This window comes from Lepeophtheirus salmonis, chromosome 5 (genome assembly GCF_016086655.4).
Source record: "Lepeophtheirus salmonis chromosome 5, UVic_Lsal_1.4, whole genome shotgun sequence".
Lineage (NCBI taxonomy): Eukaryota > Metazoa > Arthropoda > Copepoda > Siphonostomatoida > Caligidae > Lepeophtheirus > Lepeophtheirus salmonis.
The window spans coordinates 12,639,776-12,925,145 of record NC_052135.2 but is presented as its reverse complement, the minus strand read 5'-3'; the positions used below and the strand labels follow the sequence as shown (position 1 = coordinate 12,925,145).

Genomic DNA, 285,370 nt, shown 5'->3' with positions numbered 1-285,370 from the left:
CCCAAGTCATATTAATTATTTCTTTATTCTATACATTATTATTATGTTCTTTTTTTTTATAATGAGCTTGTTGTTAAAAATGAGTCCTCATTCAACTTACAAATCAACAAACACACAGATAGACTTTGCTTTAATAATATTAAAGATATGAATGTTGTGTACTTAAAATATCCCATATTCATCATAACAATTAATTAATGAGAAAACAACATATTTTATTTGAAAGGCCATATTGGGACCAATAAAAGTCTTTAAATTAAATAAAAACTCTAAATTATAGCTAAAATTCTTGGGTATCTAACTCATCCTACAAATTTGAATACAAAAATTGACTTAAATGTTGTTATGAAATATTGGACTGTATGTATGTACGAGGTGTGTTCAAAAAGTAAGGTGCCTTTTCAAATTTCACGGGCAACGTACATTTGGTATGCTCGATTTTTTTTTTTTTTATATGGTTAAAACACTCGCCATAAACATACTTTTACTGTTTCAGGTATATAATATGTTTAGTTTGTTTGTGAGAGGCATAACGGTTAGAAGTATTTTGCGTGTTTCATGGATCAATAAATTTGTATCAAATTTTCTGTAAAAAATGAAATTAAGTGCTCCCAAACATTTGAAATGTTGACAATGGCATATGGGAAACTGTTCTGAGCGAAATAAATCTTTTCCAAGATGGCCGGGAAGATGCCAATAACGAGCCTCGTTTTGCTCACTGTTTCTGTTCCCAAAACTAAAGAGACCTATGAAAGGACGGAAATTTGCAACGATTGAGGAAATAAAGACTGCATCGCTGAAAAAGCTCATGGCTATATCGAAAAATTCTTCGAGGATTGGAAAAAGCGTTGGCACAAGTGTACTGTACCTGAGGGTGATTACTTTGAAGGGGACAACATAAATATTGGTGAATAAATACATGCTTTTTACTAACAATACAAAGTCACTAACTTTTTTAACACACCTCGTATATGAAGTAAAATAATACTTAGTGTTTGTACGCACCACAATCATATGTCTTATTTATGGATCAATAGTAGACATTAACTAAGTCTACTTTATTAATGTTATATTTTATAAAAAGCGTGGCTATACATTTGTAATTCCGGGGTATAGGAATTACATACGGGAGGGGCGTCCACAGGGAAATATATATATATTTTTCCACAGTTCCACAGTTATTCACAAAAAATTTTGTTTTTCTCCAAAAATAAAATTTTAAAATTAAAAAAAAAAATTCTAATAATAAATTTCCAATTTCATAGACACGTAAATTTTTTTGGAAAAATAGAAAATTGAAAAATTTAATTAAATTTCAAATATTAATTTTTTTGAAAAAATAATTCTAATATTAAATTTTCTAGTAAGAATAAAAAATTCCTTATTGAAATTTATTATTTAGTGTAATCAAGGAGCTGTTACCACACTTATTCATAAAGTTTGACTTTGACAATACAAAACTTATGCCTTGGGAGTAGTATTTTGGCATAATTTTGATGATCTCAAAAAGTTTTTAGAAACTTTATGTGGCAATATAATGTGGCAAGATTCATATGATTAAAACAATGATAATATCTATATTCATAAAGCAAAGTTTGTATCCTGTGTCTGTGCAGACTACATTTTTGAATGTGTGCAACGATCGTCTGTAACTTAAGCTCAGCGATTCATTTTAAAAATGAAAAGAAATGTATGTACATTAGACCTATTTAAAAAGATACTTTTTTGATATGTTTCCACATTTTTTCCCATGCTTTACGATGTGAGGAGCTCGAAAATTATTTTTTTAGGGATCTAAGTATGTCCTATATCCTGCCTCATCGGCCTTAAAGTTTTTCCAAAATGCCTTTTTTTTATGATTCTGCGTAGTTTTTACACAAAAAGTATAGATAAAACACACTATTGAATCCAAAAAAAGACATAAAACTAAAATATAACCCATGTTGAATATTATTTTATAAATATTTTATTATCTAAATATCAAGATTATCCAATGAACTTAAGGTAAAGTGAAACATCTAGGTGCGCGGACCGCAGTACTAAAATTGTATACAGGTGAGCGCGTCTAAAACTGAACACTCCTTTAAATTTGACGGCATGAGGGCTTGACGTGGGATTCTCTTGTAGACCTTAAGGGCAAGGTCTTTCTTAACTAGCCAGTCCATGGTCCTTCTGCTGACGTTGAAATCCCTGGAGAGGCCGCTGACGGTGACCTTGCCTTACTTGTCCTCGACATACTTTTTTACGGCAGCAAACATTTCGTCCGACCTTCGAGGCCTTTACTTAGATCTTGTTGTCGCCTCAGGAGTCCCTGGCTACCACGCTGTAAACAGTGGTGCGACTGCATTTCAGAACCTTGGCAATTTCAGTGGGAGTTTTTCCCCGCACGGAAAGTTCCAAAATTGCGACTCGACATCTCTCTATATCATCATCGGATGTTGTTTCACTGCTGCTATTTAGATTTTAATGGAGTTTTGTTTATAACTAGTCAAGACCATGCCTCGAAGTATAAACTGGTTTCAACTCAATAAAATCACGAATATGTGCATGGCGTAAAATTTAAAGGAGTGTTCAGTTTTAGACGCGCACGCCTATACTCCTATCTATCAATGTTATTTTCTCTTATTTTTATGGAAAAAGTATTAATATTTTCGACAAAGTATACATTAAACTCAATTTCTTTTTTGAAAATAACTTTTCTAAGACCAATTTGAAAATCAGAATGATATACATTTTATATATTTCTTAGACTTCTATAAAAAAAAAAAATGATTATTTTTATTATCCATTTATTTATTTATTTTCTTTTTCAAACACAGGATTATCACATGATGGGATGGGATTTGAGTTATAACTTATTATATACACAGTAAAATGCAAATAAATATGCATACAGACATGAAAAACCTTCCCTACACCCTTGAAAATTGGATCTCTCTTTAAAAATAATCTAAGCTAGAGCTTTAATTTAGAAATGGTTTATTTTCGTACATAAATTTACGTTATAATTATACATGAATCGAATATGTGTTTTTATGAATAAAATTATCATTGACCAAGGGATTTCAAACGAGTCTTTTTATCAATCCCTTTTTATATTGGTATATGTTTAATACTTCAGTGCAAAGTCCAAAAGATGGCACTACTGGCGAGTATCGAGGTTATGTTTAGTTAGTAACATCTCTTGGAAGAACACACACCAACTTTCAGTCAGATCGGTCTATTTCATTCTGTTTGGTATTCGTTTGAATCGAGGCAGGGGGAGTTATTTTCAAAAAATGGACGAAAAAGAATATCGTATGTTGATAAAACATTACTTTATGAAAGGAAAAGTGCCTCAGCAGACTAAAAAGAAGCTTGATAAACATTATGGGTAAAATGTGTAAAGAAGCGGTAGAATCGAGTGAGCCCTCTATTGTTGATAGTAGATAATATAATTACCAATAGGTTTAACATAAGTCATAACTCTGAAGGAGTCAGACTGGCTCATTGCTCTTAAATTGAGAACGATTTTAAAGTCGAAGCAATAGTTGCAAAGACACTTACAATTATATACGCTTCTAGAACCAAAATGACTCCTCTTCCTGAATGTCTATATAAAACAATCGCAAGATATATTGAAACAATGGACTTTTAAACCGGACAAATTTTAAATTTTAGTTTATAAAGTGTGTTATCCCATCCTTTTAATAACTTTGGAATCTTTGATGCTTTTATAAATAAATTGAGAAAACTCTGTTTTGTAATGATTTGTTTTTATAATTTAAATTATTGATTTTTAGTGGGAATTTTGTACATAAAGAATGATGATAATAAAACATTATGGGGACTCTATACCTTCCATTAAAACAGTTTATAGGTTTATTGGGGTTTCAAAATTTTCGGAGTGGCCATATGGGCACAAGTAACGCTGAACGTTCCGGAAGCCCTGTTGAGGATACTACTATAGAAATAATGATGAATGACAGAAAAGTGAAAGTACATGAGAATGCTAGTTCTTTGGAGATCTCGAGTTGGAATCCTATTTCCATTAATTTTGCGACCACAACTGCTGAGGTGTAAGCCGGTGCATTGTCGTTATAGAAAACAATTTTTTTGTTGGGACAATCGTGGGCACTTTTCTTGTAGCTCGATTACAAACGATACAACAGCGATGAATAATATGCATCTGTAATAGTTTATCCTTTTCCAGATAGTCGATGAGGATTATTCCTTGCGAATCCAAAAGGTTGTCACCATAATCCTTCTGCCCGATTCCTCTATTCAAACCTATGCCAAATAGGAATAAATAAACTGTTCTACATGAAAGTTGGTGTGCATTCTTCCAAGATATACTACAAACTAAACATAACTTCGATACATGCCTGTAGTGGACTCTGGGACTTTGCATGGACTTTTCAAACGGCCCTGTATAACATTGTCAAAGTTATATATATAATGGATTAGTATTAGACAGTGGTGTCGCTAGCTCCTTTTTCAGAGGGTAATTTATATCCTTTATATATAATAAAATAAACCTTTATATATTAATAATCATATAACAGTGTTTTAATTTTTTGGGGCATAGCCCCGCCCCCCCCTCCAAATAATGAAAGCTAGCCTTTGGTTGCAAAAATGGGAGGGAAACCACTTTAAATAATTCCTGTCTTTTTCGTAAATTGTCTTGATTGTTCATCAGCTCAACTCAAATTAGATCTAGATCTTGTAGAACTGTGAATATTCTATCTAGAAAATAAAGCATAAATCATTATCAAGCGGAATCTAGTGTGTTGTAGTATATTATGGACTATGTATATGCAAAAAATTATGAATCAATGAAAACAAAGTCATTGTAGAACATCGTAAAGAGTAGCTTCGTTTGACCTAGTTAATGATTTCATATTCGCATCGAAAAACTGATTTTTTGTTCTAAATTGTACCTATTGTGTGCTTTATGTTCAGTTTGTGAACTACTTACTTAAAATTGATTTATTATAATGATTGATATCCATCACATATAAGTGTAATTAAATGTGGAATTAAGGCCAAAAGACTTGTATAATTTTTGTTGCATTTTATGCGTTTATGTATATCAAAAAGTATTAAAAACATAAACATCAAAATATGTCTTTTTTTCTGTAAAAATCCTTTATTTACAAATTTTAATGGAATTGAATAAAAGAGAACAAAAAAATTACACGTTGGCAATATATTATATAATTCATGATGGTTAAACGTCCGCATCCAAAAATTAAGCTTTTAGCAATTAAAATACATTTTCTTGTATTATTGTTTATTAATACAAATACAGGGTCGACAGTGTTTTTGGCACATAAAATTTTTTTTTACAAAAGAATGCTTAAAATCTTTAATAATTTTTTAAACCAAAAACTATTTGAAAGGTGTGACTTCTGGCTTCGAATTCTACTCAAAGTAGGCACCCTCAGTGGGGATGACCTTCCCCAGCCTAGACCTGAACCTGTTGCAGGCGCGCTCAACCTGGTCCTTAGGAAACTTGTTGAAAATCACGATGATGCGCTGCTTTAACTCAGCCACCCTGTTGCAAGAGTTTCGCCTGGTGTCCCGTTCAACTGCACCCCACAGGTAGAAGTCACAGGGATTGCAGTTGGGGCTGTTAGGAGGACAGATGTTGGGGTTGGTGTAGTCCTCGAAGTTCTTGCCACGACATTATCTTTATTACACAAAAATATCCTATGTATTTTGTTGTCAGCTGTGTATTCCCTATTCTCCCTTAATACTTCGTGGCTATTTCATAATTTATTCTTTTCATAAATGCACAAATGAATAAGTTATACGATACATATGCTGCGTTTCCAAAAGAACAGGAATACAATTTCTTGATGCTCCCTTGTCGTTTATATATATATTGGCCATTTTATTATTTCTAAGAAGACATTTTTGCTATTTATTCGTAGAAATAATATAATAACTTACCATAACCACTCTTTTAATAAAATATTACTAAGCAATATTATAATACAGTATCGAATAAAATACTTTGTAGATTTTAATAATTTGTAATATATTTTAAAAATGGTGAAGAAATTATATGACAGTGATAGTTTCCGAGTATATAAGATATAAATAGCGGTTGGTATGATTAACTTATTTGGCTAACTACCAGATGATTCGGTCCTTTTATCTGTTTTCTTTTTGGAAAAGAAGTTGCGTGATAAAATAAAGGTAACGACGTTTTGGATAGCCACATCTGGGACTCTTGGGCTAAAAAAAGAAATTGCCCTGATGTTCTTCACTGTGTTCATCACCCTCCATGATGTCACAGTCCTTAAAAGCGGTGAGAATCATCATAACCGCAGTTATTCTTTTCCACTGGCTGGACAAGTTAAAATAGTTGGATTCAATTGTTGTCAGCACCACGTGTTCTCAATTACTGATCATACATTTTGGAAAAATGCTACAGTCATTTACGTAAAAGTAAAACGGATGGACCCAAAAAAACAAAATAAAAAAAACAACAACAACATTGGATCAATATAACACTTTCTAATTGTTAAAACGATCTATAAAATTAAATCTAATCTAATTATATGAACAAAAACTTACTCAGAAGAACACATAATTTAAAATATGTCTTAAATTTCGTATCGTATCCTGATCCTCATTGTACTGTATTGTGTACACCCTTAAATATGAATGTAGATTTATATAGAAATAAAGGTTCTAAACTCTAAAGTAACTATTATGGTCACTCGGTACAGGCCAAAACCTCCACCTAAAATCAAATTGAGCTACATATCTCAATTTGTTTTAAATATATACTATATAATCTTTTTATCAAAATCGATCTTTAACGTTTGCTTCAATCATGGGGACTAAAAAAACAAACAAACAGAGACAAAAATATTTCAATTATATCAATATTATAGAATTTAAAAAAATTTCTTCCTATAAATTAAGATTATCTAAAATCCAACAGAGAAAAAAGTTATCAAATAGTAAAATTTTGGGTTAGGTCAATTCCTTATATATCTATGTGTATACTCTACATCAGTGGCTCTCAAATGGGTGTACGCGTACCCCTTGGGGTACTTCGAGTCACTCCAGGCATACTTGAGATTTGAAAGAATATTTTACAAGTGGTACATAATTCAGTGGCGTCCGTTGAAGTAGCTGTATCACGGCAAAAGTAGGAATTTTTGTTTTTTACTAGAAAGTTTAATATTTGATTTTTTTTCCGAAAAAAAAATAATATTTAAATTTAATTTAATATTATGTGAATAGTCATAGATTTTTAAATTTTTCTCCAAAAAATATAATATTTTGGGAATAGCTATAGATATTTGAAATTTTTTTCCCAAAAATTTTAATTTTTGGATTTCTTTTCAAAAAAATTCAACAACCAAAGTCCCGTTCCCCCTCCAAAATATAATCTTGCGGAGGCCCCTATCACTGAAGATGTTTTGTGCTGATAAGGGGGTACTTGGGTTAAACAAATATTTTACAAGTGGTACCTCACTAAAAATAGGTAGAGAATCCCTTCTCTACATAATATTAAAGTATACTATATTCCTTGAACATAATAGACACATTTACATATGTATTTGAATAGTTGACTCATGAATAAGATCATAATAAATGATCACATTCGAAGACGCACACTTGAAGACTTGTTTGCGAAAATAGTCACAGAAACGTATAGCTATGCTTACAACTTGACTGACTTTTGTTATCAATTGAACGAAAAAAGTCGGTTATTTTTTAAAGGAAGCTTTAAAAAAAAAAAATAAGTATTTTCTTTATCAAAAAAGTAAATTAGTCTATAACTTTTATATACAACTTCATCATCATTGTGTTTGTTTAAGTAACGAGGAAAAAATAATAATAATAATAGAAACTACAAGAGATAAGAAGCTCTTCTAAGGCATAATTTTAGTTATATTAAATTGATAAAGGGTTTTTTAATGCAGAAAAGAGATAAAAAGTGTTGTATTGATATTTTAGTGGAAATATATAAATTCAAGTGTGGATATTTGTAACTTAGAAAGGTAAGACATGAAGTAACCAAGCAAGCAAGGGCAAGAGACATTAGACCATATAATACTTAAACAATCAAAGCATTTTTTGTCATCGATTACAGTATAATAGTTCTTTCTTCATGCTATGCTTGTTTAATCAATAATTTCTAGAGTGAACTTTCAAGGATACTTCCATTAAAAATAATTGCAAAAAAAAAAAGAAAGGAAGAAAAAAGTGTGTTATTATAACACTTCAAAAGTAATATAGAAAATTTAAGATTTTTCAAATAAACAATTTTTATAATGACAACAAAATATAAAAATAAATGTCTCCGAATGAAAAACAATTATATTAAAACCATTTAATAAATTGCAACCTATCAAAAATTAAACATCAAATGAATTGTTATAATTACGAATTTAATATGTATAATTAATTTCATAGGTATAATGAACTAAAAGAACTCAATAAAATAAACTTATTTAAAATGAAGAGTCACCCTTCCCATGCTGATCAAAGAGGTTCAACAGTTCTCACACCAATAGCAAATGTATGGCAAAATGTTCGGGACACTTCTGAGACATCAAATTCCTATTCGAAACAGAAACAAGTAATTTTAAGCTTAAAATTAACATAATAACATATAAATTATATCGTTTTTATGTAATTATGTTGTTGATGAAAGGTTGAGATATTTTTTTACAAATAAAAGTTCCATGGAGCTTCAGACAAGAAATTAAAAATATGAATTTTCAATTCGCAACAATCTCTATAGACTATATCATTAATACTCCAATTTTGATGATATTAATTATCAAATCATATTTCAGATATTTGCAACATTATTTGCAAGTTTAGGATGTTTTTTAAATGGAACTTCTATTGGTTATACCGGAGTAGCCATTCCTTCTCTCATGAATGGAACCTTTGATGTTTACGGATTCCCAGCAGATTACAGCCAACAACAAGTTTCTTGGATAAGTAAAATATAGTATAAAACAGGTATTTGAATATTTGATTTTAATTTAGAGTAATTTTGCAGCAAGTTTAATGTATGTTGGATGCATTCTGGGAGGGCTATTCTCAAGATTTTTTATGGATTTCATGGGCCGACGCAGGACCCTTTTGTATATAGTGAATACATTCTATTTATCAGGACACATATTGATATTTTTTGGGTCGTGTGCTGAAATGTTCTATATTGGACGGTAAAATATGCTCAATACTTGTTTTTATTAATTTCTGAAAAGTTTATATGCTCGATAAGAATTCTGAATGGAATTGCGTTAGGATTGGAACTATGTGTAGCTTCAGTATATATTGTAGAAATATCGTCAACGGATATGCGGGCAATCTTAGGATATTTTATACAATTTATGGGTACACTGGGAGTTCTCTACTCATTTACTATGGGAGGCTTGTTCTTTAATTGGAATGGACTTACTGCTGCAAGTGGTGTGTTTATTATACCTTTTATCCTTGCTACATATTTCATGCCAGAGAGTCCTCATTGGCTTTTATTAAAGGGGTATGAGTTTCAAGCCGTTCAGTCGTTGGAATGGCTTCGGGGACGGGACGACGCCGCGATAGAGTTAGAAATATTAAAAATAAAAAAATATTTAGTTCTTAAAGAGAATGAAAAGTTATCAGGTCTTGGACTAATAAAAGAGTCACCCAAAACATTATTAATATCTCTTACCATGATGTTTTTTTGGATGTTTAGTGGATATAGTTTATATATTGTTTACTCAGTCAGTATATTTGAAATGGTTGGAAGTTCAATTAAGCCAAGCTCTGCGACAATCATTGTTGGACTCGTTCTTTTACTTTCATGCCTTGTTTCAGTTTATACGGTTTCAAAATGGAGTAGAAAATGGATGATGATTGTATCTATGTTTTTAATATTTTTTTTTCAATTTGATAATTGGTTTCTGCATGTTCCTACATGAGAGGGCTAAGAGCCAAGACTACAATGGTTCTATTGAAAAACACCTTTTTATCTCTGAAGAAATAAATTCTTTAAACGAGACCATGGTGAGAGAAGAATATTTAAATCTTAGTCAGTCAGTCGGAGTTAGTATTGGATGGATACCTCTTCTTTGCGTTATAGGTATAATATTTTTTGGAAATGTGGGTCAAGCTACCCTAATATGGATTGTTACATCCGAAATTACTCCTCCAAAATCAAGAAACATTGTCAATTCAATACTAATTTCCTTTGCATTTTTTTGCGGGTTCTTAGTCACGAAAACTTTTGTGGATTTTGTTGAAGTTTTCAAAGAATCAAAGACTTTTTGGATATACTCTGGAATAGCTGTGTTCGGAACTTTTTTTTATCATGATTTTTGTTCCAGAAACAAAAGGGAAAACGAACAATGAAATGCGAATATATTTTGGAAAAGGACCGAAGAAACACTCAATTAGATCTAAACATAGCAATGAAATACCTCTACAAGAGATCTCTTAGACACTGTATTCATTCTCTTATAAAAATTAAGTTATTGAAGCCAAATAGTTCAAATATTGTTCTCGCTCTTTGTTCATTACGTTATATGTTCATAATAAAATAAAAAATTTACAAACTATTTTAATACATCAATATTTCATCAGTATGAAACTTGGTATATACCATATATTATAAAAAATAATCTATATATATATATATTTTTTAAATATTGCACCTAAGTTGCAAAAACGTATAAACGTTTATAATTAAAAATTAACAAATAAATATTTCATAAAATAATATAGACTAGTATACAAAAGTCTAATTTGCTATGATTGCCTATTAATAACTTTGTCAGACTTTTTCAACAATCATCATTCATAGAAAATCCCTTTTCGTTCTTTTTTGATTGATCCACGATACCGTTTTTGTTCTAGTCTCTTTTTTTCAGCCTTTAACTTCCCTTTATCGAGTTTTTCGATTTCTTCAGGAGTAAGAGGCTCAGGTAACTTAGGCTCTAATATTTCCTTCAATTTTCTTTCCAACTTGTTCATTGCATCATCCTAATTAGTAATGTATAGATTCAGTTCATAGTAACTATCAAATAGTGTCTTTCCTTTCAAAATACTCACCAAGTTCTTTGACTGTGATCTAGTCTTCTCAGAAGAAACAATCAAGGTTCCAGTTTGGGAGAAAGACCCGTGTTTATGCAAAACATCTTTTTGCTCTGCAGTTAAAACAGTACAATTTTTAGGACGAAACTTGATTAAAACTTTGGAGGAGGATTTATTGATGGCTTGTCCTCCAGGTCCACTACTTGCTGAGTAAGTTATTTGTAACTCTTTAACAGGGATACGACAAACATAACGACAGAAAAATAAGGAATTCATCGACAACTTTAGTAAATACAATTTACATATTTTTGGGGAATCATAACAAACCAGGTTAAAAATAATAAATACATTTTGATGTAAACAAAACAAATGACGTCACCATGTTGTGATACAGCATGTTTGAACATGCTAGTTAATTTTTAGTTTAAACCAGGAGTCGGAGTCAGTGCCTTTTTTGGTGGAGTAGAATTTGAAAAATTTGTATCGAATCTTTTTTATAATCTAAGATGTACATTGAGTGTTCGTAAAGTTTTTTCTAAATAGTTATAAATTATAAGGATTAATTACTATGAATTTATGTAACTTTAAAGTTAACTCATTTATAAGTTTACTTCACAAATTTCAAAAGTACTCTATAGTCTATACAATCACAATTCCCGAACATCTCTAAATTCTAGTCGCGTAGCACGTTGTTATCTTCATTGTATCACGCAATCTTTCCTCCAAAAAGAAAAAAAATCATCTGGTAGTTAGTCAAATAAGTTAATCATACCAACCGCTATTTATATCTTATATACTCGGAAACTATCACTGTCATATGATTTCTTCACTATTTTTAAAATAAATTACATATTATTAAAATCTACAAAGTATTTTATTCGATACTGTATTATAATATTGCTTAGTAATATTTTATTAAAAGATTAGTTATTATAAGTTATTATATAATTTCTATGAAGAAATAGCCAAAATTTATTCATAGAAATAATAAAATGGGCAATATATAGATTATATACACGATGAGGGATCATCAAGAAATTGCATTCCTGTTCTTTTGGAAACGGAGCATATGTATCGAATAACTTATTACTATAGTTGATAATATTGTAGAGAAAAACGCGTGCAAGGAGAAGGGGGAAAAATACATATGGTATCATTGTTTAAAATACTGATGTGATTATCATCTGCCTGCTTTATTATGATTTTTGTTGGTATAACGAATGTATTTATTAGCAAAATGTTTAATGAAGATATACTACGTATAATTGACTTAAACGTTTTTTATCCGTTACAGTAGATTTGAAAACGTCACACTCCATGAAATTATAATTCATTATGAACCTTATTCTCAGAATAATAACTAATGAAACGACAAAGTAGAGTATTTGAAATATATTTGAAGCTCAAATTTTAAAAAGAAGGCTTAAATTAAATATAGTCTACATACTAAAAAATATGCAATCATACATTTATGTTAAATATATAAAATTAAACAATTAGAATCATAATAATTAATAAGAATTAAATAAATTATAAATGCAGAATATTGAAATACTAGATTGATCCAAATAATATTTTCTTGTTCTGTCATGAATTCAGTTAAATATGTCATAACTTTAAGTTACTAAACACAAGCCAGACGTGGAGTTTAATAAAAAAGGTCATCACCCTTTTTTCCAAATGTGGAAGTTGCTATATACAATTTTGAACGTGATAGATATATCTCAACGGATGAGATCTAAATAATTATTTATAATAATGTACATGTCAAAATCATAAAATTAGACAATAATTATACTAATAAAAAAAATGTTAGAATTTAATCCATCGTAAAGATTTAGTACAAAAACTAATTCTGTAGTAATGTCCGGCGATATCACTCCTTATTAAGGGCATCAAAAAAGATTTCCCCCTGTTATTTATACTTGTGTAACAACATACTATTATGATGAAGGATACACACAATTGCTAATTATAATGCTACACCCAATGTAACTCCCCCGGTGTTTTGACTATTTAATCAGTTGTGTAAGGTGAAAGGTGTCGGGTAGCACATTGTTAGACAACATATTTTAAGCTTAGATTATGTTCAGAAACTTATGAATCTATCAAATTTAGCAATTCATCATGTTAAATATCTTATAATCCAAACAAGTTATTTATACCTGGCACAATTATTTATTACATTAACTAATAACTACCTATATCTCTAAATTAAATCAATATCTAATAAATGTAGTTTCTAAACTCAAATGACTTAATAGTACTTATATAGACTATAAAATATATTATTAAAAAATTGTAGTTGAAATCGGAGTCGGGCATTTTATATACCGACTCTTCAGCACTGGTTAAACACAAAATAAATAAAAATTATTCTATATAAATGTGATTAATTATAATTCGAAATTACATATTGTTATCTGTGCTGGATCCCCCTCCCCCCCTCCCAAATAAAAATAAAAACAGTTATATACGATGTATATACTGCAATAATATTTAGAACCCATCGTGAGCTCTAAGCTACATAAACCATGGGTTCTCAAACTTTGTACAGCGTGCACCGGCTGAGAAAATATCAAGATCTATATCACGGCTTTGCCTAACAAAAACACAAATACCTTTGGTATTTTGTTGTCAGCTGTTGTTTACCACGCCTCACTTTTTACGTCTTGGCTAAAGGACTCAAGGGAAAGATCGAACTGACAAAAAATATAACGAGAAGAAACAAGAAACAAACTTGGCAATATTTCCGAATAATTTTTGTCTTAATATTATGTCAATTGGATATTGGAATTGGTATATTTGTGATTCTAGAGTTCTTTCTTTTCTTGGAGAAACATCATAATTGATCTTCATTCAAGAACCCTTCAATGTAGATTTTGCGACCAAACTGAGTCGAAAACAATAAATATTATTGAATAAAAATGTCTCTTGAGAGAGGGTTTGAACTGCGTGATCAGGATAATCTTCATCCTGTCATTTCCCCTTAGTTTTAGCATATGAATGTTTGTATATTATAATTCTTTTGCTGATTTTGAAGTTCTTCTGTGTCTCTGTTTCAGTAATACGGGATCTTTCGTTTGTTTTTTATCTTGGAATGTTCAAATAAAGTAGGAATTGCATTATGTACCAAACGCCACCCTCCTTTTGGAGACTTCCACAGAAACATTGATTCTTCAAAGTGAGCCTAAAGTGAATAATTTAAGTATAAATAATTAGAATATGGAGCCCAGTCAGATCCTTATAAAACAACCCACTATTTTAATTTTCACTTGCTTCACATAGTAATTACTTGGCAAACTCTTGAGTTTTTGGCGGGAGTCCAATTCACACGTTTGATGGCATTGATCCACAACTTCTTTCGATTGATGTTTTTTGGAAAATGAAACATTTTCATGGGAAACAAGCCTGGATACTTTTTACTTGAAGTCTATAATTACAATAGACTGTTACCAATACATACGTTACCATTTTGAAAAATATATTGTAATTAATAAGTATTGGCTAATTATGATAAATAATTAAATCAGGTCCAGAAAGTAGTACATAAACTGTGTTCCAGATCTTTAAAATAGACTTTATGGCAGCTGACAATTTGAAGCCAATCAGCAAAGAGAAGGAAAAAACATACTCTTCTTTTACTGAGTGTCCACTCCTTCTCTTGAGTCTTTTAGTCATGGTTATTTTATAATATATTCTTTTTGATAAATAAACGAAGTAATAAATTGTTAAATACTTATGCTCCGTTTTCTAAAGGACAGGAATACGAGAGTTCTTTGAATTGTCCGTGCAAATTCCAAGGGATGACACTATTGACGCGTATCGTAGTGTTTCGTCAGTACCATCTCTTGGAAGAACACACGCCAACTTTTAGCCAGATCGATAATTTATTTCTGATTTGCATTGGTTTGAATTGAGGAAACGGGCGGAAAGATTATGACGACTGTCTTTTGGATTCGCAAGGAATAATCTTCATGCCCTTTCTGGTAAAGGGTAGAACAATTTCAGGTCCATATTGTTCAACGTTATTGGACCATTTGAAAACCGAGCTGCAAGACAAGCACCCACGATTGGCCCACAAAAAAGTCATTTTCCATCACGACAATACACCAGCTCACACCTGAGGAGTTGTTGTCGCAAAATTATTGGAAATAGAATTCCAAATCGAGATGCCACACATGGAATTTCGCACACCTTCACTCTTCTGTCATCCATCACTATATTTTATCAATGATTTTGGGAGTAGTAACCTCTACAGGGCGTCCAGAACGTATAGTGTCACTTGTACCCAAGGGGTCACTACGAAAATTTGAAACAACTTATAAACTGTTAAAATCGAAGGTGCTGAGACTCCATAATATTTATCAAGCGTCTTTTTAGTTTCATGAGATGTTCTGCCTTTCATAAAGTAATGTTTAAACAACACACGAAATTATTTTTCGTCCATTTTTTTTAAAATCACTCCACTTCCTCAATCCAAACGAATGCCAAACAGAAATAGATGGTGTGTGTTCTTCTAAGTGATGCTACTTACCAAACATAATCTCGATACGGGCCAGTAGTGTAATCTCTCGGATTTTGGACGGACTTTTCAAACGATCCTCTATGTTTATACTATGGAATAATATGAAAATAGTCCAATATGTTAAATCCAAATGTCCCAACGTCCAATCCTCACCAAATTTTGAAGAGTTGTTCTAAATTTTATGTCTCAAGACTTGAAGAAAGGCCAATCACATCGCATAAATTTGAAAAAAATGGAGCAGAGCGATCACCCTAATATCTACCTCTGTTGCATCTACCCCGAGATCCACAACGACCTCCTTCATGGACAATCTCCACCTTCACTTCCTTTCCTTGGACCTTTGCACCATTCAATTTTTGCATGGCCGTCTCTTCGTCCTCAGCGCTCATCATCGTCACAAAGGCATCTCTGTTATACGTACCATGAACATCCACCACGGTACCAATTCTTCTGAATTCATCTTCTCGCACACTGCAGGGGCAAGTGTCTCAAACGCCATGGACAAATAACGTTGCTCCTTCTTGAGATGGCATCCTGAAAATGGGATAATTAATCTATAGTTCTACACTGGACAAAGGAATGGAAGAAAAATATAGACAATACATTTTATTTATTTCTGAGACATGAGTGGCTGATGCATAGCAGACTTCACTTAACAGTAAACATTCTAAGCCTTTTTTATCCTCCATAAAATATTTCAAATTTGAATAATTATTGAATATACCTATTTAATCCTAACACCACATTTAATAAAATATAATAGTGAAATAATAAATAAATTGAATTCCATCCTGTAACCAACAGCTGACTCAATTTTGTATCAATTCCGTATCTGTAGTAATGATATTTAAAGAAGGTCATTTCGTAGAGTGTGAATAGAAGGTAGGAACGAGACTTATGATCAGTGACGAAAATCCAATGTAGAATGGGCATGTAAAAAAAAAGAATGTTTCGGAGGAGAGAAAGAACAATACTCATGACGTTTCATTTTAGATCAGCTAATATCAGCTGTGACAAGGGAGGAGGTGAGAATGATATATACAAGGATATATACTAAAATTACTCTGATGTCAATCCCTAATTCTACTCTGAGTGCAAAAAGGGCTTGCAACTTTAACTCAAGAACAAATCCTCAAGGTTACACTCCGTTTTTTATAAGCACACACGAATGTTCAATCATGTTTTGAATCTATTTAGGAAGGGATGTTCACTACTCAAGAATTAAATAACAATGACAACTGCTAAGGAAAAGAAAATTCATTTTTCCGATTACCAATTAAAAAAAACCAAAAAAAACAACCGACCCAACTAAAAAATACACCGGATTTTCATCACTGCTAATGTTACTACTTAATTAAGACCGCGCTTGACATCAAGCTGACTTTTATATGATTTTGAAGCGATAAAATGAATTACAGCCATAGAGAGTAGAACCCCAGTCAGTAAGAAGGCTGCACATGCTTCTTTCTCGCCAGATCTGAAATCCTTGTAGTAGCCTTTGCAAGAGCACAACACAGATCATCTTCTGCAATAAGTCTGCTCCAGCATTTATATTTGATAACCAACAAGTCTGAAAAGCCTGTTTCATAAAATGGTGCTGTTGGGATAGGAAGAATCAGGCGCATACGATCACACAGAACAGGATATGACTGCAACTTTTGATGTAAAGTTTGCTTATCCGTTTTTTTGCTGCATCTATAGTAGTGATTAATCGGAATCGGGAATGAGATAATTTTTTTGAAATTGGAATCGGGAAAATAATGTTTAATTTGCGATTCCGATTCATATTAATAAATAATTGTATTTAACTATTTATTACTTTTCTTACTCCCCCCCCCACGAAAAAAAAAATGAATTTTTTAATTTTACTACAAAATTTTATATTTGAAATTTAATTTTTCAAAAAAAATATTTTTTTTATCAATAACTGTATTTTGAAATTTTTCTACAATTTTTTTTTCTAATAATTTTACATTAGAAATTGTTTTCCAAAAAGCAATATTTTTTTGTGATAGCTGTGGAATTTTGAAACTTTTATCCAAAAAAATAATTTTTTTGTGAACAGTCTCTAAATTTAAAAAAAAAAAAAAAAAAATATTTTTGAATATTATTTAAAAAAAATACCGAAAATCAAGTCCCTCTTCCCATAAAAATAAATATATATATAATCTTGTGAAAGTCCCTGATAGCAAATTGGTATTATTTATCTATTATTTAAAATATTAAAGAATCAGCATCGGGATTTTTTTTAATCGTCCCATCACTGGGTAATTATACAAAAATATTACCCATCTGCCTTCCAGCAGTAAATTTTAGCATTCCTATGCTACAGATTTACTAAATTATTTTGCCTCAAGGTAATTTTAGACATAGTAATTATTTGATTTTAAATTTATTTTCTCTAATTGGATGCCCCATAAAATATTCCTCGTAGAGGAGATCATGGATCCTGTGGTCTCTTTGCCACTCTCTGCCACTGCTTTTCTAAAATGGACATTTATCTAACAATGTGTCCACTTTTTTTGAAGTCAAATTATGGTTAGTCTACTTGATAATTATATGTATCCCCTAAGAAAACTGCGTTTAAAATTAATCTTTGTGTATGTAAAATCCATTAAAAAAATTGATCGACATTTATCAAATATATTTTGCTTTTTATATTGCAACTAAGATTTTCCTTACTTAATGAAAGGTTTTGTTGTGAAAACGTTTTTCATTTTACATTTTATGTTTGTTTTAATATTTATAAAGTTATTATTTTACTACATTAAAATTCTTTGTTCATAAATAATTTAATAATTCATGGTTGGTCTACATCGAATAACTATTTATATACCATATTGATTATTTAACATACATTGGACTACTATTTATAGAACAAAAGCCTGAAATTACACTATTTATAAAAATAGAAAGCTTTGTTGTTAAACTTAAAAATGGTGTGCTCTCCTTGGTCATTAAAATGTGTAAATTAGGAACTAGTAAATTTGTTCCTCAAGGTTGGCGTAAGAGATGAGGATTTTTTAGGAGGCAACTGCAATTTTGTCCAAGCCTATAATTTCTAATGCAATACAAAATTGGAAACAAAAGGCCGTGAATAGGATTTTTCTAGCTCAGATTTTTATTTATTGATATAAAATTTTTCTTTATTTTTCTTTTTTTAAGGCAAACTTTGAATTTGAAACTTTATAAAAAAACTTTACAAATTTGACAATTTCTTTTTTTTCCTCAAATGTTTCAAATTTGACCAAGAAATATTAATGTAAACCCGTTTGCCCACCTCGTACATCAGGAACGTACGGAGGGGGTGGGCTGGAGGGGCAGTTGCCACCCTTTAAATGAACGAATTTCGTTTTTTACTAAAAAATTATATATTTTAATTTTTTTAAAATTAATTGCTATTCTTAAAAAACTAAATTTTGTAGAACAAAAATCTCAAAAATCCATAACTTTTGAAGATTGTTACTAACTGAAAATGAGATGAATTTAAAAAAATAAAAATAGTACAATCTAGTTGTGAAGCCGGGACATTTCAGCCCATATGTTATGACACTTGGTTTAGCTCCAATATGAACCCATTGAAATAGAATCGATCATAATTTTTCTTAAATTATGATAGGATATTTTGCGACCTCTAACTCTAATTTTTGTAATATGAATATAAAACAGATCTCCACATAAATAGGTCTTCTTAAATATATATTCTAATATAATTTACTCAAGTATCACAAAATGATGGTAAAAAAAATTAAAAATTGTAAAAAATGAAATCAAAGGAAAAAAATAATTAAATGCTCAATTTTTGAATATCTTCAGCTATTAAGAGGTAGTAAAGCTCTTTGGATCACTTTCCTCTGAATGGAGAGTGTACTTCAGAAGACTTTTTCTTCAGATTGCTCTCTTTAAAGAGGTCTTTTAATAAATTCAAATTTAATTATAATATTTTTTTACTGGGCCTTTCCCTACTTCACATTGCGAGTGAAGGAAGTGAGATCCACATTTAACATTTTGCTAATTCAGTTTCTTTTTGGAAGTTTTTTTCCCCTTTGGCCCTTCGGTTCGGGGATTAGGATCTGGAGAGTGAGACACCTTTTTAATAACGACTCAATAACAAATTCCAATTAGGTACCCCGTTGTTCTTGGAGTTCACAACTCAATACGTCACCTGTTGTACGAGAAAGCTATTAATTTTTGTGTTCTCATTTGAAGGCTATAATTCTATATATATAGAGATAAGTTTTTATTAGAGCCCGAGGGAATGGGGGGAGTGAGACATATGGTACTCTTGAATTAAAACCTTTGTTAATATTAGCTGCCTGTTTTATCATTTTCGAGGGAGAAAATGACTTACTGCTATAAAGAGGATAACTTTCTTCATTTAAATAGAATTAGTGGCGGGAAAATATTTTAATTATATTTAAATTCAAATAGATTAATTTTATTATACATTTTTAAATCAATTTACACCAAAGGTAGGCCATAATTCTTCTTTTAGAGAAAGATTTTTTTAAGACAGCACAAATAACTGAATAATGAACAAAAAAGAGCATACCCATAAACCGTTTTTCCTTTTCTAAATCCTTATACTTGATTTTTTCTTTACACTCATCCCCTCTTTAATAATAACAGAGAAATAAGATAAATTAAATATACAAGGTTATAACATAACGCTTTTCCTACAGATTTTGACTTCCATCACGCTTTTAATAGTGACGTCAAGGAGTATAACTATTAACAAGAGTTTTATACTTTATGACGTTAAAATCTGTATGTCTAGCCCAGGAGTCGGTACGGTACATCAAATTAAAAATTCTAGGAAGTCCGGTTACATGAATGCATATTCTTTTATTTCTATTAACAATGGAGAGGAATAAATAACACTTTTCAGTTAGAAATGCAATATGATATAACAAGGATAATTTTTAATTATCCAATCTCCAATTTTTAGTATTTAAATATAATTTAAAATGTAAGACTTGATCAATGGCATCTGTTTAAAATTATTTCAAAATATGTGCTAGGGTACTTACCATAGAGCTATTACCAAATGAAAGTGACTTCTGGCGCTGTTATAGCGGTATATTGCGACGAATATCTTTTTGGAGAGATCTCTTAATAGAATGAAATTAAATTCAAATAATTTTTTACTATCCTTTTTGACCTTTTTTTAGAAGACTAAAAAAATATTTTCAATTGCCATTCTTCACTATATTTATGAAAGACGTTATTTTAGTAAGTGTTGTTCAATTTAATTTTTGAAAAATTAATTTTTTAAATATTGTTTTATGGCTTCTTAGAAAAAAATATTCTTTTTTCTAAAAAAAAATGAAATGAAATTCTTTAATTTGACTAAAATTACCTTTGTGATTTTTTCAAATTGGTGTACCTGTTCCCAATGACGTCATTTATTCCATCTTTGCATATTTTTGAAGGTCAAGGTTAATGGAAATTCCATGTTTAGACCATCATGTAGTCGAGCATGCTAGAATTTAAAATTTTATGTATTGTACCGACTGCTGGGTAAGAAAGGCAGATTTTGAAAAAAACACCCAACCACTCATTGTCTATGACGTCACTATTGCTAGAATCTTCAATTTCATGTATCGTAGAGACTGTCGTACACCCGTTATGATATAACCTTGTATTTCAATTAACCTTGATTCAGGTCTACGTGGTTTCTAAATGTCCCTATAACACTTGCATTTGAAGATTTAAAACAAAAAATGGGGTAGTTTGTTTCATTTCCGTATACCATAATCTGAAAAATGTCTGCTAAGGATTTTTTAAGTTTATGAACACTAATATTTGTAAAGAGGAAAAAACTTTGCTAACCAATTATCATTCTTCAATGAAGTTTAGTGTCTTGACATATTAAATTTCAGTTATAAGTAACGTTTAGTTACTTATAACTTTTATCAAAATTTCTTTTCCTTTTATTTTTTCTATAAAAAAACTTTTAATGCAGGGATGTCCCCAGGGGGTGGGCTGGAGGGGCTGTAGACCCCTCCTAAATTAAGAAATTTTTGTTTTTACCAGAAAATTTAGTATTTAATTTTTTTATTTTCAAAAAAATTGATTTTTAAATTCAATTAAATTGTTTTATTCTTTTTAAAATTTAATTTTTTGTGAACAGCTGTGGATTTTTAAATTGTTTCCCAAAAAAGTTTTAATTCTCTCTGAATAGCTATGGATTTTTAAATTTTTTTGTAAACTGTGGATTCTTAAATTTTTTCCATGACAAATTTAATATTCGAAACTGTTTCAATAAAGTAAATTTTTTTAATTACTGTGAATTTTTCCGATTTTTTTCGAAAATTTAATGTTTGAAATTAAATTTTTGAATTCTTTTTTCAAAATTTTTAATTTGCTGTGAATATCTCGCGATTTCCAAAAAAAAGCAATATTTTGTGAACAGCTGTGGATTTTTGATTTTATTTTCTAAAAAATTTATTTAACAAAATTTTCTTAATATTTGTGAGTTTTTGGTCTCTCAAAAATTAATTATATAAAATTTTTTCTTAATACTTGTGAATTCTTGGAATTTTTTCGAAAAAATTAATTTTGAATTATTTTTCGAAAAATTTTATATTTGAAATTTTTTTCTGAAAAGTTAATTTTCTTTTGAACAACTGTAGATTTTCGGAATTTTTTTAGAAATAATTTAATATTTCAAATTTAATTTTTGACTTTTTTCCAAAAAAATTCAAAACCTAAACTAAAACTAAATAATAAATCTGTAATATATATTTATAAGTTAAATAAATTATGAATTAGTTGTTTCTATTCAAGTCTACATAATAAAGCAATAAAAACCATGCAGCAAATATTGGGCTTTCACTTATAATTTATGAGGAATGAATGTAGGCTTTTACTTGATTACTTCTAAACTAAGATATTGATAGTCATTACATACATATAAATATTAATGATAATACTCAAGTGAAGTATTTCCAATAAATTGTACAATATTTGCATTATGGAAAGCTCTTCCTAAATAAAATCACTTAGCAATTAGATTGGCTTCATTTTGCTAATTTGGGAAAACGTTTATTAACAGTAATGAATATACATTAGTACTACGCATAAGTTGAATTTAATTTAATCTCAATGTTTGTAATTTTCCTTCGAAATAACGTCTCCCTATTAAAAACGATTGTAAATGTCAGATGTATGTATACAAATATGTAACATTAGATGAACTTGTTTTGATTTCCCAACCTAAAACACGAACGAATATGCATGCATATGTTTGTACAAGGTACAATACTGACATATACTTAGTTATAGTGTGTACTGAGTGGCCCATTAAAATATGAACACCTTGAATTTAAAAACTTCAACAAGACATAATTTATAAACTAATGATAGAATTTCAACAAAATTAATATAATAAATAGATGTGTGTGTAAGCTCTCCTAATCATTAATGTAGCCGTTCTTAGTGACAATAATGGCTTTCATGCACCCGCTGCAGATGTAGTCCTCTGTCATGGAGACCAGAGCTGGCTGACAGTAGTTTTGAGGGTCTCATTGTTTGAATCACGGAGACTGCAGGCCTTCCCCTCTACATAAACCCAAAATTTATAGTCGAGTTAGTTAGCATCGGGCCTGTAGGGGGCCAAAAGTGTCAAAAAGAGATCAAAACCCTCATCAAATAGTCTTATAAAAAAGGAAATGGGTTTCTTTCATTGATGGTGCCAAAAGTGACCTCTCCACCCTCTCAAGGCTCTTTCAACCCACTTTTTGATAGCTGAAAGTGCAGTCTGGTGTGAAACCCCGAGATCTCTTCCATGAGCTCTCATGGACTTGAGGGGATTGGTCTGGGTTGTTTTATTTAACTCCTTCCGGTCCAGTTTTGCCTTTTTGGCAGAGCCCTTCTTCCTCTCCAACGTTTCAGAATCGCTGATGGGGTAGACGGTGGTCCTGGATGTGCCCAACTGCTTGGAGTGTTCAAATGAAAATTCGTCAATCACGTTCATATGTTATTTTCTCGACTTGTACGTAAACTAGAGAGCTCCGATTTTTTTTTTTAACCTTTCAAATATTGAAATATAAATGAATTTCATTTACTTAACCTTAACTAAATATTGAATTAGTAAGTGTTCATATTTCAATGGACCCCCTGGTATAGCTATGTATATAAAACAATTATTTTAATACATTTAATCGTTTTAAACTATGTATTTAAGATAATATATGCCGACGTAGTTAGATTCAAACACAAAACGTTTGTTTTATCTTTATGCAAATGTACTAGTAGATAGTAATTTGTGGGTAGGTATATATTTTTACAAGCAGTGATGCATAAAATATATCCTACCGGTATATAGAAATAAAAAAAAGCGAAAATGAGTGTGGTCATCCTGACAATTTAAAGAATATGTCGGAGGAGAACAGCTAAGCTGTCATGATATTGTATTAGCTGCGATCAGTTGTGAGAGGAAGGAAATAAACATAAATCCCACTCCAGATATAGCAATGACATTACACCTGGAATTACAATTCTACTCCGAGTCCAAAAAGGACTTGCACGTAAGACTCCCAATCAAATCTTCATAGTTTCATTGAATGATCACATGCAATACTTATTATTTCCTGTCCTGTCCGTAAGAATGAAATAATAATGATAACAGCTTTAGTGAATAAAAAAGCCTGTTCAGATTACCAACTAGAAAAAGCCGTACCCGCTTTCTAAGAAATATGTTATACACCTCAGTCTATACCTAACCATTACTCTTTAGAATGAAAATCCCGTGTGGAACGGGGATGTTAAAAAAAGAAACCGAAAATCAACAAGGTGACAATTTGAAGAAAATGGTGGAGGGGAGAAAGAATAATGCTCATGACGTTTCATTAGATCAGCTACAATGAGCTGTAACAGGAGAGGAAGGAGAAAATGATATAAACAGGGAGATTTGCTAGAATTACTACGATATCGAGCCCCAATTCTACTCTAAGTCCAACAATGACTTAGAATTATAACTCCGCAACAAATCTTCAGACTTACAGTCTTTTATGAGCATACACGAATGTTCAATCAGGTTTTGAATATAATTGAATCTATTTAGGAAAGATTGTTCACTATTAATGAATTCAATAATAATGAAAACTGAAAAGGAAAATAAAATTCCTTCTTTATACTACCAATTACAAATTAACAGGTCCACTAAAAAAACACACCGGATTTACATTATTAATTATACCCATTCTAATAGATATACAAGGTTATACTAAAACGTTTTTCCGACTGATGTTTGACGTCCACCACTCTTTTTAATAGTGACGTCAAAGAGTATATACTATTAATATTAATCAAATAATTTCTAGAATAATATGGTGTTAATAGAACCGTTTTTATTCTCTATGAAGTCAAAATCTGACTGTCTTGTTCAGGCTCGTTTATTTACTATTTTTGAAAAAAAAATTTAAAAAATTAAATTTTGTGGAAATATATTTATAAAATAGAAAATTTTTGTAAAAAAATTCTAAAATGAAGTTCAAACATAAAATTTTTCAGAGAAAAATTTCAAAAATTCATAGCTTTTCTCTAAAAAAAAAATTTTTGTAAAAAAATTTCAAATATCCAAAGTTCTTCAAAAAAATAGTTATTCAATTTGTCAGAAATTATGCATCGTATTTTACAAAAAACATAAAGTAAAATAATTACACATAATTTTCTGAGCAACTAGAGCGAGAGCTCTCTAAATATTGATAATTTCTTTTAATGGGAGGTATTTGAAGTAAGTTAAATACAAATGATTTTAAAATAATCTTAAGTTAATTAATTCATTACTCATTTATTTATTTTATTAGCTATTTACGTTGAAGGTATTATTTGAATTTTTTTATTTAAAAACTAATAAATCCTCTTTTGTATTTAATTATGCAAATTAAATATTGTTCAATAAGGAATTTTTCAAATAAATTATGGACACTTAAACTGACTTTTACGGTCTTTTAATGACAAACATTTTCCTCTATAAACTCAGAAAAATAAATTTAAGTAGTATTAGTACATCTCACATAAACTTTTTAACGATCTTAAAAACGTTTGATCGTTTGACTTTTATTCAATTAGGACTGTTTACAAATACATTTTTTCATATATTGTTTAAGTGATAATTATATGACGATATTTGGAACAAAGGATTTTCAGTAAATTTAAAAGTTATTATTTTTTAATTATACATGATTAATTATATTATTATAAGTTTGTGTGAAAAGTTCTGAAATTTAATTTAATTAAGTTAAAATTAACTAATTGTAGAAAGTTATTAATATGTTCGAGGTAAGTAAATTAAATTAAATTTAAGTATGCTTTACATATAATGTAATTGATTAGTATGTTTAGACTTATAATTATTTAATTAAGGAACTTTCCACGCAGGACTGAAAGGATCGAATCCTCTTCGAGGCTGTCTAGCCTCAACTTTAAAAGTCTGACAATTTTTTGCTTGTCACTATTCAAAATAACTAACAAAAAGCTACTATTTGATATTTTTTTGTTTTCGTGTGATCAAAAATGTACGAGCAACAAGCAAAACGGATGTACGATTTCCTCCGTGCATAAGTCAATCTCCGACAAGAGGATCATCACAGTGGACGCTGTTCTTAAAAAGGAGAAATGATTGCTTCTTAGCTCAAGAACTCAGGTCGAGAGAACCTTCAGGACCAAATATCCAGCTCAGATCATGGCCCTCGGTGTCGTGGCGTTGGATGGTAGCAAGATGCCTTCATACCTTTTCAAGGCCAATGAGAAAGTCAACACGGACGTCTATTACAAGGTCCTCAGGTACCATGTTTTGCCATGGTTGAAGATCACGTTCCACGGGCACAACTATGTGTATACCCAAGACTGCACTCTGGCAAACACGTCCAAGAAGGTACAGCATTTCTGCTGGGAGAACATGACTGCCTCCTGGACAGCAGACTTCTGGCATTCGTCCTCACCCGACGTGAACCCCCTAAACTTCGCTGTTTGGTGCGTCTTAAAGGGCAATAAGAACAAGACTTGTCAACTGAATGTCGATGCCTTGAAGTCGCAATCACGAATGAGTGGAACAACTTGTCTTCGGACTTTATCAAGGTCAGCTGTGCTTCTGTTCGTCCCCGTATTGAAGCCAACATTCAGAATTAAGGGGGCATATTTAATAAAAAGTGTAGAAAAATGTTGAATTACCAACTTTTGCTTCAAAAGTTTGCCGTAAAAAAGAGTCAAAATAAAAACATGTAGAAGTGATTACGGCTTTTACAATTTTCTAATTTTCGAGTCCTCGCCCTGTACATTAAAATACCGAATTCTGGCATGCTTTATTAACCATAATTTTAAAAAGGCTCTATGCCCTATTGTAGTTAAAGATTTTAATGGTAATTTTCGTGTTCTATGACTTAAATAACAATAATAAACGTAGGTTCTTACTGGTGGGCGTTCCAAGGACTAAAGTTTTTTCCATAGTGTTATGAAATTAATATAAAGTATTTAGTTTTAAACTATTGAACATTTTTATGTGCGAATTTACGTTTATTGTCATCCTTGATCAAAGACAGAAGAGTATTGCCTACTTAGAATTATAGACTTGACTTTACATTGTACAATGTATAGACAATTACAAATTATAATATTTTAAATGCATTTATATACTACAAATTCGTTATATTACTGAAGTTATTTAAAATTTGTCCGTTAAATTATGTTGATATTGTTTGTGATAACATTTATAATTAATGCTTTGTCGGCTTTTATTTGTAGAATAAAATAGTTGATTTATCATGGAAATGGGAAAATTGCGCGTAATTAAAATATTTATTTATTTATCAAAGCTGCTTTCATTATTCTTTTTTTCTTGAAGAGAGAACAATAAGTATAAATTAGTCACTATTGCGTCAAAGAAGAAGAGTAACTCTGAGGTTTTGTGGGAAGTTATAAGTGCAAGTCCTTTTTGGACTCGGAGTAGAATTGAGGATCAACATTGGAGTAATTTTTTGATGGAGTGGGATTTTTGCTTATTTCCTTGATCTTTATTATTACTTATGGGCTTTTGTAAAAATTTAAAAACGTAAATTTTACTTAGCACTGGATCTATGCAAGCAGGATCGTCTACGGGGTTATTTATATTATTATTATATTTTTTTTCAAAAATCCACAGTCATTCACAAAAAATGTAAAATATGAAAAAATTAAATTTTTTGGCAAAAAAATATCAAAAATAACAACTCTTAACAAAAAATTAATTTTTTTGACTAAAAATTTCAAAAACCATAGTTGTTCATAAAAAATATCATTTCTTGTAATTGTTTCAAAAATCCACAGCCATTAACCAAAAAATCTGTTTTTTTTTTTTTTTTAAATAACAGCTCTTCTCAAAAATTATTTTTTTAGAATTTTTTGTTTCAAAATCCATAGTTAACAAAAAATAACATTTTTTAGAAAAAAAAATTTCAAAAGTACACAACTTTACACAAAAAGTTATTTTTTTGGAAGAAAATTTCAAAAATGGTATTTATAATATTAATTCTTTTTCAAAAATTGTGTTTATAATATTAATTTTTTTCAAAAAATTTAAAAAATTGTATTTTTAATATTAATTTAAAAAAAATTGTATTTTAAATATTACTTTTTTCAAAAAATTAAAAAATTAAATTTTTGGGAGAAAAATTTGAAAAATCTGTAGCTATTTACAGAAAATTAAATTTTTGGAAAAAAAAAATTGAAAAATTAAATTACATTTCAGTTATTAAATTTTCTAGTATAGAGGAATAATTCGTTAATTTGGGGAGGGGGGGCTACATCTCATAAAGAACAGAGCTTTGGGCACTCGATCCCCCTATAAAACCGGCTTTGATCATAATTTTCAGGTTTTGATACGCAAAATATAAATTGAGTTAACATATGAATACAATATAACGGCATATACTACGGAACATTGCATCTTTTCTCAGAAATGATGCATAATGCATGGATTTATAGGTGTACATATATGATTCATAATTGGTTTAAAATTATAGTTTAATTCGGTTAGAACCGTTAGTCACATTTAAATGACTCAATGATAGTGTTATAATACATCACCTTAAATGTTTCAATCTGGAGTCATTTTATAATTCGAATATTTTTTAAGTATGTTTTAGAATGGATGTAAAAGGAAAGGGGATTTCTAATATGCCCTTCAGTCAAGGGCAAAAATACTTACATATGGATGAACATTTATTATTATACTACATATATTCTAAACAATGATAGGCATACATACATACAATCACCTGGAGAGGAGCAAGATACATTGGAAAAGTGCCACAAAGTTGATGCATATGAAAAACTCAGATGTTTAACTCAAGTCAAATTGGTTTTATCCTCCTATACACACTTTGAAAATGATTAAATTTTGCCTTTTTTCGTTGAAATGGAGAGATAAGCTTAAGATTATAAACCTTCCATTAATGGAAATACGTTAGTTTAGTTTACTTTATCATGTCAAGGATGTGACATTTATACAATGTAATAATTTCTTTAAAATAATAATTTGAAAATCTGCCAAAATCATAACATTCGAAATTGAATGATGAATTTAAATATTAATTTTTTCATCATATCATTTCTTGTAAAATAACCTTATACTTAAATAGGACTAGTAAAACTATGTGATGTTTAACAAGGGAAAATATATATTAGAGTCTATTATGTAAAATAATACTTTTTTAATGATGGATCGGTCATCATATTGCAAACATGCATAGGCCTCAATTTGTTTTTCCCCTGTTTGAATAGCATTTTCTACAAATTTAAGCAATATGTTGGTTCGTAAAGAGAAATAAAAAATTGTCAAAAAATTAATTTTTGTCACTCATATCAAGGTTAACAGAAATATTTCTGTTAACCTTGACTCATACCAGTTTTGAAAAATGATTATCTCAAATCTCAAAATGGAGAAAATTGAATAACTTTTTAATAAAACATAGTTTCTATGAAAATAATTGCTCTCTTTTTCATTCACCTAGGATGTAAATATTCTTGATGTTAGTCACAAACTATGTAAAATAATTATATTTTTTTAGAAGAATAGACAGTAAAGAAAACAACATTTGATACTTTTTTCAACAAATGAAATAATATGACATTTTTTATAATTATCTATTTGCTTTTACTTCAGCTCTCAATTAATTTTGATATATTAAATAAATACAGTTAGTTAATAGCAATAATTTATATGAGTTTATTAAAAGTAGATAAAGGTTGATAATTATGTAGCAATTCTAAATATTAGTGATGGGACGATTAATTGGAATCGAAAATCGGAGAATCGGGTGTTTTTTCTGGAATCGGAATTGAGATTGGTATCGGGAAAATAATGTTTAATTCCGATTCAAATTCTTTTTTATTACTAGTATTTAAACATATATTACTTTTCTAAGCTATGAAAAAAAAAAAAACTTAGCCCCCCCAAATTAAGGAATTTTTGCTTTTTTCTAGAAAATTTTAAATTTAATTTAACTTTGCAAAAAAAAAAAAAAAAAAATTATGTGAAATTCTACAAAAAATTTGATATTATAATTTTTATTTTCAAAAAAATTATAATAGAAAGTTAATTTTTCAAATTTTTTGTCCATAGCTGTGGATTTTGTGAAATTTTTTGTCAACAGCTGCGGATTCTTGAAACTTTTTCCAAAAAATGTATTTTTTGAGAATCGCCATGGGTTTTGAATTTTTTTTTCCAATTCAAAAATCCCAAATCCCCTAAAATTTAATCCTGTGGACATCCCTAATAGAAGAATTGTATTTTTTAACTATTATTTGTGGACAATATTAAAGAATCGGCATCGATAATTTTTACTAAAATTGCATCGGCAATAGGATTTTTTTTAAAAGTCGTCCCATCATTACTAATTATTTTGCATATAGCATAACTCTGCCCTTGATCTATTCTATGGAGATACAACTAAGTACATAATTAATAGTATATTTGTTTAGTCTCCCTCTTTTTGTGGACGAAGCGGCGTGGAATACTTGCAAGTCTTATGATGCCGACTCATTTCTTTTGCCGTGAAGACTCCATCGCAGCCCTTATCTGTGTTTCTACAATTCAGCAGCCTCATGGGACAAAAGTTCTCGTGTCCCAACTTTTTATCAAGAAATAGAAAATCGGAGCATCCCTTATGTCGACATTTGATGGAAACAAGATTAAGAATCTTCTCAATAAGAACACTAGCCTCTGGTTGCAAAAAGGTCTGCTTACAGGATTTGCAAGCAGATAATTTCTTTTTACAGGTTTGACAGTGGACGTGCCCCTGAAAAAAATGAGGGATTGCTTATGTGTGGAATGTATAATACTCTAAAGGGCTACTAGTCCTTACCTTTCGGCATTGAAAGAGTGGGTTGGAAGCGTTCCCAGAAACTGGATTGCCACACTGTATACAACTAAGTAACTTTACTAATTCATCATATTTGACAAGTCCATCTCCAGGGATATTTGGAACAGGAGGTTTTCGAGTGACAGTTAAGAGGGGCAATGAAGCGTTTTCTCCTTGTTCCGTCATGTTTCAACTAAATCAGAGCTCTAGATCCTGCTTTCGTTGTTATTATTCTTCTTAATGATTTACTTTCTTTGAAGCCTAAATCGTATGTTATGTGTTTTTGCTTTTTTTGCTCGTCTCTAGAAGAAATGTGAGGAGTAAGGGGAAAGACGACGTTTGCTTCTGAGCCAAAGATGCGAAAAAAAAAAAGTAGAGAATACGATTTGATTAAAAATAATCGAATACAATTGTATAAAAAAACTTAAAAGCTGTTTGCTCATAAGCTTCTAATATTTAACTTGAACTTAATAATTATTTAAATTGACGCCCATTAATTCCTGCATACCTTTACATTTTAATAGGAATGTAATGAGCTTATAAGTCGTATGAAAACTAAGAAAATAATTAAGGTCCATATTTAAAAAATGTTCTCATGTAAAACCATCAAAGAGAAACTGCTAAATTATATTTTGAAAATTACATTCTCCGTTTTAAAAACCAACACAAAAGCTTAAAAGAAATCTCTTAAACAAGAATCTAGAAAATGAGACATCCAATCTATTCTATAACATCATCAGGGGCGTCCGCAAGGGCTGTAGGTCCCTCCCAAATAGAATTTTCCTTTTTACTTGAAAATATTTAATATTTTTTTTACAAAAATCTATATCTAAAAAATATTTTTTCAAATTTTTTGGGATAAGTGTGGCTTTTTTAAAAAAATTTTTAGAATAGCTTTGGATTTTTTTCTTTTTTTTCAAAAAATTTTATTTTTTCATATTATCTTTGGATTTTTGAAATTTTTTTCTAAAAAATGTAATATTTATAATTTTTTTATATTGAATTATTTGTGAATAGCTGTGAATTTTTGACTATTTTTTTACAAAAAATATAATTTATCAAATTTGTTATCCAAAAAATTTTATTTTTTATTTTTGCGAAAGACTTCTAAAAACCAAGTTCTCTCCAAAATATAATCCTACGGACGCCCTGACATACAATATTAAACTGGCACTCAAATGTATATACATATATGTTTTTACTCACTTTTTACAGGAGATGACGTTATTTAAAATTTTTGACCTCTTTTTCTTTATTATGTATGTATGTACATTGTGATTAGACTTAGGTACATTAAAAAATCATTATGCATATATATTCCTACATATACCTATATATATAGATAGTTATTACAGTTTTATGTCACCTGAAATAACATTAATTTATGCATACTGTTGCGTATGTGACAATACCTGGATAAAGAGATAATAAGATCGTATTCTTGTCGCCATATTGAACAGGGGCAAGGAGCACAGGAATGCAACCCTAAATGAACAAGATCGTTGAGGTCGAAGTTGATTTCTATAACATTTTATTTCTTGGTACAATGTTCAATTTTGAATAGAGTAGATCCAATACTGGAGATAATAATATCTAGGAGCTATTAGGATTCCTATTCTTCAAGTTAAGAAACCACACCTCTATCTCAGTTTCAAATTTCTCTTTTCTTCCATTCATTTGCAGCATTCCTTCCAGCCTCGTCCTAAGAGGCTGCAAAAGCACTAATTCACCCCAGGATTTCCCACAAGCCTATAGAGCTGCTCGATATGAGAACAAGATCTCGTCGAGAGAAAGGCCATGGTTCTTAACAGAGTGAACAGCCCGTTCTGCCAAACCATTTGATCGCGATTGATAGAGTGGGGAAAGTGAGATAGAGAGACTACCCCACTCCTGAAATTTAGTTTAGGCTGTTTGAGAATTGTGGACCATTGTCAGAATGAATACTATTATGAAAACCAAGCCTTGTAAACCCTGCACACATTTGTTTCAACGTAGGAGTGTATTTGTATTGGGCACGTTCACTGCTTCGATCCACTTTGAACCAGGGTCTACCATAATCAGGACGTTCTTCTCATTTATCTTGGCATAGTCCACCTGAATATGCTCCCATTCAATTGCCAGATATGAAATCCCTACATAAAGGGGCACGGTTGTATCTGTATAGTTGTGTTCGGACTTCCTGAACACATATGTATGAGGATCGGAGTTACATTCCACAAGGTGTTTCTGGATCATCTCAACTAGTTCGGCCTTTTTTTAAGAGCGATATTCTCCACACATCCATCATGAGTTCCATCGCCCTGCACTTCTCTTTTAGTTACTTGAGCGTCAGTCTGGGCAACGTCTTCATTCTTGTCTCCACTTTTTGTGTATGTAACAGTACCTGGATAATTAGATCCCATGCTCGTCGTTATTTGTTGTGTACGTGACAATACCTAGATAAAGAGATAATTAAATTGTATTCCCGTTGCCGGATTGATAAGGGACCAGGAGTACGGGAACGTACCGTGAGGAAGACAACACGGAACAAGAAGGGGATGCCAGGAAATACTGGCTTTATACGCGTCTAATGACATATCGCACGGCTTTTAGAAGTTTAACATCCAGCGTGTATACAGTGATCCCTGATGTATATAATATACATGTTGTTGATCTAAGAAATAACAATGTAGTCATTGCTTTTTGCATGTAATATCGAGCGTGTGCATTATATCAAACGACTCATGGGATCCTTGAGTCATTTAGTGAGGCTCCATTGTAGGGATAGATCCGGTTCCAGAACAGAATGCCTTGGGGCGCATCTGAGATTACAGGGGGTGCACCAGTACTATACTTAAACAAGCTACCCAGCTTCAGTTCAGACTTCGCTTTTTTACACACTGGCCTTTCTACCATAGACAAGCACTTCTGCGTAGCTCTACTGACATGTTGGGACAACAAAAAATTACTTGATGATGGTATCATATCATGTCTTGTGATGTAGAGAGTATTTCAGCTGCAACATTAGCTTATTGATATCTTAGATAGCTTTGAATATGAGATAGGTTTTTGATATGTGTGATGTGTAAAAAAGAACAGAATTCAACACACAAAAAAAAAAAATCATGTGATCAATTCAAAAATAACGTTTATTTTTTATAAATTGGCATAACAAACAATTTTACATTGCTACTTAAAAATAAAACAGATTTTAGCTGAACAAGGAAAGAACACATTCAGACTTTGAACTTTTTCCAAAAATCAAATCAGCAGACATTTTCTCAAACTGTCCCAGGTTCTAAGACTAGGGTATCTTTGTTGGACAGTCAAAAGTTAAACTATGTACATAACAAATTGTACATTATTATATTTAATACAAACGAGGTATTTTCCCCTCAGTAGAACAAAATAACATTACACAAAAACTATAGCAGTGTAGGATACATAACCATGTTAAAATAAACATAATACTTGATACAACAAAATTTGAAATGTGATTTAAAAAAATATTTTTTACCCTCAGAAGAGCTGCAACCCCCTGTGCTGAATCTTCTAAGCTGTGTCTCTTTCCAATGCTCAGTAAACTTCTTGGTAAGGTCCTTCTCCACAGCAATCTGGCGGAGGCAACCCTTTTCTTTTATAGAGCATGCTCTTTCTATACAGTGGCCCACAAACTTTTTTCTTTTGATATTGCTATAAAAAAAAAGACAAATGGATATTTTTCAATAATTTTTTTTTAATTGAAAGCCTCAACATTAACTGTAACGGCAGCTCCTTGCTCGTTTTCAAAGAAAAACAGGCCGATGATGCCGCCGATCCACAGCAGTAATGTTTTCAATTGAGCGCACTGGACGAACACGGGAACGCGTTGTTTTATCCATTAACGAACCAGTTTTGCGGACACGCTTAACAAATTTATCCACAAACTGCCTGGAAGGCGCTTTATTTCGACCGTGTGTAATTTTTTTGTAGTTTCGTTTGAAGACTCTCCATTTTGGAAGTAGGTCTTCAGTATTTTCCAATTTTCTTCGAGCGTAAACTTAATCATTTTGTAACCCGGAGACCTTTTACAAAATGTTAGACACAATGAGAATGTTATTACAGCTGTCAGACGTCAAAAAAGTGGTAGTTCAAAATGTAACCGCTAGATGGGCCACCCTTTATGATCACAGAAGACATTTTTGAGAGTTGAAAATGAATTTTCACATATTGCAGTTGATCCCCGAAGTTAAGACTCAGATTGAGTGTTTTTAGCACAGTAGGTATGGCTACTAGAGGCACACAGTATGGTATCAAAATGTCCTGTATAGTCCAGTTTTCATTTGATTTGGCCATTTCGTCTTGCAGAAACTGCTCTGCTACAGCAAATTCAGCTTCCTTCAGCTCTGTGCCTCTTAGGTCAAGTAGTGGCCTTACTTTGTCTGTATTCAGGAAATCTTCATTCCCTGGGTTCAAGGTGCACAGGGATTGCACCAGTTTGCTGTTTCTTACGCTGAATCTTGCTTTAATCTCTCACAGTACAGCATCCAGAGTACTGAAATACCGTCTTTTACACCCAGTTCTCTCTTCTGTTTCCTTTTGACGGTGACCAACTGTAGTGTCCACCACATAGTCACTCGAGTGGCTCAAATTTCTGTAGGAGTGCCGCAGGAGGTTTTGTCTGTCTTGAGAGAATTGAGCCTAAAATGTGTCAAACTAAGTATCACATCTCAGCTTATCAAACCACTAGCTGCAAAAGAACTGCTTTACTCCACTGTACAGACGAGTTGGATATGTTTTAAGAAATACCTTGATAGGCTGTGTTGTTCCGAGATCCCCTGTTACTTGCGGGCCGCCAACAGGTGGCAGTGACGATTGCCAAATGGATATCCATTGGATATATAACTGTTGCTGCCAAATAAGTTTAACGTCACTTCCATGCGCCGTAAATATACTATGGGTGTGTGAATTTTGCAAACGATACCCCCATGACACACAGCAGCGCTGATATAGAGCGACAACATACCGACTTCAATTATGATATTGCTTTATACAACAGTATAAACCAAAATATTTACTTGTAAAATGTACATTGATTACCATTGGTTAAAGAATAATCTTCGCTCCAATATACAGAATAATTGTCTTCTCCTTGGTGATTTCCAGGCCAGATGTCTTCCTGAAGCACTCATAAAGTCGCAAGCAATTCCTCCTTTTCTTCTGATTCATCCTATATTAAGATATTGTTGATATTAGCGTAGATTTTTTCCCCTTAAAATTCTATTCCAGTCAGTTTTTTATTATTATCCATCCTTGTCCATCAAAGGAAGAAGTGGTAAATTAAAAAACACCTTGACAAGCAACTCTTTTGCATTTGATTCCTCTCCAGACAACTCCATCCATATATAAGAAAGAGACGGAATTCGAAATGCAACCTCTGACAATTTTAATAATGTCATCGTCAAAACAGAATATGTTGATGGCTTATAAAATCAAAGGCTTTAAAGAAATCTAACGCAATTATTGATCTATAAGTAGGGATTAGGTGTTTTAACCAAATTAAATATTAGTTCTACTTTTCTGATGCGAGAGCATCTTTTAAGTAGTCTAGGCAAAAAATCAGCCCAATCCTCACTCATCTCTTCAAGGGGATGTATATAATTTCTAAAAGAGAGATTCCAATATTCATACTTTTTTTGTGTATCAGCTTAATTTGTTGATTATTTGATTCCGCGGATGAAGTTTAGTTTCTAATCTTGCCTTCTCTTTTCCTTCTTCACACTGCATTTTTTCAATTGAAATTCTTTCAATTCAATTCAAGTTGTTTGGATTATGCTTCAGTTTTTCCATAGCATTATCCAATTCCAGGGTGACACTCCTTATGAAATGTGTTTTTCTAAATCTTCTTTGGAAGAATCCATCTCTTTTCCTGACGACTAAGTGGGAGTTTTAAAATAAGTGCTTTATGGTACGATCGGCTGTTATTTACTATTTCGATGTTTTTTTTTGCTTTCTTTGGATAAATCTCCCATTCATATTTATATTATCTATACGTCTTTTGTTGTATTCTCATTGATAGTTGATGGAGACCGAGTTTTTATCAAAAAATAGATTAAATTCCCCGACAATGATTATTTTTACGTTCCCAAGATTACTTAGTATGTTGTATATCTCTTTGAAAAATTTCTTTCTGCCTTCATTTGGACAATAAATGTTTGCTACAACAATTTTTCCTTCATGGAATGTACCTCTATGATGTCAAATGAGCCATAAGTTAAACTTTTACCATACAGTCTTCTTGATTGCATGTAAGGCCATTTTCTAATCAAAGTCCACGTCCCTCTTTTATTATTGACACAGTTCCCATTGTCTAGCAATTATTTTGGGTCATATTTAGTACAATCTTCAAAAAATCTAAAATTTTCTCAATCTATTTTTTGATCCTGATGACAAATAATATATTCATTTCTGCTTCTAAGGTAATCAATGTAATAATGTCGTCTTTGATAATTTCTGTGAGATCTTACATTCCTGGTGAAGAGACTGAAATTTTATTTTTTATTTGAGCTGTTAAGATCTTTTGCCTTAGTTGAGTTTTGGTACATTTGTTTTACATTTTCTATAATTGAACTATCCTCTTGAGTTATCAGAGCAAAATCCCAGTATATGAGAAAAATGTGTTAGTAAAGTTAATCCGTTTAACTAGCTACTTTTACATAGGTAAATAATTCATTATTTAAATCTAATGAATACATTTTCTATGAAATATGACAAATGGTTGACAAATGGCCTTATAAACTTATGTCATGTCATTGGTGTAATTTCTCAGTTCTTTTACCTCATTTCTAGTAGGGTGCTTGAGCCTTTGCTTACAGGTTTCTAGTATTATATGAAGGAAAATAAGGTCCTACCAAGCTTAAAATGTCATATTAATTTATTTATCAAGCTGTTATTATTATTCATGAGGAGATAACATCTAAGTATTGAATAAGTAATTGTGAGTGTGCGCACGAAAAAGGAAAGTATCCCGGTGTGTTCGTTGACACCTTATAATTCCGGGCAATGCCGTGAAGTAATGCTATAAAATTGAATTTTTGCAGGGGTATCTGCAAGTAGTGGGCTGGATACCCCCTCCTCCTCCAAGAAATACTATATTTTTTGTCGTTTTTAACTCTAAAAATTTAAAATAAGTTTTTGTCTCGTCTATAAAAACTTAAAAAAAAAGCAAATAATTCCTCTTATGAAAGCTAAAAAAATACTCTACCTATAATTAAGATCTACATAAATATGTATTGCGTTTAAAAAAAAAACAGAGCAATTGTACACAAATAAATGTTATGTCAGCTGATTTAAAAGCGTATTTTCTATATATATATAAAAGAGAGTGTGTAACTGTCCTTTATACATTCCCACACTGTTGAACCTAGGAGGCTGAAATTTTGCATGGTTCCTTTTTTTTAGCTTGGACAGGCTAAGACGGGAATGTCTATTTGCTTATGCTATACCCAAAACACAAAAACTGGTTTTTTTGTAGCTCAAGGAGATTGGATAGGGGTTTGAGTTATTTATCAAAAAGAGATTGGTCTTTCGAAAGCAATTATTCAAATTACTACGTTTTCTAAATTTATTCAAAATCAAAAAAGTTATGGGCTAAAAATGAATCTTTGAAAATTGCCATTTCATTTATTTCACGGGCAAAAAAAATGAACTTCCAATGGAATATGGGATTAGTAAAAAGAATAAAGTTTGTAGAAATTTGTTTGTTGATGGACTTGCATATAAATTTGCTAAATAAGAATTGATGTTTAATTGAAATATCGGTCATTTTCTGAATAATTTTTCAATTTATTGATTTTTCTCTCTTTTTTCCATTCTTTCATCAAACGTCAATATTCAGTTTTGTATAAAAAAATGAAACAAGACAATGGTTTTTGTGGGGGAAAAAAATCCCTACGCCCCCTCTGGAAGCAGTATTTTCAATTTCCAGAACATTTCATACCATGATTTTTACAATATTTGCCAAAATGAGCAAGTTATCAAGTGTTATTTTTTCGACAACATTATTCATCATAACTTTTTTGTTTTTTGCAAGTACAAAAAAATATTTGTGGGTATGTGCTTCTTTTACAATTCCAATAAATGCCATTAACTATTTTGTTTGTAAAATTAGTGCAAAAAAGTTATTTTCAATTTACTTCAAAAAATTCTTCTTTATATTCATAATAATACTACTAAGGTTTTAAGAGGCAATAATAAGAGTAATTATTATTATTATTTTTTTTTTTTTGGGAGGGGGGGAGTTGCTATTTTCTTACTTATTTGACAATTTATGATCTGTAAATTATCTCCCTTTTAACCCGAGCAACGCCAGGTAATCCTTAGACAGTAATATTACATAGTATCTTTATCAGATAAGGAAATCAACTTCTTAGGAGAGAATGATAATTCGTTTGTCCTTAAATAATACTATTAAAAATATGTATGTTACTTAGTATACCTAACTATATGCTACTATAACAAAAGGTCGGGTCTTTTGTTTACTATTTCGCGGTCACTTGAATCTGCTTCTTTGACCATTAAAAGATTTAAAACATTTTTTTTTTTTCATAAGAAGTAAAATCCCTCATTATGTAAGGAAATGCATATCCAAAAATTTTACTCACAACAAGACAAATCCCTCGAATTTCTTTAATTAACTGAGAATTGTTTTTTAAATCTGAGAAACGATTTAAATTGAGTTTTTTAGAACTTCTCTCTTTGTAATGAGTAGAGTTGTATCATTTTTAAATAAAGGACTTAAAATCCGTTCTGGGGCACCGATTTTCTTTGTTATCGGCCCTTCAAAAATGCTTAATAAAATATTTAATAGTTATATGACGATTAATCAGAATCAGAGAATTGGGTGTCTTTTCTAGAATGCGAAAAATAATGTTTAATTTGCGATTCGGATATTTATTTATTACTGGTATCAAAGTGTTTATTACTTATCTAAGTTATAAAAAAGTCCCCCCCACCCCCCCCACCACCAAATTAAGGAATTTTTGCTTTTTACTAGAAAATTTAATATTATTTTAAAAAAAATTTAATTTTCTGTGAATAACTATGTATTTGTAAAAAAATTCTCCAAAAACATTTAACATTGCGGTTTAAAAAAAAAAGATATTGGAAGTGTAATTTTAGAAGCTTTTTTCCAAAAAATTTAATTTTTATAAAAAGCTATGAATTTTCGAAATTGTTATAGAAAATATTCAACTTTTTGTAAATAGCTGTAGATTTTGAATAAAATTTTCCATAAAATTTAATTTTTTGTGACAGCCGTGGATTTCTTAATCTTTTTAAAAATTTTATTTCCTGTGAATAGTTGTGAATTTTTGAAAAAAACAAATCAATATCAAATTTGAAGTTTAGAATTTTTTTTCAAAAAATTTGACTTCTCAAATTTTTTTACAAAAAAAAAAATTTTGGGATTCTTTTTAAAAATAGAGTGTTTCTTTCTATTTTTCTACCCATTTTCTTAGAATGTGCTTAGATATTTGCTTGGATGACGTATTTTTTAGAAAGTAATATTTTTTTACATATTTTTCCAATTTTTTTAATAGTCATTTCGTTAATAATCAAAAAATGGTTAGTTCCCTTTTACCCTAATAGCCCAAGAAAGGGTTATCACTATTCCATCTCGTAGCACCGGTCCTGCAAATCAAGATAAGAATCTGTTGAGCTCAATTCCAAGAGAAATTTTGAATCTTTTCACTTCACAAGGGCGTCCGAAGTATTATATATTTTGGAGGGCTTGGTTTTTGGATATTTTTCAAAATTTCAAGTATATATTTTCAAATTATATATTCCAGATTTTTTTCAAAAATTTATAATTATTCTAAAGGAAAAAAGTTTTTTGGAAAAAAGTTTACAAAATCCACCGCTATTCTCCAAAAATTTTAAAATATTACATTTTTTAGAAAAAAATTCAAAAATTCATAGTTATAATCAAAAAATTAAATTTTTGGAAAAAAATTCATAGCTTTTTCTCAAAAAAATAAATTTTTCGAAAAAAATATAAAATATTTAATTTTTTAGATAAAAATTTCAAAAATCCATAGCTACCCATAAAAATTTGAAAAATTAAATTAAATTTCAAATATTAATTTTTTAAATATTTTTTTTTCAAATATTACATTTTCTAGTAAAATGGGGTCATGGGGCTAAAGCTCCTCATGCCCATCCCCTGTGGACGCCCTTGCTTCGTGTTAGGTTTCAAATTGTAGTTGAAAGAAACTTAAATGCGATTCGAGATCGAGTTGCAATCATTATTGCGGCTACCATCCTCAAAAATCATTATATATGTTCAAGTAAATTATTCGATATTATTCTGAATTTAGAACAATCAATCAATATATTTAAGAATGCTGCAGTTCTGCCGATCTATGTAGTACAAAGTGAATTCGATTTTTGTATCTATAAGTAATTTTTTTAAGTGAATATCTCAAATACTGTAGGTATATCAATATAGTATATTCTACTTAAGGGTGTGATAAATGAATGTTCTATTGACTTGAGCATGATTAAGTGTGATTGATGGACAGTTTATATGACCTTTACATCATTAAAAAATAGTTATCACACTTTATATTTGCTTAAATACTATTAATATACATAAATAGTACTAGTGATGTGTCCTGGGCGAACGTAACGGCTCTACGAGCCGGTGCTTTGAAGTGAAGTATTGGGAGCTGGCTCACCCCAAATGAGGGATTTCTTTCCTTTTTATTAAAAAAATTTTTCGTCGGGATAAAATTTGAAGCGAAAATTGGATGAATTTTTTTTTAGCTCTCTTTAGCGAGCCGAGTAGAAAGAACCCTTTCTCGAAAAAGAGCTATCACTAATAAATAAATCATGGAATTACATAATGTATATTGCTCGATAATTATATAGTTGTACGTACGTGTGAGAAACGGGTCAAACTAAAGGGAAAAATATATATATATTACCCGTCAGCACGAAAGTAAGCTTGAATAATTTTTCCCAAAATGAAGCCTGGTTTACAATTCTACTCTTCCACTAATTAGTCACGAGAACAATTAGGAGGGGGGATTTGTACAAATGAATTGAAGACAATAATCGAATTTATATATGAGTGCAGAATCCAAAACTGATCTCAGTTTCTAGCCCATAAAACCATTACCAAATTAAACGTAGGATTAATAAAAGTTATGTTAAAGTGCTTTTTAGGATTAAAACTGTTTTTATTGATTCTATATTTTGCTCTGAACTCGATTTAATCCAATTTTTAGGCTGAAAATGATGAAAACGACACTCTTCCTTAGTCCCTTATAACTTATTCATAATAAATATTGATAAGGAAATTCATAGCTTATATTATAGAAAAATATTCAATGTTTAATTTAAAAAAAAGATTAAAAAATATGCATCTCCAAGGATTTTTGTTTCATTTTGCATTTTTTAAGTGATCCCATTTTGAAATATTAAAGCTCTCTACTCATCGTGAATGATTCGCTTTATCGTCTAGATCTTGGTATGGAACGAGTCCACTCTACTCTCTTATAAGGCTTGGTAGTTTTCCTGGGTTAAATTTTCCCCCTGTCGCACCTCCAGGAATTTAGAATCCGAATTCAAACATCTCTTGATATGGATGATCAAGTTAGAAGTATCTTCCTTTTACGATGCATGACGTCATCAAATAGACATTGGATTTGAGAGAAATATGATGATAATGTTGACTATTTGCTAGTACACTCCCATAAAAAAATGGGATCACTTCAAAATGGAACAAAAATCCTTGGAGATGCATATTTTTTTATTTATTCATAAATTAAAAAATATATATATTGAGAATTTTTCCTTTTCCCTATAAGATTTTTTTTTCTATTTGTATGTTGACCAAAATTATGCTTGTAAGCATGAGGATATGCAGAATGCACAGTAATGCCCATTTAACACAACATCTATTGACGATATTGATAGTAAATAACCCGCTATAACTTCCTTGAGGTGTTTATTCGCCCTAGAAACAAAAATGTTCTTGTAAGATGTTTATTTATGCTCTATTTTTTATATAAGCTCTTTTTTGTTATAAACTTTTTTGGGGAGTGCTTTTGATTCGTTTCCGAGTTTTTTAACGAAATCTAGAATTAACGAATGAGGTTTTAAAGAATGTGTTGTATGCGTTCTTATCATTTCTCTACCCCAACGATGAATATGAAAAAGGGAGATGAAAGAAGGATGTGATATAGAGTTGTAAAATATATGAGCTTTGATGGTGTGCGAGCACTTTTTAATTTATAAAGCTGTTATAGTTATTATTCTTTAATTCTTGAAGAAGGAATATCTAAGTTTATAGTGTGTATATTTGTTGACGAGTTATGTCTGTAAATCCTTGCTGAATTATGAGTAGAGGATTGACATTGGTATCGTTCTTGTCTGTTATTGCTAGATACAGAGTTTGACTTGTGTTTATTTCATTCATCTCACAGCTACTTGCAGATCATTTAATGGAATGTCATGACAGTTAAACTACTCATCTCTAACATTATTAAATTTTCAGGGTTACAACTATCGATTCCGATGCAATTCTAGTAAAAATTCCCTATACCGATTCTTTAATGTTTTAAATAATAGTTAGAAAATACAATTTTGCTATCAGGGATGTCCACAGAATTATATATAAAGGATTTTTTTTGAAAAAAAAATTCAAAAATTAAAATATTTTTGGAAAAAAATTCCAATAATACGGTTTGATTATTAATTTTTTTCAAAAAACCACAAATATTATCAAAAAAATATTTTTTTTGAAACAAAAACAATCAAAAAACCATGGGTATTCTCAAAAAAAAATTTTTTTTTCTTAAAAAATTCTAAAATCCACAGCTATTCACAAAAAAATTCTAAAATCTACGACTTATCACAGAAAATTTAATTTTTCAAAGAAAAATTTCCAAAATCCACGTCTGTTCACCAAAAAATAACTTATTTTGAAAAAAAGACTTAATTGTTAATTTTTGTAAATAAATTTCATAAATTCACAGGCTAATATCATTTTCTAATAAAAAGCAAATGTTCCTTAATTTTTTGGAGGGAGGTTTTTTTTTTTTCATAACTTAGAAAAGTAATTAATTGTTAAATACCAGAAATAAATAAGAAACGGAATCGCAAATTAAACAATATTTTCTGATTCCAGAAAAAACCGATTCTCCGATTCCGATTCTGATTAATTATCCCATCATCTATATTCTAAATAAAATATAATGTCTTGTTTGATACTCATTTAGAAATTATTTTGTCTCGACAGTATTCAGAATTCATTTTGGATAAATAAACTCTTAGTAGTATATTTTAGACACTTGTTATCAAAAGACAAGATTCGTGTAGTAATGCTAAAGAAAAATACGAAAATATCTACTGGTATTACTAGTACTTTTATTTACTTGCGACATCTTTATAATGTGACGCAAATAATGTTCTTCAAATATTGTTGAAGGATATTATGTACTTCTAATCTACTCATTCTTTCGATATTTTACATTTTTCAGAAGATTAAAAGTTTTTTTTCTTGTTTAGATGGAAAAAAAATTACTAAATTTCGAACTTTTGTCATTTCAATAGACTCTAATGTATAATTAATAGAGATGGAAATATTGTCTAAATTTAGGTGAGCGTAAAAACCTGACTTTAAAAATATGATAACTTTGAGAGACGACAAATCTGCTGGCAGAGAACACTATAAACCATAGCGCTTCTTGCTCGATGATAAGAGGTGATGTAAATACAGTGAATTTTTTAGCTGGCCCGTTTTTTTCGAATTGGTAGTATAAAGAAGGAATTTTCTTTTCCTTAGCAGTTTTCATTATTATTTAGTTCCAAAGTAGTGAACATCCTTTTCTAAATAGATTCAAAACCTGATTGACTATTCGTGGTTTTGATCATAAAAAATAGAGCGTAACCCTGAGGATTAGTTTGTAAGTCCTTTTTGGACTCCGAAAGACTTGGGGATCGACATCGGAGTAATTCTAGCATATGTCCTTGTTTATATCCTTTTCTCCTTCCTCCCTTGTCATAGCTGATTGTATCTTATCTAACTAAACTTCATGAGCATTATTCTTTCTCTCCTCCAAAACATTCTTCAAATTATCAGGGTTACCAATTTGATTTTTGGTTTCTTTGATTTAATATGCCCATTCTACAGTGGATTTTCCTCATTATTCATATTTGTAAGACTTACATATAATTCTTTTTTTGTGAAGAAAGTACTCATATCACATACACTTTTAAAACATGAAACTCTTAAAGATAGATGTATTCACAGTACTCAAAGACACATACATACGCAACATGTAGCTTGCCTACATAAGCCAAGGTAAGTGCAAATGTGGAAGACGAGGAAAGTAAATGATCAAAGTACATAGGTACATGAGCTTACTTACATATTAAACATATTGCTGCTAAGATTAGAAATGAATAAGAATTGTTTGTTTTTTCAACATTCTCTGATGAGAGACATACTTTTGTTTCTTCCATCATTCAATGTACATTATTTACTCAGATAAAGTTCAAAAAAGAACATTCAAACATATTGTATATACATTTTGCTTCTTATACAAAAAACTTTTCTGCTGGGGACAATGCAAGAAACTTACTTTACTCAGTGATTTGTAATTTCTGGAGGTTAAAAAAATATGAAATTTAAAGATCGTGCGTGCTCTTTCTGTGATTGCTACCAGAAAATTTGTATTTATTTGCCAAATCTTTCATAATTATTCTTGAAGAGAGAACCATATATATAAAATAATCTTAAGGACCGGTGCTCAGGACTGACAGTCCTGAGGACTGATGGGACAAGTCCTATGACTGGACTTAATAAATAAGGACCGACACAACTCTAGTCATAGGGCCCTTTTAAGGCCTCTAATTTTGTTAATTGGCATGCACTTTCCATGTTTTATGTAAGGTAACATATCAAAATTTTACCCTCCTAGAATGAAGTTATAGTTGTTGGACAAAAAGTAGGTGAATTATTATCTTTGATAAAAATTGGAAAACTTCAATTCATTAAGTAGCACGTCCTTGTTGACCCCTTGAACGATTGAGAGCAAGGTGCACAATATTTATTCATAATGAATTAAATACTATTAATTATAAAAAGTACACCTTTTGACCTATAGCATCATCATATTTGAAATGGTACAAGAGCCTGAAAATGGCCAATTTCTACCGAAACATCTCATTTTTTTGGGGGTAGATTTAAAATGAGATGTGCCACATCAAAAATAGGATGAGATGCCCTAAACTTTGAGGAAAATCCTTTTATTAACAGTCCACAGCAACAGAAAAGGTTTTGTGCAGGGAAAAATGTAAGAATCCGCAAACGGAACAGTTTGAATTGTCTAATGTATATCGTGGGTACACTTTTAAGATAAAATATTCGAATGTATTCTTAATATGTTTCATTCTAAATGCATCTACATTTCAAATATCTTACTTTGTATAATATATATTATGAATACACCTTGATGAATTCCTTTTTGACATCACTGCCCACACATAATTCATATTTTGACAAATTTGCATTTGTATTATATTGTGCATACTTATTTACAGAAAAATATGTAAATTTGCGATTCTGTACAAGTTATAAATAGTTATTCTTTAAATATACGTGGATCGTTTGAAAAGTCTGAGAAACTGCAGTACTGGGCGTATCGAGGTTATTTTTAGTTAGTAATATCTCTTGGAAGAACACACACCAACTTTCAGCCAGATCGCTCGATTTCTTTCTGTTTGACATTCGTTTGAATGGAGGAATCAGCCAGAAAGATTAGGGCGGATGTCTTTTGGATTCACAAAGAATAATCCTATTACAAGTGCATATTGTTCATGGTTATTGTAGCGTTTTAAAACCAAGTCGAAAGAAAAACGCCAGCAATTGGCTCACAAAAAAGTCATTTTCCATCATGACAATGCACCAGCTCACATCTCAGCAGTTGTGTTTGCAAAAATTAATGGAAATAGGGATTCACCTCGAGATGCCCACAGCACTAGCAATCTCGCATACCCTTCACTCTTCTGTCAACCATCACCATATCATGTAATCTATCAATGAGTTCTGGAATAGTAACCTCAACGTTCAGCGTCACTTGTGCCCATATGGCCACTTCGAAATTTTTGTAATGGAAGGTGGAGCCCCCATAATGTTTAACAAGCTTCTTTTTAGTCTCCTGAGGCATTTTGCCTTTCAAAAAGTAATATTTAATCTATGCACCATTTTACACCTCAGGAGTTGTGGTCGCAAAATTAATGGAAATAGGGTTCCAACTCTAGATGCACTAGCAATCTCTTGTGCCTTCACTCTTCTGTCATCCATAACTATATCTTGGATTTTATCAATGATTTTGAAATCGAAGGCGCAGAGCCCCCATAATGTTTAACAATCTTCTTTTTAGTCTGCTGAGGCATTTACCTTCCAAAAAGTAATCTATAATCAACACACGATATTCTTTTTCGTCCATTTTTTAAAAATCAGTCAACCTCCTCAATACAAATTGACTGATCTGGTTGAAAGTTGGTGAGTCTTCTTCCAAGAGATGTTACTAACTAAACATAACCTCGATACGCGGCAGTAGTGCCATCCCTCGGACTTTGTATGGACTTTTCAAACGACCCTCGTACATCATTGTCCTATATGTGTGTATATTTCCTGTATGATATGATTCATATCAGAACATAAAAGCTCCATTGAACAGCTGATTTACAACATATCGCTCAATAATAAAAGTCTAACTGTTTATGATTAAATGATAAATGAATTTTTGTTAATCTACATCTGTCTACATATGTTCTATATATTTTTTTTTGTTTTTTCTCTTTTTATGATACTTTATATAAATATTGCAAATTTATACGAATAAAGAAAATACATAAACATATTTTAAAGGAAGTTTAATAATGTTATTAATTCTTATATAATGAAAATGTATAAGAATGCATAGTCTATTTGCTCAAATAAATTACCTTAGAGACATGATCTTTATTTATTCTCCATCGGGAACGCTCACAACGTTTTGATTAGTTATATTTTTTTAAATAACTTAACTTACACTCAAAGTCTAAAATTAAGAAAACAATTTTATTAGAGCTATAATTTCAAAAAGTGTGTTTCTATAGTTAATATTAAAATATTTTATGTAATGAATACATTAGGAGTTTTAATTACCTCCAAAAAAAAAAAAAAAAAAAAAGAGTTTGGTTGTTATTCTCTATCTCCATGTTGTATTCATTCCAAATGTATGATCACGAAACCTCTACCTAAAATCAAATTAAGTTATGTTTTTTTAATTTGTTTCAAAGTTATGGCCTCGATTATGCATTCTTTACGTTTTATGTTACCTTGACCTGTTGAAATTTAATTGTTTTTTAGTATTATGTGCTTGTATATATGTATAAGTGATGTGACGATTCTGGGGGTCTACGGCTAGGTGGATGGGACAAGGTATAAAACCAGTATAAGTGTGTGTGTGTGAGTTTATTGTAGTTTCCAATAATAAGACACATGACTATTCTCAAAAAATTAAATTTTTTTGAACAAAATTTTAAAAATCCAAAATTGTTCACGTAAAATTTTTTTTTTTTGAAAAAAAAAAAGTTGTAATATAAATTAATAAATAAAAATCAAATATTAAATTTTTCAGTCAAAAATTTCAAATCGATATAGTTTTTCACAGAAAATTATTTATTTTTGGAAAAAAATTGAAAAATTTAATTAAATTTCAAATATTAAGTTTTTTGAAAAAATATATTTTAGAGGAAAAAGCAAGAATCCCTTAATTTTGTAGGTGGTTTTTTTTTTTAATTTTACATAATCTAGAAAAGTAATAAATGATTAAATACAAATAATAAATCGGAATCGGAATTGCAAATTAAACATTATTTTCCCGATTCCGATTCCAGAAAAAACACTTAATTCTCCAATTCCGATTAATCGTCCCATCACTAGCAAATATATGCGAACTTACAAACACCATAAAAAAAGAAAAGATGCAACAAAAAAGTTATAAGATCTTCGAAAAGTTAATATTTTTATTAGTTATTTCCATGAAAAGAAGTGGTAGAAAAAACCCTAAAAAACTCATTTAGATATAATGATAAATTTTATTAAAGGCTATATATAATAATACGTAAAATGTATGTACATGTACATACGAGCATATTGTGTATTTTTGCGTATGCGTGAACCTACATACCCATGTTAGAAAAAGAGGAGTAATGAACTCAATCACACCTTGGAGTTAAATTTGTATGCTTTAAAAGCATATTGTTAATTCTACATGAATATTCTATTCTTCAAAAAGATGCCTAATATTTACATACTTCTCCAACATCCAAAAGTGACTAACATTTCATATATTTTTCTGATTCTTCATGATAAAATAGTATCATACCTCCAGTTGATGTCTTTGTATTGAAAAAAAGAGTTCAAGAGGATGGTGGAACCAAGACATATGTTACTACTGAATAATTGTAAAACCTTGTTACTATTAGCTGCATTTTAAACTATTTTGGGGAGAAAAGGAATTACTGCTATAAATATTGTAACCATGTGTAAATTCATATAGGTTTATTTTATTATGATTCTGTAAAACAATTTACACCGAAGATGGCTGATAATTCTTTTTTTAGAGGGAGAGGCTAGCATCACGACGACCTATTAAATAACGAACAAAAAAAAAAGTACACTCAAATAAAAATACAAGGTTATACCATAACGCGTGTACAATTGATGTTTGAATTCCACCACGCTTTTTAATATTGACGTCATAGTGTATGAGTGGTTCCGTGTCTTTTTTTCTTCAAAATCTGTCTTTATTGCCCAGGAGTCGTTACATTAAATTAAATTGAAGATTCTAGCAATAGTGACGGCATATATTATGAGTGGTTGCGGGTTATCTCAAAATCGGTCTGTCTTGCCCAGCAACCGGTGCGGTACATCATATTGAAAATTCTAGGAAGCCCGACTACATGATGGTCTAACCTTGTATTTCCGTCAACTTTCAGTATACTTTACAGTTTTAAGATACTTTTAAAAAACAATCCACATCTGCTTTAATTCCACACAAGGAATCTCACGTGTAATTTATTTTGTTTGCCATTTTTGCATTTATCATTAAAGTCTATTAAATAAATTTACTAATCTATTATTTAAATCTTAATTCCCCCTAATTATTTCATCTAATTTTATTCATATTATCTTATCTTATTTAATTCTACCACATTATATCTTTTTATTTGAGCATATTATTTCATTAGATTTTATCATATTGTTTTATTTTATTTTACGAGGAGTCGACAATTCTTCTCCGAGTCCAATAAGGGCTTAAACTTATAACTCCCGAACAAACCCTCATTGTTACCCTCCGTCTTTCATGAACTCACGCACAAGTCATTACTTTAAACTAAAATGTTCCTTTCTCAAGAACTAAAGAATAATGACAATAGCTTTGGAACATAAAATTGCCAAAATGTGTATTGCCAACTAGAATAAGCCGCTTCAGCTTCTTGGACATATTTTTTACCCCTCTGTCAAGAAGTGTCAAGAGTTATCCTGAAACTTCAATGAGCCGTAAAAAAATAACGTCACTGCCACACGGGCAACAACGGCCATTAATAAATAATAATATTACATTAAAAAAATAACTCTAACTTTAAAATCCTGAAACATTTTTCTCTTTTTTTTTTGAGTTCTTGAAGTACTCCTACAACATAGTCATAATTTGCGGGTAACGGGGCTGTCATGTATTTTATTTGTTACCCTTATTAGATGGGACGGGATAACTATCTGAGTTATATTACGTTCTCGCTTAATACATAAGAGGGGCTAAACCCTCTGTATATCAAAATTTAACGTATCTAATAAAATATATATACTTTGTCCGTATATTAATAAAAAAATTAAACAACTCCATATAGTAAGTATTTAAAACTCCGTTTATGCCATATGGTATAGGGATGGTATTTTTGTAGAGTGTGGGGCAACTGTAGAAATATGACTTATGGTACTACTGATTTAATACCTTTGTTAGCATCAGCTGTCTTTTAGATGATTTTGGGTAAAACAAATGAATTACTTCTATAAAAAGGAGAACCTTCTATATTTAAAATAGTGTTATGCAAGGAAAATTTTATAGTTATATTTAAATATATGTTGTATATTTATTTGTGTTTTTTTTAAATACATCTAAGTTAAGTGGGGGTCAGAGATAAATGTTTTTTTTTCATCACTATGATCTATTAAAGAATGAACAAATAGCAAACAGATCAAGCCTTATTCCTTTCTAAGCTGCAAACTATTCCTTTCTCTCCAAAAACCCCATCAATAGATATACTATATTAATTTGTATAACATAATAATAGATGCAAAGTCCGAAGTTAAATTAATTATTGACAGATATAAACAATTTATTGGAAGTGTCATTCAACTTTTAAATCCTTTAATGACATTTCATTTTATTGAAGTTCTACGCACTACGTCATATGTTGTAATTTGGAGTATGTATAAAGATTAAGGATAATGATTATGAGAGTGTTATTGAACTTATTCTTACTATACCTACGCCGTCACAAGGTTGTACATAGTTTGTCATTTTTAGAGGTTAATATTAAAATGGCATTAATACTCTTGAACTTTGCATTTGCATGAACCTGTTACAAATTTAATGAATCCACGCTTCATCTATAATTTTGGTATTAAAATATCAGAGTAATCCATTATTTTTGAACAATAAAAAACAACAGACATTGAAATAGTGATGTGTCGGTTTAAGTCGAGTTGATAAATTAGAAAAAGATAAAGCAGTCACACATGCCCATTGCCAAATTGATAAAAATATAAATCATATGAAGTGACTCAAAATAGGATGGATCTTTCTTTGGTTTGAATTAAGTATTCCAATTTGGAAAACAACTGTTCTTACTAATGTTGGGGTTCGGTGTGGAAGCCCTAGACCGGTCTAAGACAGCTATATTTTTGTTAGACCGAACTAATTCGGTAAACAAAAAAGCTTAGTATGGACCTGTCACATAGAAAATTTGCTATAGGTCGGTCTGAAGGAAAAATTCGGTCTTTTCTTCTTCGATCCATAGGGTAAGACCGGAAAAATAGTTCCATAAATTGAGATGGAAAAAAATCGGTCCCTTAAGTGAGAAAAAAAATTGGTGCATAAAAAATTATTCAAGACCGCAAAGAAAAAAAAATCGATGCCGCACGGAGTCTCAACACTAGTTCTTACCTTTGATACGTATTATAAAATTTAATTCTTTTTGTGTGGATTCGCTTGGATTATGATGGCAAATATTCACTCTTGGCAATACATTTTATATTCGCAATGAATTATACCATTTATTGCATAAAGAATTTAATAAATTTTTTATAAAGGTGGAAAAATATTAACAAACAAATATTCATAACTTTAATAATATTAAAAAAATGAATAAAAAAATATACATTTACCGTCATACATGCTTGCCTCCACATGTTCACCGTGCTACATACTTACCGCTCAGCACTTTTGCCTCCAAAATTGATAAAATAGAAGGTCCGTAGAGGATTATAAGAATCCCGACCTCAATTCCTCCAATCTAATAATAGACTTTGAAAAGTCTATTTTGAATGCTTTTATGTAAATATTTCCAGGAACCAACGTAATTGAATATTGATTCATTTGTCAAAAAATATTAATTGTCATGTAGTGAATTTGGGGATGAGGGAACTCTACTGAAATGATGTAGAGCTAAATTGCAAAATTAAATCTCTGACTGCTTTGTGGACCGGTCGAGGAAGTCATACAAGGCTTTATTGAGCTGACAGATGATGATGGGTTCTCTCATGAGCTGGTTTGTTTTTCCAAAGCTATTATATAGATGGAGAAAGAGGGCAAGTAAGACTACATCCATAATTTCCCATAGAACTACAAAATCTTAGCCAAAAAGAAGCAGAAATGGGATGGTAGCTGTGATAGATGTTCATCCAGACTTACGGAAACTAATTAAAATTTACTATTTTGTAATATTTGCCTGCAAAAGTACTGTACGCCAAGTATGCAAGACGGCAAACATGTTATAGGCAAGCATGTAAGCGATGAGTGCCTTCGAGGCAAAAGAGTGCGAGGTGAACGTGTTTGAGGCAATTCTCATAGAACCTAGTAAGTTATGAGTAATATTCAAGTATACTCGACGTCTCTAGGAGAAAAAAAAGTAATCGTGTAGTCAACAATATTTATCACGTGATTTTCCTCTCACCACCTGTTTATAGCTTTGGGTCAAACTAAACCACCTTGTTACAAATTTAATAATTATATATAGTTGCAAGCTTCATGGGGTATGAATAAACAAAACAAAACAAAATACCCGCAATGTGGCACCACTGTAGTTAGCTATTGCTATAAATTAACAAGCAACTAATAAACAAAAACAAAATACAATTCAAATTACTATAAGGTAAATAACGCCACATTGAACCGAATGTTTTAAATCACAACATCACCTATTTTTTTGTTCTTTCAGCCAGGGCCACGGAGTCGGTACATAAAATGCCCCACTCGAATTGCATCTCCAACTCTATTATTTTGAATGTCACGGATTGTAACTCCAACACACAATTTTTTAATTATATATTTTATAGCTAATATAAGTACTATTGACATTTGAGTCTATATATACTTTAAACATATATTTAATTTATAGCTATACGTAGTTTTAGTTATATGTAGTAAATAATTGTGCTATGTATAAAGAAAATACTTGGAATATAAAATATTTAACAAGATGAACAACAAATGAAATGGATGGAAAGCAATCTATTGCTAATACATTCATAAGTTTCTGAACATAATTTATGAACTCGTAACCGAGGAACAACAATCGAAACAACCTGTAACTGTAACGTTACTCTTTACTCTGATGACATTGACTATTCAGAAGACTAAGATATGAACTAGCACGGCTAGTATCCACCCTCTAGCCAACATAGGATTTGAAACTTTAGAGATGTCCGGGAATTGTGATTGTATGGACTATAAAGCCTGTTGGAATTCGTTAAGTAAACTTATAAATTAGTTAACTTCCAAGTTTCATAAACTAATAGTACTTCATCCCTATAATTTACAACCGTTTAAAAAAAAACTTTACGAACACTCAATGTAGCCTTAGACTATAAACAAGTTATTTTTCCAGCCGGAGTCGGCACAAATTTTTCGACTCTGACTCTACCAACAAAGACTCCGTAGCCCTGTTTTCAAGTAATGATACCTTGTTAAGAGATAATCGTTCAAGTATATATGTAAGTTGTTATGTAGGTAGAAGGTACATATCCTTCAACAAACATCTTTCTTTAAGATTAGGATGAAATATTCACGATTGACAAACTTGGCATAAATATATATTTCCTCATCCTCACATGTCAGCTTATATATAGAACAGCTATCAACATTTCTACAGAAAAGTTATTTTGATGAATCTTCTTTGTACTTGGGTGTACTTTCATTTAACTTTATTAGCAACTGCTTTTTTAGGAAAACATTTCCCTTTTTCTTGAATAAATAAGGTGAAATAGTAGGCAGTGCTAAATTTTAGAATATATGGGGCATGATCAAATAAAGATATTTTGATACTTTTTTTTAAAGAAACACTATTAAATTTCATACAGAAATAACACAAGGGTTCCTTTTATCAAAACAACGTAAAAACGCATAAAAGCATTAACAATAATAAAAAAATAAATCTGACGTAAAGCTTAAATTTTTTCACTTGAACTGGATTATAGTTTCTCTTTCTTATATGATTTTCGCCCAAGGTATTCCTCTACTTTTTTAGTATTCAGGAACTATGTTTGATGTCTTCTTCCAGACCCTCAAAGTACTCACAAAAATATACAGGGGCGTCCGTAGGAGTTTGACTGGAGGGGTGTAGCCCCCCCCAATTAAGTAATTTTTGCTTTTTACTAAAAAATTGTTTTGGTCATTTCATTTTAGAAAAAAAAAAATTCCCGAAAATTTTAATTTTCTGTGAATACCTATGAATTGTTGAAACTTTAAAATTTAATAATTAAAATTTTACTCAAAAAAATTAAATTTTTAATAAGCAGCTGTTAATTTTTAAATTTAACTTTGTTGTAAATAGCTATGAATTTTCGAAAAAAAATTCCAGAAAATTAAATTTTCTGTGACAAGATTTTGAAATTATTTTCCAAAAAATTTTATTTTTCTGATTTTTTTCCAAAGCATTAAACTTTTCAAAAAAAAAAGATCCAAAAATTTAAATTCTTCTAACCAGCTGTGGATTTTTTAACTTTTTTCCAAAAAAAATTCTATTAGAAATTTCAAATATTCTTATTTATTTTTGAATTTCCTTTTTTTTTGTAAATAGCTATGGATTTTGAAATTTTTTGTGAATAGCTATGGGTTTTTTTCTTTACTTGTTACGCTAATGAAGTGTTTAATTTCGCTAAATTGGTATTTTATTTATGCTACTATTTTAACGTACTGGGTGGTAATCAGAGTATTTTGGAGCATAATTAAATTTAACCGAATTCGGGATTTTGTTTCCCAAAGATTAGCAAAAATTCGAATTTCTTAGCCCAAAAGTTACTTCACACTTAATATTTATTTAAGTTGAAATTGCACTCTTTTTTTTCTTGATAATACATTATTTTTATCCACTTATCTGTTTTCTTACAAAAAACTACCAAAAGCTCATCTGTATCTCCCTATAAAGTGAGTTTAGACCATACAATATACAATTGGTCTTACTTATTTTTTACAAGAAAAATTAGAGAGAATTTTTTAGAATATTATTTAAATTCTTAATAAAACCATATCTTGAATCACAGAGCGTCAAACCCCATTCCCCTAAAAAAGAACTAAAGGTTAATATGGGTACATTTTATTCAACCACAAGTACTTAAATCTCATCAAGATTTTTTTTTTTATATCTTTCACTTCCAAAGTTTTTCGTTTTTAGTCATTTGGTATAATGTTGATTTATAGAGATTTCCTCAATCTCGTATTGATTTAAGATCAAAATATATATGATATCGTCTTTATTGATTAGCGTTGAATCAAAAATACAAATGAAAATCCAATCAAACTTAAACTTACCCGTGTTTATTAAAGTAATCGGCCACTTTGCTTATTTATTAGTCATTAACGGGAGTACCCGGGATTAGTGTTATGTCTGCCCTTATTTAGGACAGAATACCGCAGTCCAGTCCGGTACAATTCACTCCATTCCAGCCCCACTTGTCAGTTCTTAAAGAAGTTTAAATCGATCCCTTATGACGTCAATGAGGGGTATATAAATTGTACAACTAAGTAACAATATAATAATTTTTTACAAAATATGTACAATAATCTTAACGCATATTTAATATATCTTATTTGGCTTAATAAATCCTAGATATTTTGATGAAAAATTATCAGGACCGAAATTTAAGGACTGGTTCTAAGGATGGATAGGACCGGTCCTAAAACTGGACTGTACCGAATAAATGAGGACCGACACAATACTACCCGATATTACTTCGAGTCATTAAGAGACAAAAAGACAGATAACCTTTGATTTGATAATATATATATGTCCTCCACTTTTTTTAATGATGCGCCATGCTTTAACTACACGCGCATGAGATTGATTACATTGTTATTTCTTAGATGAATTAGTTAGGCAGTTCTAAGAAATTAAGCTCAAAAATGAGTTCTACATCAACATACAAAATTGCTTTATTAATATAGATTATCAAATGCGACTGATTATGATTATTTTTGTGTTTTAGCAACTTCTGATTTAGGAACTTTGCTGTAATAGTGATCTGTGAACATTATGTGTTCAGATAATGAAAAACATTTTGAATCTTTTTTGAATTGAATTATAGGTTGTCCCAAGTTTTCTGCAACACAACTTGGCTTTTGATCAATTGTAATCAAGTAACTAATATTTTTTTAATCGGTTATAAATCATTGATATCCCATAACGTTTTAAAGTAAGGGTTAAAAAAAATGTGTAGAGGTATATCATGGGCGTCTGCAGTATTGTTTTTTGGGATGGTCTAGGTTTTCAAAATTTATTTGAAAAATAAAGGAAAAAATAAAAATTATTAGGGAAAAAAATTTCGAATATTAAATTTTTTTGACAGAAATTTCCAAAATCCACAGCGATTCACAAAATGTTAAATTTTTAGGAAACAAATTTCAACTATGAAAGTTTTCCATTAAAAAGAAAAATTACTTTTTTTTTGAGGGAGACTACAGTCCCTCCAACCCACCCCTTCGGACACCCCTGTATTTGTCCACTTCTCCCGACAAAGTAACCAAGTGAAAGATTGGTCAAGGGTCAAGGTCTTGCTCGTGAAATATATAAATGTTATAAATATTATTACCACTAAATGACCTTGTTCTAGCTGTACTTAGTATTGAGTAGAAAATTAATAAATAATCGACCAATTAATAACTGCTGATTAATTGTCTGGTCATTTAAATTATTTGTAACCGTAATTTAGTATTCAAAAATGAGCTCAAATAAGTCATATTATCCATATAAATACAATATGTATCTGTGGAATCAGCATTATTGAGCGGATTCGGATATTGCACACAGGACGATTCTTGCCTATTCCGATGCATGGGTATACCACTAAAAATTACTCAATTATGCATTTGTATTCTTTTATTAATAAAACCGATCTAATTAAAAGTTACTTATATTGTTCTTCAGAGGCGTACGAAGGAGTAGGCTGGAGGGCCTGTATAAATAAAGGATATTTTGGGTTTTTTTTCCAAAAAACTTAATTTTTGTGTGAATAGCTAAGGATTTTTGATTTTTTTAAATTTAAAATTCGATATTTAATTCTTGAAATTGTTTTCCAAAAAAATTATTTTTTTGCGAATAGCTGTGGATTTTAGAAATAATTTGCAAAAAAAATTAATTTTTGAAATATTGTCTTCGAATTTTTTCCCGAAAAACTTGATATTGGAAATTTAATTTCCGAAATTTTTCAAAAAATTTAATATCTGATGTTTAATTTTTAAATTCTTTCTAAATATTTGTGGATTTTAGAAAAAAAAATTATATTTGAAATTTTTTTCCCAAAAATACGTATCTAAAATAAAAAATAGTGATGTTACTTAAGATGATGTTTTGCATGTACATTCTGGCTCATCACGTTATATTAAAAAAGTAATTATTAAGCTGTTACTTTTTTTTCCTTTATACTTGAGGAGAGAAAAACCAAAAATTGAGTAACTACGTGTGCTAATGAAAAACGGATGATGATTTGTTGGGGGAGTTATCTATAAAATTATTAAAGCAGGGTTTGTCTGTAGGTCAACAACTAATTACTTTGGGTAATGCTGGGTACTACTCCTAATAATTAATATAACATAATAATTAGTGATGGGACAATACCAAAATAGAAACCCTCGATTCCGATGCGATTATAGTAAAAATTAGCGATGCCGATTCAGATGCCCATTCTTTAATATTTTTAATAATAGTTAAAAAAATACTATTTTGCTATATGGGGCGTCCACAGGAGTAAATTTATAGGGGGCTTGGTTTTTGGAACTTTTTTGAAAAAAAATTACAAAAATGATTTTTTTTGGAAAAAAAAATCAAAGGTTTATGGATTTTTCAAAAAAATATTTTTTTTTGGAAAAGCATTACCAAATTGCAAAATTTTTCCCCAATAATTTCCAACATCCGCAGTTATTCTCAAAAATTAAATTTTTTGGAAAAAAATTTGAAAAATAAAATTTAAATTATAAATGAAATATTATTTGTTTTTCAAAACAATTCAAAAATACATAGTTATTTACAGATAATTAAAATTTTTGGGAGAAAAAAGCTAGAAAGATTAAATTTTTTGGAAAAAAAAAGTTTGAAAAATCGTGCGAGGAGACAGGGGGAGAAAGACACATGGTATCATTGTTTAAAATACTGATGTGATTATCACTGATAATCACATCAGTATTTATCAGTTGCCTGCTTTATTATGATTTTTGAGGGTGTAACGAAAGTATTTATTAGCAAAATGTTTAATAAAGATATAATACATATAATTGACTTAGACGATTTTTATCCGTTACAGTAGATTTGGAAACGTCACACTCCATGAAATAGTAATTTATTGTGAACCATATTCTCAGAAAAATAACTAATAAAACGACAAAATAAGAGTATTTCGAAATATATTTGAAGTTCCAAATTTAAAATAGAAGGCTTAAATTAAATATAATCTACATACTAAAAAATAAACCATCATACATTTAAGTTAAATATACAAAATTAAACAATTAGAATCATATAACTAATAATAACAATAAATTATAAATACAGAATATTGAAATAATAGATTGATCCAAATAATATCTTCTTGTTCTAACATCGGAATTCAGTTCAATATGTCATAACTTGAGGTTGCAAAATACAAGCCAGACGTGGAGTTTAATCAAAAAGATCATCACCTTTTTTCCTTATGTGCAAGTTGCATATACAATTGTGCACAGGATAGATATATTTCTACCGATGAGATTTTAATAATTATTAATAATAAAGTAAATCATAAAATAATGTTAGATTTCAATCCATATCTTCTTCCAATCTTAGTAAGAACAGCTTTTAGAATCCCACTTTCATTTATTTCATATTTATCTAAAAAAAGAAAAGTTAATCCATGCAGTCAAATTTAACTGATAAGACAATTCAGGCAACCATTCTTGACTTATTGTAGTTTTCTAACATGACATCGTAAAGATTTAGAGCAAAAGCTAATTATGTAGTAATGTCCGGCGATATTACTCCTTATTAAGAGCATCAAAAAGATTTTTTTCTCCGCTATTTATGCTTATATAACAACATATATACACAATTGGTAATTATAATGCTACACCCAATGCAACTACCCCCGTTGTTGTGACCATTTAAGCAGTTGTTTTTGCCTTTTATGAGTTTTCTGAACACCATTTCTTGAAGCCTATCAACCATAGCTAAGCCTTAAGTGATAAAAAAGTAATATTTATTGACTATGTAATATTGGAAAACCTAATGATCATACCCAAGTCTTTAAGTGAAGAAACTAGTCTCAGACAAACTAGTTGCGAACCATCCAAAGCTACTACCCCCGTTGTTGTGACCATTTAAGCAGTTGTTTTTACTATTTAATGAGTTGTGTATCATAATTCTTGATATGTTTAGCTAAAATAGAATCATATTTTAGGGTTAGATTTAAAAAAGATTGAATACTTACTGTTAGATAGTACAAAATTCAGAGTTTCATTTCGAAATTAGTAAATATTTTATACTTTTTACTGATAACTTGATCGTCATTTGGTGTGGACGACTCAAAACATTTTTATATGTATTTCTATAAATGACATCAGTACCAACATCCTCCATTAATTTAATGATGGCTCCTCGGGAAGGGATAGGTTTACTCGTGTATTTCTCCATAAATTTTTTGAACATAGATGATTAGCAATTGATAAGGTTATATTACATGCAATAAGCATCTTTGTGAGATCAGAGTTAAAGTCTGACTTGATGTATTCATCATTAACTTGATTTTTAGATGAATATCCATTCTCTTGATATGAGATGAGAATAATGAGTGGCGTGTAATTCTAGATAGGAGACCAAAGGCACATTTATTTCGACAAATCCGACAAACCATCTGTTTCTCATCTGGTAAGTAATTCCCAAATTCCTGGGCCTCCATTTTCAGAAATCCAGACAGAAGGCGACGTTATTTTAGGCATTTTATTCAGTTCTCTATCGACTATCACCATCTAATATTATATTAATATTGAATAATAAAGGCGGGAATGATGACGTTCTTGATTGATAGAAGAAGATGTATATTATTTAATCAATGATGCCATAAGTATTTCTTCTCTTCTGCTCGCACGCTTTTTAAAAAAACTATGTATAGTTATCGCCATTTGTATCGTGTTCATGAAAAAATTTAACTATATAAATAGCGGAATAAATAAAAAATTCATAACTATTTATATATATTTGTATGCTGTCAATAGTTACTTCATCAGTTTTTACTTACACAACCAACTACATAATAAAGCCAAAAAAATTACTATCAAGTTAAAAAAAAATATGAAATAAGTTTTTCTTTTCTTATGCCTTAATTATAATAAGAATTTTTTCTTTTTTTTAGTTTGACCTCATTTTGAAGCACTTCCGGAACGCTATAACTTTGACCGAATGGAGTTAATGGTTTTTGAAAGCACAGTAAAAATAAAAGGCCTTTCCTCGTTGGGTTTTCCAATAAAATTATTGAATAAAAGTGTCTAGCAGTTTATATGAGCGTGTAGGTTTCTACCTACTATCATCTTTGATGATTCCTTCCAGTATCGCCTTCTTTTCAATTGCTACCCTCTCCTCTGCTCCCCCGCTCTTTCTTCCTCTCCTCTTGGGCAAAATCGCCTCACCCTCACAAACAAAGGGGGATCGTCTTCCTACGCTTTTTGGCCCATATAAAGGTTTCTTCCAACGTACAGAATGTCCTCATCCTCCAATCCCGACGATAAAAAAATGTTCCCAGAACCAAATTGTATTGGTTTTTAAAATTTGTTATTCAAGGGCCATCCTCTTGTAAACGTGGAAACATTTTAGAAAATATTTTTGCAATTATTCTCTCTGGAGAATTGAGCCCAAAACTTTCCATACTTTTAGGAAGTTCTAATTTTTTAATATTTTCTCTAGAAAATAAAATTATTCTTATACTTCAGAAACTTTTCCGAGGATACCTTTTCAGTCTCCAGCTAGGTAGTATGTGAACTTGGAGTTCACATAAAAGTTCCACCAGCATACCCTCTTGGAGAAGTTCATATTGGCAGCTTTAATCATTTTTGCGTTGGATTCAATCTTTCTCATCTTTTCCATTAAATATTTCGTGTCTGTTCCTAGACTTGAGAATGTTTTAATAATATATTACTAAGGGAAATTATGATACAGTATTGAATAAAATACTATAAAGAATTTTGATATTACCAAATATATATATATAATTCATTTTAAAAATTGTGATGAGATAATATGACAATAATAATCTGGGAGTATATATGAGATAAATAGCAGTTGGTATGATTGAGTTATTTGCCTTACTACCAGATGATTTCTGGCCATTTCTCTGTTTCTTTTTAGAGAAAAGGTTGCGTGATACAATAAAGGTAAGGACGTGCGGAGTAATTCTTGCCTATATCCTTGTTGATTTCAATCGTCCCCTTCCTCCTTAGTTACATTTGGTTGTAGCGGATCTAATGAAACGACATGAGAGCTAAGCTGCTCTCCTCTAGAACATTCTTCAAATTGTCAGGGTTACCATGCTGATTATTTTCGTTTATCACTGGTTTACGAGTGATAAACGAAAATATTGCATCGATATTAATGAGTAGAAGAATCATTACTAATCAAATTTCATGAATTATGTAATTACTGATAATTAAAGCTTTCATCTCCTTTGTTTTCCCATCATAGTATCTAAATGGCTATGTTTTGTATCTCAATAAGACTAATTTAATTAACAATTTTACGCACGCGTTCACTCTGTATTCATAAATGGATTGTTCTCAACATAACAAATAATGTTTAATGAGAACCAAAAAAGCTTTCAAAACAAAATAGGTATTGATAATATATCTATTGAAACATTGTAGTTACATCCATTAAATTAATAATGAATCAATATAAAAGCAAAGATAAGAGAGATCAATTATTGGATAATGGATATACATATATTATATACTCGATATAATCTATTCTAAAAAAAAAAACAAGTTTTTTGGACAAAATATTCAAATATTTAAATTTTCTGGAGGAAAATTTAAGTATTTTCAGTTAATCGCAGAAAATTAAATTAAATTTAAAACATTAAATCTTCAAGTTAAAAACAAAAATTATTTAATTCTGGGGGTGGACTCCCCTAAGTTATGTACTATTTGAAAATATTCATTCAAAATCTCAAGTACTCCTGGAGTGCCACCAAGTACCCAAAGGGGTACACTCACTCCCATTTAAGAACCAATACACTATATAACATGTCAAATCATCCGTCCATCCGCCTGTCACACTTTTTTTTTTTTTTCGAATCAAACACCAAAATGCTAAATTTTTATGGAGTACTATGATCAGCAGTAGGGCTAATCGTTACCATTTTGTAGCTCGCCTGTTGTTGTTGATCTTTTTCTAAGCTGTCATCATTATTATTTAATTCATAAGGAGCGAGCTTTCTTTTTAAATATATACAATTATATGCAAAACCATATTGAACATTTATGTGTGTGCTCATAAATGACTGAGAGTAACCTTCAGTGTTTATGGCGGAGTTATAGTTTTGAATCGGTCAAAACATAAAAAGACTGCACGCCTAATAAAATTTGTCCATCCTTGGAACGGTCCTTATCGGTCTTTAGTAGAAACTACAGTAGCTAAAATGACGTAGTTAGTACTAACTACGTCATTTGAGTTGCTGAAGTTACATCATAATTCACAACACCTTTCAAAGAGACAAGATACCTGTAGGGGATGTGTGACCTCAACGTATTATTATAGGTTCTAGCTATCATTTATTATTTTCTTAGTTTATATATATCTTTGATCTTAGCTATGAGTGAAGAGAATAAAAAGATAGCTAGGACCGTAGGACAGAAAAACCGTCAGAAGGACGGACCGTCGATTTGTAAAAAATATCGGACTGATAAAAAAAATAAAGACTGAAAGTGGTGGAGAAAAAAGTATCATTAGTCAATCAGTCCTAGTACTGGTCCAACACAAGAGAGTTTTAATTGTAAGTCCTTGTTGGAATCACGGTATAATTGAGGATCGAAATCGGAGTAATCCTTCCCTATTTCTTAATTTTCTTCCCCTCTCCCCCTCATCACAGCTGATCTAATGAAACGTCATGTCAGATAAGCTGCTCTCCTTCAAAACCTTGTTCAAATTGGCAAGGTTGCCAATTTGATTTTTGGCTTCTTTTTATTTAACATACCCCAAAGATGTTTCTAGGTATTTCTAGGTGTATTTTAATAATTAATTTGCATTAATAGTAGTAAAACACCTTGAACATTTTTTTAAACCAACCCAACAACCAAGACTATAAGAGTTCTGGGGGGATTGAGGAAATTGAATTAAAATAAAAGAATTATTCCTAGCAGTCTTTATATAATTCATTTAACCCCATCGTAAATAGAGGGACGTAAAAAGATTTGGTAGAGTTGTATAAAATATGACCTTAATGCATTCAAGTTTTGTTATTTTGGCAATATGAAAAGTGTTCTTTTTTTAATGACTTTATACTTTCATTCTTGAGTTGAAAATATTTAAGTATAAAATGTGTCGGCTTTTTTAAGTGCTCATGAATAATGGAGTGTAACATTTTAGATTTGTGGCGAGTTATAAGTAGTGGTGAAAATCATGTGGATTTCTTCCTTTTTTTTTTTTTGGAATTCGTAATGAATTCTGCTTCGGAGTTGTCCTTATTATTTAATTCCATAGTATTGTGTATGTATTCGTGACTCATTTCCTACCTTCTCATGTTTTATTTATAGTTATTATTTAATATATGTATAAAGTACTACCCTCATTATTTTTCTTTTAAATAGCCGTGCATTGTGTATTTATGTCAGAGTAGTAATGATTATGCATTAATAAGAATATATACGTGTTCCTATTAAATTACATCTTTTCCTTATTCCTCCATGTCTCTTCTCTCCTCATTTCTCTCGGTCGTACTGGATTCCTTTATTTAATAGTGTTTACTCTTCAACCTCGTCAAGACACAACAGTATTGAACATCCCGAGATGACTATATATGTATAAGGTGTGTGGATAAGAGATTTCTTTGCTTTGTTTACCATTGTAATGTCTATTTTAATGACGTCTCAGAGGAACCAATTTAGTAGGAAATTCGATAAAACAAATTCTATTAATACATAATGTAGTATTTTATTTTACCATCAGTCAACACTATTAGTGTAAATTCTTAACCTCCCCGACAATTACGCTACTAAACTTATTTAATGAAAAATATGTCATACATAAATTTTCAATTAAATATACAAAATCAATAATGTTTAAACACAAGCCTTCACTCATACGTCTAGTATCTCTAGAAGAAGACATAATTATTGGACTAATATGAATTAACACACTAAGGACAACAAAAAAAGAAACCAGGCCCAAAAAGAAGTTTCTTTACGCCAACATTTGGTAAGGAGGCAAATGAAATTGTAATTATAACAAAGAAAGGTGACCATATTTCCATCATTGAATGGAACAAAGTTATTAAACTACTTGACAGAGATTACGTAGGTGCTCTGTCTAATTCCTAACTACGAAGGGCGTTGCTATATGAATAAAAGAACGTTCATTTACGAAAATGATGATGCTTCTGGACAATATGTCCCAAAAAGCAGGATATCAAATACACTTCTCCTTGCGATCTCATGGTATGAAGTGGAGCAAATGAGGGAACACAGAAAAGAGAAAAAAAAATACCTCACGGATTTGGTTCGTGGGGTGACTGGTGACATTGGAGACGAAGTTCCTGCTCGCATTATATTACACCCATGCAAACTTGCAAAATCTGAAATTCCTAACTTTGGTTAGGTACATATGTGTAGACCCGCTGGTATTTGAAGCCCTGCAATTGATAGACTTCACTATCAGAATGGCCTTAGCAAGAAATGTAGGTTACCAAAACCCAAGGAAAGCACCCATTATCCAACAAGAGGGAGATGAAATAAAGGGAACACCACAAAACTAAATCAAGGGGATGATAATAAATCAAAACCAACTTGTGACACTAGCATAAAATACTATACAGCCACTAGCAAAAAATATAATACTGAAGTTAGTAAACAAACTGAGATTGATAGTGGTGGTAACAAATCTATGGATGTTGATGGTGCCACTGATGCCAATTGTGTAGGGGCTGAAGCTCTCAATGAAGATGACAGACCAAGAGAACAAGCAAAAGCCCAGCCAATTACTGGAAAAGTCGATCAGGACCCAAAGAAGACAACAAGTTAAAACCCCAGCTTGAAAAAGTCCGAAAATCCAAAATAGACAAGTTCTTTGATAGTTGCTGCAGAAGAATAGATCAAGCCACAAAAAACACCCAAATAATAGTGATGATTGGTTGCTCGTATATTAACAATCAACACTCTAAAGCAGAAAACTCGGAGCTCAAATTGAGAATACAAAAATATCCCTAATAATTGAGTCATATCTCAGTAATGGCACAACGAAAAGTCTCACTCTTAGAGGATTTACAATCCACCAATCACCTCGATGAAATCCAAGGGCTTGTATACGATCTCCTAAGCATTATTAAGCATGGTCAGTTCCAGAATTTTCAAACAGAGACATTTGTACGATATGTGTGAAAATAAAGGGGCTAGTAACGTATATCTCTATTGCTTACCTTTTCCCATTATTACCAATTGAGAATGAAGCATTGTTACGTCTCATTAAGCATTGTGAACAAGGAAAAAAAAACCTTCTCTTAGCTATGGACTCAAATGCCCACAATCAACTGTGAGGTAGTAGAGAAACTGACACAAGAGGAGAGTCTCTGGAAAACATCACTGATAAAAACAATTTGACTGTTTTAAACGAAGGAAACTTTCATCATCCAACGAGTTTAACCATCGATAACACAATCTTGAATCAACAAGTTCGAGATAACAGTGTGGCATATAGATCTTAGAACATCAATGTCTGATCATAGATATATAGTTTTTTGATTCGGGAAATATTGCCAATCGCAGAGCTAACTGGGACATATTCAGGTACCACACAGAATCAGCATCATTACCAGTTGTTCAAATCCAAATGTTATTTGATTAGTGCGTTGAATCGCTTAAGAAGGTTATCAGCATGGCATTATATATTGGGTGTTCAATAAGACAAAAATATCAGAGTGAAACCCATTCCCTGGTAGACCAAACATTCTGCCAGCCTAAAGTGTAAAATCAGCGAACTCGAACCAAAGCGTCATCGTAGTTCCCACAGAGATGAATACCTTATCTCAAAGAATGCTTAGCTACGTTCAGCTACTAGAAAAGAGCAGCAATAATCATGGAGGAGTTTCTGCTGCAAAGCGGAAGGTTCAAAAGGTATCGCTTAACTTATAAGATTACAAAAAACGACGTACAACACTACTGGTCTTCTTCAAACTAATGAGGGCCACGCGCACTCACCTACCAAATCACTAAAAATACTAATGGAAACTTATATCCCACAAGTCTCAGACTCAGTACATCTTCTGGAACATCTATGCAAGTAAATGATGATTTAAAAATAACTTCTTGAATAGCAACAAGGCCAAAGATTCTTCAACTTATTTGGCCCATACAAAAGTTCGGGACCTAATGAACTGAAACCAGTTGTACTGCAACAACTTGGGGAAAGCATCGTCGCCTAGATCTCAGAACTTTATAAAGTCATTCTCATCACTGGTAATACAGCAAGATGCTGGAGAGAAATAAAAGTAATTTTTCTGCCAAAACCATGTATAAAAGATTACAGCCTGTCCAACTCCTTCAGACCAATAACTAGTTCCAACTATATGCTTAAAGAACTTGAGAGGATTTTACACTGGGAAGTTGTAGAAGTCATTCCAACACTCCACTCACAACATGGCTGTACAAGGGGCTTATCAACTGAGACGGCCCTTTCACAAGTAACCGATACCGTAGAAAATCAATCTATCAAGAACTATGCACACTTGTTTTCAGTTTTTATTGCACAGGGGCATTTGATTATGTATAATTTCATTCTACTGATGAAGCAATGGAAAAACTTGGTATTCCAGAGTGTATCAGATACTGGTACAAAAATCTACTAAGTACCTGTACGGTTACACCCAAGCTTAAAGGCAAAGAAGTTTGTGCCAATCCAACCCGTGCGAGCCCAGATTGCGGCGTTCTATCGCCGGTCGCTTGGAATATGATTATGGATAGCTTGCTTAATAAATTTAAAAAAAACGAGAAATCAAGGTCTTTGGCAATGCAGACGAAATCCTCCACGCCCCTTGTCAATGCAATGTAAAGGGCAATCAATAATGTTATTGAATGGGGAAAAGAAAATGGTCTTACCTTTAACCCATCAAAATCAAGCGCAATAGTCTTTTCAAAAGCTTATAAACTTAGATCCAAATACTTTTCACAATTAGAAATGAATGGCAAAGTGATGGAATATACCACATATATGAAGTACCTAGGTGTAACTTTTGATCAAGGATTCTCCTTGAAAAATAAAACCTCCAAGTGTTCTCGGGTATGGAATATGGCCAAGGCAATCATAGGACAAAAATGGGGACTGACCACAGACAAGGTGTATGAAGCTATGATCAGACCTTTTATCTCCTATGGGCGTCTAGTATGGGGACATACAAATATTAATCACCATTCAAAGGGAAGAACTCTTGGGCATTACTCATACATTTCGATATAACACCAACAGCAGAAATGGAGACAGTTTTGGGTATTGCTCCTCTGGTCCTAGACATTAAGGAACATGCAACGAAATCAAGATGAAGAACGAAGTATTTCCTACGTGATACCTGGGATGGAATAGGTAATCTTCCAAAACGTCATGGGCATCGGCTCCATATTGATAAAATAGTTATACAAGTCGAATGGATCAACCAAGTGACTACATAAAAAGTAATCGTATTTAGATAAATAATAGCCAGATTAAGAATCCTGACGCAATCATCTACACGGAAAGGTCTAAGGACGAAGACAGAAACACTGGGGATGGATGGGCCATCACCAATTTTTCATTCAATGGCTTCATTGAATAAAGAGGGTTCTGTGTTTTAAGCAAAGATTTTCGCCATAACACAAGGTGAAGAAGCTCTTCTCAAGTACGAAAAAACCCTGAACAATATAATAGACAGATCAGACTCCCAATCAGCAATTGCTGCAGTCTTTAATCCACTTACTACTAGTAAAGAAGTTTTAAAATGTAAAGAAACCATCATCAAAGGAATGAGTGAGAAAAATATACATCTAGAATAGGGTAAATGACATTCTGATATTGCAGGAAATGAATTTGCAGATCATCTTGCGAAGAGGGCTACTGAGAGCCAAACCCAGTTTACTATCGGGACGCCTCCAAGCTACATAAAGAAGGTAATTCGTGACTTCTTCTTTCAATATTGGTATGACCGATATAAAAAAAAGATCAAGGTATGAAACATACACATACTATGCTTAATAAACCGAAGTCGAAGTGTATCAAGCTCGGAAGAAAAAAATTGAGACTCATTGTACAAGCCTACACTGGGCATGGCCCTTTTCTAGCCCCCTTAAGCAAGTGGAAGGACACAAGCTCAACGTTTAATGTATGTATGGAAGAATTGCAAAGTGCAGACCATCTCATCAATAGATGCCCCGCCCTTTCTTATGAGAGACATCAAACAATGAATGAAGAAAATGAAGACATTCGTATTTTAAAATTTATGAAATGTAAAAAAATAAAAAATATTATTGAACAAAATTTTAATATAAACTAGATTTTAGAATCTGCTATACCAGCACAAATACCCCGTCGTGTGGTTGTGTTCGTTGCCTTATATCTGTACAATTTTATTTTATGTATGTATGGAAAGCAGTAATAAATATTTAAGTAACTAATGAGTTAACACAAGTCAGTAACACTGAACTTAGCTCCGTTGTGACGTCATCAAAAAAGTTATCAGCTAAGGTCAACCAGACTGCGTTGCAAGTTTCTTATCAACATACCTTATATATTGTCACCATGGAATATCCTTTCCTAAATACATTCAATTATATTCAAAACCAGATTGAACATTTGCGTGTGCTCATAAAAGACGGAGCCCTGAGGATTTGTTGCAGAGATATAATTGTAAGTCCTTGTTGGACTCTGAGTAGAATTGTGGATTGTCATCGGAGTAATTCTTGTCCATCTCTTTGTTTATTTCCTTCTCCCCCTCCTTCCTTGTCACAGCTGATTGTAGCTCTTTTCTCAAACATTCTTCAAATAGTCAGGGGGACCAGGTTAAATTTCGTGTTTTTTTTTACATATTATGGAAAATGCTTACGAGTTAAAACTCTAGGTAAGTTTATGTATAGAAGACGATGAGGCTTGTCGATAAGTTATATCGTGTTTGGGATTTAAAAAGGGATATACATGATAGTATATTGATTTTCAATATGATCTTACTCTCTTTACATACAATATATTATCAATACGCACGAAAGGATTTAGTAAGGAATCAAGTTTTCTAAGAAGGATTTTCTTACATAATAATAAGTGTAACATCTGCCTATTGAACAACGCTATGATTTAATCAGAACCTAAAAAAAAAAAGATCTATTATTTATTATGAAATTTGTTTCATTAATGTTTTTCTCATATTTACCTTTTTTAGGGTTTCTCATTTCCTGGGATATTTTTATAAAAATAAGAGACATCTCAAATGTCAAATCTCATTTTGCTATAAAATGACATATTACACTTATGTTGAACAAATTAATTCAAGGCAAAAAAAAAGGAATTTATCTTTAAGTGCAAAATCAAGAACTGCTCTGAGTTTTTCTCTCAGTCATCTGCTTTTTGAAATATCTGGGATTATAGTAATTCTGGACTATTATCGATCAGAGTCATTTTTCTAGCCTTAAAACAATCACCAAATTCAAATTAGGATTTATAAAACTTATGTAAAAGTGTTTTTCATGAAAAAGTTTTTATTGATTCTATATTTTGCTCTAAACTCGATTTAATCCAATTTTTAGGCTAAAAAATGATAAAAAACGATACTCTTCTTAGTCCCTTATAACTTATTCATTATACATAGTGATAAGGAATATTATAGCTGATATTAAAGATAAATATTCAATGTATAATTTAAAAAAAAGATTTATTTAAAAAATATGCATCTCAGAATTTTTAATTTATTTTTTAAGTGATCCCATCTCTCCTAATCGTGAATTTTAATAGCTTTATTGAAATTCGATCCTGGTATCTCATTCCAAAGGAAGGAGTCCATTTTACTCCCTTATGAGGTTAGGTAGTTTTCCTTGGATGAATTTTTCTCCCGGTGTCCCTCGTGGAATTCGGAATCCGAATTATTCTTTGGAATAGTTTACAAATCATTTACTGACAAAAAAAATTATATTTTTTTTTTGGGGTGGGGGGGATTGGAAGTTGACCAATGGTCCTTCCTTCCTTTTTCCAAGTATCCAATATGTGTATCATATCAAATATGATGTACCTGTATGTAAAGTGTATACATTATCTATCTCAAATCTACAAGAATTTTAAAAAAAAGCAACAAAAAAACGAAAATTAACATTGTCACCTGGACAATTTGAAGATCGTTTGGAACGAGAGCAGCTTAGCTGTCATGATGTTTCATTTATAGAGATGAGTAGTTTGAAAATGAAAAAAGTACCTTTAAAAATTAGAAAAAGAAAAAAGGTAATTGCGTATATTCTTTCTTCTTTATTATTAATGATGAAAATCCATTGTAGAATGGGCAAGTTAAAAAAAAAAGAAAGCGAAAATCAATATGGTCACCCTGACAATTGGAAGAATGTTTTGGAAGGGACAAAGAATAATGTTCATGACGTTTCCTTAGATCAGCAACAATCAGCTGTGACAAGAGAGGAAGAAGAAAAGGATACATATACAAGGACATTTGCTAGAATTACTCCGATGTCGATGTTCAATTCTACTCTGAGTCCAACAAGGACAGGGTTACGCTCCATCTTTTATGAGCACACAAGAATGTCCAATCAGGTTTTGAATATAATTGAATCTATTTAGGAAAGGATGTTCACTACTCAGGAATTCAATAATAATGACAAAGGAAAATAAAAATCCATCTTACCAATTACAAATTAATGGGCCAGCTAAAAAACGCACCATATTTTCACAATTGCTCAACATGATAATAAAATACTTCGCATAGGGTGGACTAATCGTCCTTTTTTCAACGGGGATGAGCGTTGAGAATCGGTTCTGTTTCGGTCCTAAGTGATTTTTTTAGACTCATATTATATATTTCAAATATAAACTTATTTAAATAAGTAATTATATTACGGTGTTGATAATTTTTGGGGCTATGCCCCCCCAACCTCACCACAAATGGTGAAAACTAGCATCGTCCCTAATTGTGCTAATATATTTCCATAATATGTAAAATGTTCAAGGATCTCACAAGTGGCTCCACCTTATATCTGCCTCTGTCTCGACTTTTTGAAAAGCAATAACAATTAAAATTTACGTTAAGGTGGAATCACACCTATGTGACGTCATTATTATAAAACTGGTCTCAATTCTCATTTATATGCATTGATTTTGACACCAATGAACAGAGGTTCAAAAAGTATAAAATTTGAAGATCACACTCTTTTTTTTTAATTGCTACTCAAACGTATTCTTTTATTTTCCGAACATCGTTATTCTTGAAGAGAGAATATATCAATATAAAGTAATCACTGGTGCGTGAAAGACAAAAAGCAACACTGAGGATTTGTTGTGGATTTATATACTCTTATGTAAGTAATTGTTGGACTCGTAGTAGTTGAATAAACTTTTTTTTATTAAAGTTTTACTTTAGCATAATCAGTGATATGTATGTTTTTAAATAATATTTAAGTAGTTTTTAAATATTTACACATATATTTATAATATGCAAATAATTATTACATGACGCATGCAGTTTTATTATTTATATTAGACAAAATGCAGTAAAGAATTATCACTTTGAAACTTTCCCTTGAATTTATTTTTATTTTTGTTGCTAATAAGTATTCACTCATTTTTTTAAAAATTGATGATGGTTAAGTTTGAACTTTATATTTTATTAATCAACTTGTACACCTTTGTATATATTTAATATTCAAATCAGTTTGATCTTTACTTTTAAAGACCTTGTATCTGTCACTCACTTTCGTTAAATAAACTCTAAGTAGAGGCATTAATTTATTATAATACATTGATGATTGGAGTTTATTGATTCGTTGCTCTAATTTGCTTTTACATAAATAAAAAATATTTAATACTTAGAATGCTTTTATTAAGGTTCCTTTAATTGGTCAGATAGAATGGCACTGATTAAGTATAATATTACAAACATTTACTTCACCTGATCTAGGAATTGTCTTTGAAGTCCATATTCATGAAGTAAATTTCCTTCTCTAGGAATAACCTAGACGTAGTGTTGGGTCGGTCCTTATTTATTTGGTCCAGTCCAGTCTTAGAACTGTTACTTGGGATCGGTCCTAAACTCTTGGTTCTTGGAATTTTTCATAAAAATTTCGATGGTTCAAGTAAGTATTACTTTTTTTTTTTTTTTTTTTCGGAAAAAGTTTCAGAAATCCATAGCCATTCCCTAAAAAAATATACAGCTTTTTGTTTTATAACTTTTGCCAATTTGAAGGTAATTTCATAATATCTCTTTCATAGAAACCTCGTCCCTATCAGATAAAAATTAGTGGAGTCGATTTTCCCAAGCTTCTTTTAAGGCGAATTTTTCACCAACAAAATCATTCGCCATAGAGAGAAACAGGTGATAATCCCTTGGTACCAGGTACAAAAACTTCCCGATCAAGGTCCTGGAGCTTCCGACGACTCTTTGTCGACGTGGGGGTCTAGCGTTGTCCTGATGGAACACAATTCCTCCCCAATTGACCAAAGATGGCCTCTTTTAAGCGATGGGTCCCATCTCTTTTTATCAACAGTAATCATCTACTGGAGAAATTAATCATTTTTGGTGCGATTAAGCAGATATTCGCAGATGTAAATTCTGTCAATGAGGTTGTTTTTTTTTAGTTAACTCTTGTTGCAACCATACCTAGAGCTTCTTTTTGAATCCAGGCTTATTTAAGTGGTTCCAAACGGTTTTTTGTGCAAAGTTTAGGTCTTGGACAATTGAAACAGTGCTTATATGACTGTCGGCTTCGACTATTTCCATAATTTTATCAATGTTTTCGATAATTGGTCTTTCAGAGCGTTGTGTATCTTTGCCATCAAAATTACCGGAACAGAATCGACGAAATCAAAACTGCTGTTACGATATATGGACCATTAACATCATTTACATTTTTAGTCACCTGGTTTGTGTTTTCGCCTTTATCAAAGAAAAACTGTAAAATATAGCGGACTTTCTCTTTGCTTATGTCTATCTTTGATGCTCGATTAAACAATACTGAGTGAAGCAATAATAAAATTGTTGTACATTTAATACAAAAGCCTATCTTTCTAATATCATCTAGCTTAACCTGATTGGACTAATACAACGCCAGATCTAGATTACTAAAGTTATCTATCGGAAAAAATAATGGATTTCTTTTTACTGGACCTTTTATAAATAACATAAAAAAATTATACAAATATCTTAAAAATTCAGCCAGACCTGGAGATTTAAAGATTTACACGATTTTGAAGGAAAAAATTGGTACAAATTATGGTTTCTGCTCATGAAAACTTTATATTTTAGTAAATATGACTAACTCTATGCATTTTATTACTTTGTTTGGCCTATATTTTCATTCTGCCAAACTAAAAATCAATATTTATATCATAGTCTTTTAAATTAATTTTTATTTTATATCATTGATTCTTTTTTGTTTAATTTAGACATTTTTCTGCATAATGTTAAACCTGCTACTAGAAGCTGTACGCTGAATAAAGCTAACACCCTCAGCTCTTCTGTAAGGTAACATTTGTGTCATAGAAATGCATCGGCTGCAGCAATAGCAATTTTCTGATCTATTTTTGATAGTGTAGCTTCTATGGATAAAGATGCTTTAAACCAATAAGGTCCATAAACAACACTTGTGAATCGGACAAATTTCTGAAGCATTGATAGTTTCATGACTGTGTTTTAGTTGTTCAAAGTACAAAATACTTTACTTGCATAAAGTTGACATGTCATAAAACCAGCTATAGGAATAGCTCCTGGTTTTCTAACATCTCTTAAATCTGATGGGTGTCTTGGTAAAGCCATATTTAGCTCTGCATACTCCAAATAATCATCTTGGGGAAATAATATAATTAATAGAATTAGTAATATTCACTGAAATATTAAGTTTTCATTAGCTGAAACCATAACATTTGTAGCAATTTTTCCCCACTAAATTTTTAAGCCTCCAGGGTTGGCTGAATTTTTCAGAAATATGTAGGATTTTTTTGTTATGTTAGTTATTTATTGAAACATCTTCATGAAAACAAACTTTTATGTTTTTTTGTGGGCACCTTGATACTCAATGTTATTAATATCATAACTATCTATTTAACATGAAATATTAAATTTTTAGGAAAAAAAATTCAAAAATCTACAGCAATTCACAAAAAAATTTCAAAAATGAAATTTCAAGTATTCAATTAAAAAATTGAAATTTCAAGTAATATATTTATGAAATTTTTTATCTACAGGTATTTACAAAAATTTAATTTTTTTGAAAAAAAATTTCAAAAATCCACTGCTATTCACAAAAAATTGAATTTATGGAAAAAAATTTCAAAATTCCACAGTTATTTACAAAAATTAAATTTTTTAGAAAAAATTCAATATTAATTTTTTTTGGGAAAAAAATTTCTAAAGTCCACAGCTGTTCAAAAAAATTTCAATTAAAAAATGTTTTGAAATTTTTTTTCCAAAAATACACAACGTTTTACAAAAAATTAAATTTAAAAAAAAAACTTGAAGAAGCGACAACTAGTTACATAAAAATTAATTACAAATATTGATTTTTTTTAGAAAAAAAAATTCAACAGGCCTTAGCTATTTGCAAAAAAATTAAATTTTTTGGAAAAAAATATATGCATTTATACGCTTTGTAAACAAACGCTATGGATCCAAATTTTGATTACCTAATTGCGACTTTAATTCACCTATTTAACAAAGTATCGCAAGTAATTGCCAAATCCTATCCATAGATTTCAACACTAATTAAAATGCATAAAGAAAAACTGAAATTGTATCTGAAAAAATGAATTCACTATCTTTGAATGGCAGAAACCACCGTTGAAAGTTATTGGCAATTAGTTGAATCTTTCACACTTGTATTTTCAAGATAATAATATTTTTGTACGAGTTCCTAAATAGATATCGGTATTTCGGACCATTTTGATACTGTTTTGACTTAAAATACAAAAAAAAGTGTTATACATGGGCAATTCACATGTACTTGCAAGGGCACCTGCAGAATTTTTTCGGAGTGGCCCAATAGCTCTGTAATTTATGATCTTTTTTTTATATAAAAGTTCATTTATATTATTTTTTTTTTTTTTTTATTGAGGCCGTTTTTGTTTGGATTGATTTACTCTGATATTTTGGGGTTACGTTAATTTTTAATGACTTAGTACCATTGAAAATAACTGTTTAATATGTATTTTGCATAGTACCGTTTTCAATGAGTCAGTATCCAGGTATCACAACAATACTGGAATACCCGAACAACACCAGTTCACGTTAAAGCTATAAGCCAAGTGGCGTAACTACTATTACCTGATAAAATTTTCTTCAAATTTACTCGATTTGTGAATAATTCTATAAATATTCACTCTAATAATACTCCTTATTAATTGAAATAACTGAGTAAATTCTGCAAAGGGAAGAACAATTGCATACGTCATCAGTGGCGTCCGCAGGACTATACATAATTTTTTGAAAAAATTTCATAAGTCGATAGCTATTTACAAAAAATAAATTTCTTGGAAAAAAATGTGTAAATTTAATTTTTTTGGAAATAAACTTCAAAAATGAAAATTCAAATATTAATATATTTGGGGAGCAAAAAAAAAATAAAAAATATTAATATATTTGGGGAGCAAAAAAACCTAAAATCTACAGCTATTCACATAAAATTAATTTTTTCGGAAAAAAGTTCTTAAATCCAGAGCTATATACCTAAAATTATATTTTCTGAAAAAAAAATTTCAAATTTTTTATTTTTTGAAAAATATTTCAAAAATCGATAATTAAATTTAGAAAATAAACTTTTTGGATTTACTATTTGAAAAACTAAATTTTTTTGGGGAAAAAAATTTCATAAATGAAATTTCAAATACTATTTTTTCGTGGAAAAAATCAAATATTCAATTTTTGGAGAAAAAAGTTCAAAAACCCACAGTTATTCACAAAAAATTCAATTTTTAGGGAAAAAACAAAAAATGTCTTAATTTTTGGTGGTCTACAGTCTCTTCGGCCAAACCCCAGCCGAGGCCTCTGGCCATGAGGGAAAATAATAAGGGAACGACATCCATGATTTCTCCAACCTGCGACAGCTTGAGAGTGGAAAAGTTGAGTAAAGACTAAGTTAACTAAAGAGATAGTTATTGGTTAAAAAGCATTAGTTATCACAGTCTTTCTATCCTTGGAAGTGAGATGGGTTAACCTTCATGGAAAGATCAGAGCAAGGAAAGTCAACACATCACATGTTTCTACTTCAAATTAAAAATATTTAGGTAGCCAAACCTCCACTTATAGAGTTATTTCCAGTATTACATTATTTGAATGACAAATGTTGATAACGAGTTCCGTGACTAAATAAGAATGCAGAACAAATCTCCTCTAGATGCTTGCGCAATCAAAAATACGAAATGAACAACACTTTTGTTTTTAAAAGGACTCTTAAGTTAAGCAAAACTATCTAATCAATCCAAAAAGATACTAATAATTTGAGTAGATACAAATGCGGTAACGTCGTAAACTTTAAATTGATGCATTTGCAGATATGGAGAAAAATAAATCACTGTTTTATTTTTTCGCTGAATTGACTTTATATATATATATATAAATAAAACATACCTACTAATGTAGTATTACGGAATGATTCGCCAATTTGTTACATCATATGAGATAGGGGAGACCATGTATAGTTTCAACACAGAACGGTTGTACCTACTCTTTTTTCTCGAACATAAAAAAAGGTACAGTCATAAAATTTACATCACAATTATATCCTACATAGTATTAAAATAATTTATGTGTGTGTCTGATGTACATATTTTCTGCAAAGTCCAAAAATGTCTTGATGCGTTTTAGGAATGATATCAAAGGCCGAGTCCCAAGCACCCTCGATCATCCTAAATATCTTCAAATTCGAACGCTCCATATCTTGCCACCACCGAAATTAAAATAGCACGAATATCCCCTCCAACCTCGGGTTCTCCTACAGTTATATTCATAGCTAGGTAACTCTTTACATTTAATAAAGCATTCCCTATCGACCTAACTTTAGGATCACTTTCTTTCTTTTCTGATGACATGCCGAATAGAATTATCGCTGTTATTATATTAACGTAATTAAACTACAAAATGATCTCGAGTATGTAATTGTGGACATTCCGAAAAAGCATGTCTAATTGTATTGGATAATTTAATACAATCTTTACATGAAGTGCTGAAAAAATAAAATTCCTGTGGCTATTTGAAATTGAGATGTGAATTTTCTTCCATCAGCTATTCGGGAAGTCGAAGACATAATCCTATGCATCCAATTACTAGATAGATTTAATTTCCTAGTCCACCCATCACACTTTGACAATGTAGAGTTCTCTTTTGAATTAGAAAAAATCATTCTCAAATGCCAAGGAACGGTACATTGTGTAGCTTGGCATGTCTAATGAGAGAAAAAGAAAAAAAAATCCGGTAAAAAAAACCCCCAGAGTGAACACCAATATCCTGTATTCCAATTTTTTGTGAGTGCTTCCCATTCGAAAGACACAAGTTCACGTTTCTTCCAAGATTCTTATGAATAATATCTATGGTCGTTCCACAATCGTAAGGTGGAGTCGCTTTCCCAAGGAACCCTTTGTGTTGCAGCAAGGAAAGGGGAAAAGTCCTCGATTATCCATTTAAAGATCAGTTCCAAGTATAATATACTCATAGTATGGACATGATGTGATCACATATCTCCACTCCATGTTGGGATTCTTCGTTATATAAACCAAAACTTTCGAAGAAATTTTTGTGATTATGTCCACAAAAGCTTTGAGCCCACACCACAATTGATGCATTGGTATCTTTAATAATGAAATGTAATTCCGATGAAAAATATGATCCAACTAAAAATTTTCCTCCAATTTATAATTAGAGAATATAAAAGTTATTTTCGTCTAAGGGAAATTACTTCTGAACCCACCAAGTAACTTGTGGAAGGTTTTACGAAATGCCTCTGCAATGTCCTCTTGCTTTTCTACAGTTTTACCTCCATTCTCTATTCTCTTTATTACTGAAGCTGATTAATTATTTTGTTGGTAAGGTTTTTAATCCTTCAAAGGGATTATTTTATTATCTATTTTAGCCCTTGCATCTAACCCGGCGACCTCCACAATCCGGAAGGAATGATAAAACTCTGAAGTTATATTTTGCTGAAAAGGGAACTATGTTCAAGGTGTATTCGAAATTACCTTAAAAATCATCCATCACTTTTCTTATTTATTAATGCAGACTCTGGCAGTACTATGTATTGAGCTTTTAAAGGAAAAACAAAACTTTTTTTTTACCGAAAATGAAGAATTAAGCCTAATTGCTATTTTATTTTACATTTATTTATGCATTTTTCATTATTGATCTACCACAAAGGGAGTTTCCGAGGCTTTGAAGATGTTTTGAGTAAAATATTAAGCACTATGATATTGTGATCGGACAATGTTTCAGAGCGATTGAAGGAATACTTAGTATGTTTATACCTGAGTTTTGACTCAAGTGCTAAATCAATTCGTGACATTCATGGGCCCCTTCTTCATGACACACTATAAAATAACCTGTTAAGTCAATCAAATTTAATTCACATATAAGTTTCTCCAAATATTTTTTATTTTGATATGAGTTGCTGACACAATGTCTGTCAACGTTAAGGTCTGCTTCCGTTTAAGATTGGTAAATTATTACCTTTGGAATTATTAATAGTGGCCCGGAAGAATGATTTAGGGCCATAAACATTAATTAATTCAAATTTAGCCCTTTCAGTGGATATTAAGATTTTATGTCAGTCACTCCTACTTGGGTAGGATTTGGTACACATAAGATCACCAAGAGATTTAAAAACCAAGGAATGAACTCCTCTATTTGAATGTATTTGAATTTGATGGCGATGTATCCTGCTTATATCGTTTACCAACTGATTCTGAACGAAAACACTGGGGCAAAATTTGTTGTTTATCAATATGAGGCTTTTATTTACCCTTTTCTTTTGAATTGGTTCCTTAAAGCTACTAATATGATCATAGATTGAACTAATTCCTTCACAAATATTCGATAAGTAAATGATTTTTATTACCATTTGTCTCTGACAGAGTTGAATGACTGTTTTACTCTGCATTTTTTTTTGTATCCAGCACACTGTCCTTGCTTTTCTTGGGCATACTTCCTGTTGGATTTAGCGCTAAAGTTGCAAAGCTTGCATAGTTAATTATTTGTTTTAGGTACATAAGTCCAAATCTTGGTGACAGCGAGCTCTTTAATGCTCACTGAGGGGTCCACCATCTTAGGCAAAGAAATTCTACTAGATGCCCTTTTATATTTATAGAGAAAAAACGGATTGTAAAAAAATCTAAATAGGTTGGGTGGCAAGATATATATAATATATTTTTGAATATCCAAGTACTTTTCCTTTATAATTCATCGTGCCGATGGATTCATCCTTTTCTCTTCTTCTCTTTACTCTAACAAAGGGAATTTTTTTTTTACATAAAAATGGCGGGGAAATGCAAATAAATGTCAAAAACACGAATAAGAACCCAAAAGGCAAATAAATCTTATTTGCATAATTTGGACATCACTATTGATCAGTGATGTCTAATATGAATAATATAATATTTATACGACTCCAATACATTGCAATTTAATCATTCGAGGTCATGAAAAGTACAGTTCATCAACAATATTTTTTCCAAAATTAAGAAAATTAAATCAGTCTAATTTTTAAGCATTCCTGGCTAGAGGGACAGTTGCTAAATTTGACAAGTCACATTCAATTGCAATTTGTGGAAAAACCCTTTAATAATAATATATTCAAATAATAGCATACATATGTAAGTATGTTGTGTTAATATTTGACGAGTCCAAATTAAAGCAACTCGAAGTAATTGAGGCAAAAAAAAAAAAGTGTGGCAACTGTCTCCCCTACTTTATTTCTTCACATATATGTACATAAATTGTTCTCTATAACGATACCTACGTATTAATTAATTATAATCATCTCTCATATAATTATATCTACTTACAAAGGATGACGGTGTTGATATTAATAATGGTGGAGTAAAGAATGGTGGAATAAAATCACGTTATCATAATTATTGAAGAGTACCTATGTCTAATTAATAAGAAAAGATTAGTCGTATACCATGAAAAAGTGGAGACTAATCAACTGTGCTTTGAAAAAGCTCGAAAAAAAGATTATATAATCCCATAATTATAAGTCCTTTGAAATACCCTAATAGTATTAGCAACAGCTAGCAAGACAGAGATATAGTTACTTGAGGATAATAATTAAGCATTAGAAAGGTTGGACCCGATTCAGGTTCAGCGGTTCTATTGGTCCCGGTTCTTTCATTTCAACAGTTTCAGTCTCGGTCTACTAGATCCTCTTATCGATCTCCGTTCCGGCCTTCAGTCTCGGTTCTTTTTTATACAGGCTCAGTTTGGTAAGAGGTACTTAAAACACTTAAATCACTAGAAAATTCGGGCCCAGGAAAATGATGTTATATAAAAACAGGAGCACATCTACCTAATACTCAGAGTGCGTAGTGCCCCAAGTTCCAGCTAAGGTTGCTTAAGACAATAGTTTTCAAAGTGGGCCGTGAGGGGAGGCTAGGAAGGGATTCACAAAAAATTAATTTTTTGGGAAAAAAAATTCAAAAAACCTTAGCTACTCACAAAAAAAATAAGTTTTTTTGGAAAAAAAGTTCAAAATCTACAGCTGTTGAAAAAAAAATTAATTTTTTAAAAAAATATTCAAAAATTATATTTTTTGGACACGAATTTAAAAATGCATAGCTATTCACGGAAAATTAAATTAAATTTCATATATTAAATTTTTTACAAAAAATTTAGATATGACATTTTCTTGTAAAAACAAACAATCCTTTTGTTTTTAAGGAGGGGGGGGCAACAGCTCCTCCAGACCATCCCTGAGCTATGTATCACTTGTAAGATGGTATTTCGAAATCTCCAGTATCCCTTAGAGTACCTCCAAGTACCTCAAAGGCTATGCGTACCTCCATTTGAGAACCATTGTGTTTGAGGATCTAGTCAATTTTACAAAGGAATACATTATTATTTATCAACATCTGACTATTATATTCTTAGGTATTTTGAAATTTTATCATTTTTTTATATCCTCTTTTGATCTTTTATATTTCTTTTAGAATTGAAATTTTTCTATTTACCATCCCTTCAAAATATATAAGACAGTGGTTACAATGCCTTAGTTAGTAAATCGTAAGCATATTTTGGAGTGTATAACAAAATTAATATGGTAACCAAATCAGAGGGAACCTAACGTTTCATTACCTTAACTTTAAAAATAAAAAAAAAGTACCAATCTGTATCATGCTATAAAAAAAAAAAAAAATAGGCATGAATGACTCCATTTTCAATCATAAATTCTATTATTTGTGTATGAACAGGATCCGAGATGAACATTATCAGTACCTCCATTTGGGACTAAGTTGGGTCATATGTCAAGGGGTTAAGCTGAAGTCATTTGAAAAACGACTTATTTTAGGCTGAAACTTCAGAGAATACTCATATCGATATTCCTACCCCACATCCCCACAATAATTTATTCATAAAATACCTAATACAATAACAAATTAATATTTGATAATTTTGAACTAGTTCAATAAAATAAAATCAACATATTACAGTATGTCCAAAAATTGATGGCGGTATTAAAAATATATGTTTCACAGTTTAAAAAAAAAAAGAAATTTGGCTGATACAATCATTAGGCAATATTGAATTTTTTTGATGCAATAATTTTCGATGATTGTCCACAACTACCTGAGGCACTCGATGACTAGAAATGTATCCTCTTCAGTAATGAAAGTCCATTTGAGCTATTTCATACCCCAAATCCCCAAACAGATCGGGTTTGGGAAAGAGATAACTTCAACTGTGAAATTTCCCTGAAAATTCAGGTTTGGGCCGTTATCAGGCACCAGGCAGTGTCAGATCGTCACCTGATTCCACGAAAACAAATTGTGACGGCCGAGTACTACGTAACGGAGATCCTCAGCAAGTGTCTGATGTCAGTTTTGTCTCCTACTGAAGAAACTGGACCTCTTTTGAAGAGGAAAATGTTGTCTGACACATCAAGAGCCAATTTTTCGGCAGGAGGGTGCCCCTGCTCAGCACTCTAAAAGGCACAAAAGTGGTGTTGAGACAACTTGGAATCCTGCCAACAGTCTTGATTTGTCTCCCATTGAAAATTTGTGAGTTTTGGTCTAGAGGGAACTCATTGAAAATACGACAGCAAATTCTGAGGATGAAAAAAAAAAAAAAAACTGACAAAAGCTTGGGAATTTTTTTTTTTCCAGATACTTTCAATAATCTGTATGAAGAGATGCCAAAACGCATAAAAAATGTATTAAGCTTAAAGGATGTCATATTGGGAGGTAAATAAAAAAAAAAGTCCTTTGTATAGGTTATTTCATGATTTTTTTTTAAAACCACCATCAATTTTTGGACATACTGTATATGTATAATTTTTGGGTGGAGCATTCAACTGCCCCCCCCATTCCTAGCTATTGTGGGCTAGAAGAAGAGAGGACAATGTTCAGCCATATTGGAATATATTGTATTTTATATTGGTGACTAGCCTGCATACGAGTTGTCGGACATACTGCCTCCTTTTTTATTTAATTTCCCCTCCCTTAGCCCACTCTAGAAAGGTCACCGCCATTTTGACTGGGAAGAAAAGGGAGATGTTTATTACTTTACCCACCACTGTGATACTACGATATTTTTTTTATCCTCCTTCTCCCTTTTTCAATATTCTCACGTACGTCACACAACCAATAACAATACATTGTAGCTCCGACAGGGGACTTTTACTAATAACTCCCTCATTCACACATTTGTGATAAACTGTCCACTTGGGTGTGTGTTTCTCCTCAAGTAAAATATATAATAGTGATAAAAGCTTTGGAAAATAGTAAAATACTCTATAGATTGCCAGAACAAAAAAGTTCACAAACCCATAAATACTGAAAATTTACAGCCCAGGCAAACGTTGTTACTAGAAGGGGTTGTCTCCATCCACAAGGATGTTTGTGCCCTTCCCTACCTGAAAATAAACATAATCTAAATTTTATTCAAATCGGTCTATTTATATCTATTCAAACAACCCTCTTATGACTAATTACGGAACTGAGTGGGCCCCACGGTGTTCTAGGTCACTCTGATTGTAATGAAGCCTAAAGGATCATGCCATTTTTTAACATTGCTGTTAAAATTTAACCAAATTAGTGTTCCTATATAATTGGATTACAGTTTGATTTAAATTCTTTATATTTGGCTCTGAGTTTTTTATTTTAAACATCTTTTACGAGACCTTTTCTCATTTCTTGATAACTTTACAGAGCTCAAGACAATGAAGGCACAGCAGAACCCTATTTGCGAATCACTACCCTCGAATATAGATAATATCTTTTAAACCCGATTTATTTGTAGATGCAAATGTGATACATCACTAGTAAAGTTTTTTTTTTTTTTAATATAGACAAAGACAATAAAATATGTGTAACTCTTAAAATGAGGATAATTTAATTTGAGTACTGGTTCATACATCTACATCAAAAGGGTTTTTGAAGGAATGGGATGATGCAGTGTGAGAGGCATGACAACATCGAACAAACAATTCATTTGCTCTAAGCTACAGTTAGTAGTTGATACATAAGAAGCGTGATGTCGGTTAATGAGGCAATAATTACGCACAAAATAGTCAACGTAATTGCCATAGGAATGAGGTGTGACAAGAAATGATAAAAGGGATATCCATCGATGTACATATGTAGTTGGTCTTGTTAATATATCACCATTTTACGTTCTATTTATTACTACAAATAATGGAGTTTCCGTAGAGCGAGCAATGCACGAATAACTGATAAATGATTTTGCTGAGAGATGTTGCCAAGTGATTGTTTACGTAGAATCAAAAGGTTTCTTTTTTTATTTACACGAGTTTCTAAATATTTCTATTTGTATTTGTAAAGGCATTTAGATGGTATCTCATTAGTAATTTCATTTTTGTTCGTTGCTTCTCTTAACCTCATTCAAAAAGAGAGAGAAAAAAAGGTTCAAAGTTATATGGTATTTATTAGTTCAGGGGCGTTTGCAGGGTTATATTTTAAGAAGGGCTTTTTTTTTGAATTTTTTGGTAAATATTTTCAAAAATCCATAACTATTCAAAAAAAGTTCACAATTGTTAATTTCTGAATTCTTTTTCAAAAAAATTAATTTTTTTTGAACAACCCTTGAATTGTTTCAACCCACGGTTGTTTACAGAAAATTTTAAACATTAAATTTCAAATATTCATTTTTTGGAAAAAAAATTATATTTTTAAGCTATTCACAGAAAATTAAATTATTCTTTGGTAAAAAAATCGAAAAATTAATTTTTTTAGAAAAAAATGGAACAATTAATTTTATTAGAAATATTTGGGAGGATAAAGCTTTTCCATCCCACCCCTGTGGACATCCTACAACTATAAATTTCGGATTCATTTTCACAAAAAGTTAATTTTTTTTTCAAAAATCAACGGTTGTTCAGAAAAAAAAATTCATAGTAATATATAAAAAATAAACTTTTTGTAAAAAAATTCAAAAACCCACAGTTGTTTACAAAAAATTTTAGGAAAAAAATCAAAAATTAATTTTTTTGGGAAAAAATCGAAAAATTAAATTTTTGGCGTAAAAAAATATTTTTTTAGAAATATTAGGGGTGATACAGGTCCTCAGCCAACCCCTGTGGACCTGTGTACATAAAGAACGATTCATCATACATTTATGACAACAAATATTTAAGATTTAATGTCAACTATGTATAAACCAAAAATGATATCCTCCAATTGTATTATTTATTGATTCGGATGAAAACTCCTTCAGGGATTAGCCTCATTCATTTCCACGTATACATAATATGATAATACATTTAATATGACTTATGAGATAACCTTTATCAAAGAATCATACTAACGTTAAGCCGAATAATAATGCAAGTTCATTGCCAAAATGTCAGTCCGCCATTAAATTGTTTCAAAATATCATCATAAACAACTTTTTTATCTCCCTTTTGAAGAATGAAGAGGTGAGGCTATTTTAGGCACTGGGGATAACGGTGTTTATAATGCATCATCGACTCCCCTTAAATGGGAGCTAACACAAAATATAACTCAATGAGTTGAAGGAACGAGATAAATGATAAGAATTTAGATCTAAAGGCGGGTTTCCAGTTACCACATCTATCGAAAATAAATTTTGGAAGCATATGAGTAACTAAAGTGCTTCCAAAATGTATTTTTGTGGTATTTTATTACCTCTTAACAAGGTTCATTTTAAATCCCAAAACTTCTCGATTCTGATATAAAGAAATATTGAGGTTTGAAAATTATAATACAGATTCATTCGAATTAAATCACTAACTATTATAAAGAGTAATTTAATTGTATAATTAATTAATTTAGTTTAATTTTTAGTGTAGAACGTTTTATACTGGGTGGTCCTGAAATAAAGTCTAATCAAAAAAATTAAACTATTCTAGCGGTGTCTGCAGGATTATATTTTGAGGGGTTGGGGTGATTTTAATTTTTTTTTTAAATCCACATTTTTTTTATTTCAAAAATCCATAGCTAAATGTAAACAATGTAATTTTTTTTGAAAAAAACTACAAAGATTAAATTTTTCGGAAAAAAATATTATAAATTCCTTATTTGGTCGGGGCTACACCCCTTCCAACCCAACCCCTGTGGACGCCCCTGTACATGTGTGCACGTCTAAAACTGAACACTCTGAAATTTTAAAAATAGTTAAATAATTCTGTAACTTTTAAAGTGGTCGACGAATTAATTTATTTAACATGAAAGATGAGAGTCTTAGACAGATGTCTATTCAATATGGCCCCCATGTTTCCCTCTACCAACTCCAGCCTGGACAGGAACTTGCTGCATGACTTGGCGATGACGCTCTGGTCGAGGTAGGCTCATGTATTCTTGAGGGCAGACTTCAGCTGGCCCTTGGACTTGTATTGGACTCCCGACAGCATCCCCTTCAAAGTCAAGCGGCTAACAATTAGGCGAGTGAGTCCTTTTTCTTAAGCCTGTTGAGAAGAATCTTCGACCTTGCGAGGCGTTTTTCCTTGTCTAAAGGCTTGAGGGCTTGACGAGGGGTTCTCTTGTAGACCTTAAGACCAAGGATTTTCCTAACTAGCCGGTCCATGGTCCTTTTACTGACGTTGAACTCCCTGGAGAGGCCGCTGACGGTGACCTTACCTCTCTTGTCCTCGACAGACTTTTTCACGGCAGCAACCATTTCGTCCGACCTTCGAGACCTTCACTTTGCTTCAGGAGTCCCTTTGGCTACCACGCTGTAAACGATGGTGCGGCTGCTGTTCAGAACATTGGCAATTTCAGTGGGAGTTTTTCCCCGCGCAGAAAGTTCCCAAATTGCGACTCGACGTTTCTTTATATTATCGGCTGTTGCGTCACTGTTGCTATTTAGATTTTGCTGGAGTTTTGTTTATAACTAGTCAAGACCCTTGCCTCGAAGTATACACCGATTTCAACTCAATAAAATCACGAATATGTGCATGGCGTCAAATTTAAAGGAGTGTTCAGTTTTAGACGCGCACACCTATATTCATAGATTATGTTTTGTATTAGAATATTTTTTATTACGGATGTGACACGAGCAAATCTCGTCAATTATTAAAAAAAAAGACACCAAAAACTCGGTTTGTGTACCTAAAATGTGAGTATTTACTCGTAGCTCGCCAAAACTTGGGATTCCTCCTTTTACTTTTTTGATCTTGAAAAAACCTTTCTAAGAAATGTAGAATTTATGTGTCCAACAGCCAACCAAGTCCGAAGAACTTCGGGGAGACGCCTCAACATTTAATTATATATGACATGATCAACGCTGTCTGGAATATTTTGCATCTGCGGCTGCCATAAGGGAGTCCCTGAACAGGCTTGGTTTTTGGATTTTTTTGATAATCAATTCCAAAATCCATAGCTATTCAGAAAATTTTAAAAACTCAAAAATCCATAGATATTAAAAGAAAATTAAAAATTTTGAAAAATAAATTTCAAAAATACATAACTATTCACAGAAAATTAAATCTTTTGGAAAAAAATATTAAATTTAAATGCATAGACATTTACAGAAAATGTAATTAAAAAAAAAAAATTAATATTACATTTTTGGAAAAAAATTCAAATTTTTTGCTCAGCTGCATAATTTGGACGAATGACGAAAAAAAATTGTAGTAAAAAGGATATATTTCTTAATTTGGGGACTTACATCCCATCCAACCCACACCTTCCGGACGCCCCTGCTGTATTGGCCTCTTCCATGACCCTAATTAAAATGGCAATGCCAAAGAAGTTAAGATCAGATAAAAAAGGGGGGAGAATAGTCTTCCAAATGTTCTTTCTACCGTCGTGTACTTCATTGGCACTGTATAGTCCAGGGCCTATACTGTTAGTGCAATATTTTTAAATTGAGTAACAAAATCTCTTAATTTAATGAGACTCTAATTCTGGACAACCCAGTATATTCTTTCTAATACTTCCCACTATCCCACAAATCCCTCGGTCTATGAATCATATCAGCTCTTTGAGGTATAACCACACCTTGTTTTGAAATTGTGATCACTTAAATATTTATTAAAGTATTGATTTCGATATATGCATTGTGCACATTCTTGCAAATATGCACATTGCACATGTATTGTACGTGATATTCTCACTTTTACATATTATTATGTATTGTATATTTTGAAAAGCCTTTGTGAAATGCGTAGATGTATTTAGGTATTAACTCTGATACAAATTCAATTGTAATTAGTTGAAAAAAGTTGGGCCTGGAAGTTCAATATCAATTTAGGGATGTGAATATTGTAAATGTTGGTGAGTGTAAAAACCAGTTACAGGGACATTCAGCGCGCTCTTTTCATTAAGATATATTCAAAATGTATTCACTGTTGGGGATGAATTTTCCTCGGAATGAACTTGTCTTGGGATAAATTTTCCTCACGATGAACTTGTTTCGAGATGAACTTTCCTCGTGATGAACTTGCTTTGGATGAACTTTCCAGGGGTGAACAGAGCACAGTGAAATTTCCGTACACTGTAAAACCACGCCTGTGCGAACATCACAAAAATATGATAATATTGAGCTGACATATTTGCTGACAAAAAGTACTATATATTGATTCTTGTAAATGAAAAGTAAAGCCTAAATAAGTAACAATTCATTGTTTTGTACTATGGAATGGGGTAGCCCCCCCCCCAAATTTAAGAGGTTTTTGCTTTTTACAAGAAAATTAAACATTTGAAATTTTTCAGCCATGATTTTTTTTAAAACATTTAATATTAGAAATTTGATATTTTTGCTACTGCAGGATTATATTTTGGAGGAAGGCTTGGTTTTCGAAATTTTTTTTTGAAAAGAAATCAAAAAATTAAATTTTTTCAATATAATTTCAAAATATTACATTTTTTCGAAAAAAAATTTCAAAAATCCATATCTATTGTCATAAAAAAAAATTTTTTTTTTTTTTTAATTCTAAATCCACAGCTGTTCTCAATAAACTAAATATAAAACTTTAAGAAAAAAAGTTTAAATATTAAATTTTTAGAGAAAAATTTCAAATACTAATTTTACTAATTACTTTTGTAGCAAAATTTTAATACTCATATTTCAAATATAAAAATTTTTCGATAAAAAATACTAAAATCCATAGCTATTCATAAAAAAAAATTCAAAAATCCATAGCTATTCTCAAAAAATTAAATTTATGGAAGAAAAATTTCAAATATACACAACTGCTCAATAAAAACTTGAATTTGTTGGAAATAAATTTCAAAAATCCTATTTCAAATATGATCTTTTTTGGAAAAAAATTTCGAAAATCCATAGCTTTTCACAGAAAATTAAATTTTTTGGAAAAAGTTTCAATTATTAATTTTTCCAGATAAAGCAAAAATTCCTTAACTTAAGGGGGTTACAGCCTCTCCAGCCCACCCCGTGCGTATTCCCCGATATACTAGCCAGCTTGATGCTACACGCAAAATTCATGCAAGACTTCATTAATATGATATTTAATTATTTTTTTTCAGATAAAAACTTCTGTGCCAATTACATACATGTAGATGTTGCTTTGTTAATACATATTTTTAATACTATTTAGGATTGTAGTACATTAAAAAAATAGTTATTAATCGAAATAATATCTTCTTCTTTGAATAAAATAACCTTTTCGTACATCAAGAATAATTATCATTCTTTCTGGTCATTTTTAAAATAAAGACTCATTTCATTAGACACATAGTCATGTTATAATATGCATTTCATGGACAGATGACGTTAATCAAATGAATAAGTATCTAATTAAAGGAGAGAATTTCAAAATATATAGCATTTTTTTGTCATAAATTGAACTCAAAATGAAATTACGTCAAAATATTATGAGATAAGAAGTTAATGGTTCTAATTTTACAAGCTAATCCATAAGTCTTAGGACAGCAAATTCAACTTAATATTTCTCCTAGACGGATGTATATTTTTCAATTCTGTTTGTTGGATATGATTCACGCTATCTCCATTTGTGTTAGTTTTAAAACAAACTTTTTGTTTTGAAACGTGTTCTTGAGCCTCTAACGACGATATAATGAACCCGAAGCGCACCATAATTTCGCTTCATTTGGAAGGGAAGAGCTGTAGGAACATTACTAACATCCTGAAAGACCTCAATATTCCCAATTCATTGGTCCACTACACAATTAAGCAGTACAAGGAGTCCAGCAGTGTCAATGAAAGGTCCAAGAGTGGTCGCCCGAGGTTCAAGAGAAACCTCGGATTAATCAACCGCAAACATATCTATGAGACATATGGCTCGATAAAAACCCTGCGTAGGGTTATTAAGGAGGACCTAAGGATGAAGCCGTATCGTCTATAAAAGCGGCAGCTTCTCAGCAAAGTGACAATGGCCAAGAAGCTGATCCAGGACAAGGTGTTTCTAAAATTCTTCCATTCTTGTACGGACGTTTCAATCATTTTGTCTGATGAGAAGATCTTCACCGTTAAGCTGGCTTACAACATCTACAACAACTGGTAATGGGTCAGAGCATGCAATGGTCTGAGTGGGCGTCACATCCTGAGGGATGAAGCCCCCTTGATCTTCATTCCCAATTGTATTAATGCCTTTCAAATGGTCTATCTGGACATGTTACTCTCCCAAGTACTTCTCTGGATCCAGGAACAGCACTGAGAAGGGCCTTACTGCTTCCAACAGGACAGAGCACCTTCACATACTGCAAAGATTGTCTAAAAGACGTGCCAAACCACTTTTGAGAACTTTTAGAGCAAACACATGTGGTCCCTTCCTTCCCCAGATATCAACATAATGGATTTTTCCATATAATCAATTATGGAGAGGGAGATTAGTATGATTTCCTACCACAGCGTCGACGACTGGAAGGCTGGCATAGTTTCCGCATGGGACAACTTTTTGGAGGAGACCATCTGTAAAGCAGTTCTGAAGCGTCTGAGAGCTGAAGTTCCATCAAATGGTGGCCATGTGGAATGAACTGGCACTCATTTTGAAGGAAATTGGGTGTTGATTGCAATGGTGTAACAACTTGTTTGGAGAAATAAATATTAGTGTACTTTCTTGGCTCTTAAAGTCGTGCTAAGACTTATGTGTCACCCTTTACATGTATATAAATATGAATAGATTTATATCTATTTTTGGATATGGTTATAGCAAGAAATGCAGTTGTGATCACGATAACGGTGCCACTCATATGTACATACATACATCCAAAATCTTCTCATTGAATAATTTTTAAACTTCTTAAGGTGGATGGATTTAAAAATGGAGAATAATGTTTTTCTATCGACAAATTGTCAATTTTGATTGACTGTGTAAAAATGCTCATGTCCTACACTGGTAAGACTATATTTTCTTTTCACATATACAAGTTTCATTAAGTTTTTTTAATGTTCAGGTTTTTTTTTTGTCAATTTGTTGCACTGATTAAGAATTAGTAAACATTATAGTATTACAATTACTCCAACTAACCTAGGAATCTTTATTGAAGTCCAAATGCATAAAGTGTATTCCTTTCTCCAGAAATAACCTGGTGCAAACCAACACATATTGAGTTCAAGAGAAGATTTTCTCCAGAGCGCGTTGCTATGGATCATTTTTCAATAAAAAAACTTAGTTTATATATTAGAAAAGGAAAAACGGTTGTTGTTGCATTTGTTATTTTTTCTTTTTTCAGTATTTAATAGACCATCGTTCTTTTAATTTCTCCCTCTGAAGTAAGGATTATCTCCTATTTTGGTTTAAATTGATTTACAAATGCATAATAAAATATACATATGTGAATTTAAATAAAATCATCATATTTTCCCTGCGCTAAAGTTATTTGAATATAGGAGGATCTTGTATATATAGCAATTATTCATATTCTCTCCCTAAATCTATAAAAGGCAGCTGATATTAACAAGGGTAATAATTCAGTGACAACATCAGTTTTCCTTCCGCCTTCTCCTCGTTTTCTTACAAAAATGGTATCCTGACCATAACTAAGGTTGCATTTTTTTTTAAAACTTCATTCCTAGGTAGGAGTGAACAAAGTAAAGATATATATAGGTCCGTAGGACTGAAAGACCGACTAATTAGTCCTTAGGACTTATAAATGGCAAAAAACGGGCCGATTAGAAAAAGACTGAAAGGGGGTTACTGATTAGGAATGCAGTCCTAGGATGGATCTAACACTACAAATTACCAATTATTTAGTCGATCAAAATCATACTATACCAACATATATCAAATACCAATTAGTAAACGCTTTGTAGTAAATACTTTGCAATTAACTATGCAAGTTTAAATAACTGTAATTTAAGTGCTATGATCCGTGAGGATTTGACAAAGAAGAGGTCTATTTTTGGTAGAAACAAATGTAGATCTATGCCTTATTTCACATGTATAATGAAGACATTGTTTGAGTCAAACGTCATCTGTAGGAATCTTTGTTATCATTTATCATTATTATTATTGAAGCATTGATGCATGCTCCTGAAAACTAATTGGCATATTTGTAATACATATCTATGTAATTATGAAGTTTTTTTAGAAATACATCATATATTTTAAGTACATCTATAAGTAAAAATCTAATGAGAGTTTAATCAACTTGCTTCTGAGTTACTCCATACAATACAAGAAATTTACAAGATTTTTAAATAAAAATTAAAAATGTGGAAAAAATTAAATTTGTTGACAAAAAATTTGAACTATTAAATTTTTAGGAAAACAAATTTGAAAAATTAAATTTCTATGAAAAAAATTTAATTTGTGACAACTTCATCTAAGAAATGAAAATGTAACATCGAGCGTTTGCGTCATATTAATAAAGAAAAGGGGAGCAGATTTCTATATTTAATTATGTAAATCCGATGTGTTTTGTAGCTGGCTCGTTAATTTCTAGTTGGTAATTTTATAGAATTTTCTTTTCCTTAGCAGTTGTCATTACTATTTAATTCCTGAGTAGTGAACATCCTTTCCTAAATAGATTCAATTATCTTAAAAACTTGATTGAACTCTCGTGTGTGCTCATAACCCTGAGGATTTAATGCAGAGTTTTGGATTGAAAGTCTCCGTTAGACTCAGAGTAGAATTGGGGATTGACATCGGAATAATTATAGCAAATGCCCTGGTTCATTTCCTTTTCTCCTTCCTTCCTTGTCACAGCTAATTGTAGCTAATCTAATGAAACGTCATGGACATTATTCTTTCTCTCCTCCAAAACATTCTTCAAATAATCACCTTGTTGATTTTCGGTTTTTTATTTAACATGCCCATTCTACACTGGATTTTCATCATTATCTGTAATACTAAAGCTAAGTTTGTCTTGAAGCTTGCACAAAGCTTGCTTGAACAAATAACAATGTAGCATGAGAGTGAGTAGCTAAAACTCAGTACGTCATATTAAAGAAGAAAAGAAAAGTACATATCTAGGTTGTTAATCCAAAGCATATTTGCCGTGCGAGTTTTTTTATTCTTGGCAATCTGAATAGTAATTCTTATTTTCTAGAGTTGCCAGTGTTATTTTTATATTGAAGATATAATATTTAAGTGTAACGTGTAACCACGAGTGTGTGTCCTCATGATAAAAAGAAAGTAAAGGTCGATTCATTGATGGACGCAATGAAGTTGGAGTCAATCCTCTTAAGGTTATGGATGGTTTTTCGCTGACTGATTTTTGTGTATATTTAATGCAACCTTGCAACTTTTGTGATGTAAAATAAAAGGGGGAAGATAATTTAAAAAAAGTAGAATCTGTATATATATAAAACGGTTTGTGTCTGTGTGTCCTTTAAATATACCCACAGCGTTGGACCTAGGAGACTGAAATTTTGCATGGGGGCCTCTTTTGAACCTGGACGGGATAAAACGGGGGTGGCGATTTTTGGGGGCTTATTCTATACCCAAAACACAAAAACTTTTTTTTAGAGGTCAAGGAGACTAGATAAGGGGTTGAGTTATATATCGAATCAAAAGGTGACTGGTGTCTCAAAAAACAACTAGAGTTTGTAGAAGTTTGTAGAAATTTGTCTGGAGATTCGTTTACTTACAAATTTTACACATAAAAATTTTGTTTAACTGAAATATCTGTCATTTTCTGAATAATTTTTCATTTTTTTTTATCATTTTTCATCAAACGTCAATTTTCTATTTTTTTAAAGAAATGTCACAAATCGATGAAATTTGGGCATAAAATTTTAATTTGTAAAATTGTATAAATGTATGTTCAATTTTTGGAACATTTTATAAAATAAAATTTTACAACATTTGCCTAAATGAACCAATTATCGAGGGTTATTTTTTTCGATGGCATTATTCACTTCCGGTTTTGATATGTCAGCAGACTATATTTAATGCATCAATGCAAATAACGCTTCTACAAGCATAAATAATACCTAAATATAAGAAATAATGCTTAACATTAAATTATATTATATCCGATTAAGCAATCATATATATAGATTAACTGACATTGTAAATACCATTTTGTATCCTTATAGCAAAACAAAAAAACCCTGAAAAGAGAATGGCATCCATTTTTGCTCACTAGATATAATATACTAGGGTCGTTTGAAAAGTCCGTGCAAACCCGATAGATGCCAAAACTGGTGCGTATCAAAGTTATGTTAAGTTAGTAGCATCTCTTGGAAGAATAGACACCAACTTTCAGCCAGATAAGCCTATTTATTTCTGATTGCATTGGTTCGAATCGAGGAAGTGGAGGGATTTCCAAAAAATGGACGAAAAATAATTTCGTGTGTTAATGAAACATTACTTTATGAAATGCAAACGCCTCAGGAGGCTAAAAAGAAGCTTGATAAACATTATGGGGACTCTGCACTTTCGATTAGAACAGTTAATAAAAATTCTCGGAGTGGCCATATGGGCACAAGTGACGCTGAACGTTCTGGACGCCCTGTTGAGGTTACTACTCCAGAACTCATTGATGGAATACATGATATGGTGATGGTTGACAGAAGAGTGAAGGGTATGCGAGATTGTTAGTGCTTTGGGCATCTTGAGTTGAATCCCTATTTCCCTTAATTTTTGCAAACACAACTGCTGAGATGTGAGCTGGTGCATTGTCATGATGGAAATTGACTTTTTGGTTGACCGATTGTGGCGTTTTTCTTACAGCTTGGTTTTTAAACGGTCCAATAACGATGAACAATATGCACTTGTAATAGTTTTACCCTTTTCCAAATAGTTCATGAGGATTATTCCTTGTGAATCCAAAAGACAGCAGCCATAATCTTTCCGGGCGATTCCTCGATTCAAACAAATGCCAAACAGAAAGAAATCAACCGATCTGGCTGAAAGTTGGTGTGTGTTCTCCCCAAGAAATGCTACTAACTAAATATAACCTCGATACGCGTCGGAGTTGGCATTGACTTGTGCAATGACATTAGTAAATGCAAAAAAATAAGAAACCTAACTTGTTAATGTGTACACTTTACCAATGTCTCCCTCTACGAGTATGTTTGAGCTGTTTCATTTCTTGAAATCTATCAATATATTGTTCATCACAATTATTTGTTCACCCTAGGCGTCGGATCAGAGGCAGGGCCAATAGAACATTAACCTCCTCCACTATTGGGGGAGTTATACGAGTTTCATTCTGTAAAATGTACCATCAATCTTTTATTTTAATAGAAAATAAATTTCAGATAATCTCTAAATTATAGCGGCAACTGATTTTTAAAGGAAATTTTGCATTTGTTTTTTTCATCTTGCAAATTTTACGACTCCTCAAACTTTTAATGCTCATTAAAATATTAATAGCATGAATGACGCGGATCCCCTGCCACTGTCAAGGCCTTTATTAGAAAATAGAAAAGGTAAATTTGTTTAAAGCATACGTGACATCATTTTTATTATTTTGGCTCTTCATTTTTGAATTAATTTTGACGCTCCTGTGTATAAACCCGTGGTGTAGTTAGGATTTTAAAACTATACGGGCCCATAAAAGGGTGTCACTAAATGGGCATCTGTAGGATTATATATATATATATATAGGTTGGTTTTTTGGGGGAGGGGGCTTGGTTTTTGGAATGTTCTGAAAAACGGTTCAAACCCCCAAAGCTATTCACAAAAAATTTCAAAAATCCAAAGCTATTCACAAAAAATTTCAAAAATCCAAAGTTATTCACAAAAAATTTCAAAAATACAGAGCTATTTACACAAAATTAGTTTTTTTGAAAAAAAAAAAATTGTTTGGAAATACATAATATCATAAAATACATCAAATTTAATATCAAATTAATTGCTTTGCTGCATAATTTGAGCGAATGACCGTTTTTTTAAGATAAGAAATCTTTCAAAAAAAAAAAAACAACCTCTATTTTTGAGTAAAATTTTTTCATCCTAACAAAATCTAGTAAAAAGCAAAAATTCCTTAATTTGGGGGCTGCCCCCGCCCCTGCAGACACCCCTACACTTCATAATTAATGTCAGATCTAAGGGGACCTTTTGGGTTCCAGCAAATCTAGCCATAATTCTAACAGCGTACATGATCTAACCTATTTCAATCCATTACATACCCAATACCATGTTAGAATTTGAATCCCCGGGTCAAATACGTGATGCATTAAAAAGAAAATCTCCGTAGGGCCTAAATACCAACATATTTATCTTTTATATGTTGATAAAACGATTATATTAGATATCATAAAATAATACCTTAGAAATGATTTTTTTTTAGGATTTGGAAGTTTGTTAACTGCGCATCACACGTGTTTTTCAGAAATGTTACTAGGTAAATACCAAGGTTAATAGAAATACAAGGTTATTCTATGATACATGTACGACTGATGTTTGACTTCCACCACGCTATTAATATTGACGTCATAATAGATGAGAGGTTGCATGTTGTGTCAAAATCTGTATACCTTGTCCAGCAGTTGGTACAATACATCAAATTGAAAATTCTAGCAAGCCCAATAACATGATGGCATAACCTTGTATTTCTATTAACCTTGGTAGATAATAATATTTTTGTACCGTATTGTTCATGACCTCACCTCCAAAGAAACAAAATTTTGCTTGTCGGCCGTCGATTCTTAATTGTTGGGGTTCGAATTCACTCTTGCAATGCTATTTGTGAACAATTTTTGAAGATAATTGAATAATTTGGAAGAATTGAGTAATTACCAACAGATTTTGGGCCATTTTTTTCTGTTTCTTTTTAGAACAAGACACAATTAAGGTAACGACGTTTATAAAATCAAAGGATTAGTTTATAGGATGACGCAAAATACTTGAATGATTAGTCTTTTAAAAGACTATCACTCTCATTATTGTAATGAATCAACAAAAAATAGTAACGAATTATTTAAAGAACTGTAAATATGAATGCCAAAAAGTTACAGCCATTTTAGAAAAATGATAAATTTTATTTCCCTGCATAGTTACATTTTATACATAGTTTTGAACACAAATGGTTATTCCATTGACATATTTTGACATATTTTGACATAATAAGGAGTACAAGTAAATATTTTGAATAATACTAGAACGGAATTCAATAAATTATGATAAATTAAAAGATTATGGATTACTGGAATTATGATATTGAAGAGCACTTCCTTGATCATTCAAATGACCACCATAAAATCCTGCTTGTCTAGCCCAATATCCCATATGAGCCTCAGGATAGGGAGGCCATTTTTTCCCTGTACGAGGAGATAGTTCTCCAGAAAGTCCTCCATCTAAAAGACTTCCAGTTGCCAGTGATAGGAGGGAGAGAAGAGCGCTCAATAACCAGAGTTTCATCTTCGTGAATTGATGATTTGGTATTTGTTATGTGTGTATTGATTAAGAATTGTATTTAATATGAAAATTATATAATTGAAGCCGTATTTATATATCCATGATGATGTGGGACCCCACCTTTCTTAAGGCCTGCATGACATTTTCCTTTATTCCGCTCTTTTTTCATCTGTCATGGAACGCTTCGATAGGCGTGGATGATAAAATATTAAGTTATTATTAGTATTATTACGCAGATACAAAGCCGGTAAAGATTCATTCACCAATGATCTTATGTCCCGTAAAGGGTGTGCAGTGCAAAATTGAAACTTCATTTCAAGAGGATTCCTAAGAAATATGTTTTATCAGACAAATATTCTATGTTGATTCATTCTCTACAAAGTCTTCTAATATAAGTAATGAAAAAGGTTGACTCTAAGTGAATGTGATCAAATGTTGCGATTTTTTTCTCTCACCAATACATAAATATAATAATTCATTTTTCAGTAATTCTAGATATACTTCATGTGATTAATTATAATGAAGAATGGTGAGTTATTCAGAATTTTTGAATGGATTAATGCATGTACCTTATAAACTATTGTTATAATTAGACTTATGACTATTTTTTCTTTGTGATTTAGATAATTTTCTCAGTCCGACTTCTTACAAAAATTAATTTAAAAAAATCAATATTAACACGTAATAAATGTAATTATCGTATCATGTTCGAGATGCTCCTGTCTTATATTTATGATTACTTTTTAGTTTAATGAAAGTACAAGTTACAGTTTTTTTTTATTCTAAGTTGTATAACCATGAGATTAATGCATCATAACATCGCTATGATATTTGTTAAGCAGATTACTCAGCAATTTTGATACTAGAGATGCTTAGATCTCAACCATTTACTCTCTTTAGTGCTCCTCCCTTAAAAAGCCCTACCTGTGTTCCATTTATTTCTCTGTCGTTGTCCAATGTCGACTGAAATCTTTTGGATATGCAGGTCTAAACATTTTTTTGGCTCTTCCATAACCTGCTTTACTACGCCTTGCCTTGCAATACACCCTCATCTCCCAAATTTCTACATTATTCCTTCAATTTCCTTAAATGCCCCCTATTGGAAGAAAAGCTTTCCATAACGCCTAAGGATTTGTAATAGTTGTGGAGGCCATACATTGAGGATGACAATGCATTTGCCGCTAGTAAATCTTATAGTACGGGATTGAGTTGAGGAGGTGCCAACGCCTAATATATTCCCGGGTCCACATAAAGGCTTTTAACGACAGTCTTCAAACTCACGGGCTTCTGATGATAAAACTTCCTCTTTAATTAAGTTTACAGTCCTCGGAGATCAAATACGTTCTCTGGCGTTTTTTCAGCTCTCTCGAGGCCACAGAAATAGGATGAATGAGGCTGGGTGAAACGCATCTTCCCTCTATATTCCACTGAAGGTATATTCCTCGGTTTGGACGGCAAATCGTGTGATACTTTAATTTGATCTACGTATCCTTAGGGTAGATAAATATTCGACCAAATTGGATACTCTATTCTTGTGCTCTTTTCTTGAGCGCCCTTCAAATCCTCATCATGATCTGGCCAATTATCAGAGAAACTTAATCCTTGAGGAAGGACTGGAACGATTCCTGTTTCTAGACGATTTTAATTTGATTAAAGATAGACTAGGACCTTCCTCTACAAACTCTTCAGAACGTGCGTAGGAATGGTCAGAGCAGGAGTTGGTAGGTAATAAAATCGAATATTTCGGTTAAGTGTCCTAGAACCAAGGTGCTGTATTATATTATCCACTATCTTGCCTATAACTGTTTATCCCTCTTGAACAGATCCACTCTCACGTTCAAGAATGGCGCCGTTGCTTTGGAGGCTTAAGGGTTTCTAATAAAAGAGCCTTGTGTTAAAGAGGTCAACATCGATCAAGTCTTACTGCGGAATTCATGCACAAGAATACACTCAACAAAAACAAAAAATCGAGCTATAATATTAGTTGTTATAAAATAATAAATCTATTTTTTTAATATATATTTTAAAAAACAAAACAAACTATTTAGTATTTAATATGTTGCATAAAATGATTTTCTGAGTTTATCCAGTGTAAAGGAACAGAAAATACGTCTTTGTACTAAGAGGATCGTATCCAGATACGTTAGGTCATAATAGTGAGGTTATTGAAAGTAATTAAAATAAAATCTAGGGTCCATATTTTAAGAATTCGTTTTCTTAGGCTTGAGATGACGCCTACAAATAAAAGTTGAGTACGTTGTAGGGCCCAAAGACCACAAAAGGAAAATATATACTTACAATAATGACATTTTTTGAGTATTAGATGTTTGAGGGTCATTAGAAGGTTTTTGATTCTCCTTCTGTCCCTTGAGCCTACTAAAAGAGGCTGTGGTAGGAGCCATGTAGCTTGGTGCAGACGAAGGAAGAGACGGTAATGGTCTAATAAATAGAATCAATATTTAATTATTTTTTTTCTCTGATAGTATGTAATATATAACAATTACCTTTTAAAGGATAGTCCATTAGATGATCCAAATCTCGCATCAAACGATGTGAGAAGGCGTGAAGTGGATTTACTGGGATTGAGTTTGCGTCGAGATTCTACTGACCCCATGGCTGGAGGAGTGCGGGAAACGGCTTTCCCACGAGTGTTCTTTGTCAAGATCACCCTTGGGGATATCTTTTCTGTTTTCACGTTTTGAGTCATAGGGATAACTGCAACAATAGGTTTAGTCAACATTGAAGTCTCTCTTTTATTGTTGTTAGAGGCTCCACATTCACCAGAGGTTTTAGGCGAATTTAGAGTTTGAGTTATGTTTAAGTCAACAACTTTCAATTTCTTAGAGTCAAAATTTAAATGGGTCTTGCTTCTGGCAGAATTGACTACAGCAGCATCTATTGTATGGGTAGCATTTAAATCAACACCCCTTTGGGCTGGATCTGAAGATATAAGTTCTATCGTACTTGAGGAATTAAAGTTTCCACATCGATCAACTTTATGAATATATTCAATATCACTACCTGTATTACTCTCACTAGAAGATTTCATAACCTTTACACAGTCTGAACTTGACTGAGAACTTAATTGGGAAGGATTGACAACTTGATTTGAATTCAAGTCTGAAACTATGCTGTTGCTATCATTCTTACATTCCTCTTCTGAGTTGGAAATTTTCAAATCCTTTAGACAAGTAGCATATGTCGTTGAATCAACCCTAGAATGTTCAGATGGTTGATCTTCTTCCATACTGATATCAAATATTGGAAGAGGATTCAAAACTTTAGAATGTTTTTCTTTTTCTTGTGGTGTTGGAAGGCGTTTATCATTAAGTTCATAATCGTCTACTTCAGATGAAATGTTCGTGGTATTTTTTGAAATCAAATCATCTACGTCTGTTTCGAGTAGGTCCTTGGTACTCTCGCCTTTACCATCCGTTTTTTCCTCCACTTGTGCAATTGAAACACATTCAGCATATAAACTACCCAACAATTCTTCATTTGTATCCAAATTACTTGACTCAATTAAATCCTCATCCCATGAAACCTTACGTCCACAGAAATTGTTGATAATTTCCTATTTAACAAATTTATGCAGCTTAATATTACTTTCAGCTTTATGCAGAATTCACTTACCTGAACTTTAGAACTAAGAGAGCCATCCATGCTATTTAATTGTAGATGTGACGAAATTAAACTTGGCAAAAATGAGCTAATTAAATAATTATCCTTTCTTCTTTCAGATGCAATTAGATGGGAAAAATTATATAAATGCTGACATTTCATTTTACTTTCCAAGGCTTCCAACTGAGCAGAATATTCTTGCTTCATTTGCAAAGACGGCGTTTGGATATCAAATACATTTTTAGCTTCGAAATATTCATCATATAAATGAGCTTTTTGTGATTCAAGTTCATCTATTGAACCTTGCAAATCTTTTAAAGTTTTTAAACAATTCTTGTGAGCGGATGAAATCTTGGAAAACCCAAATCCAGATGATATCATGTCATTCCTGTCCAGCACAATTTGACTATGACTCATTTTAACCTTGTAAAGTTTAATTCGAGATTCTAATTCCAATTTTTTCTTAAATAGCATCTTCACCTTTTGAAAAGCAACTCCGTTCGATAAATCCACACATTTATTATCATTATCAGCCTTCTCTTTCTTCAATCTATAATTTTCATTTTTTAACCTTTGATTTTCGTTTTCAAGTGATCTAATTTTCTCTCCACTTTTAAAATCCATTGTTTCTTCTTTCTTCAGTTCATTTATCTTGATTTTTTCTTTTAATTCAGATATTTCTTGCTTAAGATTTTCAACAATTTTAGCATATTGAGCAACATGAAAATCAACACTTGTGACATTCTTTTTAGTTTAACCTGAATTTTTTGGCTCTTTCAGCATATTTGAGGGTATTGTATGTATCTTCGTAGGTTTTTCCGGATGGTGACACGTTCGAAATCATGACAGTTCGACAATTCCCACCAAGCGAGTCCTTAAGAAGCCTTGTCAATTTGGAATTCCTAAAAGGGACATGTTTAGATCCTTCTGCTAAAGCATTGATACAATTCCCTAAAGCAAGGAGAGACTTGTTGATATTTGCTCCTTCCTTTTTTCTGGCAGCCCCCGATTGGATGTAACAGTTCCTCTCTCAGAGCCAGCTAGATCTATCATAGAAAGCTTAGCCGTTTTAACATCAGCACTCAATCCGGAGGATCGATCTTTCTGAGTGAGAAAAACCTGAAACACGGCATGCGATCTGGAGGACTCTGCATTGGCATCTGTAGGATGCTGAGATCGATTGGAGTTGCCATGTTGAAGAAGCTTAAGAAGTTCTTCGGGTGTTTTGGGCTTGTGACGTGTGAGCCCGGGAATGTTGACTCCCGTTTTCCCGTCTTCTCTGACGTTGAGAGGAACTCCACCTGGATTAATGAGATCGATGACGTTTTCGTTGTATATTTCAAGATAGGAGATGGCCACTTCACATGAGAGCTCATCTTGGGAGGCCTCAATGCGCTCATAAATGGCCTTGACGGTTTTGAATGTGATGCCCGGATTTCCAGGACTCCCGAGCATGGTGAATGTTTTCCCAGCTCCCGTGGCGCCATAGACAAAGATGGAGCTGTTGTATCCAGAGAAAAGGGCTTCCACCAGATCCAGAGCCGTGTTTTGGAACACCACCTCATTGTCCTCGCCTGGGCCAAAGACGCGGTCGAAGGTGAATTTGTGGTCCTTTTTTGGGCGCTTGTTCAAGTCCCGACGCCGTTGAAGTTTTCCGTGGAAATAGAAATCGTCGTCATCGACTTTAGGATCAAAGATCAAGAGCTTTTCATCAACAACGTCGATGATGGAGCGAAGTGCCCCTTCCGACTCCGACTCCCTTTCGTTGGAGGGACGAACACGAACCGAGACCTTGATGTTGGTGACTCCAGGTCCTTCCGCTCCACTCAAAGTGGAACGACGTCTCTTGATGGGGGAATTACGGCGAGGCGAGCCTCCGAGCTTCTTTACTCCCAATCCAGAACGCCTCCGAATACTCTTGAGAGTCATTTTCCATTCAGTTTCTTTAAAATATATTCCTCTCCAGAGACCAGAAATAAAAGTTTGAAGTTTCTCTAATTAATGACAACCTATTTGATTTTTCGGAAAGTTTCTTATGAAATTGTAAATTAGAAATGAAAAATAGAAAAGAACTATAGAATTATTCGGACATGGAGTACTCTAATTAAGACCCTCAATAGCTTTGTATACACCTGTAATCCCCAGAATCAATAATAAAGTGTTCCTTACTCCTTTCTTACGCTCCCCTGTACTCATATTGCAAATTCTAGCAAGCCCGATTAACCTTTTATTTCTATTATCCTTGCATAGACGTTAATTATTATTTATTTATATCATAAATTCATAATTCATATCATATATGTATTTAATTCTAAAAGTCCTTGTGTTCTATATTCTAGACTGGTTCTTCAAATAACATCTATGCCATCGTTTACTTCAGGACTTGAATGACTTACACTATCTCTTGAAAGTGCATGCTGTTTTCTTTAGTTAAATTCAATACATAGAAGTGAATTGAAGAGAATATTATTCCGTTTATTCGGACATCAATTAATTATAATTATAACTCACTAATCAGAATTGAAGACACGGACACGGGTTTTACATAACTCTTATTAAATTGGGAATATTCCAGGCTCGAAACTCACTAACTCACGTACCCAACAAATCGCAACTTGACTTGGAATCGTATTTGGAGATATTGGACTTTACTTTTGAGACTTCATTCGAGCTTCATCTCTGAATAATTGAAATTCTACTAGTGGTTGTAAAAATTACTTGTTAACAGCTCCGTTTGGGAATAGGCATGTATACCGGGTGCGGCGAAAAAAATCTTTACACTTTCTATCTAGAAATTTATTAAGATGTATTTCAGCAACCAGTTGTAATAGGGTATGTCAATAAACTAAAAATGGCTAATATGATGTCTTGGCTATCCTAATCATCGATGTAGCTTCCTTGGCAGCAATGATGGCTTCCAGGTGGCCACAGAAGGCCTTGCACCCATTGCAGATGTAGTCCTCAGACATGGCATCCCAGTGCTAGTTGACGGTGTCCTTGAGGTTGTTGATATATGGGTGACGGACAGTGCAGCCCTTGGGCTCAACATGCACCCAAAAAGTGAAGTCCAAGGGCTTAGTATCTTGTGAGTAGGTGACCACATTTTCTATGACCAGAAAGGTAAGTTGTCAACCAACTACTTCCTGCACACACGTCCTTTTTGGACGTGTGCTCAAACACCACGTTCAAGTCCGGGTTCATGTTGGAGATCCCCAACTGTCTTGCAATCTCCATTGTTTTCTTGCCAGCATCCGAAAGTATACGTACCAAAATTCGTTGGTCACGTTCATATGACATTTTCTCGGCTTCTAAGGCACTTAGGAAGATCTAGTTTTTTCGTTTATTTTTAGTATTTGACCAGAACAATTTTACAAAAACCTTGATTTATGTAGCAAAAACGACGCATAAATATTTTTTTGCCACACCCGGTATATTTACACGTGACATTGAGTTATTTTTTGATATACATCGAAAAAATTCTACAAAAGTATGATCTTCATCACATATAATTGTTAATATGGAACTGAAATCTGTTTGCTCTTGAAATCGACTTATATATAAACATGTTTGAAGATAAGTCATTTGAGTGAATGAAAGAAAAAAATTAGTTTCATTATGGTTCATATTTTCCGTACAAAGTTTTTCAGTGAAGACACAAGATAAATAAAATATATCTTGTAGGTGAAACTAATCAACCTCTATTATTCAGTTTTTAATTATTTTCTTTTAAATGGTTGAGCTCTATCAACTTGTGCACATCATTTGATAAATAAAAAAATTATAACATTCTTGGCATTTTGTAACTTAGATAATGGACCTTGCTACATATCCTGATATGTAAAAGACGACTCTTTAATATTTTGACATCTTTAATAGTGTTGTTGATGTCAATAGTAGGCAGCGCTTGATTCCCAATTTGTGCAAATTCATAAGGATCTTTTTAATTGCAATACTACATTATCAGAGATTATAAGATGGCCAAATGACAGTATGACAATAAAAAAAATCATCACAAAATAAGCGAAGGCTTTATTACTAACAACGGACACCTAAACTTCCAAAATAAAAATATACACTTGTCCTAGATGAAGATAGTAGTCGCTGGAGAAAATAACTAACACATGCTATTATAATATTATACTAATAGATTTATTCTGAGTAACTCTGGATAGATACAATATATACAATTAAGTAATAATCATATTTGTACTAATTTAATTATGAGTTCGATGTAATTGACACTACAAATATAATGCCTAATTTCTTGGAATTGATCCTTTCCATTTATTAATTATTATTTGTCTATGAAAGTTTATCCATAAAAAACATCCTCAGAAAGATTGTAAACATTATACTCGTATAACATTGTTTGTTTGATTCTAAGTAAATAGTATCAGCATATTTAAAAAATACCAAGAATTTTAAGTAATAAAATTAATATTCAATTAATCCAAACAAAATTGTACTTATGAACAGCAAATGGATAATGACGATAATTAATTAATTAATAGAATAGTTATACATTTAGCATTAAGTAATATATTATAGATATAAATTATAATAGTAACTACTAATAAGAAAATAAATAGCACTTAGTTCTTGTAAAATATAGACGCTAGTTTTTAGCGTTCAAGTCCTGTAGTAAAAGATGTTCTTGATGTGGTTTGTAGTATGTACATCAATACAGCAAATTCAAGAATAATTATAGAATAAATAATATGCTAAATATAAAGACAACCCTTTCATATATTTTTTGAACCTGTGGATCTCCTCATCTCTCCATTAAAAACACAATCAATGAGGGGAAATGTCTCTAGCAATATTAGGGAATAAACTTGGGTAAAATTAAGATCACTACAAATTTCCCGCTTTCCTTCACTCTTTCTATATCAAGATCTTCTCTTGCATCCTTTCCCTTGGACACTATTTATTTCCCCTATTTCTTATTTGAATATTATCTGTATGTATAATAGTCAATAGAGCTTTAAGTGTACAATAGTGTGTCTTTTATGTGCAGGGGCGTCCGCAGGATTATATTTTTTAGGGAAAGGCTTGGTTTTTCGAATTTTTCTTTCCTTCTTTATTTCAAAAATCAATAGCTATTCCCAAAAAAATTCAAAAACAATCTAGATCTGTTAACAAAAATTAACTAAAATTATATTTCAAACATTAAATTTTTCGGAAAAAATTGCAATAATTCATAGCTATTCACAAAAAATTATTTTTTTTGGAAAAAAATTTCAAAAATCCAGAGTTGTTCTGAAAAAAAAGAAAAATTTCAAAGGTCCATAGCTATTCAATATTCATGGACAATTAAAATTTTTGGAAAAAAAAAATTCGAATATAAACTTTTCTAGTCAGAATCAAATATTCCTTAATTTGAGGGGCACCAGCCATCAAACCTGCGGACGCCCCTCATGGGTACCACCACCAATGGGCCTAGGAGGCTGAATATTTGTTTGGATGCCTCTTTTGAACCTATCGGGTTAAGACAGGGTTACTGATTTTAGGGGGGTCGTATAAGGTGGCCTTTTTCTAAACACAAAAATAGTTTTTGGAGCTCAAGGAGACTAGAAAAGTGGTGGAGTCAAAAACTAAAAAAATGATTGGTGTCTCAAAAAAAGAACTATACGAAAAGGGACTTCATAGAAATTTATTCAAAATCAAAAAAGTTACGAGCAAAAAAAAAAAAAATCTTTGAAAATTGCAGTTTTGTTTTTTTCAGGTGAAAAAAAAAATGCTTTTTTATACTGAAAATATTAAAATTTTATTTTATTTTCCGAAACTTTTTTACAATATTTGCAAAAATGAACCAGTATCGAGGGGTTTTTTTTCCACAACATTATTCCCCATACCTCTTTTTGTTTGTCAAAAAAATCTTGTTATGTTTGCGTTTCTCTATACAATGCTAATAAATATTATTAACTACTTATTTAACAAAGTAGTTTTTTGCAATTTTCTTTACAATTTTTGATTTGGCAAATTTTAACAAAAATAAAAGATGGACTTCTCATCTAGACCATTTTTTTGCATATATATTGGTTTGCTATTTCAAGCTTATAACACAATTTTTTTTTAAATTTATAATACCTAATACAAAAGAAATAATAATAATCATGACGTTTGATCAGATCAGCTGTGACAAGGGAAGAAGGAGAAAAGGATATAAACAATGACATTTGCTACAATTACTCCGATGTCGATCCCCAATATTACTCTGAGTCTGACATTGACTTACAATTATTACTCTGCAACAAATCCTCAGGTTTATGAGCATACACGAATGTTCAAACAGGTCTGGAATATAATTGAATCAATTTAGGAAAGGTTGTTCACTACTCAGGAATTATATAATAATGACAACTACTGAGGAAAAGAAAATCCCTTCCTTATACTACCAATTACAAATTAACGGGCCAGCAAAAAACAACAACAAGATTTACATAATTATATATAGTCTTATAGCCTCCTTATTATTTATAAATAAGGGTGATAACTTTAGTAACAATAGAAAAGCGTGCGAGGAGAAATAAATAAATACGCATGGTATCATTGATTAAATAATATACATCTTCTTCTATCAATCAAGAACGTTATCATTCCCGCCTTTATTATTCAATATTAATATAATATTAGATGCTGATAGTCGATAGAGAACTGAATAAAATGCCTAAAATAATGTTATGTATTGTCTTTTATTTACTTTTAAATCATGACGTAGGGATTTGTTTTAAATAGATAGGTAGGTACCTTGTGTTTTACGAGTTGGTATATTTTAATAGTCAAATGTATGTACATCCTTTTAAATGTAATCCCTTACAGAATATATGTTTTAGTGTATGATTGTACCCCCAATCCAAAGGTGTTCTTATTGACTTTACTCCGATCCGTTGCTTCTGTCTGTTGGTGGTGTTCGTAGAACATTACAAATAACGTCGCCTTCTGTCTGGATTTATGACAATGGAGGCCCAGGAATTTGGAAAATACTTACTGGATGAGAAACAGATGGCTTGTCCGATTTGTCGATATAAATGTGCCTTTAGTCCCCTGTCTAGAATTACACGCCACTCATTATCCTCATCTCATATCAAGAGCATGGATATTCATCTAAAGAATCAAGTTAATGATGAATACATCAAGTCAAACTTTAACTCTGATCTCACAAAGATGCTTGTTGCATTTATATACCCTTATCCATTGCTAACCATCTACGTTCAAAAATTTATGGAGAAATACACGGGTAAACCTATCCCTTCCCAAGGAACCATCATTAAATTAATGGAAGATGTTGGTACTGATGTCGTTTATAGAAATACATATAAAAATGTTTTGAGTCCTCCAAACCAAATGACGATCAATTTATCAGTAAAAAGTATAAAATATTTACTAATCTCGAAATGGAACTCTGAATTTTGTAATATCTAACAGTAAGTATTCATATTTTTTTTTATCTAACCATAAAATATGATTATATTTAGCTAAACATATCAAGAATTATGATACACAACTCATTAAATGGCAAAAACAACTGCTTAAATGGTCACAACGGGGGTAGTAGCTTTGGATGGTTCGCAACTAGTTTGTCTGAGACTAGTTTCTTCACTTAAAGACTTGGGTATGATCATTAGGTTTTCCAATATTACATAGTCAATAAATATTACTTTTTATCACTTAAGGATTAGCTATGGTTGATAAGCTCCAAGAAATGGTGTTCAGAAAACTCATAAAAGGCAAAAACAACTGCTTAAATGGTCACAACAACGGGGGTAGTTGCATTGGGTGTAGCATTATAATTAGCAATTGTGTATATCCTTCATGATAATAGTATGTTGTTATATAAGCATAAATAACGGGGAAAAAATCTTTTTGATGCTCTTAATAAGGAGTAATATTGCTGGACATTACTACATAATTAGCTTTTCCTCTAAATCTTTAAGATGGATTTATTTCTAACATTTTTTTTATTAGTATATTTATTGTCTAATTTTATGATTTTGACATTTACTTTATTGTTATTAGTTAGTTAGATCTCATCGGTAGAGATATATCTATCCTGTGCACAATTGTATATAGTAACTTCCACATGAAGAAGAGGGGTGATTGTCACATTCTGAGAATAAGGTTCATAATGAATTACAATTTCATGGAGTGTGACGTTTTCAAATCTACTGTAACGGATAAAGAACGTCTAAGTCAATTATACGTATTATATCTTCATTAAACATTTTGCTAATAAATACTTTCGCTATACCCTCAAAAATCATAATAAAGCAGGCAGCTGATAATCACATCAGTATTTTAAACAATGATACCATAAGTCTTTCTTCCCTTCTCCTTGCACGCGTTTTTTCGTTATACCCTCAAAATACAGTATTATCAACTTTATTTATAAATTATAATGCCTGTAAGAATACCCTAAAGCTCACCTGCACCGAAGGGGTCTACATATTAAGAAAAAGAACCAATGTGATTTCCCGCTCCCTCCTTGGACCGAGCAACGCTTTACTATCTATATCATATAAATATTAAATTGTCGTTGAATGTGATCCCGAGAAATATCTTTTACAATTTCGGGATCCCGGGAAATAAGGGAATTCCATTAGTAAATCAAAGTTACTGTGAAATTTTAGTATTTCTTTTTATACTTTAAAAAGAAGTCTCACCCAGGATTGCCACCACTTGGGATTTGCCCCCATGATTTTACATATCATCTTGGGTTTTAGTTTACAAAATGTATATAATCCCGGTTTTTTCATTTATGGTATAACAAGTTAATAAAAAACAATTAAAATTTTATTTTATTTACATATTTGACTCAATAGTATATACTAGTGGATACAGTCTTGTACTTAATGTAAGATACAGATTTGAAACCATATTAAAAGTATACATATTTTTTAATCCATTAAGGTACAAACGTTAAGTGATTGTAGATCCAATCCTATTTTACAATTTTTGCCGTATGTGTTGATGAGTGTTGAATTTCAGCCCTAGCATTTTGGGCCACATGTTTTGTACATGAATATATAATCAGAGTACCCAAAAAAATGTTAATTTTTACTAAAAAAAATTCAAAATTCCATAGCAATTCAAAAAAGTTTTAACTTTTTGTAAAAAAATTTTAAAACTTAAATTTATTGAAAAAAAAAAATAAAAGATTTACAGCTATTCACGAAATACTAAATATTTAGGAAAAAGGTTTAAATCATTTTTTGAATTTTTTTTTTTAAATCCACATCTATTCACAATAAATATCAAATCTTAAATTTTTTTGGATATTTTTTCAAAAATATCTCCTCTTATTGGAAAAATCTTTATTATCAATGATATCACGTACCCAATTGATGTCCAATTCGTTTTATTGTGAAAATATATCATACCCCTATGCATTAGTTTTTGTTTTCGAGTAATCACGATTTGGATTTAGGCATATAAAGAATATGGAGAACAAGTTGTTTGACATTCCTTCATACTTTTATATCGATTACTAAGATTATGATCTACTAATTCGCTTGTATTTCCCCAGACAGCAAGGTCAAATCAATTATAGAAACAATAATATCATTAAACGTTCATTGGATATCAACAAAATAATTTTACCTACCGGGTGCAGTGAAAAAATCTTTACACTTTCAATCTAGAACTTTATCAAGATGTATTTCAGCAACCAGTTGTAATTGGATATGTTAATAAACTAAAAATGACTAATATGATGTCTTGGCTATCCAAATCATCGATGTAGCTCCCTTGGCAGCAATGATGGCTTCCAGGCGGCCACAGAAGGCCTTGCATCCATTGTCAATGTATTACTCAGACATGGCATCCCAGTGCTGGTTGACAGTGTCCTTGAGGTTGTTGATATTTGGGTGACGGACGGTGCAGGCCTTGGACTCAACATGCGCCTGAAAAGTGAAGTCCAACGGGTCGGCATCTAGTGAGTAGGGTGGGCACATTTTCTTTGGCCAGAAAGGAAAGTTTTCCTCCAAACACTTCTTTTGTAACTTTTTTAGAATTATTTGGCCAATTCAGGAAGTATCATCATAAGTAGTCCAGGTTTGAATGTACTTGCTACATCAAGTTATTGCAATCTTCTTCTTAATCCTTTCAGTTATGGAATCTCTCCAAGGAAAAAAGTTGAATACTGGTTCCTCTGCTAAGAGAAAAGTAAAGATCTATATCTAATAATTCCTTATGTAAGTGATAGAATGCTGAAATATTTTTACTATAAGTTGTTTCAGCCGATGTCGTCAAGGAAAGGAAAGGCTCAACCAGATGTAGTCCAATGAGGTTATCTGCACAAAACATAACTTTCAGGATTTCTAAGTGGAGAGAATATCTTACTATATAGGCCAGCTCATAAGTTACATCTTCATACTTTAGAAGAAAAGATGCAAGATCTCCTATATGGTACAGAACAATAGTGCATCTCAGTGTAAACGATTGAATGGTTCATTCTTGAGATTGACTAACTTATTTAATTTAGGTGAAATGTGGCTATCAAATTGTGAGACTTGTGATCAAAGTCCTGGTTTATTTATCAAGTCAAACTGAAAAACATAGTTGGCCAAAGCAATCGAAAACATTGTATTTCCTTCTATTAGCTCCTACAATTTTAAAGTATTAGTATAGCCGTTGAAAAAAATATCGGTTTTAAGAAAAATAATTAGGCCTTTCAATATATTAAGAATGATCATTAAGCTCCTGAACCAAATATTCACACTAATTAAATCTATTTCAAAAATGTTATGCAAGCATAACACTATATCATTTGGGAAAACTTGAAAGTGAGAGGAGTCAGGGGACCAAAGTTCGGAACATACTCACGAACCTTATTCAATTTAAGAATGAATAATTATTATTGATTAATTGAATTGAATTCAATTATAGTCTGAATAATCTCCTTAATCCATGATTAATATTTTGAAAGGCAAAATAAAATTATATTAAAAAATTGGAGTAAATTATATTGATATAGTGCATCGAATAATCTGTTCAAATTAACCGATCACATCTAGAAATTCATATCAATATAGAAACAAATAGATAGTAGACATTACAAAAGTCTACTGTATAATTGTCATATTTTAATAAAAGCGTAGCTATACATTTGTAATTATTACAATAATCATTTAACACATTTAAAAAATATATAAATAATTGTTTATCTATGTCTATGTAAATCTATGTTTTTAACAAACCAGACTATTACTATTCGAATGTTTTGCTCAACTATTTCTTCTTTCTTGACGGCGTCGACTAGTTTTTCATATCATCACTCTATGTATTTTATATCTATGATTTAACCTCTACCAAGTGTGCTTTCAATTTCAAACTATTGCATTGTGATAACAGGATTGAGCATAAAAGTCGGGTGAACATCACAGAACAGGTAGACAGGGTTGTGTTCCGAGTTTAAACAATTGTCTACCAATTCCTCCACATTGAAGTTGTGAGCTATCTGATCTGTTAAGACAAATTCAACTTTCTCAAACAGTAATTTGACTAATCTGAATAACAGCTAAATGTAGATGGAAGGCTGCAAGATCATTTTTTTTTTCACCTGCTAATTATATAATAAAAAAAGATTGTAAAATATTAAATTAAGAATATTTCTGAGGTTAAAAATATTTGAAAAGGAATGGCTCTATTGGAATTTGAAAATAGAGATAAAAAAGTTAAGAACCACTGTTCTAACGCAATGAAGTTAATTGCCAACATATTTATATATATATAAGGTCGTTCAGGCAAATCTGGACAATCTTTAACTGTATCCTGATCAATAAAGAAAGCAAGTAGAGATTTGAAATTTTAATTACCAGTTTTAAAAATACAAAAGAAAAAAATCATTGAATGTCTTTGGCATTTTAGCCAATCATTCGCTCGATACGAGATCTAAAGGATTTGAAGGCCTTGACCAGGTCCGTGGGGGGGACTTTGTTCCAGTACTTGATGATAGAGAACTTCAAAGAGTAGATGCTGTTGTTTTAATTGACAGACACCTTCCTCTCTAACTCCCCCTCAAAGAATTAATCCATAGGATCAATATATGAAAAGCTAGAGGGCCAGGTGTCTTCTTTAAACAAGTTTTGGTTCTTGTGGGCTTTGTAATAGGAGGCCAAGTCTTGTTGAAACAGGAACTCGACACCATTGGCATCAGCTTTCATCCAAGGTACCACTTGATCAGATAGAAGTTCACTGTACCCACCGACACCCCCTCTCTCCTTTGTCACAAAGAAGATATGGGGATAACAGTGCCGTTGCTCCCAATGACCCCAAGGGTCATGATGCTGGCCGAAAACTTGGTTTTAAAGACGTGAGAAACATTAGCTCTCTCTGTGGCCAAGCATCTGTCTTTCTGGATGTTGTGGGATCTATGAACTGTCTATTGTTTCTCATCCGAATAAAAGATGATTCGGTTACCTTGGTACTTCAACTCGTTCAACAATTTTCTTGCATGGGGAGCCTGGCTGGCATTCATTTTGTCTGTAAGGATATGTCTTTTGTAAAGGCAGTATGACTTCATCCTCAGGTCAGTTTTTATTCCCTTGGAAACTGTTGCACGGCTTACTTAGCGCTTTTCGGAAGAGCGTTAATCGGAGTTAAACGTTCCGTTTCAGGTCTACGATGAATATAGGAGTGCGTTTTTTATCACTACGGGACTTGTGAGCTTTACTCTTATATACCCTCTCCTCCTTGCAGCGGTTGTAGACGTCTTAAAATGTATTCTTTGGATATCTGAGCATCTTCTTGATGTATGCTGGGATGTCTCACACGCAAGCAAATTCAATTATGGTGTTTCTCCGGCTCACCTACATCGTAAATACTTGTTTTCAATTAAACGTTGCGCTATTAACTTAAAGCTAATGCACAGCCTCTCACTTTAAATTTGAAATAACCTAATTAAATGCTCTTCTCATTGCTCAGGATGTAGTTAAAGATCATATACCTGAAATACACTGTAGGATCTACTTTGTTACTTATCAGAGAAACAAGAGTAGCTTCAATATTAATTACGCAGTTTGATAGAACATATATAGCTACAACCTATTATGTAGATATTAATTATTTGAACATTACATCATCTCCTAGAAACTTCAAATAACAAAATTTAAAAACATGAAATACAGTTTCATTTAGAGAGTTTATGTAAAGAGTAGCAAGGGTGGATTTTAGCGTGAGTGGAGCCTTGGGCAAAAATAAATATGTAGGTTTTTTTTCCTCTTGCAAAATTTGAATTTAATTACGAATTTTGGCTTTTCTTAGAAAATACATTTACAATCTTTTTTTTTTGTTTAGAAAAGTAAAGGCAAGGCCTAGGGTAATCCTTCAATTTTCCGTTGCCTGTCCAAAAACAAGGGCTAGGTACTTTTGTCTTAAAACCATTTTGCCTCAAGAATATTCCGCCTCGACATGTAAATTCATCGTTATTGTTTATTTTTGATTGAAATTGCTGTTCCTTATGAATTTTTGAATCAAAATATTAAATGTTTATTACTTTAAAAAACATCGAATTGTTGTTATGAAGCAGGAACATTAGTTTCTACTTTGTTATGATCCAAAATCTGACAGAAGAAGAGGCGATTGGCTGTAGTGGGGTAAACCACTGCGAGGATTTGGGGAGGTTGGGTAATAATTAACCGCCAGCCGCCTCTTCTTCTGAGACATCCTAGATCATATCGAAGTGTAAATCCCTGCTCTTGCCTCATATTATGCTTGTTTGTAATAATAATCAATGATGTCGAACGATAATTGATAAGGGAGACTGTCAAAGTAATTAGCACTTCTTCCTTTCCAAGATCTGTCGTGTTTTTTTAAATTTTTTCTTTTTATTATATTACTTATATTTTTTTTTGTTCAAAATCATTACATGTTGAGATTTTGATAGTATTGTTTGAAATTTTGGGGCTAATACAATCATTACGCTCCAAAAATTTCAAACAATACTATCAAAATCTCGCAATGTAATGATAGTATGGGCAGTTGGCACTGTATATGACTTGTGAATTGATGGGACACGGATATAAAGGATTTGCGGCTTGCATGCATTAAAACCAATTGTCGAAGCTCTTTTTTTCCTCCGATTGAGACACCTCCAAAGCATGGTTTTTAAACGATTCAACAGCATCTTTTGCAGACGGAAATCGTTGACCACGCATTTTTTTCTTGATGTACGGTATTAAGAAGAAGTCATTGGGGGCCAAGTGCCAGGGCTGTACTGCGGATAACCCATCAATTCGACGTTTTAGCCGGTCAAAAAGGCGTTAGTTTGAGCTGATGTGTGAGAGCTCACATTGTCCTGGTGAACAATGATTCCTCTTCTCTTGTTCATTTTTCGAATTTCTCCAAAGACTTCAGACAAATAAATTGTGATGTATCACCCTGAATTGACCAGTTTTGCCGAAGAAAAAGTTTGCTTCAAAGTGCTTCTTCCACGAACAACTTTCGTGACAACTTTGAAGGCCCACACGGTCGATTGTTGTTTTGTTTTGGACTCATGCAAAAAGATCCATGATTCGTTACCTGTGACAATCTTATAAACGTCTTTTGAAGCACCGCGAGCGTATTTTTTCAACATTTCTTTGCACCAATCTCCACACGAGCCTTATTTTGAGCGATTGTCAAATTGTGCAGGATCCAACGAGAAGAAACTTTTTTTACGGCCAGGTGCACATGCAATATCGAATGTATGCTGGTGGAAGAAATGCCCAAGGATGCGTCTATCTCACGGTATGTCACATGAGGATCTTGCATGGAATTCATCTTTGAGCGAGCATCCGCCACAATTGAATTCATTAAACCAGTTTTTCACAGTGGTGTTTCATCGCCATATAAAGATCTAAGTTCATCAATGTACTCTTGTCGTAATAATCCACGTCGAAAGTTGTCAAAAATGATCGCACGAAAATGTTCACAACTTAATTCCATTTTCTTTTTCCAAATTAATTTTTTCAAGTCACTGTAGACAACACAAACAATGTTCTTACATAAACACATTGAGAGTACGATTATGTTACAAAAATGTCAAACTTACCAAAGGAAATGTCAAATTGCACAAGGCAACACTTAGTGTAGCCTAGGCTAGAAATATATATAGCAGCCTATACATTAGTATTTGTGTATGATAGCCAAAATTTCAGAAATAGTAAGATGACAAATATATATGTTATATAAACGACGAGGGATCAACAAGTAATTGTAATCCTGTTCTTTTGGAATCGGAGCAAAAGTATAGAATAACTTATCACTTTGTATATTTATTAAAAAGAAGTAGTTATGAAATAGCCATGATATATCAAGCGAAAGAAGGGAATCGACAGCTGACAACAAAATACGGAGGGTATTTTTGTGTTAGCAAGATAACGCCGTGAGGTATGTTAACAATATAGAGGGCGCTTCAAATATGGTTATGTTCGATCTTCACAGTATCTTACATTTAATTATACTTTATTGATGAATTTTTTTATAGAGGTATATCATTCCTCCATACAAGATCTGGAGTGATTTATGTATAATTATTTATGATTATATTGTCCATTGTTTTGGTCAACTAACTTTCGGCTTCAAAAAAATATATCTTGCTTTGCTAAGCGTAAGCACTCTATGAGATTATCTCATTGATTGTATTAAATATCGTGGGGTGAGAGCTAAATGGTAGTAACTCAAGTAATTATGTTACTGAATTAAGGATAGAAACTACAATATTTCATTATAAATAATGTAGGTATTTTATAAAATGGCGATTTACGGAGAGAAAAAAACTTGCCGGAGGCATGCACAATAGATTATAAGTGTTTTAGGAATCCCCATAGAAATACTGGATTTTCATCACTTAAATGAGGAAAATCAATTTGAAATTTTATATTTAATGTAGATAAATTCTTAATCTTTCCCCCAGTTTGATTTTTTTCAATATGTTGCTTCATATAATCCCACCAATCGTTGGAAAATAAGTACCCTCAAAATAAGCTTCAAAAATCAAATATGGGGCGTAATGGATCGAGTAAAAGGTATAATGGACGTTAATAAATTTATTTATCTAGTATCTTGTAAAGTTTTCAACCAATCTGCGGTTGCAAAGTACATAAGTTTTAAACCGACATTAGCACCTTCAATCTTTATTACTGCTCAATATGGAAGTACATTGTCTCATTCTTATTTTTTTTCAATCGTAGGTATTTAAGACTAACATCTATTTAACAATAGTGAATTTTGTAACTACAAATTATTTTGATATTTTAGAAAGTTGTGTTGTTTTATTGAAATATCATATTAGATCACAGATTTTGGTGTAGGTTATATCATAAAGATTAGGAAAACAATGGATAAAATGCCCATGATCAAATAAAATTGGTTTTAACTTCCTTCATATTGAAGCTATAGACATGATTTTCTTATCAAACTGTTTTTTTTTACAATTTGTAATATCTATTAGATTATTATAGATAAAACAGGTTTAAAAGAAAAACATTGAATTTGAATTTTTTTGAAACATACCTAAATAATTGTGTTTTTCACTTTTTACAATAGAATGGATCTGAATAATGTCTTTATTTTTAAGTATAAACATAAATAATTAGATTTCTATGATTGAATGTAGGCAATATCACTATTTTTTTTGATTTTTAAGTTACTGCAATTTGGCCCTTAACCCTCGATATTATTCTATATAATTATAATAATTTATGTGTGTATGTGATGTATGTCCTGCTTAATAGCAGAAAAAGGGATATTAAATACGAATTAAAGAAGGGAATTAGGAAGAGGATGAGCAAATTAACCTTGTTATGTGTCTTCAATCTTCATATTGGTTGAAGAAGGAACATGGCAAGTTAGCAATGACAATGAATAAATCATAGGGTCAAACATTTAAAAAATTGCATTATACTTAGCGAAATTAGTATTTTCATATATTGCATTTTGAAGAGTGTCAAAAGAAAGTGAAGGTTTGATTATATTTACATCAAATGGACAGAAAATAACCAAAAAATGTTGTATAGAAGAAGGTTATACAATAGAAATTTACCTATTATATAATTATAGTTTACAGTAAATCGTTTTAGTTTAGAATTTTAACATAAATGAGCTATCTTTAAGAAAGCGTGTTCGTGCCAGTATTAATTAAAATTATTCATTGATTTATCTTATTTTATATATATATTTTTCATAAAATACACTTTTATCTTGAGAATGGGTTCATATTCTATATCCTAATGTTTGAGTTCGACATGTGTTGTGTACAAGTTGATACTTCAAAAGGGAATAAATAATTGAGAGTAGATTCCTGATTAAAATAATAAATTCAAAATAATAGTGGTATTTGTATATTTGGAAATGTTCTTCGTAAAATGTTTGAGAACCACTGCTTTAGACGCGTGATATATTACCAGGGGCGTCCGCAGGATTATATATTTAGTTGTTATTTATTTTTTGGGGAGGGGGGGGATTGTTTTTTTTTGGGATTTTTATGAAACAAATTTCAAAAGTCCATGACTATTCAAGAAAAATTAAATTTTTAGAAAAAAAAAATCAAAAATCTATAGCTATTCAAAAAAGTTAAATTTTTAGAAAAAAATATTGAAATATTAAATTGAAAATACTAAATTTTTGGGGAATTTTTCATAAAAATCAATAGCTATTAGCAAAGAAATTAAATTTTTTGAAAAAATATTTCAAAAATCTTAAGTTATTCCCAGAAAATTAAATATTTCTTAAAAAGTTTGAAAAGTTCAATTAGTTGGAAAATAAATTTGAAAATTTCAAATAATAATTTTTTTTGCTAAAAAATTTCAAAATCCCTAGCTATTCACAGATAATTGCCTTTTTTGAATACAAATCAATCAATAGCTATTCACAGAAAATTAAATTTTGGGTGAAAGTATTTTAAAAATCCATAGCTACTCACAGAAAATTAAATTTTTTGAAGAACATTTTTTAAAAATCAATAGCTATTCACAGAAAAATATAATTTTTTGATTTTTTTAAAAATCCATAGCTACCCACAGAAAATTAATTTTTTGGGAAAAAAAATAAATTCAAAAATCCATTGCTACTCAGAGAAAATTACATTTTTTGGAAAAAAAAAAGTTTAAAATTCTATAGCTATTCACAGAAAACTTCAAATATGAAATTTTTTGCTCTGCTGCATAGTTTGCCCGAATGACGAAAAAAAATTGTCTAAAAAACAAAAATTCCTTAATTTTTTTAAGGGAGGAAGGTAGATGCTACAGCCCCTGCAGCCGCCCCTGGTATATGTTTGTTTTCGTTCGATATATCCTTTTTTATTTTCTTAAATGAAGCTCGTACTTGAATCTGTTACATAAAATAATATCTCATTTCTTTTTTTTAATAAAAAGCAATTTCATTCATTGCTGATACATACGAATAATACGATGTATATATTATCACATGGATACATATTTATATTACTAATAACCAATAAATTTGTAGACATACATAGTACACATGAAAATAAATAAAATAGTAGTAATAATAAGTACTAATAAATAATATGCTGTATTGTAAGTACGGATTTATTTAAACTATTTACTAGATCGAAAGTCAGAGAGAGGTTAGGTTTGTTCCATTGGAATTGCTTTTTATTTCACTTTCTATTTTTATTACCTTTTCTTATTTCTTTTTGGGCTTGTTGTTTCATTTTCAATTAACACACAATAGAGCATATGATAATATTATCATCAAAGTATAAATAAATAAGTAATTTTATGATGTATTCGTCGTATCCATTTGAGTGGACGACGACTCCTCTTCAGAAGTAGAAGGGGGATTTTTTTTTGACCTTCCTTTCCGAAGTTTTTTAAAAGAGTCCTCCTCTTCCTCCTCTTCATCATCCTTCTCTTCCTCAACGTTATCCTCCAATTCCTCATTCATAAGCTGTCTTGCTAATTTCACCATTTGAAATTCATTATAATGCGCCTTGCGCTTCTGCTCAAAGCTCTTTCTCCTTTCGCGATCCTCAGGGCCACTTAGTTCACCACCTTCTTCTTCTTCCTCCTCCTCATCGTAATTGGGATCTGAAATTTTACGAGGTCGGGGACCTTTAGGACCCTCGGAAGCAATTCTGAAAGATAAGAAATTAGTCATAGGCTTTATTTGAAAAACCAACAAAGAACTTACTTCTCTGCTAAGAGATTAGCATTAAGGTCATTTGCATGCCGCTGGCCACGTGAAGATTCAAGTTGAGAAGAAGAAGAGCAAGCTCCTTCAGAGGGACCTCCATCCTCTTCATCTTCCTCCTCTTCTCCGTCGGAGAGGTATTCAAATGGCGTCTTGGGCTCATCTACTTTCATAAAGCCATAGTCTTTATCTGGAGGGTGAAGCGTTGCTATAATGTTGCTTTCATCAAAGTGTTGACTTTTTATAGCTTGACTGAAAAAATAAAAAGTATTATTATTCCAAAGAAGAATTTAAATAGATTTGTACAACTTTAGTAACATAAAACATGTGGGATTAAATTGTCTGGATAACATCTAATGAATTATTATTTATACCGAGTTAGTTTTTTTTTAATGAAAAGAGTTTAGGAGATATTTAAAAACTTCAAAGGTATCTTTGGAAGAATCAAATTAAAACCCAATTACAATGATGATATATTCAAACTTTGAAAACGGTTTATTTTCGTTTCCACAAATGGTGTCTAATATATGAAAATTACTTTCACGCTCAGGAATTATTCTCTTGAACTTGATGTGTGTACGTTCGCATCAAGTTGATTCCTAGAGAAAAAAATATACTATACGTATATGGATTCCTAGGTTAGATGGAGTAATTGGGATACTATAATGGTTACTTATACTTCATCAGTGGAACTCCATCTAACCAATTAAAGGAACATAAAAAAAAATTACTTTCCAAATACATAATTAAGGATGTAAAGATACCAAATTTTCAGCCGATCTTTATGGACAATTCTGATTCCTTGTTATTCATAAAGGAATTTTATAAACTTTTTATTAATTACGGATAGAGAAAAAAATACATAAATTAATCAATCATAATTAGTTGATTAATTTATTTAAAAAAGTTAATTATTCTCCGAACTCAGGAGTCAATTAATTTCTGGTTGGCTCATATTAGGGAGTTTGTTAGATATTTAAAATCAGCCTTCTCGCCTTTAACCTAATTTCAAATGCCTCACTTCTAAAAAAACAAAACTTTTGAACAAATCATAATGATACAATTCAAATGTATGGGGCACTAAAAATATTATACTATAACTCGTGTACGACTGTTGTTTGACTATCACTACGCTTTAATATTGAAGTTATAGTGTGAAAGGTTGCGTATTTTGTCAAAATCTGTCTTTTTTTACACAGCAGTCGGACCGATACATCAAATTGAAAATTATAGCAAAACCGATTACATCATGGTCTAACCATGTATTTCTATTAACCTTGGTCTAATCTAGCCATTTTATTGATTCTTTGTCTCCAAAAATGAACTTAAATAAGACATATTATCATTAATCGGAATTATTGAGCTAATTCCAATACTTTAAAAAAAGCCGATTCTAACACCGATTACAATGCATCGGTGCACCCCTATTATTAAGAATCATAATATCAATTATATCTATTATAAACAACTGCAGTTTACAACATATGTTTGTTGACATTTTCATATTTACAATATAGTAAATATTATAGAATTGAGTCTTTCTTTACATGTTGTTTAAACGAGTAATGAGTCAATAACTAGAAAAATAAATCTCGTTTATTTGCCATACGTATTTCAAACAATGTTAGTAACAATGAAGGTTTACTCGGAAGTTATAAGTGTAAGTCCTTGTTCAACTCGGTGTAGAATCAGGGACGTCTGCAGGATTATTATTTGGGGTTGGGGAGCACAATTTTTTTTCATATATTACATTTTTCGGAAATATTTTTCAAACATCCACAGCTATTCACAAAAAAAAAATAATTCAAAAATCCAATTATAAATTTTCTAGTAAAAAGCAAAAATTCCCAAATTTGGGAGGGCTACAGCCCGTCATCCCACCCCTGCGAATGACCCTGAGAATTGAGGATCAACATCGGAGTTATTCCAGCATATATACCCGGCTATATAAAGGGTGGGATTTTTGTTCATTTCCTTCCTCTCACGGCTGTTTGCAGCTGATCCAATAAAATTATGCCGGTTAACTTGCTTTCCTATTTTTCTTCAAAATGTCAGAATTACCAAAAAAATACCAAAAAAAAAACAGACTTTGGCAAAGGTTGAGGCCTCTCAGGTCATTTTTAAAGTAGTACAGACATTTGTAGTTTGGGGATTTTTTTATTATTAGGTCCAAATTAGCCATTTTTAGGCCTCTTGTACCGCCGTACCAAATAAGATACTATTCGTAAAAATTGTATATTCTAGTATTCGGGTTATCAGATAAAAATATTGTACACCTTGTGAGTAAACTGTATAAGTCAGACTTTTTCTTTCTATCTCAAAATTGGAGACAGCGACAGCGAAATTCAATTATAGAAACCTTTTATTGCTAAGAAATAACTTTGCTAAATTAAGCGACGCGAAAAACTATAGTTTTGAAGTGGGAGAAGAGGGACAAGGAGTCGATCCGTGGACTGAGGATGAGACCGGAGAAGATCACAGCTCATTATTAGAGATGGGACGATCAATCGGGATTCGGTAAAATAATGTTTGATTTGCGATTTGAATTTGCATTTACTAGAAAATTTAATATTTGAATTTTTTTCCCCAAAAAATTTAATTTTGGTGAATACTTGTGGATTTTTGAGTTGTTTTTTAAATATCAAATTATATATTTAAATTTTTTTTCAAAAACAAGCCGACCCCCCCCAAAAAAAAAAAAGTAATAATATATATATAATCCTGTGGACACCCCTGATAGCAAAGGGGTATTTTTAAACTATTATTTAAAATATACAAGAAGCTGAATCGGGAATTTTTACTAGAAACGCATCGGGATTGTTCTTTTTTTTTTTTTTTGAATCGTCTCATCACTTCTCATTATGTAATGTACTCCGACTATTTCTACGATGTGATCTCCGGCCTGTTTCCTCAGTCTATGGATAGACTCCGAGTACCTCTTTCCCCTCCCCCTGTATACTCCATAAGAGAGGAACTCATATCCTTCTCCACACAAGGAAACTACTTTCATGATCCTTCAAAGTGCTAATTGTCCAAAATTCTCGAAAAAGTCCTACTACTCCAATGGTAATAATATATTCTTCGCTTCACAAAGTTATTTCCTCAGTATTTAAAGCTTCCGATAATTGAATTTCAACTTTCAGCTGTCGCTGTCTCCAATTTCGAGATAGAAAGAGAAAGTATGACATGAAGGCAAACTTATACAGTGTACCCTACTACTGTTGGGCCTCCTCTTTGTTCAACAACTATCACTTGATTCAACGTGAGTTAAATGTTAATAAGGGGGGAAGACATATGATGTACAATGTACATACACAGAGTATGAATAATAATGATCAAATCAAGAACAAATAATACTCTTCAAACCTATGTTTATATTGTCATACAAGTAATACAATAAACATAAAATAGTGCATACTTAACTACAACCTAAAATATAAACAAGAGATTTTGCCTATTACTCTTTGCACATGTTATTGAATGTATTTGAACAAAAGGTGTTGTTTTTTTCACATTCAATTCATACCTTCCTACTTCTGGTGACTTTCTTCCTCTATAATATACAATCTACATACTAATTCAATTGAGTACCAATTATAAAAGCATAATACTCCTCCTGAGGATTATAAATTTACAAGGGTAGGGCAGCAAAACGTGGTCTTTTAATTAATATTTATTTTCTCATTAATATGAAAAGGTTTAGTGACTATTTCTTGATATTCTGTTTCCACCGTTCTCTTTACATAAACAAACTAAACTAATCATTTAGTCATCATGAGCTAGTTACAAGCAAAAATGCAGCGCATCTCAGATCTCCTAGATGCTGGAGTTGATGTGATGAAGATTACAGACATTGTTAAGTGTTCTAGGAGCTTGGTTTTTAACAGCCTCTTTTTACGTTCAATTGTTCATTTTGTAAAAACTTTCTGTTTGCAGGTTCATTCGTTCTTTTTTCGATTTTTATTTGTTCATTTAAAATTTATCTAGTTTAAAAAGTCCAACCAAAAAAATACTCATTAATATATAAAGCCTTTTTTGTTTCGTATTACATGAAAATGAGCCTCAAGGGCGTAGTAACTTACTATAAGAAAAACAGGGGATCCCAGGAGTCCCAAAATGATACTTTCAACTTTTATACAATGGTGTTCAATTTCTTCAAATTGTTTTTATTTTAATAGCCTAAAAATAGAAGCAGTACTTTTATTCATGGCAACCTCCAATTTATTTTCAAAAGCTTTTTCATTCCTTTAAAAAATAGCTGAACCAACATATTTGATCTGAGTTACCTTATTTACTGGAGAGGTTTACCCGTGGCATAGACAATGTAGGCAAATGCTAAGTGTGCCGTTCATTCAGGGGTGCCATAATGGGTGCAAAGAAAGAAAAAAAACGACCCAGAACCTAACCGACTATTAGGCCTGACTCAATTTTTCCAACATTATAGTTGGGCCAAGTTGCACCCATGAAACTAGGGTCTGGTCGGTCTTTAATTGTCAGGCCCAGTCGGATTTCATTTTTTTATTTTCTGTCTAAATTTGTTTGGAGAGGACTCTGATTAGTTTTTAATTGCTTTGCTGATTTTTTCATAAGTTTTTTAAATTCCTCTTGTGAGTTCATCTCTGATATACCCACAGTGGTCTTAGTTTGTCTATAGTATAAACTTCTCCAGACAGGTGGGTTCCGTTTTTATTATTATCATTTATTGTTAGACATTAATGCAAGACTTGGGAGGGGGGTACTTGCCGTGTGAGATGATAAAATTAGTCCCAAATCACTTGTCTATATTTACGGCTACAACCCGACATAAATGTACTATCTGACCAGTTAATAACTACACTTCTTAGTATGAAAATATAAGTACATATCAACAGTATACACTATACATATATTCGTGCAGTTGTACAATTTTTATTTTGTAACACTTGACTACAGTTTTCTTTTTGTGCATAGTTCAAAAGAAGTAAAAAGAACTATTTGAATAATTGAATTACCCCGCTAAATTTTTTGTATGATATTTTTTACTATACCTATAGACATAATGAATAAAATCAATCTGATAAATTTTTATGACCTAATGACCAATTAAGGTTCCAATTACTTCACGTAAAAAGAGTTTAACAGTTTTTCAAAAAAAAAAAAAAAAAAAAAAAAATATGCTATATCAATAGTATGTAAAAAAGGACTTAATACTGGCTGTATAAAGTCCTTTTTTACATGCTATTAATATAGTATATAATTTAAAACTGTCCAATTGTTCCAAAAAGAATTTTTCTACGATTCAAATGTTTCTAAATTTGACTTGTTGTAGGTGCAAATTTTAAACAATTAAACAAGTTTTTTTGTTGTTTTTTAAGGAATTTCCGAGTCTTTTCTATAGCTGGTGCAATAATACTATTAAAAAAAGCAAAATTGGTTTTGATGCAATTGTTTACAAAGCCTCTATGTCAACTTCCATGGACTCGATATTTAAGTGAAATGAAATACAATATATCTCAGACATTAATTAGCCAACTTAACTATTGTTAATCCTTAAATAAATTTCTTGGTTAAGACATTCATTCATTTTATATGACATACACGTTTTTTTTATAAATAACTTCTTGAATATACATCGTATTATAGTCATATAAAGTAAGATTTCAAACTCTTTAGTGAATGGGGCAAGATATTAAAAATGTGTAGGGCTCGACACTTATTAAAAAATTAGGAATACCTGATCAGGGGTGTCCGCAAGATTATATATATTTATTTATATTGGTTTCGTGTTCAGAATTTTTTTGGAAAAAAAAAATTTGAAAATTAAATTTTTTCAAAAATCCACAGCTATTCACCAAAAATTAATTTTTTTGCAAAAAAAAATCTAAAAATCCAAAGCCATTTTTGGAAAAAAAAAAAAATTCAAAAAGAGCGCAACTGTTAATAGTAGATTAATTTTTTACACAAAACATTTCCAAAAATTTAATTTTTGAAAAAAAATTCAAAATCCACAGTTGCTTAAAAAATTAATTTTTTGGAAAAATAACTAAATTAAATTTTCTAGTAATAAGCAAAAATTGCCTTAATTTGGATAGCCCCCTCCTCCAGCTGATGTAGAGGAATGATTATCTAATACAAATTTGTAAAAAATTGACAATCTGTGAAAATGTTTGTTAAGATTATAAAAGCCTATAATTCGTAGACCCTTAAATACCCTTAGATATACAATGATTCAAGAATTCCATATTTTCAATACTTTAAAACATAGGTACTTAAATTTATGTCATAATGTCTACATGTAGAATTGCATACATTCCATGCTACACAGGTATGTAAAGCGCTTTCTCACAACAAAGGACACTGTCTTATACTATTTATAGGTTAAGAATGTGTGCAATTATATTTTATTTAAAAATACATACGTCTAATAATAATAATAGTAAAAGAGAGTTTGTTGTGTGGCAAAAAAAAATAAATAAATAGAAAGCAGAATATTGCAATTTGCAGAGTTGTAAAACATTATGATTTAGTTTTATTAGTGAGGAAAATAGAGTGTATTTTTTAGCTGGCCCAGTTTTTTTTGGAATTGTTAATCTGAAGAATGAATTTTCTTTTCCTTGGCTATTGTCTTTATTATTTAATTTCTGAGTAGGGAACATCCTTTTATACTCTATTCAAAACCTGAAAGATCATTCTTGTGTGCTCATTAAAGACAGAGCATAATCCTGAAGATTTGTTGCAGAGGTATAATTCTAACTCCTTGTTGGACTCAGAATAGAATTGGGGAATTGGAGGGGCTACAGCTCCTCCAATTCTAGCAAATGTCCTTGTTTATATCCTTTTCTCTTTCCCCCTTGTCAGGGCTGATCTAAAGAAACGTCATAAGCGTTACTCTTTCTCTCCTCCAAAACATTCTTCAAATTGTCAGGGTTACCCATGTTGATTTTCGTGTTTTTTTTTTAAACATGCCCATTTTACACTGGATTTTCATCTCGAATAATAACTAATAAGTAGGGATGGGATTTTTGAAGTGTGTGAGGAAAAGGGAGACTTAAAGTATTACTTAATTTAGACCCTTGTTAACATCAGCTGCCTGTTACATGACTTTGGGAGATAAAATAGATGTTAATTTGATGTTTAAGCCGTAAGCTTAGACGGAGATCATCATTCAGAGAGAAATTTTAACACCGTGAAGACCTATTGAAGAACGCATTAACTTATCTAATCGTTGAACTGTACGCTACTCATGTTGGTGATTATATATTCACATTTCTTATTTCGAAAAACATAATTTGTAGGTATTTATCTCTAGAGTTGGTATGTAAAACGTGCCTTTTAATTGTTGCTTTTCATATGAATATGAATTTAAAATATAGAGAAAAAAATTTTTTAAAAAAATCACCGTATTTGTATAGATGAATAGTGTGGTTTTCAAATAAAAATAAGGTTTTTCGAATTCTAAGAAATAAATAAGAATCATTTTGGAATTACTACTGTCGTGTATTTGGATTTCAAAATAGAATTAAGTACTATTATAAGGTCTTAAAACCTATACACTCTATCAAAAATATATCTCCCTAACGTCTAAGTTTATAACATAAATATCAGATATAATATATTATTTACATATGTAGATACTTAATTAGCAAGATTATGATATTTTCTCGAATATTAATCCGACTTTTCTTGTCCGTTATTGATCCAAAACAAAATTATTTGTAAAAATATAAGCATTACATAGGGATTTGGATTACTTCTTAATTATATTTCAAATATCACCATTTTCTTTGATACCTAGCAGTATGTTTTAATTTCTCTTTTAAAGCCATTTGATGAAGTATCTTCAATATGGTATGAAAATTCGTTCATTTTATTAAATGAACATATCTATAAGGCTTCAGTTTATGATGCACTCTGTGAGGTCAGTGAAAACGCTTTATTTAAAAAAGATCTAGATCATAAATAATTATATTTTTATATTTAAAAAAAAAAGATAGATATTTGAAACTATCTTTATTGAAAAAAACAAGAGGTACAGTGACTTTTTGACCCTACTGTCTCGGACCCTGCAAAAATATTGAAGAAATAAAAATTGAAATTAGATGACTCGACTCATTTGAATCAAATAGCTACCCAGAAGTTGGTACTATTACATTAAAAATGGCACCAGATGAAAACTAATAAAGTTTACTTGAATATGGGAGTAAACAAGTCAACATATGTGAAAATTTTAAATATTTTTAATGCATAAAATTTGTTATGCGTAGAAATGATTACATCATACGATATATAATTTTAGCTCAAAAATATTGCTCATAATACAAATATATAATGAGAAGACATTCATAAATATCAAAATGAGAATACACACTTCCTACTAAAATTGATGACTACTCGCATGGCACACATGTAAGGTTATAACAAATTGTTTGAGAAGATATCTATTATGAAAAAAAAAACCTGTTAAAGAATGTTATGATAAAAATAACTGATGTAACAACAGAAGTTGGATAAATTGCAAGAGATGAAAACTCAGAAAACAGCCAAGGCTCTGATACTAGTGATGATTTAGAATACACAGAGGCAATACCAGGATGTTCATTAAAACCAAGTACAATATGATTACCCTTTCCACGTTCAGTTTTTACAAATGTTATTTGTTATTTTTAGCACTACAAACCGGTTGTCATGAATTTTAGCGTATTCATATTATTCTAGTTATTCATAGAGTTATTTGCGGTCAAATAATTTTGGAAACTTAAAATTATGAAAAAATCGTATGCTGTACAGTGTGAGAACTCAAATATAAGAATCCTCTTCGAGGTTGTCTAGCCTCAGTTATAAAAATCTGACAATTTTGTACTTGGCATTATTCCAAAGAACTGACAAAAAGCTATAATTTGATATTTGTTTTGTTTTTGTGCGATCAAAAATGTCAAAGCAAACAGGTAAAACGGCAGAGGGTGTGAAATCTCCTCTGCGCACAAATCGATCTTTCACAATTAGATCTTCACCGTGGACGCTGTTCTGAATAGGAGATATGATTGCTTCTTGGTGAATCAAGAACTAGGGTCGAGGGAATCTTCAGAAATAAACATCTAGCACAGGTCATGGTCCTCGGTCGTGTGGCATCCGACGGCAGCAATATGCCTCCCTACTTCTTCAAGGCAAACGAGAAAGTCAACACGGACGTCTACTACAAGGTCCTCTTGTACTCCTCAGACTTCATCAAGGCCGACTGTGTTTCTGTTCGTCCCTAATTGAAGTCACCATTTAGAATGAATGGGGACATATTGAATAAAAAGTGTAGAAAATTGTTTAATTACTAACTTTTGCTTCAAAAGTTTGCAATAAAATGGTACAAAATAAAAATATGTAGAAGTGTAAGCGGTTTTTTTTAGTCCTCATCCTGTACATTAGAAATTGAAGCAATGAATTGATTTTCATAAATTATACCTACTCAAGAACTAAATTTCAATTAGTTTAATTTAAAAATAATATTTTTGTCAATCATTTTTTTTTTGCAATATTTATTTTCGACTGCAAATTCACGTTCCTCCCTACTACAACGCAGGACAGCAAACGACTGTATTTCCAAGAAAACTTTAGAATCTTTCCTCTAGAATGAAACCACGTTGCCCGCTACTACTTCTATAGACTGATTGATATGCAAAAAAATAAAGGAAGTTATGTCGCCGGTCCATGTATATAATCGACCAAAAATTTGCTTGATCATTACTTACTATTTTTTGGCTGGTTGAATTGGGTTACATAATTTTAACAAAACTAGACAGGCAGCCATAGGCAGAGTTACAAAAGGGCAGTAGATTGATTACATGAACATGTATATTTTATACACTTAGTATGTAAATAAATACACCTTGGTCCCCTAGAACAAATTTCAAACTCCACCTATCCCCGCGGCCTCTAAAAAAACAACTCGGAGACTATTAGTGATAATGATAAAAATACAGAACAAGCGAATTGATAATATATGGGTAGGAATAAAAAGACCAACAAAAGAGACGACATCCTATTTAAAATAATCATGAATAAAAAAATATTAACCTCAAATATGTTAACTCATTCACACACCCTTGATCAAAAAATGACTACTGATGTGACATTTAATTATTGAATGCGAGGAGAATAAAACTGTACCTTATATTTATCTACAAATATCCCATTCCTAACAATGACGCGAAACAAAAGATGAACATATCAGAATTCAAGATGGTCATTTTCTTTTTCATTCATATATCAGTATTTAGGCAGGACTACCTTAAAATTTAATATTTCTTCTTAAAATATATATTTAAAAAAAAAATTAAATTGCACAATCAGTATTAATTACAAACGGGATCCTGCTCAAAGAAATGAGAAACCCTAGGTATATGTACTTCTTAAAACTAAGTACCTACATATAACGTAAAATAAAGACAGAGGAAATACATAATTAAGATACATTTGTACTAAAGTGGTATTCATTACAATCCCTCCTCCCTTTGTCATAAAATCATAATTACACACAAAAGGAATAAAGGAAGAACAAATCATCATTCGTGTGTGTGTATATAATTTTTTCAACTCTTATTTACCACGTTCAAAAACATCAATCCACATAGATGAGGCTAATTGCACTTATAAATAATAATTATCAGTGAACTTAATTATTCTTAAGTATATATATATTATATAAATATAAGACCAAAATATTTATAAATAAACGAGTTTTCAAATACATTCGTGCTATAAATAGAAGATGATACTTTGAAGCAACAAGATGTTAAAACATAAATCAATTACAACAACGGTAAAAAAGAAATTGAATTAAATGCGACTACTGCCTTAATACCTACAACTAATATTTCCTCAGCTCTTTTAGTTTTTTTAAATCTTACAACAACACCGTTATTAATTTGAAGAAAAAAAAAGAATAGATAATCCGTATTTCCTACCTTGACTGATCATTTTCCCGATGTTCAAAGCTCGTAGAGGCCTTCAGAATTCCACGCTTTGGCATTTTACATAAGTTTTCAGTCATTTTTGGTTTCTGTATTATTGAGTACTAATAATGATGATGACAATAATTTATTTATGTGTGTTATTTCCAATCATAAGTTGAGTGTCTCTTGGAGAAACGAAATGGAGTTTGACTCTATTAAATATTAATATTAGTTAATTGACAATGGAGTAGGATAGGGGGGAGTAGAAACAATCATCCATGAAGAAATATGTTCTTCACATAAGCAACTCAAATCCAGATATCAAATACAACAATAACTTCTTTCCAATGGCATCGAACCATTCCTACAATGAAATAAATAAATAAAATTGATAAGCATAGCTGGAACATAAATAATCATTATGCAATTATAAAATTAGTAGGTACAAGAGTGTCCATTAGAGCAGTGGTTCTCAAATAGGGGTATCGTATCCCTGAGGGTACATGAGATTTTGAAAGAATATTTTAAAAGTGGTACATAACTCAGGAGCGGCCGCAGGAGGTGGGCTGGAGGGGACTGTAGTCCCCCACAAATATTGGAATTTTTGTGTTTTACTAGAAAATGTAATATTCGAAACAGCTGTGGATTATGATTATTTTTCCAAAAAAAATTAACTTTTATGTGAATAGTGATGGATTTTTGAACTTTTTTGAGAATGGCCATGTATTTTAGAAATTTTTTGAGAATAACTATGGATTTTTGATTTTTTTTTCTCCAAAAAATTTGATATTTATTAATTTTTTTTCCAATTTTTTTTTAATTTTTGGGTTTATTTAGAAAAAATAATCTATAAACCGAGTCCTCCTCCTTCAAAATATAATTCTGCAGACACTCCGGTCACTGAAGTTAAAAATACTTTGTGCTGGTAAGGGGGTACTTGGGTTGAATAAATATTTTATAAGTGGTACATCACTAAAAAAAAAAAAATTATGTTAAAAATTCCTGCATTAGAGAGTCTTGTCTTCGGGTTAAAGCTCCCCTTCCCATAGAAAAATACATTTGCTGCTGGAGACAATGAAAAAAACCAACATTGGCAATGTCCTAATTTTTTTTATATACAGATTTATTGGTCTTTTTAAGGCCTCTTATACCGCCTCAAATATGACTCAAAATGACACTTTTTGTATATATTAGCAATTGGTTTATTAGTACAAATATTAACCCAAAAATGGGACCGTATAGTGTCCTTCAATTGATACAAAAAACGTAAATAAATACTTTGTTTCCATATCAACAGTTATGGCACAATTTTTATGTCCCTTATTTAAAAACATATATGAACCTGATAATAATCGTCAAGCAATTGCAACAAAAAAGAAAAGAAAGCATGAACGAAGTGTTATTTGAAAGAAAAAAATCACAATCAGTAGAAAAGTAGTAACATACCTTAAGTCAGGGGGGAAAAAAATCAATTCAACTTTAAACCACTAAATATGTACCAAATGAAGACATAATATTTTTACAACAATAGTTATCCAAAACTAGACAATGAAATGAAACTAACAGCACATTCGAATCATGTTTTTTATTTCTCCTCCTCTTCTAAAAGGAGTGCCTACAGATACACTCTACATTGTAAAACATTAATTTCTGCTTTTAATAAGATACTGTTTAACCCTTTCTCTCATGAATTAAAAATAGGTGAAATAAAAAAATTATCTTTCTTTTTTTTGCAATGTTTTCACTATAAAAAACATAGGAGGAAAAAAAATCCATGTTAGAAAATAAATTACGAAATGTTGCCCTCAAGCAACATTATGAAGTTAAGGCCCATAAATGCTACAAAAAAAAAATATATTTTTAACATTCAATAATAATCATTATTCTATTTATTTTCTATGAAAGTTCATTTCATGTAACACAATTTTTTTAATATTTTACTAATAAATAATTTACATACAAATTCCTAGACAGGATTATATGTAATGGTTATTGAAACTAAAAGGATTGAAACAATTGTGGAACAGGTAAACTCGGGCATTTCCAATGCTAAAATGCATTAATATTTACGCAATAGTTCTTTTTTCTCTCTATATTTTTTTGATAATAGAGACTATTTTCTGAAGTGTTACTCCTGGGCAACGTTATAACAGAAACGGTAGAGAAAAAAAAAAAAAAGATAAAAGATGTTTATAATCCATTGAAGGAAAATTATTAAAAGTATCGTTCATCAATATTATTATTTCGACGTCCAAAAAAGAAGATATATGACCCGATCAATGTTTTTTAGGAGGGAATGGATGATAATATTTTAAAATCAGTAACATTTTAATTTAAATAAAGTTGGATTTTTTTTCTGTTTTTAATAATCAAAATTTTGATTATGGACTTACTTTATTTTTAAAATTAAACTTTCGTTTTAGGTGGACTTTCAATTTTTTATAGTCAGACGAAGCATTCAAGAAAATGGTTATTTGCGTTTCTTAATCTTCCTGCAAAAACATTCGTTGAAGAGTTCATTTCAACTAGTAATAACTGAGGAAATTAACAATTATGAACAACAATATCGGCAGCTAAATACAATTTTAATTAGTGATGGGACGATTTACTAGTTGTTTTATCTGGAATCGGAATTGGCATCGGGAAAATAGTGTTCAATTTGCTAATCCAATTTTTATTTATTATAATTTATTACTTTGAGAAGTTATGAAAAAAAAGATCCCCCCCATTTTTTCTTGTTTTTACTAGAAAATTTAAGATTTGAAAAAAAAAACTTCTCAATTTGAAAAAATTAATTTCCTATGGATAACAAGGTATTTTGAAATATTTCTCCAAGGAAATTTAATTTTTCATTTTTTTTCAAAAAAATTTTATGTAAAATTTAATTTATTTTTTCAAAAAATTTTTACACAAGAAATTTAATTTTTGAACTTTTAGAGAACAGCTGGGAATTTTTGAATTTTTTTTGAAAACAATTGTAGATTTTGGAAATTTTTATGAAAAAAATTTAATTTTTTGTGAATGGATGTGGATTTTGGAACTTCAAATATCCATTCACAAAATATTATATTTTTGGGGGGGAAAAAAAATCAAAAATCTATAGTTATTCACAGAATATTAATAAAAATACTTTCACAAAAATTAATTACTTTGAAAATTGAATTTGAAATATTTAATTTTTAGGAAAAAAAAAAAAATCAAAAATCCATCATCAATTTTTTATCTCTGCTGCATAATTTGCCGTAATTACGAACAAATTTTCTATTTAAAGCAAAAAATTAATTTTTTGGGGGAAGGCCCTCCAGTCCTTCTATTCCAACCCCTGAGGATGCCCCTGTGTAAGTAAGTGGATGCTTTAATAAGTCCATATAAGTTAATGAAGAGTCACACACATATTTTTTTGAGTCATCTCTTCCAATAAAAACAGGACAGCGTTGTTAATATTTCATTTAATATGATTTTTTTTCTTAAAAGGGTATACCTACTACTTCATAGTAACATTTACAGGTAGTGGCTAGCATATTAATAACTAATGAGATCCATTTTTAAACAAAGAATGGATTTCGAAGATTGAATAATAATAAAGCAACGTTTCACTTATTCATTTAATTAAATGATTGCATATTTATTAAATATATTGACGGGGCGTCAACAACAAAACAAACTATAATGCTTTTTCTCAAAATTCAGTCAAGATTTCATTTGTATGTATTCCTCAACAAAATTATTTTGATTTATTCTATGGGGGTGCTGAAAATTACACTTAAAGTAGTGTCAAAAATCCATTGTCACATTGAAGTAATTAGAATTGATTTGTTATATTTAAAATGTAATTTCGGTGCTGAATGAAGGTTCTAAAGTCTAGTTAACATTCTTGGGTATCTTAATTCATTCTAAAAGTTTGAATACAAAGTCAATAATTAACAGAAATATGTCTATGAAATAGTGGGTATTTCTTCTTTCCTTGATTTGTGTTCAAGATTGTTTTCGTGTTAATTTACAACATATATTTTGGTATTATAAGATGAAAGGTTATATCATGCATTGATATAGTATGGATGACGATGATTCAGCAGTCGAGTGGGACTCTGTAAGAAACCGCCTCTTCAATTACATCATAATATGCTACAGATATTACATGATAAATCTTTGTTCCCCCCATTTCAAAGTAGTGTCTTTAAAAACGAATGAAGCATTTATGAGTCATTCCAATACCAAAGATATCCTTGAAATGGAAAACAAAAAACGAAGACTCGAATTAATGCAAAAAAATGGATGCGCTCTCTATTAGTAAAAGAAGAAGTTTGAAGCTCCATGGTTATTGTCACATGTTGCAACTACATTCTCCATATTACACATTCGTTAATAATGGGTACATTTGTAATGAATAAATAAAAGCATTAAGCTATTAATTAAAATAAGAAGAGTAGCAAAGAAATGAAATGGACATCTAAGCCTCCGTTGTACTCGAATACGCGAGAATACGAAGAAAAAAAAGTAACCAACAGTCAGCAACTAACATGGATGATGATGACAATGACATGAATTGCCAATTAGAAAGAGAATAAAAACCAAATGTGCTCTGCTCTTTGAAAATCCCTCCTCCATTGCATTAGAATATTAACAATATAACAAAGAATCCAATCCCAAAAATACATATCTAACTGTGAAAAGTAAAGAAGAGTCAAACCTTGCCTTTGACGAAGTCGAAAACACCAAGGTTTAAATTTAATTAGTAACTCTATTACTATTTAGTAATATACAACTACGATTTGCACTGTGTATCAAAGACCACTGGGAATTTCTCCTTTTTTTAAGGGCTCCTATTGAGACTTGAATTTTACTCTTCTTTTTTTTTTTAATACTCTTCTTCCTTTTCTTCTGCTTCAGCTTATCTAGCTACATTATTTTTTTTACTCCAAAATAACAATAACAAAAATAAAAAAAGGGAGAGAAAAATAGAGAGAAAAGCGGAAAAAAAGATTGACAGTTATGGGTATTCTGACTCATGCTCCCCAAAGGAATTAAGTTTTTAATTAGATTATATAATATATTTATGGACCTTTTTAATGCTATATTTTACATCTTCATAACCTTCAAATTCTTGGATGAAGTCTTAGACATGCACACACATTTTTTCGCGCAATTTAGTTATGTAAATGTTAAATGTAGCCATTGAGGAATAGGGATTACCGATCATCTTGTCTTGCTAAGGATTTATCACTCAACCTTTTCTGAATAGTATGCTTTTTTATAAAGAGAAGCCTTTGTCAAGAAACTCATCATACTTTGTTTGAACAATAGATATTAGATAGGATATAATTAATAGTACTACATATTGAAGAATGCATTTATCACATCAGTGTAAAACAGCAGAGCCATTGTTTCATTCACCTCTCTTTTAATGTTTCAATGATGAAATTCCATAAATAGAGATATATATGTATATATATAGAAGATTCATAATTTTTAATTTCTCTACATACAGTTGAAAGACTCGAATGAATCAGGATGTGAAATATGTTTATAAACCATAAAAATATTTGAAGAAGGAAAATTAAAAAAGTAATGCCTAAATCTGCCCTAGCTATTACTAGTCCTCAGTGACTCCCTCATGAGATATTTATTGCTTCCTTCTTTATCTAATTCTTAAGCTGATTATATAATAATGAATAAAAAGTTAATTATAGATTAAGATTTATTTAGTTGTGTAAGTGAATAAGTGCATGTGCGTCTATCCGTACGTCTCTGAAGAAGATTTTCAAGGTGCTCTAGTCTTGCTCTCGCTGTAGTGGCCGGCGCTCCTCAGTTCTCAGTCCTCCCAGCTCCTTCTTCTTTTCTTCTTCTCTCTTCTCTTTGCTCAATGAAATGACGTGAGTGGGCCTTGTTTAAATGAAGGGTGTCTAGCTAGATTACGCTTGACTCGATCTTCTAGTCCTGTTCCTGTGAGAAAATGTCCGAGAAGGTCACTCTAGCGGACGCATTGTCCAATGTTGACGTTCTGGATGAGCTCCCTCTTCCGGATGAAGTTCCTTGGATCGAGGGACAACCTGCCGCTATTCTCTACGAAGCTAACTTTGATACGAATTTCGAGGATCGCAATGCCTATGTCACGGGAGTTGCCAAGTATATCGAAGAGGCCACGGTGCATTCAGAGTTGAATAAGCTTCTAGAAAAGGGGCAAGAACATGCTGTTATGCTCTACACCTGGAGATGTTGCTCCAGAGCCATTCCACAACCCAAGTCCAATGAGCAACCCAATCGAGTCGAAATATACGAAAAGACTGTCGAAGTCCTCGCTCCAGAAGTCAATAAACTTCTTAATCTTATGTATTTTCAAGTGCGTCAGAGTCGATTAAATCACATTTACTCCAATTCTGGCCGTTACTCATTAGCCATCCCATTAGTATTTTGAAACTATTAGCCCTTTTTATCCAAGTTTCCCCCTTTTCTTTTACTCTTGAGCATGCATTAAATCATAACCTGATAATTAGACTCCTGCTATAGGGGGAGTGTCCCTAAATTCAATTTCATCTCTTATAATCCTTATGAATTTCCGGTCATAGTTTTTCCTTCACTCTTTAGAGAACAAACAAGTATAATGATATTATCCTTGCATTTCAGAAAGAAGCGATTGAACGATTTTGTAGTGAGGTTAAAAGACTTTCCCATGAGGAAAAACGCAAAGACTTTGTATCAGAGGCCTACCTTCTTACTCTTGGGAAATTCATCAATATGTTTGCTGTTCTGGATGAACTAAAAAATATGAAATCCTCAGTTAAAAATGATTATGCTACATATAGACGTGCTGCTCAATTCCTGAAGGTAGATTTGAAATGTATTTACTTATTTGTTGATTAAAAAAAAATGAATTAATTGATCTAGGTTATGGCTGATAGTCAGAAGCTGCAGGAGTCACAAAACTTATCCATGTTTTTAGCCACGCAAGGAAAAATTAGGGATACTCTTAAGGATGGATTAGAAAATATTCGGAATTTTGAAGATTTATTTTGTGACATTATCAATATTTGCCAAAATATGTTTGAAAACAAGTCCTACCTAACTCCTGCTGAAAAACATATGTTGGTTAAAGTGATGAGCTTTTCACTTTTTATCATTGATTCAGATCAGGTAAACATATGATTTTTTTTTTAAATATCCAAACGTGTTGTTTATCAATTTCTGATTTGATTTAGGTTAACATTATTAAATTGAATCAAAAGCAACGCATACGCTTGGATAAACTCGATAAAATATTCCATGATCTTGAAGTCGTTCCACTTTTTGGGGATATGCAAATAGCTCCATTTAATTACATCAAAAAAACCAAACATTACGACCCCAGTAGATGGCCTTTATCTTCCCAAAACCATTTAACTTCACCTCAATCAGATTTAAGCATTGGCTTGGGGAAAATGCGCGATGATCATTTAAAATTTTCATCTGAATTAGCTCGTTATTCGAATGAAGTCACCACTACTTACAAGGAAACGCCTAGGAGTGATCCTGAGAATAAAGCTTTGACGGATTTAGCATTGAGAGGCCTTCAGCTATTGTCTGAATGGACTAGTGTTGTTACAGAACTATATTCTTGGAAGTTACTACATCCCACCGATCATCATCAAAATTCAGACTGTCCTAAAGAAGCAGAAGAGTATGAAAGAGCAACTCGATACAACTATTCTTCTCAAGAAAAGTTTGCCTTAATTGAGGTGATAGCAATGATCAAAGGGCTTCAAGTACTCATGGCTAGAATGGAAACTGTTTTTACGGATGCTATCCGAAGAAATGTGTACCAGGAGCTTCAGGATTTTGTCCAAATTCATTTGAGAGATCCTTTAAGAAAAGCAATAAAGAACAAAAAAGATTTAGTAAGAAGTATAATCACTTCAGTCAGAGAAACGTGCGCCGATTGGATACGAGGTATTGAACCGCATGATGATCCAGCTCTTAAAGGAAAGAAGGACGATGGAGGTTATGATCTAAAGGTTCCTAGAAGAAATGTTGGACCCTCATCCACTCAGCTTTATATGGTCCGCACCATGTTAGAGTCTCTTATAGCTGAAAAATCTGGAGGAAAGCGTACGATACGGAAGGATCTGGATGATAACATGATCAATAAAATTGATAAGTTTCATAAAACATCTTTTAATTGGAACTATTTACTTAATTTTAGCCGTAAGTTTGTGAACAATTTGTTAAATTTTGTATTTTCATGATTTATATTATCATTTGCAGGAAGTTTAAGGGATTGCTGCGATTTATCACAGCTTTGGTATAGAGAATTTTACTTGGAAATGACTATGGGAAAACGTATTCAATTTCCTATTGAAATGTCGATGCCTTGGATACTCACTGACCATATTTTATCAACTAAAGACTCTTCTTATATGGAATGTGTATTATATCCCCTGGATTTATACAATGATAGTGCACATTATGCTCTCACCGTATTTAAGAAACAATATTTATACGATGAGGTTGAAGCAGAGGTTAATTTATGCTTTGATCAGTTTGTATATAAGCTCAGCGAACAAATTTACGCGCATTTCAAGCATTTAGCGGGGAGTATTCTCCTAGATAAAAGGTTTCGTCAAGAGTGCCAAAATGTTGGAACTTCCATTTATAACCCTCCTCCTAATAGATATGTTACTCTATTAAGACAGCGTCATGTTCAACTTCTTGGACGCTCCATTGACCTAAATCGTCTCATATGTCAAAGAATCAATAATAGCATTCTTAAATCATTGGATCTTGCAATTTCTCGATTCGAAGCAGGTGATATCACGGGTGTGGTCGAACTTGAAAATTTAATAAAGGCCAATAAATTGACTGTCAAGTTACTCAGTGAACATTTATCTCTTGACGATTTTAATTCCCTTTTAAGTGAGGCCAATAGAAATGTTTTAGCCCCATATGGGCGTATAACGTTGCATGTATTCTGGGAGCTCAATTATGACTTTCTCCCAACTTATTGTTACAATGGTGCCACAAACCGTTTCGTGAAGTGTAGGGAAATATCTTTTACTCAACATGTGCAAAGAGAAAAGGCTGCAACCATGGCTCACCATTATCTATGGGGGAGCAAAGCACTCAATATAGCAAATAATACTATTTATTCTCAGTTTACGGGATTTGTTGGTATTCCACACTTTCGAAGTATAGCCAGCCTCTTGGGATATCAGGGGATAGCTGTGGTTATGGAAGAACTTCTTAAGATAGTAAAGAGTCTTGTACAAGGAAACATTCTTCTGTTTACTAAAACACTCATGAAAGCCATGCCATATCAATGCAAGTTACCAAGATATGACTATGGATCTCCTGGTGTATTAGGGTATTATCATGTAAGATTAATTCTTCATAATTCTTAATATTTTTAAATTAATGTTCATTGAAGTATAATACTTCACCTATTTTAAGTAGTTAAGTAATATTTCATAAATAAACGTAGGTATACAACAGGTATACAACAGGTATGCAATTAATCATCACGTCTCTATTTATTAACGTATAATATAGGCAAACTTACAAGACATTGTCCAATATCCTGATGCTAGAACTGAGCTCTTCCACAATTTTCGTGAGTTTGGAAATGCTATTCTCTTTTGCATGCTGATGGAACAAGCTCTTTCACAAGAAGAGGTGATGGATCTTCTTCATGCCGCGCCTTTTCAAAATATTCTTCCAAGACCACATTGTAAAGAAGGTGAAAAACCAGAAGTGAAACAAAAAAGACTGGAAGTAAAATATGCTGCTCTTCAAATTGTTACAAATATTGACAAGTTTGGAAATGCCAAGCAGGCCCAAATTGCTCGTGAAGGTAATTTAAACTCTCAATGCCTTACATCATACTTTAATTAATAATGATGTTGAAAAGGTGTTGGTGGTGGATTGATGTTTTATTTATTAACTATCATTTGTCATTTCATTTACGATTATTTCATATTTTATTCACTAGGTGACCTTCTCACTAGGGAGAGACTTTGTTGTGGTCTATCCATTTTTGAAGTTATTCTAAATCGTGTTAAAGGCTATTTAGATGATCCCATATGGCATGGAAAAGCACCTGGAAATGGAGTGATTAACATTGACGAATGCACTGAATTTCATCGTCTTTGGTCAGCATTACAATTCGTTTATTGTATACCTTTAGGACTGAACGAGTTTAATGTAGAGTAAGTTGTTTTGTCCTCCGGATTGTTATATAATGAGCTGTATGGACTAAAATGTTTTGATCTTATGAATAGGCAAATGTTTGGAGAGGGACTAAATTGGGCTGGCTGTGTGTTAATAGTTTTACTAGGACAGCAAAGGAGATTTGAATGTTTGGATTTTTGTTATCACATATTTAGTGTACATCGTGTAGATGGGAAGGATGATAGTGTCAAAGGAATCGTAAGAACATTATTTTATTTTCAAAATCTAAACATTGAAGTAATCCTTTCCATTTTATTGTTGATTATATAGCAAGTTAAGCGAATGGTGGATAGGATACGACGATTTCAAGTTTTAAACTCTCAGATATTCGCAACTCTTAACAAGTATTTGCGAACGTCTTCTGATGCGGATAATCTGCCTGCTGAGCATGTTCGTTGTTTCCAACCTCCAATTCATCAATCATTAGCCAATGCAAGTGACTATGGGACGTATAGATCCTAATTTTTGCATTTAAATCACTCTTCTCTTCGGGAACCAAAGATTTTTTTTAATACTTATTTTGTTACTTCGAAATCCCAAAAATAATTATACTCAATATTTATTTATATATTTAGTAGTTCCTTTAATAACTGACTTCTTTACATTGTTAATAATAATACAAAACACATTACCGCCTAGCTACAGCTTTGATCAAGCTCATTATATTTAACAATAGCATTTACTATGTCTTTATTTTATATATCTTTATATTTAATAGTTATTTTTTTCGTACATGAAAATATATAAAATGTAAAAACGGCACAAAGTTCATGTTATTAACTATGGAAGTCAACTCAATGTTATTGCATTGAATGTTTTCATTCATTGTATACATTTTTTTGGTCGAGTTACGTTGCATTGCTAATTGAAATCTGTCATGTGTTGCACAATATAGGTATATTTATAAGGGAATTGTAGCTCTGCTTATATATTTAAAGAAGTACAAGTAGGATTCGGTTGTTCAATAATATAATATAATTAAATTAAAAAAACGGATGAGACTCTTGTAGATAAATACATATTATATATTATTTCATTAAAAAGTAAGTACAGAAACGAACTGCATTGAATGACAATTTGTTGCATAAATTGAGTTTGGCAAAAAATGAGTTAAACTTTGATGTATTTCTCTCTAAATATAAAATAATAAATACAATTAATGTTATTAGGAACAAAAATGCTACATTCGAAAATGCAACGAACTGAAAGAGGTTTTTTTTAAAATGTATTTACAAGAGTTAATAATAAGGAGTAGGTGTTTAATAAAGAAAGGGAAGGAATGAATCTACATATTTATATAAACATTTTATACTGACTACTAATGGTTATGTACATATATACAGTACATAATATATTGATAGATAATATTGATTTTTCTTACTTTAAAATTGTTTCTTATATATTTTGTTTTTCTTCCAAAATTTAGTCTCAATATAAATACATACATAATAATACAATGACAATGATTAATATTCTACACACATACATATCTAGAAGATCATGTTTACAAAACGAAAAGCCCATCATGATTCGAGGACACCCCTTAATAATACTTTTGAATTCCGCCTTCATGATACAAAGACAACGATAGGATAAGCAAAAAAAAGTCTGAATTTCATTTAAATGAAAGAAATGCAGGATCAACTCACAATCAGTACACCATGATTTCACATAAAATGACTGTGAATAGTTTTCTCCAGCGATCAGGCTTCCCTGATGCTTTAACGTAGAGATATCTTCCCTTAGCGGGCTCAGAACAGTCAAAGTGAAGCTTTGGACTAAATATTGCATTCTTTTCTCGTGAAATAGTTCCACATTTGGAGGAGGCTGGTCCTAGCTCATAGTAATCTAAATCCTTCTTGTGTGAAATATAGACACTTAAACTATCCAGCTTGAAAACATAGTCCGCATAGGCTGTGATTTCATCTGTAAATAAATTTTTATCCATATTAGCAAAGTTAATCGAAGAAAACAATTTATAATTTACCTTGCCCCAGGCCTTGCCATGTTAACATCACAACTCCATTCACTATATGAGTCTTTCCGAGATCTACCATCCACACAGGATGTTCCACATGGTACGAATCCAATATAGCACAGTTATGCAAATTCGTATTTAAATTACCATCAACAGCCAATGAGGAATGACCATATTTGTAATTGTCATTTGAGTATTTCTCAATGTTGCTCCAAGTTTTCCTTTGATAGGCCTTGTTAGGAACTATGAAAATAAATTAAAGGTTAAATTATTTTTTGTAGGATTATCATTAAATATTTACCATTTCTTTTTATTTACCTAATAATCATTTTCAAATATGACCTTCAATATATTAAATATTGAGTGAATGGTCAGTCAAATAATTTTTAAAGCAATCAAATAAAATCTAAATTTATTACATATGGTAAAAAAAAAATATCCAAGGTGTAAAAAATTAATACTTCAAAGCAAATAATTCAGTCTAATCTTAAAATAAAGTGTTATTTCTTTCTGTTTTATTAGAATCAATTAAGAATGGACAGACAAGAGAGTTAGAGAATGACTCGTTTTGAAGGAGTGTTATAATTGCTTCAGATCTTTATCATGAAGCACTTAGATATAAATTATTATCAAGGCGTAATAAATTGTCTGAAAGATCGTTTCATATTATTATTGCTGTTGAAATTAAAACCCCATGGTTATGCATGCACACTTTATATGTCTTTAAAGTTTAATGCAAGAAATTCTAAATTATCTGCTCTAAATTTTTGGTACCTAGGAATTTATTCTAAATTTAAAAAAGACATAAATCTTAGAGATTGATTAATGATATCAAGTAGAAGAGAAAACAGAATCATAACAATTATCATAATTAATCTTTAATATTTTATTGATCAAAAAATTAATTAATTATGTTGTAGGTGCAAATAAAGTGTTTATTCATTCATTTTTCTCCTCTAGAATCAGGGATTAATTTTGTTTAAAAAAAAGGAAATATTTTAACTCAGACATTATCAAATGTAAACAAGTTTCTTTTATATTACGATCAATCATTTTACAATCAGTAATATCTTAATACATTATAATAATTTGATTTCAGTATATGTAAATCTTATATTTTCAGTCGTTAATCTAGACTAGTGGTCGGGGAACAGAGGTAAATTATAATTTTTTGGGGGAAATGGAAGTTCTACTTCCTATTGCTAAATGAAATAAAGAAAACATGCCATTACAAGGCCCCCCTTGTGGATAAATATACATAATCCTGCAGACAACCCTGCGCAGTTTGTGGTAAATTAATTTTAACCACAAGTTCTTTTGGGGGTTAATGTTAAAAAAGTATACTAATGTCATCTGATACTCTGAAAAAAGGAGGATAGTCAAAGACAGTTTATATAATACTATGTTTAAAGGGTAACACTTAAAACAAAGCAAATATTCAAATTATATCAAAATAAGTATTAATATAAATGCTATGCTACATGGGTATAGGTATAGAAAGATGCTCATTTAATTGAATAATCAACAACATTATTTAAACTTATCATAACCGTACTTATAAAAAGATTTTTATCTACATAAATTGTTTATAAAAAGTAGGATATTAAAAAAAAAAAAAAACATACTACAAGGTGATCCTGAGTTGACTTGCATGAATCCTGGTCCGCATTCTCCCGTATGAGGGCAACCAATAACACCTGCTCTCATTCCAATCTTTTTATGCCATTCCACTGGATGAAATCGCACATATCTTGCTACAACTGGTGTATTCAAATAATGACGTCTCTCCGTATTCTTGTCCATATTTCCTCCAAAGGTCTATTCATACAAGTATATATTTACTTATAAACTCTACTCAATGAATAATTATTTGAGCTATAAATACCTTGGGTTTGTCACTTTTGACATCTTGATAAAAGTACCACACAAAAGAATCATTCGAATAAGAAAATCTATAGGAAATAACGTATCTTTTACGATCCCCAAGGCCTTTTGTTACAAGACCTGTGATAAGTTTGGGAGGTCCCAGGTCGAATTGTAGCCATTGCTTTTCTGAAAATAAATAAAGTTATATACATATATCAATGAAACATTCCCTTTTAATATATCCTTAAAACCGAATGACTTGTTCAATTAAGCGTAAAAGATTAAGTTGATTGAAAAATATGTATAAGTTTTTGTATTATCCAGAAAATCTTATCAATTAAATTTTTTGACTCAATTATCTGCCCTTGAGTAAAAAAACTATTTTTACTTAGAAAAAAGATTGAGGTATGTATAATTTCTAAAAAGAATAATATGTATTTATGGATCAACGACAAGTCAGATCTGAAATTTCTTACTAATAATTTATATTCAAGAGAATTAAAATGGTGAGATCAGGAACAGTTGCAAAACTTTTTGAGTTTGGATCGATTACTCAGAGCTGGTTTGACTCTTACACGTTGAAATATAACACAGCATACCAAAATATGTTTGCTATTGTTTGAATTTATTTAGAGCTTATTATAGGGATTATAAGGGGAAATTAAGAAAATAAAATAAAATTTACCGTTATTTCTAATTTACAATAGAAAATTGCATAATATTTCAATACATAAAAATTGTTTAATTATTTTTAAAAAGATCCAACATTGTATTTGCTGTTGGCGTAAATTTGTAAATGCAAAAATTCAAATAAATTTGAAAAAATATCCTTTAATATGATGGGGTTTTGATTGCAATTTGAATATAATCTCATATTTTTACATTTTCAATGCTAAAATAGAAAAATATTTTTCTAATTTTTTACAAAGGTACATAGAATATTTCTTTTAGCAATATATACATTTCAAAGAATCTAAGACAAGTGGAAATTGTAAGATAAATATTTTAAATACAAAATTTTATCAAGATAATCCTCCCATTTTATAATGATTTTGAGCATTATGTTAATGATTTCTTCGTATTTCTTGTTTTGTTTAAAAATATCACCTCGAGCATGATGGATAAGTTTTAATCTTTACATAAACTCTTATGTTTTTATTGTTGTAATAAGATGCCAAAGATTAGGATTTATGTAAAGATGTTACACATTTTATTGACGGTATTATGAAAATGCAATGTTCAATCCTTTTTAAACAAATTAATCAATGTTTATTTATTGAAGTATTATCCAATTTGATTTTTTAGTAAATGATGGGCAATTTTTCCGTCATGGTTTAATTTATACATAGTATATATACAAGTTCGACGCGATATTTTTGGCACTTGATATTATTACACATAACTACCGTTTTCCAAAATATTGGTCAGTAGTTGAGAAGAAGCTGTACTGAAAACAAAAGAATAAACACGGTTATGATGATTCGCTCCGGTTTTAAGCACTGTGACATCATGAAGGGTGTCATATGGTGAGGAACACAGTGAAGACTATCAGGGCCATTTGTTATTTTTTTTTAGTCCACAAGTCCAAGAACTTTTAGGACTACACCAGCCCCAACATATGACCTCCCAACAGCCCATTCTGCAATCCCTGTGACTTCTCCTTGTGGAGTTTAGTTGAACGGGTATAGCATTGTATAGTACTATGTCAGGACATCATAATAAGCCAAGGCTGATAAAAGATTTCCGTCGGAAAAGTGAGGTCAGACCCCCCCTCCCCCCAAAGTCGCCCCAAAAATCGTTGAATTTAAGGTTTATTTCACCACATAAAGTACATGTACAAAACTTGCACCAATGTATAGAACTATCTCAGGGCATTATAAAAAACTAAGACTGATAACCAAATTATATCCAGGAAAATTAAGTCAAACTCCCCAAAAAGTACCGCTCCCCCCTCCCTCCCCCCTAAATTAGAACAATATGTTGATATTGCTTTATCAGGACATTATAACAATCATATTTTTACAATGTTTTCAATAACACATTATATTATAAACTTTATATATACATATTTAAATTAAAATAACAAATAATATAAGCTGGGTTTTGGAGCAATCATAAAGACGCTGATAGTCGTATGTTTTAACGTTGTTATCTGCACATCCGACACCGATTTACGTGTAATTGTCCAAGGCTGCTGTTCCTTTTACGACCCTTCATTACAGATATGGATAGAAGCCGGATTACAGACCAACAGCATTCAGCGATATATAAGCCTAATTCAGATACATTCTGCAAATCATTACCTGCCTATCATGTGACTATACTGTATAGTCACATGATAGGCGGACAGTGACAATGTATAGTCTATGCATTGTCATTCAATGGACAGGGGAAAATAAGACTAATAAAGTTCCTCAATAAAAACAAAGAAAGACGATCAGCTTTAGCCAGCTTGGACTTGCATCTGAAATCAAAACATCCACTATTGTTGAGAATTTTGTGTGGGAGATCTACACCAAGAAGAAAATGACATCTGAAATGAAGTACGATTCCAGTTGTTTTCAACAACTCCAAAAGATAAGTCGCACTCATTTATTTGCAAGATGGTGGCTTACTGAAAGTAGATCGACCCAAGCAAAATTATCTTCCCAGGAGTATCGATGGAATAATGTACATCGTTGCTACCAGTTGATGTGGTTTATCTATTGGATAAAAAGGGTGAATTCAGTTTAAAAACTGAAAATTCTCATGCCAGAGAACAAGCTTTTAATTAAGATGTTTTTACCCTCATTCCCAAAAAACACCCTTTTATTTGAATTTAAAAGTTAAAAGTTTTATGTAATCCCCCTCTCTCTCTTGAAGCAAGCAAGATTTTATCAAAGATTTTTTTATTTTCTTCGTTTCTTTTGTCAAATATGAAGAACCACATATATCATATGATATAACTTTATCTGAGAATCCTACGGGTGTTTTATTAAGAGAATAATAGATGATTCTTTTTTGAGTTTATATTTTTTTTTCTTCAAAAAAAATCCTTCTGTGAACTAGATTAACTATTCACTCAAATATTTGTAAGTGAAGTGCTTATTTAATAAATTGCAAGTATTATTTAATTGTACTTTTTCAACATGTAATCATCTAGAAAATATATGTTCATTTTTCAAGATGATTTTTATTCAAAAGGAAATGAAAATTAGTTAAGAGGAAAGTTATGTTAATGTAACTTACTAGTTAGCAATTAGCGATCTTTAACTCTCTAAACTTTTTCTTCAATAAGAGAACGAAAAAGGCCAAAAAATTGTATGATAATTACTAGTTTGTAAATTACATCACTCTTCCCATATCTTGGACTATTTATATTTGGTACATATTAATAGCAGGGGCATCCGCAAGGTGTGGGCTAGAGGAGCTCCAAACCCTCCCCCTCCCAAAAAAAAAAAAGAAAGAAATTTTTGTTTTTACTAAAAAATTTAATATTTTAATTTTTATTTCCAAAAAATTTAACTTTCTGTTTCTTACTATTTGAAATTTTTTTTCCAAAAATTAATTTTTTTCTGAAGGGGTGAGGATTTTGAAGTTTTTGGAATCTTTGATTTTTTTTTCAAAAAAATTTAATAATTTGAAACTTTTATTCAAATAATTTGTTTTTTGAAATTTTTTGGAAAAAAAATTCTAAAATTGATTTTTGGAAAAAAAAAAGGTCTGGCCTCATTTTTCTGACGGAGTTCTTTTGTCAACCCTGCTTTTTTATGATGTCCTAACATAGTATTATACATTGATGCAAGTTTTTTCCATATGTCTTTATGGGATGAAAAAATGTAAATTTTTCGATTTTTTGTTGTAACTTGAACTCATTTTTTTTGTCAGTCTTGGTTTTTTGTAATTTCCTACATAGTACAATACATTGTTGCAAGTTTTTTCCATCTACCTTATGGTTCAAAAAACTCTTCCAGAGGAAATTTTTAGGGGGGGAGGGGGTCTGGAGGCCAGATCCAGTAAGGGGAGGGTAGGACTGACAAGAAAAAAAAAAAATCAATGTTCTAGATAATATAAGTAATTTCAGGGAGTCAAACCTTCTGGACCTTATGGGGGGACATCATCCATGGCAGGCTCCCAGACTATAAGCGTTGTATAATAAATAAAATATCGCACTCGAATTTTTCAAACATGTTCTGAGGTAAAATATGTCTTAGGATGAGAATCAGAGTGATTAATAAAGTATGCCCTGCTGATAATATTTAGAAAAGAAAACGAAACTTAACGTGGCCACACTGACAATTTGAGTATGTTTGGGAGTGGAGCAGCAATATCTAAGAAAGAGTTTGATTGCATAGTATTTTAGATAGTCAGGAAGGTCAACTTACAATAAACCATTACTGAATTGTTAGAAAAATTAATAATTTAAAATTAACTGATAGATACAACACAATTCAATACACGAAGTCTTTTGCTGAATAAAACCTGTACAGTGTACTCTACATATCTACCTAAATAATATATTTTTACATCAATTAAAATAAACAGCTATAATTTTCACCCAGGTATTTCTTGTAGATTATTTGCATGACTTATTAAGTAATTTATACGTGTACATAAATAAAATTCTTCATAAACAGCCTTAAAGAATTCATTTTTAAAAATAAAATGTGCTCTTTACTAAAAATAAATAGCACAAAAGAAGTTTACAATGAAATAAAAAGTATTACTCAAGACAATATTTCACAATATACAAAGATTTGCCTTTTAATCTATTCCGTGAATTATTGTAGATTTACTATTGTAATAAAGTAAGCATGAGTTAAAGTATAAGGCAGCCTAGATAATTATTTGATGCATTGAGTATAACATCCCGAGACACCTTTAAATTAAGATCACAACTTTGTAATAATAATAATAGTAAAGTTGTATTCATATGAAGTGATGAAATATATCATTTCAATATTCTTCGATGCATTTTCATGTGTAAACTCAAAGCATATTTATGAAATAGATTCCCGAAGTTAGGTTACACAATAAGTTCATAAAATAATCTTTAGTACAAAAAAACACTAGTGTTGAGACTCGATCCAGCACTCAATTCATTTTTCGGTTCGGTCTTAAGTGATTTTTTCTTGACCGATTTGGACTGATTTTTGTCGGTCTCATATTGTAGACCGATTTTGGTTAAGTCTCACTTTATGGAGCGATTTTTTTTTCGGTCTCAATTTATGGACCGATATTTTTCGGTCTTTTTTCCAGATCAACTGTCATTCATTTTTTGCAAAAAATCACAAAAGTAAACGATAAGTTCTAGAGACGGCAGAATCATATTCCGAGCTATCTCTGTTTAAACTTTGTATTACGTCATTGTACTTGAAAAAACATATGATGTCATGTTATAAACAATTTATCTGTAAAATTGGTCTAGACCCATTTTTCCTTTAGACAATTCTAGACCGAACTTTGGATGGATCTAGTCCGAATTTTTATATGAGATCGGTCCAGAACGAGCTTTTTTATTGGACCGAATTAGTTGAGTTAAAAAAAATAAAAAAAAAGAACGGTCTCAAACCGGTCTAGGATATCCAAACTGAAACCCGACACTAATAAACAGATTAATCCTTACCATTCTGTTTTCTAGGACACCATCCTTTCTTTGTATTTAAGTCTCCTAGCTCAGGAATACATGATTTCCTTCGTTTCCATGGCTTAAAGGATGAAGCAGTAATTTCAGTAAATGGTAGTGTACTGATAATCTCATTACATTCTTTAAAAAAAAAAAAAATTAGATAAAATATATACAATTTACATGGTCTCAATGATTCATACTTTGACAACCAATGATTTCCAGTCGCAAGGAAGGATGCCTATGCCAGTCTACAATATGTATTCTGACAAATCTAGCTTCAACAGGATGCTCAAGATATGAGTTTTTAAGGGTGTGAGAATCTGAATTGCCTTTGAATACCTGAAATGGATTTCAAATCATTTTAATCGGACTTTTTATATTCATTAACTACCTTCTTTTCGCCACACATATCCCGAGCAAAGTCCCAGGTATATGCATCTAGAGAATAGGAAACCATAAATTGCGTAACCCATTCTCGTACATTTTCTCGCCCTTGGGTTATAATTCCACTTATCTCAGATTTAACACCCAAGTCGACAAGGAGCCATTCGTGTTTGGACCCTGACATTGGACACCACGCACGATTTCTTCCAGAATGGAGTCTTGCATTTTTAACAGCACAATGAGAATCTACTGAACGAGGAATGACTGAGGAAGCAGCTATTTGCCAATCTTGAATAGCACCACTCGTTAGGCCCAAGGGATGTGAGCATCCGGTTGAGGTGAAAGAAAATGAGGAAGGGGAGGATGAACCTAGAAAGATCACAGTTAAATGGTGTAACTTACCCCACAAAATATATTTATTTATTTTACAACCTTCTTCGGAGTCAACTGGAAGGATTTTCAAGGCTGCAAATATAACAAAAACGAAGAGATGTTGAAGCACGTCATTCATTTGCAACATTACACGCTTCCTTTTTCGTCTCACTTTCGACCTTACCTGAGAATATGAGCATAAATAGGATTATTTTTTTAAATAACAGTATATTTTGTTGAATATTTTATAAATGATTTTTATTTTATTTGTGAAAATCAATTTTTGAAACATTTATAATGAATTAATTAAATAAGCCTTGACGAAGATATTAATACATATTCCCGTTTTAGGGCATGAGTTTGAGCATTTTTGTACCCCAATCTCTAACTTTATACAATATTTTAATGGGGCATCCATATTAGGAATAAGTTGTAATTTTGCTTATTCTAGAATGAATTAATCTTAATCAATACATATAAATAAACTCAGGATTCCCCATCAATTAGTGAGTTTGTTTTAAAAAAGTAATTTACCAATTTATTAATTTTATTCTATAATAATTGAATTATAACTTGTGTTGATCGTGCGTGGAGGATTACCCACAGGAAAATTACCCTCCTGAATATTACAATCCGCTAGTATTCTAGATTTATAGTGAACTAGCTACGATTTGCCGATATACAGATATGCCCGACCAATTTAAGGATCTGTTGATGGCTCAAAAAAATAACTCTCTTAATTTCCCAAATTGCACCCCAAGGAGACATAATTTGTATAGGATACTCGTAGGATCTCAAGACAGGTTAAAAACCACAATTGCCACTTCAAATAAACCCATATGAAATCGCTTATGCTCCAGGTCAACGGGTTATATATGTAGTATAGTCTTGGTGCCTCGAGGCAGATTAAAAACTACAACCACTGCAGCTTCAAACATCATAATACTTCTAATTTTGCAATACTCTTCCAAAATTGTAAGTTCGACAGCCCATATCTTTGTTCACCTGTTTTTCTGTAGATGGGAAAACTATCTATGGATCTTTATATGTCCCATCTGTAGATGTGAACGGATCGTTAGATGAATCACTACATATATGTATTTTTTAATTGCAGACAATTTTTCTGCAGCAATTTTCTAATGACAATACTCCTTCTGGAGATCTTCCTAGAACCGTGTTAGATAAAACACATTTGAAACGATATTATGTTTTTTATAATTAACTAGCAAAGGGTTACCCAGAATTGCTCACGCCAAGAAGGGAGCGGGAAATCACACTGATAATGGTCAATATTATTTCTTCTTAATGCTTAGACCCCTACGAAACAGGCAAACTTTATAACATATATATTATTATGAATTAAAAATTTTAAGTGTTATAAACTTCAAATGGTATACCAACGTAATTGTATGAAAAAATTTGTCTAGATGATAAGTCCATCTTTTATTTTTGTAAAAAAATTGCCAAATCGAAATTGCAAAAACCTATTTTCCACTAATTTTGCAAAAAAGTAGTTAATATAATTTATTGCTATTGTAAAGAGGAACAAAAATCCACCAAGATTATTTTCGTACTTGCAAAAACAACCAAAAAATATGGAGAATAATGTCGTAGAAGAAATAACCTCAATAACTGTTTCATTTTTGCAAATAGTGCAAAAATTGAGTAATAAAATGTTCCGGAAATTGAAAATACTGATATTCTATGTTAAAATTTAATATTTTATATACATAGTGTATCGTTTTGTGGCATTTATTCTTAAAAATTGATAATTGACCTTTGATGAAAAAAAAAGATAAAAAAAAATTGAAAAATTATTCAGAAAATTACAGATATTTCAGTTAAACATAATTGTTTATTTGTCATGTTTATATGAAAATGAATCTCCAGACAAACTTTATTCTTTCTACGAATCCAACATTTAATTAGAAATCCATTTTTTTTGCACCTGAAAAAAACGGAATTGCAATTTTTACCGATTTTTTCCCCCTTAATTTTTTTTATTTTGAAAAAATTTAGAAAACGTCCTTATTCTTAAGGATGTTTTTTGAGACGCCAGTCACTTTTTGATTTATAATCTAACACCCTATCTAGTCTCCTTGAGGTCCAAAAAACAATTTTTGTATTTTGGATATAGAATAATATGACCCTCACCTTAGCTTGACTAGGTTCTAAAAAAGCACCCGTTTAAAGTTTTAGCACCGTGGGCACCCATAAAGGACACACACACACAAACTTTATTTTATATACCTTTATACAGATTAATGGCATAAAGTGATCTAAGAGAATTGTCCCTGCAATAAATTCATTATTTTTTAGCATCCATAAAAAATCAAATCTTACAAAAAAATAATGAGGAAAATATATTTTTTTAAATTTATAGGTAGTTAACACGTTCAAATATATTATTTAGTTTAAACGATAAAAAAAAGAAAAAACACCCTCCAATTATTTTTTGGGTAGCATCCGAAAAAGAAAATAATATTATATATCTGTACTTTAAAATCAAGATATACCATTGGGGTCGAGAAATAACCACAGGGTGACTTCTTAAATATATATATTTATTTTTGTTTTGATGATTCTATTTCTTTCAATGGACTTTGTATTTTTGTGAACACATATATATTATACGTCGGAGTTAGAAGAAAATTAGGGCTAAAAATCCCCAAATTTAAGTGGCTATAAGAAGGATGAGTGATAGAAAAAAATCCAAAAATTAAAAATTTTTGAAATTTTTTTCTAAAATCCCAAGCTATTCACAAAAAATTGAATTTTTGATAAAAAGAAATCAGATTTTACACCTGTTCACAAAACATTTCAAATATTGAATTTTCTTATAAAAAATTTCAAAAAACCACAGTTATTCATAATCTATTAAATATTTTGGAAAAAATTTGAATGGAATTTAATTTTAGAAAAAAAAAAATCAAAAATCCATAGCTAATCACAAAAAATTACATTTTTTGGAATACAAATTAAAAAACTCACAACTAATCACACAAAATTTCAAATATTAAATTTTTTGGAAAAAAATTCAAAAATCCACAGTTGATCAAAATAAAATAAAATATTAAATTTTTTGGAAAAAAGTTCAAAAATTATATTTTAAATACCAAAGCTATTTAAAAAAATTAAATTTTTGTTCCGAAATTTTTTTACAAAAATTTACAGCTGTTTACAAAAAATGTAATTTTTAGGAATAAAATTCAAAGATCCATAGCATTTGACAGAAAATAAATTTTTTTGTGGAAAATTAGAAAAAATATATTTCTTGTGATATATGGAGTGGCTTGGGGGCTTCAGGTGCTCCAGCCCACGCCTTGCGGACGCCCCTGATCATTGCTCAATATACAAACTTTCTGGACACTAGTAATAAGCTTAATACAGGGACATTAACTGCCATAATTTTACAGAAAATAAAATAATATTAATAAGTTTGTTGGTGGTTAACCAATTCGTGGTCCATTCTTTCCAGCTATGGAATTATTATTCAATAATTGCCTGTAATTCATGATAACTTAGTAAGAACTAATTCTAATGTAACCAATCAACGTTAAGAACACTGATTAGGGAAAAAGACACAGAACCTTCAACAGCTCACAATAAAATACACTTTAATTTTTTTGTGTTAGTGTGGCAATAGCATGCACAAAATATTGAAATCTGCTTAGTATTTTTCTACAAATGACTGTTCTGAAAGTTGATTGGTTGAACTTGAATTTGGTAAGAACCATTCCCAAGCCATTACCTTTTTTTTGTATATCGCAACCTCTTTTCTCTTTTTGTAGGGAAGGTAGAGATTCAATAAAGATCACATCGTGAGTAATGTTGACAGAAAATGTCTATCTAGCAATATTGGAAAATATGCCTTTGATTTTGGAGTAACAATTAATTTTTACTCCAAAATATAAATTGATATAAATATCAATGGGTATACATTGAGTATTAATGCATACTCATTGATAACTAGTGATGGGACAAATAATTGGAGTCGGGAATGAGAAAATCGAGTGTTTTTTCTGGAATCAGAATCGGCATCAGGAAAATAATGTTTAATTTGGGATTCCGATTCTTGTTTATTACGGTTATTAAACTATTTATTATTTTTCTAAGTTATGAAAAGAAAGAAAAGAAAAAAAATAGCCGCCCACAAATTAAATAATCTTTGCTTTTTACTACAAAATTTAATTTAATTTTTCAAAAAAAAAAATATTTTTCTGTAAATATATATGTATTTTGGAATTTTTCTCCAAAAAATTTAATATTTGAATTTTTTTCCAAAAGAATTTTTTTTTGGAATTTTTTTCCAAAAAGTTTTAAATTAGAAATTTAATTTTTGTAATTTTTTTCCAAAAAAATCATTTCCTTGAGAAGAGCTATAGATTTTTCAATTTTCTTTCGAAAAAATTTAATATTTTAAATATCAAATTGTATAATTGAAGTTCAATTTTTGATTTTTTTCCTCAAAAGTTTAATTTTTCAAATTTTTTATGAATTTTTAGATTTTTAAAAAACCAATTCCAAAAACCAAGCCCGCCCACAATATATAATCCTGTGGACGCTCCTGATATCAAAATGCTATTTTTAACTATTCATTAAAATATTAAAGAATTGGAATCGGCATCGGGAATTTTTTTTTTGAAGCTTCCCATCACTATTGAATAATGTCACGTTGAAACTGATGAAGCTTTAAGTTTTGTATTGATTAATTTTTTTGCATATTCACTCTTAAATTTCTCACACATCACTTCATGGAAGACAAAATAATAATAATTATATTTAATTTAGAAGAAAAAAATAGAAAGAAGGATTGATCACTGTCAATTTACCTTCGAAAGATTTTCAGATATGTATCATATACGTATACATATTGTATCTTTGTTTACTGTCTGTGAGAAATAATGAATATACATACATAGAGTGATGGTTCATATGATGAATGTGTTCTCAAGATTTTATTGAACGATAATAAGAAAGGATTACAGCTCGGATTTGACAAAGTTTGTCCATTTTCACATCTTGTGAACCTTTGTCTTTATGCTCTCTCAGTTTTAACTCAAAAATATAAAAAATACAGGGTATTTTGTTGTCAGCTGTGGATTTTTTTTCTTTTTTTCCCCTATTCAGTGTTATGAACGTTGAATTAGAATTAGCTCATTTTATGATGTGATTAATTACTAACATTTATTACGGCGTCTGCAAGATTATATATATATATTTTTTTTTTTAAAGAAAATCCAATTATTTTGAAAAAAACATAGAAAATTACATATTTTTGAAAAAAAAAAAAAAAAATTAAATTTCATTTATTAAATTTTTTGAGTTTTTTTTTTTCAAAAAACCACATCTATTCACAAAATATTAACTTTTTTAAAAAGAAAATTTAAAAAAAATAAAAAAACCAAAGCTATTCAGAAGAAATTAAATTAAATTAAAAAAAATAAATCAAAGCTATTCAGAAGAAATTAAATTTTTCGAAAAAAAAATTCAAAAATAAAAGTTAAAATATTAAATTTTTTGCAAAAAAAATCCAAAACACCACAGTTATTCACAAAAAAATCAAATTTTTTCTACAAAATTTAACAAAATAAATTTCAAATGTTAAATTTTTCGAAAAATAAATTCAAATATTCTAGTAAAATGCAAAAATTCCTTAATTTGAGGAGGTCTACAGTCCCTCCAGTCCACCTCCTGGGAACGGCCCTGTTTATACGTTAAATAAATTTTTTTCCGAAGGAAAGGATGCGAGGTACAATAAAGTTAAGGACGTGGTCTACGTTTCTTTTCCATGATGTTTATATGTAGACATTCAATATACATTTATTTTAATTTATACTTATTTGATTTTTTCCGTAGATTACTTCATTTATACAAAAAATATCTTTCAAAACAGAACAAAATTAAGATGGACATGAAACTTTTAATTTATCTGTTTCTTTGAATCTTATAATTTGGACAATGAGTTAATGAAAACCCATGTTTTTTTTATTGGTGATGAAATCAACCATGGGAAAAGATTTATCTATTTATGAACAAGAAGGTTTAATTGGATGAAAACCTTGTATCAATCTATACAATTTAACTATAATTAATCGAAAAAAAAAAAAAAATGGGATAAATTCATGAAATGCATTTAGTTTGATATGTTTGTAGCTTTTCAGCGGTTCTTGGCATGATATTGTTCGAGGTCAACCACATATATGTATCTTATATAGTTAATTAAACTGTAAGGAAGATATTAACGTCTCTTTGAACAGTCTACTAAGATGTGTAATTAAGTCCACTCTCAAAACTGCTGGTCCCTACATGCTCGTGAATAGATTATCCGGACAAAAATGAACATTTCGAAAATTGTAAATTTTTAAGTTTCAATACAGTAATTTCGAATAAATGCAAGATTGTGGAGAGGATGTTTTTTGAGGATACATAATATTATGATGCCCTTTTTCAAAAGTGATTATTTGAAATATTAAACTCCATATCCACTAATTAAATTGAACAAATATTGAAAGGCCATCTTTATTAGAATATTATTCATTTGATAAAATCCTTTGGTGTGTGTGAGGTTCTCACACCGCGCGAGAACAAAGCAAAATCACCAAAACTCATAGTTCTAATTGTGCATCAATTATAGTGGGTCAGTACGACAAAACGTTCTCATTTTTACAGACATCTCATCTTTTTATGTCATATCTGGATCATCCGGGTACCTTTTTATAAATTTATAAATTTTAAATGTCTGGTTTTATTTGTTACAAAATTGAAATTGATTGACGTTGTGTATAGACTTAGTGTGACATATTTTTAGTAGTCAACTCATTCAAACCCAATCAAAATTTTATTGTATTTTATTTATATATATGAACAATTGCACCTTAAAAATCTAATTATCCTTCATACCTGATCTGCCGAAAAAAGTCCTTTACATGTTTTTATGACTGGTGAGGGAATGAAACAAAGATCGGGCGAATATGTAAATAGACTAAATAACTACATATAAAAATATAAATTAGAGTTAAATGTACTCAAAATGGACTGTACAATATACATGATGAAATGGGGATCATGGACATTCGCCTATAGCAGCTTATTATACACTAAAATTAGCCAGTCCTAACAGTAAATGATTCTTCTTATTATTTTTGGACAAGAAAAGAAGGACCATTTGTGCGTTTGGTCATCATACTTAACTATGTACAACATAATATCCATACAATTTCCAACAGAAATGTTAAAATTATAATTAAGTGTAAGGTAACACATTTTTCTCCCAGATAAAAATATGTTTTTATGAATAAATTGAGGATTTTGCTAAAGGGGTTTTCACAACTTTAAAATATACTTTATATATATAATATTATTATTTATATATTTTTTTCTGAAGAAAAAATGAGTGGATCCAACGTGTTCCCTTACATTTCATCTTCCCTCCGTAATATAAAAAAAAGGAAAAAAAGAATTGTACAATTTGTACATAAATAGAAAAGTTAATTGACCTCAATTCTAAAGGAGCAATAATGAAGCATTTACCTACATATATCCTAATATTACGTATCTATAGTCAGTTTATCTAGATATATTTTTTTACGACTTAGAAGCTTTGATAAGAAAAGGTATGGATTTTTATCATTTTGACAACTGAATACTTTGTACAATATAGATACCACTATGATGGTAGCAGAAATATAATTTATGTAGTATATATGTACAGGGAAGGTTTGAACCTTGCTTACACCAAAAATAAATATATGGCTCCTTTGTTATATAATTTGAATTTAAGTTCAAATGCTATTAGTTTTTTTTAAAGAAAATAAACGCCTAATATATTTTAAGGAAAACATTTTGAATAGTGTTTTTTTTAAATAATTTAATTTTGCAGATGGTAAATTTTGAATGGCTTTATTTTATATTCTTAATAGAATGCTGTACTTTAATGACTATTTTTTTTTTTAATGTAAAACGTTTCTGAAATTGTTTTAGATGATGGATTCAAGTCACTCAATTTTATAAGCCAGTTTATACCTATTTTCCCTCCATCCTTTTCAAATATATGTAAAATTAGTAGTGTACTTGGTAATGTCAGAGAAGTGATTCCATTCAAAGTTTTAACAAATTTAATATAAATATATATATAATTAATGTTGTTTTATTATATCCGTGACTAAAGGAGTGAAATGAGATGAGTATCAAAGATTTGGATCCGTTCATTCTAAATGACATTTTTTTTAGTAAAATGTACTTTTGTTAATGTTTTTATTTTATTTTAATGAATTTATGTCACATAAATTATAAAAATATTCACAATTTGAAAGGTTCTATTATTAACATATTAGCATGGAGTCAAAGGCAAGTGTATCCTCTTAAACACGACAATGTTTATCTACAAAATAACATTGTATTCAGTTACAACATGCATTGTAGCTATACATAAATACTCAAGAAAGGAATTTATGATATGATGACGGGAAGTCATGATGGGAGAATCTGAATGAGTTATCGTCTGGGGCATCCGCAGTGTTATATTTGGGGAGGGAGGCTTGGTTTTTGAAATGTAAATAAAAAGTTCCAAATATTAATATTTTTTGAAAAATATTTCAAAAATCAATAACTATAAAAAAAAAATCAAAGATTTAATTTTCAAAAAACAATAGTTATTCACAAAACATTTCAAAAATCCATTGCTATAAACAAAAAATAAAAAAGTGGAAAAAAAAATTGAAAAATTAAATTTGTTGGAAAAAATTAGAAATTAATTTTCAAATATTAATTTATTTAGAAAAACACTTCAAAAATTATAGCTAGTCAAAGAAAATTTTTTAGAAAAAAAAATTCAAAAATTTAATTTCAAATATAAAATTTTTTGAAAAAATTTCAATTATCACAAGCTATTTACAAAAAAATTAAATTTTTTGGAAAAAATTTCAGATTTTAAATTTTTTGCTCTTCTGCATAATTTGTCCGAATGACGACAAAAAATTCTAGTAAAAAGAAAAATTCCTTAATTTGGGAAGGGGCTGCAGCCCCTCCACCCCACCCCTACGGATGACCCCGATCATGTTATATTAATGAGATGACGGCTCCACTTTAGTTACATATATTTATACTAATAATAATTAATCCAGACTGATGAATATATTAACAGACAAAAAGGAAATGAATATATATATATATGTATGTAAATGGATCATTAATACGTAAATGTATTATAAAGTTGGTCGATAAACATCTCTGATGTTACCTACAGAGAATTAGAAGATGGAATATCAGCTCATCAAAAGTTATTTATAATCATTCAAAGAGATTTTATAAGCGTTCTAATATGACAAATACGATAGCTACAGGATGAGGTGTGATGTTAATAGGTACACATATAAGAAAAAAATAAAAAGAGCTTTACATAGATACGATCAGGATCATAGGTATGAGTGATGATGGAATGAGCATGAAATCTCTATGTATTATGTATGTATAGGAGATTAGGTAATTCATAATCTCGATATGATTATAAATATGTTTAATAATAGACGTGGTATTTTGACATAGAAGCTATTGCAGCTATCCACAGGATTATATATATAAATATATATTTTTTTGTGGGGCCCTTGATTTTTGGATTTTTTTTATTGGAAAAAAATTTAAAAATTAAATTTTTCTGATAATTAAATTCCAAATATTATATTTCAGACCTTTTTTTTTTTTTAATCTATAGCTGTTCACAAAAAAATAATTTTTACAAAAGAAAGTTTCAAATATTAAATTTTGGGAGAAAAATTGCAAAAATCCATTGCTATTTTAAAAAAAAAAATTACATCTGTTGCAAAAAATTTTTTTTTTTGTTATTTTGAGAATATTCAAAAATATGTGATTAATCGAATATTTCAAAATAAGAAATGTGAACATCAAGATTTAAATTTAGCGGATGTGAGTACACATACAAATGTTTCCATAGTGTGTGTAATTTGCGGTTGCAAATACGAATATAAGTATTCGATACATCACTAATTTTCTTCCATAATTATTGTCAAACTCTCGTTTTTTCAGGACCATTGCTGGATAAAATTTAGATCAAAATTTAAATATTTACACAATTAATAAATTAAAAAACAGATAAAAATAACAAAACGTTGTTCTACAAATACGAACAAAAATTTTTGTTAAAAAGCAACTCGAAAATATTTTTTTTTCTTCTAAAAATGAACAATTTTATTTGTTTTCTGAAGAAGTGAAAATATTTTTGAAAAATCGAATATGAGAAAGGGACTGAACATATTTCTTTCCCCTAGGCCCCGCTCATGCAACAATCGGTCCTGCCCCTCCTCTGCACTTCTCAAAAAGTACAATAAGATGGTATATACATATTAATTATCAATGAATACAGACGGGGCCCTACTTTCACAGGGATGCCCGCAGGATTATAAATATAGATATTTACTTATTATTATTATAATTTTTTTTGGTGAGGTGTAATATTTTTGAAAAAAATATTAGAAGATTAAATTTTTTTTTAAATTTCAAAAATCTACAATTGTTCACAAAAAAATAATTTTTCGGAAAAAAATTCAAAATTAAATTTTAAATTTTGGAAAAAATTTAACTTTCCACATATATACTCACAAAATAAAACTTTTTGGAAAAAAATTTCCAAAATGAAAAGCTATTTACAAAAAAGCAAATATTGCATTTTTTTAACTGCTGCGTCATTTGCCATCTTTTTATTTAACGAAAAGAAACCTTCAAAATAAATTTTACCCATATTTTCGTGCAAATTTTTTTCATCCTGACCCAACAAATTTCGATTAAAAAGCAAAAATGCCTTCTTTTTTTTGGGTATAGCCCCTCCAGCCCACACACTGTAGACGCTCCTGTCTCATCTTCTATTAGACACAGTAAGAGGTTATTTTCTTAATAATATCGAGGAAAACACAGACTCCATTATTTCCTATAAATTTTTGTCAACTACTGCAGTAAAAGGCTTTCAGTGAATAATAACCTGGAATTATAATCTATAGACTATGTCTATGTACAAACTACACAGCCAAGAATTCCAATCCCTTTAAAACACTTTATTTCCCTTCAGATTTTGTCCACATAAACAATAGTGAATAGCTTTTGAGCGTCTCTCTTTATATAAACATAAACATGAGATCAAGATAAGAATAAAATATAAAAAACATCAAAATGTATGAATCAGATTTCCTTCGTACCTTGTCAATAAATAAAGAAATCAATCATAGGGTGAAAAATGACGCAAGTAAATACATATTAGTGTTGGACCTCGGTCTGAAAATCCTAGACCGGTCTATGAACGTTATGACTTTTAGTGGATGTAACTAATTCGATGCTTTACGGAAGATTGGTCTGGACCGGTCTCAAGGATAGAGTATAGTAGAACAAGGTGTTTGTTTCTGGAGAGGGTGGAGTCTATGTACTTGTTGGGGTCCCAAAAGTCCGGAGAGTTTTCTCTCAGAAAGGCCTGGGTCTTGGCGGTGCGATGAGACGGAGCTCCTTCTGGAGTCAAAACTAAGTTGTTCCTTAACTAATCTCTGGCCCAAATATCACTTTCTTATCCAGAAGATCGATGTACGCATCTTTATTGAGCCGCTCATCCTCTCCACAAAAATGGGAAGGCAGACTTCACCTATGCTGGCCACAGGATTTTTTGTTCTGAAGACAAGTCTCCCTGAATTGAGACATTGTTTGGATGTTCGGTTGTGATGTAGTGGCTGTTTTGCTTTTTCACATTAGCATTAACGGTGAAAATGTTTTCATCAGAAAAGAGCAAAACTTTGCCCGAATTTTTCTTGGCCTTGAGAAAATTTAGAATCTTCTTTGGTTTTTTCTGTTGTTGTCCTCCTCCGTGATTTTGCATCAATGTCATTCCAGATTGAAAATAACAAAATGTATGCCACTAGATAAGATTAACCCTTTACTGCTATCCAGACGCAAAACTAGGCATATTGAGTTTAAGAGACTAATTTCTCCCGAGCACGTTGTCCATTTAGCTATGTCGTTCTTAAAAGTTGTTCTTCCAAGTTTTTTTGAATTACCCTCCATATTTATCAAGCTGACCTTTGCAACAATACAAATTTAAAATTAGATATAGTAAGGCCTATTAATTGAGCATAACGTTGATTTTGACACACATAAATAGTCTGTTTAATTTCAGAAAAATAAATAATGACATTATTTGATCTATTACTTTGCAATATATTTGCTTACTTTTATATAAAATATATCTTAAGTATAGTTAATATTTGTGAGTATCTCAACTTATCTAAAAAATTTGAATACAAAGCCTATAATTATTGGTCGAAAAATGTCTAAGAAATTTTGGGCTGCCTGTTTATTGCTTATATGTTGTAAAAACATAAATAGGGAAAATTTATTTTCTTATAACATACCCATTCTACACTGGATTTTCATCATTGACTATAGCTAATTCGCATTCAACCAATTAACGTTCAGAACTCTGAATAGGAAAAAAGGAGCAAAAATCTCAGCAGATGCCAACAATATACATATAATTGTATTTTGTTAGCGAGCTTGCGTACCAGAGATTTAGTTCAGCTGCTTTAAGGAAATATTCAAAAATATACATAAATTACATATAACAATGGAACTTTTTCTCCATCACTATCAAGAAGGCCTATTTTTACACGCATTCTATGCACGTCTATGAAGAATTTAAAGAGTATACAAGTACATTTTCTAAACCTTTTAAAAATATTTATGAAGATATATACTAAAGGATCCTTGGTTTGTTTGGACGACACATAAACATACTAAAAAACACTCTATGAATCGTTCATTGACTTTATTCTTAATTGCTTAGAATGTCGTTGACATCAAGAATCCTATATACATATACTTATTTTTATCTGATAAGATTTGAATAAAATTCAAATGGAGGAAAGAAAAGTAAAAATAAATTTAAAAACTTAATGAGCGCATCCTCAATGTTTTAAAAAGATCTTAATGAAGTCAATTACACATTATAGGGTATGTTTAAAAATACACATGCATGAAATTCGTAAGCAAATAATTGACCTGTTCTATAAATGAAATATATATACATATTCCATGAGGTCGTGTTACTTTATAATTCAACACTTTTGATGAACTCGGATCCTTGATGGATCTCTTTGTCCACATCAATATTTTTTTCAATTCTTGTAGATCCAAAATTATAGATACAGGGGCGTTTGAAATAGTATATATATATATATACTATTTTTTTTTTTTTTGGGGGGGGGGTTTAAATTAAAATTATTTGGAAAAAAATTTTAAATATTAAAACTTTTGGAAAAAAAAAATCAAAAATTCACAGCCATTCGCAAAGAATTATTTTTTTGGGAAAAAAATTTTAATTAATGAATAATTTGGAATAAAGTTTCAGAAATACATAACTATTTTCAAAAAAATTCAAAATTCCACAGCTGTTTAATAAAACTTTAAGTATCTACAGCTGTTTACCAAAAAAATTAATTTTTTCAAAAATGATATTGCAAGTATTAAATTTTTTGAAAAAAAAGTTCTAACATTATTTTTTTAGAAAACTCTAGTCATCTTTGTTTAAATTAGAATTTTCTTAAGAGGCTCAAAAAAGAATATATTTAGAAAGTGTTAGTCTATATTTTATATTAAATTTAAGACTTTCCACGATCAAATTAAATATTTTTAATTTTTCATGATTTATCCTTGTTAAATTATAAGCCTAGTAGTTCACAAACTTGAGAAACCTTTATGCAAGCTCAAGCTAATTATTCCCCTTAACTGGGTGATAGTGCACCAAACCTTGTAAATACATGTCTGCTAAGATAGTGGTTCGTAAACTTTTCACAGGAAGACAAACAAAAAATTATTGACACACCTATTTTAATTAAACCAATCATTTGGATTATTATAAGCTATAACAAATAATGTATGATTGTCACAAATCGTGACAACAAACAATTTACCTTGAAATATATTGAACTTAATTGCAATCATAAAGTTTTGTCGAATTCAAATACGACGCTAATTTTTAATTGAGCATACTCATTGCTTAAAAAGAAGAGCACGAGCATGTTCGCAAAATCAATAACTGAGCCCAAGGAGGATTTCTTGAGCAAACTAATGCTCTGTGTAAAACTATATGTCCTTTTTCTGAAGAATCTAAGGCTAAAATAGAGAAAAACTAAGGCCCTATTTTGGATCACAGGATTAAATTCTACTAAGTTAAGGATCTTTTGTTCTTGTTTAACAACAAAAGTGTGATTTTGTTGGATAGAGTAATTAATTAGTGTTGATTAATTATAGTTATAGAGTGAATCAAATCATTAACTTTCATTTCAATTGATGCTCAAGTACTTATCCTGTCAGTGCTACAACATACATACATAAAAAAGATTTCCTTATTTGGACGGGGGGAGGGACCAGACGGGAGTAATCATCAAAAAGTAGAACAAGTTTTGCAATCCACTGCAAAAAAAGTTGTACCTTGTACTTACATTGTACACACAAAATATGTATGTGAATGAAAACCCTTTTCTTAAATTACGTTTAATTACAATTTATGAGGATTCAAAATGATTCAACTTAATTAAAGAGTCTCATATTTATATGTAGTGGTCTGGTCATTTCACGAATAAATGATATGGCAAAAATACTTAAGATGTAATTTCAACGTTGGATTTACATTTAGGTTGTTCCGAAATGATTGAAACTGCCCCAGTAAGACAAGGAATTACATTCAAAAGTTTAAAAAAAGTACTCAATCATGTCACATAGTCTCCTCCGGATTGTACAACCTCGTGACAATGGTTCTCCAACTCCTACAACTGTCTAAAGAGCTTCTCTTCGTTGACTAACTTCATCACTCGTTGAACGCCATGTGTGAGGTCTTCATGCCTATCAAAATCGTAATACCGGAGCAGGTGCCTCAGCTTAGGGAAGACTCGTCTGTACAAATAGGTGGAATTCCAATAACTGCTTCTCGTGGTCCTGGAAGAGCTTAATCAGGGCCCTACATCACTTAACTCTCTCATCCTTGTTGACCTGATAGAGATAATAGGGTACCCACAACCTGAAGAGATTTTTGATGCGGAGATCATCAGTCAGGATTCTAAAAACCACTGTGGGTGGTAGGAAAAGCTCCGTTGAGACCTTTCAAACTCTCAATCAGGGTTTGTTCTTTAACAGGTCCTTGACTTGGGGATGTTTTTGGGTGTCTTTGTCTCCCGGGGATGTCCTGATGAGACACCTTTCTCAAGCTTGAAAGTACTTTCTTGGATCTTACCATCCCAAAAAAGATGGTTGCACGACAGCGGCAGGCATCAGGGTAAACGATAGTGAGGTCGGTGTGGATCTCATGTACTGTTTTGCCAAGTTTGTAGGGTATCAAAAAGTACGAGAAAAAATTGTGTGTCTCCATGTTCAGTCACGAATAGAGAAATATGCGCAAATGTGGTATGTCTAGTCTCTGAATACCTATGGAATATTTTTTCACCATAAAATTCACGAAAAAATTGATGCTGGGTGAATTTTGTAGCTAACTTATTTTCCTTCAAACAAACCTTTCTCAATCATTTTGGAACAGGCTAATACAAGAAAAGATGTTAAAAACTCTTGATACACTATTACCTTGAGATACAAGTGTCCAACGTAAGAGTTTTTTGAGCAAAAAATTAATTCCGAGCAAAAACTTATATTGAAATACGTTTTTATGAGATATGAGTTCGTTGAGATTTGGCTTCGGGACGCGAAAGCCACTTCAAAAATGACTTTTTTAGTTATTTCAATATGGGATCAATTGCTATGACTTACAAAGTTTTTTTTTGACCTCATATGTAACGGTATTTATTAATATATTATTTGAAGATTTTGTTCGAGGTTTCATTGTCTATAAACATACTACGATGGTACAAAATATGTATTAAATTGAGGCTTCATCGGTGGATAAATTTGATTTAATCAAATGATTTAAAATGTACTTATAAAATCAAAAATGGAGATTAAATGGAAATTCTATTGGCCTGTATAAAAATTTCACTTCGTCTAATATCATGGCCATAAAAGACAATAATGGATTCTTAAATGTATATATCTATAGATTATTTATCTTTATTAATTCAATAAAAGTTCTCAAAATGTTCAAAACATCAAGATAAACTCAACAAGCAATCAATTAATTAAGGATATTTGTACATTATCTACAAAAACGATGATTATTATAATATTGTATATAAGACTGGTTTTGGATGGAATTTTATCAATATAATTTCTGTTAATTTGTTATCAGTTTATTTCATCAATCAATAATTTTGTTTCCAGATGTCAGTTTATTGATGAACAATAACAAGGGTTTTAACTTTCTATTTGATTCTTCATCATGATATTCATGCACCTATTTATCAGTGGAGCCGTTAATTATTATTTTCTTAAAAAACATTGCTCTTAAATCAAATGAATAATCTCTTAATAAACTAATCATTACATAGCTAGTTCTAGGGCGTTCTCAGGGTTATATATATTTTTATATTTTTTGGGGGATTGGGTTTTCAAAAATTTCAGCAGCTCCCAAAAAATTTGAAAAATGAAATTTTTTGATATAAGTTACAAATAATACATTTTTTGGAAAATAATTTCAAAAATCAACAGATATTCACATAAAATTCAATTTTTTGGAAAAAAAATTTAAAAATCAATAGCAATTCAGAGAAATTAAAATTTTTGGGAACAAAATTTGCAAAATAAAATTCTTAGGAAAAGAATTTGACAAACAAAAGTTTTGGGAAACAATTTCAAATATTAAATTTTATGGATTTTTTTTTAATATTAAATTTTATAGTAGGAACCAAAAATTCCTTAACTTGGGTATGGGGGTGTACAGCCCCTCCAGCCCACCCCTGCGGACGCTTCTTTAGTTAAAATTAATTTATGTTTATTTGCGTTGTTTGAGTTTGTGTCCAATAGAGACAATTGCATTGAATGGTTCAATATAAAACTATGAGCAGTGGTGGAGTGGCAGGGGAGAAGCACGGGATGCATGGCACCGCGGGAAATATTTTATAGGATAGTAAAATTAAGAAAAACGCTAAATTATTGAAAATTCAACATATTTTTTTAAGATATAAAAGATAGTACATACCTTTTTTTGAAGGTAAAAAAATATTGTAAATTTATTAAAAAAAAAAAATTAAAAAGGAAATAATCCGAAATATCAAGAATAAGGATTTTTTTTAAAATAAGGCTCAAAAAATTTTTATATAGTAAGGCTCAAATTTTTTTTATATAACTATGGCCTATTCTCCGAAAATCATGCCATTCTGCTACTGATTATGAATATGTCATCATCGTCTCTAATCTAAATAACAGCTTCAATGAATAGTTATAATGACAAGAGGCGTTCTATAATCCAGGTGATAAATGAATGTTTATAAGTACATTAGTCTATATTCGGAATAATATTTCCTTATTTTATCTAGGTATAGACGTCATTAATTGGATTTTGGAGGTTGGCTATATCTATTAGTATTATCATAGTAATTGAATGACAAATATACATAATTCAAAATTTGGAAAATAATATAATTGAAAAAGCCATTAGCATGAAACTTTTTCATCTTTTCTTCCTTGTCCGACCCAAATGTGACAACATAATCAGTTGGATCGATTATATTATGTACAAAAATAGAAGAAGCAAAATTGGGCTATATATTTGTTCTTTTTTAAGAGTCACGTTTCTACCTATATATGATTAATATATAAGGCAGTTGACCAAGAGCTTTTGTCAATGATTCATTTTACAATCCTATAAATATCATTCAAACATTTTCCATTCCCTACATACATAATCGTATTTATTAGTTAAGGTAGAAAGAATACGCTCTTCTATTCATTATCCCAGCCCACAAATTCCAAACTAATTGAAGCACGCAACCAACTACGGACACATATACATATTAATATTATATTACACTTTAAAACAAACTATATACAAATGTACTCTCGTAAATAACTCCAAATAATGCAAATACATGCATTGTTATTAAATAACATTTGAGTTTATCTCCTTTATTTTTAGGTAACATGCAGTAAGAATACCATTTGTTTTTAAGGACTAATATATGATGTCTAATTCAGGGGTGTGCAAACTACATACTCTGTGGTGGGTCAAAAATCTTCTATGAAGCGTTATAAATATTATCAACATTAATTTTAAATACATTGTTTTAAATATAATCAATAAAACACATCTTTATTTTATCTCATGACGGCTAACAAAAAACAAACATAGAAGTTGTTGATAATTTGTATTTGATAATATCATGGTGAGATATCAAATGGTTTTTTCTTATAAATGATTATGTTTGATATTTTTTTGAATGATATATCTTAATAAATATAGTTTAAAAAAATGTACTTTTCTGAATGCGGATTTTTTTTTACACCGAAAAGCTTACCAAACCCCTGCTCAAATCCAAAGATACAAATAAATAAAAACAAAGAAAAACAAACATCTTACTAAGAAAAAAATTACACTGTTTTCTGTTGTCCGCTGTTGATATTTCAGCTTCTTTTTTTCCCCACCTTATCGGTGTTCTGAACGTTGATTTTGCAAATTCGAATAGTTCTATTGAGGCTGTGAAAATTTTCGAACAATTATTTAATAATAATTCTACTGTTACGAGGGATTGGATCATAATTGGCTTACTATTAACTGATTTTTTTTTTTTTTTGTTTCTTTCAGAGAAAAGATTGTGAATAAAGTTAACGAAGTGAAAGATCAAGGTTAATAAAACTCCGTAGCTGAACTTTTAAGTGGAACCAATGACCCCCCTTCTTAGTGAGGAATTTGGGAGGTTCAATTTCCTTTGCAGTTGTCATTATTATTTAATTCCTGACTAGTGAACATCTTTACATAAATAGATTCAATTATATTGAAAACCTGATTAAACAATCGTGCGTGCTCTTAAAAGACGGAGGGTAACCTTGAGGATTTGTTGTGGAGTTATAATTGTAAGTCCATGTTGGACTCGTAGTAGAATTGGAGTAGCTGTACATCCTTTTCTCCTTACCTACTTGTCACAGCTGATTGTAGCTGATCGAATGAAACATAATGAGCATTAACCTTTCTCTCCTCCACAACATTCTTCAAATTGTAAAGGTTTACCATGTTAATTTTCCGTTTCTTTTACTTAAAATGACCCTTCTACAATGGATTTTCATCATTACTAATATATTTTCTAAAAAAAAAGTCAATCACATATAATGACTTTAAAAAATACTAATATTTGGACATATTATAAAATAGGGTCAGTTAATTGATCTTGACGGGAATATCTTTATGACATTCTGAAATAGGGTAATGGAGATACAAATGATGAGAAACACTTTTATAAGTGCTGTAGTTAAAAATATTTAAAGAACATGAATGTTCTGGTGGCAGATTTCCCGACCTTTGTTATATGTGCATAGATAAACTAGTTTAATTGTAGCTTTGCTCATAATAGTAGTCTGGACTTTAGTAAAGGTTGTAATATGCATATTACAAATGCATATGACGCAATCATTCATTCCCTGAGTGTAAGTATCATATAATGTATTTTATTCATGAGAAAACCAAACAAAAGGAACAGGTCCTTCTATGTATGTATGTATGTATATTATAACCATTGCAATTATAATTTAAGAGCCTCATTCCTCTAAGAAATGTGAGGCAAACAATAAATGAATATAAATATAACTTTGTGTATTTATGGATCTGTATTTAGGAAAATAAATATCCTATTTTAATAATATGATAATAATTAGTGTTGGAATGAAGTATAGCTATAAAAAAACTCTACTTTACTAAAGTCGACTATTTTCTGAAAATTACTAGAGCTCGTCCGCAATATTTTTTGGGAGAAAATTCTACTTATTTGAACTCGAATAATCATCAGAACTTGGACCATTTGAGTAATTATGAGTCAATTTTTCTAGTACCGAGTGGTCCAGTCAAATATGATCACATTGAATTTTAAACTTGAACAAGATATAATTTATTAATTAACAATATAATTTCAACAAAATTAATACTATAAATAGATTTGTTTCTGAGCTCTCTTAATCATTAATGTAACCGTCCTTAGCAACAACTATGGCTTTCAGGTGGCAACGTAATGCCTGGCACCCACTGCGGATGTAGTCCTCTGTCATGGCGTCCCAATGTTGGCTGACAGTGGCATTGCAGACATCAGGTGTTGACATCAGTGCTATAGGGGGCCAAAAGTGTCAAAAAAGAGGGTAAAAGAACTCAAAAGACTCCTTCAAATGAGTCTTGTAACGAAGGAGATGGGTTTCTTTCATTACTGGTGTCAAAAGTAGCCTCTCCACCCTCACAAGAATCTTTCCGCCTAATTTTCTATAGCCTTCTAGACTTCGGGTGTGAAACTCCGAGATTTCTTACATGGGCCTTCATGGACTTGAGGGGATTGGCCTGGGCTATTTTCTTTAAATCATCCAAGTACAGTTTACCCTATTTGAGAGAGCCCTTCTTTTCTAACGTTTCGAAATTGCTGACAGCGTCCTGGAGACGCCCAACTCCTTGGAGTGCACGAATGTAAATTTGGTTTTTGAATTAAAAAAATTAATTTTAACGGAAAAAAATTTCAAATACTAATTTTTTTGTGATATTTTTATCAGAAATCCACAGTTATTCACAGAAAATTCAATTTATTTTGGAAAAAATTCCAAAAATTTATAGCTATTCTCAAAGATTAAATTTTTTGGAAAAAAAAGTTCAAAAATTCATGTCAATTCTTAAAAAATTATTTTTTTTTCAAAAATCAAACCTATACACAAACAATTAATTTTTTGGGAAAAAACAAATCAAAAATCCACAGCTGTAAAATTCAAAAGTTCATAGTTTTTCTAATGAAATTAAATTTTTTGGAAAAAAATTTCAAAAATTCAAAGCTCATTACAAAAAAATATTTTTTTTTCAAAAATCCACACCTATCCACAAAAATTAACTTTTTGCGGAAAAAAATTAAAAATCCACAGCTGTAAAAAAAATACAAAAATTTAATCTCAAATATAAAAATTTTCAGAAAAAAAATTCAAAAATTCATAGTTTTTTCAAAAAAAAATTAAATTTTTTTCTCAAGAAAAAAATTTTTGAAAAAAATTCAAAAATTCACAGTTCATTACAAAAAATAAAATTTTATAGAAAGAAATTTCAAAATTTAAATTAAAAAAAAAAAAATATAATATAATGGGGTGGGGTTACAGCCCCTCCTTCTCTTGATTTTGTTCATAATTGTCTTATTGCTGACAGACAACATATATACTTCGATCACTAATTAAGGGATAATGTATATGCATGTGTAAGTATATGGATTGCCGAATGGGGTATCGCTCTGTACATAGATTCTTAAATTCCTGGTATATTATTTTTTAATTCCTCAAATGATATCAGTAATATTATAAATAGTCTTATATATATTGTGTTTATAATCCAATTTTCCCTCTTTTTAAAAATGAGACAAGGAAAAAAAAGCAACAAAATCCACAGAAAAGTGACACAATAAATAATAGGCTTTTAAAAAAGAAGAGAAATAATCAATAAAAATATCCACCTACATAAATTGATTAAAGCACTCACTACTACCTTGATAATGTGCTATGTATCAGCATGAAAAAGAAATTTGCACAAGGTTTATTATTGATGCCATTCATGTGGCTCAACATTGTTATAATGTTGTTGTTTTTTTTCAATGATTAAAATTGATTATTAGGAAATAATTTATTATTTATTTTTACTTCAATAATAGGTTTTTTGTCAATTTTAATTATTGACATTTAAATATCATCAATAAAGCTCTGCAAAATAAAGACAAAGAAGTCAAGATGATAATTATGGCCTACCAAATTAAATCAAAAGTTAATGATGTGCAAATTAGAGGATTTGTACATTAGTGCTGAGACTCGATCCGAGAACAATTTTTCATCGGTTCGGTCTTAAGTGATTATTTTTAGACGGATCACGGCGTGAACTCATTACTACAAAACTGTATTTTGTTGTCGGCTCTGGATTTTTAGGTTTCTTCCAACTTTATCAATTGCTTAATTAATTAAACTAGAATTACCTCTTTTTAAGGTGGAAACCATTCCCAACGATAATTCAGGAACTTCTGCAGCCGGTGAACTGGAAAGCTGTAGCTCACCCTCAAATTAAGGAATTTTTGCTTTTAGTAATTTTTTTTTCATTCGGACAAATTATGCAGCAGACTAAAAAATTTAATATTTCATTTTTTTTTCCCAAAAATTTAATTTTTGGAAAAAGCTATAGATTTTTAATTTTTTAGAAAAAATTTTATATTTGTAAATACCTATGGTTTTTTTTTTTTTTCATGAAATTTTTTTCCAAAAAGTGTAATTTTTCAATTTTTTTTCCTAAAACTTTATTTATGGATTTCTTTTAAAAAGATCCCAAAAACCAAGCCCTCCCCAAAATTGCATCCTGCAGACGCCCTTATAATTGGGAAATAGTTCCATTGTCGGAAGAACTATTGAATAATACAATACCCGTAACAATGTGCGATCTGTAAAGAAATACCTGTCGAGACCGAAATCAAAGCAGTGGACCAAAGTTGGAATAGTAAACCCAACATCGGTGTTGAGACTCAGCCCAATAACGAATTATTTTTTCAGTTAGGGCTTAAATTATAATTATTTGACCAATTTGGACCGATATTTTAGTCCAGACAACGATCTGGGACTGTAATTTAATCGTTTTTAAATCCCGAACCGATTTTTTGGTCTCAATTTATGAGCAGGTTTTCTCTCCTATTCTGATTTATATGTTGTATAAATATGATTTTAAGCAATACATTTAACTCAATATGTCATCATTCTATGTCGGTGTTCACAATTTTGAAACACACATGACGTCATTAATTATTCTTCTATAGAATCGGTCAAGATCGAATTTTAAGTGAGAGTGATTCTGACAGATTTTTTTTAAAGTCCGGTTCTGACCGAATATAGTTAATTGATCGAATTATATCGGTCCACTAAAAAATATAACGGTTTCAAACCGATCTAGGATTTTTAGACCGCAATCCAGTAATAATGTACAAAATATACTTTGACACAAAGAAATATTAATTGTTCACCCTCTCGATAATTAAAGTGTGTCACCTTTGAATTCCATACTTCCAATGTCTTCACCTAAATCATTACTTTGTCAAAACAATAAAGAATCACTTAATCATTTTGACTGTCTTTGTGTAAGGGCTAATTGACAAAGTGCAGTGCATGTACCTTCTCCTTAGGTTTGATTCTTTTGTAGCATTGCCGTTCATCTAACTCTTTTAGAACCTCTACATAAACATGATAATTAAACTTTTAAATTGAGAAAACAAGTAACTCCATCAATACTATGTTTGTACCTATAAATCAGTTGATGTGTTTTTTTTTCTATTCCTTATCGGCGCCATCTAGATGACGATCCAAAAATATACTTTTTTAATATTATATATGTATACATATATTTTGGTAAAAATAATAAGAAAAGATATATCTGTAAATATTTTCTAATATGATTTTTCCCAAAGCTATAAAACCAAGTTGTGGAACAATAAACACGTGATAATTTTTTCCAAATTAAGTTGGCTACGCGCCAACGTGTTTATCCACTAGGTGTGCTGAGGGTTCCATGAATATTATTCTATACTAACGATGCAGTCTCCATTCTCTTACTTGAACTAACAAGGTAAGAAAAAATTGCATACGTTATGAGGAAAAATGATAAATTAATGTCACATTTTATGGTTTCTCAAAAGTTACAACTTTCGGATAAATAGGTTTTTGCGTGATCAAGGGAGTCTAACAGGTGCATTTTACCAGTATAATTCAATGTCTACATACAGGGATGGCATTGTAAACCGTCTTCCCCGCGGCCCCAGTCTGCTTCCCAATGACCTTCTGGGACAATCCTGCACGGAGGAGCACTGCTATCTTAATCCTCTTCTCGTACTGTGTGATCATGGTGGCGACTAGGACAATGTTTTTCTTAGCCATCGAGATTTACATAATAGAGATGAGTAAATGATAACGGTTGGCCTGGTATATGAGTTAAACTAATAGGTAAGCGCATGTTTTTTTAATAAAAAATTCCAATGATTTTCAAATTTCCATTAGGATAAAACCACGAATAGGTACGAATCACGTATATTTTGGTACTGAATGAAACACGTGAGTACAATGTAGGTATGTTCATACACATTCCAAAAGGTGCTCAAAAATAACAAAACATACAATAAGAATAATAAAATACTATAAAAGACGAAACAAAGCATCATCTCCCTTGTTGGAATCCTTTTGAATTAACATTCAAAGTTGTAGTTAGAATTAGATTAAAGAGAGAAATAATAACTGATTAGTAATAATCTTTTGACTGATGAAGTCTTGGGAATAAAAGAGAAGCCATGAAATGGGATAGTGTATTGTTTTTCATGGATGGAAAGAAGTGATAATAAGCAAATTGGCATCATACCTTAAAATTCATCACTTGTTGGTCATCAATAACTACATACATTCTTAAATACATGGGTAAATGATGAATTATTAATCCGCCATTTAAACATTGGCGAATGGAGTCAAAGAATTTGAAGTAAATTGTTGAATTATAAAATAATCAAAACGCACTAATTAAAGAGGCTCATACGAGTAAATAAACACGAGAAAAATGCATGATCTTCGATTCTCCTCTTTTATTTCCTCACAGCAGTATATGATATCAAACCTTTTTTTGTTTTTAAATATATAGCATATATCGATTGACCATCAAAATATATTTTAGGGGAAAAAATACGTGTTTTTTTTTTATCATTATCATAATAACTACGTCATCATTTTTCAAGTTTTTGTTTTTATATTTCATTCGTATATGTCAAACCCAGGGGCAAGGAATAATTTAAATTGGACTTTTTTACTAACAAATGTTTTATAAAAGTAATTGTAGGTACATGAGATCACAGCACCATTTAGACTGATTCAGATCAGTGATGTAACTCAAAAACTGTGGCCCATATACGAGAAGAAACTGTGCCCTCCGTCTCAGGGGAAAAAATACTTGATGTTTGAAAGTATTGAGCCTCCTATGACTGGAGGATGCTCCAGAACATTTAACGTCTTGTTGCGCTCCATTAGCCACTGACACAGATCAGCAACAATTGCTTTACTCACTAGAGAGGTTAGCAGCTAGGGAGAGCAGAGCAACTAGGCGTTTTTTAATTTATAGCAAGCTTCTATGGACTCTAATCTAACAGTTTTGTACAAAAATCACGAATTAGTGCTGCATTAGTTAATAAATACCATTATTTTCTACCAATATGTCTCTATAGCCACTACTGAGGTAACTATATTGATAGGACAAGTTGGCTAAAAAAATTACAAATATATTAAAATTGATATTACAGCTAAAATACCCATACATATACTATGTTATAAAATTTGGTGCAAAAAGATGCATATTGTTTTAAACATTGCAAAAAACCAAAACTTATACCCAAACTTTACTTCTACAATCTGATTAATATCCCAAAAATAAAAATGTTTTTGAACTATTTATTGATGTTGAAACTTGGGTGGTTTTTTTAGGCCAATTTAGACCAATAATTGGTTCGATGCAGCCTGTTTCAGAGCGCGGGTCGGAAAAATCAGCATTTTAATGGGAGAAGAAGGAATGTATCACAGTTAGACTTCCTATGACGTAATCGTAGGGCCTTTTGTTGATTTCAAAACATATTCAATAGTTTGTAAGAAAATCGATTGGAACCAAAAATTTAGACTGGAATTTTTCCATTGGATTGATTAAGACCAAATTTGTTCGTAGCATTGGCACAGAGATTGAATTAGATCAATCAAAAAATATAATACATTGCATATCTGACTTATAAAAGAATACAATTTAGATCAAATCGCAATACTATTTATTTATAATCATATAAATACTAGTGTTACCATTCGGGTCCAGCACCGATTTTTTTTTTTGGGTTAGGTCTTAAGTGTATTTTTCTAGACCGATACGAACGGAGGTTTAGGTCCAGACTGTGGTCTCAGACCATGAAGCAATTTTTTTCGGTCTCACTTAGTAGACCGATTTTTATTCGATCTAACTTTTGGGATAAATTTTTTTTCGGTCTTACCCTAAGGACTGATTTTTTTCCCGGTCTCAAATATTATGAAAGACCAAATTTTTCTCTTTTCTAGATCAACTGTCATTGATTTTTAGCAAAAATCTCATAAGTACAGGATATTTTCTAGAACAAATACTGTACACATATAATATAAATTTATTCGTTCGATTATACAAGCAGATCAGTTAAGTAATACATTATAAGTCATATAAGTAATAACAATTAAGAATCTGTTCTCCCCTCATTGGTTTGTTTTATTATTTTATTCAATGGACTTATATATTCTTGGTGAGTTAGGACCCAAGAAAGTTAGAAGGAATCGACGGAAGATATTTCTAACTTGATTACCCATCTCAAAAGATGCTCGAATTCCATATTCCATGAGAAACGACGGGATTAAGATTCCTCCGGGCTATCTCTATTTAAACTTCGTACGACACCATTGTACTTGAAAATACATATGATGTCATGTTATAAATAATATATCTACAAAATCGGTCTAGACCGATTTTTTTGGGACCGAACTAGATCGAATTTTTCTATGAGACCGGTCCAGATCGAGCTTTTTTGTTGGGTCGAATTATTTCGGTATCACGGTATTAGACCCGTCTAGGAACCGAAACCCAGCACTAATAAATACCCCTTCAAAAACAACTGACTTTATAATTAATAATTAGATATGTATTTGTATCTGAACATTGCATTATAAAGACATTAAAATGAATTTTCAATAGTTGGCGATGATGTAACTTGATGTGTATAATTAGTGTTTTTCTTTATGGTTGTACGTATAACTATTTATTTTCATATATAAAATTATGGACTTGAAAAATACACGTAGGTATATAATGGTAAAACAAGATTTCCCCCTCAAAAATATTGATTTAAAAAATTCGTTAAAGGAAGTATCTTTGATCAAACGTTTATTTATTTATTTTTTGAAGCTGTATTTCAAATCTTTGTCTTATTTATACATATATTTTTAGAGACAGAAAAATTAGTATTCGAGAGTCAGTTATATAAACATTATATTGTCATAATGATTATTATTATTGTTGAAAAAAAAACTAGTGATGGGACGATTAATCAGAATCGGGAAATGCAGTGTTTTTTCTGGAATCGGCTTCGGGAAAAAAATGATTAATTTTCGATTCCGATTCTTATTTATTATTACTGGTATTTAACTATTTATATCTTTTCTAAGTTATGAAAAAAATAGCCCCCCCCCCATGAAGGAATTTTTTGCTTTTTACTAGAAAATTGAATGTCTAAAATTATTTTTTAAGTAGTGAAAAATTTAAATTTTGAGCTTTTTTTTCGATTAGAATAAATATGTTTTTTTGATATTTTTCTCCAAAAAATTTAATATCGAAAATTTAATTTTGGAATTTTTCTTAGAACAGATGTGAATTTTTGAAATTTTTTTAATTAAAAAATTTAATTTTGGAAATTTTTTGGAGAACTAATCGGAATTCTCAAAATTTTATATCAAAATTTTTTATTTTTTGCAAACAGCTGTGGATTAGTAAATTTTTTTTCTGAAAACTTTTATTTGTTGAGAACAGCTATGGGCTTTTGCAATTTGAAAAAAATTAATTTTTTGTGAATTTGCAAAAATTTTCATAGTTGAAATTTAATTTTTGAAGTTTTTGGATTTTTTTTTCAAATTTAATCCTGTAGACGCCCCTAGTAGCAAATTTGTATTTTTTTACTATTATTCAAAATATTAAAGAATCAGAATCGGTATTCGGATTTTTTTTTTTTTGAATTGCCCATCACAAATTATTAAGGAAAAAACCCAAGAAAAAAAAGCAAATATACATATAATAACCATTAAAAAAAAGTTATTTTGCACTAATTATATAGAGTGTCTCATTGGAATAAGGGCATGTGTGAAGTTGAGTCACGTAGATACAAATGGATGCAAAAAATTAATGAATGAATTTATTTATTCTATTTCAACTCATAAGGAACTTGTACATACCAACATGTGAATAATAACAGTATTTATGTAGATAGATGGAATGGCTTGAATATAAATACGGGATCGTGAATATCATTCGATCATTGCACACACGTGTACATAACCTTTTGCCTAGTATTTCTATCTATGTCATTTTATATATAAACAAACTTCAACTTTTCATGTTGTAAGTTGTGAGTTATAATATATCTTTCAAACCCCTTTGGATACATACGAGGTGTGTTCAAAAACTAAGGTTACTTCGTGGACAACGTATATTTGGTATGCAAGATTTTTTTTTATACTAGTACATTCGAAAAAGAACATATATTTACTGTTTAAAGCTATTTAATATCTTTAGTTTGTTTGTGAGAAACATAATAACTAAAAGTATTTTGTGTGTTCGGTGATTTTTTACTATAAGTCCAAGGCTCTTCCACTTGGACGATTGACTTTTAATTTCTATATCATAAACATATACCCAAGATTTGTGAACAGTTATGACCATTTTGAGCCAATCCGGGTCATCATTGACGTCTGTCAACAGCTCATGAGCGATGCTCATGCAGCGATTCTTTTGGTGAAAAAGAGAACAAACTCCTTTGACACTCGTCTCATGCCCAAAAAATTCGAAAAAAATTTCACGGCACGAGCCAACCGATATGTCAATATCCTCAGCAACTTATCCGATAGTGATTTGACGGTTTCATAAACAATTTTCTCCACTGCTTCAACGTTTTCAACGTGCTTGGGCGTCCAGAGCAATGTTCGTCTTTGGCATCTTCCAAAAAATGTAACAATTGAGAATTTTTTAAATTAAAATCTTGAAAATTGGATTTTAATTTTTTTTTTTAAATGAATACGTAAATTTTTTTTTTAATTTAAAAAAAATTCAAAAATTAAGCCTCATTTTTTTTGTCAGCATTACATTTTAATAATACATTTTGTACCCATTCCAAAAGGTCACACTGTAGCAACAGAGTCAGAGAGTCCCATTAATAACAAATTCAATAATTATTTAAATATAATATTTTTGTACAGATTATAAATCAACTACACCTTAACTAAAAAAGGTTAGGCCCTTTTATAACTAAATGATACATTTTGAGTCTTATTTTATCTGATAATATTTATTGAGTATTTGTATGTTATATATTGTATAAATGAGCTTTTTGTCGTAAGTTGCTTCCAACTACATAGAGTCATGAAGATAAAAATGTTATTTCTCTTATAGTGAGTGAGTTAATTAATGAATATTCATCACAACACCGAGTGAGATCTATGGACTTGTTTTACATACATATGCTATATAATTTTTTTTTATTCTTGCAAAGTGGGATGATGCTTATCGAATTTTTTTGAATTCAATAACAATATTATCGACAATTTAAGGCGCCATATTGCACACTATTGCAAGGGAGTGAATACAGAATAATGCATCAATATTAAAGACTTCGATAAAAGCCTAATCCTTCAAGGAGATGATATCATAAAAAAATATATCTAACTAATGAATGAAATTTATTTCTCATTTGCATCTACATATTAGTGTTGAGACTCTGTATGCGAACGATTTCTTTTAGGAAGGCCTTGGTTTTTAGAATTTGTTTGAAAAAAAATCCATAGCTATTCACAAAAAATAAAATTTCCTGAAAATTTTTTTGGAAAATTCAAATTTCGAACACTAAATATTTGTGATATTTTTTTCAAAAATCCATAGCTATTTACAAAAAATTAAATTTTATGGAAAAAATTTAAAAGAATTAAATTTCAAATATTAAATGTTTTATAAAAATATTCAAATATTAAATGTTTCGGGGAAAAAATTCAAAACTGCATATCTATTTACAGAAAATTAATTTTTTTGGAAAAAAATTTCAAATATTACATTTTTTGCAAAAAAAAGAAAGCTTAATTTCAAATATTAAATTTTTTGAAAAAAAAAAGAAATTTAGATCTCATATATTTTATTTTCGGAAAACAAATTCAGAAATACATAGCTATTAACAGAAAATTAAATTTTTTGAAAAAAAAGAAGTTAAATTTCAAATATTATATTTTTGAAAAAAAAAAAGTTAAATTTAAAATATTAAATTTTTGGGAAAAAAATCAAATATTTTTCTGAAATAAATCTCATAAATGAAATTTAAATATTAAGTTAAAAAAAATTAAATACTAAACTTTTTCAAAAAAAAAAAATAAAATTTTTTCAAAAAAAAAATATCAAACTTTTTCAAAAAAAAAAAAAAATATCAAACTTTTTCAAAAAAAAAAAAATATCAAACTTTTTCAAAAAAAAAATTAAATTTTTTCAAAAAACATTACAAATATTGAACTATTTGCTCTGCTCCAGCTTTTTAAGAAAATAAATCTTTCAAAACAAATATTTATTCCTATTTTTGTGTAAAAATTTTTCATCCTGGCAAAAAAAAAAATCTTTTAAAAAGTAAAAAGTACTACTCAACAATTAAGTACAGCCCCTGTATCCCACTCTCTTTGGACGTCCCTACACGTAATAAGTGTAATTGCTAAAAAATTAGCATATTATTATATTCCAACTTCAACAGTTCTGAATTTATGTGATTTAAAATTTGTGATGCTTTTAGGAATAAAAATAAATTAATAAATTAAATTTTTCAGGCAATTTGTCTCCCCCAAACACAAAACTTTAAAGTCACAGAACCTCCTTATTTTGATAGGTATAATTGTTAAAATTATAATATTAAAAAATTCTTAGCAGGGGTGTCCGTAGGGGGGGGGGGGGGCTGTCCCTCAAATTAAAAAATATCGATCAAATTATGCTGTGAAAAAAACAAACAAAAAAAACAAGCCTCCCCAAAATATAATCCTGCAGACTCCTTTGAAATGTGACTTATTTTTGACCGATCTGGACAATTTTTTTTGTCCTGACTTAAGTGTCTAACCGTGTACCGAAAACCGATGTATTCCACTTACCAGTGATGCAAAAATGTATTTTCAATCAAGAAATAAACAAAAAAACATTCCCCCTCCCCCTAAATCAGTAGGTAATTTTCTCAAATTTCTTTTCTAAAAAGGCCATTTTATGACCGAATTTTAAATGACACCGATCAAGACTGATTATTTTTTGTAGGAACAATCTAGATTAAATTTAACTAAGAGAACGGTCCAGACTATACCTGGACCGGATTAGTTTTTTCTTACAAAAATTATAACGGTCTCTGATTGGTCAAGGATTTTCAGACCGAAACCCAATACTAGTATATAAAACTTTTAATTTATATATTAAATTATGTAAATCAGAAAATCAAAGCATATAATATTTACATGGGTAGGTGCAGTAATATCCACGCTTTATGGTCCCTCAAGTATATCTATGTATGTAGTAATTTTTAAGCCATAATAGGTTACTACATATTGATGAATAAAGAGTCATATTTCTATACATAAATCCATGTACGGAGAATATAATTGCATTATTTGAAAATTCATGTCGAATTTATTGGATGTATATACATGCTATGAACATCTTTCTTCATTATTTGCACAAGATGGTAAAGGCAGTATGTATCATAATTGATTTATTGCATGGGCATGAGATAAAAAGAATGAATTTGGTGATGATGACATGTTCAGGAGTGGAGGTTATTTATGGACTTGACAATCCTGTATCTGTATTTTGACCTTTGACCTTTTTTTCTCTGATGATATGCAAATTGAATGTTTTTTTATGCAATATCATATTCATTAGTACTTCCAAGGGGGACTCACTAAACATCATCATCAACTATCACTCAACTATTATTCAACTTGTCCACGACGTAAGAACAACTTCAAAATAATACACTTTATTGACCCTACGACCATTTGATAAGAACTCCTGATCTACTACGACACAATAGTCGGAAAAAAAGTGATGCTTTGATATTTGATTGAACTTGGCGTGCATCTTCCCGACCATCTTGGTAGATTTTGTACCAATTATATATTTTTTTATTACTCAGAACAGTTTCACCGTATGCCATTGTCAACATTTCAAGTATTTTGGAGCACTTAATTTAAGTTTTTGCACAAAATTTGATGCAAAGTCTTTGTTCCTTCCGAATGAATTTCCATTTCTTTTATGATGATAAATATTTCTTTATATGTCAATACATATCATTATATTTAAATATATACGTTAGAATTATGTTTTATTCATGAGGGCAAGTAACAATGAAATATTTAATTAATTACATTTCCACATTGTAATAATGTGTGTACACTTTGCAAATTTGCACTTCTATATTTAACAAAATTAAACTTTTTGACGCCCATACGACGAATACAACATTTCTATACGTAATTGAAAATGGCACAATAAAGAAAAAAGTTTTTTCTTTCGAAAAAAAAAATAATACTTTTAATTACCAAACGAGTCAAGGACAGACTCGTGTCAGTAAAAAGTTGCAAATGACGTATTAAAACATGTACGTTCATATTTATGCTTGTAATTTAATTAATGAAATTACATTTTATCTTGGATTATGCAACATGTCTATGAAAAAACTGCTTGTAAATCAAAACTTGTTCCTTTATATAATTAATATCAGTATGTCTGATAGTAATAACAAGAAGTTGAAAGGTTTTTGCATCTGTATTTTCCATTGAGATTGATTTTTGAAGTGAAAAACACTTAGTTTTTGGATTTTTTTTTCAAAAATCCATTGTTATTCACAAAAGATTAAATTTTTTGGAACAAAATTTCAAAAAAGAGATATAAAATATCATTTTTTTTTCAAAAAACTACAACCATTCACAAAAAATAAAAAAATTTCGAAAAAAAAGTTCCAAAGTTGAAATCAAATATTAAATTTCAAAAAAAAAAAAAAAATTCAAAAATTGAAATTAAATATTAAATTTTTTCGAAAAAAATTTCAAAAATCCTAAGTTATTCACAAAAAAATATTATTGTTGGGAAAAATTCAAACTTAAAAAATGTATTAAAAAGCAAAAATTCCTTCATGGGGGGCAGCCCTTCCAGCCCACCCCCTGCGGACGGCCCTGGAACTAATTCACTAACAATAATTTAAAACATTACTCCTTAATCCTAATACGATTGAAAATAGACAAAACCGAGCTGGTTTTTTTCGCAAAAAAAGTTCTGAGGAAAAAGATAATGCGGCACTATTTCGGGGTCTGTAATAAGATTGATTAGATTATATTTTCTTTCTCAAAGTGACATTATTTCCAAGATAAATTTTGAATGTCTTTTATTTAGTACTGGAGTTTTAACATGCATATATTTATATAGGTATATATATTTGAATCGCTTCCCTTAAATAAAATGTTTTAAGTTGAAACGCAGGCCTAAAGTAATTGTCCACAATGCCTCCCCTTAGAATCGGAACTGCTTCTTTAACAAAACCCCAAATGTCTCGTTAACTGAGTATTACTCTTACATTTATAAACATTCCTTCCCAATCGACAATTAATAATTCTCTTTTTTTCTCCTTGAAAACGAACATCAAGTCGACTGTTTGATCCCTCTTATAAAGTCCTCCAACACCAAAGTACAGTACAGAGATCTTCACCATACGAGTCAAAAATAATCTCTCCACGAATAAATAAGTCAAAAAAGCTGATTCCTATCTCACATTGCCTACTCTTTATATATAATCCCTTTATCAGTACAATTGTTGACAGGATTTTTATATGAAAGGAAAGCTGATGGTAATGTTTCATGGCTGTGTTTCAAGACGATGATTTTCCCTTTTTTTATGTAGATACATAGGTAGGTACGTGGATCGCTGGATCTTCACATGACTTTTTTTGTTTAAAAGAAAGAATTTTATTCATCTTTTACTGATAGCATCAAAATACATATTTCATTTATTTTATTAAATGAAAATAATCTGTAGTTTTTATGGCTTTGAAAAAACAATAATCGTAGAAGAAATACATATCTACATATTATATAGGTATTACATGAATAAATGTAATCAAAGGGCCTTGATATGATATCTAATGAAATATAATCTAAATTAACCCAACATTCGATGAACAATCAAAAGATTAGAAATATGTATATACATATATATATATAAAACAATGTTTATAACGACTTTTTGAAAAGAAATAATAAAAAAATAGAAAATTAATTGTCCATTGACCTGATTCTATTACATGCATACTCACAACACAACTACCAAATAATCCATAAAATATCATCACGCTTAATAAATGAGATTCAAAAGTTCACGAAGGGGTCAATCATATTCATACTATTTAATATTCATGACACATTTGTATCTATGCCCATGATTCCATTTTGGTAATGCTCTTGAAGTGGTACTAAAGTTTATATTTATATGTAGAGCCCAAAAAGATGCCTCAGGGTATAAATTCCTTGATCTCCGAGTCTTTTGTTGGAACGACAAGTATTTGAATAGTTAATGCACATTCTACATAAATGGTCATCGAATTCCGTCATATAAAGACAATTTTATGATTTCCAAAAAAAGAGGACACATGGGGAGGATTTAATATTTTTTTGAAATTGAAATTTGTTATATATTAATACATTTGTATTTTGTGTTATTATTATAGGTCTGTTGACCACTCTTTTAGTTCAAGGAACCCATGATTTTTATTGAGAAGGATCAATATAGTAAAGAAGCAGAAAAATAAATAAAAAAAGATCTATTGGCTTCAGACTCAAGACGTCCGATTGGCTTATTCATCTTACAATGAGAGAATAAAATGAGTTCAAAGTGAATGCGATAATATCAAAGACTTTTACAATAATATATGCCTGTAGATCAAAAAGGATTTCTCTTCTTGTTGGTCTGAACAAAGAATCGTTCGATACTTACATGGATTCAATTGATTTTTAAACGTTTATTGTATAAAGGGGACTTTTTTTTAATGTAGTAGTTTCATCTCCAATTATATATTTCTCCATACTTCAAACCAAGAAAAAAAAAAGGAAGAAAAAAAAAAGACTCAATTCAAACAAAAATGCCAAAATTCATATCCATGCTTCCAATTCCATCTCAGAAAAGAATAAATGAGAACGAATGGTGTGGCCTCATAAAAGAGGTGGACTGAAGGGGCTTCAGCCCCTCCTCCAAATTAAGGTTTTGTTGCTTTTTACTAGAACAAATATTATTATTATTTTTTTCTAAAAATTTAATTTTCTGCAAATAACTGTAAATTTTTTCAAAAAATTTCAGAAAATTTTAGATTTGAAATTGAATATTTGAACTTTTTTCAAAAAATGCAATTTTTAATTTTTATTGTTTAAATTTTTACTCTTATGTGAATAGTTGGTATTTTTTAATTTTTTTTCCAAAAAAATTAATTTTTCTGTGAATAACAGTGGATTTTTGATTTTTTTTTGTAAATAACATTTTTGATAATAGCCATGGATTTCTGAAAAAAAATTAAATTTTTAAATTTTATTTCCAAAAAAATGTTAATTTTTTGATTTTGTTTCTGAAAAAATTTAATTTTTCAATTTAATTTTTTTAAATGTTATTTTTTTGATTTTGTTTTTAAAAAATGATCCCTCAAAATATGATATACAGACGGCCCTGTGATGCAATCTATTCCAAGTATTCCTCCAATATCTGATTCTCGGGTAATTCCCCTCTCTTGATTCTAACTCAAATCAAATATCATTTGGAGTTTCTCTTATTCTGAGGCGCTCCAACTTATAATTGACTATAATCATAAAACCCTGGACTTTTCATGCATTTATGAAAAAAAGTCCATAGATTAGTTAGGAACACTCTTTTCTTAATGCAACTCTCTGTGATTTCATTATTAAGTTCCTTTATGACGTAAAAAATTAAACTTTTTAAGGCTCAATCACGTAGAAAATGATAGGTAAAATATTGGGTAGATATATATTATGTGCAAATAAGCACACCTCCATTATTCCTACCTTTGTGAGCATTTTGCTTATTGTTTACCAAATTTTAAATATTTGCCAACCAGTTGACAAATTTATTATTTATTTGCATTCATATTTATAAAAAATTTATTGAATTCATTAAAAATCTATGAACAAAAGTAATTATTTTGCAGGTACTAATGAGGAATGATGATTAAATCTGTATAAAATATTATTTTACATTTAATACACATAGTTTTTTTATTATAAACCCCCAAAAAAGAAAATAAACGGTTCAATTATTCGACAATCAACGTATTCTCTAGAGGATATATTTAAGTCAAATATTTTATGATTCTTCTCAATGATGAAAGTTTTCCTTAAATACCTCTGTGTATAAATTAGGTTCTCTACAGCACCATGTACTATGGACAAAGAATAATCAAGAAACATTAATGTTTTGAATGTTTGAGGAAGGAAAACTATGGAAAGGAGTATTGTTCACTATGAAAATATATTCTTAAAATTTGCAAAAATGTGTAAAATAAATCATTTTTTAAAGTATGAATTATCTTTCTTGTTTAATTTACAATCTACTGGTACTTTTTTTTTTTTGTATTACCGAAGGAATCTTAGTTATCGCAAGGTGGTAAAAAGATTAGATCCTATATTTAACGGAATAATTCCATTTTCACAAAGAGAGACTGGCTAGCAACAACGAGTCCTCATTACACATAGAAGTAGTAATATAACTCATAATTTTCGATATGGAGTTGTAATGGGTTATTTTTCTAGAATATCAATAACCTATAATCATAAAATTTACATTACAGTTGGATGATATGATGAGGTTTGATAGATTGAGTTTTCTACGGACTAGTGATCCTTATTAAAAATCTCATGGGTTCGTTAATTGATTTTTAAGACGAATGTGAATATTTTATACGGGGTGGTCCATTGAAATCTGAACACTTACTAATTCAATAATTAGTTAAAGTTGTGCGAGTGAAATTAATTCATATTTCCATATATTGAGTCATAAACAATCAATTACAGAACAAAACAAACACAAGCTTTCTAAATTATGTAATAGTCGAGAAATGGACACTTGAATGTGATCGACGAATTTCCATTGTCGCACTCCAAGCAGTTTGGCGTCTCTAAGACCACCATCTATACCCTCTGCAAGTCTAAAACGTTCGACAGGAAGAAGTGCTCTGTTAAAATGGCCCAAATGAACCCACCCAGAGGTGTTAAAGAAAACAACCTCTCAAGTCCATGAGGCCCATGCAAGAGATCTCATGATTTTACACCAAACTTTCGGAAGAACCATAAAAAAGTGGGCCGAAACAGAGCTTTGTGACGATGGAGAGGCTACTTTTGACAACAGCAATGAAAGAAACCCATTTACTCTATTACAAGATTAATTTGAATAAGTATTATTAGTTACTTTGAACTCGTTCTGACACTTTTGCCCCCCCCGCCCATAAAGCCCTGATGCCAATTCCCTTCTTGACATGCACCCAAAAGGTGTAGGCCTGCATTGTACGTCACCTAAACACAGAGGCCTTCAAATACAGTCAGCACTGGGACGCCATGACAGATGACTACATCTGTAGCGGTTCCAGGTCTTCCATCGCTACATCGAAGGGTCTGAAACATTATTGAGCATTTTTGGTTTCGGTTTGTTTTAGTAGCGCCACCACTGTTGCAGTATTGTCAAATTAGTCAATTTTCAACTAGATTTAGCCAAATTTGACAACATTGGGTGGATTAGTTTCCACTTACTTTCTATATTTTTGTTAGAATAGTAAAATACCGTGTCAATGGTGGTCAATGTTGATGAGCAAAATGTAAAGAGGTTTGAGGAGAGGCAAAACTTGACTCGAAAGAATCAACAATTTCGCATGGAGCGTCTTCTTAATGACCTCAAATGTCATGGTGACCGAATAAATTTCTTCGCCGATTAATAATTTACAGAATGAATAGTTACTTTACGAATAAATAATCTCTGATTCATAATTGCAACATATGGGAGATTGTTGTACAAAAAAAAAAAAAAAAAAAAAAAAAAAAAAAAAAAGAGATTGCTTGTTCTAAAATGGGTCGCTACATTTGAAAGATTGGGAACCACTACTCTAAATAGACTTATACACAATACTGAAATTGCCTTGCAATACAATGTATCTTAATTTAGTCAAATTGTACAGGAAAGCTAAAAACGCATTAATAACAATGATAAATTATACGATATTTTTAATGTGTTACAGGTAAAATTGTATTTATTCTTACATCAGAGGTGTCTGGGGGTAACTCAAGTAATCTCTTTAAAAGTAATAAAAAAGACTTAAAAGACTAGTTGGGAGAATACTAATTAGATGCATTGCTTCACCAATAAAAAAACTATATCCAATGATTTTTTTTTTAAATATCTTTCAAACTCCCCAAGAATATCTAATTTATGCCAAAAACTAAAAATGGAAAATTTTCCAGATATCTTGTTTCAAAACCCATTGTAATTCTCAAAGAATTAATTTTTTTGATAAAATGTTCCAAAATCTAATACTGTTAACAAAAAAATAAAAAGTTAGGGAATAAATTTCAAAAATCCTCAGTTGTTCTCTAAAAGATAATTTTTTTTTTTTGAAAAAAATTTAAAATATTAAATTTTCTAGTAAAAAGAAAAAAATCCTGAATTTTTTTTTTTTTTTTTTTTTTTTTTTTTTGGGGGGTGCTCTTTTTTTCTTCATACCTTAGCAAAGTAAGAATTAGAATCGCAAATTAAACATTATTTTCCAGATTCTGATTCAAATTCAAGATCACTAAAAATAAAACATAAGAATTGGAACCGCTAATTAAATATTATTTGCCCAATTCCAATTCCATAAAAAACCCGATTCTCCAATTCATCCCAGCACTAGGTGAAACTGTCCTCCGTCTCCCCCTTATTTCCCATTGGCTATATCAAAAGCTGTTTCAAAACCACATCAACTATAAACTGCCCATGGTACAATATTTTTTTTACAGCAATAAAAAAAAATACATTAACGTTTATTTTTTTCATAAGCAAAGGTGAAAATCCAGTGTGGAATAGGCATGTTAAAAAAAACCGAAATCAACATGGTAACCCTGACAATTTGAAGAATGTTTAGGAGGAGAGAAAGAATAATGCTCAAGACGTTTCTTTGGATCAGCTACAATAATCTGTGCCAAAGGAGAAAGGAAAAAATGATATAAACAAGGAGATTTGCTGGAATTACTTCCATGTTGATCCCCAATTCCACTCAAAGCCTAACAAGAACTTATAATAATAACTCTGCAACAAATCCTCTAGGCTAAACTCCGCCCATTAAGATCACACACGAATGTTTAATCAGGTTTGAATATAATTGAATCTATTTAGGAAAGGATGTTCACAACTCAGGAATTAAATAATAATGACAACTTCTAAGGAAAAGAAAATTCCTTGTTTAAAATACCAATTACAAATTAACGGGCAAGCTAAAAAACAGACAGGATTGATATGTATAGACATAAGAAATAAAGTTTTATTGACCTACATAAATGACCTTTTCATTTCGTGAACATAGAAAATAAAGATTGTGCTCCTCAGCAAACTTATTATTGTTTATTCTCAGAACTGTCTTGGAATGAAATATCTTTTTTAAATCATGAAAACATCATTTTGGAGTTATTTATAAGTTCATTGCCCATTAGGGGTGGTAAAGTACGGGGTTGTACTTCAGTTCGGTTTAGTAGAACCCTTACGGTTCGGTACGTGTATATATAATCACATATTAATTATTTTGATATGATAAAATTTTGATTTTTTTATCAACCTTTATTTGGTTTATATATTTTAGATAAGAGTAATTGCGTTAGTTATTATTTTTACAAAATCAAACATATATTTTGCCTCATAAATATATATTGCTGCTTAAATATTTAGGCAACACATATAGAAGAATTATTTGGTTCTTTGTTACTTCGAAGTAATATGTATTGTTTAGTAAGATTTCATTTAAACATCATTGACCTATAAATAGTTATGGATAATGAATTTGATATAGATTTAAATATACCTACTTTTAGTACTTACAAGTCTGCATTATTTTGTAAATATTGTTCCACAAGAATTGTTTATGCAAGCGAAAGTACATTAAACATGTCTGCTCATTTGCGAAGACAATTTTTTTGTCGACAGCTGGCAACATAGTGTGTCTAATGGGTCTTGCTTGTTACCGGACGGAAAAAATATAAATTTATGAATAATATTACTATAGTAATATTATAAAAACCAGTTTATATTAACCTTTGTTTTTTAGAGAAGTTATGAATATTTAAGAATGATTTATTTATTCAGAAAATAAACACTTCAAGAATAAAATATCCAAAAAACCTAAAAAACTATACTAATTCTATTAAAAAAATATTTTACTATTATACCCAGGGGCGTTTGCAGGATTTATAATTTTTCTTTTATGGGGGGGGGGACATGTCTTATGGAGAAATAGCTACTCACAAAATATTAAATTTTTTGAAAAAAACTTACTTTAAAAATACATAAATTTCACATAAAATTATATTTTTATAAAAAAATTCAAAAATTTATAGGTATTTCAAAAAGTAAATTCTATTTTTTGAAAAAAAAATCAAAAATCTACATCTATTTACATAAAATTACATTTATAGAGAAAAAATTTCAAAAATCTACAGCTATTTAAAAAAAAAAAAAAAAAAATTGAAATTTTTTTTTCGAAACTACAAAGCTGTTTACATCAAATTAATTTTTCAAAAATAAAATTTTAAGTAATATTTTTTTTTCAAAAAACGACAGCTGTTTAGAAAAAAAAATTAGTTCCAATTAAAAAAAAAATCAATTTCAAATATTGAATTTCTAGTAAAAAACAAAATTCCTTAATTTGGGGCCTATAGCCCCTACTGCCTACACCCTGCGGACGTCCTTGATGATGGTTGTGGTGCGGTTTATACCGAACCATGGGCTTAGCGTACTGTCCCAACCCTAGTATCAGCATTTGTAGAAGTGTAATGATAAGACAATTGAGAGAGTGTGCCAATATAATCTTCCTATTTTGGGATTTTATGATTTTTATAATTTAGTGCAAATTGATTCTCCTATAATATATATGTAATATGTAAGTCTTAAAAGATACACTTTATCTCCAGTAATAAAAAACCAAGTATGTATCATTAGTTATGACTATAGCGCCTAAAAATGTAATCCATAGTTTTACCCAGGGCCATTTCAAGATTGCCAAGAACTCCATTGATATTGTTATTAATGATGTTTTGACATTTCAATTGTACCTACACTTTTTTACGTATACAAATATGTACATATATTATATCACATGTTTATAACTTCATAATCATATAATATTATTTGTCTTACGGATAGATATAAGAGCCTTTGGAGGTTAATTTATATGTCTACTTATTTAGATAGGTAGAGCGTCAAGAGATTAAATGCATACTTGTGTATATATACATAAGTAATAGATACGTTTACACTGAAGATATCTTTATTGAGGACTAAATGTAACGTTAGGTTTTTATCAATTTATCACGCAATTTGATAGTTTATTTATTTTTATTAATCCTTTAATAGGTACATACTTTGTGTCTCACTATTTAATTGATTGTAATATTCAAAACTGATTATATTTAAAGACCATGTTCATGCGTCATCTCTATTTTTACATATGAAAGCTCAGACTGGAAGTACCTTAGTTTCATTCAACTAATGAAAAAGTTCTCAAGTTATCCAGCCTTAGACGATGACATAGAGAATATATCACGTCGTTACTTTTATTGAACACACAAACTTTTATCAAAAAATAAACAGACAAAAGGTCCAAAATTAGTTGATAGATAGCCAAAATAGTCAATCATACCAAATGCAAATTACTTCTAGACTATCATTGTCATTTTGTTTTTCCTCAACTTTAAAAAAATCAATTTTATATAAATATTTCATAATATTAAAATCCTTCATAGTATTTTATTCGATACTATATCATAAAATTGCTTATTAATGTTTTATTAAAAGCGTAGCTGTACATTTGCATATGATAGCCAAAATTTATTCATATATGGAATAATATAGCCAAATGAATAATATAATATTATTTATAGTTCAATGCTCCCTGATAAAAACACATAGGTTATGTATTTCAAAAACAGAGACAGATAATGAGTTTATATATTTATATCACAATTGTAGAATATAATTCAGATTATTGTTAAAAAAATAAATAACCAATGTCTTTTCTTCAAGACATTAGATACAAATTGATTTATAGGGGCAAAGGTTTTCTTATAGAGGAGTAATATTTTGCAATAATGCAGTTAGTTTTGCATTTGTTTTTTTCTCTAACATGCATCATTTGAATTATCAATTATTTTCTATCAAATAATTTTGATATAAATTCTAAATTCAACAGGTATTTTGAACATTTGGGACAATGTTTTTCGTTGCAACAAGTATTACAATTTTACTCATATTGTATATTCTTCTATATTAATTTATATATGTACACTTCACAGAAAGTAATGTTTAATACTTAGGGTAGGGCTCTAAAGTAGGGGTTGAAAGTACATTTCTCCAATCTGTATTATACATATGAAATTGCTATAATACATTGAATGCTAATAGTCCAACTCTCTAAAAAGGTCAAGTTATTCATTCCTCGAACATATTATTGAGTATGATTCTCTTAATAAACTTACTCGATCTCTATTTTATTAACTATTGCAAACGTAACCCGTTATCGGGATAGTTTCAAAATTTGACGGGTTGCATTTACATGTGATTTTTAGAAAAACTACTGATTGTTTGAACATCTTAATAGAGCCAAACAATACTAGACATATTATGTTGCTAAGTTGTGTTTAAAGGACTCAAGGGAAGAGTGGACACTCAGTAGAAGAAGAGCGTAGGATTTCCTTCTATTTTATGTACTACTTTGTGTGCTTTACTTAATTATTAATCATAATTAGCCATTACTTATTAATTGAAATATATTTTTTCTAATGGTATCGTGTAGTGTAGTTTATTGTAATAATAGATCAACTTCTAGTAAAAGTCTCCATGCTCATCGCCCATGAAAATGTTTAATTTTCCAAAATACATCAATAGAAGGAAGTTGTGGATCAATGCCATCAAGTGTGCGAATTGGACTCCCGCCAAAGACTCTAGAGTTTCCCAAGTAATGTAATCAACTATTTTTTACTATGTGATGGATGTGAAAATTAAATTAATGGTTTTTTTTAAAATAAGAATGTTACTGGGCTCCATCTTCTAATTATTCATACTTAAATTATTTGCTTAGGCTCACTTTGGAAAATCAAAGTTTCTGTGGAAATCTTCAAAAAACACTGACGTTTGGTACATAATGCAATTCCTACTTTATTTGAACATTTTAAGATATATGTAAAAACAAACGAAAGCTCCCGTTTAACCGAAATTCAGACGCAGAAGAACTTTAAAGGAAGCAAATAATTATAATATTAAAAACAATTTATGCTCAAAACTCATAAGGCATCAAATAAGGAAGATTATCCTGATCACAAAGTTCAAAACTCACTTTAATAAGACATTTTTATTCAAGAAGCCCCAGAGATTGAAGTTTTTACATATGTACAATGAATATATCTTCAGGTGCTCTCTTTAGAGAGGTATCATGTTCTAATGGTATCAATTTTGTAGTGGCAAATAAATCATTACCTATAAAAATACAGTATTTTCAAGCAAAACTTCACAGGAACATGGCTCCAATAATGTTGACTAAAAAAACAATAAACAGATATCGAAAAAAGTGGTATCCGTAAATTCGGTTCTTTTTAACTTTATATTATTTAAAAAAATATATTGAACTCTTTAATAAAGATAATAAAACAAAATATTAACAACTATTTTATAAAAAATAGTCATTTTAAATCATGAAGAACTAATGAGAGAATAGTAACAATATATGTCTGTGGGTGCATTAGATGTAGACGGAGACCTTATTTTTTCCCCTTGTGTTTTTGTTCTGGTAGATTTTTGTCTGTCCACACTTTCCCATGAGTCCTTTAGTAGTATTACTCTTTGCAGTGTCTGAGTCCAATCAACTCCGAGACAACTGAACCAAAAAGAAAAAAAAATGCGTTGAAACTGTCCCCGTCCCCCGTTATCTACAATGGACTCTTGAGCCACAGCAAGTGGAATGTCGATTCCTCCTTCTATATACCCTTCAGCAATACACATACATATATAATATATATGTTTATGTCCATAAAAGATTCTTTCACAAGTCTTTATCAAAATACGATGCGAATTCGTGGTGAGGCCAAATATGGAAATTTTATTGGTCAATGTGTATGTATGCAGATTGTGGGTACATTGAATACTACACTATAAAAGTCACAAAATCTTGGTGTTTTGTAAGGCTTGATTTATAGATCTTAAATTGATTTCAAAATTGAAGTTATAAATGTCGTTACTACTACGAAAAATCAAATACTTAATCATAGTTGAAAAATGACGTCTTACATAGTAAATATTAGTGTTGGGGTTCTGTCTGAAAATCCTTGATCTGTATGAGACCTAATTCGATTTTTTAAATAAATTTCGTCTAGATCGGTCCCAAAGAAAAACCTTCCTGGATTGGTCTCATTTAAAATTCGGTTTATTCTTATTCTATATATAAATTGTTGATGACGACAGTTGTGTTTCAAAATTGTCAAGAACATTGGACTACAACAACGTCATTTGATGTTAATTTTGTTGCATAAGTCATATTTGTACGACTAAGATCAGTCGGAATGGGGAGAATATCGGTCCATAGATTGAGAAAGAAAAATATTGATCTGATCGAGGGTTGTTTTAAAAGTACGTGCAAAGTCCAAGAGATTGCACTACGATTTAAAAGCGATTAAATTTTTATCTACGGTCTGAGATCATTGGTCTGTGCGGAAATATCGATCCAAATTGGTCTAGAAAAATCATCAATTAAGACAGAACCGAAAAAAACATTCTTTCTTTGACCGAGTCTCCACACTAATATATAGTACATGGATAGGTAGTCCGAGTTTAAGAATACCATGCCATCATCCTGATCTTTGCATTATGTATATGCACATAATATGAAGACTTATGAAGTAAATCTTGTATGAATATTCTTTTAGTCCATTTTTTTAAAGTACTTATTAGATATATCTAACATTTCCTTATTATAGAGGAAACCATTTGTTTATTTCACATAAATATATGAAGTATGGATATAAAACAATACTTTATGATGCAGTATCAATTACAATGTACAAACATGTATCTAGAAAACAACAATGCAAAAAGATACGTATATTTTTGCAAAGAACATGACTATATATCCGCTCAAGTGTTTAATATAATTTAATCCTTACAAAAATTTGTAAACGAATATTTTAAAGTTAAAATGTCACAAATTAACAGCATTGTTTTTAAAAACATAGTGTAAGATTAAGGAGCGAATTTCCTTGCAAAAAATATATGGATGTAGGTGTTCATATTCCTTCTTAATCCGCCATAACACTCCCAAAACATTAATACTATTTATTGCCTGTGTGTATAAATCAATGGTGCCAAAAATAGAGGAATGAAAATACTTTTTAAGTGAAGACTCTTTAAGATAAGATTCAGACGTTTTTTTAAATACATATAGATATATTTTCCGTTTTGATTCGTTTTGTATCAATTAATATAATATTATACTTTATATACATAGTTAATAAACAGATTTTTATATTATGCTTTAAGTGACGATCTATTATACGAGTATCAAATGATGATATTTAATAACGAACAGAACATGACAAGTTTACGGGAACCATCTCATCAAATATAATGACGTTTATGCATTTAAATATCGTACAAAGTATTGAAATAATTTATTTGGGTGTCTGATGTTCGTCCCGCTTAGAACAACAATGATGAAAACGCATTCATTTCAAAAACAGAGACAGCTACATACTTTAAACATAAAAAATAAAAGTTATACGTATGTTTATGTTTGATTCAGATCAGACCATATTCCTGAACTCTGGAGGTTAGTTTTTTTTGTGTTAATAAGTTGATTTTTTCATAAAACAAGGTCGATTTCCCCGTGCTAAAAGTTTTTTTAGGAATGGGTTTCAAAAAAACTAGAAATCCAAAAAACGAACAGAAAAAGGGAAAACGTATATTAAATACGAATTAAGAAAGAGAATTAGGAAGAAGATGAACAAGTTAATTTTAGTATGTATCTTCAATCTTCATTACATTTATGGTTGAAGAAGGAACATGGCAAGTTAGCAATGGCAATGACAATCAACAAATCACAAGGTCAAATATTTGAAAAAATTGCTTGATGTAAATTTACCAAAATCAGTATTTTTACATGGTCAATTGCATATGTTGCATTTTTAAGAGTGTCAGAAGGGGGTGCGGGTTTAATTATATTTACATCAAATGAGCAGAAACAGTAAAAATTGTTGCATAAATGGAGGTTTTACAATAGAAATTTACTCATTATATAATTATAGTTTATAGTAAATCGTTGTAGTTTAAAAATTTTAACCTAAACAAACTAAATATTAATAAATTCTTTTTAATTTTTCATTCACTATCTTTAAAATAGCCTATTTGCGCTAGAAGATAGATAAAGATATTTATAAGTAACTTTGTCTCATCCAATTTTTAAAGATGCAAACAAAAATAATAATAATAATAATTCAAATGTTCTTGTAATGATATTTGAGCTCAGATAGTGATAGCTTAGAAATTTGCCCATCGTATCATATTTCTATACATCGATACATTTATAGAGTAACGATTTGTAAATTGCAGACTGTATAGAGAATAATTCATTTGCATAACTCAATTTTAAGAGACAAAGTGCAACAATGAAGAAGATAATACAATATTTCAACCTTATGGCCACTACATGAAGATTTACACACACCAAAAAATGTCACTCCCTAGGTGGTCATTATCCATTTTGACCTTATAAAAATACCTTCCCATAAGTAAAACAGTGTTCATTAGATGTTCCTTTCTAGTTATTTATAGGTAGGTATTTAAGGTTTGAAAATGCTACTTCATATTTGGATATGAGAATTGAGATAAAAGTGTTTTTTCCCTCAATCCCTAAGACATTGATAAGAGAGCGACAAAACACCCCCCAAAATTCCTTGAAAAAAACAATAACCTTAAATACTAAATGATATTTAAATCTTAATCATGATGGCTATAAATATATATTACTACAGGACATTCAAACTGAACTATTTGTGAACTAAATCAAGGAGTATTCTACACTAAGGGCGATTTTTTCTATTTTTCTATTTATGTAATAATAGCTATGAAATGAAAGATAGACTTGAACTAAAACTATTGATTATATCCTAAGGAATTAAAAGAACTTTAGAGGTTAACAGAAGGGGGGCGGGGGTCTACAGGATAGGATATACATATATATATTTTTTTTTCGGAGGGGGAAATCTTGTTTTTGGAGAGTTTTTTTTTTTAAAGAATCCAAAAATAAAAGAAATTATTAATTTTTCAAAAAAAAATTCAGATATTAAATTTTTTCAATAATCCATAATTATTCACAAAAAAAAATTAAATTAAAAAAAATAAATTTCTTCGACAAAAAATTCAAAAATTAAATTTGAAAAAAAAAAAAAATCAAAAATAAAGATTCAAATATTAAACATCTTGTAAAAAAATTTCAAAAGTCTACAGCTGCTCATACAACAACATTTCAAATATAAAATTTTTTGGGAAAAAAAAATTACTCCAATTTAGCGAAAAAAATTTTTATCCTTGCCAAAAAAAAAAAAAAAATTGCAGTGAAAAGCTAAAACTCTTTAATATTTTTTATGGGTATGGGCTAGAGCCCCTCCAGAACACCCTCTGTTGACGCCCCTGATTAATTAATATTCTAATAATATTAAATAAATTGAGCAAACCGAAAATAAATCCTAATTTCTAAAGACATGCATTACAAGATTGTTTAAATATATATTCATACTTTAATTTTATAACTATTCTTCCTTAAAAAAATAGCCTTTAGTTAGTCAACACAAAAGAAGGGGGAAAAGAATGCCCGTTCCCAATTCTTCACTTAATTAACATTTCATTTTTAAAAATTTCAAATTGCATTCTTAACAAATTAATCCACAGTCAAAGAATAATCAACTAATAACATTTAGTTGGTTCTTTCACTAGTAAAAATATGAAACAGATCCTATCTGAAATTAGTTTTGCATTGAGAAGTCGTCTATACTATGGATCGGTGTACACAAAATAATACTTTTTCTTCATTATAACACAGTTGGATTGGACTCTACATAATTTGATTTTAAGAATGCTTGATTTAACCAGACACTTACATAATATATATTCACGATGATTTATGATAGACACTAATGAACAACCAAAAAAAAAACCTGACTGTGAAAAGATGAAATAATTAAATGTGATGGAATTTGTGTCTGTTCTGAAAACTCAATAGATATATATAATAATCTCTCACTTATGTTGTTTGATATACAGATAATATAGGGAGGGGTACCAGGATACTGATCATGGACGCCCGTAAAGTATGGGGTTGTAGCCCTTTAGCCCCCCAAAAAAAAAAAAAAGAAGAATGTTTTTATTATTACTAGGATATAAAATATTGAAATTTTTTCCAAAAATTTAATTTTCTGTTAATAACTGGTTTTATCAAATTTTTCTCCAAAAAATTTCATATTTGAAATTTTTTTTCAAATAAATTAAATTTATTCAGAACAGCGGAAGATTTTGAATAAAAAATTCGTGGAAAATTAAAAAACACATAGTTATTCACAGAAAAGTATTTTTTTTGGAAAAAAATTAGAAAAATTATATTAAATTTTCAATATTACATTTTTTTACATATTATAATATTTACATTTATTATTATAACTTAGAAAAGTAATAAATAGTTTAATAGTGATAACAAATAATAATCGGAATTGCAAATTAAACAGTATTTTTCCGATGCCAATCTTTATTCCAGAAAAAACATCTGATTCTTTGATTTGCCTTTGTGATTAATCGAGCTATTACATGTATCGAGACAACACTACTGCATACACAGGGACCATAAATGGGAGATTTATTATCTAGTTGTAGAGATGTTTTTAGATAATATATATACATATATTAGAAAAATATATATATGTAGAAACAAAGGATATCTTATGTATACTATCTTAGTTGTAACTAAGTACATACATCGCCCACAATGGTCAAATGGTGAAATTAATTCAATCCATTCAGGTCATCAAGGAACTTTCACTCACGCACAGCAACAATCCCAAATGATCATAATTTATGTCAAAAGGGGCATCCGCAGTATTATATATTTTTTTTTTTGGGAGGGGGGTCTTGGGTTTTGAATATTCAGAAAAAAATTAGCAAAATGCACAGTTCTTCACAAAAAAATAAAAAAAATAAGTTTGAAATATTAGATGTTTGTAATTTAGTAAAAAAAAAATCCACAGTTGTTCACCAAATATTACATTTTTTTCGAAAAAAATAATATAAAATTGAATTTTTAGTTATTCTTCAAATATTAAACTTTTTGGAAAAAAAAAAATCAAAAATCCACAGTTTTTTACAAAAAAATAAATTTTTTTGAAAAAAATTTAAAAAATCTACAGTTGTTGACAAAATATTACATTTTTTGGAAAAAAACAATAAAAAAAATGAAGTTTTAGTTATTCTTCAAATATTAAACTTTTTGGAAAAAAAAATTCAAAAATCCACAGTTATTTACAAAAAAATTATTTCTTTTTTTTAAAAATTAAGCTTAATTTCAAATAAAAATTTAAATTTTAGTTATTCTCAAATAACTTAACTTTTTGGAAAAAGAATAAAAAAACCACATCTGTTGCTAAAAAAAGTTTTTAGAAACAAATTCAAAAATTAAATTTCAAATATTTAGTATAATTTTTTTTCAAAAATTAAACTTAATTTGAAAAAATAAAAAATAAGTTTTAGTTATTCTCAAATAACTAAACTTTTGCAAAAAAAAATCAAAAATCCACTGCTGTTTAAAGAAAAAAAAATTAGAAACAATTTCAAAAATTAAATGTCAAATAAAATTTTAAATTGTAGTTATTCTCAAATAACTAAACTTTTTGGAGAAAAAAATTTAAAAATCCACAGTTGTTTCAAAAAATAAATAAATTTAGAAACAAATTAAAAAATTCCGTTTCAAATATTAAATTTTCAAGTAAGAATCCCCTTCAGCCCACCCCCTGTGGACGGCCCTGGTACTATGTGGATTCGTAATAGGAAATGTATATCCATAAACATCCATTTTAAGTACTAGCTCCATTATTATTATTATTTAACACAATTTTCCTATTATAATACCCTAAATCTCAACTTACTCACTTATTCTCTAACTTAATTTTGTTGGGGTGTAGGCAAAAAAAAAAAATAATAATAATAACTCGACATTTAACTAAAACTCTTTTCATTTTAAAAATGTGTCTTACACTCCCACATACTAAAACTAATCCTTTATATAACTTTAAATACTTCTTTGGGATAACTATTAGTAGTAGTCCTCCATATCTAAGAGTTCTAAGAAAAAAGAAGATTATAAATATAAATTTATTAATCAAAGTACCCGTATATAATACATAAAGACTCTATCAATGTACAATCTAGTTGATGCCTTGAAGGTAAATTGCTTTATAATTATTTATTGACCCAGCAGGGAATACGTTACATATATACATACATTATACGGTGCTTATATGTTCAAAAAAAAGTATTTATATATATTGTTGATGCTAATCCTGGTAATATGGTACTGAATAAGACAACCAAAGTTATAAAGCCAGTTGCAAAACGAAGACCATGTTATTAATAGCTGCCCAAATATAGTTGGCTGTGTGACATTTTTTTTTCTACTTGGGGCGTCTCAGGAGTGGATTATATTTGATTTTGGGCTTGTTGTTTGAATAAAATCCAAAAGTAAAAAAGTTTTGAAAAAAATTTCAAAAATCCATAGATATTAAAAAAAAAAATTTGGAATTTTTTTTTCAAAAATTAGCTTTTTTGGAAAAAAATTCAAAAATCCGTTGCTATTTCAAAAGTTCATGGATATTCACTAAAAATTAAAAATATTAATTCTTTTGGAAAATATTTCAAATATGTAATTCTTTGCAAAAACTTTCTTTAAATCTATGGCTATTCGTACAAAATTAAACTTTTTGGAAAATCAAATATTTATATTTTGTGGATAAATTAAAATTGCTTGATTTTTTTTTTAAATATTAGATTTTTTGGAAATAAATTTTAAATATTAACTTTTTTCAAAATTGTTTTCGTAAAAATATTCATCAATTGACCAAATTTTTTTTTTTTTTTTTTTTCAAAGAACATTCAAAAATCCATAATTACTTACAAAAATTAAATTTTTTATAAAAAAATTTTAAAAATCAAACTTCAAATATCAAATGTTTTGTGAAAAAATTTCAAAAATCCATAGCTACTTACAGAAAATTAATTTTTTTGGAAACATATTGCAAAAAACCACAGCTATTTACCAACAATTATAATTTTTGGAAAAAAAATTTCCTAATTTAAATATCAAATATTAAATCTTTTTGCTGTGTCGTATAATTTGTCCGAATGACCTTTTTCTAAGAAAATAAATCTTTAAATAAAATAATCTTAACCCAAATTTTAGCAAATTTTTTTTTCATCCTCACAAAAAAATTCTATTAAGAAGCAAAAAATTCCTTAATTCGGGAGTGGAGCACCATCCCCTTCAGCCCACTCCCAATGAACGCTGCTGTGTCGACTATACTTGAATACCTAAATATATAACCTCCATGAAATCAGCCTTTCACTCAATTAAAAAGGTAGTTAAATTATAGCGACATCTTGCCGGGGAAAATCCCGAGAGCCATTTTATACCCAAATGAATAGGTACTTTTTGACACTTGGTCTATGTCCTCGCAGAAAACAACATAAATATAAACTTTATTGGAGCTGAATTTATCAAGGATAAAGTATATGTCTATTGGCGAGATTTCAACCTGGCCTATTTACAATAACAACAAAAAAGAACCTGGCATTGGAGGATTCGAAGATGAAAATTCCTTTCATGTGATAGGTCATTAAAAAAGGATCTTTAAAAATAAAAATTTTCTACTCAAAATAAATGGAAATATCCCAAAAATGGAATATTTCCATTTGTAACATTTACTCTCAAAAAGTTGAAACGTCAATTCATTTATTTATAAAAATACCAATTTTTAAGTACATATTTAGCTATAATCTACGTATGTAATAAGTAGTTTAATGAAGAAAAAGATTATCCGAGATTTACGATAACAATAAAATAAATGTTGATAATAACATGATAAGAAGCCCTAGTAACGTTTTTTCTCTATGAGAGGCGTTCTTTAGGTTCATTAAGATTATCTTAAATCTAATTAATATTTGCAACTCAAAAAAAAAAAAATATTTTCGTAAAAGAATAAAGTAGATTTAACCCTCAAAAAGGTAAAATATTTACAAAAGGGTTTAACAAATACGGAATATAGGTAGTAATTTTATCTAAATAACATGTAATTTTTTGGAAGTGTTCATAACTACGAGTATGTGTCTCAAATTATTTGCCAGGACATATGGAGAGTGGCTGTTGTTAAAATTGTAATAAAATTATATGATTACGTCAAATTGTGTAATTATTTAATAACAGATTAAAAAATTATAATTTTATAATAAATGCAAAAGAGTGAAATAAAATTAATTTCTTTCCATTTTAAAAAAGAAAAATCTTTATAAATATTATTTCCAAAATGTCAATTAATTTTTTTTTCTCCAAATTTGTAATACAACAATTTCAACATTTCAAATGTCTCCTCAAAAACAAAAATGTCACTTCCGTAAAAAAAAAAAGTATGTGCTAATAAAAAAAAATATTTTACAAAGAATTTTCGGGTAAATGTCAGTTTTGTTATATTCTTTTTAAGAAATATTTTAAATTACTTGTTTTTATATCACTCCAATAAGAAAATAATTCTTAACCCTTGTCCCACTAAAGAAAAATCGGCATTTTGTCTTTGCCTCAGGCCCCACTCACTCTAAACCCAGGACTGGTCATTCCTAATAATTGAACTAACCCATTATTTTTTTTCCACATCACCCTTAGTATTAATAAATTTAATTTCATAAAGGAAATTCTTATTTATAGAGCTAAAAAAAAGATTATCATTAATGGATCCCGAACTAAAACTTTAAAATAATTAATTTTGATAATTGGGAAATCAAAGATTATTTAATTTTTTTTTGATCAAAATTGAGATTGCTAATTAAAATATCATTGTTATCTATTTTAAATGCATAGTTGGTCAGTCTATGTAATACGGTCAATAGTCCTATTAATTAGAACAGTCTGAATTACTTTTAAAATTAATAAAATTATAAATTTGATCTTATATACATACATTAATATGTCTAAAAAATATCTGATTCTCCATAAATTATTATTATCAAATATCTATCATATCAATAAAGAATTACTTTTTCCAATTGATTAAAAATTTAATATTGGAGATTGACATAATACGACCACATAAGCAAATTACATCAAGAAGAGAATGGAATATTTTTATAGCCCATCTATAAATTCTAAAAATCAAAATGAGTTTTATGTGACACTTTGTATTTTATACACAAATTGAACCATTTTTAAAAGTGTCCTTTTAAGCCTAAAAATGTTTTTTTAAATTCCAAAAGTACAAATAAATAAATAGATTTGTATCTTGATAGTATCAATTAGTGATAAATTAAAATGTATTCTGTGATTTATGTGACATTTATTATAAAAAGTTCATCCCCTTTTATGGAACTCAGATAGTGGGATTGACAAAAGGAAGGATGTCATTATTAATTATAGTAATTGTCGATGTCCATATTGGTCATTTCATGTCATTACCATTTTTTAATTAGTCATTATGCGATAATGATAATCTATAAAAAAATACTGAGGGATATCTGGCAAGTCCTTAAGGGGTGGACCCTCCAGCGCCCAAATTAAGGAATTTTTGTTTTTAAATAGATTTTTTTTTGGTCAGAAGGAAATTTTTTGCTGAATAGCTGTGGATTTTTGAAATATTTTTCCAAAAATGGATTATTTCTAATTTGATATTTAAAAATTTATTCGAAAAAAATTATTTTGGTCAATTGCTTTGTTTTTTTTATAAAAAATTTACAAAAAATGTAAAATCTATATTTTTTTCCAAGTAATTTTAAGTTTTGTAAAATAGCTGTTTATTTTTGAAAATTTTTACGCAAATTAGGGGTTTTTAGAAAGATTTCTTTTCTTAAAAAGAGGCGAATTGGGCAAATTGTGCAGTAGAATAAAAAAATTTAGTTATTGTAAATTTTTAAATAGTTATGAATTTTGGATTTTTTTTTCCAAAAAATTCAATTTTTTGATAATAACTATGGATTTTGAGATTTTTCAAAAAGAAAAATATTTTTTTGAATAGCTGTTGTTTTTTGAAATCTTTTGTTTTTCAAAAATTTTATTTTGAATTATTTTTCCAAAACCAAGCCATCCCTCTTCCAAAAATATATATAATCCTGCAGACACCCCTGGATATCTAAGGATTTTCTTGAAAAATAATTTAATCTTCTCTGTACCATTCAATTTTTCTCAAACAAGATAAAGACAAAAAAATATTTAGTAGTTAAGCAATTCTTCCCCACCATGGGACTATTCGACTAGGGAATTGTTCACAGCTTAACAACGTCTAATTTAAAATACATTAAGAAGACTAATAAAAAGGATGAGTAGTATAAAAATCGATAGGTGAAAACGAGGGCCGGTTTTAGCGTGAGCAGGGGCCTACAACAAAGATAAACTAGCAGGACCCTTTTTCTGACATTTTTGAATAAATATAATTTATTAATAGTATGTACATATTATTGTATTACGTTTTTTTTGTTTGTCCCTAAAACTAGCCCTACTTACAACAAATATACTGTATTTTTTGTGGGAGGGAGATACACCGTGACAAAGTACATCAGTATCGCTATAGTTTAAAAAAATATGAAAATTGAAGACCGTGCTATTTTGGTAATTGCAATCTAAAGAGGATTTTTATTTTCTAAAGACGTTATCATTACGCATTTATTCTTGAAGAGACAACAATTAGCGTAGATTAAAATAATATGAACTGCCCATATGTTTAAAAAAAGAAAGCGAAAATTAATGTGGTCTCCCTTACAATTAGAAGAATGTTTGGGACAAGAACATTACTTTATACTTATTGTTCTCTCTACAAGAATAAAAGAATAATAACAGCATTTGATATTAAAAAAAACTTCTTCAAATTGTAATTACAAAAAGAGCAAGTTATCATCAATTTTCATATTTTTTAAAACTATAACAATAAGTATAAAGTAGTCACAAATGCTTGAAAGACAAAGATTAACTCTAGAGATTTGTTGTGTGTCTATGACTGAAAGTCTATGTTGGACTCAGATTAGAATTTAGGATTGACGTGTTTGTAATTCCTTGCTATTTTCATTGGTACAATACTGGGAAAATTACACAGGGAAAATTGTCAATGAAAGATTGCCTTATTTTCCTATATTGGGCCCAAACTTCATGATGATTAATAACTCATTATAAATTTGCTTAATATTATTTACGACAAATATCTAAACATATTTGTTTGTTTCATCCCCCAAGGGAGTACCTTCAAGTGTGGGTATTATTATTACTATACAATTTCCTTGCAATTTTTTAAATTCAATCCAATCTTCTAAGAAATAAATTGAGGAGATTAGTAAGGAGAGGGGGCAAATAAATAGCTTAGAGCCTCTTAAAATAGGGTAAAATACCCTCCACCCTCAGATTGGAGCGGGGCTATTGTAGGACTGCTAAAACCACCACCACCAATACATCCCAGAAACCCCTTTAGTACCAAAAAAATAGTTTCAGCCTTCGGCTTGCAAATTGAAAACCGCATTGTTGATATATTTAACTCTTTTTTTAATGGATGCTACGTTGCATACAAATAAAATTATTTGTATTTGAATTGTAATATCAATAATCGTTTTTTCTTTAATTTAATGTGTTATTGTTCATAATGAAGTTTGAACAAAATATGGGTAATTTTCCTCCAGACCAGTTTTCTGCGGACGTATTGCTAGATACGGAGTGGCATTTGGGTTTTTTTTATCTCTTCTCATAGCTGCTCTCAGCTAATCTAAGGAACATCATAGCAACTAAGCTGTTATCTTCCTAAACATTCTTCCAATTGTCAGGGTGACCACGTTAATTATTTTTTAAACATCAACAGATTTATTATTTGAATCTATGATTATTACATATTATATCATTTTTACATAAATATGTACAATTTGTCAAATCATTACTTTAATATATTCATTCACTCAATTCATTATACGTACTAGTACATAAATACATTAATTTCTGAATAGATAAATAAACATATTTACTGATTGTATGTAGATAAGAACATAATAGCAGATGTTAATACATCTAAATATTTTGCAAAATAACATTTGCCAAAAGTACAATGATTTTAGCAAAATGGTAATGACATTTCTTAATTTGTTGTACAAATATGGAATAAATAAATTACTAAGTGGATTTTTGTAAGTAATAACATATATTTTAATTTTTCTGGAAATTTTAAAGATAATTTGATTTAAAAATACTCGAAAAGCTTAGTCAACGCCATTGCATAAGATTTGTTTGATAAAAGTTATTACGAATAAATATGAGAACAAGGTTCATTAGTTTAGATTTAAAAAATAAAATGAAATGTTGAGCCTAGATGCAACGGATTCCCATTTAAAGATATTATTTCCTGCTTGTCATGATCGATCTTTAATATATAAACTGCTTTAATGATATGCTTTACGTTATATAAAAATATACAATAATGTTTCCACCTCTAATGGGCCTATTATTTTATCTTCAATTAACTTAAGGGCGAAATGTTATTTGATTCAGAGTTTATAATTGATTATGATAAAATTGTATGAAGAGTTAATTTACTTTTCAAATTAAAGAGATTTAGTCTATTTCATTGATGGGATTCTTTAAATACTTGAAAACCAATAAAGATTTGATTTTGATTGACATCAAAATTAATTGATGGAAAACGAAATAAAATACCTTGTAACTATGTATTCCAGAAAGTAAATTCTACTTAATATTTCGTTTCATGATTCAAAAAGCAAAAGAAATCAGTGATGGTCAGGCCTGTATTAAGGGGGAGGGCACTGGGACATATGCTTCATGTCCGACTATTGATCATGGCCCTTGGTTGGTAAAAAACGAAAACATTTAAATATAAATACAAAGAAAGAAAAAGTTATGAAGACAAAGTTATTTGTTTATAGATATAATATATTAAAATAATACCATGGGAAGACTTGAATTTTATTAAGAAGGTCATTCTAAAAAATAAACCTCATTTATAATTAATAAAATTATAAAAAAAATATTTTGAGTTCCTAATAGCGAAGGGCTTCTTATGGATCTGGAAAAGTGGTTTTAGGCACCAGAAGGGCTGGGGTAGATTATGGAACTAGGTGCCACTACTAAGCTTGTGGGGGACCTATAATATGAGATAATATTTCTAAAGGCAGGGATTCTCAAACTTTACTATTTCAAGGTCCTCCTATACTAATACATTTTTTGCTGAGGCCCCCTTTATACGAAACATGTGTACTATGTATGTGTAGACTGAAAGCAAACTTCAATAGTTCATCTTCTTGCACCCCCTCTCTAGCTTCCCCTCACGCCCCCCACTTTGAAAACCATTGTCTTAAGCAACCTTAGTTTTCTGGTCCCCTGTTGGAACTTGGGATACTATACACTCTGTGTATAAGGTAGTTGCAGCCATATTTGTATCTAATATCATTTCCTGGGCCTGAATTTTCTAGCGACACCCCTTGCTTTAAGTGCCTTTTATCACAATGGGCCTGTTTTAAAAAGAACCGAGACCGAGATCGAAACCGTTGAAATGAAAGAACCAAGATCGCGACCGATAGAACCTGAATCGGGCACAACCTTTACCATAACACATAGACGTCTGTAAAATATCAAAGGGATATTTCTCGAAGGATGGCGACTGCATGACTTTTAGCAATAGTACCTATCATTCATACTTATAGTCAACAGTAAAGAGAAAACATGATACACTTACCTATAAAGAATAATATGAAGAAAATAATAATACATTAACCACATTGAAAATTTCATTAAATTTGAAATGAAATTTAATGATGGCCATTAAAATAATTTTATTATATAAAAAAATGAATAAGCTAACGATAAGTCTAAGCCTTAAGAAGTAGTCTGTGCAAAAAAATCACGTATTATTACAGCCATAATTACCTTATCATACTTTAGTCTTAATAGTTCTTGGAAGATTTTTTTTTGTCTAATTGATACTAAAAATATTTAATGGAAAAAAAAAAGTTCGAATGTCTCTGACTGTGTACAATGTACATAGAACATGAAAAATATCCAATAAAAGGATTGGATTTACATAATATCGTATTAGGCCAAAAAAACCGTTATTATTTTACAATACCAATGTATGCTAATTAAAATGACCCCAGAGTTGACCTCACTCTTATTTGGTACCTGATAAATTTAATTTTTCTTTAATTTGACTCGATTGTTGCGTGTAATGACTCTAAAGTGCCCATTATGGGGAATTATTTATGTGATGGTCAGTCATTTCATGAATAATGAGTTTGAACGTTGCTAGCAAAATTTCATACAATATATTTGTATGTAGTAAATATCAGCTCTTGGATGTAGGTGACTAATGAAAAGAATGGTTAATTCTTAAAATTTATTAGTGTTCTTATCAAATTATTGTAAACTTCTATTAACCAATTATTTTTATTAAAACTTTGAGGGTTCTCTTCGTCTTTCACAAGCGCTCGTGGTTACTCTATACATATATGTTCTCCCTTCTAGACTTAAATAATAATTATAAAAGTTTTGGAACATAAAATAGAACACTGTACAGTTAGCCAACTAAAAAAAATTATGCACGATTGAAAATACTGAGAATACTGAAACTCTAAGTGCGGGTAAATTTAGAAAAAAGTAAATAAATATGTGAAAATATGAAATACATATGAGGTACGCCAACATAAAAACAATTTTTAACCAATTTCAAGAAAGTGAGATAATCACAATTATTTTTTTTACATTAAATTAACATACTGGCTAATATTTCATAAATATATTGGAGTCAACTATAGGCTGAGTATTCAAATTTAGTGGATGAGTTAGGATGTCAAATAATTTAAACTATAGTTTCAGGGGCGTCCGCGGGGAGTGGGCGCAATGGTTTGTAGTCCCCGCCCCCTAATTTTTTTTATTTTTCACTAGAAAATTTAATATTTGATATTTTTTTAAATATAATATTTGAAATTGAATTTTTGAATGTTTTTTTCCAAAAAATTTAATTTTTTGAGAAAGGCTATGGATTTTTGACCTTTTTTTTTTCTAAAAAAGGGATTTTTTGGTGAATATCGGAAATTTTTTGACATTGATTCCATTAAATTTATTATTTTATGAGCAAATTTGGATTTTTTAATTTTTTTTCTAGAAAATTCAAAATACCAAGCCTCCTCCCGGAGTTCATCAGTCAGGATTCTAAAACCACTTTGAGTTGTAGGAAAAGCTCCACTGAGACTTCTTGAACGCTCAATCGGGATTTGTTCTTTACCAGGTCCATGACTTGGGTGATATTGTTGGGTGTCCTTGTCTCCCGGACGTCCTTTCTCGAGCTTAAAAGTATCACCCCAGATCTTACCAGCCAGCACACCAAAAGATGGTTACACAACCAGGGCTGGCATTAGGGTAAACGATAGTGAGGTCGGTGTGGATCTCAGACACTTTTTTCCGAGTTTGTAGCGTATCAAAGGTACGAGCAAAAATTATAAGTATCCATGTTCAGCGACGAATGAGAAACATGTGCAAATGGGGTATATAGACATTAGTTATTTAGTCTCTGAATAAATATGGAATGTTATCCACCATAAAATTCATGATAAAATCGATGCTGGTGGATTTTTTTATCTAACTCTTCTCCGGTCTCTTCAAACGAACCTGTTTCAATCATTTTGGAACAGGCTAATACGATTCCTCAACAGATACTAGTGGAAGAATATAGTCATGATAAGGAAAATATGTTGAGAGAGACATCAAAAGAGCCCCTTATTGTATGGGTATCCTAATTACTAACATCCATTTTACTGATATATTTAATGTTATGTATCAAGATAAAGTTAGTTGGTAGTTTTTGCATAAAGGAACATGATTGTTTAATGGTTATAGTCGAATCAATCCTTTTATAGGCGTGTAGATTATCCCTATACGTTAATCTAACTCTACATAAAATGTATGTTCTACGTAACTACATAGTGATATCTTTATCTATAACGAACAATCATAAATTACAATGAGGGGGGAAAAAATCACTCAAGACGTTGTTACCAATTGATGATGACACATCTTATTGAATTTATGAGTGGACGTCATTACTATGCCAAGAGCGTTCAAAAATGCTGTCCATTTAAATATGTATGTACTTCTCAACAAATTAATTTTGCAAATAATATGTTTATGCAAATTGAAGGAAGAAGGAAGGTTGTTTTTCTTCATCTTCAATCTCACAAAAGTTAATTATAGTTTTGTTCACTTCAATCATAAAGAATGATAAAAAATAGGAGATATTTTTATGTCTTATTCAAGATATTTTTACAAATACAAAGTTAATTTTTGTGTAAAAAATATATGTAATTTTGAATTTGATGACTCATTTGCTTTGCTCGGTACATAAACTAATTTATGAGTTATTTCCCTCAAAGCAATACACCAAGTGGCAAAACGAAGACCATGTGACCTCTATCTGCATATTGTAGTGGTCTATACAACACTATATTTAACATTTTAATTGAATAAACAATGTACAAGATTGGATACGTCAAATAGGAAAACGATCAAGTAACTTCATCTGTGGTACTATAAAAAATGGTATTTTGCAAAGGATAAAAGGTACGAATTATTTGTGACGGAACGAATAAAAAAAAATCCAAATGCTAATTCTGATGCAATTTAGTAAAAATCCCCAAAGCCGATTTTAATTCTTAATATTTTAAATTATACTTAAAAAGGAGTCTTTTTAAAAATATACATGGGCTTGGTTTATGGAATTTTTTTGAAAAGAAATCAAAAAGTTAAAAATTTTTTGAGATAAATTTGAAAAGTTCAAATTCAAATATACAATATATGGTCATAAAAATTAAAAAAATTCTCAACTATTCCCAAAAATTAAATTTTTCTGGAAAAAAATTCAAAAGTTAAATTTTTCATATAAGATTTTTTGAAAAAAAAAATCAAAGATTAAATTTTTGAAGAAACATTTCAAAAATACATGGTTATTTACAGAAAATGATTTTTTTTGTAAAAAAATTCGAAAAATTCGATTATATTTCAAATATAAAATTTTCTAGTAAGTAACTAAAATTCCTTAATTTTTTTTTTTTTTTTTTTTTTTTGGGGGGGGGGGGCTTTTTTTTATAACTTAGAAAAGGAATAAATTAGAATCTGAATCACAAATTTATCATTATTTCCCCGATTCCCATTCCAGAAAAAGTATCCAATTCTCCAATTCCGATTCCAAAAAAAGCATCCGATTTCAATTTATCGTTTCATTACTACTAATTAGCCATTGAATCTATTCAAGCTAACAGGCCACAGTATATCAGGCTATGGTTATTGAACATAGGTAGACAAGGAAACTTCTTTAGATCTACTTTATTTTTGAACATATACATTAAACAATATGAACTTTTTAGACAAAAAAAGAAAAAAAAAAGTCCATATCTTTCCAAAGAAAAAACTATAAAACTTAAAAGTTGTGTGAAAATCAAAAATTTAAGTTCCAAAGTAAAATATTTTTAAGTGTTCGAATTTTCGTATTAATTTTTTTTATTGAATGATTTTTTTAGAGTTTTTCTTTAATAGCTTTCAAAAAAAAAAAAATTTAAGAGTTAATGATTCATTTTCTCTTCTTAAGAAAAGATTTTAAATAACAAACGTGTATTTCTAATCCCATACGTTCTTTTAATCATAACCTAATATCTAATTATTCTTCACATTCTTTCAAATGGTATATAGTATAAGAGGGCCAAATCATCAGTTTTTGAGCTATGGGTAATTGAAATATTGCTTCTAAAAAGGATTTTGTATGAGAAAGTTGAATTCTGATGATGTTCGGTTAAAAAAATGATTTAAAGTATTTAACTTTCTCTTGTATTTAGCTTTTCCTCAATATATGTAAATGAATAGTTATTACTAAAACTTACATATTATATATGTTTAATGACTTATAAATTGTCAAATAAAAATATAATGAGAATTAAAAATAAATAGGAGAATACACATGTACTTAAATATTAACTAAAATGTCAATTTTTGATGAGTGATTGAGTAAATTTGGTTTAGAATGCAACAACCATTTTCAAAAATGTTATCATTAAAAATATCAATATCAAGTTTATTATAAATTTGTGAAAAACAAAGTGAGGAATGATCAAAGTTGGCTTGTTTTTATAAATCGAAATTTACATGTAAAACTTTACACAGTGAATATTTTTTTAATTTTTAAAGTAGATTTAAAAATATTTTGATAGTACGAAGTTACGTGCATCTACTTTCTATAGCCACAAAATCAATATTTGGAATCGTTAAGCAGACGTGTTTCGCAGGGCCGTCCGTAGAGAATGAGCCGGAGAGGCTGTAGCCCCCTCCCTCAACTAAATAATTTTTACTAGAAAATTTGATATATTTACATATTTCGTCAACAGCTGTAGATTTTGTATATTTTTTTGGAGAAATTTAATAATTTTAATTTTTTCCACGAAATATAATTATTTGAAATAGCTAAGGATTTTTGAAATTTTTTGTGCGCAGCTATGGATTTTTGAAATTTTTTCCCAATAGACTTAATTTTTAGAGAATACCGAAGGATTTTTGAATTTTTTTCTTCTAAAAAGGATTTTTTTGTGAATAGCTTTGGATTTTTAATTTTTTTTTAAGCATAACTTTGAATTTTTGAAATTTTTTCCAAAAAATTAATTATTTTATGATGACTGTGGATTTTTGAATTTTTTTCTGACAAGCTGGGAATTTTTTAAATTTCCTCCCGAAAAGTTTATTTTCTTTTAGGAATAGCTATGAATTTTTAATTTTTTTTTCAAAAAATTAAATTTTTTGTAATCAGTGGTGGATTTTTTAAATTTATTTTTAAAAAATTGTTCTTTTTTAAAATAGTTATGAATAGTTGAAATTTTTTCTCAAAAATTTAATTTTTCGAATTTTTTCAAAGAAATTTTAAGTTTTTGGATTTAAAAAAATATCCAAAATCAAATAAAATCTTGCAGACGCTCTTGGATAACAACTTTGTTCTTTGCCTTTATTTCCTTTTATAAAGCCTCCATATAACAACAGTTTTCATCATTAAAGATGAATTCTTACAGATATTAAAAAAAAAAAAACCTCTTAGAACAGTACTATGGTAAAACAGCTAGAGGGTTTTCAAAAACAATTATGTAAATTGTAGACATTTATTTAATTATTATGGACAAAGTTCGCAGTCAATTTATGGTATGCTTATAGCTTTACATAGAAACTAAATAGGTTTTGATGTATAACTAAGAATCCATTAATAAAAATAACTCAGTAAGATGAGATGAGATCCACTCCGACCTCACTATCGTCCACCCTGATACCTGCCCTCGTCGTGAACCCCATTTTGGTGGGCTGGTGAGATCCGAGATGGCAATTTTAAGCTCGAGAAAGGATGTCCTGGGAGACAAGGACACACAACAACATCGCCCAAGAGCTTCTTAGAACCCTGACTGATGATCTCCGCTTCAAAAACCTGCTCAGTAAGGATAACAAGGATAAGCCAGTGATGAGGCAGTTCTTAACGCAGCGAAAGTTAGAAACGATCAAAGAGTGTCCCTTCAGCCCAGATCTCAATCTCTGTGACCGATTTCTTTTCTGTAAACACTTACTCCAGGATTACGATTTTGTTAGCCATTTTATGGTGGATAACATTCCATATTTATTCGGAGACTAAATAACTAATGTCTATATACCCCATTTGCACATATTTCTCCATTCGTCGATGAACATAGATACTCATAATTTTTGCTCGTACCTTTGATACGCTACAAACTCGGAAAAAAGTGTCTGAGATCCACACCGACCTCACTATCGTTTACCCTAATGCCAGCCCTGGTTGTGAAACCATCTTTTGGTGGGCTGGCTGGTAAGATATGGGATGATACTTTTAAGCTCGAGAAAGGACGTCCGGGAGACAAGGACACCCCACAATATCACCAAAGTCAAGGACCTGGAAAATAACAAATCCGATTGAGCGTTCAAGAGGTCTCAGCAGAGCGTTTCCAACAACAAACAGTGGTTTTAGAATCCTAACTTATGAACTCCGCTTCAAAACCTCCTCAGCGTTCTCTCTCCCTCTGTCCAACAAGGATTTGCGAGTGATGAGGCAGTTTTTAACGCGGAGAAAGGTGGAAACGATCAATTTGATTTCCTACAACCCGGATCTTAATGTTTGTGACCGGTTTACACCTCCGTAAGCTGAATCACCTACTCTGAGATTACGATTTTGATAGCCATGAAGAGCTCATACGCGGCTTCAGTGGGTGATGAAAGTTAGTGAGCGAAGAGGAGCTCTCCAAGGAGTTATGGGAGTTGGAGAACTTTTGGCACGACGTTATCCGAGGCAGAGGAGAGTATTATCCATTTGTAATACTTTTTTTAAAAATTTGAATGTAATTTTTTGTTTTACTAGGCAGTCTCAATCATTTCGTAACAACCCTAAAATAATAAAATCGATCCTGTCCTGTCCAACCCCTTCCCTTTTGTCGATCCTGGAAAATTGAAAAATGTCTCAAATTTTACAGTGCCCTCTACCAGGCATAATTTTCACTAGTATTATGGATAAGTAGACACTAATATTATTCTTATAAACATTAGTGAAGATTGATTACTTTCTATGAAGGTTTAGAATGGGACTTCAACTTTTGGACAGCTACATCCCTGGTATTTACCTGGGACCAAACTATAACTCCTGGAGTTTGACTCAATAAGTCAATTAAAGATATATAATATTTTATTAAATGAGTGTTTTGATGTATATCAAAGTTCTCAAGTTTCCCGTAATTGGTGTGAGATTGACACATTTCTTTTCAATTTGAAGCTCTTATGCAGCACATTGTATTTTCAAGCATTTTTTTAAAATATAGTAAAAATTACTATTCTCAATTCTTTGACTTAACAAAACAAAATCTAGAAAGCATTTGGGTCTTTGATAGCCCTCTATCCCAATTATAAATGTAAAAATGGCTGATTTAGAAGCAAAATGTTACAGACAGGAACTCCCCACTTCCGTTATAGAGGTATAAAAAAACTACACTTATAATAAACACTCACATGCCGTTTAATATTTCATTTGAATTCAATAGATTTTTCGTATGAATTAGCCTTCATTTGTCAGAACTTAATCAAAAACTGGTAGGCCAAATTATACACTGGAGTACATTAGGTTGTAAAATTTAAAATCGCTAGCCCAACTAAATTTTAAAACCTGAGTTCCCTAATGTGCATGAAATTTACATAAGTATATTAAACAAAGTTTGAAAAGGAAATATTTGATGTTATTCTGTGCATAATAATTACCATAAGATTCTGGACTCATAAAAAAATGAAATAAAGGAAAAAAAAGACACATTTTATTATGAAATATTGGGTATTTTTTATTTAATTAATATGTAATAAGATTGATGTTTTCTATGAAAACAGCGCCCTTAATCATATACTGAAACATCGTATGAAATTATGACCATAAATATACAAACATCCATTCAAACCTACCTATATTACTTTTAGTAGATAAAAATTCATTTGCATCTATAATGACGTCAGAGCAAACACAACAGGACGAACACACACTTCATTATAATTTTATGTCGAAACTAGGTCCGATGCCTCTAGGACCGAGACTGTAAATCCTTGTTCCAGTGTCGGGTTTAGGACAATGAGGTCACTTGCCCTAAGTCATAAGTTTTAAAGTAAAATAAGGGCATCCCACATTGTATATATAATGAATAAAGAGACCCGGCTCACCTTGATTACGGAGGAGGAGGGGGGGGCACAAATTGATAATATTTTGCGTAAAAGGAAGTGATGATTCTCAAATCTATATTAAATTTGTCAAAAACCCGAAATTGTGTTGTCAAAATCTTTAATATTTAACAAAGAATGCCCCTCCCCCCCCCAAAAAAAAAGGTATTTATAGAAGAAACAACATAAAATAAAAAAAAATTACAAAACATTCTATCAAAAATGTTAAAGTTTTAAAAAATAGCTATAGTGTCAAATTTTATACAAATACATTCAAAATCTCTTCTTAAATAAAAATTCTATAATTAAAAGTGTCACTTCGATAAAAATATATCAGCTATTCATATTCTCCTTCCAAATAAATTCCTAATTCCTAGTCGCGGTTCTGAAAGCAACCCCAGTTTTTTGTATTTACTTTAGGCCTTCTTCACGGTAAACCCGGTTTTACCTCGGTTTTAAATAAGAACCAACTCAAAATATCAGAATTAGCAATAAAGATTTGACATTTTGTAGAAAAAGTACTAAAGTATAAAACTTTTATATCAGCTTACTACTCTCGCAGTTAGCTCACTAAAACAAAAATATAAATTGTATTTTTTTGTCAGGTGTCGAAGTTCCTATTTCCATTCACCTAATCAGTATTCTGGACGTAAATTGGGCGAACTGAATTTGCTTTTGTTCAGCTGTAAATAATTTTCCTACATGGGAAAGATAGGCAAACTAAAAACTGATATCGGCCCTTTTTTGGGATTTTTTTCTTCGAAGGATTGGTAACATGCTACTGGTAAACGACTTTTAATTAGTGCAGGACGATTAATCGGAATGTACAAATCGGAAAATCGGGTGTTTTTTTCTGGAATCGGGATCGGCATCGGGAAAATAATGTTTAATTTGGGATTCCGATTCTTATCTTTGAGTGCTATTAGACTATTTTTTACTTTTCTAAGTTATGAAAAAAAAAAAAAAAAAAAAAATTGACCCCCCCCCCACTAAATTAAAGAATTTCTGATTTTTACTAGAAAGTTTAATATTTGAAATTTCTATTCAAAAAATTTAATAATTGAATTTTAATTTTTCAAATGTTTTTCCAAAAAATTTCATTTTTCACATTTTTTTCCTAAATAATTTAATTTTCTCTGAATAACCAAGTCTTTTTGAAGTTTTACTCCAAAATATTTAATATTTGATTTTTTTTTCAAGAAATTTTATATTGTAAATTTAATTTTTTAAATTTTTTCCGAAAAAAAAATATTTTTTTGAGAACAACTGATGATTTTTTAATTTCTTTTCAAAAAAATTTATTTTTGTGAGCAGCTGTGGATTTTTTAAATTTTTCTTCAAAAAATTTAATTTTTTGTTAATAGCTGTTGTCTTTAAAAAAAAATCCAAAAGAATTAATTTTTTCGTAATACCATGGGTTTTTGAAAAAAAATTATTAATCAAAGAAATTTTAATTTTTGTATCCTTTTTTTTTTTTTTTTTTCAAAAAAAAAAATTCAAGAACACAGCTCTTCCAGAAAAATAGCTGAAATATTAAAGAATCGGGATTTTTTTTTTCGAATCGTCCCATCGTTATTTGTGATATTATACAAAATTATGTTATTTTAAGCGTTTTCATTTTAGGGAGAAAACTTTTCATAATTACAGAGCCACCTTATTCATTTACAAGATCATTTGTCTCTGTCGGATATTTTTGTAATAAAAAAATAATTCAAATATTTGATCAGATAAAATACTGGAAATAAATGTTAATCACATCTTTTAAACAAGTTCATTCTTTAATGATTCTAAAAAAATAAATATCGATAGTCGAATCTAGGTGATGTGAAGAGCAAGTGAGTTCAATATCATCATTGGATGTTTTGCTTTTATATAAATGAAGATTGTATCTTTTATATTAAGGTAACCAAGATAGTTCTAATATTAGTAAAGTGTAATGATTTGCAATTTATTTTTTCAAATTTTATTCCAAAAAAACTTAATCTTTCTACTTTTTTTTTTTTTTTTAAATTTAATCTGTGGACCTCTTTAATAGCAAAATGGGATTTTTTAACTATTATTAGGAAAAATTAAGAATCAGAATAGGGAATTTTATATCAGAATCGTATTGGAATTTCTTTTTTTTAATCGTCCCATCACTACTCTATAGAAATGCTTTAAAAAAAATATCATCTTGAAACTTGAATATGATTAAAGTAACTATTAATTTACATACATTATTGCCAATAACAAATATATATATATATCCTACCTTTTTGCAATATATGTATATTTACATAACATTTTGATTACAATGATTTATTTTTAAAGAAATATATATTATTATTCAAATATGTAACTAATTTTCTTTTGATGGAAGATTATAAAGAAGATTTCTTCAACAATGATGCTGAGACTCAAGCTAATGGTTTTTTTTTTAAACAAACAAAAGTTTGTTTAAATATTTTTCAATGCCTTTAGCATATTATTTTAATTCCTTAAAAAAACTCAGTTCAAAGATCTTTTTCAAATATTTTATCATTCTTATTTTTTACTAAAAAATAAAAATATATGTAAATAGGCACATATTTATTAGATTTTTAATTTTGTAGACTAATAAATAAAGAGATTGAATGAACAGAATGTTAAATTCATTATTGGACCAACTTCTTTCTTCTTCTTTTTATTTTTTTTCTGCAAAATTTCCTTTAATCTTGCAAAAATATTGTTATTATCATTATTAAGTTTGAATGACTGTGTGTGTGTTTGTGAGTGCGTGTGTATGTTGGTCCTTTAATCACGGGCAAACCAATGAATGGATTTTCCTGAAATTTTTAATGTAGGTTCTTAACACTCCAGAAATGGTTCTGATTACATTTTTTTTAATCTTCAAGGCCATGGCGGTCCTTAAACAGCATTTTTTTTTTAGCAATTTGGTGTAAAACTTGCTGGCCATGTGTATTTTGGTAATTAGAATTGTTCTTTGATTCTCTGGGAAGCGGCGGGGGAAGCATTTAACCTGCCTCAGGGGCCAACAGGTCACAACCCGTGATTAGAAGGGATTCTTGGTGCTTAGAAATGCAGCGGCAGTGTATTTTAAGCTACCTTAAGGATCAATACTTCACCTGCACAACCTGATAGCTGGTGTGCATTTTGGGATATTAGGAGGTCTTTGATGCTCAGGAAAGTGGCAGGAGTGAAATTTGACTTGACTCCGTCCCAGCGGTTCACCTACAGAATCTGTGGGCTAGATTGACTATGGATATTAGATGGTTTCCTTGGTGTCTAAAAACATGACAGCGGTTGAGTTTAAACTGTATTTTGGGTCAGTACTTCATTTGTACAACTTGAGGATATTTTAGATATTAGGAGGTTTTTTTGATGCTCAGGGTTCGGCGTTTGACCCAGAATAAAGCAACTACTTCCTCATTGTGTAAAAGAAGAGTGCCTAAATATTAGTATACTCATATAACCAACATTAGAATAATTCTTAAAATTTTACGGTTTTTATTTTTTTGTTTTATATTAATTGAAGACTTCTTAATTAATTTTATTTCCTTAATGTCACAGGCAATGCCGGGCAAACCTACTCTAGTTATTATCAAATAATAGAAATGATAGAAAGAATAAGTATGGAAATTATACTTTAATTACCTTTGTGAGGTCTTTATTTTATAAAAGACAATGATTCATTTTTTGCTGAGTAGATAGTACACTTTAATTACCGCCATAAATTTCATTTCTTTATCTCCATGTGTGTGCCTATTTCAATAATAATAATACATGCTCCAACCATTACCTCTCTCCATAAAATCAGTTTTTGCAGAGTAATGTATATGAATTTGTTTATGAGCCCATGTGAATAGAATGCTAATAATCTAGCAAGAACCATTTGGGATGGGTCAAATCTTATCAAGTTACATGAAAAGGAAGGAAGGTCAGATAAATGAAATGACTCAATATATAACCTATCCAAGTCCGTGATAAATACATTCATTTGGATCGTGAAACATTAGATGTCATATTTGTAACTCAACAATTGTAGCAAAAATATTTGGACACTTTTGAAGGTTAAATTTAATTTTATCCGTAGAATGTTCTTAATATTCTAGACACGTTCTTCTGTTTGCATTAGTGTTGGATGGTTCTAAAAAACCCCAAAAAGATTGCAGTTCTATCAGTTCGGTCATAATATCGTGTCCGTTCTTGGAGCAGTCCTTATGGGCTATTTGTAGAAACAACAACAGCAAAAATGACGTAATTAGTGCTAACTACGTCATTTGAGTCTCTGAAGTTACATCATAATTCACAACCTATTTCAAAGAGACAAGATACCTGTTGTAGATGTGTGACTAGAGCGTATTATTATATGTTTAAGGTATCATTCATTATTTTCTTGGTTCCTATTTTCTTCAATCCGATCTATAAGTGAAGAAATTAAAAAGAAAGCTAGGATTGTAGGACTGAAAGACCGATTACTTAGTCCTTAGGAATGTTGAATGGTAAAAAAGTTCCGACTGATAAAAAAAAGACTGAAAGAGGTGGGGAAAAAAGACTGATGAAGCAATCATTCCTAGTACTGATCCAACAATAGTTTACATATACATATACGGTCAAAAATTCGAAATATATATATGGTTATATGAAATAATTAGGTATACACTGATAAACAATTTGGCCGATTACAAATTAATCGGAAGTTGTTAATCAGTCAATTACAAAGGGGAACAATTAGAGGGGGTGAGATTTTGCACAAATGAATTGAAAACAATAATCGAATTTAACTATCAGCGCAACATCCAAAAATTATCTCAGTTTTTCTCTCATTCATATGAATTCTGAAATATCTGTGATTATAATAATTCGTAACTATTATCGTGTAGTGTCATTTTTTACAATTAAAATAATCACAAAATTAAAGTAGGATTAATAAAACTTATCTAAAAGGGTTTTAATTGATTCTGTATCTTGTTCCGAACTAGATATGTTTCCATTTTTAGGCTGAAAAAGGATGAAAAACGACACTCTTCTTTAAACACCTTATAACTTATTTATAACACATAGTGATGAGGAATATCATAACTTATATTATTGAAAAATATTCAATGTATAATTTGAAAAAAAATTATACATAAAATATGCGTCTCCAAGGATTTTTTATCCACTTTGTTGTGACTCTATTTTTTATGGGGGTGTACTATCAAATAGTCAACATTATCATCATATTTTTCCCCAATTTCAATGCCAATTTCATGAAGTCATGCCTCCTAAAAGGAAGATCGAGGCAATCCTAGGAAGATACTTTTAACTTGATCATCCATTACAAGAGATGTTCGGATTCCACGAGGGACTACATAAAGAAACTTCATCCGAAGAAAACTACCAGACCTCATAAGGGAGTAAAGTGAACTCCTTTCCTGGGAATGAGGTACCAGGATCGAAACAATAAAGTGATCCATTCACGAAGAGTTTTTGAATTTTAATATTTCAAAATGGGATCACTTAAAAAGTAACAAAATAGAATAAAAATTCTTGGAGATGAAAAACTGAGATCAGTTTTGGATTATGCCCTCAAAGATAAACTTCTTTTTTGGCTTGAATTCATTTGTACAAAATGAATGTTGCCCTGTGTGATTCGTCAAAGGATACCAATGTAATCACCATTCCTTTTTTTAGAAAAATCGTCGTAGCTTGTCTTTGTGTTGAAAAATATCCTTGCATATGCTGATTAACGATTAACTTTTGTTATTCTCTTGAAGAGTATCTTTTTAAGTGTGCTACGAATGTTGTTTTCCATTATATTATAAATCAAACTAATGAATACTTAGTTATGTATTTGTACATGAAGCTATTTAAGGATTGATCGATAGAGTTGTGAATCCCGTGCTTTTTTAACGAGGGTTTTTTTTTTTTTTTTAGGTAATATTTCGAAAAGCGTTTTCTATTTTTAAAACTTCATTAGCAGCATTTTTTAATTAACGATTGGTTCCCAATTAATAGAATCATTCCTAGTAACACATCATATGGGACTGACTCATTTCGACGTGACTCTTTATAATCCAAAATCCCTTCATCATGTATCAAATATGTAAATGGCGTTGTTGTTTCTAGTAATTAATTTTTTTATTCAACTACATCATTCACTTTACTTAACAAAAAGAAAAGAAAAAAAACTGGAAGAAGTAGGTACTCAATTTTTGAAATAAAAAGTAGAATAATTAAGTTTAATGATTTGCAAATCCCTTATATCAATACGAACACAATAAATAAGACAAACTTGCAAAAAAATTGAATCATCCTTGAAGACAAGTATTTTCCTTTGAGTATTAATTTATTATACAGGTAGGACCATACTGAGGGGACTGCCCACAGGAAAACGTGGTATAGCTGTGTCAGAAAAATGCTCTTAATCTAAAAGGAACTTTGATGTAAATATTTCATAGAATTATTTGATGGTAATGGTAAAAAGTAGCTGAAGAATTAATTATCCCATCTGTGTTGTCGTCTGAGATTACTTTTTGGAATAACAATTTATAAAGGAAACAATCTACTCTAAATATGAGGGATGTATTGATCCTATAACTTTTTTGATACACCATGCGATTTTGTTCTAAATCTTAAAAAATGATTGAATTGGAAGGCCAATTTGACCTAAAGAACAACCTTCACTGAATGAATTCATAAAAGATATCATGTAGGGATGTCATCATCAGTTTTATTAGTTATTTTGAATTGATTAACATCGAAAAGGAAATGAAGAAACTTAAGTATATATATATATATTATCTGCAAGGTGACAGTCTGTAGCTTGGTGTTTTGACTAGTTGTACTTAAAAAAAAAGCGCATGCTGAAAAGAACTTTCACAGCCCCCTTTGTGAGTAATATACCTATATTTTATATTAAGTAACATTATCATTCAGAGAGATGTATTATTTTGCCGCAAGACGTCAGCATTATTTGCTGCTTTGTTTACAAACTAATATAAGTAAACCACACTTAATAGTTAGGCCTACATTAAGACTATTGCAAACGAATCTCATTCAAAATATCTTAAGCTTTATTTTAGGAATTCAATTGGTTACCTGACGTTGGACTTTACTACATAATTGATTTATTTATAAATAAAAATATGTTTGACTTATAATTATAGGCCAAACATATTATGGAACGAATAAAACCTTGCAAAATATCCCTTGTTATCATTCAAAATGAAAAGGGGCAATTGGTGTCCAGGACAACTTGGGAACAAAGTAACTCAAGGTATCAGTGACTGTACAATTTTCTAAACTAAATATTTTCATTATGCGAAGATTCTTGATCAAAAAAGGCATATTCATTATATCCCATTTTCTTTAAATGGTAGTCCACCATGCGGCAGAATAATTACATACAATAATATTCCCTAATACTCAATACTCCTATGAAGGAAATTAAAACTGTCACATGGTAGAAATACATTAAACAATTTAAAAATAATTTGACGTGTTTCTTTTCACTATATTTTGAAGAAAAATAAAAGATCAGAGGAATTTAAACATAAAAGTCACCTTTAAATCATTTGATGAATATATATATTTTGCAAGATCAGACCTTCCAGTTAGGAGCATTAAAAGCCAAATAAGTATATAGTTACATGGCCGTCCGCAAGATTATATTTTTAAGGGGGGTCTTGGTTTTTGGATTTTATTGAAAAAAAAACAACTAAAAAATGAAAATATAATGCAAAAAATCAAAACTTTATAGAAAAAATTCAAAAATTCATAGCTTTCACGAAAAAAATTTAACATTTTAGGAAGAAATTTCAAATATTAAATTTTTTGTAAAAGAATTTCTAAAATCTACAGTTTTTCACCGAATATCAATTTTTTGGGGGAAAAAATTGAAAAATCTATAGTTATTCCCATAAAATTAAATTTGTTGTAAAAAAATTTTGGGAAATGAAATTTCAAATATGGAATTTCAAAAAAAATAAACTAAAATCCATAGCAAATTACAAAAAATTAAAAATTATGGGAAATAAATTTGAAAAATTAAATAAGAAATATTAAACTTTTTGGAAATAAATTACAAAAATTTCTAGTTATTCAGAGAAAGTTAAATTTTTTGGAATTTTTTTTTTGAAAAGTTCATAGTTTTTCACAGAAAATATATTTTTTGGAAAAACAGTTTAAAAATTAATTTTTTTGGAAACATAGTCTCTACACCCTCACAAGGCTCTCCAACGTTTCGGACTTGCTGACAGCGTAGACAGTGATCCTGGAGACACCCAATTGCTTGGAGTGTGTAAATTGAAATTTGCCGATAACGTTCAAGTGTCATTTTCTTGACTTGTACGTAAGCCAGAGAGCTCAAGTTCGTTTTGTGTTGTAACTAATTGTTTCAAATTTGATATATTGAAATATGAATTAATTTCAATCACTCGACCTTAATCAATTATTGAATTAGTAAATAGTCAATGGACCACCGGGTACCTTCGAAAACATTGCTTTGCATACTATGAATGTCCCTTATTTGCAGTTGAGTAGTCACAAAGTGTCAGAAATAGAACACTTAATCATTATTATTGTTTTTAAAGTCATTAAGCTAACTATTTTGTGGGTAATTACAAGAACGCCCATTTCAACTAATTCCCTCTATTAAAAAGAAATATTTACGGACGTCATAGTAAATTTCCCATCTAGAATGAACAAGTATTAAAATTTCTTATCAGTAGCACAATGCATTACAAAACGACAAGAGTATTTTAAACAACACGCAAAATGTCACTTAGCTCAAACAATTCAGCATATTTTTTGCTATTCCATCATCATTCATCACCCACCCACCCACTCTCATCATGGATATTAGGGATGTATCGGTCCCAAAATATTGACATCCTGTCTGGTCTCGTCCTAAATCCTAAGGATGCATCTGAAACTGATGTAAAATTAGTCCCATAGCATGGTCTACATCGCTAAGACAAAAATACACTATTTTTTTGTTGTTGTCAGCTGTCGATTCCCTCGTCCCATTTAATGCAGGATTTTCAAAATGACAAGAATACAATTTCTTGTTGATCCCTCGTTGTATATATACCTATATTGCCCAGCTTATTATTTCTATGATGAAAATACAAATTTTTACTACGCTTTCAATAGAATATAATTAAGCAATATTATAATAGTATCGAATAAAATATTACTATATGGGATTTTAATATTATTTAATGTATACGTAATTCATTTTAAAAATGGTCGATAATATGACGGTGATAGTCTGGGAGGAATAAGAGATATTTAGCAGTTGGTAGGATTGAATTATTCGGCTAACTACAAGATGTTTTCGAGCCGTTTTTCTATTTCTTTTGGGATGAAAGGTTACATGATACAACTAAGGTAACGACGTGATCGAACAATATCGATATATTATTACTGGCAGATATCTATATCTGCCAATGACGTCAAAATCAATCAATCTTGAACATGGATAATATTTACAACAACGAAGCCTTTATTGAGGAGGTTGTTAATGTCGTCTGCTTTAGGAGTAATTATGCTATAATAATTTATAACAAAAATTATCTTTCTTTTTTCCCTAGATTTTCAAAGAATATATCACGTCGTTATTTTGATATTTATCATGCAACCTTTCCTACGAAAAGAAACAGAAAAAAGGCCCAAAATCATCTGATTCTTAGCCAAATAAATCAATCATACCAATTACTATAAATCTCTTATGCACTCCCAGACTATCACTGTCATATATTATTTCTTCACCACTTTAAAAATATATTTTGTAATATTTAAATCTACATTGTATTTTATTTGTTAGATTATTATAGTATTGCTTAATAATATTTTATTAAAAGCGTAGCTATAAATTTGTATTTCTATATGATAGCATACATTTATTCATATAAATAATAAAATGGCCAATATACATATTATATAAGCAACGAGGGATCAAGAATAAATTTTATTCCTGTCCTTTTTGTATAGAATAACTTGTTACTTTGTGTAATCGACTAATGACGTATCGAGCGAGAGGAGGCAATCGACAGCTGACAACAAAATACATAAGGTATTTTTGTGTTATCGAGGTAAGGCCGTGAAATAAGCAAAAGTATATCATACAGCAGAGACACACACCATTTGACTTGATCTTACACGACACTAGCTGACTAGTTACTACCCCTTTAAGCAATCTACACTTATCTATGATATTGAACTTCAAGGATATGATGTTTTAAGATTCAGCAGCCCCGTAATATATTTGCAAGTAGACTTCATAATCACACAAAATTACTATAGAAATATTACACTTAGTCTGAAAAAGTGTTTTTTTTCTTTAGCTCCAATAATAAGAATGATATTGGCCAATTAGACTTTATTTATGAGTAACATAAACTATTTCCGTGTATGAAATATAGCTACAGTTTTACTAAACTACTTAATTCAATTTCAAATGCCAATAAAACAAAAAAAAAAAAGTCTCATATTTAGACCCGATGCAAAAGAATGAAACTATCTACCCAAAGCTTCATTACTGAAGAATCTTCGTTAGTGTGAAGAACTAATATTTCCAAGTACCAATATAGATATATATATATATGATATAATTTTGCGTTAAAATTAGAGTTATAATCAATAGGTTTATAAAAGAACATTGTTATATAATTCACTATTTTTCTTTTAAAAAAAATAATAATAACCTATTCGTTAGTGAGTCATTGAAAGCGTTCTTGATTTGTAATTTGATGACGACCGCACAAGGCGTTTAAAAAAGGCCAATTGATTGATAAAATCACCACAAGCCGAAAGAATGAATTTTTTTCCATTCTCCCCGTCTCATGACTTGCCTCGGATGATGATCATACTGATATGAAGATGTCATTTAATATGACAATGATTTCGGCCATGCTTTGTGTTTTTCATACATATTTATTTATGAATACAGTTTATATTCTCACGATTATTTGACATTACATACATATTTATATTGTCATAATATATATGTATTCATGACATTGAGAATTGATATAGAGTTAATTAATACAGATTTATTTTAATACAAACTCAAAAGAGAAAGAGCTGATTTTAAATTTTTATTGACGCCAAACATACTTTGCACTAAAATCCCCCTTTTATTGACAATCAATCAAAAACGTAGATTTATCTGTTTTTGGTTCGAAATTCAGATTATTTTTGTATTCAAATTAACTGACTGCCTATTCTTACTTATGCCTATAAAAATTAAGGATGAATTAAGGAACCCTACATAAATTAGATTTGTAATTTTTCCATACAAAACCTCGGTTTTTAGCACTTTTTCTATGAAATTAATACCTTTGTAACACTAAAAAGCTAAGTGTAAAAAATTTACATTCATTTTTGTTTAATGATGGATTGATTAAATATTTGCTATTGTATCCATAAAGTTTTTTAAGGCAAAACAATTGTCAAACTGCTCTAATCGAGGATTCCAAAACTTATGTATCAAATATGATTCGAATGGTATTATAGGGTTAATTAAAATATAGACATTAGTTTTAGCTATTTACACCATAATTAATCCCTACATATAGAGCGTTTTCACTGATGTCATTAATGGTGACATAATTGGGGTTAAAGTTGATATTTTAACCCCAATTAATGGACAAATTTCCCACTAATCTTGACGAAATCTCATCCAATGGCCTTATGATTAAAAAAGGTATATCAATTGCAAGGAATACTACTTGATGCCAATGATAAATAGTGATATTTGAATTAAATCAAAATACTATGTACGGAAATCCATATGTAATGTCTAAATTTGTTTAATTATTATTATTAACAGATCGATTAGAGACGAGAAAAGTAGCATAATTAGATAAAAATATCTTAATAATTATTTCTATTGTAATATATAATTTTCATCTACACTATGGGAATAAAATTCTATAAAGAGGTAATACCATATTTTTAGGGAAGTTGTAGTAGGAACTGATGTATTATCAAACTAGACAATACAGAGATATATTTTAATAGACAGTAATGTTTCAGGGGCGTCCACAGGTAAGGGGCTCGAAGGGCTGTAGTCCCCCCCACAAAAAAAAGGACATTCTAGCAAAAAATTTAATATTTGAATTTTTTCATGAATAGCTATGGATTTTTGAAATCAATATTTGATTTAATTTTTGAATTTTTTTTCGAAAAAATTTAATTTTTGAATTTTTTTTTTTTTACTGAAAAATGTAGATTCTGAGATTTTTTTCCGAAAAATTTTATATTTGAAATATTTAATTTTTGTATTTTTTTAAAATCAAAAACCGAGCATACATACATATATAGTTTATATTTAATTCCTTTTAATTGTCGGTCCTATTTTGACATCCAATAGTATATTATTTCCTGAATATTAATCAAAAAGGGTTTATATTGTTATAAAACTTGGTTTAAAAAAACAAACAATACTCACTCCACACCCTGTCTATTTTATTGGTATTTTACTCAACGTATCTTATGATCGATAATCTTCTTTTACTCTATCTTTATTTTACCCATTTAGGTTTGATATACAAAGCATTTAATTTATGATGAACAAACAGGTTTTTCTACATAATATGTATATTCAAAATTGGCTAAATGGTTTCTATGGCTGTCATTTTGAAAGAAATCATTATAATAATTAGTCATAAAGATATTTTATAATTTATAGAACGTAAGGCTATTAGTGTCAAAAGTGTCTTATCATCATAAAAAAAACACTTTCTTTATCGGCAGGAGAGTAAGTTGAATTAACATGTTAATGTATATACCTACATCAAAGTATCTAGGTCTGTGACTAAGAATGCAATGTGGAGTACAATCCTTCCACCTCCTCATGACCAAAATTCTTCTCAAATTTTCGGTTATTGTTGTGTAAAAGACTGTGGTTTCTATTAATGAAGGAAATTATCTTGTCAACATATTAACAACAGAAGTAAAAACAAATTGTTCATTAAAACTAGCACGAACACGCTATCTTAAAGATACCCAAATAAAAATTAAATAGATTTTTTTAATATTTAGTTTCTTTATGTTACAATTCTAAACTAAAACGATCTACTATAAATATATAATAATAGGTAAATTTCTATTGTCAAACCTCCTTTTATACAACATGTGTGTTGTTTCTGTCCATTTGATGTAAGTAAACTTAGCCCTTGCACCCTCTTTTTACATTCTAAAAATCCAACATATCTCTGACCATGTGAAAATACTGATTTTGGTAAATCTGAATCAATTTTTTCAAATGTTTGACCCTCTGATTTATTTATTGCCATTACTAACTTGCCATGTTCCTTTTTCAACCATAATGAAGATTGTAGATACATACTACGACTAACTCGCTAATCATCTCCTTCATTTCCTTTTTTAATTCGTATTTAATATACGTTCTCCCTTTTTCTGTTATACAATAATTCGTTGTTTTTTTTAATATTATTTTTTGTGTACATTTTCGAATTGTTTTATGAAAAATTCAAACTTATTCGCAATAAATCAAAATTGCATTCCAAAAACTAGGCATCTGGTCTGCTCAGAATTAAACATGGCCTTATGTACCTTACTCAGAATTCTGAACAACTTTTATTTTATGTCGAAATATTTGTCAATATGTAAATTGTGTTTGACAAAAAATATATAAACATGAAAAAGTTTGACAGTTTTTTTATGAAAATAAAAATATGTTAAATTTTAGAAGTTTTGTTAATAAATGCAATATAATAATAAAAAGTCATTGAAAATGTCTTTTGAAAGGAAAGAAAAAAAAAATCACCTTGTTTAAAAAAAATTCTAAGCCAATCAAAAAAAGATCATCAAAAATTTTTACAAAACATTTTCTCAAGAATGGCACAACTTTATAGGTTTCATATTGCATTAAAACAAAACAAAACAAAAAAATTCTAGTCACGGCTCTGTTTACATACTTACTATGTATTTATTGAACACTATCATAAAAATACTTCTTTAATTTCACGAATGTCATTCCGGGAGGTCTTCTTCCAATTCTTATTTATATCCAGCTTGTATTTTTCTTTTTCTAATGTTTATTAGATTCTTATTTTATTATTATGAGTATTTATATTCCCTTGGTTCCCCTCCAACACGGTCCTTCAAAAGAGGCTCAACTAAATTACATAGTAGATCTTATTTATAACATCCAGTTTCTCTATTTTTTATTTGTATATTGTATTAAATATTTGAAAACCAAATTTATTTATTGATCGTTTTTTTCAATTGATGTTTCTTTTTTGTTAGAGGATCCAAATTTCACACCTACTCTTCCCAGGCATTCCTTTATCAAATATACCTATCTATGACAGCATATAGTGATTAATAATAAGTCAATGTTAATCTAATTTTGTATTTATGCTAATCCTGGATACATTATCCAGGCTTGGAGATTGAGCGGAAAAATTGAACGATTTTTTGGAAAAAATCTTTGAAGGGCGTTCATTGAGTTGTTTATTTTTTCGCTACTTTTAAATGTTCTCCAATTTACGACACTACAGCCCCGTGATATATTTTTTGCAAGTATAGTTGGCTACAATGATACTTTTGGCTACTTGGGGGCGTAGTGGGAATGAAATAGTGCGTAATTATAAACGCAATCTCCATGTATCAGGTGTTCTGTAGGATTATATATATATTTTTTTATTTGGAAAAAAAAAACCCATAGTTATTCACTAAAAAAAAAATTTTTGGAAAACAAATGTAAAAATTTAATTTTTTAGAAAAAAATTAAAAAATATTTTGTTAGGGAAAAGTATTTCAAATTCCGTAGTTACAAACAGAAAATTAATTTTTTTTGAAATAAATTTGAAACTCCATAGCTACTCACAGAATTTAATTTTTTTTGGAAACAATATTTGAAAAAATTATATTTTTTTTGTAAATTTTTTTTAAAAATCCAGTTATTGACAAATGAATATTTTCCTTGTAAAAAGAATATCACATATTAAATTTTTTTGGAAAAAAAAAAAAAAAATTTATAGCTATTGATAAATATTATTTTTTTTGCCAAAACATTTTTCAAATTAAATTTAAATATTAAATTTTTTGCCCTGCTGCATAATTTGCCCGAATGACAAAAACAATTCTAGTAAAAAGTAAAAATTCCTTATAATTTTTTTTTTGAGGGGAGGGGTGCTACAGGCCCTCCCGCCACCCTTTATTTACGCTCCCGTGTTTTCATCCTTTTAATTGAATTCACAAGGTAAATTCTATAGAGGGAAGAAAAAAATTGCATGGGTCTCGAGGAAAAAAATCAATTGATTTATCTGTTATACCTCAAAAGTGACATCTCATATTGTTAATATTTTCGATGCCAAGTAAATATAGTAAAAAGTTGTGTACGGGTATTTCGTTTTGCTTAAACAAAGGATTATCAAAAGTCTGAATCCCTATTTTTATCATCACGAATAAATATTTAGTTCAACGATGAGACAAGCTCATTTTCTAAAATCTCCATCCCATATCAATAAAGGATAATTTGCAGCAATCATATTTACCAATCAAATTTTCATATATTCATTTGTAAAATGATTAAGTATATTTATACATACCTACACATGATTATGACGTTTAAAAGATTTATACCTATAGCACCAATAAATAATAGCAAGATTTATAGCCAAAGTCTTTTAAATTTTCAGAAAGACTATTTCACCTCATTATCATCTATAAATCATAAATGTACCTATTTGTGAACATACAATGTACGTATATTTCTGCTCATTTGCTATGCAATTACACGTGTTATATGTGGGTTTTATTTATTTTAAAGATTCAGCAGTCATGATGATATTCTTGTATGAATTCTTTTAGTGAGTAAATGAAGAAAACCACATAATATGTAGGGTTGTATGCAGGATTAAATATTTTTTTATGGGGGGGGAGGGGGCAGTTGAAGGGAGTTCGTTTAAGGAAATTTTTGGAAAAAAAAAAATCAAAAATCGAGACCTATTCACAAAAAATTCAAATATTAAATTATTCCGAAAAAATATCAGAAATGAAAATTGATATATTATTTTTGATTGAAAAAAAATATCTAAATCCATAGCCATTCACAAAAAAGGAATTTGGACAAAAAATTCAAAATTAATTTATATTAAAAAATTTCAATCAAATTTTATAAATTGAATTTTTGGAAATAAATATCAAAAAATTAATAGCTATTTACAGAAAATAAATTTTTTTTCTAAGAAAAAAATTATATAAATTAAATTTTTTGGAAAAAAATTTCAAAAGTGCATAGATGTTAAAAAAATTTCATTCAAATTTCATATATTATTTTTTTTTGGAAAAGATATCAAAAAATGAATAGCTACTCACATAAAATAAATTGTTTTGAGGAAAAAAATTTGGGAAATTAAATTTTTATGAAAAAAATAAATTAAATTTGTATAAAAAAAATTTAAAAAATCGATAAATAATCTGAAAAAAAATATTTTGTTCGATAAAAAATTTAAAAAATTAAATTTTTTGGAATAAAATTTTAAAAATCCACAGTTGGTCACAAAAAAAAAAAATTCAACTATACATTTTTTCGAAAAAAAATGCAAAAATCCATAGCTATATAAAAAAATTAATTTGTTTTGAAAAAAAAAAAAAATTCTATGTATAATTGGCCGGTATGACAAATTTTTTAAGAAAAGAAATCTTTCAAAAAAAAAAATCTATTTTCGTGTTAAGTTTTTTCATTCCGATCAAAATATTTTTTTAGTCACAAGCAGAAATTCCTTAATTTGAGAGGGAAGAACTACAGCCCCTCCCCATACGGACGCCCCTGATATATAATATATATTGAGATAAATGGGCATAAAGAAATACCAAAACCTCCAGGAGATCGGGTTTATGAGAGGTTTAAGTATGAAAGAAAAGATATATATCTACGTAATATATACCTCTCTTTGACTACTTATCACCGATATCCCATTGACCTTATATTATTCTTCCATTGTTTCTAAGCTCTCCAAGATTGTGTTACATCACGTCATGGCTCGTCAAAATAAACAAATTAAGATTGGGTAAAAAATGAACCAATATAAAATAAATAATTTCATGGTATTACATACTCCCATGGTAGTTATGATTAAATTCAAGTATCTAGAGCCTCTCAGTAGTGTGGGTTTGGGATCCCTCTATATACCAACACCACTTTAATGTATTTCAGGAAGGAAAATAGGTGTAAATATTAATAATAAAATAACAAAAATTATACTGTCCCGTTTTCGGGTTAATATTTTTTCCTCTAACCAAAGACTTTTCAGCTAGGAGTAATTTAAACACTATGAAAGATAATGTTTGCTCCTTTTTGTTCAACAGCTATCACTTCAACTATGGTTAAACTTTCCTATAGTATCTAAACAGGGAAACTACAAATCATTGAGCAAATCCTATTAGACCCCTTAAATTATTAAAAACAAGAGGTACAATCAGCGGATTCAGTAGGGTTACGTATAAATATATATATATATTTTTTTTTTTTTTTTGGGGGGGGGAGTTTTTTTTTTGTATTAATTTACAAAATATACAGTCCCTCTAGCCAACCCCCTGCGCACGCCCATGACAATATTTTTTACTTTTCAGCCAAATACTAATAATGCACAATTTTTGACTCATATTAAAATAATCAAATGGTTTGTTATACGCAAACTGAGAGGCTTCAAACTTGTCCAAAGTCAGTTTTTTGATTGTCCACTGCAGAAAAATATTTTTGTGCAAAGAAGACAAATATTCCAACCAATACGGACATTCTAATCTCTAGCTCCCTGTAAATGATGACATTAGTACAAAATACATTTTATAAGCCTACAACCACTAAATGATAAATGATTATCTTGTGCTACTAGATATATCAAATAGAAGAAATATAGAAAAGATAATTACATAAGTAAAGTTGGAATAAACATTGATGGAGTCATTATTATTATGGAAATATAATTTTTTAGAGGAGTTTAGTACTGTAGTGTTTAAATGGATATTATGTAAATTTATAATTGGCATGGTATAATTATAATGTAAACATATTCTAAGTGTATTTAAGTTAATTATCTTGTTCTTATTTGTAAATATAGTTATTATGTTATGCCTTTGTTTGTTAGTATTGCTTGTATGAAGAATGATGATAAATAGGGCTCAAAAATTATGTGATCATTTATTTTAAAACATTTTTAGGCTTTTGGTTAAAAACAACATATTTTCTCATTTTTTGGGAAAAAAATAACATCTTTTTCACTTCATGCAGAAAAAATGTTAAACTTTGCCTTTTAAAGGTACATTTTAAACATTTAATTTGTGAAAGGGAATTTTGAGGTCTGCTATACCCCGTTTACCCAGCCTGTGCAGCCAGGCTCCCACTAAAAACCCTTACATTTCCCTACGTTCAAAATCTGTTTACATTACGTTATAAATATGTTTGTTTATTGATGACGTTAATTAACAAATTGCTATAAAACTTAATATATTCTTCCGACCCCTAATGATAATTAACAAACAATAAGTATTAAGTAATTATATATTTGTTAGTCTTGTTTTTCTGACATAACACACTAGCCCGGTCGGAGGCTGTTATGATTTTTTGTGGACGGAACTAATTCGCTCCTATATAGAAATTCGGTATGGTCCAGTCTCATGGAAAACATCGGTCTAGATCGGTTCCAAAGAAAAAATTGGTATGGATTGGTTTCATTTAAAATTCGGGCTTGGCCGATTATATCGATGAATTATTGATGACGTCATGTGCGTCTCAAAATTGTGAGGTTCGAACTCCAATAACGTCATATGAAGTTAAATACATATGTTCCATAAATCATATTTGTACAGCTTATAAATCATAAGTTTTGACTCTGTTTATAGAATGAGATCAAAAATCGGTGCACGTTTGGAAACAGTTGAATTTTGGTCAACGATCTCAGATTTTGCTCCAAATTGCTCTAGAAAAAATAACTAAAGACAGAACTGAAAAAAAAATCGACCTTGGACTGATTCTCAAAAATAATAGATATACTTGGTTTGTGTTTCTGAACTACGAAGTATCTCTTTGTATAGATAATTTATATATTTTGGCTTCTTTCTAAGGATGTAGAGATTTATTGGGATTTTACAGTTAGTTATTATAATTATCTATGTATACTAAGTTCACTTATAGGCCGGGGGCCGAATTGTAGTTTTTCAAAATTATATAGCCCCCAATTCTGCAAAAAACGAATTATTTTATCACTTACTATTTAATTTTTTATGGAGAGTCAGATAGCTTACGTAATTCTAAAAATACTGGACTCTAGGGTTCTTTATAAAAAAAACCGCCTACTGTTAGTGATAGTGATAAAAATGAACAAAATAAGACTTGAGAATACAATTATGGAATAAGTCTAGTCAAAAATGTATTCATTCTTCAAAAAATATAAAAATAAACACTTAAATTTGACTAACGTTATTCAAATATTTCCGGGGTCCTATTCAAAGACAATTTATCGGAAAAAACAGAGATTAAATGAAGGGATTCATAATTAGCGATGATTGGATAATGACGCAAATCTTTGTCCCTTTTATTTATACTTAATTAATAATAACATTTGTTTTATAGATTCTATTTTATACATATATCTAGGATGTAGTCAGGAATGCCATCGAAAAAAGTCCTTAGCTTCTTGGAGCACAGTTGGATATCAAATATTTTATAGGGGACTTCTAATATCTTGATATGACATCAAAGAGGATGACATTCTATATATGTCTGGATTTTCTTTAGTTCCATAACTTTTTCTGCTTAAAGTGTCTTTAACATATAATACTCCTAACAAATGAGTAGGAAAAACTGGAGACAGTTTTAATTCTAGATAGGAAACTGTTAAATTGTGACAAGCATATGTTAAAAACGTGCATTCAAGTCAAATATTCAATTTATATACAAAATTAACCATAAAACTTGTCAAATAAAAAAAGAACTCCTAACTTACTAAAATAAACCCACTCTTTTCATATAATCATTAGCTGTTTTTATTTGATGTTAGAAATACGTGCAAGAACAGTGCACTCAATCAGTCTATATAAGTAGTAGTTGTTTATGGTCGTAACATTATTAATTTGTTGGGACTTAGACAAGCCAAAATTAAACACATTGTAATTCTCTTTTTTATGGATTGAGCATACTTTTAAAAAGGGTTGTTTCGGTCCATATATAGGACTGAGGACTGCAATCCCGTTCCGTTCAGTCTCAGTCCGATCCATTTCATTTATAAAAACTGATAAAATTAGGTCATTGATGACATCTCTCAGCTTTATTTATTAATTTTTAATCAGTTCTGTTACTCACAGTCCTAAGGACCGGTTCCAAGAACTGATATCACTCGCCAGAATTGTGATCTTATTCACATCTCTAATAATATGTTAGATCTGTATGTATATATATAATATGTTATTCTATACCCAAAACACAAAAATTGTTTTATGGAGCTCTAAGAGGCTAGAAAGGGGGTCGAGTTTAAATCAAAAATTGACTGGCGTGTCAAAAAATAACAGTTTCTAAATTTATTCAAAATGAAAAAAAGTTATAGGGAAAAAAAGAAATCGGCGAAAATGACACTTTCGATTTTTTGGTTTTTTTAGGTGCAAAAAAAAAATGGATTTCCAATTACATATTGGATTCGAAATTTGTCTTCAAATATATTGCATATAAATTTGACGCACAAAAATTGACGTTCAACGGATATATCTGTCATATTCTGAATAATTTTTCAATTTTTTTCCTCAATTTTCATGTCAGTGCTAGAAAATGATGCATTTTGAGCAAGGCATTTGTAGACTCGAACATTAATATTCACTATTTTCAATTTCCAGGACATTTTTTAAAATAATTTTTGCAATATATGTAAAAATGAACCAGTTATTCAGGACATCCTTACTTTCCATAACTTTTTTGGTTCTGAAAATACAAAAAAATCATGGTAGATTTGTGTTCATCTTTACAATACCAATAAATTTTCTTACAAAATTAGCGCAAAACAGTTTTTTTGTAATTTTCTTCGCAAATTTCGATTTGGCATTTTTTGACGAAAATAAAAGATGGACTTCTCATCAATATAAATTTTTTGATGGCTGTATATTATTTTAAGCTTATAAAACAATATTTCTTAAAAATTAATGATAGTACATATATAAATACATTTACAGGCGCTATATTCTAATGCTCGCCCGCACTTAAGGTTTCTAAACCTTAAGAAGAAATAACATTAACCAATGCGATTGCCTGCTCCCTCCTTGACCCGAGCAACACCAAGTAACACATTGCTAGTGTTACATATATAAATACAGATTGAATAATATTTCCTTCTTTGGATTCAAGACCAAAGCACCAGGTTAATCAAAGAGCTGCTACTCAAATCAAATACATGAATTATTCGTTGAAATATTATTGTCTTATGCGGTCATCTTTTTACTACTAGATACAATTTTTTAATATATAGAAATGATGCAAGAGAGATGAACAAAAAGAAGGAAACAAATTTTTAGTTATGTAACCAATTCCTTGCATATCTTCGTTACAGTCATCATTTCTCAAAAAAAAAAAAGTATGTTATTTCCACACATATAATGTAAAGTGTGATTTCCAAATAGAACAAACACTCCGGAAGAGGAAGATGCAATTTCATGACTCATCATACACCATATAGAGTCCTGAAATACATCCGTGGGTTTAATAATTAAGTATTTGACACAGCCAACACAAAAAATAAGCCATTGTTTTATTTCTAAGTATGTACCAAGTTGTAAGCATTTTTTTTAACATAGGAAGGTTGAACAAAGTAATTATAAGGGATACCAGGGACAATTGCAACAAGTTTTGCAATTAACTCCACGTTCTTTATTCCGAGAATTACACGAAACCAGTTATTGGCATCGTTTTTTGGGAAAAAAAATTGAAATATCAAACTTTTTAGATAAAAAAATTCAAAAATTAAATTTCAAATATTAAATTTTTGGAATGCACAAAAAATTAAACTTTTTGGAGAATATATCACAAATTCACAGCTGTTCGCATAAAATTTAATTTTTTGACAAAAATTATTTATAAAATATAAAATCTTTTGAAAAAAAAAAAATATTTGAAATTTTGTTTAATTTTTCAAATTTTTTTCCAGAAAATTTAATTTTGTGTGAAGAGTATTAGATTTTTTAAATTTTTGGAGAATGGCTGTGGTTTTTTGAAAAAAAAAATCCCTCCCCAAAATAATATAATCCTGCGGACGCCCCTGATAATACATATAACCGACACAATCTGATATCAATCTTTGGTCTTTATCTATTCTATATGTATGTATGCACAAGCAAACTATCCCTTCTAATAATATTAATACTTTGACCCAAATAAGTAGATACATATTTACATATTCGTCAATCACATTTAGAGGGGGTAATTGAATGATGACGTAATGAAAAGGAACACATGTGATTGCCTTTGACACAATATTTTCTACGCAATGATCATTCAACATGATTTATATTATTACAATATTATTTATGTGTATGATTTTTACTGACAATTATCCTAATATAATTAAAATAATTTATTATTGTGTGTCTGATGTTCGTTCGTATGTTCCAATTGGAAAAAAATAAATAATACAAACGAATTTATTTAAAAAAGAGAGAGCGATACAGATTTTACACAAGAATAAAAGTTGTTCAGAATTCTAAGTTACATAAGTAAGTATATGTTTCCGTCTGATCAGACTAGATTCCTGGGCTCTGGAGGGCAAGTTTGTTTTCTTGCTAATGGGTTGATTTTTTTCATATACCAAGATAGATTCCCCATGTCTCAAAGTTTTTAAGGCATGAGTTGTTGATTCGAAAAAGCACCAAGAAAAGTAAAAATCTAAAAAACAAATTATTGTACAAGCGGAAGAAGGGAGAATGTATATTAAATATGGATTAAAAATAGGAATTAGGCAATGATGGAAGCGAGTTAGTCTTAGTATATATTTTCATTATGTTTGAAGAAGGAACATCTTATATAATTAAAATTTAGTTTATTTCTCGAGGATATTGGACCAAAAGTATATAGAGCTAGAATTATAACTCAGGATCTTCATTACAGAAAAATTGTATTTATTCCAAGAATCACCCTTACTTTTGGTAGCGATGAGTTTCCCAATTAAGTTTGCAATGACAATAATAATAGATAAATCACAAACATTTGAAAAAATTACTTTAAATTTACCAAGATCAGTATTTTTATATGGTCAATAATGGTATATGTTGCATTTTTAAGAGTGTCAAAAGGGGGTGCAGATTTGATTATGTTTACACCAACTGGGCAGGAGCAACAAAAAATGTTGTATACAAGGAGGTTTTACAGCAGAAATTTACCTATTATATAATTATAGTTTATAGTAAATCGTTTCAGTTTAAAATTTTAACATAAACAAACTAAGTATAAATAGAATTTTTTTCATTTTTCATTAGCTATCTTTATCTTAATAATATATTTTAAAGAATATTGGTGAAGGAATGAATCCGTTCAGAAACATGAGAACGCTTTGTAACATCAATTTATAGGATGTTATCATTTACATTATACCTAGTGCTATTATTAGTTAGATTGGATACTCGGGGGGTGTTTACAAGTGAGACTCAATCGATTGACGTATGTACGTATAGACAGTTTGTTGTTTTGTTTTTAAAGTGGATATATATAAGTATACATTTAAACTGCAATTTCAGGTTTGAATAGATAGGTACACAATCTCTACAGAGATATTATAAATATATAATACAACCAATTAACATCTATATTCACAAATTAATATAAAAACAAACCCCGAAGTTATTACCATTTTTGGCACATTATATTACAAATTTGTATAAATACGAGTAAATATTATATAAGTCAATGTCAGCAAGATTTTAGTTAATTAACTATATCACTGCATTAATTACTACTATATATTATGTACACATGAATAAATTATTATTTTCAGTCTTATCAAAGAACTTTGGGGAATGTTACAAAATATTATAGATGTGCCTCGTCAACACAAAAACAATTAATTTTTCTCAAAAGTGAGTATGTATTCTCAATCCAATTATATCTATAGTGATACATCCCTCAAAGACGACAAAAATTGCACATGAAGGTTAAAAAATCATGGAGCGGTTATAGAAAAAAGAAGGAATATATTATATTTGAAAGGTCCATATATCGGAGCTAAACCAAGTAAAAAGTTTCAAAAATTTACAGATATTCAAAGAAAATTTAAAATTAAAAAAAAATGAAAAAATCCACAACTATTCTCAAAAATATAATTTTTGAGAAAAAAATTTAAAAATTATATTTCAAACAATTTAAATTTTATAGTAAAGAGCAAAAATTCCTTTCTTTGGGAAGTACATCGCCCGTGGACTCTCCTGCCAATGAAGACTCTATACTATTGCCAATGTTTCTATGTATCTCAATCAATTATCATATATATATTTATACTGTTAAATAATCGATATGGAATGTATCATTTTCCTGATTTTTGTTTAGGATATTGCATTTGTGTTGATGAGCCTCCTATTTATGATTTACATGAATTAAAAACAATATTCATTTGATAAAAGTGAACAATGAAGGGGAAAAAGTTATATAAAAAAGCCTGACATGTTTTGAATATATTTTGATTTATATTATTATTAAATTGACAATATGTATAAATTTGCACATTTAGTGGCATTTGTCAAAAATATACATACACATAAAAAAATTACTTGAATCTATAAATTGATAAAAACAAATAATTAATCATAGAGAATGATTTATTCATGTATTTTAACTTTAGAGGAAATCTAAAGTAAAAAAAAATACATGTAAATATAATTATTCCAACCCAAATGTGAGTTTCCATATCTATCAGACGTGTAAAATGTACTTGTTACAATATGCATAATTTTCAGTGATGTGTCACGAGCAAAATTCGTAAATTGCACCTCGAGGTTCATGATATAAACATGAAAAGATCCCCAAAACTCGGCTCGTGTGTCTAAAATGCGAGTATGGCCTCGTATCTCTCTAAAAAGTACTTTTTCCTTTTTTTGAGAATATTAAAGCATGTAAATCCTCAAAATGTATTTTTTTTTTCAGATGGATTCCAAAAGTTTTACGTCCGCAAGAAGAATTAAGCTGCTTGATCCGCGCTGTTTAAGAATTTGAATCTTATTATCACTAATTAGAGGAAGGAAAATCAATTTTTAAATGACAAATTTTCAATAACTATAGGTAAAATATGATTTTTTGACTGACGAATTTGTTAGCAAACAAAAAGTGTAAGGCAGTGCTAGGGGCGTCCACATGGGGCGGAATTGAGGGGCTGAAGCACCCCTAGAACAATGTATTTTTGTCTTTATCACCCCAAACTTATCAGATAGACACAAATTATAAGTTTCATACGCATGAACAAGGGCTTGCGCAAGGTTATATATTTTTTTTTTTCGGAAGGGGCTTGGTTTTTGGAATTATTTTTAATTTTTTTTTCAAATATTAAATTTTTGGAGAAAAATTTCAAAGTACCATAGCTTTACTCAAAAAATTAAATTTTTTGAAAAAGAAATTAGTAGTATTAAATTTTTCAAAGAAAAATTTAAAAAGTCCATAGCTATTCACAGATAATTAAATTTTTTGCGAAAAAATTTGAAAAATCTAATTAAATGACATATATTATATATTAAAAAAAAAACAAATGTTAAATTTTCTATTAAGAATCAAAAAATTAATTGGGGGGGGGGTTATCCAGCCCTCCTTTGCAGACGCCCCTGATATGAGTAACGAGTATTCAAACAAATAACGAGTATTTAAACAATTATAGCATTTAATTCCTCGAATTTTTATTTATAAATATGAAAATACTCAAATAGCAAAATTCAGCTCGCGGACCATCACAAATAATTTTGGAACAAACTAATGGACAATTTAATTCAAAGATGTTTGCATATCTTAATCTTCACTAATTGCAACTAATTTTTTTTTCAAAATAAGGATGTTCTTGGGTTTAAAACATATTTTCTTGTTTTTAGGATTGTAAAGAATAATAAAAATTTTGACCTAATGTATTTTCTTATTCCTTTTTTCATAATATTTCTAACTTACAAATCCAAAATGATTTAAATTACAGAGCCTCTTCATTTAAAAAAAAAAGAATTGTTGAGGTTTGAACTCGTAGAGTTTTTATAAATAAGTTTTCTATTCATAGGGTGAACCGTCCTTTTTTTACCCGGACATGTTCTCTTTTCACACCTAGTCTGGGGCGTCCGAGTTACTAAAGTGTCTAGAAATATATATTTTCGTGCCCTTTTTCATTGCAGATACCTATATATTATATGCAAAGTTTTTATAAATAATTTGTTCCTTTCAAAATTGCAGTGACGTGTTCACTTGGGTGGTCTTTAAAAACCAATTTTTTATTTTAAGCTGTCTCACCCTTTCATTTTGTTCCCTTTATCATAAAACTTCGCTATGCAAAATATTTTTGACTTTTATTTGTTAATTTTTTTTCTTCAAAAATCTACAGCTACTGACAAAAAAGTTCAAAAAGCTATGCCTATTTTCAAAAAATTAAATATTTTGGAAAAAAAAAATTCAAATAACCATAGCCGTTCTTCAAAAATTAAACTATTACATTTTTGGAGAAACATTTGAAAAAGACAGTTATTCATAAAAAATTAAATTTAAAAAAAAGTTGAAATAATAAATTATTTAATCACAAATACAACATTATTTTCACGATCCCGATTCCAGCTAAAAAACCCAATTTCGATTAATCGTCCCATCACTAATAATTATATCAATATAATGTTTCCAACATAACATTGTTTTTTGTTCATTTACAACCTGTGACGTCAGTAAGTACACTCTACATAAATGAGATTGGAGTTAAGGAAGCCTAGGTTTAATTCCTCATATATCCCCAACTTTATTTGCTTAATTTACAACTTAAACCATCCCTATATTACATATATACACGTATATGTACATATATATTTCGCACCAAGAGCCATCTTGATTGTTGACATTATAAACATGTATAGAAGCCTTACCTATAAAAAGAACAAAAAAATAGTTTTTAATTTTATAACAAATATATTTTGTACAATGCATATGACTTTGATCATAAAAAGAAATGAATACCATAAATTTGAACAAAGTTCTTTAAAAATGAATTCCAAATGCCTTTTTTATTAACCCTAGATATGCTTAGAAACATGGACAGTAGATATATACAGGGTTGGTCTTACCTAGTGCTACAATTTATTTTTTTCAATTTTTCAAAAGAAAAATTTAAACGAGAAGTTTTGTGAAAACATTTATTCAACAAAATAATACTTGGAACAATTTCTATTCAATATGTGAACACTCAACTCTAATAATTGCCTCAATACGAGGCCTAAATCTCTTGCACACCTTACAATGTAGTCAGACTCGAGCTTAGTCCATTCCTTCTTGATGGAAGCCTCTGTAGACTGGACACTCCTATAAGGACTAGCTCAAACCCTCTCCTCCAGCCACCCCTTGATAAAGTAGTACAACGTGTTCACCTCTGGAGAGGTCAGTAGCCACATATTGAGGTCCCAAAAGTTGTCTCTCAGAAATGCCTGGGTCTAAGCAGTGATATGACACGGAGCTCTATCTTTGAATACAAAGTTGTTCCCGAACTTTTCTCTGTCCCAATGTTGCCCTTTCTTATCTTGAAGTTCGATGCACGCGTCTGTATTGAGCCCCACCTCCATAAAAATGGGAAGACAGACCCCACAACGCCCAAGACCATGATTCGGGCTGGATTTTTTGTTCTGAAGACATGTCTAACTGAAGCTGAGACATTTTCTGGATGTTCGGTGGTGATAATGCGACTGTTTTGCTTATTCAAAGTGGCATTAACGTTGAAAATTTTTTCATCGGAAAGAAGCAAAACTTTGCTCGAATTTTTGTTGGTCTTGAGAAAATTTAGAATCTTCTTTGCTTTTTATAACCATCTCAGCTTGCTCGGTTCAGGGATAAGTTTTCTAGTTGTCCTCCTTTGTGTTTTTACACCACCAGTATCATTCCTGATTGACACTAGTAAAATTTGTACCACAAGATAAGATCAACCCTGTTGTATGTTTAATGGAAATCAAGTTTCTTGGCATATGGAAATTACCTCCTTAGTTGTTTTTTTTTTCTACAAAACTCGTAAATGTTTTTAGTATGTATGTATTTATAAGATGCATTCAATTTGGCATGACTCTTATCGTGACATGAATGATATACAAAGGAACTTTCATCTAACTTGAAAGATAGAAAATATACATTGCTTAAATTTTGAATTGAAGGCACTCTTTTTTATCTTAATATGGAGCATAGGCAAGTCTATATTTTCCATTATGGGGGAAAATGCCGAACATAAACTAGGTATATGTAGTATTTCATTCAATTCCATTTACATTCAATTAAAAGGACTCCCTTGGAATATTTTATTATGTATAATATGTTCATGTTGTTATTTTTAGTGAATCTCGCAATCATTCCTCCAAAAAAAAAAACCCAGTAAAGAAGCCTAAAATCAGTTGGAGTTGGTAGCAAATTTTTCACAAATATGGAAATTTTAGGCAGAGCTAACTTCAGTTGAACCAATTAACATTCAGAAGACAGATTAGCAAAGAGAATCAAAGATACTGACAGCTGAGAACAAAGTACAGTATAATTTTATTTTGTTATTGAGGTAATGCTTATGGTTAATAGAAATACAAGGTTACATCATAACGTGTATACATATGATGTTTGACTTCTAACACGCTTTTTAATGTTGACGTCATAGTGCAGGAGTTTTTGCATATTTTTTCAAAATCGGTCTTTCATGCCCAGCAGTCGGTACGATACATTAAATTGAAAAGTATAGCAATAGTGACGTCATAAACTATAATTGGTTGCATGTTTTGTCAAAATCGGTCTTTCATGCCCAGCAGTCGGTACGATACATTAAATTGAAAAGTATAGCAATAGTGACGTCATAAACTATAATTGGTTGCGTGTTTTGTCAAAATCGGTCTTTCTTGCCTAGAAGTTGGACCAATACATTAAATTGAAAATTATGGGAAGCCCGTTTACATGATGGTCTAACCATATATTTATATTAACCTTGGTAATGCAGTGTGGTACATATTTCGATATATGTTACTAGCAGAGCTGTGTGCTTGAACTCCCTTCACAGACTTAAGTCGATTTTTTTACTTGAAAACTAATGTTGTAATCAGGACTCGTGTATACTTAAAACCCATCATTGAGTTAATAACCATTTATGATATAATCAAAACTATTTATTTTACTAAAATGAATTCTAGTATTTATTTGAGGAATTCAAATCCATTTTCATTTCGAAACGTTAAAACTTAATTGTGAATACCTATAGCTACTAGTAATAGAAAACTAGGTAATTACTAGTGTTGGGTTTCAATCTGAAAATCTCAGACCGGTTTGAGACCGTTATGATCTTAAGTGGATCAAACTCATTCGATTCTTTAGAGAAATTGGGTCTAGATTGGAATTAGAAAGAAATCTGTCTAGATCGGAATCATTTAAAACTCAGTCTATATCGTTTCAATAGATTATTTATTTATGTCGTCATTTGTGTTTTAAAATTGTAAATATCAGGTCAGTAAAGTCTTATGAAGTTAATTTTGTTGCATAAATCTTATTTGTTCTCCTCACAAATCAGGACTGTGTAGAAAATTGGTCCATAGTTTGGATACAAAAAACAACTATTGTTGTGCCAGTCCATATATTAAGTCCAGTCCGGTCTTAGGACCTGCCCACGGGTTGTCACTACTAGAACCAATGATGTAAATTTGATGTTTTTTAGCTGGCCTGTTAATTTGTAATTGGAAGTATAAAGAAAGAATTTTCTTTTCTTAGCAGTTGTCATTATTTTTTAATTCCTGAGTTGTGAACATCCTTTCCTAAATAGATTCAATTATATTCAAACCCTGTTTGAATGTTCGTGTGTGCTCATAAAAGACAACTCATGGGACTTGTAGTAGAATTGGGGATCGACAACGGAGTAATTCTACTAAATGTCCTTGTATATATTCTTTTCTCCTTCCTCTCTTGTCACAGCTGATGGTAGCTGATCTAATCAAACGTCATGAACATTAATTTTCCAAAACACTCCTTAAATTGTCAGGGTAACCATATTGACTGTCGGTTCCTTATTTTTTTAACATGCCCTTTCCAGACTGTATCTTCATTATTGGCTAGAACTAATTAAAAAAAATAAGAAATAAAGTTGATTCACGTCATCAAGGACCGAGTTTTATAAGTTTTAGGCCTGGAAAACAGGACTGAACTGCACCGGAACGAGACTGAACTAGACAGGACTGCAGTCTTCACTCCTAAATAAGAACTGACACGACACTAAATTGACACTAAAAAAATCGGTTCACTATTTATAAAAGATTAAATTTTGATCTACGGTCTAAGATCATGGACCGAAATATCGGCCTAGAAAAAAGTTAAAAAAGGACCAAACATGGAAAAAAAATCGGTCTTGGATCAAGTTTCAACACTATTAATTACAAGTATGTGTAGAGGTAGAAAAAGGCACAATGATCGGCTTTTATTGCCAATTATCAAACATGATATAACACTAACTTGTAGGTAAACAATAAATTATACTATAAAATAATAAGATTTTTTTTCATGATTAATCAAACAATAACCCTTGGTTGTTTTTTGAATAAAAAAAATAAAAAAATACGGTCATCATTTATCTTAGCTCCCTTTTTCTACCTTAAATTGAGTCCCCATGGTGTGATTGACAATGTAAGTATGTACATTGTACACACATACATTCAGGGTCAGTAGATATTTATAATTATAGTCCTATATATTTTTTGAAATAAATATAAAAATAGAGGAAGATTGATGATCCTTAACTGTGCAGGGATGAAAAAAATACTACTACGTTTATTTTGAATAGATAAGAAATGTTTCAAAAAAGTAAGGTAACTATACATATCCAATGTTACATTATTCAAAGAATACTTTATTCATGGAAGGTGCAATCTTTTTCTACTTCCTTTATTTGACCAACTAAATGCTATTTGTCTTCGATTTTCTATTAGTAGAATATTTATTAACTAAAAGAGATTATTGAATTATAACAATATTGTAATGACTGCCTTAAAAAAGCAATAACTTTTTTAAAATTACTACTCTGATAACATGAAATAAATACCCAAAAAGATGAACCTAAAAGATATTTTAACTATATTTTTGCAATATTATATTTTTGGGCAACATGGTTTTTGATTTTTTTTTCAAAACATTTAATTTAAAATATTTAGTCTTTTGGAAAAAATCTCAAAAATCCATAGCTTTTTACAAAAAAATAATTTAAAAATCCACAGTTGTTCACAAAACAAAAAGACAAAATTTAACACTATTTATGGAAAATTAAATTTTTGGAAAAAAAAAAAAAATAATGTTAAATTTTATCAAAAAATTTGAAAAAGATCTACAGTTTTTGACAAACAATTAAATTTCATGAACAAAAACATACAAATATTACATTTTTTGGACAAAAAAAAAATCAAAAATCAACAGATACTAACAAAAAATTAATTTTTTGTGAAAAAAATTCTAATTTTTTGTTCCACTGCCTAATTTACCCGAATCATTTTTTTTGGAAAAAAAATCTTTCAAAAAATAATTTTTACCCCTATTTTTGTGTAAAGTTTTTTAATTCTGACAACAATAAAATCTGTTAAAAAGCAAAAATTCCTTTTTTTTTTGGGGGGCTACAGCCTCTCCAGCTAACCCCTTGCGGACGTTGCCCCTGTTAAAACGTTCATTACACGAATGTTTAATTCAATTGTCAGAACTCTTCTATTCTAAAAAAAACAGCCCTTTGTTGGTCAAAATAGAGAAAGGGGTTAAAAAAAAAAAAAAATAAGAGTGCGTCTTCCTTCTATAGAATATTTCTTACATTGAAACTATCTTTAGTTTCAAGCTCAAATGCGGTTAACAAAACATATGTACAATGTAACATAGATAGATTAGGCTATGTATATTTTATGATTATAATTGTTTATGTTAATTTTTTATACCCCCTCATTCAAACCCTAATTTCCTTGAAACACAGAAACAAAACAATATTTTTTATCAAAGATTCATTAAAAATATAATTTGCATTACTTCAACAACAGCCGATTGTGTTATAAATATCACACTCCCTCCTAAAAAAACAACAACAACTTTTGATAGTCAAGATATTGCAAAAATATATGTATATCTATAACATATCTAAATATATGTATAACGAGTATCAAATTACTGAGTCATATATCTTTCAAACTTGTTTTTTTTTACTTGCTATTCAACTAATTAATTATATTTAGTAAAAAAATATGTACCTATATTTAACTGAAAGGTATTTCCTAAATCCAGAAATGGCTTCATGTAACAAACATGAATCCTTGTCCTTTTTAAAGGAAATGGTAGTTTATGGTTCTGCTTTAGGTTACTGCAGTCGCTGTGAGCTCCGTACATGCATTAACCCTGAATGAAAAAAGAAACATGAAATGTAAAAAAAGTTCATTTGAGTTGAATGATAAATTTCTTATCTAAAAAAACGTCATTGAATCAAAAATGGCTCGCATGTATTAGAAAAGACCACAAGAAGATTTGACCTCTTCTTTCTTATAAAAAGTAGTTCGATAAATGAATACAAGCATTTTTTATATAAAATTTTGATAAACATTACGAAAATATAATGAAAAAAGGGCGATCAAAACTATTTCTTGAAAAATGAAAGTGACTTTATTTTTATTGTCTAAAAACGTGAAAACGACAACAAGATGCCTCCCTACTTCTTCAAGGACAACAAGAAAGTCAACACGGACGTCTACTATAAGGTCCTCAGGTACCATGTCTTGCCATGGTTGAATAGCACATTCCCCAGGGACAACTATGTGTTTACTCAAGACAGTACCCCGGTACACACGTTCAAGAAGGTGCAGCATTTCTGCAGGAGAACATGGCTGCCTTCTGGTCGGTAGACTTCTGCCCTTCGTCCTCACCTGAATGTCAATGCCCTGAAGACCGTGATCACGGAGAGAAATGACAATTTGCCCTCAGACTTCATCAAGGTTAGTTGTACTTCTATTCGTCCCCATATTGAAGCCATCATTTAAAATGAATAAAAAGTGTAGAAAATTGTTGAGTTACCAACTTTTGCTTCAAAAGTTTGCCATAAAAATGGCGCAAAATAAAAAATTTTAAAGGTAAAAAGGCTTTTAAAATTTTCTAATTTTTGAGTCCTCCCCCTGTAGAGATAAAACGGGCCTTGGACCCGGATAGGAAGTACTCGGGAACAGTATAACTGGACTTCTTGTATTATTCGAAAGGATACAAGACCTGAACCGACATCGGGTAAAATAACTTTTACAGATCTTAAAAAATATCAGAGGGATTTTTCGCATATTAAAAACCTTAATAAAAATTTGCAGGTCTTGGATTAGGATCCAAAGGGCATATTTAATTTTTATATTATCTAGGATCCGAACAGGCTTGGGGTATCTTGAAGAAGATACGAGAGATTTTTTGAATATTATTCATTGTTTCGTCTTCAGTGAGCAGTAAAAATGTAACCTTAATCCGCATTCTATTTTGTTTACTTCCGAACTTTGAATAAAATGCTTATAACATTCGAAACAAATATCTGTCTAATTTTGGTTTGGAATCTTGATCCGAATGTTTTGATTTCTTTATACACAAGAACTAATCTCGGCTCTGTGTAAAACGAATTAATTAGACTAGTATAAAATCATAACTAAAATACTTTTATATATCTTATTGAATGAATAAATAAATTTATAAAGTCACTCAATACATTTCGTTGTTTAACATTGGATATTCCTTTCTTGATGTACTACAAACAAACATGATATCGATTGAAATTTCATTCCTATTTTGTTTTTGTTTTTCTTAGATTAGTTCTCGATTACATAAATAGCAACTGACGCCACTCACGTCATGATTCTACATTTGCAATTAATCATTTTATCTATATAAGTACATATATTTATTAGACGTACGAATAAATAAATACCATATTTTTATTTGGTATTTTTTAATGAGTACTCAAGACTCAAAATAGTCAGGCAGCTTATTCCAACTCGTACTATGGATGTGTAATGTGTATTCATTAAGGGGATAATTTAATCATTTTTTGTGAAAGAGTAAAAAATTGAGGGTTCAAATGCGTTCATTTTGATAAAAAAATACGATTCACAGCGTTTTTACAATCAAGAGAAGACATGCAACACACGCAGCCAATAGTCTGGGAGAGATTGATGAGAAGCCAGGCACAAAGCTCTTGTTTCAAAGTCCTTAATTGCACCCATTACAATAGCACTATTTGAAGCCATTGGGTACTCCTTTTCACTGATATCCCAAATCTGTTTCGTTCTATATTGTCTCCAAATCTCATTTACAATGTGCAGTCTTTCTTGACAAGTCCTTTGTACTCTCAAAAATAAGGCAAACAATGTCATAAAATGTATTATTTGGAGGCCCCCGATAGAGTCAGGGGTATGCTAGTATAGCATTTACTGCAGCACCCACTTTGGGGTCTAATAGAACATAAAATTATATACATGCCCATATTTTAAACTATTCTCAATTCTGGATCATTAAGGAACATTTTCTTTTCGTTTAGTAAGAATAAGAAACTTAAATTATGATTATGTAAAATGAATATTTCTCATATTATGCGTGCTATTGCATTTACATACTTGAGATGAAGATTAAAAATAGTTATAGAAATTAATATAAGGATGTTGACTTCTATGTATACCTGCATAAAACAATTTATTATGAATAAGTTATAAGTGTCTAAAGAAGACTGTCTATCTTATCATTTTTCACCCTAAAAATGGAAATATATCGAGTTCAGAACAAGATACTGAATTAATAAAAAACAGTTTTGCATAAGTTTTATTAATCCTACTTTCAAAATACAGATGACTAAAAGAAAAACTTAGATTCATTTGGGTTTCTTCATTCATTTGTACAAAATGAGTGTTCCCCTGTGTAATTAATGCTCAAAGAGTTTAAAAACTATATATTATTTGTTTTTTTAAACCGGTGCATACTTCTTAATTACCTGCCTTTTTTTTAAATAAAAAAGTTTTGTTGTTTACATTTAATTAATTTGTAAAATGGAAATGCAATGCCTCTATGAAAAACACGTTAACATTATACGTCAAATGTTTTCCATTCTTGCTCTTGTGGATATCAGATAGAATGACGAATGCAAAACATGTCAAAATGTTCGCGTATAACAAATGAATGTAAAATTAATTGCTTTTTGACGTCAGAACATACGTCTAAGAGGTGAATTTGGTTGCAAAATACTTAGAACTAAGGCATTTACTCTATTTCTTTTTTAAGTAGGTCAATAAGCGAGAAACACTATTTTTATTGATAAATATGATCTATTTATCTGGGCTGACGTCACAAAAATAAGCTGGAAAGATTTTTCTCAAAATTGAGTGTGATTTATCAGAGGCGTACGTAGGATTATATACATATATATATTTTTTTTTTTTTGGGGAGGGGGGGGGGCTTGGTTTTTTAATCTTTTTGAATTAAAAATAATAAATAATATTTGTTTTTTTTGAAAAAAAAATTTAGAAATGAAACTTTAAACATTACGTTTTTTTTTAAATTTCAAATATTATATTTTTTGAAAAAATTGACTTCAAACAGTAGATTTTATGAGAAAAAAATTTATAAAATCCATATCTACTTTTAGAAAATTTATTTTCTTATTAAAAATTAAATTGTAAGTATTACATATTTCGGGAAAAAACCACAAAATCGCAGTTATTTACAATATCTTAACTTTTTGAGGAAAAAAATTGAAATATTCAATTTCAAATATTGAACATTTTGGAATTTAAAAAAAATCCATAGCTATTCACAAAAAATATCTATTTTTTTTTTGAAAAAAAAATCAAATATTAAATTTTTTGCTTTGTTCCATAATTTACTCAAATGACGAAGACATTTTATAGTAAAAAGCAAAAATTCTTTCATTTGGGGGGGGGGGAGTTCCAACGGCCATATGAATGATTCTTATTAACGTTTTGAAGGTGCTACAAAATTGTTCGTCACGATAAAAAAATAAAAGATTAATTGACAATTTTTATTTGAAAAGGTCAATAATTACATGCTTTATTCATTTGGAACCTTTATTCCCATACACATAACATTCAGTCCTTGAGGTATTTCCTGAATTGGTTTATTGTCTGGTATAGGTATTAGGGTTTATCCCTTATTCCTTATAGGGTGAAGATCTAATTGTGCTGTACTAATAGGGTTGTTGAGAGGTTACATTTGGAGGTTGGAGTACATTTAAGTATTTTAAATCAAATAAAGTTTTTAAACTATAGTTAAAATTCTTGAGCATCAATTTCTTAATTTTTGTTCAAGGTTGTGTTTATGTTAATGCACGTTATATATATAATTGTGTACAAGTTTGATTTTGTTCATATTGTAACTTGTATAAGTAGATTGTACAAGTTACACTTTCTACGTCTCATAACATCTTATTTTATTACAAAATTGATCATTTTAATTAATGGGCCATATCATTTCATTTTGATCCATTAAAATTCCTTGATTATTAAGTATTTATGACTAATGAAACTGTTCACATTTGAACTCACCATATAGTGTGCCACAGAATACCTTTGTAATTTTAAGAGGTCGGGGAAAAGAGGAGAAGGAGTTGAGGACCCCTAGACTAAAAACTTGTTTTTCAATTTGTCAATTATTGAGTTATTGGTGCTACAATTCTGATTTTTTTTTCTTTTTTTTTGTGAATTTGTTTCCCCCTTTAAAAAAAAAGGTTATTCCGTGAAATTATGTGTTTTACAAAACAAATTAACTCAAAAAAATTTCACAAAAGTTGTTTTTTTAGTAATTATTTGTAAAATTTGCAATTATTTTAAAAAACAAAATCATTATCTTAAAATTATCAAATATTTGATACCCTTCCTTACCTTGGAATAAAAATCGGCCATGTCTGTCATGTTAAGTAATTACTCATAAGTCCAAATCAAGGGTACTTTATATCCAGTGAAAAATGGAAATGACTTTCGAGTCCGAGTCAAATCTCGAGTCGTTGATTCTGCTATTAAAGGGAGTTACAAGTCTCGTGCCCCCACCTTTGGTAATATTTGTTATGGGAAAAATGCACTAATTAAATATTTCTGTGATTATGAATATATCGTTAGAGTAATTTTTTACTTTTTTATTAATAATTGCAAATCATATTCATCTCGTTTTTTGATTGTAACTTGTAAAATTAGCTCATACAAGTTACAACTTGAACAAAATTGTAACTTGTACAATACATAAATAATAACAATTTCTTATTCACGTTTTTATTAGTTATTGTATGCATAGAAGAATGAACTCTGAAGCCCTACCTAATAATATTTGCTCAACGGACATTTGGCAAATGATCTCTTTTTTATTTTTTTTTATTTTTGTGGATTTATTGTTATCATTTATTATCATCCAAATTGCCTATAAAAAACTTTAATTTTTCAAAAATATATTGTATTATTTATTTTTTGGCTATGGAATAGGAATGAACCAGAATGTTATTTAATAAAAAAAAAGCCTATATTTTAGTGTAATATATTATTATTAATGTATAAAATAACCAAATTACGCAATCATTCAAAAATGTATACTTACATTTTTGAATGCACACGCAAATAGTATATTAACAAACCTGAATTTTACTTCTATTTACTTTTCATAAGAAAAATAAATACCAAGGTATGGACGTACATAAATGAAAAACTCCATCATAACCTGTTGCGATAATGAAATACTACTCAAAACATTAATTTAACATTGACATAATGTTTATATATAAAAATAAAAGTAGTTTAGTCTCGTTAACTTTCAAGTAATTTTTTAAAGATTGTAGAGATTTTTATGGACCTTTCATTAAATAAAAAATTCTAATTATCAAGTCACAAATAAACAAAAATAATTTTATAAGAAATTCCATTGCGTAAAATCATTTTAATAAATCAAATATTTTAATGTTGGATTCAATTAAATTAATAATATTTTTTGAGAATTTGAGGAGAATAATTTGTTTATTGTTAATTTGTATTTTGTTAATTAGTAATGATTTACAAATATACTAAGCATGGTGTTACATAATGTTTACGTATTAACTTTATATAGATGTTTGTAAATATCATACTTAAAAGTAGTGTTAGATTCAAATAAATAATTCGAATTCGGCCGAATTCACGTTTTCGATCATTTATACATGATTTTTCTCAATAAAGCAAAGTTGGCCTGAAAGCAAGTATGTAGTCTTGCTTCCTACAATCTAAAAGCATGTTCAATTGAACAAAATTAGGGCGTTTCATTCTGTGACCATGATATACAATTTGAGTATTCAGTGAATTGATACACTTTGATAAAGTCACTTTTGCAAAAATCTTGAAATTTTGTTGTGAAAAAGTCTTTGAAAAGTAACATTGATTAAATTTAAAACCCATCTAGCAAATAAAAATAAGATGTTTGTAATCTGTTGAGTGATTTTCGCTCCTTATAAACGGTGAGTAATCTAGAGACTTAATTACACATTAAGGAATAATTGTAGTTTCTTACTGTCCTTTTGACCGATACTATGAATTTAACTAATCACTTTGGTTTATTTTAAATCAAGTCGAATTAAAAGGTATATTTATTGAAGTTGGGGTCGAGTAATTTTCAAAAATTGTTGGTTTTAATACAGTCAAGTTTTTTTTAAAGCTTAAGTAATACTCGAATTCAACACTACTTAAATTAGGTTATGTCTTTCTAGGTAGTTACATTGCGTAATGCGTTTATGAAGTGCATGTAGATAGATTGGTTGGTTACATAGTTTGATTGTATCTAGGCAATGTGTAGACATCGAGTAGGTCTTCTATTAATGTGAGATGAAAGCAATTGTCTTCGTTTGAACTATTAGTTAGAGCCAATTTATTCATATGCATTTTGTAAAAGGATTTTAAAAATAAATATAAAATAGAGAATCTATTTATAAAGAATGGCTCTGTTTTGTCGCAGATGCCTCATAATTAATTGATTAGAGGCGTTGCCCTTATAAAATGTACATAGTTATATGCCTACAATGCATATAAAGGTATACCTTTAGGGATCTACATAAGTGCTTTACATATATGCAAAAACAATGAAAATAATCATAATGAAAGAAAACCTATGCACTTATGCATGAGTGGACCCAAACTCCTATCAACTTGTGCACATACATTGTATGTTACTGCTTTGACCATCCATTTGTTATACATAATTTATGAAAACCTTCTTTCAAAGGCGACATATTTTATGCAAGTTACATCCAATGCGGGAATAAATTTAAAATTACATATAAATATGTATATGTTGGTGATAATAAATAGATGGCTTTAGCCACTTCCAAAAAAAAAAAAAATCTTCTCAACATTTTTGTAGCTTCTTCTTTGATATTTCATTTGTAATGTACCCAATTTCTCATGAATATCTATTACCTAAAAAAACAAAAAAACATTCAACAACTATTAAATTCAATTAAATATTATTTCCAAGGATGTGCCAGGTTCAAGTTCAGTGGTTCTATCGATCCCAGTTTTTTCACTTCAATGGTTTCGGTTTCGGCCTAGGTTCAACTTTATCAGTCTTGTTTCCGGTCTCAGTTCTGGTCTTCGGTCTCAGTTCTATTTTATACAGGGGCATTTTGGTAACAGGCACTTAAAACAAGTGGCGTCACTAGAAAATTCAGACCCGGGAAATAATATTAGATTCAAACAGGGTCGCAGCTACCTTATACGGAGTGTGCCTAGTGCTTCAAGCTCCAGCAGGGATTGAAAACTAAAGTTGGTTGCTTAAGACAAATGTTTTCAAAGAGGAGACCGTGAGGGGAGTCTAGGACGGGGGGGAGAATTGAAGATTGCTTTCAGTCTACACATAAATAGTTCCCATGTTTCGTATACAGGGGGCCTCAGCTAAAAATTTATTAGTGTAGGTCGTAGGGGGACCTTGGCCATTTAAAGTTTGGGAAACCCTGGCTGAAGAAATATTATAGGGGGCCGACATGATTAGTCGAGGAGCTTGATCCATAATCTACTCTTTTATTTACACCATCTGGTGCCTAAAATCCCTTTTTCAGTTCCATAAGAAGCCCTTATCTATTTGGAACTCAGATACAACTGTATAACCCTCGTGACGTAAAAAAATCATAGTAAAACGCTGCAATTGCATAAAATTGAAAAATTTATTATTATTCACAGAAAACTTGGGGTGCTATAACATCTCCACCTTACCTTCTGTGGATGATCCTGATTATAATAATTTCATAATTTGGGAAGAATTAAATAACTTCTTCCAATTGTTTTTGGCAGTCTTTTTTCGTTTTCTTTTTATAAGGAAGGTTGTGCGATAAAAGATATAATAAATATGTGTCAAATAAAATTGAAATTAAGGAATAAATAAAAGAATTTAGCGTGAACTTAATTATAATAATTAATTTTCATTCAGAACACAACTCTAGAAACGCTTATCGATTATTCGTGACTATTTCTTTTTAGTTTTAATTTGCATAATTCTGCATTAGAATATCCATTTATTATCTTGCAAAAAGCAACTACTTGAACAAAAATAATAAATAGATAAAAAGATAAAGAGAATTTGTATTTATTATGGTAATAACGATATTACATTGTTGCAAAAGTCAATATGAACGTATCTCAATACCCATAACAATATTTCATATAAAAAAATCTATTCAGCATTCAATTTTACTTCTATTTAAACCTCTCTTGATCATACGATACAAAACACATATCTACTTAGGTAGTTAAGTAATAATTAGTGATGTGACGATAAAAACAACAACAACAACAAAAAAACCCAAGCCGATTCCAATGCAATTCTAATAAAAATCCCAATTTCAATTCTTTATTATTTGGCTATCATGAACGTCGAAAGGAAATATACATATATATATATATATAATTTTTTTTGGGAGGGATAAGGTTTTAAAAATTTCAAAGAAAATCCAAAGTTTAAATTTTTCGGAAAAATTAAAAAAAAAGTCAATTTCCAATATTAGATTTTTTCGAAAAAAAAACATTTCAAATATACCATTTCATATTGAATTTTTTTTCAAAAATTCACAACTATTACAAAAAAATTAAATTTTATGTAAATAAATTCTTAACACTGATGGTTATTCACAAAAAAAAAAAAATTATTTAAAAAATATGTACAGCTGTTTTCAAAAAATTAATATTTTGGGGAAAAAAAATCAACCATCAACAGCTATTTAAAAAATAAAATTTTTTGTGTAAACAATTTTAAAAATTAAATTTCTAATACAAGATTTTTAGAAAAAAAAAATTGAGATATTAAACTTTTGGAAAATATTTCAAAAATACATATTTATTTAGAGAAAATGAAATTAATTTTCAAATTCTAAATTTTCTAGTAAAAAATAAACATTATTTTTTACTATGGGAGGGTGTATAAATTAGAAAAGTAATAAATGATTAAATACCAGTAAAAAATAAAAGTCAAAATCGCAAATTCAACATTATTTTCACGATGCCAGTCCAATTCTCCGATTCTGGATTCTGATTAATTGTTCCATCACTAGTTATAATACGTTATTAAACGACTAACAAGGTAAAATGTAAAACAGTCCCAGGATGCAGAGGTGGATTAAATTTGTGTCATAATAAGCATTAATATATTTTTTTTGTAGAGTATCATCATTAGAAGAACGTCGTTAAATGATGATTTAAAAGATTACATAGCTTTAAAAATAAGTGATGTTGTAGCTGTCCAAAAACTACACATCCATTATAGTTACAAATAAATTCAAGTTTTTTGGGCGGCTCAAAGGGTGTCAATCCTCATTATTCAAAGTCAATTCCGGAGACATGTATATCTTAGATCTTATATGTAAGTGAATGTACAGAGGCGTCTGCAGGGGGTTGGTTGGAGGGACTGTAGCCCTCTCAAATTAAGGAGCTGTTTCTTTTTACTAGAAAGTTTAATATTTGAAGTTTTTTTCCAAAAAAATTAATTTTTTTGTAAATAACTATAGATTTTTGAAATTTTCCTCCAAAAAATTTAAGATTAAATATTAAAAAAATTTCCACAAAAATTTAATTTTTGATATTTTTCTTCAAAAATTCAATTTTTTGTAAAAAAATTTGAATTTTTCAATTTTTTTTAGAATAGCTATTGATGTTTGAATTTATTTTTTCCAAAATTGAATTTTTTGGTAATGGTTATGGATTTTTGAAATAAATTTTAGTGAACAGCTGAAAAAAAATTTCAATTTTTTTTTTCTAAAAACCAATAAATTTAATTTGCAAAAAAAAAAACATATTTCGTGTCAAATAATTAATAAAAAAAGGTAAGACTTTACATCACCGCTAGCCAGAGACAACTTGATAGTTTCTATAACAAATATAAAATAATGTTTCGTAACTTAATGGCCAATAGGATATACCTATAGGTCTAACAGTTGAGTACCCTTCTCTTAGACTCATTTTCCATCCCTTTTTTAGGATTATTCTTTCTAAAAAATCCTTTAGACATTTTTTGTATAGTGTATATATTGGACAGAATAATAATTTTAAATTAATTTCTACAGATGTTATACAGTGCTTCTTAAACCCCTTATGAAGGGAATATTAGGCGAATTCATGAGTATGTTAATATGTACATTTATTTAAAATAAAACTAAAAGAGGTCTTTATTGATTAAAAAGATTGAAAATTATCTTATATCAAATGGTGGAGAGGGGAATATGCACAAACAACAGCTGAGGATGGGAGACACTAGTCAATTTTCATTTCTTTTTGTGAACCATTGCATTATTAAAATATATACGAACAAATATTCAACATGTCTGTTTTGAACAACACAATATGTTTATATGTAGAAAGATCAAATCTCTAATGGAGAATATAAAAAAGAAAACAGCTGAAATAAATAATTTTTTCACCCTTTTCAAAACAGGGTATTTCCTATACCAGAGCTTGAGTCAATCATATTCAAATTCCGACATAGATTGACGGATAAAAAGTTTATATAGCAAAATTCATTTGAACTCAAGTGTTTATATTTTTATACATATTAAAATGACAAGTTTAAAAAAAAAAATTAAATAAGTTTTTGGAAGCATAGATTGTGAGAACAATGGTCAGCGACCATTTTTAATAAATAAAGAAAATACTTATTTGACAAAGGATTTGTCTAACTTATTCCATTTTTCATGGCAGTTCGAAAGATTTACTCAAAGAAAATGAAAAGATTTCTTAATTTGAAGAAAAATGGTGCATGCAGAGACGACTGAAAAAGATAGGTGATATTTCACAAGAATGTCCTCTTTTTAGACGAAAAAATTCTTCTACTGAAACGTACATGGTTCGAAATTCTTTTTATATTATAAATTAAGTACATTTTTTAAAATGAAAGTACGCTCAGTAAAACCCGTCATATATAAAACTACAGAAAATAAATACAACTACCCAAATTATATGTAAATTTTGAAAATATTGGAGGCCTATATAATGGATGAAGGAAAAGTTTATATCTTCTTAAAAATAGAGGCCTATTATTATAAATATTGATTCAAAGAATCTATATACAAACATATTTTTATTGTAATTCATGATCAGTTGTGACCTTTGACACAATAAATAATATATTTTATTGATGATCAAATTACTCACCACTGCTCAAAATTTGTCCTTAATCATAAAAAAGAGATAAAATTAGAAGAACATCCCATACAAAATTAATCAACAAGATGATGATGACCTCAAGTTGGGTAAGGTCAGCAATATCAGATAAATAGCTATATATATGAAGTTGTATTCTTATCCAGGTTATACCTACATTCACGTATGTTTTAGATCCTAGATATACATGTCTCCGGAATTGACTTTGAATAATGAGGATTGGCACCCTTTGAGCCGCCCAAAAAACTTGAATTTATTTGTAACTACAATGGATGTGTAGTTTTTGGACAGCTACAACATCACTTATTTTTAAAAGCATGTACATACGATATGTAATCATTAAAAATTTAATATTTCGATTTTTTTAAAAATAAAGTTTGATTTTTGGATTTTTAAAAAACCTACATATATATAATCTATGGAAGTTAACTCTATTTATTTTTTTTTTCGAATTTGAAAATGGGCTAACTATTTAAATCTATGTAACCCTATTCGTAAACTCCCTTTAACAATCTCCATCTATGACGAATTCCCTTCCTCAGATTTCTCATTTTTCTCTTTTTCACCATAAAATATGACTGATAAGACGAACCCCCTCAGCTATCTATTAAATCCAGCATATCAAAGACATAAAAAACCAGATGAATAAATCCATGTTATAAGAGTGATTTAAGGCATGATAAAAATAAAGGAATTGGCACCCATTTTAATAACAATATAATTTACAGCATAGAAATATCATATCTATATTATTTACTTTACAAAATCATTAAATATGTTCTACAAAATATACGTAGTCTTGTAAAAATGGGAATCTCATCAGCAATCAGACCTTACCTACTTGACTAATGAGTTCCTTTTGAATGTTTTCACTTAAAGTATTCATAAGATAACTACATATATATATATTTTTTGTTAAAATCAATATTTAGTATGTATTCATAGGTATTTGAAGTCGTAAAAAAACCTAAATATTTGGACTCTCCTTAAAGAATTTGAATGTAAATAATATATACATAAATGTAACTAACATCTCTAGTCCAAAAAAAAATCGTCATAAATAGTTCTCAGATGATAAACTACCACTTTTTACGAATCACGAATTGAAAATCATTATTTTGCAAAATAAAAAATCCAGTGTTTTGACCATTCTTCTTTACATTGGTTATATAATACTACTTATATAATGTGACTGAAGGGATGGTTTATAAAAAATGCAATAGATAAATAGTTGTGCTTAAAAAATATATTTGTTGCTTTTATGTCAAATCATTCTTCAATTATTTATTTATTTTAAAAAGAAGCAGATGTTTTTAAAATTATTATTGTTTTTTTTTTGGTCATTTATTTTCTCTACAAAATAACAATGGGTCCTTGATTTGTTTCTTTGATATCTCTGTTATTTTTTTGCTCGTTACAGTAATTGTTTACGATCTGTGTACCTACTATCACCTTAAAATCATTATAGATGCCTAATTAAGTTCTTACGATATGTTAATTTATCCCAGACCTTGCCTAAGTTTTACTGGCATAAAGATGCAACGCTTGCTCCTTGGATGAACAAATATTAACGTTGATAGGATTTCGTTAATAATTATTTTGATTTTACCTGAAGGTTCCTTTTGAATTAATTAGATATTTTTGTACCTCTAACAGAAATGCCATCAGATAAATGAATTATATTTCTAAGGACTACAAGAGGATGAAAGTTATCCATTAAATGCTGTCTTTAATAACAAAAATATTTGATATCTACCTATAAATCTATTTACATGTAACAGACTCGACTCTTGCCTATATCGAAATATTATGGGCTTCTATAATTTTTCCTGATACATAAATTGTACAAATATGGTTTATGAACAACTTCATATGGCTTTGATGTTCACAATTTTCAAAAAAAATGTGACATCATTAACAATCTCAGACCATTCTAGGATTTTCGTGATGAATCTCAACACATCGTCCACAGTTTTATATATATTTTTTCCTTGGAGGGGAGAAGGCTTGGTTTTTGGATTTTTAATTTGGTAAAAAATCCACAAATGTTTCTAAACTCCTCACATAAAATTAAATTTTTGTAAAAAAATTTCAAAATTAAATTTTTGAAAAAAATTACTTTATTACATATTTTAGAAAAACAATTTCTGATATTAAATTATTTGAAAAACAATTTAAAATATTTCATTTTTTGGAAAGCATTTTCAAATATTAAATTTTAGGAATAAAATTTCTAAATTTAAGTTTAAAATAAATCAAAAATCCATAGCTGTTTACAAAAACATGAATTTTTTTGAAAAAAAAAATTGAAAAATTAATTTTTGGACTGAATTTCGTATATAAAATTAAATGAAAAAATAAATAAATAAAAAGAAAATTCCTCTGCTGCATAATTTGCCCGAATGACGCAAAAATTATATAGTAAAAAGCAAAATTCTTTAACTATTATCAACTTGAAGAATGAAGGATTCTTCATGCGAGTGATGTAAAAATATGTCCTACCGGTTTGTAAAAGTAAAAGAAATCGAAAATATACTTATATATTTTATACTGTATAAGCTAATAGAGCTTATACAGAACCCTAAAAAAGTCCTGACTAACATTTTTAGAGTTGGACTCAAAATAATAAGAAAACTTTAGGTTTGAGCTCGAACAAAACTTTACAGTCACTTTTGGAAACACAATAAAATTCCTGCTTCAATCATTCGCCACTACTTGGCGTTGTTGTTACATGGATTTTAAACCATTCTAAGTATTTGCTTCAATTTTGGCTATATTTTTGTTGGTTTTAATACCTATTTTAGACAAAAAAAATATTGCTTCCCAAAAAAGAAAAGGATAGCGGAAAAGTAGAAGATAATTCGTCCTATTTTTCTGAAATTTTTTAACAAAAAAGGCAATGTTCAGGTAAAAACTTCATGTCTAAGATGAATCCTTTTTCAGCTATTTCTTATGGTGTAAATTGATTCAGAACTAGGCTACATCACTTCTGAACGGTCATTTCTTAATGAATCAGCCCTGAGTTCCAGGGTTATACTTTATGTATATCATTGTCAGACAGGAGTCAATTAATATTATCATGTGAAAAGTGAAATTTTTAAAGAATGTATCAATAATAATTATTTTAAGAGTACAAAATTGTTTGAACTAATTTACAAATGTTGACCAGAGTAGGATATCCGTGTACAAAAAATATCCCATTAATCGTCGATATTTGATCTATATTTGATTTTGACAAATATGTACTTCAGTCTCTGTCCTGCAAAATTGCACTTTTTTTGCCTAGTATCGAGTACAACGCTTTATAAATACATATATGATACTTATTTAACGGCTCCCATTAACAACAATTATATATATTGTTTGTTCTCAGGAACATGAAAAGTGAATAGGACTCATCAAATCTGTATAACATATGTATCTAAGAATCTTGACTTGAAGTGGAAACAAATAAACCCATTTTTCATTCTGTATTTTTTTTTTTTTTTTTTTTTTTTTTTGCAAAAATAACATTTTTTTCTCTCTCCCTTATCTCTTTTTTAAATCTATGCATGATAATCCTAATTTAGGCCTTTTAGCTCCTTTATCAAAAAAAAAAAAATGCAGACACATATCCAAAAATGTAGAGTTTGCAAACCACATTTAAATCTGATTTATGACTTCATATAGTTATACATTTTAATTTAAAGTTCATTGTCATTTTAAGAGCGGTTGATATATCATATCAATGGAATTGGATACTCATAAATAGGTATAATTATTTGTACCTTTTACATGTATACTGTATATGTTCTGTAGAAGTTCAGGGACGTTTTTGCAATATTAAATTGTTCCGAAAAAAATTTCAAAAATTCATAATTATTAACAATTTTTTTTTTTTTGAAAAAAAATTAAAAAATTTACTAAATTAAGAAATTTTTGTTTTCTACTGGAATTTATATTATTTGTTTTTAGGAAAAAAAATTAATTATGGATTTTTGTTCAAAAAATTTTATAATTGAAATTTTTTTGTAAACATCTGTGGATTTGTAAATTTTTTTCCGATATTATTTCAAATGTTAAAGAATCGGCATACGGAATTTTTATTCGAATTGCATTGGAATCGGTATTGAATTATTTTTTAAATCGGCCCATCTCTAATTATAATGCTTACATATACGTAATCGGAGTAATTCCATCTGACCAATGAGGAAGAAAAAAAAATAACACAATATTGCACGAAATGTTTTCTATTATTGGAACCTATTAAAAAATGATACCATTGAGTAGTTTTTCAACAAACTGCGTTTGCATACCATTGTTACAACCATACCCGTATTTGGAGACGGTTGTAGCAGTTAAAAATAGAGTCGAAGTTAGAAATGAAGAAAATTATACTCAATTAGTTATCAACTTTTAATCGATATATCATAATAGTAGTATTATTACGATTTAAATTAAAGATCACTAATCAGCTTAATAGATTGAATAAATTCAGTTTCACAATTCAACCCTCCCAGAGTTCGACTCTGACTAACAAACATGTTTCGTCACAAAAAAGTAACATTACTAGAAAAATTGCAGCAATTTTTGCAACTGACCGCTTTATACCGAGTGTTATTATACATCAATTTTCTCCTGAATAAAGGGGTTTGAATTTTGATAAAATTAATTCCTCTCTTACAGCACAAAAAATGAAAAATGAGAACATTATCACAAAAAAATTACTAGTACCTATCAAAATCGGTTTTTATTCAATATCTCATTGAAAAGTTGATCATATTATACTCGTGTGATGTAAATTTTTTGTATTTATAGCTTTTTTGATGTTTCAGATAAAGGGCCTATTGCAATTGTCTCCAATCCGCCTCACATGTTTTTTTTGGGAGAGGATAATTGTTTTTTATACATACTTTTAACAGAAGAAATCACGTAAAATTACATGTTAATTTGTGTTGAAAGAAGAAGTGGAGAATAAAATAAAAAGTTAACAAGCTCAAATACAGCCCATTTATTATTAAACTTACATGAATGTATAAAATATTTTTATATCCTATGAAATATTGAACTAATGAGTTGTCGGATCCCTCAAAATATTTATAAAAAAACTATATTTTTTTAACGACCCATCTAAAGTCGATTTGATTCTATTTGAAATATGATTACTTACAGCATACTAAGTACAAGATTTCTATAATATTTGAGAGATATAATAAAAATATCATGTAAATTAGACTATTAGTTATGTTGTTATAAATATGTAGTAGGGATGTGGCAGGCCCAAAAAGTTTGACGTCTAGTCGGTTCTATATCTGCAAGATGTGACCGAATCGGACACAAATACCGTCCTGGAGCACGGTGTTACCTTATTAATATTATTTTATTAATAATTAATTAACTACTAGAGGGCGCTTCAAAATTCGGGATTTTTTGTAAGCTATTGAGTTTATGTTCCCCCTCCCTTATCAATGTAATCTACGCTGATTGGTTGAGCAGTAAACGGTTTCTCAAGAATTATTGAATAATAGCTCGATTTTGTACATCACTCTCTGCCACTTTGTTTACAAACGAATATAAGTAAACAGCGCTTATGCTTTATTGGTAGTGTTGGATTGGTCTAAAAAGACCCCAATCTCATCAGTCCGGTCCTAATAAAAATTTGTCAGTCCTAGGATCGGTCCTAATCGGTTTTTATGGTAACCAACAAAGCTGATATGACGTAGTTACTAACTATGTCCTTTCAAGTGTTCAATATAAACTCCTTCAAGAGACAAAGTACATTAAATTTAAAATAGGAGTTGTGTGGCTAGAACTTTTTTTACACGTTCTAGTTATCATTTTCTACATTTTTATATTATTCAATCCTAGCTATGAAAGAAGAATAGCTATAAAGATAGCTGGGATCGTAGGAGTGAAGACAGACGAAGGTCCAAACTATAAGACATAAACGGGACTGATTTGAAAATCAGGGCTGGAACCGATCCAACCAACACTATTGGTAAACTGAACAAGGTATTTTACTATAATACCTATTAATTAACTACTAGAGGGCGCTTCAAAATTTGGGATGTCTTTCAAAGCAAGTTGTTATCTTTCTTGTATCACAGAACCTTTCCATCGGAAAGAAGCATAAAAATACCTCAAATCAAATGGCAATAGCCAAATATGTAACTATCGTTCTACAGGATCGATTTCAAGGTCTATAATAAGGACGGATACAATCCTGGTAAGTGACTTAGAAAGTGTTATTTGTGAAATAAATTTTTCATGACGCCATATTTTTTGTTTTAGTAGAATTATCAACGAGGAAATTCATCATAAAATGTTATTGATATGATTTGAACTGTCATGAAACTCTTTGTCTCTTTTTCTGCATTTTTATTTTTTGCGAGATGATACTGCTTTCTTGCAAAAATAGTAAATAATTGGCGTCTCTCCCCATGCATACATATGTATATATATATATTTGTAATATTTAAAATGTCATTAATTATACGTATATTTTAGAATAGCAATCGTCTATTACAGTGGTGGGAAAATAGAGGTAAATTACCCCAAATGTGGTAATTTAGAAAATTCATAGTGTTAAATGAAATAAACAATATGCCACTACAGGGGCATTTGCACGGGGTAGGCTGTAGAGGCTCCAAAATTAAGGAATTTTTGCTTTCTATTAAAAATATTTATTAGTAAGGATGAAATTTTTTTAAACTAAATTAGAGGAACACATTGAATTTTTTGTAAATATCTTTGGTTTTTTGAATTATATTTGAAATTTCATTTTTGAATTTATTTTCCCGAAAAATTATTTTATGGAAAATTTTTATTTTTTCAAATTTTTTTGAAAAATTTAATTTCCTGTGGAGAGCAATGGATTATTGAAATTTTTTTCTAAAAAACTTAACTTTTGAAATTTGTTTTTAGAAATTTTTATATTTGAAATTTTTTTCTAAGAAATTTTATTATACAAAATTTTTTTCAAAAAAATTAATTTTATGTGAATAGCTATAGAATTTTTGTCCGAAAAAATAATATTTGAAATTTTTTTTCAAAAAATTTTATATTTGAATCTTTTTTTCTTGGAATTTCATAAACAAAAATCAATTTTTGAAATTTTTTACGTACAGCTGTGGATTTTTGAAGTTTTTTCCAAAAAAATTTATTTTTTGTGAATAGCTATGGATTTTTGAATTTTTTTGCCCCAGTACTAGTTTGTAGTTAGTTCATTTTACTACCAATTATTTTGTTGTAATGCTAAAAAAAGATACTGGACCTCTGGTCTATTAGATCCATAATATTAGGAGCATTAGTCTATTTCATCAAAAAACCTACTAAACTAGATTTCCACACTTCTAATTAAGAATGTTCAATCCCATTTCTCTTCCTACATGAAGAGGCATTTCTGCACTTCTGAGAGCATAATTCATATTTCAACATACACAGATAATCATCTTTTAATCATCTTCAACATGTTTTTACCTATTTTGTATTTTCTTCACTATATGTTAATGCAAAACGTCTTCATATAACTTACGAGTGAGAAGTTTCTTTCGTGCTTCTTCGATATGAACATCCCTATATATTACCGATATACCTATGTAATATATAATATTCTAACGAGATACACCAACTAAGTTTTGTATAATTATTATTGCAATTTTCTTTGAAGAAGTCATAAAGATTCTTAACAAATTTTTTTAATGACCATTAAAAAAATCCTTAGTAACAATATTTATTTTTACAGATGAGAAGGTAAATGTGTCTCTCAACGATTACCTTAGCTTCCTTGTGGATTGATTTACTGCTCATTAGAAGTTATGGGGCGATTGATCGGAATCTGATACTCAGATGTTTTTTTCTGGAATAGGGATCCGGGAAAAAAATTTTAATCTGCAATTCCGATTCTTATTTATTACTTTTCAAAGTTATGAAAAAAATAGGGCCCCTCCCCAAAATTAAGGAATTTTTGTTTTTTACTAAAAAATTTAATATTTGAAGGGTTTTTTTTCAAAAATTATAATTTTCAGTGAATAAATATGTATTTTTGAAATTTTATATTAGAAATGTAATTCTTAAAAAAATTTTATAGAAGATTATTTTTTGGTGGACAACTGTGGATTTTCGAAAAAAATTTAATATTTGAAATTTTTTTCTCTTTGCATTTTTTTTTTTTTTTTCAAAACTATTCCAAAAAACTAAGCCCGCCCTTCCCAAATATAATCCTGTTGACGCCCCTGATAGCAAAATTGTATGTATTTTTTAACTATAATTTAAAATATAAAAGAATCGGTATCGGGAATTTTTACTAGACTCGCATCGGATATTTTTTATGAATCGTTTTCATCACTAATAATTAGTCACTGGGCATTAGTTTATCTTTAGATTTTTATAAAATAGAAGCTGCCAGTATGTAAAAAGAAAACAAAGAAAAAAAGGACAAAATAAACACTGACGATTTAAAAACCTTTTCGAAGGAGATCAGTTTAGCAGTCGATAATTTTTTTTCGATTTGCTGTGACCATCTTTGAGAGGAAGGAGATAGCCAGAAATCCTACTCCATATCTAGAAAGGACATAGACAGTATTTGTTTCAATGTCGATCCTCAATTCTACTCCTATTCTTAAATGGACTTACAGTTGTAACTCTCCAACAAATATTTAACGTTACTCACTGTAATTCATGAGCACAACACTAGAGATTACTTTTTTTATAGATATTCTCTCTTCAAGAATTAAATAAATATGATAAATTCTAGTGTTGAGACATGGTCCAGCACCAAACTTTTTTTCAGTTCGGTCTTAATTGATTTTTTCTATACCGATTTGGAACGATATTTTGGTCAAGGCCAAAGGTCTATCTTAGACCGCAGAGTGATTATTTTCTGTTTCACTTTGTAGACCAAGCTTGATTGGGTCTCACTCTATGGACTGTTTTTTTTTTTCAATTTGAATTTATGGACCGATTTTTTGCAGTCTCATATATTATGAGAGACCTTTTTTTCTATAGATCAACTGTCATTCATTTTTTTCAAAAAAATTTCAATTGTACACTATAAGTTCTAGAACATATACTGTATACATATAAGAGAAAGCGGGATCAAAAATTAATCCGAACTATCTCTGTTTAAACTTCTTATACCGTCATTGTACTTGAAAAAACATATGATGTCATTTTATAAATAATTTATCTGTAAAATCAGTCTAGACCAATTTTTTTGGGACCGAACTAGGCTGATTTTTTTCTTTTAACCGATCTAGACCGAACTTTTCCTTTGCCGAATCAAGACCGAATTTTTATATGGGACCAGTAGAAACCGAACTTTTTGTTGGCCCGATTTCATTTAGTCCAACAAGAAATCCTAGTCTCAGACCAGTCTAGGATTTCCAGACCGAAACCCAACACTAATAAATACTTCGAAAAAAAAAAACACTCTTCATATTGCCAAATAGAAAAAAAAACGGGCAGGTGTTAACTTCATATTTCAAACAACTCTGGTTATTTGTATTGTATCTCATAAGTTTTCCTGTAAAAAAAAAAAAAAAAAAAAAAAAAAAAAAAAGACGGTAGGCCAAAAATTAGTCGGAAGTTTTTAAAATGTATCAGTTCCCAAATTTGTGTCTCTTCCTCAATCATACGGACACATCCTAATCGGAAACTAAAAATATCCTATGGAGCAATAATGGCGTAATCATAGATATGATTGAGTGATTTAATCATAAATATAACTCAACCATCTTTTGAATGTTATTACCATCCAATACTTATGAGCATGATAAATACTTTAATTCAACCTTTATTAATTAATTATAGTGTCAAACTATTATCGTGCATGAAAGATACAGAGGCTTTACTGAATGCATACAATTTGTCAACCGACTTATTTACTTTAATTTAATATTCGTGATAATGATGCCATGTTAAGGGTGTTTTAAAATATGATTCGTTGTTCATGGACCAATAAAGGGAACGGGAGTGATTTTAAGCCCCATATTAAGAACCTATACAACCCTTGAAGTTTGACGATAAAGTTTAAGTTTCCATGTAATAGTTGTAAAATAAATCTGTTGAGTCTCTTGAATAATTATATGTAGGTCGAAAGGAACATGTCGTTAGAGGGATCATTTGATATTTGATTCATTCATTAGTTCCGAAGAATTAAAAATAAACGATTATAGGGGAATTCAAGAAAACTCATTAATATATTAATCAAATCATAATCAACCTATAAAAAATGAGTAACTTAGCTCAATAACATCATTCATAATAGATTTGTTCCGTAAAGAAATAAAAGTATCCAGGAGACTAAGTGATTCCAATATTGAGTTATTGACATTGCCTTACAAAAGGAGAATATTGAAGAAAAATATAAATTACTTGAAGGCGCTCGTATTGTATTATTTTATTTTATCTATTGCAGGGGAAACTTTATCATATACATTATAGGTATTGAGTGGAAAATAAAAAAAATACTCACACAAACTATTCAAAATTTTAGGGACTTCAAGTGTCTGACTTGAAAAGTTCCTAATATTGATTGTTTCTATGAAATATCAGCAGTATAAAAATATACATTTTTTTTTTTCATTAATGAAAAAAATGTCATCAAAGCGGGAAATAGGACTAGAGATCTGAACTGATCGTGCTGATCACACTTCAACTGAAATTTCAATGTTTATTGGAGTCTCCATGTAGTCAATCTACAATTTGAAAATGGAATATGATGGAAACTTTGAAAGGAAGATGACTCAGGTAAAAAACCATTAATTTAGCACAAAATATTAAAAACTGTATTATGAGAAAACCAACCAAGTCAATGTAAAACTATGTTAAGGATCTTGGAGTCCCTCAACTTCTAGATAAAAAAACTATCATAACCAGATGTTCAGTCTTTAGTAATAATGAAAAGGCCTATCCTTAAAAACAGTATGAAAAGAAACCCACCCTTTTCCAACATTACAAAAGACTTTTAAATGACATTAAATCTTAACCAGCGGGAATAGTTATTACTTTTTCAGATTTTTTTTTTTGATGTAGATCAATTTTATAGCCGTCGTAATGACCGGTTAAAAAGTTTTTGGTGGATAAATAATGCTAAAAGGATCATCACCATCACAAAAAAAAGCCAGGATCAGCCATGGTTTTGGGCATTGTGGTATGTAATGGCATTGTGGCATCACTAATTTATTTTCCTGCAGCTATAGGCGAAAGACTACGTTGAAATCCTTCAAACAAATTGCTTTCTTGGATGGAAAAAATATTTGCTGAAGGTAATGTAGTCAGTCCTCCAGCAGAACGGAGCTCCTACACACAACCCCTAAATTATTTCTGGCAGAAACAAAGTGGCCATCCTACACTCCAGATGCAAACTCCTTTGACTATTCATTCTGGCCGTAAGTTGAGATGAAGGCATTGTTGAAAACGCTAATAGAGTGTGATACCCATGAAGGCAGATATACAAAGTCTAGACTAGAATTATAGAATTAATCCAGACTACATAAACAGGAATTGCATGGCTTTCCAAAAAGAGGATAACTGTTATAGTGACAGATGATTGTAGCAGAACTGAATAAATATATAACAGGCATCCATTGGAATCAATTTTTATAAAAAATATATTTTTTATAAGAATATTATAACAATTATAAACTGTCTAAATGTCAAATTTCCACACCCTATATGAACTTGAAAATCTTACAATATTAAGCTAGTCACAAAAAAATAAAGCAAAATTTCCTCAAAAATAGCTGACATGAAACCCTGTGATAGTTGTGCCCTAAAGTAAAATTTATCCACTCTATTTTTTTTTATATAATTTAGTTTCTTGCCATTATCACACAGCAAACTCAACTTATCACTAAACATAATGGATCCCTACGAGTGGGGCACTCGCCCATGCTGCTTTAATTTTGGGAGAGTTTAAATTATATATATTTTTTTCCATGCGACTGTATTCAACTTATTTTCAGATTGAATACTTTCAGAGCAGTCTATAACTATTACGAGTTTCCATAGCTGAATTTATATTGGAGTGGTATGATTTTAAACCTACTTTTGTCTAATTATGCGGAAATGCCAATAAAAACACCTCTGACTCCTTTAAATATATTTATTTTCCATATATTTGGTAAGTAGGTGTGGGGTGGACATTAAATAGTTGTCTATTTAAAAAGATTTATTTCAATTGTGAGTCCTTCACTATATAATTACTTACTTCTTCTGTTGTTCTGAATAACAACCAAATTAATTTATTATTTAATTAGAGGAGGAAAAACCTGAAATTCATTGGATCTTTATAAAGATTGACAATTTTATTAATTAATTGCAGAGATCGAGTTGTTTAATAATAATAAATGCAAATACAATACATTGAATAATTCTTTATTTTGATGTGCTAGCGATAGGCTTAATATTACTTACTTATAAAATTAATGATAATAATTAATTTGTAGTTCCATCAGTTGCAATATTTTTAAGACCAATTAATACGTGACTGGAACAATGATAAAATTACTACAATTAATCCTTATAAGTAATTTCCCAATTTAATTCCTTAATTACACTTTTATTTCATCGATGCATAAAATATACAATAATATCGAAAAATGCAAGTCCGTTATGTCTATACATACACAAAATAAAATAGATAAGTATAAAAATCATGGAGATTTGTCTGTCGTGACGTATACTATTATAAAATGCATACCGACAGCCATTTTTGTTTTCATAAAGAATTTGACATTTATAAATCAATTCGAAAAGGAAGAACAAAAAAACAATAAGAAAATGATCTCATTTCTTCAAATTCAAATATGCAAAATAGTCCCCCTCAAGACACACAATTATACATTCTTAAGGTGCAAAATAAGGTCAAATGAAATGTCACAAAATAAAAATATAAAGTATTTATAAATAATTATACGACTATGAATGTCGTCCCCGGCCATTCTAACAGTAAAAAAACCCCTCTAGTTTCATTATAAATCATGGTTAATTATGTATAAACGTTGTATCCATCAATTGGACACTGGACAACTCATTCAATTCCTAGAAAATATAAACATTTGATTACAAATCTAATGTATATATTATAGGCTCATTAAATGAAACCAATACTAACAAGACTTTTTATGACTGCATCAGAAAAAAACATATATCTATGTAATATACTTCGTTAAAACCATAAAAAAAGGATTTTAATTAAAAAATTATTAGACAGTGTTGGACAATAACTCTTTAATTTTAATTAAATGCACTTGTTGAAAGGTTGAGTGATTTATAGTGACGTAATATTTTCCCTTTCTTTTGAGATTACATTTCAAATTGGTTGACAATGTGGTGGCTTGTGACTAAACGCTTGTTGTCGAATTTATCAAAAAGAAAACGGGGTTTGCCAATAATTTTATTTGTTGTCACAATTTTGTGTTTTGTTTCTTTTATCAAATTTTATTTGTCCCCTTTGGTATTTATAAAAAAAAAAAACATTCTGTCAAAATTGTCAAAGATTTGTTTAAAAAACCCTCCTTCCCCAAAGAAAAATCCTCTTAAAAGCCCTGACAATAAGAACGTTTTTCTTTTGTGAAAGAGGTGGGCATTTACATGTTACAAATGATAATCTTTGTCTTACTTCTGTTGTTAAAGTAATCATCCACAAATTTCATACTTGAGATTGATTGAACTCATTTTATGTAACTATATAAATAAATAAATACATGCTTATAATATGTATGTATGTTTTTGTATGATTTATTCAAGCACTTACTTCAAGTTCAAATATGATTTGGTATACATAGCAAATAATTGATTATATGTACAATGTACGTACATTGTACATACATGGTTCTTCAGTGTTACCCTCCGTTTTTTATGAGTACAATTAACACATAGATGATATCCCCGCAATAATGAAATAATAATATTAACCAGGGCTGAGGAATCCCTTAAATTTCAGGGTGAGTCCGAGTCCCGAGTCCGAATTGAACTTCAAGACCGAGTACGACTTGAACTTTGAGATCGAGTACAACTCTTGAACTTTGAGACCAAGTGCCGAGACTAACGATAATTTCAAGTCCGAGTTCCGAATCCGGTAAGGTGGTAATATTTTTGCTATCCTTTTATTTTTGTTTATATAACTCGATTGGATAATGATAATATACTTTCAGTGGCCTACACGGCTACTTAATGTGAAAATAAAAGATTAAAAGTACACTATCCATACAACTATCCTTTAGTTTCCTAACATAATTAAATCGTAAATAAAACCATAATATTGGGCTCCAGACTAAAGGGAGCTTTAATAAACTTTTATCCATTTAACATGAAATATATTTATTAATAATAGAATAGAAGAAAAAGGACTCGGGACACTTAATCAATTTTGACGAGTCTAAGTTCTAAGAAAACAGAAAATTTTCGAGTCCACGAGTCTGTGTCCACAGCTCTGATAACAACAACTTGATTTTTTTTTGTAATATTACTTGATGCGCCTGGGATAACTTTAGATACCTTGATACCCCTTCAATTATTGAACTTAATTTTTCACTGATTAAACAAATACTAAAAAATATATAAATGCCCCATTTTGACCTAAAAATCTCATTATTCCAAATTAAATATGGTTTGAAAGGCTTCAAACTTTGCCAAAGTCAGTTTTCGAATGTCGTCTGCAAAAATTCAATTTTGTGCAAAAGGCCGAAATATTAAACAAAAAAAGAAACAATCTAGTATGCAATAGGTAAAAATGAAATAGAAAAATCGAGAAACTAATATTTAAAAAAACCACGTCATAAAAAACAGTCATTTTGAAAATGCATTCATAATAATAAATCATGAAAAGAGATCCATACAATAAACGAATGACAATAAACTATGTATTAAACACATTGTTGCATGTGAATATTAATTAAACATTGTATATAGATTTGAAAAAACTAAAAGTTTTATTCTTGTTGCACAGGCACTCTTCACTTTTGCAAATGATCCAAGTCGACCTATTTTAAAGACTAAAGGAACTCAAAGTTGATCACAATAGTCTACTCTAATTATCTTTGTTGATACTCTTCAATGTTCATGATCAGTTTTGATATTTCTCAATAAATGATAAGAACATTTAATAAACAGAATTAGTTTGTGTTCTAGAATATAAATTTTACATTTCATTTTTGTAAAGATACGAATCAAAATCCACGTATAGGTATAATAATCAGTACATATCTTTGAAAAATGTTAATTGAAGTTCATCACTAACAGAGTCTTATCTTAAGGGGATTATTCTTTCAAGTGAGGTGGAACTTCAATGCCAAATTATTTTGTTCTATGCACCAAGAAGATTGGAAAAAAGATGTAACTTCAATTAATTTGTGATTACTTATTTGTTTGTGTGTAATATTTTCATTTGGTTCTTTTCCTCTTTATCAAAACAAAGTTTTCCTTTATTCTTAAGATAACTAGTCATTAATAAAAGATCTAGAATAGAGGAGTGGCGATTTTTTCATTTCCAAAAAAAAAAAAAAAAAATGACATTAATCAAGCTTTAGTCGGAAGGAGCGAATATATGGAGGCTATTAAAATGGAGAATAAATTAATAACAAATTTTGATTCTACTTTTAAAGAAACATATTTTTGACTCTTATTTATTCAGATCTATTTTAATTTTTAATATATTTTTAGCATACGCTATTGTATATACTCAAAACTAAAAATTTCGTGAATGTATTTTTCAAAAATACCCAAATGCCCCAGACAAGATATTTCCAGAAAAAAGATGGCAGTTCTTGACCATATTCTAAAACGAGTGTTATTTGATTAAAAAATGTCCAGAAAGTGAAGAACTATATTAAAAAATAGAAGAATTAAAATCTTATTTATGTATCCAAAATTTAGCTGGACAAAGGGTCAATATATAGTTATAGTTGTTTGGATTTCAAAACTCACTATATACATAAATAGCGAAACGCATAAATCAGTTCTTACATTTTATATGTATGATAAATATTAGAGATGTAAAGACTGTATACATCTTTGCAAGCGTAAAAAAAAATACATATTTAACTATAAGTTTGTAACTTTAAGAAACGACATATTTGCTGACAAAGGTCAATAATTAACTATATTACTTGCTAATACAATGCAATTTTTAAAAGTGTGGGAGGAATAATTATTAATAAAAACACTAATATATTGCACCTTTTTTTTAAATTTACGCACGTGAGGATTTTGACAATTTTTACAGCTCTAATGATGATTTTGAGACCCCAAAATGCTCTAAAATGTTTTTTTCTCTTTTTTATAAGGTGGAATTTTAATTTAAACACGTGAGGGCGAAACTAAATGGACTCTTAATGGATGCATTTGTTCAACCATTCCTCAAATGGTTTTTTTTTCTTCTTCTTCTTTCAGAATGGTAAAAATATATTAAACTGTTTTTTTTCTTCATTTGTTCGCATTTTAAGAAAAGTAAATCATTATCAGTAAAAAAAAAAACAAAAAAACCCATCACGTTATATGTTTGTACACAGCATTGAATGAATAATTATTATATTGAAAATCACTTTTTACAATTCAAGCAAATTAACTTAAAATTCCACATATTATACATAAATAACTAAGTAGATTTATTTGTTTAAAAGTAATCGCAATGACCTTGATGATTTTTTTGGGTCATTATACTTATATTATATACATAGTAGTCACTTCGTAAATTATAATTTTTTTCTTCAAAAGATGAATGAACAAAATATTATAAGGAAATTGCTACTCCTTATTTCCAAGGAAGGAAAAAAAAACAAGGTTAATATTTTGAAACAAAAAATAAATAGATGTATTTTTTTATTTTTTGCAAAATCTGCACCAAAATGATAAAAGAAATGATAATATATTTATGGTTGTAAAAAATCCAGGCTACAATTTTTTTTTTTCAATAAAACATATCCATTCTTATTAGTGTTGGGTTGCGGTCCGGAAAATCCTAAACCTGTCTGAGACCAGTATACTTTTTGTTGGGTGGAATTAATTCGGTGACACAAAAAAGCTTGGTCTTGGCCACTCTCATAGAAAATTCGGTATAGATCGGCTCGAAGGAAAAATTTGGTATAGATCGGTCAAAAGGAAAAGTTCGGTTTAGATCGGTTCCAAGGAAAAATTTTGACTAGTTCAGTCTCAAAAAAATCGGTCTAGACCGATTTTACAGATAAATTGTTTATAACATGACATCATGTACAATGAATCGATACTAACTTTAAACAGAGATAGCTTGGATGAATTTAAACCCCGTCGTCTCTCGTAGAATACATAATTCTGAATTCGAGCATCTTTTGATATAGATCATCCAGTTAAAAATATCCTCCTTCGATGCCCTCTATCTTCTTTTGGTCCTAACTCATGGAGAACATAGAAGGTCATTTCATCTGGTCTATATCAATTAAGAATTATCTTAGGCCTTTGAAATTGTCAAATCAAAAGGCAACATCTAAATTTCAAATTTTCATATAATTTTGGCATTAGTACACAATTAATAAATCTTTTTTTTTTATTTATTATAAAAGGATGGATATATTCCTAGTTCATAACCAAGGAAGAAGTCAACTCTACTCTCTTATGAGGCTTACTATGGTTTGGTTTTCTTCTTCAGTACATTGGATAAAACCGAAAATAATCGTTCCTTAATTGGAGACCTAAAAAAATCGGTTAACGGTCTGAGAATGCAGTCTGGACAAAAAAAATCGGTCTATACCAAATCACTTAAGACAAAACCGGACAAAAAATAGTGACTGGACCGAGTCTCAACACTAATTCTTATGTCTATAGAAGAGGAGGACAAGAGAGGAAAGAAATAGGAGATAACCATCACATCTGACGAAGACTCAATGTCCCTTTAATATTGGGTTTTTTAATATTTATATGAATATAGCAAAGTTTGTCTGTATGTACGTAAACTCTTGGGTATTCTTAATTACTCGTACATCAGTTCTTGCTTAATTCAATCAAAAAAAGATGTTTCATTAAGGAAATTAGGACATTTCATTATATGACTAAGATATACAATTTTAGTATTGAGTGAGTTTATACCATTTGATTAAATTGTGTGAAACGCTGCTCCATTGCAAAGAGTTATCTTCTATACTATTGAAGCAAAATATGTCTAATAACTCCAGGTACTAACGTTAGTATACTTACGACAGTTGTTTGAAAATTCGGTACAAAGTCTTAGAAAAGGCACTACTGGCGCGTATTGAGCTTATATTTAGTTAGTAGCATCTCTTTGAAGAATACATTCCAACTTTCGGCAAGATCAGTTTATTTCTTTCTGTTTGGTATTCGTTTGAATCGAGGAAGTGGAGTGATTTTCAAAAAAAATGGACGAAAAATAATTTCGTTTTTTGTTTAAACATTACTTTATGAAAGGAAAATCACCTCAAGTGACTAAAATGAAGCTTATTAAACATTATGGGGACTCGGCACCTTCGATTAGAACTGCTTAAAAGTGGTTTCATAATTTTTGGAGTGGCCATATGGGCAGAAGTGACGCTGAACGTTCTGGACGCTTTGTTGAGGTTACTACTCTAGAAATCACAGATGAAATACATGATATGGTGATGAATGACAGAAGAGTGAAGGTGCGTGAGATTGTAGTGCTGTGGGCATCTCTAGTTGATCCCCTATTTCTGTTAATTTTGCGAACATAACTGCTGAGGTGTAAACTGGGGCAATGTCGTGATGGAAAAGGACTTTTTTGTGTGCCAATCGAGGTGGTTTTGATTGCAGCTCCGTTTTCAAAAGGTCTAATAACGATGAATAATATACAACTGTATTAGTTTTACCCTTTTTCAGACATTTGATGATGATAATTCCTTACAATTCCAAAATAGATTTTCCATCATCTTTTCAGCCGATTCCTCGATTCAAACAAATGCCAAACAGAAAGAAATAGATCGATCTAGCTGAAAGTTGGTGTGTATTCTTCCAAGAGATACTACTAACTAAACATAACCACGATACGTGCCAATGACTCTTACTTTACACTTTACAATGACCCTCGTATTTTCGGTCTCAATATATAGACCAATTTTTTTATCTCAATCTATAGACCGATTTTCTGTCCTATCCTGATTTATGAGTTGTACAAATATGATTTATGTAACAAATTTAACTTCATATGGATTTATTGTAGGTCGATGTTCACAAATTTGAATCTGTCTAGGCTGAGTTTTAAATGAGATCTATCCAAGCCAATATTTTGTAAGAGCGATTCAGAACGAATCTCAACAGTAGTGTGTACATAGATCAATTCAGTTCTGCAGATACAAAGTTCAATACATTATAGCAATGGCTATTAGGCCATGAATTACTGAATTGAGTTGAACAAACTCCTACAAAAAAATGTAGGTGTTTTAGAATTGAGAAGAGAATATACATATTAAAAAGGATGATGAACCTTTAAACACCAAATAATAACCTAGTATACTGACAGAGTACGTTGAGTCATATTTGGTTCATATCTACCGTATATCAGGAGCAAAATATTGACTTTTAGCATCATCATCTTTTCTAAAATGTGACTATTTTTTAATTTAATAGCAGATAAAAAAAATAACAAGATAAAACCTGTTATATATATATAACACAAGTAAAGAGAATAAGCATAGCAAAAGTGATGGAGATTTGAAGTCAGTCAAAGTCAATAAGGCCTTTCAGTTTACATATTTAAGAACTTATATTCAGGGGCGTCCGTAGGGGGTCGGCTGGAGGGACTGTAACATCCCCCCCCCCTCCCCGGAAAATAAAAAATAAAGGAATTATGGCTTTTTACTAAAAAAGATTTAGGTAAGGATGAAAAAATTTAATATTTGAAATTTTTTGTAGAAAAAGTACATATTTGAAATCTAGTTCTTGAAATTAGTGTCCCAAAAATTAAATATTTGAAATTAGTTTCCAAAAACTTTAATATTTGAAATTTAGTTTTTGAAATTACTTTCCAAAAAAGTTAATTTTTTGTGAATAGCTGTTGATTTTTAAAATTAGTTTCCAAGAAATTTAATATTTGAAATTGTTTTTGAAAATTTGATATTTAAAACTATTTTCCCAAAAAATTGATATTAGAAACTTTTGGTGAATAACTGTGAATTTTTATTTTTTTCCAATTTTTTATTTAATTTTGTGAACGTCTGTAGATTTTTATTTTTTTTGACAAAAAATTAGAATATTTGAAATTAAATTTTTGAAATTTTTTGTCAACAGCTGTGAATTTTTAAATGTATTCTAAAAAAATTCAATAAAACTAGCTGCCCCCAAAAAAAAAAAAAAAAAAATATATATATATTTATATATAACCCTGTGGACACTCTGATTTTGCATTTTTTATCTATCTGATTCGATGTGATATGCATACAAGATAAAATTTAAATATTAAGGTAGAGTTTCAGTAGAGTATGGGTTGTTTGTGAAAAATTGCGAATGTTCAAATATGACTTAAATAAAAATAAAATTGGTTTGTATTATTGTTTTTTAACAAGGAATAGTGTTGAAACTCGATCCGAGACTGATTTTTCGTCAATTTCAATACGTGCCAGTAGTGCCATATCTCGAACTTACCACGGATTTTCAAACTACCCTCATACAAGCTCCAATAACTGTTCTTGACAACATCATTATATGTCAATAAACATTTTGAAAAAAGAAAATATCAACAACCTTATAAGCGTATTTATTTTAAATGCATCTTTAGGAGTTCAAGAGGAGAAAAAACGGATGTTTATCATTTATTCAATGTATATTTATTTATTTAGGTAGTTACTCAAGGATCGAATATTTATGTATACACTACTTTGAGCTGTATAAATATTGACCGTTCCCTCTCTATCTATAAGTAACATTTATAAATAGTTCAGGACTTTTCGCAGTTAGGGATCAGATCATATTATACTTACAGATATTCAGTTATACAGGACTCTCAATTTTTGAAATCCGTTCGGGCGGGGCTTTTTAATCGTATTTTGAGACTTCATTAGTTTGATAACGCCGTTTAAGCAGGATCTCAAGTTTTTAAATACTTTATGATAAGTAAACATGGAAACAAAAATATTTATTGACTTCAGATTAAACATTAAGCTGCAATTGTGCCTTGTATTGAGGCCGAGATGGTGTCTTTCATTTGAAACATTGTGTTGCTAGATTAGATATTTTTAATTGTTATGATTTATGATGCGTGATAAATTCAATAGAATTGTGGCGTGAGATTGATTGAAAAGTTGTGAGTCTCACTCCAATTGCGTGAAGGTTGCTTGGGAACCCTGTATATAAACAATACATACAAAGGACCAATAAATATTCAATCATGACATCAGAAGTATCAGCATATATTATCATGAATAAGAAAAAAGGAATGTTCAACTCATTTACCATTTTATTGCTTTGATCACTTCATTTTGATAAATGATTTTATATGTATACATGTGGCACAAGAAATATATCAGCAATAAATTTTTCTCACCCTACAGATACCTACTGTCATAAGAATCTCTCTCTTTTTTAATTCTTAAATGATTATAATAGGTGTACACTTTAAAAGTAGTCTTTTTATGTCCTATTTATGGTCATTTGCCTATTCAATTTACTTTCAAGATGTCATTAATGATTAGAAAGACATTAATTCGATTTGTCGTTCGAATTTGTACTTAATGAGACAAATATCGAAATATTTCCTTGTTTGCAAATAGTATTACTTCTTGGTCAGTTCCTTTTATTTATTTTTTTATTAAAAAAGGTAAAATTGCACTTTAGTGTATGTAGTACAAAGAAGTTTGACTGAAATCTCATCATTTTCATTTCTAACAAATTAATTTGTTATTTATCGTTTATTTGACTCAAACTTTCTTTTATATGTCCACATAGTTTGTATACGTTTCTTGGATGCTATACAATCTTGCAAAAAATTCAAACATTCCATCACTGTACAATCAATACCCAGTACCTACCTCATTGAATGCTCAGAACCATAAATTTAGAGTAGTTTATTTATTTTTTATACCATCAAATCTATTGGTATCATCTCGTTATTTACTCTTAATTTAAATGCATTCAATCTCTCCATTAAATATTTTAAAGTGTCAATTCGGAGCTGAAAGGGCAAAAATTCTAATATTCGACCCCCAACCCCCTATAAAAATGACTAAATGACCTTACCATATTCAGAGTGTTAATTATTATCCTTTTATTTTCGCACGTGTTAATTTTTCTCTCTATTTGAGTTTGTTTCTTTAAACGAGTGAATTGACACAATCAATAATATCACTTAATCTTAACTCATATAGTTATTTATCCTCTCTGTTATAATAATAATTTTAAAAATATAAAAAGAATTTTTTTAGTACAGAGAAAGAACACACCGGTCTCTAAATGACGACGATCCAAGATCTACTAAAAGAATATTATTATTAAAAGAATAAAAAACTCGCTTTTAAGACGGGGGAAAAAATCTTTCTTAAATCTTTTTATTATTGTTCTTTTTTTTTCTTTTACTGAAGTGAAGTGTCACTCCCGGCCAGTTTAACAAAATACATAATATTATTGCTTGTATACAACTAACACGAAATTTGTTCGTTTATTTATTTGCAAGGAAATGTGTGAAACTACATTCAAATGTTCAGTACTACGTAAGACATTCATGCCACGTTAAATGGGGAAAATA

At 30.1% G+C, this 285,370-nt stretch overlaps 7 protein-coding genes and 3 long non-coding RNA genes across 14 annotated transcripts; 4 read left to right on the top strand and 6 right to left on the bottom strand.

Annotated features, from left to right (window-relative positions):
• The first annotated feature begins 7,642 nt into the window (after window positions 1-7,642).
• On the top strand, window positions 7,643-10,562 carry LOC121117908 (facilitated trehalose transporter Tret1). Of its 2 annotated transcripts, none has more exons than XM_040712435.2 (5): window positions 7,643-8,006; window positions 8,422-8,587; window positions 8,808-8,958; window positions 9,020-9,185; window positions 9,245-10,562. In XM_040712435.2, exons 2-5 carry the CDS (start codon window positions 8,465-8,467, stop codon window positions 9,924-9,926), a joined length of 1,122 nt encoding a protein of 373 aa, XP_040568369.1. In that variant the 5' UTR covers window positions 7,643-8,006; window positions 8,422-8,464; the 3' UTR covers window positions 9,927-10,562. The 2 variants fall into 2 exon arrangements, with proteins under 2 accessions (XP_040568369.1, XP_040568370.1); XM_040712436.2 differs by having other exon boundaries at window positions 8,001-8,235.
• LOC121117909 (large ribosomal subunit protein mL62) lies at window positions 10,560-11,378 on the bottom strand. The gene is made up of 2 exons (XM_040712438.2): window positions 11,056-11,378; window positions 10,560-10,986 (listed from the first exon to the last, which is right to left on the bottom strand). Exons 1-2 carry the CDS (start codon window positions 11,311-11,313, stop codon window positions 10,798-10,800), a joined length of 447 nt encoding a protein of 148 aa, XP_040568372.1. The 5' UTR covers window positions 11,314-11,378; the 3' UTR covers window positions 10,560-10,797.
• Window positions 11,379-30,276: 18,898 nt separating this feature from the next.
• On the bottom strand, window positions 30,277-31,193 carry LOC121118382 (E3 ubiquitin-protein ligase siah2). The gene is made up of 2 exons (XM_040712952.2): window positions 30,913-31,193; window positions 30,277-30,846 (listed from the first exon to the last, which is right to left on the bottom strand). Exons 1-2 carry the CDS (start codon window positions 31,093-31,095, stop codon window positions 30,526-30,528), a joined length of 504 nt encoding a protein of 167 aa, XP_040568886.1. The 5' UTR covers window positions 31,096-31,193; the 3' UTR covers window positions 30,277-30,525.
• A 27,895-nt stretch (window positions 31,194-59,088) lies between these two features.
• LOC139905343 (uncharacterized) lies at window positions 59,089-60,820 on the bottom strand. The gene is made up of 3 exons (XR_011780005.1): window positions 60,164-60,820; window positions 59,972-60,111; window positions 59,089-59,909 (listed from the first exon to the last, which is right to left on the bottom strand). It is a non-coding gene; the product is annotated as an uncharacterized lncRNA (long non-coding RNA).
• A 37,323-nt stretch (window positions 60,821-98,143) lies between these two features.
• Window positions 98,144-106,405, top strand: LOC139905342 (uncharacterized). The gene is made up of 2 exons (XR_011780004.1): window positions 98,144-99,033; window positions 104,465-106,405. It is a non-coding gene; the product is annotated as an uncharacterized lncRNA (long non-coding RNA).
• LOC121117491 (uncharacterized) lies at window positions 100,485-104,217 on the bottom strand. The gene is given in 6 exon segments (XM_040711945.2): window positions 100,485-100,739; window positions 100,803-100,943; window positions 101,009-102,078; window positions 102,138-102,876; window positions 102,878-103,125; window positions 103,128-104,217. Coding segments are annotated over 6 exon segments (3,159 nt in total). The 5' UTR covers window positions 104,055-104,217; the 3' UTR covers window positions 100,485-100,705.
• A 1,263-nt stretch (window positions 106,406-107,668) lies between the features above and the next one.
• LOC139905341 (uncharacterized) lies at window positions 107,669-110,217 on the top strand. Its single transcript, XR_011780003.1, has 3 exons — window positions 107,669-109,552; window positions 109,604-109,740; window positions 109,802-110,217. It is a non-coding gene; the product is annotated as an uncharacterized lncRNA (long non-coding RNA).
• A 10,220-nt stretch (window positions 110,218-120,437) lies between these two features.
• Window positions 120,438-137,078, bottom strand: LOC121118511 (protein phosphatase inhibitor 2). 4 transcript variants are annotated; one of them, XM_040713093.2, is made up of 4 exons: window positions 136,872-137,078; window positions 132,194-132,545; window positions 121,260-121,511; window positions 120,438-121,203 (listed from the first exon to the last, which is right to left on the bottom strand). In XM_040713093.2, the coding sequence occupies exons 2-4, from the start codon at window positions 132,277-132,279 to the stop codon at window positions 120,846-120,848; spliced, it is 696 nt and encodes a 231-aa protein (XP_040569027.1). In that variant the 5' UTR covers window positions 132,280-132,545; window positions 136,872-137,078; the 3' UTR covers window positions 120,438-120,845. The 4 variants fall into 4 exon arrangements, with proteins under 4 accessions (XP_040569027.1, XP_040569028.1, XP_071744382.1 ...); XM_040713094.2 differs by having other exon boundaries at window positions 136,877-137,078; XM_071888281.1 differs by having other exon boundaries at window positions 136,702-137,048.
• A 464-nt stretch (window positions 137,079-137,542) lies between these two features.
• Cyfip (Cytoplasmic FMR1-interacting protein Sra-1) lies at window positions 137,543-143,144 on the top strand. The gene is made up of 9 exons (XM_040713090.2): window positions 137,543-138,521; window positions 138,806-139,006; window positions 139,067-139,312; window positions 139,378-140,359; window positions 140,420-141,525; window positions 141,701-142,001; window positions 142,140-142,356; window positions 142,429-142,576; window positions 142,649-143,144. Exons 1-9 carry the CDS (start codon window positions 138,135-138,137, stop codon window positions 142,838-142,840), a joined length of 3,780 nt encoding a protein of 1,259 aa, XP_040569024.1. The 5' UTR covers window positions 137,543-138,134; the 3' UTR covers window positions 142,841-143,144.
• LOC121118510 (lactadherin) lies at window positions 142,937-285,102 on the bottom strand. Its single transcript, XM_040713092.2, has 9 exons — window positions 284,866-285,102; window positions 152,647-152,770; window positions 152,222-152,583; window positions 152,031-152,169; window positions 151,828-151,968; window positions 146,242-146,408; window positions 145,982-146,174; window positions 144,366-144,599; window positions 142,937-144,304 (listed from the first exon to the last, which is right to left on the bottom strand). The coding sequence occupies exons 1-9, from the start codon at window positions 284,866-284,868 to the stop codon at window positions 144,030-144,032; spliced, it is 1,638 nt and encodes a 545-aa protein (XP_040569026.2). The 5' UTR covers window positions 284,869-285,102; the 3' UTR covers window positions 142,937-144,029.
• Between the last annotated feature and the right edge of the window lie 268 nt (window positions 285,103-285,370).

Excerpts from the sequence above, each read along its gene's own strand:
- LOC121118382 (XM_040712952.2), bottom strand. The coding sequence starts at position 31,095 with ATGACGGAACAAGGAGAAAACGCTTCATTGCCCCTCTTAACTGTCACT. Across the intron at positions 30,847-30,912 it reads CACTCTTTCAATGCCGAAAG|GGGCACGTCCACTGTCAAAC; the intron begins GTAAGGACTAGT and ends CATTTTTTTCAG.
- LOC121117908 (XM_040712435.2), top strand. The coding sequence starts at position 8,465 with ATGAAGAGTCACCCTTCCCATGCTGATCAAAGAGGTTCAACAGTTCTC. Across the intron at positions 8,588-8,807 it reads CCTATTCGAAACAGAAACAA|ATATTTGCAACATTATTTGC; the intron begins GTAATTTTAAGC and ends ATCATATTTCAG. Across the intron at positions 8,959-9,019 it reads ACAACAAGTTTCTTGGATAA|CAAGTTTAATGTATGTTGGA; the intron begins GTAAAATATAGT and ends GTAATTTTGCAG.
- LOC121118511 (XM_040713093.2), bottom strand. The coding sequence starts at position 132,279 with ATGACTGAAAACTTATGTAAAATGCCAAAGCGTGGAATTCTGAAGGCC. Across the intron at positions 121,512-132,193 it reads CGGGAAAATGATCAGTCAAG|TCAAGCTATAAAAAGTCAAC; the intron begins GTAGGAAATACG and ends TTATTTTTTCAG. Across the intron at positions 121,204-121,259 it reads GCTAATCTCTTAGCAGAGAA|AATTGCTTCCGAGGGTCCTA; the intron begins GTAAGTTCTTTG and ends CTTATCTTTCAG.
- LOC121118510 (XM_040713092.2), bottom strand. Across the intron at positions 152,584-152,646 it reads TCCAGTTGACTCCGAAGAAG|GTTCATCCTCCCCTTCCTCA; the intron begins GTTGTAAAATAA and ends TGATCTTTCTAG. Across the intron at positions 151,969-152,030 it reads GGAAATCATTGGTTGTCAAA|AATGTAATGAGATTATCAGT; the intron begins GTATGAATCATT and ends TTTTTTTTAAAG.
- Cyfip (XM_040713090.2), top strand. The coding sequence starts at position 138,135 with ATGTCCGAGAAGGTCACTCTAGCGGACGCATTGTCCAATGTTGACGTT. Across the intron at positions 138,522-138,805 it reads TTAATCTTATGTATTTTCAA|AAAGAAGCGATTGAACGATT; the intron begins GTGCGTCAGAGT and ends CTTGCATTTCAG. Across the intron at positions 142,577-142,648 it reads ATGATAGTGTCAAAGGAATC|CAAGTTAAGCGAATGGTGGA; the intron begins GTAAGAACATTA and ends TTGATTATATAG.
- LOC121117909 (XM_040712438.2), bottom strand. The coding sequence starts at position 11,313 with ATGAATTCCTTATTTTTCTGTCGTTATGTTTGTCGTATCCCTGTTAAA. Across the intron at positions 10,987-11,055 it reads GATCACAGTCAAAGAACTTG|GATGATGCAATGAACAAGTT; the intron begins GTGAGTATTTTG and ends ATTACTAATTAG.